The sequence below is a fragment of the Oryzias latipes genome, chromosome 2, assembly GCF_053564925.1.
Source record: "Oryzias latipes strain Hd-rR chromosome 2, Olatipes_Hd-rR_3.1".
NCBI lineage: Eukaryota > Metazoa > Chordata > Actinopteri > Beloniformes > Adrianichthyidae > Oryzias > Oryzias latipes.
This window is the reverse complement of record NC_136238.1, coordinates 18727301-19015658: the sequence shown is the minus strand read 5'-3', so window position 1 is coordinate 19015658 and position 288358 is coordinate 18727301. Positions and strand designations below refer to the sequence as shown.

The window sequence follows — 288358 nt, the reverse complement described above, 5'->3', positions numbered from 1 at the left end:
TTCTGAATTTTAAGGAGCACTGTCATCTTTTGAAAAAAAATCAGTCTTTTAAGTGGTCCTGAAAGTGCGGAAAATACGGTATCTTTACCCAGCTAGGGACTGGCGACATGTCCTGGATGTATCACGCCACTGCCCAGGTACAGATTAGATAGGATTCAGCAACCCCATGACCTTAAAAGGAAATCAACGGGTTTCTCCAACCCGTTGTTGAATAGATGGAGAAAATATTTTTAAAAGATGATGAAACTTATTGCTAGTCTTGTGTTTTTTACAATTCTGCCAATATCTCTACTATGTATCAACCACTACCATTATTAATTTCATAAACTCTGCTTCCCTTCTGGCCTAAAAATGATGAAGTCGTTTTTGTTGTTCTTGTGTAGTAGCTAAAAGCATCAGCGCAGCTGAAAAAGATTGTACAAAAAACATTACTGAACTTGACATCAAACGGTTTCTGGCCATTTTTGTTCATCCTCAGCACAGGCAGGTCTGATAAAAGGGAACAAAAGCCCCGCCTCAAGTTCTGATCTCAAATGTTGCCTTGCACATCTGGACGCTGAAGGAAAAGAACAGGTTAATACCTCTAAACTGTTTACATAATCAGTGTCAAAACTTTACTGTTGCGTAAACTAGTGGTCTAATTAGTCCAGCTCAGAGGTAAATGGTTGCAGGCCTTTGCAATGAGGGCTGTAATTTGGATGACTTTAAACAGAGTGGCCGTCAGACAATTACTGATTTGCAAATATTTCCACCAGTGCTCCCTGTCATCGCAAATTTAATTAAAGAGCTCAATATAATGAAAAGAACATAAAACAAGAGGACGGGGAATGGGGGCGAAGGTATAGAGGGGAGGGGGGTTAGGGGTTGACCAGGCTTTATCCTTTGATAAATTTGTCCGGAGGTCAAGTTCACGAGGTTGGCGTGCACAGAAATCCACAGGGCTTATCTCTGGAAAGAGTCCTGTGAGACAATGAAGTTGGGGGAGTTGGGTGGGGTGTGGGTCCATCTGCCACAGTGGGGGGAGGAAGGGATGGGAGAGGCTTAAAAAAACGGGGGGGGGGGGGGGGGGGGGGGGCAAGAGACTGGTTCAAAGATTTCATGAGAAAATTGACAGAAATTGCTTTTTCCCCCCAGGCTTTTGTTTTTTCCTGAACGTGCCACTAAGTTTCACAGTTGTGAACAATTAACCAAAAAGTTTAGTTCTTAGACATCTATAGCAGGTCATGTCACAGACAAAATAACTTCATTTTTGAACTTTACTGATAGAAAAAAATCTTCCTGATAGACGTAATAGACGATGGGTCATCCAGCAGTCAATCCTCAAGAGTTTCTAAATACCGTGTGGTTTGTCTTCAGAATTTCATGTCCTGCTTGCCAGCAGCACTGAGTCACTCCTGTTTGTTTAAATTACTTATAGGCTGGCTCTGTTGCCTTGCATACTCCTGGACCTCTCCCAGCTGTATAGGTCTGCCCAAGATCCAGAAAGATCAACTCAAAGTTCCTGACTTCATCTTTGGTCAGGCGTGATCCTCTTCAGTCCTGCTGGTTGTTTTTTCAGTGAGTCACTGATGTGTGGAAAGCTTCTCTTCTGTGTCAGGTGTTTACACATACATGTGTAAATGTTTCACAAAATGAATGTGGTTAAATTGGTAACATGCTGCTGATGAAATTCTTCTTGTCTGCCCTTATATGAATCATTTCAGTCTTAAGTGTGTTTGCTGGCATGAATCTTTTTTGTTGCTTGGAAATCTACGAATAATAATCCATAATAAATTTCAAATGTGTTTGGCGGATGTAAATGTTGACTCGAACAGTGGGGTGAATCCACAAGGGTCCACGTAAGAATGGTGTTCACACTTTATTTGGAAACAAACTCGAGAATTGTTCACCTGTGTGTGAATGAAGACAGAAGTTGCATGGCCTAAGGAGGACAAGCAAACCAAAAGCAGATTTTTGTTTCGGGGACCAGCCATATAAGTGGAAAAAAACAAACGATTGTACTAGCAAAAATAGAAAAATGTCTGGTGGATGAACATTAGGTTACAAGAAGATGGGGGCCCTAATGACTACAAGATATTCAGAGGAGTAGCAGGACCAGCTGGCCTTGTTTCTTGTTTCCTGGTAGGAGCCCTTATACTGCTGCCAGCTGAATTGGAACTGAAAGATTTCTCATGTCGTTTGGCCCCATTTAGTCTTTGGCCTGTCCCAACTGCCCTAATGGGGGAATATGATCTATCTACGGGTGAAAAAATGGACAAACCCGTACGTGGCTTTGACATATCAAAGTCATAGGCCGCTTAGTGATCCCATAGATCTACAGACATGCTGGGGGTGACAGGTTGTACACTGGTACAACACGCAAGGCTAAAGTAAGGGTGAAGCAGGTGAGACGGAGGTGTGATGTACGGATTATATATTTTTACAAAACCCCTAAACTCTCTTGGAAATTAGGGAATTACACAATCAGACTGTAGTTTTTGTGGGAATCTTATGGTGACCTATTTATCACGTTGACATCCTCTTGGTGCAGCATTTGCGTGGGGTCAGTAAGGAGCCAGTTCTTGCACATTTCTAATGACTAGAGCAGGGGTCACAAACCCTGTTCCTCGTGGGCTACTGCCCTGCTTTTTTGCAGTTGACCCTGTTTCAGTTCATGCTGATTAGCTGGATTGAACCAGCCTGGTTTCTGATTGACTCAACATAGCTGATCCAGGTGAGCAGCAATTACTGAAGCAGGGTTAACTGCAAAACAAGCAGGGCAGTATAGCCGAGGAACAGTTGGTGACCCCTGACCTAGAGTGTGGTGTAAGGGCACTGTGCATGAAACTTCCTTTAACCTTATAAATACTTCACAATATTCTTACCACATGCAAGACAATTGTGCGTTCCATTTTCATGACGTCCCACAACGTTGCTGTACACCTGCGCTCCCCTTAAGATGCAGCCACTTCTCTCTGAGACCCCCATATAGATGCTAACATAGCAAAAAAAACTCAATTCCAGAATGGGGGCATGTGTTTATGACCCTACGTTTGTTCAAGACAGCACAGTATGTGGTACCAAACGAACAGGTGAAAACTCTTTGCACTGGAGCTAAGTCTACAGGGCAATCCAATGAGAAAGCAACCTTAGATTACCTCACATCCCACAGATTCAGCTTGGATTTGAATCAGAATGCTATCAGTTTACATATTTTTATCCGATTTGGTTTACTTTCACACAGAGCACTCTCACTCTAAACCAAAGATTGGAGCGGACCAAACTACCTGGGAGAATGCCACAGTTTCAAACGTTGTTTACTTGGCAATGAGGGCAACGTTGCCTGACCAAGCTGGGAGGTAAAAAGCAAAAAGAAGAAAACCAATTTCCCCCATTAATAATATAATATTCACTTTGTATACCCATACCTCCAAACTACACCATGTTTACTCTTTTGACATTTTCCAATTTTTTTGAGTCCAGTTTCTCTAGTTTCAAACAATAGGTTGCTTTTTTACACTTTTAGCTTCAACCCCTAAGTTAACCCTGACCAGGGTCATGTGGTTTGGTTCAGTGTGAGATTGAACACCAGCTGCAGTTTGTTCATCATACAGGACTATCAAGTTTCTTTGGACCTATCCTCTACATGGAAACATTGTCAATAGGACTTTATGCTGCTGGTTTCGGCTGAGACCGAAGCGTGTCGTTTTTGGAACAACAGTAAAAAAAAAAAAAGAAGAATCCTTGCTCCTTCAGAACAATGCTGGCTCTGTTAAAATCAGGGAGTTAGCCTGCTGCTGTTTTTCCAATTTGATGGAGGACTGACAGTGAACTGACAGGACTGGACACCATTCCAACCCCAAACTCTATCAAAACATCCATATCAGTGGGAGCCAGGGCTTTCTGATGGACAACTCTGTTTATGGCTAGCAATTCTACAACAGAGACAAGAAGAAAGCGTCTGTTTCTGATGAATACTGTTAGTCTGCATCAAGATGGTGGAAAATCAAGAACAAGAAGTTATGTAAAGTGCTGAGTCAGCGGAGGAACTTGTAGAAGGAACAGGTTCTCCCTTGTATATCAGCCTCAATCTCCAAAGTAGTTGTTAAAAAACTATGTTCTTATTGAGAAAAATTCTGAAAGTTGTGCCATATGTGTAAGAACTCACCACATTCTATAACCTCTTCTCTTTAGAGAAGGCAGTAAAGCACCATAATTCTCTCCAGATAGTCTTCCCCCCCCCCCCCCCCCCCCGTCTGTATTTCAGGATGAATAACGAAAAACGATTTTGTTGGTCATTCTGGGTACATTTTCTTTCTCTCTGCAGGGCGATGGGGAGTTCTTTGTTCATTTAGCAGTAAGTTTGATTTCCTTTCAGTCATTCAGGGACAGAATTATTTTTGACTGCTTGAGAGTGTTAGCTCAGAGATCATTTTCATTTCCATGTCAGATCACAGATCTAAAATAAAATAGATGCAGTGCTTCAAGTCTGAACTGTAGTGTTACTTTCCCAAAAACTTTCAGAACTTCACGAATGTACATTTTCTGTACCATGAAGTTCCAAGTGTTCATGGAAAGGTCTTCACTTCAAAATAATGTAAAAAATTAAATAAAGAAAACGTATTATGAGTGTTTTTAATATTATTATAACAGAGCTTTTTCCTGCTTGAAGCATGCTCAGACACATTTCAGACCTATTTGAATAAAAGCTTGTTGTTTGGATAATAAAAAAGGACATACTATTATGGGGGGGAAAAAAGGACATACGGTGTATTATGGGATAAAAAGATAACCAGCGGCTCCTCAGACATTGATTTCCTGAGTTGATGCTTCCCTTCATAACATTCAGAATTCAGGGTGTGTTTGAAGTTTTAACTCCAACGTTTCATTTTGTCCTTGTCTGTGAAAAAAAGCTCCCACTTTCTGCAGATGAATGTCAGACAACAAAAGCCTTGGTCACATGCTCCTGTACGGTGATTGACCCACTGACGGCTTTTGGGTTTTCCGGGCAGTAGGGGGTCGTAGAGATGAGTGGCCACATCTTATGGGGAGCAGTTACCTTGAGGCTCCTACAGCCACCTCATTGGACGTCATGTCTTGTGCGTTGCGTGTAAAATGATAAACGAACGGGGTGGGAAGTTGTTAAGTAAGGGCCCGTAGGATGCGGACTAGGGTTGTTTGATTGTTTAATTTCCTCATTTCTAACAGTCAGGATGTGCACAAGGGGCACACACTTATCACATGAACTAACTGGAGCCCAGAGACAGAGTGGCAACCTGTCCAGAGTGTACCCTGCCTTTGTCTACAGCTACGTTAACACCGCCCTCAGTAACGCATCTTCAAGCAGCTACTTACCATAAAAAGTCTTTGTAAAGGCGCACATATGCGTGTTTCAGGCTTCTGCGTTCAAAACTCTTGCTTTTACATGTAGCTACACACATACACTAGACAGTTTACGGCTTCTATTTACCAAACGTGCGGCCATTGAACGTTGAAAGTTAAACCAGTTAAACTATGGCCAATTATCGACTCAGATTTAGTAGTGGCATATGGGTGACGTCAACTTTAATTCACTGAAGTGCCAACTATTTGGAAATTGATCCAGTTCCGGTTTGAGTCTGGCTTACGATGTCCCGTGAACTTGAAAAGAATACTGGGGGTTTTGAGGATGGATGGATGGATGTTGAACGAATGGATGGATTAATGGGTAAATGGATTGGTGGACTGGACTGGACTGTACTGTGCTCCGGTACGTTTCAGTCCTAATTCATGACCGGATTTTTTATATCATGGTCAGATTTCATGGGGGAATCCCAAAAAGTGGTTGTGAAATCCTGGTTTAAAGAGCCAGTAGGCTGAACTGTATAGTTGAATATTCTCATATTTGAGATTCATGAAGTGCAGCAGAGAAGGTTCTTAACCAGACTTATGTCTAAATGATCTTGGATCAAAACCAGTCAGTCAAACCCCCAAGATTCAGTAATCGAAACAGGTTTCTTTACTTTTTTGTTTAATTTCCAGAAAGCAAACTGTTTAAAGCAAATGCGGTCAGGACTTTCAGATCTTTTAGTGAAGTTGAAAGGTTTATCAATCACTAAGTGTAAGTGAAACATAGTTGCAAAGACCAGCAATGATTGTTGCTTCTTCTTTTAAACTCCAGCAGAGCGTGAGTTCTAAAAGCTAGGCTAGCTTAATACTGTTTCTCATTAATACTGTTACACAAAAATACTCAGGGAATTGAATTCCTTGTTATACCTGAAAGTCTTTTTCTATGAAAGTTTTTTTTCCCCCCCAATTCAGTTTGAGGTCATCCAGGACACATGTGGTCACACACTGAGGGTCTGGACTCCACGCTCGCTCACAAAAAAGTGTTTGATGAGGAAGGGATGGTGGCGGGGATCGAACATGTGGAGGACGTGTGCCCTGAACTCTGCCTGAACCTGCCTGCCATCGCCGCGCTGGATGGGAGTCATTAGCAGATGTTCAGAGAAGGCGGTGAGGGGGCCGTTGTTGTGCAGTTGGAGGCTGCGGTGGTGAATGAAGTGTCTGAACATGGAGAGAACATGAGGGCTTTGCTACTTCAAAGCCGTCAGAGCTGGCCCTGTTTTTCCATCGTTTTGAGGTGGACGCCTGGAAATGAGTTGAAAAAAACATACCCTCAGGGGAAAATCGTTATTTGAGGGAACGTCACTACATGATTCAACAAATATGTAAAGGTTAGATCTTTTTTAGTTTTCCACGATTCACCAGTTTGATTTTAACCTCCAATTAGAACTTAACAACTTGAGAAATCTTTTTTTGTTCATAGATATCTTCTGTGTTTATCAAAAATGGTAGTTTTTCACCTTGGTTAAAGCAGAATAAGGACCTTTTCGATATCTGGACTTGACAAAGGTGCGACCCCGCCCACCCCCTTGTTTTTTCAGTGAAGCAATGTGGTTGTATTTACTCAAAGGAAGCTCTCAGATGGGACAGTGTTTAATGTTGGGGCAAAATTTTGGTTTGCTTGGCCCAGAAAACTTTCTGCTTTGTCTTGCACAAATTTCAGTGAAGGAACTTCGTGAATGTGTTTAAAGTCTATAGATTCTAAAAGTCAAATACAACTCAAACTTAACCAGCTTAGAAGCAAGTATTTAAGTTGCGAGTACTTAAATAAGAAGCAAGTAAGAGTTATAAATCTCTCAAGAAAAATGTCAGAATTTCTGCAAAATCCTCTGCCATGAAGCTTTTTAACTCCTTATGTTCAATTCACACCGGCCAATTTAGAAGTTTAGCGTGCCTTTGAACACTTTTAGCATTTGGTGTTCGCTCTGGACGTTGCTACACGACAGCTTCAGTACATGTACCATTTAGTTTTGGTGCGGTATGTTAAAGCAATGCAAATCTGGTGAATCTTGCTCCAGACTTTTTCTTGTGCAGCTCTAAGCAGATGTATGAAAGACTTGGTGTCATAGAATTCCAGCCCGCCTCAAACCTCCATAATCATTTTTCCAACGGTTGGTACTTTTGTGAATTGAAAGGCACGCCATCCATACATCAATACCAAATCCGACTCCCTGGTTGGTCAAAGTTCATGTGGTTTAACGCTCATTGGCCGTAACACCTTAAAACAGACTCAAAAACTTGCGTAGCCTGAGACACGTACCTGCAAAGACTTTTCATTCGAAGTGGTCGCTAGAGCGTTTATGTCATGGTGCCTCTGTCAGCCCCACCCCTCTCTGCTCTGCTCTGGAGGATTCCCCGCTGTTGCCACTCACCTCATCAGCCCTGCTGCCTTCTTAAGGAGATCCACAGCCAGTATTTGTCGCCAACACAGTAGGTGGTGGTAATGCACCTTCACGTTAGTGCCTTCTGCCAATAAAATCACAAGAAGTAGAAGAAGAAGAGAAGTATTTGTCGCCAGGTCGTTGCTCCTCCATGGTGCTTGTCTGGTCGCTCATGTTTATGCCAAGAAAGTTAATCCTGTTTAGTTGTTTCTTCTACGCCTTGCTTCCAGGACTCAATCATCACGAGTGCTACCTGGGATTTCCTCCGGAACCGCCTGTTTTATCCACGCTCTCCTCACCAGCCGTTCATGCCCTCTCAACCTCCGCAGAAGCCCTCCAGCCACGCCTCGCCTTCCTGCCATCTACCTGCAGTCTCGAGCCGAAGACATCACCTCTGGGAGATCACCTTCAAGAACAAAATAGATCAAATTATAGAGTTATAATTACTTACCTTATAACTCTCCTGTGTTCCTTCCGGTTTCCAGCATCTGGGTCTGTCTCGAAGCCTCGAATACCATGACAGTTAAGCCACCAAGCCCCTGTTTTATGGAATAAGCTCCCAGCTCATGTAAGAGAGCCCGACACAGTTTCTACATTCAAAGTTAGACTGAAAACATTCCTCTTTGGACAGGCTTATTTTCAGACTAGTTAGTATTCAGAGATTATTTAATTTAATGTTAATGTATTTAAATTAAAATTAATAACAATGACTATTTGTTTTTAGTAGGCTGATACAAGTTGAAGCTGGGGTAACTATGGTTATGGTGCACTGGGGTTCTGTCCTCTTTTCTCATCTACTTCTCCCCTTCCTCTCTTCTCTACTCTTGATAATTATTCATCATTTAGTTCTCCATGCCTCTGTTTGGTGCAGTGCGATTCATGTATTGTCCCTCTTTCCCTCTCCCCTCCTGGGGAGTGGGAGTACTTCCAGATTCCAGTGGGCTCATCCGTGCTCCTCTGCCTGACCGTGTACCTCTTCTCTGGCTCGTCTCTACTACTGCTCCTACACCTGACTGTGGATCCTGTCTCCGGCTCGACTTCCGCCCCGACTGTCCCCCCAACTCCATCTGGATGAAGTTTGTCTGCTGGACTTTAAATATGTAGTTGTAGGGTTAGATAAGTTAATTCTTCTCTATGAGTCCTGGTCAATCGCCTGTCTGTCCTGGGGGAGGATCCCTCCTTCATCTGGGCACCCCTGAGGATTCTTCGTTTTTTCCGGAATTCGTTTCTTTTTAGGAGTTTTTCCTTACCGCGAAGGGGGGTCTAAGGGCAGGGATGCCAGTTTAGTTTAGTCTGTTTGTTACTTCATTTTAGTATTTTCCTATTGAACGCTGTGTATTCATGATCCTTTTGATTTTATGTTTCACTTTTTCAATTAGCGATACGAAGCCCATCATTGTTGTGAATTTGGGCTATACAAATAAAATTGAATTGAACTGAATTGAATAGAATGCTCGTTTGACTCAATGTGGTTCAGTCTTCAAAACATTCAAAACATTTTCTAATTAAAGTATAAGCAAAGATTTCTTACTAAAAAATTTAACTATGGGTTTATCAATCCAATTTACAGAGAAATAAAATCTAGACTTTCAGAAAATAAAATGCTTTATGATATGTCATTTTTTTGAAGTTCCAAAGTCAGTAGCCTTGTGGCATTGTGAACATAGAAATCATGGACTTTATAAAAATCACTTGTATAAAAATCAAGACTTGTATTTATGAAGATTTATTTAGAAAAATAAAAGTTAGTCAAAGTAAAACCTTTCAGGACAATTTACGCTACAGGCTACCTGTAGCCACAAGGGGGTCCATGTCAGGGGCCCCCTGTGACGATCCCCAGCCGGGATAAAATTGTAGGTTGTGTCAGGAAGGGTGTCCGGGGGTAAAAATCACTGCCAAACCACCCGTGTGACTCGGTAGAAGTTGATTTGCTCTGGCGACCCCTAAAGGGATATGCAAAAAGCTGAACAGGTCAAGGCTTCAGCCATTGACATGGTGCTGACATTGCTGTACAATGTGGCATCAAGGTTTTTGACAGCAGAGTTAAAGACATTTTATAGTTTAAAAAGTCAAATCAGATATATTCACAAGACACGATTCCCATATACAGCCATTGGTGTATTGGTGTAAGTCACATTTTAGATTTTATACAATTGGAACTGCTGCAAACACGAATACTGTCACTGAATAGTCTGTAATCTGTTTACAGAGGATACAGATGAAATAGATGCTCCATTAAAAAAAAAAAGTTAGATTCATGCCAATTGCATTTTTAACATTCATTCATTTTTTTCACAATTTTGTTTTGCCCCCCCCCCCCCCCCCCCCCCCCCTTGTTGGGTGAAGGTGGGGTGTACCTTGAAGTATTTGCCAGTATATTGCAGGGTCAGACAACCCTAGAATCATTTTAAACGTTATTTATTCAAATTTCAGTCATATGCAGCAAAACCTTTCTCACCTCTGCTGTTTCTGTCAATTACATTATATTGCATTACTTTTTATAGCATACCAGATCTTAACTATTACCTGTAAGCCTTAGTCACACACATCTGTACGAGGGGTTGACCTGTACGGTTGCTGTGGTTGTCCGGGCCCGGAAAAAGAAGTAAGTTTTTTGTCCATGTGAACTCCAAGGTATTAATAAGTGGGAACAATCTCAATGGTGTTATTGTGAATTTTGACAGGCTCAAAGATCCTCTCGTTCTGGCGAAAATCCAGGATCATCTCCTTTGTCTTGGATGCGTTAAAAAGAAGTCCATTGCACTTGCTCCAGATGACGAATCAGAGATGACCTTTCCGTTCTCCACCTCATCCGGATCCCTCAACAGCTGTGTCATCAGAGTCCCATTTCAATGATTTGCTGTGTCTCATTGTTGTGGTGTTATGGTATTGTTCTCTAAAAGAATTCTGTCAAGGAACTACAAGGTAGCTTTTAGGATGATATCACAGCAGCACAGTGTAACAAGACACAATCGTCGCTGCAATTTGTCCGCGGCTCATCAGATTCTGCTTTCTTCTACTGTGTTTACATAATAAGATGACCAGCCATGGTGGACATTTTGTTCCCATCCTCCAAGGACGGATTGTATTGGGACTGAGGAGTCTCAGAGCAGACCGAAGTTCGGTCCAATTGGTCCAAGGGCTGTTCCTGGACCCAGACCTGGCTCCACTTGGCTGTATTTGTTATGGATTATTGGGGGTAAACGAACTCTGGTTTCCTTTAGGAAAACCAGATGTATCTATAGGACGCCTATGGTACATCTACACAAAGTACACTTTGATTGTCTAATTTCTGCATTTCTAACAGTCAGGTTCTTTGCAAGGAGCACCCTTACTTACCCTTACACGCTGGCTAAACCTTCAGTAGGACCTGTCGCTTGCAACATGCCCGTTGAAAAAATGTACGATTGTTTTTGTTTGACAGACTTGCCAAACAGTTTACGATTTTGATACTTTCTGCTTTAAGTAGTCAATTTCCCACAATTCACTTCATTTCAGTCTTTGTCTCCTTAATCTGTGCAGTAAACACTGGATATACTAAAATGTACTAAAATTTCAACTAATAACAGACTGAGTTTTACTGGCTTTTCGCTTATCTGTAAAATAAAATAAAAAGATAATAAAAATGATCAATTAATTGTGATATTTTGATTATATTAATCCACACTGTAGGTGAAAAATCTTCCATCTGCTGCAATCTTTAGTTTCCTGATGAAAAAAAAGACGTTTAACTGCAACTTTTTACCATCATAGTTACCATCTATCACCTGCAATTTAAATCAAACATGGATGAAGGGCAATTCAGACTCATCTTCACAAATGTTCATCTTTGGCCTATCAGAAAGCTAGCCGTTTGTGTTAACACAAATTCTTTTCAATAACTCAGCATGATCTTTTTTTCCCCAGAAGATCAAACAGGATGCAGCATTGTCAGGCTCCATCAGACACCCCCCTCTTTGTATTAGTCACTGACTCAGTCACCTGCACAGGTGAGCTGGAGTCACAGCTCCTGCCCGAAGACGCAGCAGCTGCTGTGCACAATGACCTTATGAGCCCCTCTGCGATGGTTCTGTCGTGCAGACAGCTGGCACGTCTGATCCCACAGATTGGTTTTAGTGGCACAAATAAAGCTGATTAGCTGCACGTCTGAACGGTCACAGACACCGCTGCCTCCATCCGGCTGTAGGCAGCAGCTTGTTAAGTCTGCAGAACCTGCAGAACCAACATCCTCCTGGTTCAGATGACGGTTGCTCTCTGTCAGAATCGTTTTTACTAAAGAACCTGCAGGGATTTTTAAAATAAATTTAAATGAGCAGATATTTTTATTAGTCAAAACTGTAACAAACTTAATTGACACTTATCATAAATTCAGGGGTTTGATACTAAATAGAAAAACATTTGCAAACATTTATGTGTGAATGTTTTCCTGATTTTATTTTTTAATTTGATGTTTTTGTTTTGTGTGTGAAAATAAGTTAAAAAATATTTTAGAAAAAGTTCAAAAATGTCTAAAACTGGACCACAGAGACTCTATTTTAAATAAAGAAATCTCAAAAAAAAATTCACAACAAAAGTATCAACACTGCATTGTTTCCTTGCTCTTGATATATTATTGCACTTAACCTCCTTAAGCTGAATGTGGCTTTAGTTTTCCCCCCAAAAAAATTCACTTATCACTTCTTTTGTGATACAAGTAAGGGTTAATGGCTGACAAAGTGTGCATTATCACTTTTTAACACACACCGTGAAAGCCTGAACAGTCCGACGCGAAGCGTTAAAAAGTGATAATGGCTACTCCGAAGGCCATTAACTCTCTTATACCATGGTCACTTACAAAAGAAATAAATAGTTTTTAGTCCTTAATTCTTGTTTTTTTCCAACTTGGATCACTTCTCTCACGAAAAGCGGACTATTTGTTACGTGGTGCGGCGCCGCTGCATTCAAGACTCGGCGATATAAAGTGAAATATATATGCTGATTTTTCCGATGGGTTGAATAAAGCATCAGTTCAGAGAGAAAGTTCACCTCTTACCGCTTGTTTTGTCCAAATGATGAAGCAAAAGGTTGTTTTAAAGAAGCCTGCGCTGTGATACAAAACATTTAGAACTTATTTTTTCACCGTGCGGTTATCCTGTGGTTTATCACTTTTTAACGCACAGAGCCAACCAGAATCGAGTATTCACCTGACCATGGTAAAAACAGTAATAAACAACTTCCTGAAACTGGTAAGTAAACATGTCAAGCGAATTAGCATTAAAACAATGTCAACTCGGTGCATGTTTGTACTTTTATTTTTTTGTATTGCAGGTATGAGCAAATTTGAATTGGATCTCCAAGTCATATGATTGAATTATTTTATGCACGATTATGTTGTGTGTGCATGTCATTGCGTGTGAGTGTGGGGGTAAGTTTGCGTATTTTTCTTTTTTTTAATTCTGTGTTAAGCACTTTGAGTTACATCAGTCTGAAAAGTGATATACAAATGAAATGCTGATTGATTTAATCCAAGCAATCAATACAAAGAAAATACTAAAGAAGACAAACTAAAGATACATCTATACATAGATATATCCAACTAAAGATGACTGAAAAATGAGAAAATTAAAAGTTAAAGACATTTAACCATACATATACACACATAATTCCTCTAAATCATGAATATACATATTTGCACTTCTCCGTCAACACATGACACATTAAATCAGTTAAAAGCGAAATTTCTTTAGATAACTGCTTGAAAATATGTGGGACTAAGTGAACGTCCATATTCCCCCATATTGTGCTCATTTTGAAATGTTGAATTGATATTTTTAAGCTTACATCAGAAGGTTTTGAGAAAAAATAAAATTGAACTTTTTTGTGTTTTTCTATCTCAGTTTTCATATTTTGTGGTCTTCTGACAACTGAGCCCTTCTCTTGTGTGTGCTTGTTGTTGGTAATATATCAAACCGGATCCTAAGATCTGGACTTCAGTTCTGCAGCTGGACTCGCTTTGAGGCCCGAGTGCCTCCTTCATCAGCACAGGCGGCCTGTGAAAACAAACCTGCATGTTTTGGTAAGCCGCTCTAGTGTCACTGGAGCGTCGAGCAGCCCTGAAGAAACCTCACCCTGACTGATGTGGAGGATGAGTGTTGTTAGAAAGGATTAGGAGGAAGAGGAGGAGTGATGAAAAGCAAAGGAGCTCTTTGAAGATGCTGCTGACGTTTATAGACTCATCACTTATGGTTTTTTGTTTAAAGTCAGTTGGAGAAAAAATGTCCACTTCTAAACAAAAGTCATCCTGCTGACGGTTTATTTGGATTTTTTTTCCTCCTTTTCATTTCTGCTCTCTTTATCGTTGCTGCTGGTGGTTAGACGTGATGAGGAGTAACAAGCTACATTTGCACTCTGAAGCATCCTCCCAAAACACGAACACTTTCATCCCCCACAGGTGGAGCTGCCGCTAAACTCAGAAGATTTAGGATCGCGCGTGAACCGTCTGACGGCCCTCGACCGTCCGATCGCGTTACACGTCGCTTAGCCTCACAGAGTCTGCTCTGTTGGGGCCAAACTGCCCACACTGAAGGAACATCATCTCTGGACTCATGCTGGATGACTGGAGCACTCCCCTGACCCTGTGTCCTGTTTCGTCCACTGCTCGTGTTCGAAAAAGCCCCGAGACGGAAAGTTTGTCCTCAAACTGAGCAGGTGAAAAGGCTGGTATCTGGTGTCTTCACTTAAAAGGTGAAAATCAACCTCTGCGCTATAACAGAGCGCCATTGTCTGACGTTTACAAAAGCCGCCTTGCCTCAGATGGAGTTTAAAGCAGCCAATCCAGATTGAGTTACAATGTATCTGCCGCTCTGTTGCCAAGTTTTTTATTGTGTTTCATGTTGGTTTTTAAGGGCAAACAAAGCCTGCTCCACATGAACCGCGGCACGGAGCAGAGCGGAAGGGAACAGCAGAGATGTACAGCCTGATATTTTTGTTGTGCATTCTCCGCCACTATGAAAGTAACCTGACATGAAAACCACACAAAAGTGACAGGAAGGTGTGTTTACCGGGGCAATCGTCCTCCTCCACCCTCACACCACTGAAGTCCAGCAGCAAATTCACCGTGAAAGACAGGCAGTCATTGCAAATCTCTTTCGGTGTGAACGCAGCTTGAGGGCGAAGTAGGTGAGATGCAAGCATGTCATACAGAATATTTTTTTTTTTGACTGTGTAAAGGGTCCATTAGTGCTGTTCATTTGATAAGTGAGGGTCCCTTGAGGGCAGCCTGACGTTTATAACCCTTGTGATATTCTAGGCACTTTAACATTGGGAGTTGGGTCATCTAGACCAGTGTTTTTCAACCAGTGTGCTGCGGCACACTAGTGTGCCGTGGGAGATGGTCAAGTGCGCCGTGGGAAATTGCCCTCATTCACTGATCTAAAAACATTTTCCATCTCCAGGATATCAGCTCTGTGTTCATCCAAACAGGCCCTGATAAAACACTGAGTAGTTAGGAATATAAAATATCTTAAAATTACTTTTTCTTTGTGTTTATTTGATTCTATTAAAGACATTTTGATAATAATCACGGTACCGCGATTTAGCTGCAGCTATAAGTGTGTAAAGAAAAGTCCCGCCCCTTTAACTGTCTCCGCCAATCATTCTTGAAGGCTTAATCACATGTCATCAGTCTGACCAATCAGAAGTGGTTAAAGTCTTCACTTCCTTGTTCTTAATTCTGCTGATAAAGTCACTCAGTTCTAACAAAAATACCAGCTAAAGCTCGTCTTTAGCTGGTGGTTCATCTCTTAGAAAAAAACAGCCGCAACTTCCTGCTTTTTCTGCCACAATTATCATACAAATCCACGTGAGATTGGGGGGGGGGGGGCTGTCGATCAATCCAGACCATGAATTTCTGTTTTCTTTTTTTTTGGATGCTGGTGTGCCGCGGGATTTTTGTCAGGGTTAAAGTGTGCCGTGGCTCAGAAAAGGTTGAAAAACACTGATCTAGACCCACTAGACAGTGTGCTGAACCTTTTTTCTTCAATGATTTGTGATCTTCACTGGTGTCCCTGGATTACATGAAATCCTCTTCACCTTTATCCACCTTTGTCATGGTAGGGATAACACGTCAATGTAGGGATCGGGTCATCTGGACCCTATAGGATAGCACAAGGGTTAAAGGAGTAAATTAGGCAATTATAGAACGGGCTCTTATGTATAACCTGCACACCTTGTGCATGTGGGAGTTCCATTACCTTGCTAACAACTAGATTTAGGGAATGGCAACTCCGGGCCTTGAGGGCCGGAGTTGCCATTCCCATGGCGTAAAGGCAGCATCACCTATATGTCATAAGTGTGTGAAACGTACATTATTCACACGACTATTTCATGACCCATTTGTGCGACATTTTCGTGATGTCCCTAGAGGTGGCCCTATGATCCTCAATGGGAACTGCATGACACACCTGTGCTCCCTTTTAGATTCAGCCGCTCCTCTCTACGACCCTCCACGGGCCCCGACAACCTAAAAACTTACAGGTCAATTATTCTGTCTTGAGCATGTGACCAAGATTTTAACCTTTTTCAAGACTTTGTAGACCCCTTCACTAAACCCTTTCATTAACCCAAGTTGTTGTAATTAGGATAATTCATGTGTTAATTCAAATTTAGATGAAAAAGCCTCCAGCTGATGATCCAATGTGACCTTACAGTGGGATTTTGAAATTGGATCATTTTAAAGACCCACTCTAATGAAAAACTTGTATTTTTAAAATGTTCTTGTGGCTTTTTTTCATGGTAATTGACAAAAATACACATAACATTCATAATATCACTCAAACTCAAAAGCCAAACTTGCATTTTATACAAAATAATATCATCATCAATGGCTATATTTAATATATATTTTGATACATTTAAATATTTAGGTCTTTACTTGAAAGGATTTTGGTGATTAAATTGAGGCAAAAAAATCATTTATTCAGCCAGCAAGTGTGCAAGTTCTCCCACTTAAAAAAGGAGAAAGATCTGTAATTTTCATCATTGGTATACCTCAACTATGAGAGACAAATTGAGAGAAAAAATCTAGAAAATCATATTTTCTGATTTTTGAAGAATTCATTTGTAATTTATGCTGGATAATAAGTGGTCAATGACAAAAGTTCAACTTAATACTTTGTTATATACTCTTTTGTTGGTAATCACACATTTTCTGCAAATTTTCTCAAGGTTTTCACAAACTGTTGCTGGTATTTTGGTCCATTCCTCCATGCAGATCTCCTCTAGAGCAGTGATGTTTTAGGGGTTTGTTGCTGGGCAACACAGACTTTAAACTCCCTCCAAAGATTTTCTATGGGGTTGAGGTCTGGAGACTGGCTGGGCCACTCCAGGACCTTGAAATGCTTCTTATGAAGCCACTCCTTCATTATGCGGGCAGTTTGTTTTTGATGGTCTTCAATGCCCTTGCTGATGGACCAATGTCTTCAATCAAAATCTTACGATGCATGGCCCCATACATTCTTTCCTTTACGTCAGGGGTCTCAAACTCAATTTACCTTGGGGCCACTGAAGGCAGGGTCTAGCTCAGGCGGTGCCGCAACTTTAGCACACACACACACACAACTTGTGAGTGTCTGAGAGCCAGTAAATTTGTGTGGAACATATACTATACTATGTCTATGAAAATTCTCATTCATCGAGGTTGGTTCCATTGTAGTAGGTTTAGGGGCTGTCATCTGGACTTGGTTTTAAATTTAGAAGACGTTTCACCTCTTATCCAAGAGGCTTTGTCAATTCTGAATTACAAAAGCCTCTTGACCTCAATGGTCAAGATGACCATTGAGGTGTTCTCCCTACCATGACAAAGGTGGCTAAAAGTGGAGAGGATTTCATGTAATCCATGGAAACCAGTGAAGATCACAAATCATTGAAGAAAAAAGGTTCAGCGCACTGTCTTGTGGGGTCCAGATGACCCAACTACCAATGTTAATGTGCCTAGGATAGCACAATTTTTAAAAATGATCATGTCAGTAAATCTGGACTGGACTTGGACTCATTGAAATTTAAGGTGGAGAAGTCAGAGAGTATGTGCTCCCAATTTTGAGTCTGTGTTGAAGGTTTTTTTTTTTAAGTTTCCTTTTTAAAACACAAATCAGTAAAAGAGAAACAAAATTCAGTAACCATTTTTGGATTTTCTTTCTTACGACTTTTTGCACATTTAAACCCTGGTCACAAGCCAGTCAGCCACTCCTTTGTTTTCGTTCTAATTCAAACTGTGGTTCGTAAAAGAACGGGCGCTGGTTATGGAGATCAGAACAATCGTTACCGATACCTGAGATCAAAGAAAGGCTCCAAAATATGCACAATAAGCGTGTTTAAGATCACACAGGTGGACCCAACGCTGGGCAGATCACCTGGTGTATCATACTAAGGGGAATAGGCATGTTAAAACTTAATTGAATGTTAAGGACAACTCCAACTTCCTGTTCTTCTTCAGCCTTGCTGCAGCTTTGCCTTCATCTCCCCCCCGTCTCCCCAACGATCCAAGCGCGTCGCTGGTTCAGCTCAAACATTTTTTCGACGTATTTTAAGTGTGTCTAAGACTAAATCTTGTTGTTGCTCGCACGTTTTTACTGTTAAAGCTCCGTTAGCTGTCACGCATGTAGGTGTGGGACATTTTTTCTCCTCAGCTGGCCCATCTCCTGGGGGAGTGGTGGGCTGCAGTCAGAGCTGCACGAGAACCGTTTGGTTGGGGTGAAAACGCTGCCGCGCGTACCCGTAACCATAACCTCAACCTTCCTCTGGATCCGTGCAACTCAGAAACAAGTTCAGCACTGACTGCATGTATTTAGAAAATTACGAGCGAATAAATATGTAAAAAAAAAAAAAAAAGTGAGAAAGTCCAAAATGTGGTCCGGGGAGGGGGCTGTCAGGTTTCCCTAAATGTTTCCCTGCTTTCAAGCCCAGTCAATGTCACGCCCCCAAGAGTCACATACCCCACTGTGATTGGTTGGTTCAACAGCAACACTGAAAATGTGTCATTCCTACAAACTGGCGGGACGCATTAACATTAAACTTTCTTAACAAAGCGGGGGCCGCAAAAAACGAGCCACGAGTTTGAGACCCTTGCTTTACATGGATCAGTCGTCCTGGTCCATTTGCTGAAAAACAGTCACAAAGAATGATGTTTCCACCAGTAGGTATGGTTTTCTTTGGATGCAACTCAGCATTCTTCCTCCTCCAAACATGAAGAGTAGAATCCTTCCAAAATGTTCTATTTTGGTTTTATCTGACCATAGGACATTCCTCTCAATCCTCTTCTGGATCATCCAAATCTCTCTAGTAAACTTAATTCAGACAGGCCTGCACACGTGGTGGCTTCAGCTGGGGGACACGTCTGGCACTGCGGGATTTGCGTCCCTGGCGGTGTGTTACTGATGGTAACCTTTGTTACTTTGGTCTCAGCTCTCTGCAGGTCATTCTCCGGGTCCACCGTGTGGTTCTGGGATTTTTGCTCACCGTTCTTGTGATCAGTTTGACCACAGAGTGAGACCTTGCGGTGAGTCCCAGATGGAGGGACATGATCAGTGGTCTTGTTTGTCTTCCATTTCCTAATAATTGCTCCCACAGTTGATTTCTTCACACCAAGCATCTTCACTGTTGCAGATTCCCAGCCTGGTGTAGGTCAACAATTTAGTTTCTGGTGTCCTTAGACAGCTCTTTGGTCTTGGCCATAGTGGGGTTTGGAATGTGACTGTTTGAGGTTGTGGACCGGTGTCTTTCTATATAGATGACCAGTTCAAACAGGTGCTATTAATACTGAGAACAAGTGGTGCACAGAGGATCCTCTTACAGAAGAAGTTAGTGGTCTGTGAGAGACAGAAATCGTGCTTGTTTGTAGATGACGAAATACTTATTTTATTAACAAATAAATTCTTTAAAATCAGACAATGTGATTTTAATGATTTTTTTTCTTAGGCCTCTATCATTCATCTTTTTAACTGGGAGAACTTGCCCAATTGGTGGCTCACTAAATACTTATTAGCCCATTGTACATTCAATAGGTGGTCAAACTTAATAACTTGTCTTTCAGTAAACAAATAAAAAAATCAAATCAAACTGTTTATTAAGAAACAGCACAAATGCCAGGCTTCAATAAACTCTGTTTATTTTTGTACATGCAGTGCGTGGTTGGGCCTCCTTTAGCGTGATTTTCTGCATCAATGATCCAGATATGGAGGGGATCAGCCTGTGGCGCTGCGTAGGTGTAATGGGAGATAGCTGACTGTAGATAATCTGCATTGTTAGATGTGATGTCTATCATCTTCCTATTGACAACAGCCCCTAAACTTTCCATCAGGTTCAGGTCAAGCAAGTTTGCCGATCAGCACAGTAACATGACAATTACTGAATTCACTTTTGGTAATGTGGACAGAGTGGGAAGGTGCCAAACCCTGCTTTAACATCTTAAGACCCAAGCGCTTGTTTGATATGCCTTTTATATTTCATGGTCACAGGGCCCCAGGTAATCAGAATTAACTACAGTGTTGATAAAACCCACTATGTGATGTCCTCGTATGTGGATGCCAGGTCTCAAAAGGTTAAATTAAAACCAGCATCTTGATGCAGTTTGTCAGCAGTGGGCAGCATAAAGTGATCTTCTACTTCCTGTCTGTATTGACTGTTAACTTCAGTAAACACAATCAACCAAGAACAACAGATGATAAGGCACTCCAAACCATCACAGGCTGTGATATATTCACACTGGACTTAAACATAGATTCTGCATTTTTTCACTCTTCAGACATGATAATTTCTATAATTCATGTCTCACGATTCTCAATTTGTGGAAGTTCTTACCGTATTGAGCATAATCTTAGCCACCCCCCTCCAAATTATTGAATGGACTTTGCTTGATAATCCCCCTGAAAAAGCCCGGAGCAAGATTTCGGAGATTTGCACCGCACTGAAGCCCCTCCCTGCGTGTCTAGTGTGAACACCGTGGACTGAATGCACGTACATGAAGTCATGTTTAGTGTGTACTTGAATGTGCGTCATATGCTCGGTGTGTACGTGTTTTCAAGGCTTCAGTCATTCCTTCCACTCAATTATCTGCTAATTTGTTTCTATAAGCACTCTGTTCAAACCATCTTGACAGGAGGGACGTTTTGTGGTTTGCCCTCCTTGTGGAGAATGTCAAAGACTCTCTTCTGGACATCTGTCATGTCAGAAGTCTTTCCAAAAATTCGATTAGACTGTAACAGACAGACTGACAACTAAAAGGCTCAGGAAGCTTCTTTTTTTGTTTTTTGTTTCTCCTCTGTAATTGTGTTACTCTTGGTAATGTCGTTTCTGTGTTCTATGACTTTTGGAACATCTTTTTTCTGTTCTTTTTTAGTTCAAAAAGAAAGTTAGATAGGGATCTGTCTGCTTTGTGACTCCCATATTTGAATTTAGTTTCTGCACACCATTTCTTTAGCAGTAAAAATATTAAAGACAGTCATATAAACTTGACATTTTCTCTAAGCGTAAAAAAATTAAGAAATGCATATTGAATAATTCAATTCAATTGAATTTTATTTGTATAGCCCAAATTCACATCAACAGTTTTCTCAATGGGCTTCGTATCGGTAATTGAAAAAGTGAAAAATGAACTCAAAAGGATCATGAATACATAAAGTTCAATAGGAAAATACTAAATTGAACTAACAAACTGACTAAGCTATACTGGCATCCCTGCCCTTAGACCCCCCTTCGCGGTAAGGAAAAACTCCTAAAAAAAAACGGATTGCGGAAAAAACGAAGAAACCTCAGGGGTGCCCACATGAAGGAGGGATCTTCCCCCGGGACGGACAGGCAATGTAGCAGGTAGGGGCCTCATCAATCATTTCTTAGCGCATGTCCACCACCAACAGTTGAAAAAAGACTTGGTGTAAAATCCCACCAACCTTGTTCCAAGTTTTTTCTTTCACAGCTCTATTCCGATATATGAAATGGTGTCATATTATTCCAGCCCGACAACATTTCTTCTCCATGATCAATTTCAAACAGCACTTCCGGGTCGGAGTCCCTGATTGGTCAAGGTTCAACCTGGTTTAATCTTCAACCCGTGCTCAATGGACGTGTGTTTTGTGGAGCCCGAAAATGGTCTAGAAAATGTGTGTGGCTATTCACGAACACGAGAGTTTTGAATGGGGAAGCCAGTAACGAGCACAAGCATTTACATAGACTTTTCATTGAAAATGTTCGCTTGAATGCGAGTTGCTAAGAGCGGTTTTAACATATTTCAAGAGCGGCAAGTAAAACTGAGCAATGAAAGAAACACAAGAGATGTCATAAAATACACAACACTGAAGATCAGTTAAAATGAACCAATAAACTGTGACAATAACAAAAGCACATTATTTAATTAGAAAATACAATACAAAAAACAAAATTCTACATTTTGGGAAACAGAAAAACAATGACATGAACGGTGAAGAAATTTAAAAAAATAGTCAAACTGCATCAACAGTATAAAATTGTAAAAAATATTAACATTTCTAATGACATCCTTAAAAAAAAGATTATTTCAGTTTTTTTCTGTCGGTTTATAGTTGAAAGGATTGATCAGCAAATACACAGAGAAAGTTGAGTTGATCAAGTGAACATCAGAACCTTCTGGAAATCTCTAGTCAATAAATAAATGTTCTGCTCCACTATGACAACAACAATAAGGCGGACAGACCTCACGTTGACAGATGATGCTGAAGCTAATCAGTACTTATCTGATCATGCAGTGCTGTGAATGAATGAATTCCTTGATGGTCTCCTGAATAATCTGTGATCAGGTTTTAATGGCTTAAATTTGCAGCTATTAATCTGGTAATCTGCCTGCTGATTTGGTTGTCTTCTGGGACGCCTGACTTTAATTAATCCCCTGGGTGTTGTTGTGAAGCGGCAGCAGCACACAGGGATGAAACGTCACCATTCCACCCCCACAGCAGTGCGGGACACATGTTGTTGTTTGTGTTCCACTTTGGTAAACAAATTGTTTCAATATGGGCTTTTTACAGCTTCTGGAATAGATTCTGAACAGTTGGGGGTTGTTCATTCTGCTGCCTCATTTTCTGGAAGGAATCAAATCTAACATTCTGACTTTCAGAAGCCTAAAATTTCATACGGTTAATTTGATTTTTATTTTTATTTTTAAGATCACTGGACAAAGGGGGATTTTCATAAAATACAACTTCATCATCTGCAAACTTGATGACTTTCTGCACACATCTTTGTGTGTTTTACTGAATCCAAACATCATACTCCTTTGCTTTTTCTAACCCCGAACAATTAACAATTAAAAACAGAAGTGTGCGCTCAGAAAAAATGTAAATACTCTTTTCGAGTTGCCAGGAATGTTGCATGAAGTGTGAAAACAAAAAATGTACTAATACTAATATTTTCACTGTATTTACGCACCATCAAGTCAGGCGGATTCCATGTAAAAACTGTCAGCAGTTTGCATTGTTTTTGCAACTTGCAACAGTTTATTGATTGGCTAAATTAAGAAGTGTATGTGAAAGTCACAAAATTATGTTGCTTTTTTGATTAATTATCTTTAAAATGATTGAAAATATGGCACATTTGTAAAGTTAAAATTTATTTTTTCACATTTTCCTTTGCAACTAAATGTAACCACTTAATGCCTCAAAAGTAAGATCCATTTTTGTGGAAATTGGTTTGAATCAATTTTGCATGCTTCAACTTCTTAAAGGAAAACTGAAAAGTTTTGGTTATTTTGTGATATTGGTTTGGAACATTTATATCAATTTACACAATTTTTTTTACTTAAGAGTGAAACTTTTTTGGGGCGTTTATAATGCAAGTCAAAAATATCAAAGTTAAACTGGCTTTCCGGATTTTTCTTTCTTTTCCATGTTTACAGTTTTGTGAACAAATTAAAAAAACTTGAGTGAGAACATCTTCTTAAATCAGAGAAACAAAACATTTCACCGAGTGCCTGACAGCAGTTTCCTTGTAAATCCCAGAAACACGTCCTTCATTAGAAGCTCCTGCATCGTCGAAGCTGAAAGTCCCAAAGAAATCACATAAAAGCGAAGGTTGGCGTTTCCTCTCCCGTGTGCTTGAACACGAACCTGTTCATGACGAACGTTACAGCAGAGAGGAGAGTTTTGACCCATTTTGAGCCGCCGTTCAGAAACCTGATCTGATCTGTTCAGCAATCTGGGCCAGCGCATTAAAGAGCAGGACGGATTATCCGAGTTCAATGAGCCTGATGCTTTCACACACAACAACACAAGCAAACAAACAAACTACCATGCTTGGACAAGATTAAATCTCCCATCTGCATGTTCAGAGCACACAGACCTGCCACTCCTGAGAAAAAAGGAATGATCATATCACTAATGGATCCATTTCAAAATCAGATATTTACTATGTTGATTTTACTAAAGAAATCTATCAGACAAGGTTACAAAATATATTCGGAGCCATATGTGATGAAGCCTAAAAATGTTGCCTAACTTGTAAATTTAAGACAAACTTCAGCCTTGTTTTAACAAATTGACAGATCCCACAAAAATGTTACCATCAAAGTCTCCAGTTTCAACACAAATATAAATTTACTGTTGTGATATCATCTGTTGCTGTGCATGTCTGGGAGAAAACAGTTTGCTCAATAAATAAAAAAATAAAAATAAAAAAAAAAGTGCTGCTGGTTTGGATACTGTTGTGACTCTGAGCTGCAGGAACGTAGTTTAGCATCATAGGTAGTGATTGTGTGTGAGTGTGCACCCCCACCCGCCCCTCCTCGATGACATTAAGACCCCTTCGTGCAGAGCGACTCGCCTCAGACCCAACAAAAGCCTCTAATGCAGATTTAGATTTTCAATCCAGGGCCTCAATTCTGCTCGCTTCGACAGGTCAACAGGCAATCTGTTCTCCCCGCCAACATTTGTCTTCCTTCCATTTCAGTCCCTTGTATAGCTCTAACGAAGGAGCAGGAGAGCATAGATGAAGGTATGAGGAGCAGGAGAGCTGCTTTTAGGAGGAAAAAAAATGTCACAGAGATAAGAGCGGGATAGAAAGGAGGGGGAGGAGGCAGGGAGTAAATCCTAATTAGAAGTTGGAAAAGTCTGGAAGCAGAAAAGTGCCCAGCTTGGGGGGCTTTTGTTTGTTGTGGTAATTATTGCGGCCCACAGACTGTAACTAATCCATAATGCTCCTGACAGTGAACAATCTGCTTTTCAAGAGATCTTTCACCAGAGCACAGCCAGGCTTGAACAAGACAGAAGCTTTCCTGTAACCTGGATTGTGGTAGTTTGATTCCCTCGGTTTTGGGAGGAAATGTAAACAAATCAAGTTACAATTGATTGTTTGGCTTATATTCCTGAGGTTGACAGAGTCCTCTACATAAAACTTTTACCGCTTCAGCTAGTTTATAAAAGCAAAGGGATGTGTTTCCCCCTGAATGAAAAATTGAACGGAATGAAAGCCTTGATTTTGTTTGTCGCATAGGAAAAAATCCTTCATAAAGTGAAAAGCATCAGAGGATAACTCTCCAAGTTTTATCAAACTAACAAAAGCAGTGCACAACACATTACAAACCCAGTCTTGGCAAGGATTGTCATTCTGCTGGAGTTTCTACACTAACCTGGGCTCATACTTAAAAACCTTTTTAGGAAACAGAATGGATTAATGTACTAGACTCAACACCTTAACCCTTGTGCTATCCTAGTCACTTTAACATTGGGAGTTGGGTCATCTAGACCCACATGACAGTGCTCTGAACCTTTTTTCTTCAATGATTTGTGATCTTCACTGGTGTCCATGGATTACATGAAATCCTCTCCACCTTTGTCATGGTAGGGAGAACATGTCAATGTAAGGGTGGGGTCATCTAAGATAGCACAAGGGTTACTAGTGTCTAATAAAAGCTTAGGTTTCACAACCTAGAGAATAACCAAAGGGATATTATCAAAAATTACATGTGTTGATTAATGGACAATAAACAAATCTATCAGGAATAAAGACGCTGGTAAATATGGAAGCGCAATGCCAGTGGGCAGGCCAAGTAGGTACTAGAACTCCTGATTATTAGCCTTTCAGAAAGTTTGCTTTCATGTAGAACCTCTGGGTTTGAAGCTAAACCAGTTGTAAGCATTGAGTGTATAAGATAACTGGACTGAGCGATAGACCATGGTTAACTTCCAGTTCCAACAAAATGAAGTCAGTTCAGATGCCACCTTTGCAATTGGATGCCCCCATGTTTGAGCTAGACAATGTCAGTAAGGAGTGATTAATCCGTGTTGGTCTGAGTCAACATTTCTATACCAACCACTCTGGTTGATCGGGAATGAGCTTTTTGAAAGTCCACGCCCTTTCCACTGAAATTGTACTCTGGAGAACCTGACAATATGAGATCACTAACTTTTAATGAGGCATCTGATTGGTCAGTTTATAACTTGAATAACTTGGAATAAAGAAAAAAAAAAGTGGATTTTCAAGAGCATCTTATAAAAGATATCAGAGCAAGAATGGTTATTCTGACAAATAGAATGACTGAGTAATAGCTGTTTATCTCTCCATAGAAGTCTATGGGATTTCGGCTTCTTGGAACCAGAGGTTACTTCCTGTTTGGAAGACCAGGGGGGAGGGATCACTCAGTCCAGTTCTGTTATACAGTCAATGGTTGCAAGCCATCTGTGAATCTTTTTGTGAGGTAAGGTTGCTAGCTAAAGTCCCAATGTCCCTGATGTAAATTAATTAACTGCATTGAAAGATCAGTCCCTTACAGAAGCTTTTTGGATGCCCCAATGTATGGGGAAAAGTTACTAGTGCTGGGACTGGGTTGGCCAAAAGTGATGACTAAGTGCCTGGAGGATTTGTCAGCTTTCGGAGTCTAACTCCTTACTAAGGACCGGTTTGACCTGGAATCTCCTATATTCCAATTTCGCTAAGAGCAACAGATGCACTTAAGCAACCCTGCCATAAAAGAAAAATGTGGCTTAATATTGGTAGCAATTAATTCAGCCCTAAGGCACAAACACACAATGCTGGGACAGAGAAAGCTGAAAGCCTAAGAAAATTTGCTGGATTTTCAGAATAAAACACTACGTGTTACCTTTCTTTTCTAAAAAAGGGGGATCTCGCTAGTGTCGAGGTTGTGGTGCAAAAGTAGAGCGGTCAACCTCAGATTGGAAGCTGTCCTTGGGCAAAACACTTAACTCCTAATTGGTCCTGTTGCTTCAAGGTTGGTCCCTTCCTGCTCCTGGTGGTTACAGGTTGGAGCCAAAGTAAGGCAGAAAAAGCGCAATAAAGGTGTGTGAATGTGTGTATGAATGGGTGAATGGGACTGTAACTGTAAAGCACTTTTGGCCTTCAAGGAAGGTACTGAAGCGCTACATATGTTTACGGCAATTATCATTTACCATTTGATCTAGACAGGTTTTTAACCCTGACTAAATATACAAACAAAGTTGGTTGCTATCCTTAACGGAACAAAAAAGTTCTGTAAAACAGAACTTGATTAGAAGTGCTTTTTCTCAGTAAAACAAACCAACTGACCGAGTTAAAAAAAAAAAGCCAGCTCCGAAGTCTAGAACATTACTCAAACAGGTGGCTGTTGCCTTTCCATGACTGTTGGATAGATGACTATCCCACAACAATGTAGAGGAAAAACGTAACGAAACTTGAATCTCAGTTCCAGCCCATTGTTCTATCAGCTTTTTTTATTTTCACAGTTTTAGAAAAAGTTCACAAATCTAAAAACCAATGCCCTCCATTCTTGATCTCACATTATTGAGTTTTTGTACAGCACAAAAAAACGACAAGCGACTTATAAATCTTTTCCAAATATCCTGCGATTTCCTCTCTGAACTGGACTGAATTATCAAGTGTTGTGAATGAAAATAAGATTATTCCTCTAAGAACTACCCAGTTTCCCTCCCTTTTTCTGCTTGAGCAGGGGGGCCCGCCATTCCCACCTGGGGTGAACAATATCCTAAGACCATCTTAGTGTGCTTCCCAAAGGCTTTGGTCAACAGATGGTTCCTCAAATCCCCTGGTTTCCTCCCAGATTGAACATGTGTTGGTGTGATCATGGCCTAAAAAAATACACCCAAGCAGGAGATGTGTTTTGGTCATTTGAATCCCAGTGCCGTGTGAGCACTTCCCAATTTGATTTGACCCTCTCGGTTTGATTTTATGGTTGATCGCCAACAGTTAATCGTCAATGAAGACAAAAAATATAATTTTGTCTTCAAATTCACAGGGAAAAATGCAAAAAACAATGAATTGAACTGAAGCCCACTGATCATAAATAAATTGTGTTTGTATGTGAATACGATGCAGGGGGCTGCTGCCAGATTTGGACCTCTTTTGTACATCCCAATTTTTCTGCACACTCTGGCATCATTATACCACATTTTTAATTGCCTGCTAAATATTACATCACAGGAGGTGCCTTCAGCTATGATACTTCATACTGTCAGCCTGGTAGAATTTGCCATTATCTGCCCAGTTTTGCACAATTTCCTTTTGCTCTTAGGAAAGAACACCACTGATATAGAGTATGTTCGCTTGTTCAATCCCATGGGCTGTTGTCAAGTTGGTACATTTCCAATAACTGACTTTTTGGGGTACAAATATGAGAAAACTTTGTAAATTCAAAAAATGGTTATGCTAATCAGGTTTTTCAACATTTAAACTTGAGACCTGATTCATTTTAGTGTTTGGAAAAAACCTAAAACACATTTTTGGTTAAATTTAACTATCGTTTTTTTTATATATATATAAAAACAAAAATCTCTTGTCTAAACTTGGCTCTTTTGAATCCATAGCCTTCTTGAGGTCCTGTGGCAGCAACAATTTGGCCTTTTGTTAATTTGATTGTTGGAGATCCACTTCACAGTTCAGACTGAATGTTTTCTGGACGCAGAAACACAAATAAAGCTTTGTGTATAGAATAAAGAGCTTGAAAATTCAGTTTTTTGACCTCAACTCAACCAGTGAAAACCAGCAGACCACTGAAGCAGAAACTCCCATAATGTTTGTCTGTCCAGTTCACCTTAGGCGTGTTTACTGAAGAAGCTTGATTAAAAAAAGGCAGGTGATTATTCGCTTATTATCTCAGGCTTAACCGACTAATTATGTTTGGGTGTTGGGTATAAACTCCTCCCCAATACCCTCTTCTCCGTTTATCCAATTATTTCATTATCAGAGCAGAAGAACGCCACCCACGTCGTTAGGTTTTTGCTACACCAGATCAAATGTAATTTTATTCAAGGATTCAGTCTAGCACATTAGAAAGATTAAGAGTTTTAGGATGTTGTTTAATTGCTTAATCAATAAACCTTTTCCAGATTCAGTTCCATATGTTAAGGTTGTCACCAAAGGGCGCCTCAGTAACCCCAGATCTACTTGTTTTTTTCTAAGTATCTACTGTATCTGTTTTTTTTAATATATTTTTCAGCACTGTCTAAGAACACAGGGGGCTTGGGCAGATGGTCATAAGTGGACCAAACAAAACACACACTTTACTTGGCCTTCCCATTGTTCTTTTTCAGAATATTGTGGCAGTGTACTGAATAATCTCTAGTCAAGACTTAAGGCGATGTCACACAGCCACTACATACATTTTGAGCATATTAAATAGATGATTAATGGTCATATGTGGAAAAAGTGAGATTTGTGGTCTTTCACGTGAAATTCTCACAGACGTATCATGAACATATCAAATTAAAACCTCGGAAGACAAACAATTAAACCATGCAACAAACACTTAAATCAAGGTAAAATCCAAACCTGACAGAATTTGGGCGTCAATTATGTAATTTGAACGTGATATCTGTGCTGTATACGCAATATAAAAGTTATACATCGGTGGTACATGTTAGAGATGCATGGACATACGTGGACGCCACAAATTTTGGTATGCATCTTGCAGAAATCATGCACAATTGTGTAAAATTGTCGTAATATTTCCATATAAACTATGTAAATATAGCTTATATGGTGGAGAATGTTGCAACATTCTCAATCAAACAAAAACTTTTGAACAGCTCAAAACCAAATTCACAAAAAGATCCATCACCCGAAACCTCTGACGGACATCTGTGCACATCGCTGAATGACGAACGAAAGAAACACTTATGAAATACGTATAATGTGCATGTATCAGGAAAGAACGAAATGTCATACGTGGAGAATGTGCAAAATCTAGGTAGTGGCTATGTGATATGGCCTTTACCTCCAGCAGCTCACATACCTATGGGTGACATCATCAGTGCAGTGTATACATGTCAATTATTTTAACATTGATGGGAGCTTGTGTAAACTTTATTCACAACTACTCTTAATGGTGAGTATGGGCTGTCTGAAGGTAAAAAAAAAACTGGCAAACATGTGGCCTAGACCAAATATCTAGGCCGTTGACCGCTTGGTAAGAAGTGAAAATTTTCATGCAGATTTTTTGAACGGGCATGCTGCTGGTAGCTGACAGTTTGTAGCGAGCCCTTAAGCCTTGTCACACAGCTCTTTGTACATTTTGGGCATGTTCCACCGATGAAATTTCTGTCTTTCATGATACATGTGTAATATACGTAATTCATAACTGTTTCCTGCATTCGTTGATGTGCGCAGATGTCCATCAAGGGGTTTAGCCAAGGGGTCTTCACGTTAATTTGGTTTTGAGCATTTTAAATTTTTACACATATTTTACGTGGTTTAAATGAAAATATTGCGTAAACCTTATGCAATTGTGCGTTGTTGTTTTTTTTGCAAAAATTGTTTGAACGCAATGCATTGCAGTCTATAATTGCGTATCTAGTGAACATAGATGCACACTGTTATTTTGCCAAGACTTCTGGGAAATTTCTAGGGCACTCAATTTTGGAATTGTGGAATACGACAGTACTAAAAAATGGCGAATGCATCGCACAGTGCACTATACAGTGAGTAGTGAAGGAAGCCTTGGTGTCATAAAATTCCGTATGGGCACAAACCACAATTATTAATCTCTCCTCCATAATCAATTTTCAAACAGTTGGTTGGCGATTCTGTGAATTAAAAAGGACGCCATCCAGATGTCACTACCAAATCCGTGTCCCTGGTTGGTCAAAGTTCCACCTGGTTTAACTTTCAACACTGGTTTAATAGCCATGGGCTTTGTATCTAGGATCCAAAAATAATCGTAGCTATGCATGAACATGGAGGCCAAAACATGCATTTATGCGTGTTTACATCAACTTTTCTTTGGAAGTGGCTGTTTGAATGCTGACAGCGGTGTGAATGTAGCTGTACAATTATGTCACCACAGGTTCTTATGGGTCAAAATGACACCAATCTTGACAATCTTCTTATACTTAAACAAATGTAACAATTTCTTTCTGTCTTTCTTTTAAAAATCTACTTATGTAACTTATGAGTCAGACGGCTTCTCGATAACAAAGTAATTTGGACTCCAGACCTAATGTTAGTAATTTTAGTAACAGGAATTATGAGTCCTTAGATCAAGTACCCAGTAAAATAAATGGTCATTTCTTTAAACATTTCTTTACCAAACGTAAGTTGTTCTGTGAACCTCTCGTGCTAAAGTGGTTAGTGTACTTCACCCTGTGTGAAGTCATGGCAGTGAACCATGTGTCCCCATCAGATGCACAAATATTTCAAATATTCATGTATTCAGTTTGGAGTCTGCGGCGGTAAAAACATATCAGGTGGTGTTTGAAGCCAAATATTATTGTTTGCAGCTTTGTTCTCTGTTTTGTTCTTGGAACTGGCATGATGATCAAAGCCAAAGCAAAACTCTACCACATGAGTCCACCAGATCCCGACTCCCAATGGAGACAAAATGATGAAAAAGACAGAGGCCAGGTCCTCTTCAGGCTTAAGTCTTTCTGAATACACAGTTGGACCATTTGAGAGAGTGTGTGTGGAATTTTTTGCAGAAAAGTTGTACCTCAGAGGCATGTATCTGGATGTTTTCAGATGCAAAATCACTATCACCTTCTGGAAGCCAGTGGTAGCATCCTGCTTGGTTATGATCTTTAATAAGGTAAGAGGGTGCAGTACTTGCAAACTACTAACTGTCTCAGAGTTCACCTGTACAGTGGCAGAATATGTCAGGCGATACAGTAAAGCTCCTGTTGTACTCTCAGTAGTCCATGCTGCCTGTGGCTCCTCCACACCTGTGGTCTCTCTGAGGCGCTTCACTCATCTTTTCAGCAGCACCTGTCAGTGAGCCTGAGGCCTTTTCAATAGCCCGACTGCTGCTCCAATAGCCAACAACAGCTATTGTTCCACACGGCCCACCTATTCAAAGCAGGGCGGGGGACGTATCATTAATAACTGCCGCTGTCAGGCAGTGGGGCCCTTGGCCCCTCACACCACTACAGCACTAAAGGAGAATGATGCATGAAGGTATCGAAGGGAGCTGCACAAGAACAAAAAAAAACAAGGAGCACGCTGCTAAATTCTAGTTTTTTCAAGTTTTTTCCTTTTAATTGTCACCAGTTTCATTGCTGTTCAATATCTATGAACCTTAGCACTGTTCTGGATTGGAATTATGATCGACCTTCTGGAACTTTCTGTTCAATAGCATTTGATGTATTGAGATTGTTTTTGTTCTGTCAGCAGCCATTTGAGCTACAGTCAAACCAACCAATTGTTTCGTAAAACCTATATTTCTTTTGGCATGTTTATCATCATGCTGCTCTTCTTTTAGTGGTTCATCCTTTTTAATATAACTCAATATTTTCTCATGTTGGATTTTGGCCCACGCATTTGACTCATGTATAAAAGTACCGAGGCTCCATTTCCCCAAACGGGTATGTAACGTTGGTGGATTTATTTCTACTAAATGCTTTCCCCAAGATCTTAGTGTTTCTGTAGCGTCTTTAAGAGATCACATCCTTACGCTAAACAGGATTAGTCAAACCACAATGTTTTTTTTCCCTTTTAATGTCAGATCAATGTTATGTTCTTTGTAAACCTCAAACCAGGGGTGCGTCTGACTTCCAAAAGTAATCCGTCCGATCTCCTTCTTGGTGCTCTTTTTCTTGAACATGTTGGCAAACATGTTAAGAAAAACCATAATAGAGATTTATCTAGAAAAAGGATATCTATGCAGTAACAGAATTCAACACAGCTTTTTCTGCACATTAATGTATCGCTGATACACTTTACTTTATTGTTGTTATTTACAACATTACTCCAAAAATAACAACCAATCAACCCAGACAACACAGACTGAATGTTTAAGTAATATAAACCAAAGAGAGTCCGTCTTTTCAGAAGTATTTGTACAATCGATCTACCCTACCTGTTTAGGTCATCCATAAAACAGAGGTACATATCAACATATACATTTTTAGTACAAAAGTTTTATACAATTGGATCAGTGTGTTTTTAAAGCCTCTTAGTGTTTTTGGGTACAAAGACATTTGTAACTGGAATATTAGATCTTTTTTTCAGATTGGATGTCCTGTCCTTTGCCTAAAGAGAAAATAAAGAAAGCACTGCACATGCTTTCCGTTTTTTACTAGCTGGCTTTGAACATCCTTTTGAAAGAAGATTCACGGTTACTTCTAGGTCATTTCACCCAGTGAGAAACCTTCCTTTTCAAAGATGAGAACTCAGACAGACCTCACGTCTTAATGGACTCCATTTTGTGCACCAAGACTCAGTTATGATAGTCAAAGAGAATCCCCAAAGCTGTTTCCACAAGTTGTAACATTGTCTAGAAATGGTGAAGAATACTTCGTAAAAAAAACAGCCCATACTATTATCCCTCCTCCAAGCTTCATGGTTGACAAAGTTTGGTCAAGGAAGGAGAGTTTTCTGTTCTCGTCCACCATCTTGGCCTGAGTTTCAATCAAATATGGATCAAAATCCTTGTCATGTATAATAACCATCCAAAGTTCCAATGCACCATCTTCATTAGATAAACTCGTGAATTCACAATGTTCTTGCAATTGGTGGAACGCTGACTGAGTGGCCAACATTGTTAGTAAAGACACAAATTTGTTGACGCCTTTCTCTCAGTGTTTTCCTCGAAACTTCCTCGAAAATCTCTTTTTTACAGCCGGACACATTGTTTCCCTTCACTTTCAGGCTTGCTTTTCCTGACAGGAACCAATGAAAGCACAAAAAGCTCAAACAGACACCTATTATTTTTCAAATGCTTCAGGCCTGGCAGCCAGCTCCAGGATTTCTCCCAGAGAAAGGCTGTTGGGCCAACATGTTGCGCTTGGCATGGCCTCACATCCACATAGGCAGAAATTAGTTTTTCACAGTGCGGGCCAGTCCGCCGCGCGACTCCGGGCCGGGCCTTTGAGAGCTGCATCGCTTGACACCCGAAAAGGCTCAAGCTGTCAGAAAACGTTATATCTCTAAGAGAAGTTGGCCCTCACTCCGGTTGCTTTTTGTGAATATCGATGGCCAGTGCCAGGAGCGCCTCGCCGGGGGGAGCTGGACTGCATGCGCCACTAATTAGATGCAGTTTATTGTCCAGAGAGGGTCAGCAGGGAGAAACTCTGAGCCTTTACTGCTGCCTGAGCGCGCCGATTCACTGCTGACGCTGATCGGACAGCAGCAGGGGGCTACTCCGGTGAGCGTGCACATAAGCAGCAGCACATTAAAGAAGAGGCGTGCACGCACAAAAAGGCACACATGGATGCGCTCCCAGTCATGCAGTGCCTCTGCTCGTTGCGCAGCATGAGGCACAGCAGGGGGGGGGGGCTTGTGACATCCCACAAAGACGTCCCCCACCCCACCACCACCATCCTCGTGGTCATGAATGGGAGAAGATGGAAGGAGAAGGGCAGCGAGCATGTGAGCGTTCTTGTCACTTCAGTGGAAAATGTTCTCATTTTTAGAAGGAAGATCCCCCTCCCCTACTAGGAGCTCTCCTCTTGAACACACACTGATACAAGTCGATTCTGCACCGACCCATTTACTGCCGCCGACCCCCTCCTCACCCCCACCTTCTTATTGCATCTTCAGTAGAGGGAGGGTTCATCTTCTTTGTCAGCCCTCAAACAGAGCTCAGCAGAGTTCATCATGTCCTCAGATGGCCTAACGCCCCCCCCCCCTTGTGACATCATAGTCCCCATGAGGCGGTGGGGGGTTGTAAGGAGTCCGTTTAGCCTCCTAGAGACCCATTTTCTCCAGAACCAGTTCGTTTGAACAGCTCACTGATTCGCGCAATCCCACAGGATTACTTTAGAGGTTTCATTTACAAACGTTTCTTCAAAGTAGCCTTCCTAAAAAATGCTGGGGGTTTTTTCTGAACAATGTTCTTAGACTGCCTAAATGTATGCTATTTTAGTTTGAAGATTGTGAAATCTAACCTGAAAGGGATCTGGGAGACTTTTAAACCAACCCTGTCAATGCAAGAACAGGTAAAGCGAGAAACTGGTTTTTGGTCCTAAGAACTCAATCTATCAAGGCTTCAACTTCTTACACCTACTGAAGATGTAACTGTAACCTGAAGGTCCTGGTTTGATTAAGCAAAACAGAACATCATCTGCAAATAGTAGATATGAGTTTGTGAAGTCCCCAAACCTGACACCCCACAGCCAGTGGCTGCACCTATATAAGTTTGTTCATCATTTTTAAGATAAAACCAGCAACAAAGGGAATCCCTGCTGGAATTCTTACAGTGACTCATTGTGAGGAATAATAACCAAACTCCTGCTCTGATTGCACAGACCCCCAGACATCCCTTAGTAGAGGTTCCAGAGCTCCATATACCTTCTACATGTACCTCAAACGAAACACTGCAAGGAACAAAGCAGTGCTTTCTCCAAATCCATAGACCACATATGGATTAGATAGGTGAACTCCCATGAACCCTGAAGCACTTTGTGTTTGGTGTGGAGCTAATCCACAACCAGGACAAAAACCACGCTGTTTATCCTAAATTGTCACATTTTCTTCTCCAGTACCCTAAAGAAGAATTTCTTGGGGAGCTGTGGAGTGAGGCACCCCTTTGTCTTGCCACAGAGGAGCTTTTTGACTGCCTTTGTGGCTACATGAAGTGTACCGGATGGATGGAATAGAATGCTAGAGATAGAGTCTTATATCATTTAAAATGATAGTTGTGACAAACACAATGCTGTGGTGTTCTTCTGTAGAAAGACTGCTTTTTTGGGATCAGGGTGATGCGTTGGTGAGCTCGAATAACTTCTAGAAGGGGAATAAGGGACTTGTAGTCTAGAAGTAGTCCAGCAAAAAAAGAGCTTTGTGACGCTTGAAGACTGGAAGTGGTGGTTTTGAGAAGAATATCGTAATGTTGGAGACATGCAATGATTGGGAACTTGATATAGCAACAGGAGATAGAGACGGGCACCTCTCCAGGTGCCCTCCTCATGTGATTGTCCCCTGCCACTGCTCTCTGCTGTATTCTCCATGGGGGAGGCCTTGACTATGATAGGGGTGTTTCTTGGGGGCCCCTGGTTCGTGACTGGGGTCAGAGAAGAAAGCCCAGATCTGTATAGAGACCCGCATAGAGGTTAGTCTGATTTTTTCTTGCTGGTACACACTTACACTTTAACACTTAGTGTGGTGTCGTTCCAAGTCTTGATGGTTATAATCCATGTCCACGGATTGGGCTGCCAAGGCACTCACCCTTGTCCACGACCCAACTCACATGCCACTGACCCCTTGTGGTCTAAGGCATGGGAGGTAGACTTACAAGAAGTCTACACAGACAGAGAACAGAAAGCAACAGAAAACCTACTCAAAATAGTGGTTTGGCTCTATTGCATCATGTCATCAAAGCAAGTACCATGCAATGTGCCTATACATTTTCCCCCCCAAGCATAACATCCTTTAGTATCTGATAATTTAAAAAAGAAATTTTTTAGTAACTTTCCACACACCCGTTACATGGTTGGAAAGCAAACGTCTATAGGAATCAAGGAAACTCCCCACAACTCAAACACCTTATAAGCCCTTGAGCCTCATTTGAACATTTAACACGTCCTCTTTAAAGCACATATTACTTTTTATTTAAAAAAACAATTGTAGTCCTAATGACAGAACTTTCGTTTTTTTGTTTTTGTTTGATTGATATAAGGCTTTCTGCACTTTGAAGTGGTACAATTTTCTATTTATTTTGCCAAGCCAAACCTTTCTTAAAACCAGCAACTATGATTAATTGAGGACAGTACTTAAAAGTCCTGCTTTGTTTTTTAAAATATGACAGTGTGCCCTACAATCCAGAGTGCCTTATATATAGATTAATTCTGGTTGTACTTCCTCACGTTGAGGCGATTTTGAGAAGAACACGGTCCTCTGTCAAAATGTCTTTTCAAAAGTTGCAAACAAGGTAGGATGTTATTGTAAATACGCAAACGCAGCTATTTTGTAGTGCTGTCCGAGTCTACAATTCCAAAGCTGAGTGCCCTAGAAACTTAACAGAAGTCCCTACAAAAAACCAGTGTGCATCGATGCTCAATAGATTGGCGAAGATAGACCACAATCGATTGCGTTTGAACAATTTTTGCATAAAAAGATGTATTTAAATGTATTTTCTAAGGAACCATCAACATTGTCATAGTCAAAACAGTACATTCTTGAATCGTCAAATAGATTAGATTTTCATTTTGTATAGTCTTTGTCATATTCGTCGTTCAAAGAAAAAAAACAAAGTGGTGAGCATGGTGTCTGAATTGCTTTTAAAATCCAGGGTACTAGATATTCAATCCCACACTATTGAGTTTTTAGTACTTAGGAAGTAAGGTGGGAATTCGGACACAGCCTCAGTCGGATTTTTTACGTGTTGCAAACAAAGTTGGGAGTTACAGGTGTTGTGAATATGCTAGCATGTAAAAACAAGTTATAGAATTTCAGCTAATAAATGCAGTTCATAAAGCCTGACTGATGGACATACTCTGACTCTTTCGTCTCGCTTAATGCAACTCAAAGATCGTTGTGCCTTAAATTTGACTTGAGCTGAATATAGACCATATATTGACTTTGCACCCCACTGTGCCATATTGTGCAGAAAATACAGTTATTCAGGAAAAAAAAACTATTTGGCACATTGTGATTTACCTCTCCTTGTGTAACTGTAGAGATATCCATGCTGTCCTACTAGAATTAGCTCTTTTTTTTTTCACAACATTCACTACTGATAAGGACATTCCCAGGAACGGCTGCAAAAAATAGTACGAGATTTCTAATGCAGCTTAAGTAATAAAAAATGTGCTCCCTTTTTGCAGCATCTGACGCAGAATATATACTAAATGAAATCATTTGCTTCTAAAACTCTTGAAAATATTGTCCAAAAAAGCCTAAAAAGCTTTTTTCAAATGCATACTATAATTGTACTTTAAAGAGGCAACTAATGTAAAAAATAACTGCTGTATTGCAGCACTTAGAGGTCTATGTAGAATTTTTAAAAGGTATATGTTTGTCAGTGAAACTGCTCATATCTTCTAGTATCTAAAAATCTTTTGAATTTAAGGAAAAAGAGCTATAATATTTTACAATGAGAAGAACAGCCCGTCCAGTTGAACTCTTGTTTCAAATGTCTTGTACCTTGACTACTCGGTTGTGAGCCAGTTTATTTCCAGTCTGGAGCCTTTCTTCTCTACAAGTGTGAACAGTGTGCTTGGATGAGCACCAGTATCACAGTCTTCCTCACCTCAAGAATGCAGCACCACAGGCCAGAAAGCATTTTTTATCTGTTCGTCCACTGAGGAGAGATTTGGTTCTTTAAAACAAATCAAAAGTTTACACGTTAATTAAGCAAAGAAAAATCAAAATGTAAGAAATTAAGTTTAGGGTTTTTTTTTTTTTTTCGTCTTTGGAGTGACTTCAACAGGAATGTCCACAGCAAGACGATCCAGGACAGTCTTTTGTTCTTCTCTCATTGTCGCTCTGCATGCACGCTTGTTTAGTTCTTTGTCCCCCCAATCGCTTATGGAAATTGGCTCATTTTCCGAGCACAATGATGAGCGATGCTGAGTGAAAGGAGCGCACGGTGCCAGCACAGTTTCATGTTTTTCTGAAGCCTGCGAGGGGCCGAAAGAGTAACACTGAAAGAAGTGATTTTTAAGAACCCCCCCCTCCCCTCCCCTCCCAACCACCTCCACCCACTCCTGCCTCGCACCATGCCCCCTCCTTCGTTTCTCCAATAAATCAGAAGATGAAAGCCGTGACCGCTGCCCTTTGTTTTGCCTGGGTAAACAGTTTAAGATGAATCCTAAAAGGCCGGCTCGGGGAATACATTTCATATAATACAAAACATGTTAGTTGGGGGGGGGGGTGCAACCGAAGTGAAATACGAAAGGACAGTGGGATGATGCCAAAGAAGTGCCGGGCAATCAAGTCTTCTCAGCAAGCCTGCGGGCTAGACAAAGGCCGGCACACAACCACGCAGCCGTTAGCTATGCATGCCTTCCAGTTGCCGTGGTTAAGATGGAGGTTCTGGGGGTGGGGTGGGGCGGGGGTGGCAGTTTGCAGGCCGTACATTCACCAGCTCCCTAAGGTCATGTTCAAACCTTAGCTAGGACGGTCAGACAGGTCCTCCACCAATTTTCTGAGGATGCATAGATCAGATCTTTCTCCTCCTTTTTTCTATTTTTTCGGTCAGGAGCTTTTCAGCTCCAGAAGATGGTTGAGGTTCCTGATAAATCCCTCAGAACCTTTTTCAGCACAATCATTCACCTGCTGACCTCTAAAGCTCCGTTAAACCTGAAGAATCCCAGAAAATTTTATCTTTCACTGAAATTTTATGGTCAGATTCTTGCAGAAACAACCATATTTCATTTTAAAAGAATTAATCCAAGATTTCTTCTTCTCTACATGCCTCTTCAAGACATTTTCAAGGCCAACTTTTTTATTTTTTTCTGACTAATAAATTAAATTAAATTAAATTTGTTTTTATTTAATTTAATTAAAAATAATAAAAATAAACATATTATTAATAATTAAACTAAAATATTACCTGCTGAATGTTTTTATCATTTCGAACACCGACTTTCATGTCTGGGTGTGCCGAGAGTTTGGGGTTTCATATCCCCCTCCGAGCCCCCCAAATACATAGAAAACCATGCAGTCATCACATCAGTTCATCTATCCATAAATATGTCTTATATGTTTTATGTTAAATGCTCTTCCTGACACTACTCTCTCCTTTTACCGGGCTTGGGACAGGCACAAGCCTAACACTGGTTTGTGCCCTGTTTGCTCTCTTGGTGCTACACTTGTCTTTTTTTTATGTGTGTTTATTTGTTCATCTGCCTGTCTGACCTTTGGGGGGTTTTTCTGTCTTTTTAATTTTTTTCAATGTTTTTTTTTTCTTTTGTATATTGTGGATCTGGCTTGGTTTGATGCTTCCTCCTCACTGAACTCATGAGTTCATACGTTTTTCTCAAGTTGCACTAATTGCCATATTTGTTCAGCTTTTATGATTATTCAGTTTTCCAGAACAATGCAGCTAATAAAAGGCAGACAAAGGGAGGGTCATGGGAAAAGCGAAGTCTAATTAGAGTGTCAGAGCTGATTAACCCTCAGGTCTGCTCCGTGAAAGAGGAGCATGAAGACTCAAACTTGTTCTTAATGCTCTGAAACGTGGACATAAATGTCAGGAGAAAAAGCCAGCTCACAAAGGCGTGGGCGTCCCAGCGCAGTAAACTTCCATAGTTGTTGCTCCTCAAAAGTGGCAGATGAGAGAGACAGATTATCTATTCATTGGGTTCTTTATGGCTTCCTTTCATGTCCTGTTTGCCCACATTAAAGCCTAACAATCAGCACCATGTGATGCTTCGCTGGACCTCCAGCACCTTCAGAGATCCTGTTTTTCCAGAACATCCCTTCCTGATTCCAGCTCTGCTCAAGCGCTCCAAAATGAAGTCAGCTGATGATGATTAGAAAAACACTTTTTATGCTTGTCCAGTCATTTTTATCTTTTTTTCCAAGAAAAGTGAGGCTTATGCTCTCCACAGCTCCACCCAAACATCACATTCAGATCCAGGTCTGCTGGACTGTCTTCCTCAGTCTTCTTCGTGGTTAAAGAAGCGGACGGAAACTGAAGGTGAACAGCTTAAAAAGAGGTCATCCTCACTGAGCTGTGCAAAGGCTTGATGAGGACTCACAGCAGGTGCAGTAAACTCCGGATACTTTTAAGTTAAAGGTTGATTTAAACCAACTTCCCGATTCTAACTAATTTGACATGTAAACCATTCATATCATATTTGATACACGCATTTCTGAGACCCCTATCTCATTAGCATTATTCAAACTTTCCATAACCCTTGTGTTGTCCTAGGCACGTTAACATTGGGAGTTGGGTCATCTAGACCCACTAGACAGTGCTCTGAACCTTTTTAATTTCAATGATTTGTGATCCTCACTGGTGTCCATGGATTACATGAAATCTTTCCACCTTTATCCACCTTTGTCATGGTAGGGAGAACACGTCAATGTAAGGGTGGGGTCATCTGGACCCCATAGGATAGCACAAGGGTTAAAAACCCATTAGATATAACTTGGTCCATGTTTTCTGCCATGTAGTTCATCAACTATCCACCAGGAGCAGAAGAAGAGCTTTTCCTGCTCATTTCAAAATGGCTGCCTCCATGAAATCTCACACTTATGGCGGGAAAAGGTTTTACTAATTTTCAAAAACCTCAACAAGAATAATTCATGTATTGTTATTCTTTATTAATGACTAATTGCTGTATTGAAAGAATACAAAATTTGTTGATAAAAAGTGTTTAATCCAGTTACACCATGTAAAAATGTGTGAATCAAATTTGAGACAGCGGGTAAAAAATGTGCATTTCTCCTGAACGATTATGTAAATAGTTTTGCATCTTCAAATAGCATTGTTGTGACCAAAAACTTGTCAAATCACCTCATGTATCATAATTCTTACTATCTATAGCTCATTAAAAATGTGTTTTTGTGGATGTCACCAAAGGCTTTAAAAACATATTAATTTAAAAAAGATTAACATTTTCAGTCAATTCTTTCATGTAGCGGCTTTACAGGGTTAAGAGCACCTTTTTATCCACCGTCCCAACTTTGATCCACACATTTTTAACATGGTCTAACTGTATTATGAAGAATTAATTATCTACAAATTTTGCAATATTTCAATTCAGCAAGATGTCATTTAGAAAACCGAACAACAATGGATGAGTTGTTTTCACCATAAAGTTTTAAAAATTCGCTCAACTTTCCATTTGACATTTCATGGAGCCAGCCATTTTGATATGAGCAGAAAAAGCCCTTCTACTGCCCCTAGTGGAGTACTGATGAACGACAGGACAGCAAACCTGGACAACGTTATTTTTAAGGAAAGCTTGAATGGTGCTAACGAAATAAGTCTTAGAAATGCCTGTAATAAAAATGATACCAATGGTTATATAGGGTTAAATTAACACTGTTGTGAGCAAACACCTAACATAATTTTTTTTTTAAATAATAGTATTGCATTTTTTGTGGATTTCATGAAAGGATTAAAACAACATCTTAATTTAAAAAATCTGAAATATCTTTTAATGTTTTGATGTAGTGGTCTTTAAAGGGTTAACAAGCATGTTGGTGTAAAAGCAGTGTACGAAGCTGAAAGCATGCACGTCTTTAACACTTCAAAATTTTCTATAAGAAGACTCCATCGCTTTATAATTGTCATCACAGATGTCACTTCATCAAAAATCCTACCTTTGGATCTGACTCTTATTTTACACAGTTCTTGGTTGGTTGCAGTGTTTTCATACGCGCCACATGTAACAAACAAAATTCAAACTCCGTCTTCTTTAAATTGCAAACTTCCTAAAACATCCTAAAACCGAACATTATGAATATGTGAGTTCATTTCCGTGAGCTTGTCTGCGTTTTTCCGTCCTTGAGATAACACTCAACGTGAGTTTTGACTTCTCCAAACTCGACAATAGAAATGTTTCCCACAAAATGTTAAAAACATCTCTGCGGTGGGGTAGGGGTGGGGGTGGGGGGTCGGCTGTGGTTTAACCTTGACGGTGGATTCCCGTGAGAAAGATCTTCACCTTTTTTTCCTGCTGAGACTGGAGACGCTTCTCTTTGTTTCACGACTCTCTTCTTTCTGCAGGGGAGTGCACGTGTCCCACCCTGCTTCACCTTTGATCCTCCTTCGGATGGGGCGCGCAGACAGAGCCCCCACATAAACATCTTCATGTTTGCAGCAGGGCTGAGGGTCTGCACGTGCTCAATTCAACTCTCTTTCGCTGTTATAAGGCCTTCCTTTCAAACGGTTCGACCCCCCACCGCCACCAAGGAGGGTAAGGTGGTCAGGCATAAATGTCAAGGCTAATGCCAGGTCAAACAAATGTGACCTGATAATCATCAACCTCTCGCTCATTGAGGCTGCGGCGTTTAACGAGAAGGAGGAGCTCCTCTTCCTCCTTCAAAGGCCTTTCATGTCGTCAACCTCTGTTTGAACAAAGAGGCTGAACGAGGGGGGGGCGGGAAGACGAGCGGAAAAGTCTGTTCATTTGGGTTCAGATCAGAAGAGAGCAATCGCTCTGATGCTTTTATTGATCCTTCAGGAGCAGCCCCTTCCTGCAAACACTCCTTTGTGACCTTCAAGCTCAACCAACCAAAGAAAACCTCTCAGCAGCTTTGGTTTAGTTGTTTGAAGACCATCCCCAAGGAAAATGGTGTTTCAAACATCTTATTGCATTTTTTCCGATGATGGAGGACATGTATAAAGAAAATTACGATAAAAATTGCATTTCTGGGTATTTTTTTATTCAAATGGTTGTGAATCAGGACCAAAATGCCATTTGAAAAAGATTGTTTATGTGACGCTGTGGGCCACAAGCTCCCTGCTTAGAGTTCTCATTAGCAGGGAGAGGAAAGGGGGGCGGCTTTGCTCTGCGCCAACAGTCCCACCCACAATTTAGAGGTACATTTCTGCTAACCTACTGCTGCACTGCAGGAGCTAAGTCTTAGACGGCATCATCATAAACAAAAGACCACTGTGAAGGCTTTGGAAATACTTTAAAGGTTGATGGAGCTGTTTGTGCTTTATTTCAAATTGTCTTTTTGTTGTTTTGTAAGTTTTTCTCATGCAGAAATGACCTTTGACCTTCAGAAACTCGTCACATTTAAATGTCCTCAAACATTTACAGTCTCTTATCAAGCATCAGACAGAAATGTTCATCATCGGGAAGAAAATCTCTGATCTTGCAGAAGTTATCATCCGTTATCAGCATTTTCATCCTGGTTTTCTTTCTTTTTTTTTTTGCCTTCATGTCACGGTCGGAGCCTCTGACCTAACGCTGGTTCTGTTCAGAGTCCAATCAGGCGGCTCCGGGTCAGGTCAGGTAAAACACTTTGTCCCCATTCAGCCAGGCGAGAAAGGCCGCCGTGTAAAAGGAGAAAGGCTATCAGATAGTTGGGCCCAGCCACCGTGGCGGAAGTGGAACGCAGTGAAAAGACTCGGGGCTCCAGAACGAGCCGAGCTCGACGAGCCCAGATGGGTTTTAAAAGGAGAGCAGATTAGGGCGTCTTCAAGTCCGCAGATAAACTCGTCTTTCCTTCCACGTTTGTCTCACTTTCAGCCGTTTTCCTGAGCTCCTCCATGCACAAACCTGTCAGCTCCTCAATAGCTTTTGTCTCCCAAAGATGGGCCGCTTTGACTCGTCTGTCCCTGGATAAACATTTCACCCTCGCAGATGGGCTTAGAAAAACTTTTAAAAGCAGGAGACGGAGAAAGAGGTGCAGTTAGGCTTTCTTCTGAAGGCGTGCACACTGCATGAAACCTCACAGCGCGATCGCTGATCTATTGTACTTAAAACGATCCTGCACAAAGCTGCCTTTAGAGCGCAGCTCCTCTAATGAGTGATGACATAAAAAGACGCAGGCATCGCTGTATTTTTGCAGCGGCCCTTTTGATATTTCAAAGAGCACACATCAATAATCCCCGTTTCTCTGCAGCAGAAGAATGAAGTGCTCTGACTCGGGATAATGCAGGAGTTTGATCTGCAGAGAAGCAGGCGACGGCGTCTTTCAAGTCGTCCCAGGTGAAGAGAGGCAGCGCGCATCAAAGTTGAGCGCGCTCAGAGCGGGTCAGAGCTCCCTGACGTGCCGCTCTTTGACTCCTCGGTTCTTCATCAAGTGTAACAAAGGAACTTCAGAGATAAACGGGAATTTTTTTTTCCTAGTCGTTTTTTTAACTGGTTTCAGCCCAGATGTGTACGTTTGTAGCAGAACAACTGAATGGTTCAAGTCCTGCGTTGCATCAAATTTTTTGATCCTAAGCTGCACAACAAAAATGCAACTTTCTTAAAAACAGCAGAAAGAGGGGCAAAGAAGTGGTGGTAAAGAAAGACAAAAAAGATATATGACACCATTAAAAATTAAGCATACTGTTGCATCTAATTCATTTTATCAACTTTCTAATGTTTTTTCTGGTCTTTCATTTCGTCAAAGTGTTTTTTATTTGATTGATTGGTTAGTTTTTGATAAGTCATGTTTGGGTTTTCCAAAAATCCCCTAGCGTCATTTTGTTTTGTTTTTATTAGTTGTTTTTTTTGAACAGCTATGGAAAAAGAGTCAGTATAATATATTTGGTGTATTAGTGCTGTATTAAAGCTAAAGGGTGTGGCATTTCACAAGTGCTATCTTCATTTTCTCAAATTTGACTTATTTACCAGTTTTTAAAGTTGTTGACTGTGTTTTTTTATGTTCATTTTTTGTGATGTCCTTTTCCCTTTTTCCCTTAAGTTTTTTTTTTTATTCTTATTGTTATTCGTTGAGTTTTAATCTCTTTAGTTTAGGTCTTTTGTGGCTGTTTACTTGATGTGTTTTAGAACTCCCAAATTGCGTTTACAGCGGGCTTAGACATGTGCGTTCAAGCGAGCACTTACAATGACAAGCCTATGTAAATGTGTTTAAATGTGTATTTTGGGCTGCCATTGTTCAAAACTCTCACATTCACACATCATTACACAACCTTCTACAACCATTTTTGTGCTCTAGGTACAATATGTCCAGCCATTGAATGCACTTTGCAAGTTAAACCAGATGACCATTGACCAGTCAGGGACTCAGATTTAGTAGGGATGAATGGGTAGCATCCTTTTTCCTTCACAAAAGTGCCAACTACTTTTAAATTGAAGGAGAAAAATAAATAATTGCGGTTTGCACCCGGCTAGAATTCTATGATATCCAGTCTTTAGTTGAATTGAACTGTGAAAGAAAAAGCCTGGGGCAAGATTTACAAGATTTGTACCTCTTTGACATTTCGCACCAACTGTAGGCGGCTGACATGCCTTAGTATTGGGTACCGACGGTCCAGTGTGAACACTATATGATCAAATGTTCTTGCGTAAACAAAGCATTAAAGTGAGAAACAACATCTATGTCCAATGATTAAACAGGAAAACTGTTTTTGAGAATATAAAAACTGTAACCCTTGTGCTATCCTAGGCACTTTAACATTGGGAGTTGGGTCATCTAGACCCACTAGACAATGCACTGAACCTTTTTTCTTCAATGATTTGTGATCTTCACTGGTGTCCATGGGTTACATGAAATCTTTCCACCTTTATCCACCTTTGTCATGGTAGAGAGAACACGTCAATGTAAGGGTGGGGTCATCTAAGATAGCACAAGTGTTAACCCTTGAGCTATCTTAGATGACCTCACTCAAAATGACTTATCCAATTAAAATCACAGAAATATAATTTTAGTTCAATGAAAGTATTTTAGTAGACGTTTACATAAGCACTTTCGCTTTAAGGTCATGGAGATCCATAGCTCATAATTTTGAGTTTTCCAATGGATTTCTGAGCAGACTGGAAAAACATCCCGGAGTTAGCGCCATGCTGGCAGGACCTTGTTGTGTTTGGACCGAGCCAGGCTGGATCTTGAGGTTTTGTGTGTTCAACAGGTGGGTGTGACAGCTCTATCAATCCTCTTTATCTCCCAATATCAAACTGGCTTTTCCGTCTAATCATTAACAAATATTCACTCAACCTCAGGGGAAGAAGCTGTGAGTTTAAAAAGAAACACGTGTGATGGTGCACATCAGAAAAATGCTTGGCTCTTTGGTTGCTTCAGTAACACTTCGAATACTTTGACTCTTAGGAATTAAATTGAGTGTGAGACAGGATGAAATTGGGTCAAATGTATATATTAAACAGAAACAAACAGTTGTTTTTGCTTTTAAAAGGGTAAAACTCAACTGATACCTCAGATCAGGAGTTTTTAATCAGCTGCAGTTCCAGTTGTGACCAGAGGTGGCATTTGTATGCACAAACTACAGCAGGTCCAGCTGTCATTTCTAAACTGTTCACGCCTATGCAACTCTTCTGACTTTAGTTTGAGAAAGCTGGAAAAGGGCGTCCTTCATACACAGTTTCCATCCTGAATCTTGATTTAGTGACTGTTTGGTACCTGACAGGCGCACAGATGCAGTCCTTTTCATCGGCGTCGGTGCAGAGATGTTTTTACAGCTGAGCAACACATAACCATCTCTTTTTCAAGCCTCGGTTTGTGTGAAACCACAGTTTGTGTTTGAATTAAGGTAAAGACAGCACAAACACAGGTAAGTAAAAACATGTGGCCTGCATCTTTTCAAAAGGACGGTGTCCACATTCCTGCAGATTCTGTTAGAAAACAGGGTTTGATTACATATTTTTGGAAGGATATGAAGCTTCTGACCAACAACATCTGTCCCCAGACAGGAGATCTGACGAAAGATATCAAATCAAGTGGTATGTTTTTTTTAATGTTGTCAGCATGTGCACAGCCTGTTTAAAGTCCTACTCCTACAAATGTTTGATCTGTTGTTAAAGCGATCCCATTAGTCTTTTTATTATAATTACACTGTTTTTATCAAACTTCATAAAACCCTTTGTCGTTTTCAAGCAATATTTTCAGTAGTGCTCCAGAAGTTCCCCTCCAGTTGTGGGCAGGACTGTTGGCGTGATAATAAGCCTGATTTCCCATCATCCCTTTGTTGGCAATCTCTCCCGCTAGATTTCAGCCCCTCACAGCCCCAAGCTAACATTGGCGGTGCAATAAAACTAGCAAGCAATGTTGAAGCTATCGAGGTGTCCAGTTTTGAGACAGATACCAGCTCAGACCAAGAAAACAAAAACGTACGTGGATTTATTTGTCTGTAAGTGGATGCATCAGAATGGAGCAGAGCAGGCAGACTTTGGCCCGTCCATTTCAGTTTCTGTTTTTCAACTGAGAGCTTTTCAAACAGCATTTTTTCATCTGCTCCTGGTTCACCATGATTTGAATAAAGAAATACTAAAAAATGCCGTTTTAATATATATATATATATATATATATATATATATATATATATATATATATATATATATATATATATATATATATATATATATATATATATATATATATATATATATATATATATATATAAAAACGCCCCTCTCACCCTCCGCGGGTGGTTTCTCCTCCAAGCTCAGGTCCTTTACCAGAGGCCTGGGAGCTTGAGGGTCCTGCGCAGTATCTTAGCTGTTCCTAGCACTGGGCTTTTCTGGACTGAGAGGTCTGAGGTCTTTCCAGGTATCTGTTGTAGCCACTCCTCCAGCTTGGGGGTTACTGCCCCGAGTGCTCCAATTACCACAGGCACCACTGTCACCTTCACTTTCCAGGCTTTCTCCAGTTCTTCTCTGAGTCCCTGGTATTTCTCCAGTTTCTCATGTTCCTTCTTCCTGATGTTCCCATCGCTTGGCACTGCCACATCCACCACAACGGCTTTCCTCTGTTCTTTATCCACCACTACAATGTCTGGTTGGTTCGCCATTACCATCCTATCAGTCTGGATCTGGAAGTCCCACAGGATCTTTGCCCTCTCATTCTCTACCACCTTCGGAGGTGTTTCCCATTTTGACCTTGGGGTTTCCAGTTCATATTCTGCACACATGTTCCTGTATATTATTCCAGCCACTTGATTGTGGCGCTCCATGTATGCTTTCCCTGCCAGCATCTTACACCCTGCAGTTATGTGCTGGATTGTTTCAGGCGCTTATTTGCACAGCCTACACCTTGGGTCTTGTCTGGTGTGGTAGATCTGAGCCTCTATTGCTCTGGTGCTCAGGGCTTGTTCCTGGGCTGCCAGGATGAGCGCTTCAGTGCTGTCCTGTAGGCCAGCCCTTTCTAGCCATTGGTAGGACTTCTTGATATCAGCCACTTCAGTTATGGTCCGGTGGTACATCCCATGCAGGGGTTTGTCCTCCCATGAGGATCTGTCCTCCAGCACTGTATCCTCTGTTCTCCATTGCCTGAGACATTCACTGAGCACACTGTCAGTTGGGGCCTTGAGCTTGATGTATTCATGGATCTTGGATGTTTCATCCTGGATAGTGGCTTCTACGCTCACTAGTCCTCGGCCTCCTTCCTTGCGGCTAGCATAAAGTCTCAGGGTGCTGGATTTGGGATGGAACCCTCCATGCATGGTGAGGAGCTTTCGTGTTTTAACATCCGTGGTCTGTATCTCTTCCTTTGGCCATCTTATTATTCCTGCAGGGTATCTGATGACGGGCAGTGCGTAGCTGTTTATTGCCCGGGTCTTATTTTTGCCATTGAGCTGGCTTCTCAGGACTTGCCTTACTCGTTGGAGGTATTTAGCTGTTGCAGCTTTCCTTGTTGCCTGCTCCAGGTTGCCATTTGCCTGTGGAATTCCAAGGTACTTGTAACTGTCCTCAATGTCTGCTATTGTTCCTTCTGGGAGTGAGACCCCTCCTGTGTGGACTACCTTGCCTCTCTTTGTCACCATCCGGCTGCATTTCTCGAGCCCGAATGACATCCCAATGTCAGTACTGTAGATCCTGGTGGTGTGGATCAGGGAGTCAATGTCACGCTCGCTCTTAGCATATAGCTTGATGTCATCCATGTAGAGGAGGTGACTGATGTTGGCCCCATTTCTGAGTCGGTATCCATAGCCAGTCTTGGTGATTATTTGACTGAGGGGGTTGAGACCTATGCAGAACAGCAGTGGGGACAGAGCATCACCTTGGTATATCCCACATTTGATGGACACTTGTGCAAGTGGCTTCCCATTGGCTTCAAGGGTGGTTTTCCACAGCTTCATTGAGTTTCCTATGAAGGCTCTTAGAGTCCTGTTGATGTTGTACAGCTCCAAGCATTCAGTGATCCATGTGTGTGGCATTGAGTCATAGGCCTTCTTGTAATCAATCCAGGCTGTGCACAGGTTGGTGTGTCGTGACTTGCAGTCTTGAGCGACTGTTCTGTCGACCAGGAGTTGGTGTTTGGCTCCTCTGGAATATATATATATATATATATATATATATATATATATATATATATATATATATATATATATATATATATATATATATATATATATATATATATATATATATATATATGGTTTAAAACGACATATATATATAACTATATAAATACAATATATATAAATATATAAATGTCCTCCATCCTGAGAAAAATGCTACAAGAACATGTTAAAAACAAAATATTTACCAGAGTGGGTCCTTTATAATATGTGTGAGATGTGAACCCACATTTTCAAAGAGGGGTAAACTGAAAAACTGTCCGATTTTTACAAACTCCTGGAAAAAATGTATGACTAGAAACATGCGGGCACAGCAACAGTACCCCAACTTCACCCAATAGTAGCTGGAATAGGCTCAAGCAACCCTGTGACCCTTAAGCTACGTTCACACGGGGCTCTGAAACAAACGTTCAAATGTCTATGTAAACACGCTTAAATGCACGTTTAGGGCTCCTGTGTTCAGAACTATCATGTTCATGTGTAGCTACGCAGGCTTCTATGACCATTTCAAGCTCTATGAACAAAACACTTGATTATTGAACTTGCATTGAAAGTTAAACCAGGTTTAATCGGGAACTTCGATTTGGTTGTGACGTATGGATGATGTCCCTTTTAATTTACAGAAGTGTCAACCAGTTGAAAATAAAACATGTAGCAGAAGTTAATAATTGTGGTTTGTGCTCGGATGGAACTATACAACACCAAGTCTTTCATGTATGGGAATAGAGCTGTGAAGGGAAGAGCCTGGAGAAAGATTGATGAAATTTGCACCATTTTGACATTTTGTATCAAGCCTCTCCTAACTGTAGGTGGCGGATATGCACCAGTAAACAGTAGAAAAAGAAGAAGAAGCCCCTCCCTGCCTGTCCAGTGTGAACACCATAGGGCTGTACTCGTGTTCAAGAATGTGTGTTTTGCGTGTAGTTTTAGAGGGATTGAGCAACTTCTGATAACGGATGGATGACTAGAAATATGCATCTGTCATCATACCCAAAACAAATGGAATACAACATTTCAGTTGCCTTTAAATGTAAAAATTTGATAAATTTGTGACTCTGAATGTGTTTAATCTCGATTGCACATTGACAAACACTCCAATTTAAAAAATACGTTTAAGCCAAAAAACACATAACTTGAGAAGATCTGTTTAACCCTTGTGCTATCCCAGGCACTTTAACATTAGGAGTTGGGTCATCTAGACCCACTAGACAGTGCGCTGAACCTTTTTTCTTCAATGATTTGTGATCTTCACTGGTGTCCATGGATTACATGAAATCTTTCCACCTTTATCCACCTTTGTCATGGTAGGAATAACACGTCAATGTAAGGGTGGGTTCATCTAAGATAGCACAAGGGATAAAAAAGACCTGACTGGCAAAAAGGTCCACTGTGCTTGACTCTTTCAATATGAAAAAGTGGTGTTCAACAGTAGTTGGCCATTGTCAGTCAATGGAGCGTTGGTCCAAGGATAGTGAGTGCCTAAAAGTCACTGGGGAGTGGGTGTTTTAGTTTGAAAGGGTAAGGCAACAGAGGTCCAACATGCTGTTTTCTGCTTGGAGAAGCCAATAATCAGAAAAGAAAACAAAATCTAAGCTTCACCAGATGATTGAAGCCTATGATGATGATTTTTTTAATGAAAACATTCGTTATGACTACAAGAAATCAGCATTCCAATGACTCGGCCAAACCAAATGTTCTTTCGTGTCAACTTGAAAAAAATATTAGAGGGTTTTAATTTTATTGAACAGTAAGGACTTCAAATGAGGTAAAAGAGAACTTTTGTTAAACAAAAACATAAAACAGATGACTAGTCATTGGTTATTTTATATATGAGACCCAAAAGATCCAGACCCTAACTTTACAAAGCTGTTGAACCAATAAACTTTTGCAACATGAAATCTCATGTCAAGTGTGAAGCATGGTGGTGGAGGTATGATGATGTGGGCAGTGTTGACCATCTTCAGCTGGAGACAGAAAAGCAATCACTGCACTAGCAGGCCAGCAATGTGTGATTTTAGCACAAACGTGACGCACATGAAACCCAGGTAACAAATTAATTCAAAAATTTTACTGCAGGAATATTATTTATGTGTGACATAAAAGAGCAACAGAGCTCAAAATAAAACGCCAAGACCATTTATTCAGTTTGCTTTTCACTGTGTGTCTTTGGGCAAAGTTTTAATATCCTGATCTCAAGCAAATCGTTTCACTTATTGCTATATACAGTAATTATCACATGTGTACTGACAGCAAATATTAATTATTTTTCCTGATCGATCTTATCAATACAAAAACATAAAAGTACATAAAGTTGCAACAAAATGTGCTATGACTTCTGCCCATGTGAGTCGTGTTCCACGTTATTGTATATTTTAGGTTTTTTCCATCAAATGTCAATTATTCTGGAATGGAAAAACTTGCACTTTCACTTAAGGTTCTACTATAGTGATGCTCGTATAGGTATTCTTCTCCACACATTTCATCTATCATATTTTAAATATTTCATATTTCAAAGCGCACTGTCAATGAATAAACTATTTTAGAAATTATGTCATATATAAGTTGCACGTCATATATGACATAGAGTCAGATATGAGTCAGTCAGACTTTATTAACTGCGTTCACAGTCCTTCTAGACCTCGTTTATAATATCTTACATGTAAGCCAAATTAGAAGCAATAGCCATGTTATTCATGTTAGCCATATTAGCGGATAAAAAACAGATTCATACCGCTGAAACTAATGTCATTGTGACTGTGCTAAGGTCTAACCTTGGTAGTAAAAAAAAAACAGTCAGATGAAAGTCCCAAAAGTGTTAACCACATTTGCATATTTACAATCACGCCCAACACATGCGACACATGAAAAAACAACTTTTTCCACTAAGACGAATGCCACTGTGACTATACTAACTCCCAATCTTTTTAGCAATATTTAAAAAAAAAACAGTTCAACACAGCTACACATTGGCCAGATTTGCGTAATTTTAATAACACCAACCTTGTTTGCATCATGTACAAAAGAAAACAACGGGAACCGCTGAAACAAATGTTATATGACCACACTAACTCCCAACATTGTTAGTAACATGTAAAAAAAACACACTCTGACACCACTAGCCATTCACCACTTAAGAAAATTTGTAAAACACCTAACCTAACCTTGTTTTTGCAACACATACAACATTTTGACAGTGTTGTGTACCTCTCAAAACTGCTTTGACATCAGTAAACACAACCAGAAATAATCCTTAAATATGGCGCTCTGGATTATAAGGCACTCTGTCACCTTTTGAAAAAATTAAAGGCTTTTAAAGACCTTAATTACCTCTAAGACCTTAATGAAAGACCAACTTCTGCACTCAGCTTTGCGTTTATACATTTCCACCTAGTTCCGTTGGTACAGACCGTTATAACTTAGGCTGCAGGTGGCCTGGTAAGATGATGTAGGCATCCTAAAACCTTCAAAAGAGGACTTTTCTATTGCATGTGATTGATTATTGAAAAACAGGGGGTCAAACTAAACAAACTCACTTGGGTTTTCAGTGCTTGGGGAATTTCTGTCACAGATGCAGGTCTCTTAAGAAGCTGAGAAGAAAAACAACACTGTAAATCCTCAGCTGCAGAAAGTATCAACAGCGTCCAGACACTGAGATGATAATACAAGGATTAGCTATCTGACTTCATCGCCTCCTAGGTTTCGTTTATGAAAGGATTACGTTTCACACTTTTGTTTTTTCTGCAGCGTCACTTTAAGCCAGGAACCTCCCGCGCTCGCAGACCACCATCACCATTGCCAACAATGCATTTGTCACGCAGAGTCACCTTTCATAGCAAACTTCTGGGCAGTATTATGATATCTGAAGAAAAACACGGCGATCAGGAGAGCGAAGTGATGTGAGCTCAGCATTCAGCACTGCAAATCAGGCTTGGGGAAGACGAGAAGGTGACGTTTTAGAGCCAGAACAACATTCTCCACAAATTTATCTCAATTGGACATCAAAAATATTGTGTATTTCAAAGTTCCAGAGCTTTACTTGTCAGGTTGAGCAGTTTGCCTCTTTTATGGTTAATCTGAAGAGATCTGAGCGTCACAGATGTGCGTTACCATTTTTTGCTGTCAGAATCTTCAGTCAGGCAGCAAACTGGAGAGATTACAGAGTTAAAAAATGTAAAAAAAACAACAGCTTTTGTTAAGGCATTCATTTTGAACGTGAGTCACATGTCAGATACAGCTGACAACAATCGTGGCCTCCATTGAGGATGTCAAACTCAACTGACAAAAGACCCCACATATACAATCATCTCCCTTGACTGACATCAAGCCAGATTTGACTGTTTTGACGCATACCTTATTATCTCAAACTGTAGCCCGTACGTATGCATCTCAGTTCCTTAAAAACAGAAATGTGAAATTCTGGGATGCTTTTGTGCTGCTGAACCAGCCACACATTTCAACAGGGAGATAATTTTGACCAATCAGGAACTGCCAACCATTGTTACAGCTCTGTAGTTGATCATAAGATAAGATATTCTTTATTGATCCCACATTGGGGAGATTCAATTGTCACAGCAGTTCCAAAAAGCAGAGAAAAGTGACAGCAATGTGCAAAGGTGAGGGGTGTTCCAAAATGTGCAAGTACACAAATACAAAAATGTGCAAAAATAGAAAAAGTAAAAAGTAAGTAAGAACTTATGTACACTATTACGACATAACATATGTTATGCCTAATAATAAAATTAAATAAATAAAGTAAAAACACAGAATATACAGATGAGCTATGGATGTAGCATGTATGGATCATGAAGGAGAAATTCATAATTTTGGTTTGTGCCCTTCTGGGAATTACTGGTATGTGACACCATGTCTTTCATATATCGGAATACAGTTGTGACAGAAAAAGCCTGGAGGAAAATTTGCAACACTTCAACGTTTCACACCAAGGATCGGATATGGGCTAATATCGGGTAGGGACAGTCTGGTTTAACACTAAAGGCTCTTGAACACATGTCACATAGCTGAGGTGAATGTAGCATGATTTGAGCTGAAACAGATTTCCCTATTTTAGGGAGTGAACATCTGAAGTACACCTAACAGAAAATCTAATCCATCGGTGCTGATGGTTTGATTGAAAAAAAAAAGCCTCCAATTTGGTGTTGAATCCAATATTTAAAGAATTACTGATTCCTTATGATCTCCACCTCCGTCATAAGCCTGCAAAACAGCTTCTTCTTCCTAAAGTTACGGGAAAACCAGAGCCGGATGAGCTTAAGAGACACGGCCATGGTGTGCTGCTGTCAACACCTCAGGGCTTAGAAATGGGAACTGGACCAGAAATATGGGAAGGGACTGGGAGGGGGGGAGGAACCACCCAGGTGTCCTACAAGGGTTGAAGAAGAGGACAGCTCTTAAAGCCTCACAAGGGTTAGTTAGTGTTCATGTTTGACAGTTGAAGCAAAAGGACATCTTCCTCCACCTACCGCAGGGAAGGTTCAAGACCATAACAGATGCTAGCCGAGGTGGCGTTTGTCATCGTAAACATCCTTAGAGGAGGATGTGTCAGACTGACTGTTTCAGATTTGTGAAACCGATCCTTTTGTACTGTAAAGCCGTATGTTCCATCAAAGGAAACCAAAGCACATCTGAGGAGTTCTTTTTCAAAGATCCCAGTCGAGGGTTTTAGAATCTGAAGACAGAAGAACTATGCTTTTTCCAAGGCGTTTTGACCACATAGAAATCCTACACCAAGAAACACTTTAAAAGGTTCCTGATTTAAGCCAATGAACAACAGACGTCTGACAGAAAATATACAATATAAAGGTCAAATTCTGTAAAATATATATATATATATTCAAATTTGAGAGGCATTCACACAAATATCTACTGGGAATAGTAGGCCATGATCAAATCCTATGACCCTTCCCCCTCTTGTTGTTGCTAAAGCTACCATGAAAGTGTGTACATCAAACAAAAACCTCAAAACCTTTGTCATTTCATGTTTGGGCCACTTGAAACGATAGCTGACTAACGTCCCCAAACACATCAAAGCATCATCTCAGCCATCATAGCTTTTGTTCATCCCTCCCAGGGTTCAGTTCTTCTGTTTCATTTGTGGCATGACCTCCATTCTTCTCTAATTTTACATTTTCGGAAAAGGAATCTTTATTGTTTTTATTTATTTATTGTTTATCGATTTGTTTGAAAAGGACAATGTACCTCAATGAGCATCTATCCAGACAGTGATATATGTAAATATGCCAGATTATAGCAATAATAATAATACGAGAACATAATGAGACATTTTATCACAATACAAGCGCATCAACTAAAAGGTAAAAAATCAGAACATAAAATCCCAATTAAAGCCCATCTCATGGCAGAACAATAACAGAAGGTTAAAAAATAGTGTTTACAGGACTGGTTTTCTTTCAACCCATGCTTGAGGCGGAAGGTTTATAATGTGGGGCATTCCGTTACAGAGAGTGGGAGGCTGTTCCACATGGTATGGGGGGTGGTAGTGGTTGTAGATCGGTAGCTCACAGGTTCAATTTTTACCTGCCCATACGTCAAAGAGTCCTCCGGGAAGACTCTGAACCCCACATTGCTACTGGTGGTCAAAGGTTGGAGTCTCTGATCGGCAGTGGAGCTGCGACCAGTTTTTGAATGTCCTTGTGTGAACTGGTGAATAGGACTGTGACTGTAAAGCACTATATAAGTACAATTTCTATTCCCTGTCTTTCGAAAACTACACCTGAATTTTTGATGACCATTGGGTTCTTTGTGAACATCATACCACCGGCCTTGGTAGCTGTTAGTATCAGGCAAGATTTTACGAAGAGATTCATTTGAAGTTTCTTGGAGGATTTACAGTTGTTATTATGTATTCCTTTCAATTATACCAGGTCTTGTTTTTTCAGTGAATTGAAGCCTAGTTATAATTACCTTTATAGGTGGATATGAATTGTCGGTGAGTGAAAAATGGGCAAACTCTGTGGGGCACGCAGGTGTCCCACATAAAAAAGACCACACAGTGAACCCGTAGAGCAAAAATGTCTATGGAAGTATTTGCTACGGGCATGCTGCGAGCAACAGGTTGTAGTGAACATGTAAAACAACAAAGTAAGGTTCAGGGTCAATGAAGTGGGTGAGGCAAAGGCATTTCTTTTGTGGAAAACTTCCATAACACTTGTGAATTCTTCACAATACACTTCCACACGCACGACAATCACACATTCCATTTTCATGACGTCCCTTGAGGGGACGGTGGTGGAGCCCCAAGTGAACTACAAGACACACCTGCGCTCCTCTGAAGATCCGGCCACTCTTCTCTACAATCCTTCATGGACCGAGACATCCCAAACACCTTCAGCATCCGTACACGTCAACTCCCCCGTACAGGTGCATGTGAGTAAAGCTTTGGCCTAAAACACCGTCTCCAAGCAGCCTAATTTTCCACATTCAAAGTTTTAGTTCCACTGGAGTTGTAGCCAACTCTCTTGGATTTGGCTGTAAGAGGCTGAAATGCTCACAGGTGCTTTCACTGCAAGTCAAGTTTAAAATCAGTGGTGACAAATCCATGTCAAGTCCTAAGACTCAAAACTTAAACTTGAAATGAATGCTTTGATGTCAAAAATGATCTTGAAACTGTGTTTAACCCTTTAACACAGGAGTTTTAGCTGTAGTGTTTACGCTCGTAAAATTATAACTCTTCAATCGTCTATGCCAGAAGTGTCAAACTCCAGGCCCCAAGGGACTGTGTCCTATGTGTTTAACCCAGCCTTGCACTGTTATGCAACACTTTACTTACCGTACTTTTACTTTACTGAGTAAAGGGTCGCATAAACAGAGGCAAAACTGCTCTTTTCAGGGTCAGAAGAGTTACAGGAATTCAAAGAGCATTTGATATTTACCGTCACAGCCCAGGTGTTAATGGGTTAAACAACTTGCGGAGACACAACAGTTGGTGGTTCTGCATTACCAAAGCAAAAGCACCGGGAAAAAAGACATTTTAAGCAATGGGATCAAACAGTTTAATTTTATTGACATGACCCAATCGTCAAGTCTTGAGTAACATCTCAAGTCCTTGAGGTCAAGTAAAGTGCTGGGAGCAAAGAAATAAGAGTATTCTGAGGCGATCCTCTATGACCCTGATCAATCAAAGATCTGTGGAACAAACTGCAAATTGCAGCACCCTTCAAACCTTAGACAATTGGAGCAGCAATTAGTCAACATGAGCTTGGCCAAATCAGCTGTTGGGTACAGGTGTAATTGTTAAAAAAAAGTGATTGTGCAACAAAAAAGGAGGTTCCACCATTCTTCCAGATCTGTTTTATTTTTTTATGATTTGGATAAACTCAAATTTAAAAGCAATGTAACTTTCTTTGGGTGAACTTTCCATCAAACTCCATTTGTGATTTCTTTTGTCAGTTCTGAAGTAAACACAGTTGGAATTTTGTTCTTTGAAAGGACACCAACCATTTGTCAGTGAATGTATTTGCTATGTTGGCTTCATTTGGCCTTACATACAAAGGAAGAACCCAATGTTTTTCTGATTCACCGTTTTCTTCTTTTGAGCTTCATTCAAACTGTTCACCCCTATTTAATATCACAACGTGCCGCATGATGTGCTTTATACTTGTTGATCTGAGAGCAACAGCAGCACTAAAACATCTGACTTTAAAATGTGAAACAGGTTGGTTCTTAAAAGGTTGGACGTGGAGCAGCTGCTCTGCAGGTGGAGGCTGTCAATCATGCTCTGGTTCAGTTCAGCGTCCTGGCATAGAAACACCAAAAAGTCTTCACTTGCCAGTTTGTGATGGGTTAATATGGAGTTATTTATAAGATGGCAATAAAACGTCCATCAAATGCTGTTTAGGTAAAAACGATACTGATGTTTGTCAGACCAAAACGGTCTGAATGAGTCACATCGGAGAAAGGTTCTTCATGAATCTCAGGAGAAACGTTTCCAGGAAACATCCCCTGAACATTGATGAGTTCAAGTAAAAATTCAGGGCAAATTTCTTGCCATCCCCTCCCTTTATTTTTTTTATTTTTTCTCCATTTAGGTCTTTTTTTAGTGACATTCCCAGCAGACGTGAAGAATTCCTGCTCTTCATCCTCCCTCACACACCGCTGACTCCTACATCGAGCCTCAGTGGCAGTCCTCAGAGAGCCAGAGGATCAATGACGAAGAGTGGGCAGGAGGCGGAGCCTGTGAGCAGCAGCCCTTCATTCATGCGCTGTGAGGCCCGGCTTTGTCTCGCTGGCAGGTGCTTCTAATCCCGCTGTCAGAATAAGTCCGGACAAGATGTTTGGACAAGCCTCAGAAGCCCCTGTTTTGCGTCATGTAACCCCCACACACAAACTCCCTCCAGGCCTGCCACCCCACTTTAGCACACTTCCACACACACACCCTCCTCCCCCACTGCCTCACATGTGATATGATCCATGCACATGGGGGAGTCATCCCTGGTTATCCTAGGAAATGGGGTAAATCTGCACCATGTACCTTCACCAACTCTGAAGCGATACTGGATATGCGCCACACTAATTGTAAAACTTTTACTGACACATTTGAAAAAAATCACATCAAAAATACACCATCATCCAATCAGCAATGTCCCCTGGTTTTATCTGTTTTTTTCTGAAAAAGTACTTTTGTGTTTCCAAAACATTTTGGTTTTATTTGGTTTTATTATTTTGGAATTGTTTCTTTTTTTTAATTATTTAAGGAATTAAGTAGGAACTGATTACAGCCTATGACAGAAAAGTTCGAGTGTTCAAGAAGGAGTTCTTGAACAAACTTTTAGGGTACAGTGTTCAGCCTGAACACAGTACAACAGTTGGAAGAGGCTCGGTGTGAAATGTCGAAGCGGGTGCTAATCTCGGGAAATTTTTTCTTTCACAGCTCTATTCCGATTTATGAAGGTTGAGTCCCTGATTCGTCAACTGGTTGAACTTTTGATGCGCCTTCAATACGTTTTGTACATAGAGAAACGTTCTTCATACATAGAGTCCAAAAACGGACTTAAAAACATGTGAAAGGGATAGTTTTAAACGCAGAAACCCAAAACACATAAATACATTCGTGTTTACATCAACCTTTTATCGAAAGTGGACGCTTGAACGCGCTTTTCCAAACCTGGAGTGGATTTTATTTCATCTTCCTTTTATTTTTTTTTAAATGTCATGTCTTGACTAAACAGAAGCTATTTTCTTATTCTTTTCTGAAATTGATGTTGTTCTAAAATCTCAAAAGCTGTCCGGTGGATGTGGTGTTTAGCTTCCCAATCTGAACTAAGAGGATGTGAATGAACTTGGCTCTTAATCTCTTTGTCCGTCCATCTTGACCTTCCCTCAAGCGATTTCTTCAGCTTCATCCAGGAAGCATGATGGTGTGCTGATGACTGATGTCAGCTGGACATGTGACAGTTAAAAAAAAAAAATACACTTTCTCCTGCACGAAGATCTGCACTGATTGAATGTAATCTTCTTCTTTTCCGGTTATAAAGCCATTGATTTTGCCTTCAGGGGTCAAACGAAGGCCTCCAAAATTGCCTCTTTTTGTTCGAACCTAATCTGCTGCTCTGCGGAAAACCCGGTTGGATCCTGGAGTTTAGAGGGAGTCGATGAGGACGGCAGCTCCATGAAAATCCTTGGGAAGTCTTTTTACAGTGTTAACCTGGTTTCTTCCTGCCAATGGTGGTCTATTTTTGGTGGGGGGAGTGGGAGAAGGGGGCCGCTGCTTTATTTTGGATTCCTGGTGGCCCGGCTGCTAAGCCCGAGGTCCCTGATAACCCAATTTGAGTTGACTTTGCCCGTTCAGGGAGAGCCGTGGCCCGGGGCTACACACTGTTACAATTCAAGTAATACAATGAAGTCGAACGCAACTACTCACGCTGTCACACACATGCACGCACACACACATCATCAACTCGGGTAAATCAGTTCATGATGAAAAGGCTTTTGGGATGAGCCTCTAACACCAGCAGGGACTCTCCTGTCTTTCATTTTCTTCATGACTCCATCTAAATGCAGTTGGGACGGAAGAAGAGGGAAAACATCGAACCTTCAGTGGCATCGCAAAACATAAACAGAAAGGGGGGGAAAAATCCTGCTCATCAGAAAAAGTTTTTCCCCTGAAAAGCGAGCAGATTTTCATTCCGATTTAAGGAAAAGCATAAAACATTGGGAGTGTTAATTATATCATTGTGTAACATAACACTGTTTGCTGAGTCTGACCCCGATTGCTGAAGCGTAGTGGCAGCTTTCCGAACACAAGGTGACCTACATCTCAATAATGCAGGAGTCCCGCGCAGGTCCACGTGTTTTAAAGCAAAGCAGGAGCGCAGGTTAAAAAGCTCCAGACTGATTCATAAATCCCACCTCACTCCAACAATCACCACGTCCCAAGAAACGGAGAAGGAAATGAAAAAAATGTATTTCAGTTAAAGGGACTATATCATTTAAATGTATTATAATGTTCATTGCTCACTAACAACCCCAAAGCGGCATTTTGATCCGTTCACGCATTCCTTCTAAAAGCTCTCTGAGCACCATCCCCTCCTAATCCACAAAAACGAGTGGGTTCTCACATTGTGATGGAAATAAGTGAGGAACAGCCCCTTCCAGGAAGAGTCTGCGCTGCCAGCACCGCCCACCAGGTCTCTGCGGTATTGACGGTGATCGCTTTTAAAATCTTGTTTACTTTATTCCCCCATTATGCACGTCCATCTTTGTAAAAGTTCAGATGTTGTCTGTTGTGCGTGGGCGAAATGAAGAACACACCGTCGAAGCCGGCTCTAGGTTGATGTCATGAAACGTCACAAGGAGCGAAAGGCGGTGCTTCAGAGATGGAGTCGTCGTACTTCCAACTGTGTCAAAATGAGCTGCAAAATAACTCATATTTCCTCAAAATGCCTTCTTTAAGGTGCCAAAGGTAATATATTGTGATTTATATGGATATAGTTTACTCTGAAAGCCTTAAGAAAAGCATGATAAAGAAATTTTAATATGATGCACTTATGTTCGTTATATCTGATTTAGTCTAAACTCTTTTAGTAATGCACTTTACTGCACTTCATAGGATTTTTGCTGTCACTCAATTATTCATTGTTTTGTCCGTCAAACATGTGTTGTGAAAGTGTTTAAATCTCTTGTTATTTGTTGGAAAAATTAAGTCAAAAGAAGAAAAGTCAAAATTCTTTTAAAAATTCCCCAAAAACCTCTCTATTACCTAGCATCCTTTTTTTTAAGAGGAAATAACTCAAATGGTGTGTCTTTATGGTGCAACTTTACAGGTTTTCAAAAAATGTCTGACATGTGGAGGTCTGTCACGGTCATCATGGCTGTGTACAGTCTTTTTTGCCATGCCTGTTTTTGGCAAAGTTCTCCCTGATTTTTGGAATTTTTACATATTATGTATTTGTTCAAATTTATCTGAGTTTTTTTAAGTAAATGTATTTTAACCCTTGTGTTATCCTAGGTACTTTAACATTGGATATTGGGTCATATAGACCCACTGGACAGTGCACTGAACCTTTTTTCTTCAATGATTTGTGATCTTCACTGGTGTCCATGGATTACATGAAATCTTTCCACCTTTGTCATGGTAGGGAGAACACGTCAATGGAAGGGGGGGTCATCTAAGATAGCACAAGGGTTAATGGATTGCAAACAAGGTTAGGAGTTACAGGTATTGTGGTATTGTGTAACGTATTTCAAACCATTATCCATAATTTTGAAATAGACGATTTATTGACAGTGCGCCTTACAATCCGGTGTGGAAAATCCGGTGCTGGAGAACCTCACACTTATTTTTTTCAGAATTTTAAAGCTTATTTGTGTGCGTGCCTCTGCTAATATTGCTCATCTTTAAATGCGTTTCTGATACCCCAGGAGATGTGGGTGTTTACAGTATGTGCATCGTGAGTGCAAGCAGTTCAAGGGGGTCGCGCTTCTGCAGGCTGGAATTTAATGCATTATTGAGGGGCCGGGATGTGCTCGCTCAGAGCAATAAGCCATTGTTTGATTTGGCACGGTTCGGGGCACCCCAGGGTCCGTGCCATGAAAGGGTTTCTGTTAGATGCCCCTGTGTATATTGTTGGTGCAATTGTCCCCACCACCACCACCCAAAAAAAAAAAAACGAAGAAGAAAAAGGAAAAATTAGCATAGAGGGATCCAACGTGAACAATGTCCTGAAAATGACAGCTGCTTAGCTGAAACAAAAGAAGCAAAATGGCTTTTGGTTGTGCTGCACTGGTTATGGAAATGAAGGCCAAACAATCAGGGAGGGTTTTGTTTTTTTAATTGTTGTTTTTTTTTTATACATTCTTTGTCTCGGGGCTCACAGTAGCTCCAGCTTTTCTGCTTTTACATTTAATGTTTTAGACAATTTTAATATATTTTAGTATCATATTTAGTCAAAAAATTAAGTTTGTTATCAGTTTTGACAACAAAATCCCCAAAATAAAACATGAAATACAAAAACAGGAATACATTTTTTTTCTCTGTTTATTCTTAACTTGAATTATTTTAATATTTGGTGATTATCTCCTGTTTTTTGTAATTTAGAGAATCATTAGAGAAAATGATTTTAATTTAGTAAAAGCCTAATGACGTGTAGTATAATAATTACTCAACTGTTACATAAATGTACATGTATTATTAAAGGTAAAACTATGTTTTCTCATATCACTTCCTGCTTCTGAGAAAATAACCAAAGAATGTTTGAGGAAAATCCAAACAAGAAGTTTGGACTTTTGGAAAAATTTAAGCCATATGTTTCTTGGATTTGTGTTTCACAGGTTCCTCAAGCATGGGGTGCATCTGTAATATTGACTGTATATGGGAACTGGACTGAGTGACCCCTCCCCCCTATTCCAAACAGCTGGTACCTGCTGGCTCCAAGAAGCCAAAATCCCATAGACTGAAATAAACAATGATTACTCAGTAATTCTTGTTCTTTGACCTTTTTTTTCTTCTTAATCCTATTTTTGTTTAAATATTTTTTCTCTAGTGCAATTTATTCGCTTTATAAACTGACCAATCAGATGCCTCAATAAGATGTGTGGTTTTACATTAAACGCTAAAAGCGTTAGATCGACAGATTATGTTTGGCCCATTTTCAATGGTAAGGGGTGTGGCTTTCCTTTTTTAGGCTTAAAATAAAAAGGATAATTCAGACAAACACTTGAATTCTGCTGCTGGTCGCTTCACTTTCTCTTTGTTGGTAATCCTTGTTCCCTCTGTATATTTAAAAGCTGTGTCACACAGCCACTACTTACAATTTCCTAATTTTCCTCAATTTCTGTCTTCTATGATAGATGCCTGAAATACGTCATTCATAAGCTGTTCAGATGGGAATTACGCAGTTCAACCGTATTTTACATAGTTTATGCCAATTATAAGGTAAATCTCACGCAACTGTGCGTGATTTTTGCGAGATGCTTACACAAATTTGTGGCTTTCCACGACGGTTCCACATATGTCTAACCTTAACGCATGTACCACGATCTATAACCTTCATATCATGTAAACGGCGCGCATATCACGTTGAAATTAGGTTGCTTATAAACAGCGCAATAGTCATCCATGGTTCATGTTTTACGTTTATTGATGTGTTCTTTGCGTGGTTAATTCTTACTTCTTCCCTGGCTTTAAAGTGGTTCATTCGTGAAACATAGGTGAAAATTTCACGGAAAGAACACAACTTTTCTCACTTTTTCCACGTGTCTTTAAATTTTCATCCGTGCAATATGCGCAAAATGTACTTAGTTACTTTACTTCCTCTCGTGTGACACGGCCTTAATATAGATCTGTCACTTCACTGGTTTTTCTGCTTAACCCTTATTGCAGAAAAACCAATGCCATAATACTTTGTTTCAAACGTGAACCATTTTCAAATGTGAAAACCGGTCAATTATTATCCCAACACAAGCCTTAAAGAAACTTTAACTTTTTTTCTGTTTGATTTAAAAAAGAATAATCTAAAAGTATTGATACACTGACAATTTATTTCAACAAAATTCACTTCTCCGTCGTGAAATTTTCCCACATAGTAGGAGTGAGATGATGGAACAGGAGCTTCTCCTCACTCCTCAAAACAATCATTCAAGAAAACCAAAGGAACACAACAGTTTCATATGAAGATTAGCACCACAGAAGACTTAGGCCTAATTGAAACTGTTTAGCTAAACGTGAAGAGTTTCAAAGTGCTCCAATACTTCCTTTCATTTATGCAGTAGGTTGTGTAAAGGTTGCAGGATGCAATGATAACAACTGTTTGATTTAAATTATTCAATACTCATGTTGATATGTTTACTTTGCTTACTGTGAGTTTCCTGATAGAATTGATGCATCAAATAAACTCCACAAAATAAAGCATGCAGTTGGATTAATGTTCCAAATGTGAGCAGTAAATTTAGTTTTGATTTATTTTTACACTTAGAAAATAAAATAAAAAATCTCTCTTTGTCTTTTTTTTTATTTTTGCATTTTTACCCATGTTTCAGAGAAGCTATAAAGGAAGCTCGATGGCCTAATAATCACACAATTGTACAGGTGCTGCGGGTTTTTGGGTTGTCTGGGTCCAGGTCGTACAAAGGTGTGACCACATCATAAGGTGAGTGCAGGTGTGTCTTACAGTTCGCTTGAGGGTTTCATGGCCACCTCAAGGAACGTCGTGAAAACGGAATGTACCATTGTCATGCGTCTGGTAAATGTATCATGAAGGTTAATGTAAGTGGTAAACACTTGTGATGTACAAGTGATGCTGTTGTGCGGTGTACTTACGTCACCCACACGTGTCAAACTCAAGGCCCCAGGGGCCAAATGTGGCTCGCCATGTTATTTTATGTGGCCCACGAGAGCATAAAATTTTTTTATTGCTTAAAATAAAATTCTTACATATTATTTATGTGTAGCTGTTGTAATTATTCAATGTTTGCAGGTCTTATTTGTGTATGCAGACAAATTGTTGTCATCAAACCAGCAGTTGGATGCAAGGCTGTGTGCAGCCTTTTTAGTAAAATGTTACACGTGTAATACATGCTCTTTCTAGCTCAGTTTTATGTTATTTTTCTTTATTCACTTGGACAGTCTGATCCTTCATTAATGGAGTTATGTGGGTTTTATTAAGCGGACAAAGTTTAAAAGGATTTCTGCTAGAGTAACAAACAAACATCTGTTTTCTATGCAACTGCAATTGTCACTTTGAAAAGTTCTAACAAATAAATAATGAGTTTTTTAACATTAAGGAGTAGTTGCATTTTTTTATTACATTCATAACATTCAGTTACATGTATAAGTTATATCAGGCCCTATGCTGATGTGGTCCTCAGTGAAAATGAGTTTGACACTTTGCTCTAATTGTTTGTAAGATGCGAGGATTCTTTATTTCTAAAATCCAGTGAGATCTTCTATCTGCGCACACAAATGCATGCAAATGAGTGAATAAGTAGCAAACGTTAAAAAAGACGAAGCGTTATAAAAGCATAGAACTTCAAGAAGAATAAGACTATCTACTCTGAAAGAGTGCATGAAAAATTGTTTAAAAAACAGAGTTTTAATAAACATTGGAGGAATAAATACTATTTAACCTATTTTAGTTCCTCTTGACTACCTCCAATACAAAGGATTTCAAAATTATTTTGGTAACATATAAAGCTTTAAACAGTAAAGCTTCATCGTCTGTCAAGGAGTTTATTGTCTCGTGTTTTCCAAGCAGAGCTCTTCGTTGCAAGTCAATGGGATTGGTTTAATTTCCAGAACTAGAGTGGAGGGAAGAGCCTTCAGCTATCAGGCTGCTCTTTTGTGGAATCAACCGCTTCTTCAGTTCAAGAGGCAGACGTTCTCTCTATTGTAAAGGCTGAAATCAAAATCCCAGTTTTTGATGAAGCTTATAGTTCAGGATAGCCTTGAGCTATGCCTCCATTTTTGCTCAGGCTGTTGTGATGTTGTAATTGGAACACACATAGATTTTGAACCATTGTCATCATCTTTTTAAATGTAGAAATAAAAAGGGAACATGTGGATAAAAGGTGACATTTATTCCAGTAAGGTTGTAGTTTAAGATGCCTTGTTTTACCTTTTCAAAGAGGAAGTGTAAGATGTGTGCCTTCCTCCTGACATTCTCAAAATAACAAAAATGTGGTTGTCTAAAAAAATCTTTTTGTTCGCCTACTGTCTGCAAATCCTCCACCTTCATCTTATCCTAACATTTGCATCCTCCTTCCTCACACCAACCACCTCCATGACCTTCTTGATTCATTTGGTCTTCTTTTTGGCCTCTTTCCTGGTAGTTCCAACCTCAGCCTCATCATGACTGTTCCTCCTCTTCACGTGTCCGAACCATCTTAACTTGCCTCACTGCATTTATCTCCAAAACATCGACTATGAGCTGTTCCTCGGATGGATTTCTGATTCTATCCAACCTCATCACTTCCGCTTCATCTCTGCTTCCTCCAGCTCTGCCTCCTGTTTTTTTTTTACAGAGCCTCCAAACCAGCAACACGGCTGCTTTCATTCTATACCTTTCCTTTCATTCTTGCTGACAATCGTTAGTAACACATCACACCTGAATTATTTCTGCACATGTTACAACCTGCTTGTATACACCTCTATACCACACTGGACTGTTGACTCTAAGTACTTAATAGCTCCGCCTCTGCTCCCTGTAACCTCACTGTTCCTCTCATTTAAACACCGATACTCTGTCTTCCTGCAGCTGACCTTCATTCAAACCTCCACCTCTCTAGATGTTCTTCCACCTGCTCTCTCTACAAATCACAGTGTCATCTGCAAAAATTATGATTCCTGTCTAACCTCATCTGTCAGTCTGTCCATCACTACAGCTGATCCTTTTTGCAGTCAAACCTCCACTTTCAACTCCACTGTCACAATCTTCTGCCCTCTTGCTTGCTGTTGCAGTTACTAACATATTTCTTGTGTCTTATAACAGATGTTCTAGTGGTTTTATCCACATGTGCTTTCTTGTTTTATATCTGGAATTTACCTTTTTTTCAATATAAACATCAGAATTATAGAATTTTGTTTCAGATTTTAGGAGGCGTTAAATATCTTGTCCACTCGTTTTGGACTGTTGTATAAAATAAACACACACTGGCTTTTTAGAAATAATATATGGACACTATGGGATAAATTTTGAATATGTGAAGTTTTGATAATCAAATTGTCTCACTGAGACATGATTAGCATGTTAGAAAAAAGAAAGTTTAATGTGAAATCAGACACAGACATTGGAATGATGGGAAATCTAAGAGCTTTTGAAACAATAATGCATCGGTGTTGCAGAATGGAAGTGTTGGTGATCTGCATTGAAAGTATGTACTTTTTTAAAGCCTTAAAATCTGCTGGTGTTGGTTGATTTGTGCAACATCCTAGTTTTGTGGCTGATGGGTTTGAACCCGTTTGGACTCTGTGCAAACTCAGAGAACATCAGGTGAAAACAAAGTAACGCATTTCCACGTGAAACCCATCCAGAAATGGCAGTGACCATCACCCCACCCCCGGTCCATTTCCTGATGTGAAGGAGGCTTCTTTTCAAACGTGGACGGCTCTGTTTCTGCCACGTCTACAATGTGTCTTTATGCCGGTCAGGCTTGTTGCTCGGCACTGAAAGAGATGGGCAGCCCTCGGCCCTCGCTCTTTGAAAGCTAAGCAGCCGCAGCACGCCCATCGGCCTTTTGTCCGCCGCCCGTCGAGCCAGGCGCTTGGTATTCCCGGCACAGAGCGGCTCCGGGTTTTGGCCTCGCTGTGTGCAGCAGGAACCCGGCCCACTGCCATCCCAATTCTCCCCCTCGCCTTTCCAACTCAATCTCACTCTGTGCCCTCGCTGCCCCCTCCTTCATGCATTTGCCTTTTCGCTGGCTTTCACCCCAGAGGACATCTTGTTCTTGTTACTGTGAGTTATGGGAATGTTCCAGCATCTCGAAACATCTCAACTACTGTGCGTGTGACCCAGACCGGCATGAGAATCAGTCATTTGGAGCTAACGCTGCCGCTGATGCTCTGCCACAGACCCGGTGGCACTTCCCCTCATGTCGTTTGTGCATTTGTTTAGTACCTCGCTGTCATCAAAGACGTTGCAGAGCTGTCTCACCTGTTTTCTCATGAACGCTCCCTTTCATATCAGCGCGGCAGCTGGTTTCTGTCCCCGCTCTCGGGCTTGATTAGAAGGCTGCAGAGAGGAGGCCGGCTCCTGCAGTGTGATTGGGAGAGTCACCTCTGATGGTGATTTATTTCCTCTACACCACGTTGCCGACAAACTGTTTTGCACTTGAGGTTTCGGGTGCCCTCGGCATGTCGTCGCTTCCCTTTCTGTCATGTGGTGAGACAGGCTGACGGTGTTTGCTGCTCCCTTACACGTGTTTTGACATAAAAGACTAAAATATTTGTAGATCAAGATCTCTTTGAAGCTAAGAAAAAGCTAAAAGTGGAGTTGGGAACAGGAATTTGGATGAGGAGGCTCTCTGTATGTCCTCTGAATTGTCTTTTTCAAAATAAAGGAGTTGAAGTAAATCATGAATTAAAAAAAAACATTTAAAAAAATGTTGTGATTTAAAAGAAAATCATCAATTTTTTTTAACTGTTTTTGCTCACTGCAGGTCAAACTTACACATTTACTACTTCTTTGACAGTTTTTTCTAAGTATCTTACATTTTTAAGATTTATTTAGATAAATAGATGTATCTATTTATTTAAGATAAATAAAAACACCTTCAGCTGTAGTTTGTACATCAGGCAAAGATTTTCTAAAAATGTGAAGGTATTGTAAAATAAATGGAAACCTTAAAAAAAACTTTAATCAAAGCCAACTGCTACACATTGACTGTATATTAAAAGAACTGGACTAAGTGAATGTGAAGTCACCCATAGAAAATGGTTCACTTTTGGTTCCAACTAAATAAAGTCAATTCAGTCGTCATTTTTCCACTAATCGGTCGTGGCCATGTTGGAGAAAGACATCGTCAACTAGCAGGGATTGGTCCAAGTCGGTCCGGGTCAACGTTTCTATGGCAACTACTCTCGCCAATTAGGAGTGAGCTTGTTGGAAGTCCACACCCCTACGCAAAATCTGTCGATCAAACTCGAGACCACATACCTAAACTGAGGCATCTGATTGGTCAGTTAAGAACTTGCACCACCAAAGAAGTTTGGAAAAAAATAGGATTAGCTAGGAAATGTTAAAAAAGGTATCGGAGCCAGAATGGTTATTCTGACAAATAATAGACAGAATACAGACATTTATGGTGTAAATGTCTGTATTATTGTCATGCAGTTACTGTTATTCTGACAGAAACAGTATTTATCTAAATAAGTCTATGGAATTTTGGCTTCTTGGAGCCAGCAGGTACTTCCTGTTTGGAACATGAGGGGGTCACTGAGTCCAGTTCTCACATACAGTCAAATGTAAAATATGTGAACATCAGCCACATGCCATTATTTCTCAATAGAAATAATCGCAGCTATAATAGAAGTGTCATTTAACCTTCACCATTCAACATTTGGGACGTTTAAAAAAACAAACAAACATTGTTTTAGAACAACATAGACCCAATGGCTACATCTCAGACTCTACAATTTAGTAAAAGTTAAAAAAAACTTGTTTGAACTAGAATTCTGTTGTGCAACAAAAGAAAATCAACTCAAAATAAGGAACTTTTTTTGTTTCATAGGTTTTGTTGGTAGGTGATGTCACAAAAATATCAGAATCTAGGAATAAAGTCAATTTGTGAGAACCCAAAACGAAACACATACATTATGACTTTCACAGTTAGAGTTGCAGAATTTTTGTTCTGTTTCCAGATCAAGTCTTTATTCCTTTAATGAAAAACTGTTATTTTAAATAATAATAATAATAATTTAAAAAAGCTGGCGGTATAGAAGTTAGCTCTCTTGCCTCACAGCAAGTAGATCCTGGTTTAAATCTCAGCTGGGACCTTTCTGTGTGGAGTTTGCATGTTCTGCTTTTGTATGGGTTTTCTCCAGGCACAGTCTGAAAACATGGTTTATAGCTTAATTGAAGACCCAATGGGTGTGAATGTGTGTGTGGTTGTGTGGCCCTGCAACAGACCCTCAACTTGTCCAGGGTGTAACCCGCCATTGTTCAATTAGAGAAGCTAGCATCCCTTAAAACCCAAAAGGAATTCAATAGATTCAGAAGATAAATGAATGGAAATGTCATTTGTATCTTAAAGATAAAATCAGATAAAAACAGAAATTCAGGCTTTTAAAAAAAACCAATAACATCTTGGACATACATTTTAAGATGTTCAGCACGTTGGACTTAATTTGCAACCACAAGACTTGAGTAATGAACTTCTTTGCTGCCAGCCATCCATTTTCGCGCTTAAACCCTTTTGAGTTCACAGGGTTGCTGGAGCCTATCCCAGCATAGGTGGGGTACAGTCTAGATCAGGGGTGGGCAACTCCAGACCTCAAGGGCCTTATTCCTGCATGTGTGTTGCATGTGATTTAAAATGCTGTCAGGAATCATTTTATTCGATTAGTTATGGGCGTCCTTCAGCATCTGACTCTTGTTTTCCACTTCCCCTACCACTAGTTGGCAGCACCGCACACTGAGCCTCTGAGCAGCTCTACACAACACAAAAACTGCTACGAGATCTCAGCTAGAAGCAACTTGTTTTGTTGTTTAGAGACATGCACTACTTGGTTTTACTTAGGATGGGTACCAAACCGGAACTCTGTGCCACGTTGCTGTGCAGTGGCTGATGCATGGAGCCTCAGCCAAAATGCCGTTGGCAAAGCAGGCCTAAGTTCTGCAGAACATCAGAGCACCAGATTCTAGTTCAGCGACCCGGATGGATCAGAGGAATGTGTACAACGCTCTGAAAAAAGGCCAACGTCGGTGAAATACGTCTTTACTTCCACATGTGACAAAACGGAGCTGCAGTGCAGACTGTCATGTAAATAAAGCATCTTAGCCACATTAAAGTGTTCTCCCTTCACCCTATCATGGTGCCTCATCACACTTGAATGTTTCTGGGGGGAAAAAATGTTTCCTGGCTCCTGAACTGTTTACTGGAGAAGATACATTAAGCAATGTAGAAATTAAAACAGCACTTTATTTCCTCAATCATAATTTTAGAACCTTGTTGGTTAAGTCAGTCTATTTTATTTTTTCTTATACTGAAAAATATTTTGTTGTGGAAATCAGACAATGTTGACTGTTCCCTTTAAGCACGAAAGTACTTTAGGTTACCAAAATAAAACTGCTATGAAAGTGCTTGAGTAAAAGCAACTGCTATATGAGATACAGTTGCAGTGCTTAACATTGTAATTATTAAATAAAATGAATTTTACCATTTTATTACAATGAAAGACGTATTGATATTCAGGTAGAGTTTTTTCTAAGTCATAGTCTTAGAAAAAAACAAAAACAGAGAATTGTTCCAGTCTCTCAGTTTCCTTTTGTTTGTGTGTGTGTGTGTGTTCAGCGTGTGTGTGTGTAGTTTTGCTGTGGCTCTTGGAGGGCTCCTCCTCCTCTCCTGTCAGTCCTGAAGAGGGCACAGCGGCCTGCATTTTAGTTAATTGGTTTCTTGTATTATTAAAGCTCACCTGCTTCAGCAATCTGTGGCGCAGTGTAGTTTCTGTTGGTTCACTATGTTCCAGGTTCCGGTGTGGTTCCTGTGTTACTGTATTTTAAATCTTTCTCCTGGCTGCACTTGCTTCTTTGTTCCTCCATTTGGGTCATCCTGATTCCTCGTAACAAGAATATGTTCCGGCACAATATCATGATATGTAGCAGACCGTTGGCCGCGTATCGGGATACGTATCGTATCACCAGACTCCGACATACATCCCTAACGTGGAATACATGTGCGTTTACGTAAACTTTTTATTGTAAGTGCTTTCCTAAACGAGTGTTGCAGTGTGAACGTAGCATTAAGGTTACATATGGGGTTCCGAGTGTTAATTCTCTCTTTTCCATTTAGTGATGCTTTCTTGTAATTTGCAAACTTTTAAAAGAGAAATCTGCTAATAGTCATCATTCCGTTAAAGTTTTTTTTCTTTTTTTATTAAACATTAGTATGACTCAGTTGATGTGAGTGTGACAGAGGAGCTGAAGGGACAGCCTGCCAGAGGTGAGGCGGAACCGAGGTGTGTGTTCTCTGTAAATATCTTTAGGCTCATATACCAAAGAATCTCGAAATTGCATTTTGACGTGTGCATTCTTAGGTTATGAAGTCTGTTGTTTGTTTTTTTTTAAAAAAAACAACGGGTTGCCGTGATGTGTGCTTGTGTTGGAGACACTCCGATTATTTCGAGCCGTTATTTCAGGACCCAGCAGAAATGAGTGACAGCCCATTAGCTACAAAAAATAACATCATCAGCGTAACAAGGTACCTGCTGTTCACGTGTTGCTTCCAGCGAGCAGATGAAGACATTCACGAAGACGCCCAGACTTGACAAGGCTCTTCTGTGTCAGAGGCCTTCACTTAGTCATGTGGACGCGGCTCACATGCACGCCCGCGCATGCAGGCCTCCACATGTTTCCAGCTACTCTGAGAATATTTAGAAGTGTGTTGAAAACAGGATCAAAACAAAAGGGCTTCTCCTCGTGTGATCACTTTGATGCTGGATCTACTTTAGGAAAACTAATGGGGGAATTGTTCTACATATTAGCTGCTGAAATTTAATTTTTTTTCTTTTTCTAAAAGTTCATGTTTATGACTTTTTGTCATTTATTTTCAAAGTGCTGAAAAAAATGAAAAAAGGAAGTTTATTAAATTCGCTTTTTATTTTTATTTTGGTGTCAAACTGCATTTTTCCAGAACTTCTTTAGTTTAATGTCAAAGAATAAATAGTTCTTTTAGTCAAGAGGAGTGTCCTAGTTGTCTCCTATTATAATCCTGTTTGATGTCTGCAAAGGATGACACCACAAACATGCGGTTTCCCAAAAAAATATTTTTCAGGTATTTGATGATGTCAAAGCAGATTTGAACATAATTGAGGTTTTGTTGACGTGTTCTGCTTCGGCGGTTTTTCAAAGACAAGCTAAACAAAGCAAGCGTTCTGAAAAACCTGTCTGGAATTTCTCGTTGGAACATATATCTGATTTCTAGAAATATCTGGAAAACATCCAAGATGTCCCCAACTGAAATGAGGTGATTTGACACTTTTTTTGGAACATTGTTTGTGAGGAGTTTATATTGTCTATTGGTATCATTGAACACTGAAATGAAATGCATTTTCTACTATTTTGCTCAATTTAGCCATTTTAACCAGTTTTAATCCCTTCTGTGAGGTTTTTCAAACTAATTATTGTAAACGAAAGCTAGTTTTTTGACTTCCATGCTTAACCCTTGTGCTATCCTATGGGGTCAAGATGACCATTGACGTGTTCTCCCTACCATGATAAAGGTGGATAAAGGTGGAAAGATTTCATGTAATCCATGGACACCAGTGAAGATCACAAATCATTGGAAAAAAAAGGTTCAGAGCACTGTCTAGTGGGTCTAGATGACCCAACTCCCAATGTTAACGTGCCTAGGATAGGACAAGGGTTAAATAACAACTAAAATATAACAACTAACCACAGGTTTTTAACACATCGGAAATATTTTACTCAAATCTCTGAAAATATGACTGTTACAAATATGCAAACAATTAAATATAACCTATGTTTTCAGAAATGCTGCTTTGGAATTTGCAGATTCTAAACACGACAAGATTTTGCGTATGGCAGAGGTTAAGATGGCAGATAGTTACCAACATGTTAAGAACTGTCAAGCATGTAGTGTCACATGTTCTTAGCTTCCATAACTATCACTATGTTTTGTTGGTTTGTTTTCGTTACGTAATACTGATTTTCCCTTTTCAGGGTATTGAAAAATCTAGGGGATAAAAAAACAAAAAATAAAAATAAATCATTGTGAAGAAAAACATTTTTTTATTAAGCAATTTTCCCTCAGGAAACAATGCCTGAATATGTATAAAAATAAAAATAAACGTACCGGATTAATGAAATTCATGTTAATCTGAAGAATTCTGGAACTCTGAAGTAAATATCAGAGTTCCATAAAAACCTACCTTTTCCAGTTTCTGTTAAAAAAAAGAAAAAAAATTATACTCTCATGAAACACTTCGGAAAACAAAAGTAGTTTCCAGAAATCAAACTGAAATATTAATATGTTGATGAACTGAAAGTTATTTGGCATGACGCAATACTAGATATGTTCTATACTAATCATAAAACATTTATTAGAGATGCATGAAAAAACTTAAATATATCATCTAATCAGCGATGTCCCATAACATCAACCTTTTCCGGTTTCTTCTTTTGTTTCATTATTTTAACAGTTTATTTTCATTTCTGAAAATGACTTTTGCTCTTTTAAACTTTTTGTTTTTGTTTTTTCATTTCATTTTTTTTTGGAATTCTGTTATGGTTTCTGGATATTTGTTTTCATTTCTAAAGTGTATTTTGTTTTGTTATTATTTGTTTTGCTTTGTTATTTGTGGTTCGGATGTTTTTATTTATTTATTTTTTTTTTCTGTTTTACTTGTCCTGTCCAACAGCTGGGCAGACAGATGAGAGCTGAAGGCCTCTTCTGTTGGATATATTTTACTTTAACAAAAGGGGTTATGAATCTTCTGACAAACCAGAGGTATGTCTGAATAAACCTCTTTTGTAATCGAGGCCAAACTTTATTCATTTTAATGGTTTTTAAAAATCTTTTGTGTTGGACCGGACGGAAAAGGAAAGGAGGGAAGAAGAGAGAGGGATGTTATGGGGGGGGGGGGGGGGGATAGGAGGGTGATCATAGGAGGGGGAGGGGGATAAAACCATGAAGCAGCATAAAGCAACAAGCTACTGGATGTTTATTATTACGGTAAGGTTCAGATGTTATACAAATCAATCAAAGGGCGGGGCCTGTCCACACATACACTCAAATGTTATCAACACACCTGCTAGCTGCAAAAATGTCCACATGTCAACATGTACATAATACAGATAGTCTTCACACATGCACACTTATGCCTTCAAACCAACTAGTGTGAAATAATTTATTTAATCAATCACACAAACTATTAGTTCAAAGGTGAGCTAACACCTGTGCTTAATTATTTTCTTCTAAAATGGATGATGGAGTGTGAAAAGAAGGAGGGAGAGTGCCCAGCCACCCCACACCCAGACCCCCGCCGCAGCAGCTGCAGCAGCCAGAACCCCCAAAGCCACACAACAGCAGGAAGACAACAACCGCCCCCGAGCGATCACATCAGCTGCCCAGGCCAGGGCCAGCAGGACCGCCAGAGCCAGAGAGCAGGGAGGCACGGCGGGAAAGAGAGTGCCGCCCCAGCCCAACCACGAGTGCCCAACGCCGGGCCCCACCCGAGAAGGATGCCCGCAGCCCCAGACGAGCACCTCATCACCACCCAGGAGTTCTGGGCATCCCCCCGCCCCAACCCCAGGTACGAGCCAGGACCCCCCAAAGGAGACCTGCAAACAGCCGTCCCCCAGCCCCCCCCCAGCATAAGGCCCAGGTCCCCCCCCCAGCCCAAGGGTCTCACCCCCTGAGGTGCTGACACCCCAGGCCCAGCACCACCCACCCAACACAGAGCGAGAGAGGAGCCAGAAAGCAACCCCCCCCCCCCCCCCCCCCCCCCCCCCCCCCCCGGAGCAAGTCCAGGCCCCGACCCCCAGGCGCCGGCCCTGGGAGAGCTCTGGTCAGGCCACGACGGGACCGAGGCAGCCAACCCGCCGGGGCAACCGCCGATGGTTGGGATCTTTAATAGCTTTTTGCGTTGAGTGATTTATTGATGTGATTTTACACTTTAGGGACACCACCACAAGCTGGGTTTAAAACATTTTTTATGTATGTCATTTAATTTCACAAGTGCCACATCAATTCAAAGAACTGATTGTCATCAGCCTTTAATGGCATTTCAGTAACACTTTACAATAAAGAGTCCCTTTGTTGATGTTAGTAATGCATAATTAAGCTATAATTAAATGAAGAGATAACAGACACTTTTATTCATGACTGCATTACTAAGTGTATTTCTTAAAGCATTAATCAGCAGTTTACTAAGGTTTTGTATTCAACTTTACTTAAAACCTAACCAGGCAAAAAATTTGTAGCACCGTTTGCTCGTTTTTATCCTGTATTTCCAAAGTGATAATTGTTCGCATTTTACAATAAGGCTCCAATAAGAAAGTCATAACTCTTAACTAAGGTTAAGTAATGCTTCATTAATGTGTAAATTCAGGTTAAAAACTTAACGTAAAAACGTACTTATTGCTTTATAACTCAGAACAAACACCCACAGTAGATGATTATTTTTAAGGCTTTAAAAATATATCAACTAACCTAAATGTTTACATAATGTTAAGTAATTGCATACTGTAGCTTTTATTAATGATTTATAATGCATTAAGATGTGTTGAATAAGAAACATTAATTTACTTCTAACTAATACATTAAGTAATGCAATTAGTAATGTCACGACTAGCGGGACAAAACCTGGAAGGAGACTCAGATGAGGTTTGAGATGAGTAGAAAAGGTTTCAATTTTCAGATCGTGGTTCAATAGGTGGTAGGCGAAGCAGGGTACTCCGAGGCGATCCCACGACGAGGATGGAGGATAGCGGTGGCTCGTGACGTCACTGGTGGATTCGACCGTGGCTTGTGGCGAGACTGGAGCATCGGCAGTGGCCCGTGGCTTGACAGGAGGTGATGACAAGGCTGGGATCCGGAAATGCAGCAGACTCAGGCGACCACTCTTGGTAATGGATTCCTGGAGACAAGGTAAGAGCGAGACTTAGGCAGAGGCTTGAAACAAAGACTAAGAACGTGAAGTACATGCTATGCACCATCAGGGGCAACGAACTGGCATTGAATGCTGGTCCAGGATCTCCTTAAGAAGGCAGGCAGGTGATAAGTTGAGTGGTCGGAGCTGTGTCCCATCAGGAGCCAAGCAGAGAGAGGAGGGGGAGGAGAACTGACAGAGGCACCATGACAAGTAATGCAAAATAATGCATAGACATGGCTGGCAACACTTTATTTACTACTTAATTAATGCTTAATTATGCAATAACTAACAATAACGAGGCCCTTAAGTGTTACTGTAAGGAATGTTTCTCATTCTTTTATGGTGGGACGCTGCTGTGTTGTCTATTTTTAATAAAAGGATACAACTAATGAAACATTTTGTTTAAAATACTAGTAACTAAAAAAGTTTTTTCTTTTAAAAAAACATAGGGATCTATTAAAAAGTCAACAATTTGATTTCAATTCCACAAATTGATTTTTGAAAGGAAATTTTAGAATTGACCAAATTTCAATCACGCCACAGTCAAATGAATAGATTGTTGTCATCTCTAGAAAAGATCAAAAATTGTCCTTTTGAAGCTGCCTTAGTGAAGTCTGATCTCATGTCTTCAGGGTGGTCTGGATCTCCTCCAGAGCACCTTGATTGAAACCTTTGGTGGTGAATAAGTTGCTGGTTGTGCCTCTGAAGCAGCTGAGAAATGCTGCTGAATCATGAATCGTCCCCGCTGTGCCGCTCATTCATCCACCCAGGGGACCCAGCCCTCTGATGGACGGCCTCTGAGTGACAGACAGAACCCGAGGCGTAGACACTGCCTCAGTGTTTGGAGCACAGCCGCTCTGTTCAGGCCCCACAGGGGGCCACCAGGGCCCACAGAGCCCCACAACAAATCTCCCAATTGTGTTCCTAACGCTCACCAGAAACACGCCACATGATCCTTATCAGGCTGCTTTTAAAGTAAATATACACCCTGACCATACATTACCATAAATTATGGCTGCTTGATTGTGATTGGAGTGAAACCGTTTCCCCATCCAAACACTGGCAGAGTGAGAGCTGGAAAAAGAAAAAAGCTGCCGTTTCTGCCAGGATCTGCTCAAATTGCCTCCAACGAGGTCCCCGGGTCCGGCGGGGAGGGGGCTCTGCATGAACACAAGCAGTGATGTCATTCATGAGCAGGTCTCACATTCAGCGGGCCCTTGGAACAGAGAGCAATGAGCTCCTCTAATAGCTTGCTGCTTGAATGGCTGCCATCGCTCCTGCAGAATACTGCCGCAGTGTTTCAGTATGAGGTGCCCCTTTATGTTCACGCATGTTAGCACGTGCTAATACCAGGTCAGTTAGTGAGCGAAAACACCAAAACAAGAGAGGTTCAATTAGTCTGCTGGATGTTGACTCTGCCTCAGGTCTTTATTTAAACAGAGTGATCCAGAGCAGCAGGATATTTATGTATTTGCTCAAATCATCTGACGGGACAATGGACATTGATCAAAATGACGCATACACCCCAATTTTAACAAAAGCCTACTATTCTTAGTAGTGGTGGAGGGAATCCAAAATTCTTTTCCATAAAAAACATTTTACTGCAACATCGATAAATTGGATGATCAAGAGAAAACAAGTTAAAAAGTAAAAAATAATTAAAATGGTCAAATGGTGTATTGAAGGCCCAAAGCACTTTAAGGTATACACACCTCAGCAACGTGGGTCAAACAACCTCTTTCAATAAAAAGTTAATGTAAACACAACTAAACGCACCTTTCGGGTTTCCGTGTTTAAAACTCGGGCATCGATACGCAAGTTTCTTTTAATCATTTTTGGGCTCCACCTACAAAATGTACTGAACCTACGTTAGGAGTGAAATTAGGTCAAACTTTGACCAATCAGGGTCTCAGATTTGGTGGTGACGCATGGGTTAGATTTGCACCAGTTTGAGATGTTGCACCAAGCCTCTTCCAACTGTAGGTGGCGTACATGTGGCAGTAAACAGTAGCAAAGAAAAAAGAAACAGAAGCCCCTCCCTTCTTGTCCGATGTGAAAACCATGGGCTAAACTGTAAATCTACGGTGACAGAACGCGATAGCCACGCATACACTGATGATGGCACCGCGTCAAACACCAGGAGTAACGTGGGGTTTAGTGTTTTACCCAAAGACACTTTAACGTGTGGCAGACAAGGCAATAACCAAATCTGCAATCTTGAAAGCGAATCAATGTTGACCGCTAACAGTATCCAGCCATTTTTGGGTTTCCCAGGCCTGTAGAGGGATATAGAGAGGAGTGGGTGCATCTTAACCCTTGTGCTATCCTAGGCACTTTAACATTGGGAGTTGGGTCATCTAAACCCACTAGACAGTGCTCTGTACCTTTTTCCTTCAATGATTTGTGATCTTCACTGGTGTCCATGGATTACATGAAATCTTTCCACCTTTATCCACCTTTGTCATGGTAGAGAGAACACGTCAATGCAAGGGTGGGGTCATAGGATAGCACAAGGGTTAACGGGAGCGCAGGTTTGTTTTGCAGTTCCCTTGAGGCCTGTTCACCCACCTTAAGTGACATCATGAAAATGGCATGCACCGTTGTTGTGCCTGGGGTAAGTGTATCATGAGATATTTGTAGGCAAACGTTACAATGTGATGTAAGAGTGATGCTGTGGTACGGTGCCCTGTTGCCACTCTCTAGTTGTTAGTAAGGTGCACACCGACTTCTCACTGACCACATAAATGTGGCACGCACAGGGTGTGCACGTGATAAAAAGTGCCCATAGAAAGCCCACACAAACTAAACTTTGATTGTCTAATTTCTTTCTTACTAACAGTCAGGCTGCTCGAAAGGAAGCGCAAACTGATCAACGGGCTCCCTGCACATTCCGCCTCACTCACTTCATCCTTACTTACCATTATGTGTTGTATAAGTGATCGCTACGACACGTCGCCTGTGTGTGTATGAGCATTTTTGTCCTACAGACTCCCCGACTCGCCCCGAGGTAGCCTGTACCCACCCGTAAGGGCAGTTCAGACTAAGACTTACGGCTAATTAAGCTATTTCCATATTGCCCACTTTGTGTGTACATTGGTTTTTCCTGTTGGCCACCCCAAATTCAAAAAGAAAGAAAAAAAAAGTCGATGGCAACAGTAACGAAACGAAAAAAGTGAACATCAGGGTGTACAACAAAAGCAGATGGAGGGATGGATAGACGGACAAACGGACAGACTGACGGACGGGCGGATGGATGGATGGATGGATTGATTGCACACACTGCATTTTCTGATACTGATCGTCATTTCACAGCAACTTTACTTTCAACAGGGTTGGATTGTTTATGACTGTCTCGATTCCACCTTAAACGACATTATTACTAGTAGTTATTATTATTTCACATCGGCTCTCATCTTATTGTCAAATACTTCGTTCCATTTGTCACCGGAATTAAACTTGACTTACCTGACCCTCTCTGTTTCATTCGGAAGTCTACAAACTTTTCCAAAGTGGTTCTTCATTTAAAATGTCATCTGCAGCTGCCTAGACCAAATCACTACCCTTGTTTAACTGTGATTACACGAGGACTCTCCGCTCTGGTAAACTTAGAGCACACTAAATTTCCCACCTCATGTATTTTTCACGTCTTAGGGTAGACTTGTGTGATTCCTGGAAAAACAACAGCTCCCATTAATCTTTCAGCTCCTTTACTTACAGTCGGGAGCTCTTAGTCATCCGCCGCGCTGCCTCACCGCCATTCACCTAATAATCTCCTAAGTGTGTGGCTGTAAGGAAAATAATTCGTCTCCAAATCCCTGTTAAGACGATAATGGCGTTTTGTGCTTCTGCACAAATTCATCTGAGCTTCTTAATTATACCAGTTGAGCATTTTTGCGGCGAGCGCCTTCTTAGCCGATGAAGTAAGTCATACCAGAAGCTCAGCCGACTGCGAGGCCTCGACCTGGAGCCGAATGTATCGCTGCTGACCCGTGATGCGATGCAGGTGAAGCGGTTTCAATTGCACAATCAGGGCAGGAACAACACAGCCAATCCCAATCAGGTGCTGACCTTAAAAGAAGAAAAACAGCGGAGGCCTGAAAGCTGCTTTTTCTAGCGTTAATGAGCAAAGACATAATTAAAGATTCAGAGAGAACACAGTGTGCGTGAACCTGCAGCAGAGTTATGTTTCCTCACTTTGACAGGCTGACAGGAGGAGGACTGACGAGAAGCAAACGCTCTCGCAGGACGACTGACGGATTTGCCTTGAACTACATCACACCGTCAGTGTGACGGATATTTACAACTTTCTTGACCATTCTCATTTTTTTTTAAGCATGAGAATCAATAATTAAACCTAGGTGTCAATTAGTTAACTGCCATGTTCAAAAATGTAGAGCAGTGCTCCCACACCCCCGGGCTGAGGACCGGTACCGGGTCATGAGCCATTTGGTACCGGACCGCAGATAGAAAACAAATGCACTTACATAAAAAAACTTGTTTTTACTTCCGTTTTGTGTATGTTCTGATAAAGAAGGAAGTTTTATTTTAGAAAACTACCAGATTCTGTTCACCACATCTGTCTGTCTTCACGTGTCACATGACTTCAATCAGCTGCTCGGATTGCTAAATTAGCTAAAAACCTAATAAAAAAAAACAAAAACAAAAAAAACTTGATTGGAAAGTTTCTTTGGGGAGAAAATAGTCAGTGAGGAACCTGAATAAGGTTCCTTGACTTTAAAGAAAAATAAAGCTGCTATTTACAGACAAAACGAGGAGTTTAAAGGCCCGTACACACCGGGACGAATATTCGCCAGGCGTTATTCGCCAGCGTTTTTCGCCACGTTTTTTGTGTTCACACCCAGGCGATTTTCGCTGACGATGAGTGGAGTGAACATGCAATTTCATTCCCTGACATTAGATGGCGCTTAATGTAAAACAGAAATACTCCTGTACACAAGGTGGCGCTGCGCAACTTTACGCTTCTTAAAGTCGCTTTTCACTCAGAAGAAGAGAGCAAGTATTCACGCGCTTGTCAGAATCATACAAAGAAAACATGAATATTTCAAGCACCAGTAGCTCCAACTGGTGCTTGGTTCGGGGATGTTTTAGAATGTCCGTCATTATTGCTTCGCGGCTGTGTAGACGCTACTTGGCGTCTATCTTCTTCGCTGGTATGTGTGCTCAGCAAGGCAGTTTTGTGTTTGAGCGCCCCCAAGTTGTGTTTTACTGTAACTTCAGAAGCTCCAGACACGTGAGCAAAAGCGCCGTTCTCATTGGTCGAGTAGATTTCGACGCGACGCGTCGAAAAAAAAAAACGAACCCGAGGCGTTTTTTTTTTTTGACGCTTTAACGCCTGGCGTTTTTTCGCGTCGGTGTGCACACTCTCGTTGGTGCCCTTTGTTTAGTCACGAGGCGTTAAACGTCGGCGAAAATCGCCGGCGAAATTCGTCCCGGTGTGAACAGGCCTTAAGGCTAAAGTACTTTGGCTAAAAACTTGATGGTAGCTTCTCCCACACACACACTACAACAGCGTCTAGTTTATGAACACATTTTTGGACAAGCGTTGAGCATCGAATTTGACTGTCGTGGCATAAAAGGCAGTGGACGTGAATTTGACATACATTGAAAAAAAAGGAAACTAAAGGAGAATTTGACGTGTTTTGAAAAAAGCCAACGGACACTAATTTGACTCGAGCCAAAACAGGAGCGGAAGACATGAACTCAATGCATATTGAAAAAAGACGCGAAATTGACATGTGCCAAAGAAAATGCAAACAGACAATTTTTTTTTTAGTTTAGTTAGTTCAGTTTAGAATCTTTCTATTGAATTGTGTGTTCATGATCCTTTTGATTTTATGTTTTACTTTTGTCATTTACCCTTGCAAAGCCCATCGAGAAAACTGTTGTGAGTTTGGGCTCCCAAAAGTGAAAATTTGCTGATTTCTTTTCTTCTTTGTAATGCTTTTTTATTTTGGCTCCTGCGACTTATACTCCAGAAAATACGGTGTTTTTTTCACAGGCAACTGCTTGTTCCTAAATCTAATTTTAACACCATAAATTAGCTCATAATTTGTGTTAGTATCAGATCTTTGAACAAAATGTTTTGACATATGAATTCAAGCTGTGGATTGCAATCTTACACTTTTTCTCAATCTTACACAGTTTTTAAAGTTTATGTCTCCAAATATCCAAAATGTGCACCAGAAGGTTCCCAACCAACTCGTAGATCTTTATTACTTACATACGTCATAGTTAGTCATCAGATTGTCATTATTTCTGTGAGTCTGTTTAGCTTCCAGTTTCTCAATGAGTTTGACCTTACGTTTCCAGAAACTCAATCTTTTCCATCTGCTCGTTCAGTTTCACCATAACCAGAAGCATGTAAAATACATGCAAAAAAAGCATGCAAAATACAAAAAAATACAGAGGATTTAACCATTAAAAGGAAAGAATTGCTTTTGTACAGCATATGTCAGAGAACTGTTTGGGTTTGGCTGAATCTAAATACGTTCTAAAGTTCTTCAACACTGAATAATAACTCTAAGTGATTCTAAAACAGAAATTAGAACCACTTATGAGTCACAGAGCTTCAACCAAATTAAATAATATTTCAAAATCAACCTAAAAATATTCCTTTTAGTTTGATTTCTTTTATTTGCTGTTAAGCCTTTTTTAAAGGTTTTCTAGGAGGAATTGGTTTATCTTTGTGAGAGACAAAAAAAAAGTGCCACAATCTCCTTTTTCCTTTGAACTGTAAGTGACAAAGGCTACAGTAGGACAAAAAGGTACAGTATTAGTCAGTCACTGATTCTGCAAGTTATTCCACTTAAAAAGATGAGTTTGGTCTATAATGTCCATCATGGATACACGTTTTTGAGTGACAGAATGTAAAAAAGAGCCTCCCCACCACGACCAAAGAGCTGTCGAAGGACACCAGAGACAAGATTGCCGACTTAAACAAGACTGGGATGAACCAATCTACAAAAAACAAGGAGTTAGATGAGAAGAGATCAAACGTTGGAGCTATTGATAAAAAATGGAAAATCACTGACGATCCATTTCCCTCCAGAGTTTCATGAAAGATCTCACGTAGGGGAGTACAAATGATCTCTAGCATCTTGAGGAAACAGCCCAGAACTGCACTGAGCTGGTCAATGATCTGGGACCACAGTTACAAAGGTTACTATAGTAACCCATAATGTTGTCAGGGATTCTCCAGGATTGGGTGAATGTCATGTGGTCAAACGAGACCAAAATGGAACTCTTTGGTATAAACTGGAGGGGGAAGACTGCTGTGTTACATCCTAAAAGGCATGAAGCTGGAAGCATGATGGTTCAGGACTACTTTTCTGAAAGGGGATGGATTTTATGGAAAGAAGGTATGGGAGATTTTGGCTAAAACCTCCTTCTATCAGTGATGAGAAAACATCCTCTTCAAACATGAGAATTTTAATTCAATTTTCTTTATTTCTAACACAAATAAACTGATAAAACAAGACACTGTCCTTGAGAAGGAGTGGGTTGAAGAGAAATCTTGCATGATTAAATCCCCACTTTTCTACACCACCTGATGATATGTGTATTGCTATTTACAGTCTTGTTCAAAACATTCACATTACATTTTGCATATATGCACCTATGCAGAAGTGACATTAATAATCCGAATGATCCCAAACACACCACCTGGACAACGAAGTAGTGGCTACGTAAAACGGATTTCAAGGTTCGGGTGTGGTCTAGCCAGACTCTGGACCTCCATCCAATAGAAACTCTGTGGAGGAAGTTGAAAGTATATGTTTCCCAGCAGCAGCTCCAAAAACGTCACAGCTCTTGAGAAGATCTGCATGAAGGAATGGACCAAAATAGCAGAGACAGTGTCTTCAAACCTGGTGAAGACCCACAGGAAACCTTAGACCTCTGTCATTGACAACCAGGGTTTTATCCCAACATATTAAATACTTATTTTCTGCTCCGTTCTACAAATACATTGTTTATTTTTAAATCAAACATTGTGATTTCCTGGATTCCTAGAAATGTTTCTATGATGAAAATTAAAGTCCAAACTCAACTTTTAAAGTGGGAAAACTTGCTAAATCAATGACTGCTAAATACTCTTTTTTTCCCACAGTATGTAAAAAACAAGGCATCCGGTTAGTTTAAAAATAGGTTTTGTGTTGATGCACAAAAGCAGTCACCATTTTTATTTTTTTTTTGTGGCGCAAAGTAAACAGTTTTAGCCAGTTTAGCCAGGGATGAGATGTCTGAAATCCTTTGTGTCACTGCGGAGGTTTAGTTTATCTGCAGCAGACCTGTTCGTCCGGTTGCATTGGCGCTCACAGACTCGTATAGAGCTCAAAGATTTGTATCGTTTGCATTGTGTTTAAGGTTTACGACATTAATCAGGATTTTCCTGAGTCAGAGTTGGTTTAGCAACTGATTTGCTGATTTTATACCTTCTCTTTATCCTGCAGTATAGAGAAGCTGCAGAGAACATCCAGGTAACAACAGCTCGGTGTACTTTAACCCCCCCTCCAACCACACACACACACCTCACCTTCCTGCAGCACCAATTCATCAGGCCCAGCATGACACCAGAACTGCAGCCCCAATCAGGGTCTCAATCAGAGCAGTCGCACAGTGGGAACCACATGTGCACCGCTGCTCCCTAAGGGCCCCCTAAATGCGCAGGTCTAATGAGAGCGCATGTAAGTATGTGCCCCGGAGAGACTGTGCAGCGCAGCACCCTGCAAGGACCAGAGCGAGTAAATCATGCAGAAACAGCACTCCTGTAACAGCACTTTAACCTTTTGCTCAGAGGCTTGGCCTGCAAACAAGACCCGGCCTGCCCGGACACTGCCTCAAACACTGGAGGCACGTCTGCCGAGGTGCTAGGTGCCGTCCCTACTGACAGTTACCAGATAAATGGATGCAGGCCTGGAGAGACACGTGGCCTGATTTAGATAATAGATGAACTTTTTCCCCCCCTAAAATTACCTTCAACGTTTGAAACATTTGAAGTGAGAACAATGTCTAATTGGGAGTTACCAAGAAAAGCAAACTGTGCCCCATTGTGCCTGTTTGCTCTGTCCTACTTTTCCCAGGCACCCGGCGCAACAATGAACATGTCAGAGAGGAAGAAAGAGAAATGAATGCGGCAACAAACGTGCCAAACCTGGACATGCAGGAAGTTTGAGGCGTCTCTGCAACAACGAGCTGAACCATCACCCCGATTCTTGATGCCCTAATGCGTTCGGTATGCTCCTCCCTGACCTAGAAAAAAGGATAAGCATCAGGCTTAATCAGGCAACAAAAATGGCAGCGTGCTCACTGTACACTCATGAATGAGGCGCTCATTACTGGAGGTGCTGATCATCTGCAGGGGTCCATTGAACAGCAGATTAGAGCCTCCTCATGAATAGTCAGGAGGGCCGGCAGAACCGGCGTGAATATTCGAATGAGGCCACGGTGAATATTCATGAAGGAAGGAGGCTGGGCGATGCCGCGCAGGTCAGCTGGACACAGCCATGCAGCAGCAGCTTCGGCTTAAGCAACCATCTGGAGCGTTTAGAGGGCACAATGTCGCACCCCCTCCAAAATGAACACGGCCCGACACAGATGATCAACACTGTAGAGGATACTCGATCTCCATCCACACCAATGTCTGAACAATCTGGGTCCTAGACCTAAATCTAAACCTAATGCTGACCACCTAAGTCTTATTCTGAAACTAAACTTTGTTCCAGTCTATGAACACAAAAAACTTGATCCTGTACCTCCATAATCCACATCCTGAACCGAATGTCAAACTTGAGTCTCATACTTGCCCTAAACTTAAACTTGCTAAAGTTTTTCCACCATTGATCCTGTATAAAATAGTTCTGATCGGGTTACCATTTCATGAAAGAAAAAATATATATTACCTGTTTATTGAAAGGACCAATGAAATATTTCAGAGCTTTCCAAATAAAACTTTAATGTTGAGCTAAATATCTAAATTTGAGCTTTGATGGTGACATAAAGTTTCTCCCATGCACCTTTTTGTACCTCTGAGTTTCTCTTGTCTTATCCTAACGCTGCAATGAACTACAGGACAGAAAACACAGCACACAATGAGTTTTGGACCATACTAATAGGGGTAGGGGTCTTAGAAATTCTTTTGTCAAACATGATTTTAATTGTTATAGGACAAAACTTGTTTATACCTAAAATGTTCAGTTTTCGTAGTGTTGTACACTTGTCCCCGACTATGATGCTGCCACAGCCATGCTTCACAAATATTGTGTACCTTACAGGCATGCTATCTACTACCTTCAAACCAGATCATGAATAATCTGAACTGATCTGAGCTCATTTAGTATGACCACATAGAAAAACATGTCCTTAAGAAAAAGATTTGAGAAGGTTCTTTCGGGGGGTTTAGTTGTTTTTGTATAATTTGCAGTCCCACTTTGATCATCTTTTGATCTATTGTAAAAGTCTTCCCAGTGGTCCTTTAATCATGTTTATGCCGCTTTTTGCCTAAATCACTACGTCCCTTTCAAGAACTTAGTTTCTGAGGAGGGACAGAAACTCATTAGAAAACAATAGAATAAGCCCTTCCCCACTTCCCGTCATCCATCTGTTTCACTCTCTCCCGCTAGTTTACAGCTCCTTACACCTCAAACCTAAAATTCCTAAAAAGCGATATTGGAGCTGTCCAGTTTTAAGCCAGATTCCAGCTCAGACAAGGAAAACGAAAACATTCATTGATCTAGACGTCTGTAAGCGGATGTATCCGAGTGGAGTGGAGCAGGGAGCTTGTGGCCCGCCCAACAGATTTTCTACATCGTTACTACAGGTTTTTTCCAAAAGCCTTTTTTTTTGTCTGGTCCTGATTTAAAACAATTTGAATGAAGAACTACTAAGAAATTTGAGCTTAATTTTGTTCTCCATCATGAGAAAAATACCATAACATGTTAAAAACAATTTTTCATTTGTCTTTAAGCCAAAACTCTTCAGGGGACATCAGACATGAGAATGTGAGAAAATATGTGTGCATCCTAAAACTCCTAAAACATCCATCAGTCTGTCCTTAAACTACCTAAAAAAGTTTAAAATCTGCTTCTTGAACCAAAACAGAGTTTCTTCAACAGTAGAAGATCGAAAGCTCTGCTTTCAATTCTACTTTTCTGAACCTGCAGACTGAGAACAAAGTGCTCCAATTGAAAAAACAAAAAATGAAACAGTGAGCTATTTGAAACAAGATAAAGCTTTTCGATTCAAAGTTTATTTGCCAGAAATCATTTCTGTTTTTGTCAAGCAGCCAGAATAGCTGAAAGTGGTGAAATATTATACCTTTATTCATTTCCGTCACGACATCAGCATTTTGGATCAGCTGAAGGCATTTTTAATTAAAGTTTTAGATCAGAATGATAATATGGAATTACAGTGTTTATTTCTTTCCAGAATTCCCCCCTTCTGCTCTGGGTCACGTCCTAAGTGGGGGGCACAGCATTCACCATCACTACCACTATTTTCAAACTCATCACCTTTGGAGCTCCAACTTAGCCGTCTCCTCACTCCTTTACTGCTTTTTATTATTTTCTGATCCCACTAAAAGTTGTATGTTTTTAGGGGAACGTTTTAGCCAAATCGGTACTGAAATAACAAAACTTTAGTCTGGCTTATTTGTGAGTTCCTTCATCTGCCTCTCATCTCCACGGAGATCTCCACGGAAGCATCTTTGGTCATTTTGCAGCCGCCTGTGCTTCCCCTGGAAAAATACCCGCAGGGCATAAACTCAGACACTCCTCCTTGACTCTTCGTTGCATAAACAAATCCAGACTGGAGATCCCATTGTTGCAGCCATAACTGGATCAAGAGCTTTACGTTGCGGTTCTGTCTGACAGTGGTGGAACAAAAATCTGATGATGATTCAGTCCGGCGGGCGTCCATCCCAAAAACCAAAGACATTCAGCAGGTGGGACAAAAATCCAGATAGAAACCACATGGAGGCGGAAAACCCACAAGATGCGGGAACATTTTTCATCCGTCTTGGTATTTTGAAGTTCATTTTAGAGCCTTTAGATCCAGCTTAATTATGGTTCGGGTGATGTTCTGTCAAATGAAGCATTTAAAATGAATACAAAGTCTTAAACACCCGTTGTGATAATAATTGCTGCAACTTTTTAATCTGCTGCTTTCTGAGCTCATCAGGGAGGAGATGCTGTTGTGGCTGCAGTTGCTGCTCAAGTGGATACACTCATGTCATTAGTCACCGGCTAAACTTAGGTCCATCCTGAAGTATCTGTATCTCACAGCCTGTAACGTTTTGAATGCCTGACAGCCGGTGCTCGGGTTGAAGTGGAATTCTTGACTCTTTTGTCACAGACAACAATGAGCACCGGCCAAATGTAAATTTGATTAATACAAATTTGTTTGTGCACATATATAAGTTACACTTGATTATTTTGCAAGAAATCCAAGACATCTGGAAAACCATACCTGCACTGTAACCAGGCATTTATTTTTTTATTTCTTAGTCACACTGATTCAAGTTTCGGCTAGAGATGTCCTGGATCCATTATAGGTCAGTGAATCGGATCCATCAAATTGAAACTATATGGACTATGTATTGATATAGGTTGTATTTGATATGAATCAAATAATTAAAATGAATCATTACACCCCTAGTAGGGTTGGCATCTTTGTTTTGCTTTTGGTTAAAAAGTCATTTAACATCCAAGTGCAGCCAGCTGCAATGCTCCAAGTACAGTATCTTGTCCTGGCATGGTCCAACAGCTACCTGTGCCAGTCACCCCAGTAGTAATAGTATTTTAAGACTAAAATACTATGTCTTTGTACTAATAACTCAAAAACTACACAGTAAGCAAACATTGATCTTTGTTAGGAAATAGCTGTGTTGTGTTTATTAATATTTTTTTGATGTAATACATTTTTGGAACAGATGAGGTGTTTGTTATGACAACAGAAAGCAGCGACAATAGCGTTTTATGGACTGCAACGAACCGTGACATTTCAATCTTGCTCCAGACTGAGGAGGACTGACTCAAAGTTAAAGCTGTTATGGGCCGTGATGACTTTACACCAGATACAGTTCAGCGGGTCCTTAGAGGTCCTGCAGGCCAGAATCCTCCCCCGGGGACTTGCCGTAAAGCGGTGCAGCCAGCGGCTTTCAGATGACAGAAAGAACTTGCGCTCAGTGTATTTGAACACGCATGTGCAATCTCTCAGAGGAGGTTCGATTGGCCATTCTACATGTCAATCAAGTCACGTACTTATTGCCGAGGATGATGATGTTTTCAGTCCCCGGCCAACTTGGCTGGTAGATTAAGAAAAAATCTACCAGCCAAACATTTTTTTCACCGACCAAATTATAACACTATTTTAAACAGAAATACCTTAGGCGTTTGATTTTTTCTGATTTTTTTTCACAGAAAAACATAAAAAGTCATATATGTGTGTGTAAAATAATTGTATGAACACACCTTTATTGTCATCTAACTGTTAACTCAAATTCAAACATGCTGACAAAACAAGAACATATTTAAATCTGCCTCCAGATGATTTTAGATTAGTAAATTTTAGATTATATCCCAACAAAAAACAGTCAGAAAACAGTATAATGTTTTGGATTATTGCTATTATATGTCGTTGACATTAAAGCTGCAAGTCTCTCATGAGGGAAGCAACATCTGACAAGTGACAGTTTTTGGTGTCTGGCTCTGTAATGCTACTTAGATGCCGCTAAAACACAGTCAATTCAATTCTATTACTATATTTATGAAATACCGTTTTTTTTTTTACTTGTCCTGTCTAACAGCTTGGCAAACAAATGAGAGCTGAAAGCCTCTTGTGTTGAACATATTTTACTTTTACAAAATTACGTTTTCTGACAGACCAGATGTATTTTTGAATAAACCCACATTGTAATTTAGACTAAACTTTATTTGTATTAATTATATTTGTAACCATTTTTTGTTGTAATAGACGGGGGAAAAAAGGAGGGGAGAAGAGAGAGGGATGTTAGAGAAGGTTTGGGAGGGTGATCATGGGGGGGGGGGGGGGGATCCTAAAGCATGATAAAGCAATAAGTTTCTGGATGTTTATAATCATTATTGTCAGGTTTAGATGTATGACAAATCTAAAAGGGGCGGGGCCTGTCCACACACACTCAAATTTTACAAACTTACCTGTTGGCCCCAATAATGTTCACACACAAACAAGTAAACATGGACATAATACAACTAACGTTCCCGCACGTATACTTATGGATTCAGACTAATACATGTGAGAGTGCCTACTCATCCCCACACCAATGCCCCCGCCGTAGCAGCAGTGGCACCCAGGACCCCCAACACCCACACGGCATGGCGGATGGAGAAAACCCGCTCGCCGAACAATCAAGCCTCAATGAGACACCTGCGCTCCTCTTAAGTTGGGCCACTCCTCTGTACGGCCCTCCACAAGCAGCCCAAAGACCCATATGGGTCAACCCCCGTAAGAGTGCAGGTTACTTCATTGGGTTGTATATTCACCAAAACTATTTGCTTAATTATGAAGAGCATTACGTGTCAGGGACATGTCCTAATATGTCTGGGCGGTGTCCAGCTATGCTTTGACTATCAGTAACAAATAGGAAACAAGCTTCGCAAGGTGCTTTTTAAATAGTGGCAAAATAAGGTTTTCGAGTGTCTGCAGATGTTTGTTCAGGTATGAGTCTTTTTCTTAAACAATCATGGCAGGTTGGGCCTTTTGGGGGCACGGGGGTGGGGTGGGGGGGGGGGGGGGGTCATGTACTGTTGCATAGGATGCTAAATCATAAATACCAGGGGGGAATCAGGAGATACAACATGTATGGCGATACATCCACAGTGTCACTTGTTCTCATCTGTACCCCAATACAAAGCACCACTATCTGCAGCAGCAATGTGGCACAGAGTTTCGGTTCGGTACCCAAAAACTAAGTAGAGTCTCATCACAACAACAACTGCAAGGCTGACTGAATATTTAGCATTTAACACAAGCTGATTCTCGCAAGATCTTGTGGTCTTGGTGCGGTGTAGAGCTACTCAAAGAGCCTCAGTGTGCTCTGCTGCTAACTAGCAGTCAGGGTGTAACCCTTGTGCTATCCTAGGCACTTTAACATTGGGAGTTGGGTCATCTGGACCCACTAGACAGTGCTCTGAACCTTTTTTCTTCAATGATTTGTGAACCTCACTGGTGTACATGGATTACATGAAATCTTTCCACCTTTATCCACCTTTGTCATGGTAGGGATAACACGTCAATGTAAGGGTGGGGTCATCTAAGATAGCACAAGGGTTAAGTGGAAAACAAGAGTCAGACAATGAAGGACGCTCATACATAATTAAATAAATATTGTCTTGACAGCATTTTAAACTGATACAAGTATTGCCAAATGAAATAAGATAGGATAAAATAGGACTTTATTGACCCCCGGAGGGAAATTCAGTTGTCACAGCAGCCAAAACAAGAAATGTAGCAGTTAGAAAAAACAAAGTAGCATTGAGTGGAAGTGGAAGTGAAAGTACACGTCATAAATAAGAAGTTAAATAATTAAATAACAGCAGCGGTTTCAGCAAATAGCGTGTCATAACGCAGAATCAATTTTTCCTCACGTCCCTGATAAATGTGCATATGAAACAGAAAATAAAAAGGAAATGCACATTTCAATAAATAATTTAAGGGGAATATATTACTGCAACATATGAAGTTATTAGAATTTGATGACCTTTGCTCACACGGAAACGATGGCAGATACTAATGAGTTAAGTTATCACCTGTATTGATGTTTGATGATGACAACTGAAATTTTGAAGATAAATTTTGCTTTCCCTTTTATCGTGCTTCACTGTTTGTGTTTCTCCTGCAGAAACAGGTTCTGTCTCACAGCAAATTCCTTGCCTGAGTATTTTTGTTTTGTGTCAGTTCCTCTTGTTGCCCAGAGCGCCATGACAGAAAAAACATGTTCGAACCGCGGGAGAAGCACAACTGCTCCTGACCCTTGTTTGTTATGAGGTGGGGCGATCAATCATCTTGTAATGCTTTTCTCCCTCCAGGGTGGCCTGTATCGACGGCGAGGCGGCAGACATGTCTGCTCCTACCTCTGCATGGAGAGTCCCAGCATGTTCATGAAACCACAGGTGATGAGGTGAGCTGGGTGTGGGAAAACCTGGAGATGCAGCAGGAAATATTTTGATAAGAACGCTGGAATATTCCAGTCATTCTCCATGGAGGGAGCAAGTGACACCCTGAAGTCTATACTCTCCATCTTTTGGCCTGCGGCTACCATCACATCAGCTCGTTGTGATCTGCTGTCAATCTCCTTGACGCTTCATAAAGCTTTTTCTAGAAGGATGCTAACACTGTCTGCAGATTTAGAAATACTTCATTGACAATACCCTAAAAAAACGTACTGTTTCCTATTCTAACAAATTAACAACGCAACAATCTGTTGGTTCCCCCCTTTGGTAAATTGCGTACTTATATAGCACTTTATCACCTCCCTTGGTGACCCAAAGCACTTTACAGTCAGAGTCCACAAACACACACTGATGGTGGCTCTTCATTCCAGATCATATGTGGGGTGTCATGTTTATTGGTTTGGTTCATGTTGGACTAAAAATTTCAAACACAAATACAAACAATGTATTGCTGCAACCGTTGGGTAGAAAATCAAAAAGGACGGGGCAGCATATTAAGCCCTACAGTCACAACTTCCCTTGCAGACGGACCTGGGCTGTCTGCCGGCAAAAAATTGGCAAACCTGTTTGGGGAATGCACAAAATATCAAGGCATAGACCACTAAATGAACCTGTAGAGCTCAAACATTCATTCAGATTGTTTTCTACTGCAGTCGAAAGATAATAGCCAACACTCAAGCAAGGGTGAGATAGGTGAGATGCAGGCCTGTCATACAGAATTTCAATTTTTTTAACTCCCAAAATCCTACGCACTGTGCATAAAGTCTGTAAATGCTGTTAACATGATATGTGCCCGCTCCTTTTATGCAGTCTGACTGTTAATAATGGGGAAATTAGGCAATAAAAGCATAGTTTGTGTGAGCATCCTACGAGAACCTACGTATCACCTGCACAACTCGCTCGTGGTCGATAAGGGGCCAGTACTTATAACTTACTAATGACTGAAGTGTGGTGTAAGGACACCGTATGTCAGCATCACCTGCATGTAACAAGTCCATGAAACTTCTATACACGAATACTTCACTGTACATTTAGCACACGCAAGACGAGTCTGTGTTCCATTTTCATGACGCCCCTTGATGTGGTTGTACAAGCCTCAAGGGAAGTGTAAGACATATTTGTCCTCCCCTTATAATGCGGCTACTCCTCTCTACGACTCTCCACGGTCTTGGACATCCGTGAAGTCCACAGCACCTGTACAGGTCAAACCCCAAACAGATGCATGTGACTAAAGCCTTAATCTGAAAGGTCTGACACGCTGAATGTGGAGAAACAAGTGTCAAAAGGTTGTTTCAAGATGTTCTGTTGACTGTTTTGCAAAGTGACTTGAAAAAGCCACATCTGTAGGGCTGTTGGTTTCCTCCCATAGGACAAACTGCAGGACTTCTACTGCATCCCATTTGAAGTTTGTTGAACCCTCATCTTTTCCTTTACCAGAACTTCTATTCTTGCCCTAATGCATCTTGCTTAAAGCAGCACAGTTCAGAGAACTGCTTGACATTTTGCTTTTCACCTTTTCAATTGTCATGGAGTATACAACAACGTTTTGTGTTTTCTCTAGCAGCTGTATTATGTGTGCATCTGTCCAAGTATGCATCTCCTCGTTGGTCATATCCTCACATCCTCATCTCTTTTAGTATGAAATATATACAGTTGTTTCTGGCCAATAGGGGCCTAATAGTTCCGAAACATTTGATGTCGTTTGGATTTGGTTTGCAATGGGACCAAAACATATTCCCACCGTAAATAATCTGCAGTAAACCATGCCCGAAAACCAAGTCCATCTCTTTAGACAGGTGTGAGGATTGTTCACTACTTTAGATTTTTAGTGATGTATCCTTGGTTCTTGTCAGGTTCTGTTTTTAGGTTTTCCCTGTCAGTCACACAAGGTTTATGTTATCATTACATTATCCACAGCTGTCTTGATATGTGTTAAAGAACCTCAGTGCATTTAAGTGTCTGACGTTTCCTTTGTCATTGTCAGGTCATCTACATTGTCACCTCTTGGTGTGCTCTTTATTGATGGTTTCGTCATTTGTAAGTTAGGAGCTTGAGTTTCTGATACCAAACCTGGTCGTCTGCATTTTCGGTCCATCAACCACCAGTTCCTACCAAGAGTTAGGAGTAAATGCTAATAAATACAAGCAGGAATTTGTTTTTTTTCTGTTAAGTTTCTATTCTTTGTATTTTTAGTTTATTTTATGTTTTTTTTTTTTTTGTCTAAACGGAACAGTTTGTGTTATGTTTTTATTTCGCCAAGGTAAATAGTCTTTCCATTTTTTACAAAGTATTGTATTTTCTGTCAAAACTGGTGTGAAAAGAATAAAGGACGTGAAGCCTGAGAGAAAATAGACAAGCTTAATATATGTAAGTTCTGCAACTTTTGCCTTTTTGTACTGATAATTATGGGTAACAGATCTGAGAAGATGCAATATAAAGAGACCTTAACCCTTGTGCTATCCTATGGGGTCAAGATGACCATTGATGTGTTATTCCTACCATGACAAAGGTGGATAAAAGTGGAGAAGATTTCATGTAATCCATGGACACCAGTGAAGATCACAAACCATTGAAGAAAAATTATAGCGCACTGTCTTGTGGGGTCCAGATGACCTCACTCCCAATGTCTCCAAATACTCCATATTTGGAGTTTCTGTTAACCCTTGTTATTTCTTTTCTTTATTTCCTTTGTGCTATCTTAGGCACTTTAACGTTGGGAGTTGGGTCATCTAGACCCACTAGATCTGAACCTTTTTTCTTCAATGATTTGTGATCTTCACTGGTATCCATGGATTACATGAAATCTTTCCACCTTTATCCACCTTTGTCATGGTAGAGAGAACACGTCAATGTAAGGGCGGGGTCATCTAAGATGGCACAAGGGTTAAACGTCCCATATCCCAAGTGCACAGCGTCCGAGCTGAAAAGAATAAGTTTTCCTCCTGAAACTTCTGATAATGTGCTGCATTCATCTTGCCATCAATTTTGACCAAGTTTCCTGTGCCCCAAACCATCAGCGATCCACCTCCGTGCTTCACAGTTGGAATGGTGTTCTTTTCATCATAGGGCTTGTTGACTCCTCTACAAATGTAGCGTTATTGCTTCTGGCCAAAAAGTTCAAGCTTGGTCTCATCACTCCAAATGACTTTGGTCCAGAAGTGTGGAGGTTTGTATCTGTGTTGTTTGATGTATATAGCAAGCAAGATACTTTGTGGCTTTTGTGCAAAAACAAAAAAAGGCTTTCCTCTGGCCAATTCTTTTCTTCTGTGCTCCCCTGTTTTTGTTAACTGTCTCTGCTCCATCCACCACTTTAGATGTTTGCTGCCTCACACATCTTGACTCCTGTTTTTGTGTCGGAACTTTGTTTTGCTAGCTTTTCACAGACTTTTGTTTATTTTGTGCTTCGCTTGTTTGGTTGTCATGAATCTTAAGCTGTTTTTTGTAAACTAGACTATCCTACCAAAAACTTGTACATACAGCAAGAGCTATCAAGCGATATCTTAGGGTTTACCTTAAGTTGTTTCTTATGTAAATTTCTGTTTTTTGCAGTTAATTTGAAGTTTCTTTGTGTTTATGTTTTTTTGTTCTCATTTGAATATGCAACCTATTCAAAAAGCCAACAATTTTATATTTCAAATGACATCAAAAGTTTAAAAAAATTGGACTGTCTCTTACCAACAATTGATTTTATCTTTAAAATCTATTATCCTCAAAAACTAAGTTTTTTGTTTCGACATTAATACGGTTTCCGTGGAACATAAACGCTTTCATACATTAAATCTGAAGGCTGATTTAAAGTCAAAGCATCTACATGCTCTCACCAAGTTTTAACTTGCAGACATGTGTTTTATTTCAAATACCATTGCAGAAGGCTCAACACGAACGTGCATCAATCAGTCTGCAGGCTTGGAATCTCTTGGTTTCATAATTGTGAGGAAAACTTGCATCAACATAAAAAACAGTCTGTTTTTTCCCCATTTTAATGGGATTTTGTGTGTGTGTGTGTGTTTTCTGAATGCAAAAAGCTCAAGCATGAGTTTTAGAGGTCCATTAAGTAATACCAGAAAAAAAAATTTCAGTCAGTTTTTCTCCAAAGATGATGAGTCATGATGTGTTCTAAGTTTATCGTCGACTTGTACAAACACATGCATGACAAATCCATTAAGCCGAATAACTGCAGTAAAAATTCCAGCTCTCAAAGAACACACACGACGGAAAGCTAATGGCCCACTGAGTCAAAATGTCCCACTAAATGGAACGCCCCTGTTGGCAAGCCTCCACGCTGATCTGTGCAGGCCCTCTGTGCTTGTTAAACACTTATTGTAAGATGCATTATCTCTATTATCCGCGCTGCCCCGTGGCGCATTCCAGCAGCAGCTAATGTAACCTGAACACTGCAAACACTGTCTCTAAACACCATGCTTGTGTTTCACACCTGGGGTGAAATTTCAGAGAGTTGTGATTTTGAGATGTGCATAATCAGGGAACAGCTGAACGACTAATAGCACCTTCTGTGAGGAGAAACCGGCACTCACGACATGTAAACTTCCACAAAGGACCCTTTGTCCTGCCTTAATTTAAACCCAGAGGATTTTTAAAGTCGTCGTCTATTATCATCTGCTTCTTGAAACACTGCAGGTTTGCTACAATACAGTTTTTCCAAGAACACCTTGTCTCTTCCTGAAGTTTAGCTAAAACTTGCAGCGCTCAAAGAGGCTATGTGACCGCAATGTGGTGCTTATGCCTGCAGGTTCTCCATAAGTACACACAGCTCTCCTAAATCATTTGTTCTGCTGCCTCTCTGAGCCGCTTATGCAATCAAAAGTTCACTGAACTTCACAATGAACATTCGGTAAAGCTAAATCTGCCTGTCTATACTGCTCTGTGCAAGAAAATTGTAACCTGAGTGATTAATTTCAGGTGAAAAAAAAAACCTTGCTTCCTGCAGCGTCGTAGTTCACAGAAACAAGAAAATTTACTTTTTCTACTCATTTTTTTGGGGTAAATTCTTTGCAACACCTGGTACAGGGGTGGGGAACACGCGGCTCTCGGCCAATAAGCATGCGGCTCTTAGCGTATCATCATATTGTGGCGACCCATGGGTCAGCCCCGACCTCAGCCCTTAAGACTCATGGGAAGTGGGGAATTGTGGGTGTAAAATTCCTCACCATGAGTGAGGGGGCTATGAACAGAAGTCAGGTGCAAGCTGTTTTGCTGTTTATGGGTGTGTACAAGTAAATGGGCATTGATACTGATAAGAACAGCATGAAGTCTGCCTTTGCTTGGACAGCTCTCCAATGCAGCCAGGTAGTCATCAGCTCATTGTTTGTGTCCCTGCTACAGTGATGATCAAGTTTAATCGTTACAATATTAACATATTTCATAAAGTATCTGCTTACATGCTAAAAGTCAATTGTTAAATTTTAAACAAAATAAAAACTATGATTTTTTCTACTGAAGGTCAAAATTAATTTGTGATACACGTAACTGAAATGTATTTAATGTGTTTATTGTGAATATGAATTATTCAGACACCAGAAGGATGCTCTGTCCAGATGTTTGTGTATTTGATGGTGAAAGTGTCATTGAAAGAGGATTTTGGATGAACGGTGAAATATTCAGTTTTTATCATCGTAAATTTGACTTCAGAGGAATCAGTGGCTCACCAGCATCATCCTCACTGCCCGTCACTGAGTAGTTGTGTGTGTCAGAGAGAGGCAGAGAAAAGAGTGAGATAGAGAGTGTGTGTGGGTGTGTGTGTGTGTGTGGGGGGGGGGGGGTATGAAATGAGAGAGAGGTGCCTGTGTGTGTGGAGGGGGTATCTGACCTCCAGGGTAGTCGCTGTGTTAACTCTGGCTAAGCTGCATTTGATGTGTGGATTGAGGGTGGACACTTTCCATCAAATAATCACAAGTAGAACACTTGCTGTTGTATTGTAGGGAGAGGAGTGTGTTATGGAAAATAATACGGCTTTAATTGCGTATTTGTGTGTGTGCGTCTTGGCAGGTCAGTGTGTGGTGTGGCTCTTTGACTCTCACAGTGAAAAAATTCGGCTCTTGGTGTCAAACTTGTTCGCCACCCCTGATCTGGTACTCATCAGATCATAAAAATGAACTTAGCGTATCTTTTTGGCTAGAAGTCGCGTTGGAGTTAAATAGAAATAAGCATTTTATATTAAAAAGGCGAATCAGTAATTACCCACCCAATTTGTACAGGAAACTGCCCAGTCTGGCAACATTAGCTGTGGTTAAATGGACTAAAGTAATCGGAATAAAAGCCAGATCAGAATAAAAATGTGTCATGTAAACGCGGCGTTCGGGATACTCTTCCCCGATCAGACTCATTTCCTTCCGATCGAGACAGGTGTGTTATTGTTGATTGTTGATCCGATCGTGGTGCATATAAACTGCCTTAATTTAAAACGATTGTTTTAATGCCATGCATAGACGGTGCGGCGCTCTGGAGGAGGCTTTGGAGCGCAAACAGGACCAGGCAGCTGCTCTTCGCGAGCAAACCATGTCTATGAGCGTTACAGCCAGACTCGTAGCTTTGTGTTTGCGGGCAGCGGAGTGTGTTTCGTCTAAATGTTCTCGTTGGCACAGATTAGTTGTTCATATTTTTATTTTAGTGCAGTGTGGCTTTTGTTTGATTTTTCCCTAGAAACTTTGATCTTTTATAATTGGCTTTTTTTATGTTAGTTTGTGGTGCTGTTATACTTACATTTTTGCTTTTTTTACATTTTGCACTAGTGACTATTTTGTCTTCCTATTATCATTGTAATATGCCAATGTTATTATACATGTTCTATATTTGATGTATGTTCAGTTCAGATTGTTGTAATTAGTCAATTAACATTATTATTTAATGAAAATCTCTGTCCTGTGTTTTACCATACACTTCATTAGCAAAAAAAAGAAAATGAATTTCCGAAATTATTCTAATTAAACATTACAAGAAAAAAGTATTGGTACCTGTGATACCAACCCTGTAATTGGTACTTTGCGTATACTTATATAGTGCGTTTTTTACCTTCTTAAAAGGCCCAAAGTGCTTTACAGTCACAGACCCATTCACGCACACATTCACACATTAGTTGATGTCAGATCGATATCCAAATTCCCAGTATTTCCCACCCCTACTGAGCGGCCCTTCCTCTTCTTCTGCGTTGCTGTCATTAGCAAACACTAATGCATACACCTAAAGCCCCCTCTAGCAGATGTTGCTATTTTTTTTTAAATCACCTATAAGTTGAACCTGAGTATAAGTCACACCCATGGTCAATCCATGCAAAAAAATGCGACTTATACTTTGAAAAATATGGCAACTCTGTCCAATTTTAAACTGGGAGCTGCATTTTAGACATAGCCTTCATTATAAATGCTAGATTTCTGAGTTTATTCCAATTTGGTAAGAACCAAGCACAAACTGTGAGGAAGGTTGACCTACCAACTGGTGAGCTGTGTTCACACCAAACGCGTCCAGTTCAACTGTTAAGTGGATGTACAGACGGCATCGGAGGTCCCACATTCTTAGCATCAGAAAGTCTAGCGCCATTGGGTTTCAGGTGATGCGAAACGATGTTTTCAGAGTTTGAAGATCTGAACTTTATCGAAGAATTTATGTTGCATCAACCGTGATGTGTTCATGATGCGTACAGGGGGTGGACTCTCGGCACCCTCCTGAACTTTATGATATTTTTTCAGCAAGACAATAATCAAAAAGATCTTTTAACTCTTTCTTTGGACTAACGATGGACAGCAATTCATCAAACCATTGTAAGGTTAACAGACAATCAAAAGGATCATAAATGCATAGAATTCAACAGGATAATACTAAACTTTAACTAAACAGACTAAACTAAACTGACATCCCTGCCCTTAGACCCCCCTTCATGGTAAGGAAAAACTCCTAAAAAAAACAGATTCCGGAAGAAAAACAAAGAAACCTCAGGGGTGCCCACATGAAGGAGGGATCCTCCCCCAGGACGGACAGGTGATGTACCAGAACTCATAGAGAAGTATTGACTTATCTGACTCTTCTTCTTCCACTTTCGGCTTCTCCCATCAGGGGTCGCCACAGCGAACGAGTCGCATGGTAAATTTGGCAATGTTTTACGCCGGATGCCCTTCCTGACACAACCTTCTCAAACCGGGCTTGGAACCGGCAGAGGTAGAGAAGGGAACAGGGAGCAGCCCGGAGTCGAACCCGGGTTTCACGGACGGAAGGCGCCGCAAACCAGCACGAGCTAAACTGGCTCCCCATTGACTTATCTGACTCTACAACTACATATTTAAAGTCCAGCAAATGATCTTCATCCAGATGAAGTTGGGGGACGGCTGGGGGCGCGAGACGAGCCCGAGACAGGATCCACAGCCAGGTGTAGGAGCAGCAGCAGAGACGAGCCAGAGACGAGGTACACGGTCAGGTACAGGAGTACGGATGAGCCAACTGGAATCTGGAAGCACTCCCACTCCCCAAGAGGGGAGAGGGAAAGAGGGACAGTACATGAATCGCACTGCACCAAACTGAGGCATGGAGAACTAAATGATGAATAATGATCAAGAATAGAGGAGAGAAGGAGAGTAAAGGTAGATGAGAATAGAGGCGGAACCCCAGTGCACCATAGCTACCCCAGCTTCAAACTTCTACCAGCCTACTAACAACTTTATTATTGTTGTGAGGTTTAATTTAAACAAATTAAGCGTAGGGTAAACATTCTTTGAACACTAGCTAGTCTGACAATAACCCTGTCCAAAAAGGAATGTTTTAAGTCTAACTTTAAATGTGGAAACTGTGTCGGCCTCTCTTACATGAGCTGGGAGCTTATTCCATGAATCCATGTATGTTTTTGTTCCCAGTCTGAGCTGGAATCTAGCTCAAAACTCTACGATAGCTCTGATATTGCTTGCCATTTTTGTTGCACTGCTAATGTTAGGTTGGGCTTGAGAGAAGCTATAAGCTAGTGGGCGAGTGTGTCAACAAAGGATGAAGGAAGTAGGAGATGGCATTCTCCATGCTAATGACCCCCCCCCCACACACACACACACACACACACAACTCAGAGGTGAATTTCTAATGAACTCCTGCCGCCCTGCAGAAACTATGTCCTTAAAAATGACAAAAAAGTTTGGATTTCGGCTAAAAACGGGCAATATCATAATTTAAAGGCCACCGGAACACTTTTACAATAAATCCAAAGATGATCAGAGTGGGACTTTAATGAGCGTGGTGTAAAGCCCCGTACACACCGGGACGAATATTCCCCAGGCGTTATTCGCCAGCGTTTTTCGCCACGTTTTTTGTGTTCACACCCAGGCGATTTTCGCTGACGATGAGCCGAGCGAACATGCAATTTCATTCCCTGACATTAGATGGCGCTTAATGTAAAACAGAAATACCCCTGTACACAAGGTGGCGCTGCGCAACTTTATGCTTCTTAAAGTCGCTTTTCACTCAGAAGAAGAGAGCAAGTATTTCCGCGATTGTCAGAATAATACAAAGAAAACATGAATATTTCAAGCATCAGTTGCTACAACTGGTGCTTGGTTCGGGGATATTTTAGAATGTCCGTCATTATTTCTTTGCGGCTGTGTAGACGCTACTTGGCGTCTATCTTCTTCGCTGGTATGTGTGCTCAGCAAGGCAGTTTTGTGTTTGAGCGCCCCCAAGTTGTGTTTCACTGTAACTTCAGAGGCTCCAGACATGTGTGCAAAAGCGCCGTTCTCATTGGTCGAATAGATTTCGACGCGGTGCGTCGAACCAAAAAAACGAACCCGAGGCGTTTTTTAAAAATTGACGCTTTGACGCGTGGTGTTTTTTCGCGTCGGTGTGCACACTCACATTGGTGCCCTTTGTTTAGTCACGAGGTGTTAAACGTCGGCGAAAATCGCGGGCGAAATTCGTCCCGGTGTGAACGGGCCTTAACTCGCTGGAAAATAAAGGAGAGAAAAGCAGGAGTACAAATTACTTTTAATAGGACAACAAACAGAACTGAAGGCCTTTGTAGGTTTTTAAGAGATTTTATTAAGTTTTTGTTCTTCTTAACTTCTGAATTTGATCCATAATAGTAATGTCTACCTAATCAATAAAAGTAGAGAAAATATTGACTTACCAGACATGTATGAAGTCAACCAGGCCCACCTACCAGACCCCAGTAACTAAAAACGTCAACGTTTCTTAGAAAGTTTCAGCCAGAGAGAACCACTCCTGTTGCTCTGAATGTTCCTATTATCAGTCAAGAAAAGCTGTAATGCATCAATGTAAAAGGCCGAGTTTAACCTCAACCAACGTTAAGAATGTCTGACTTTCGTGGAGCACCTAAGATTATCAGTCCTCACACTTTAACTCAAACAAGCTGTCCTGCTTGTTATGGTAAAATATGTCCAAGTCAGAGAGAAGCTGTAAATATTATCTGCAGCTGTCAACCCAGCTTTGCTGGCACAAAAAAAGAAAACTAGCTCTGAAAAGTTTCATATTCAACAGAATTGATCTTGAAATATCAAAAACACTCACTCAACGTTATGAGGATATAATTATGAAAATAAGGATTTCTTAATGTGTTTCTTAAGGCAACCATTTTTTGCAGAAAGATGAAAATGTGCAGATGATGAATCAGCGCCAATACAACAAATTACCTGTTTGCCATAAATCAGCAGAAGAAGCACGCAAAGTGCTGAGGAGTCAGTCTGTCAGTCCTCCTTGCCTGTCAAGACTGTTTACTCTTAGCGTGCGCTGAGCGCCGGGCCCCCGTGGCTCTTTTCATTAACATTCCTGTGATTGCGGCCTTACCTGCCGATGTTGAGCAACATGACAACACAGGTCTCACGTGTCACATGACATCACTGTAAAGCTCACTACAATCGACCCCTCGCCATGAGGCCAAATTCAGGTGTTTCATTTTTTTCCAAACCCTGTAGCCACACTTTGGATGTGGCTAGTTCCTGTGTTGATCATATCAAATTTAAAATGACTTAGTGAGTTAGTTTCCTCAGGTGGGTCAGTTTCATTTGACAAGTTTGAATGCCCACCGTAACCCTTGTGTTATCCTAGGCACTTTAACATTGGGAGTTGGGTCATCTAGACCCACTAGACAGTGCGCTGAACCTTTTTTCTTCAATGATTTGTGATCTTCACTGGTGTCCATGGATTACATGAAATCTTTCCACCTTTATCCACCTTTGTCATGGTAGGGAGAACACGTCAATGTAAGGGTGGGGTCATCTAAGATAGCACAAGGGTTAACTCAAAAAGTGACCACTCTAAGAAAAGGGTCTGGATTTGTGAGAAAGCGGACTCTGGTGCGGTTTGCTTGAGAGTGGATGGAGACAGACTTTATATGAACCAAGAAGTAGAAGTGAACCAAATGGAGTAAATCGTGTCAGCACTGTCCATTACCAATAGAGAGAAAAAAAACAACAACCAACAATGCAATTCTGAGTAAGAGTTAAATTAGAGAAAAAGTTTGAAAATTGCAAACAAACATGAGGAAATGTGGGCGCAAACATGATCATGGGAGGGCTGGTGGTACTAGTCTGTTTTCTTCTTCATGATTCTGGTTATTTCCATTAAAAGTTATAAGCTTACTGATACTGCTAAAACAAACGTTACTGTGACTGCACAGTACTTTGTTTGAACCATGTCGGAAAAAAAGTCCTGTACCGCCATGTGTTAGCACATTAGCATATTCACAATAACTTCCAACCAAACATTGTAACAGAGAGTTGTGTAAAATCACATCCTTGGGGCGGCTGTGGTGCAGTGGTAGGGCGGTTGACCTCCAATCGTAATCCAATCGTAATATTGCATCGAAATGTCCTTGGTTGGGCAAGACACTGAACCCCACCTTGCCTCTGGTGGAAGGGTGGCGCCAGTGTTCAACAGCGGAGTCATCGACATCAGTGTGTGAATGAGTGTGTGAATGGGTCTGTGACTGTAAAGCTGCCCTCGAAGAAGGTAGAAAAGCGCTATATAAGTATACGCCATTTACCATTTACTTCTACAACAGAAAGCACAAGCTGAATTAATCCAGACATTATGCACTCTGGAGTACTGGAGGTGTACTGTTGTCTTTTGAAATAACCTGCCAGTTATCAGATACCCTGCAGGACTAACAAGATGGCCAAAGGAAGAGATACAGACCACAGATATTATACACGAAAGCTCCTCACCATGCATGGAGGGTTCCACCCCAAATCCAGCACCCTGAGACTGTATGCTAGCCGCAAGGAAGGAGGTCAAGCAATAGTGAGTGTGGAAGCCACTATCCTGGATGAGATATCCAAGATGCATGAATACATCAAGCTCAAATGACAGTGTGCTCACTGAATGTCTCAGGCAATGGAGAGCAGAGGATGCAGTGATGGCGGACTGATCCTCATGGCCGGACAAACCCCTGCATGGGATGTACCACCAGACCATAACTGAAGTGGCTGAAGTGAAGCGATGGGAACATCAGGAAGAAGGAACATGAGAAACTGGAGAAATACCAGGGACTTAGAGAAGAACTGGAGAAAGCCTGGAAAGTGAAGGTGACAGTGATGCCTGTGGTAATTGGAGCACTCGGGGCAGTAACCCCCAAGCTATATGAACACATACAGTATGTTATTTTGTTTTTTTCTTTCTTTCTGTACAATGAAATTGTCTTTTTCCCTCTAGCACTGGAGCTGTTGCCATGTCGCCAGTGACATCAAAATAACACACGCTCTTTGTACTACTGCAACTCTTCAGCCATTTATGCAATTAATGTAGTTCCAATGGATTCTTAAACTTTACTATTATCACTCTGTGTGCCTGTCCAAAGCTACTTTTCCATGCCTCGGAATCAGCTGCTTTGCGTTAATTTGCAAAAACACTTTACCATTGTAAGGAGTTGCATATAAGCACAAAGCTGCTTTACTCTGCTTCAGAAATGTCAGTAAATATGAAATCAGTTAAAGCAGGGGTCGGGAACCTTTTTGGCCGAGAGAGCCATAAACGCCACATATTTTTAAATGTAATTTTGAAAGAGCCATACAATAATGTAGTGTCCCTTTCCCACACTGAGGCACTGAGACTTAACCTCTTTTAAGGTTCTTTATTCTGGTTACTGCAGATCACAACAAATGCCGTACAATTAATTCAGCAGCTCCTGAATCTCTCCAGCGAGATAAAAGCGCTTCTCCCAACTTTATATTCCCCTGCTCCCGCTCCAGCCCTCCCATTTCCCTTATTTGGCCCATAGCTGAACCCCATTGGTCCAAACTACCGAACAACAGGCTGAGTGACAGAACTGAGAGCCAATCAGATCTCTGCTTGATGCGTTTAGTGAACTCCAGAATTTATAACGCGGCCCAACAGCCACCCAGTTAAACTCTGTCCGCGACAATATGTTTAAAACTAATTATACAAATAAATGTGGGCATTTGATGAAATTTCAACGTTTTTAAATGACAATAAACATGTGGATTCTATTTAATAACATTGTTATGCTGTTGCTGATAAATATTTCTCGTGGTGGTTTTGATGATGGTGTAGTCTGGTTGGTTGATACGTGGTGAGTTTCTGCTTCATGCAGGCGTTGAGACTTTAAACGTGATCGTAGGTCTGAATGTTCTGTAGATGTGAGACAGACGTGGAGCCAAACACACACTCACACGCTGCAGTGAGTGACGGGCAGCGGGTTTTACGTTTTTACAATCCCTGCGCGATTCACCTGCTGGCCGTGCCCACAACCCCCCCACCCCACTCTCTGCTTTCTTCCTCACACATCCCATCCCCGCATCTGCGCGGTTTCCAGTTGGTACAAACTCTGTGAAATAATAGATAATAGTAAACTGATAGTTTTCTCTCCAAGCACCGCTACTACTGCGCGCCTCTGGCATCGCATCGCACCCGAGAAGGACTGGTCTAATGAAAAAAGAAGTATAATTAAAGATTTGTCTGCGAGCCACATGTGACCATCAAAAGAGCCATATATGGCTCGCGAGCCATAGGTTCCCGACCCCTGAGTTAAAGAGTTACAGCAATTTAAGGAATTTCAACTCTAAAGCTAAAGCTCTCATGTTAGAGGGTTAATAAAATAAAAGTTACATTAAACAGATCATTTAAAATCTAGTCAATTGCTGTTTTATTAAAGAAACACAAACAATGGTCGTTAAAAAACAAAAATCATTTTCCATCAACTAACGAAAGTCTGACTATACTTTTCAATTCTTGTTAGACAGAAATACCAGATGTAGAAAAAAAGTTATGTCACTCTAATTGTTTGCTGCTCTATAATTAAACAATTTTGTAACTGACCCATGCCTCAAGAGCAAACTGCTTTGGTTCTCCAACGTTTGAAATAAACCTTTGGCATGTTTGAGCTTCTCCCACAGATTTTCTACGGGATTTGGATCAAAGGCTCATAGAAGGCCACTTACGAAAAGCCCAATTGTATGCTATTAGCCATTCTTGGGTGTTTCAGCTATGTCGTTTGGATCATAATCCTGTTGGAAAACCCACAAACTGCAACTGAGACTAAACTTTCTGACACTTGGCAGCACATTACTCTCCAGGGTTCCTTTCTAGTCCTGAATTTTCATTGTGCCTTGCCCAGATTCAGGACAGCCTGTGCTTGATGCAACAAAACAAGAGGTGTAAATTAAATTACCTTTTTACTGGGGGGAAAATGTGGTCCTGCCTTCATGCTCCTTTAATTTAGTCTGCAGAATAACCGACATTCATGCTTTTCTCGTCCTCTCCGTTTCTGTTTCCATCCACGTCTGTCTCATTCCTGAGCGACGGCACCGTCAGTGCTGCCTCTTTGGCTCATCACCTGTCAGATTAAGAGGCTGTTTTCACTCCGAGGCGGGTCGTCTCTCAGCACTCGACGAAAACGTTTCTTCTGCTTTCAGCCGACACTCACGGGATTATTTTCAGGCCCACTCAGAGATAGTGATGCATGTCAGCGTGGCATGTTGTGTACCCCCGAGTGGTTCAGATCTTTCTTCTTCATCTCAGAGCGTGCAGACAAAACCCCCTTCCAATCAAAAGCTGGAAGATGAAACACTCGACATGCAGAATCTGCTCAGGTGCAGTTTTTTTTAGTTCCTTTGAGCCACTGAGAGGACACTTAACAATGAATGAGTGTTCTTCTCACGTGGAACATCAGACTGTGCCAAGGAGTTCCAGTTATGGTAGCACTTTTCACAAGCAGACCACCCTAGATGTAACCTAATACTAATACTTTTTTAAATCCCATCACAACTTTGAGCCAGATCATTTCATTGATGTATGCACACTTAACGCATACATCAATCTGGATTTCCTCCACAAACATGGAGGAAATCTTCCATACACAGTGGGGCAAAAACGTTCTCCCACTTAAAAAGATGAGAGAGGCCTGTAATTTTAATTATTGTTAAACCCCAACCATGAGAGACAAAATGAGACAAAAATCAAGAAAATCAAATTTTCTGATTTGTAAAGTATTTATTTGTAAATTATGGTGGAAAATAAGTATTTGGTCAACAACAAAAGTTCAACTCAATACTTTGGTATATTATCTTTTGTTGGAAATGACAGCAGTCAAGCCTTTTCTGTAAGTCTTTACAAGGTTTTCACAAACTGCTGCTGGAATTTCGGTCCATTCCTCCATGCAGATCTCCTCTAGAGCAGTGGTGTTTTGGGGCTGTCGCTGGGCAACATAGATTTTTAACTACATCCAAAGATTTTCTATGGGATTAAGATCTGGAGACTGGCTAGGCCACTCCAGGACCTTGAAATGCTTCTTACAAAGCCACTCCTTCATTACCCGGGCACTGTGTTTTGGATGGTTGTCAAGTTGAAAGACCCAGCCATGTTTCATCTTCAAAGCCCTCGCTAATGGAAGGAGTTTTTCTCTCATAATCTGACAATAGATGGCCCCATTCATTCTTTCCTTTACACAGATCAGTCGTCCTTGTCCCTTTGCTGAAAAACAGCCCCAAAGCATGATGTTTCCACCCCCATGCTTTACAGTAGGTATGGTGTTCTTTGGATGCAACTCAGCATTCTTCCTCATCCAGAGTAGAGTTCTTACAAAAAGTTCTATTTTGGATTCATCTGACCATGGGACATTCTCCAAATCCTCTTCTGGATCATCCAAATGCTCTCTAGCAAACTTTGGAAGGGCCTGCAGATGTACTGGCTTTAGCAGGGGGACACGTCTAGCACAGCAGGATTTGAGTCCCCGGCTGCATAGTGTGTTACTGATGGTAGCCTTTGTTACTTTGGTCCCAGCTCTCTGCAGGTCATTCATTAGGTCCCTCTGTGTGGTTCTGGGAGTTTTGCTCACTGTTCATTTTGACCCTTACGGGGTGAGATCTTGCGGAGCGTTCCAGATGGAGGGAGATGGTCAGTGGTCTTGTATGTCTTCCATTTCCTAATAATTGCTCCCACAGTTGATTTCTTCACACCAAGCTCTTCACTATTGCAGAATCAGTCTTCCCAGCCTGGTGCAGGTCAACAATTTGGTTTCTGGTGTCCTTAGACAGCTCTTTGGTTTTCCCATAGTGGACTTTGAAGTGTGACGGTTTGAGGATGTGGACAGGTGTATTTTATATAGATAATGAGTTCAAACAGAAGCCATTAATACAGGTAACAAGTGGAGGACAGAGGATCCTCTTACAGAAGAAGTTACAGGTCTGTAAGAGCCAGAAATCTTGCTTGTTTGTAGGGGACGAAATTTTTATTTTCTACCATGCTTTACAAATAAATTCTTTAAAAACCAGACAATGCGATTTTCTGGATTTTTTTTCTTTTTCTCATTTGTCTCTCATAGTTGAGGTTTACCTATGATGAAAATTACAGACCTTTTTAAGTGGCAGAACTTGCACAATTTGTGGCTGACTAATATGTTTAAAAATGTCAATTTCTTTACAATGAAAGTTGAAAATACAAAAACTTCCATTGTTGAAAAACTGTTTTAATCTGAAGACGGACCATAACAATATAACTTTTCACATCCAGTTTAGAACTGGAAGAAAAGACCAACCCATTATCATCTGCACTTATGAGAACAACCTTGACGTTGAGTCATTATGGAGCATCTTACTAACACAACACAACACACCCATACGACTGGTAATAAGAAATTTAATTTTCAACAATTACAAAGACTGAAATATTTCAAAAGCATATTTATATGTTACATGGTCTGTACAAGGATGGCATGTGCTTCTTTCTAAATGATTCAAGAGCTAATGAAACAAGAAAAGAAAACTAGGAATATTTAAGTACTTTGATGAAAAAATATGATATTTTCCATGTCTTGGTACAAAATAGAAAAGAGCTTGAGCTGAATATTGACTGATATCATACCCTGATACAGTGATTAGGCCTCTTTATCTGTCACAAAGTCACAACACGAAGAAAACATGGCGGCCTCTTTGGTTCCACAATGCGGTTCATCAGAACAGAGCTCAGGTTCTACAAAAATAGCTTCTTTTCTTTCAATGGCAGTTCTATTTATTTCCTTTTTCTGACTCGAGTCACGCAACTCCTCAGTGCAAATACTCTAACAACCTTTGAAGAATAAGAGATCCCAGCAGCAGGCAAGGGAGGGGGAGGGCGGGCGTCGGACAGGAGGAGATAATAAGCAGGATGTGGGGCTCAGGTATTTGTGAATAAACGCCACAGACGTGCAAAATAACAGGCCTGTAAACGTATGTTGGTTTGGGCGCACTCGTCTGAAATCAGGGTTTGTAATGCGATTTGCCGCCGGTTGCCTCTCTACATACCAGCATCCCATTTTATTTTGTGAGATAAACTTTTATGATGTTTGTATCGTCGAAAAGCACAACAGGTCATTCAGTGACTCTTAGTGAGTGTTTTCAGTGTTCTTTGCACATACACTTGCACGTCATGTCTGACAATGAAAACAGGTTTGGTCATCTCTGTGAGACTTGTTGGCGGCTAGTATCCTTACAAAATCTCCAATTTCAAATGTCTCAAATTACATTTACCAACTAAAGACACCTCCATTTGTCCAAACAAATCAGGAAAGTAAAATTCAAAGGTGACAGAGTCCAAAATTAGAAACACAATTTGATATGGAGTCCATCAGGGATATATTTTAGGGCTTGATAACTTTTACAAAATTTTCCAGATTTTATTTCAAATTAACACAGTTAGGTCACAACTTTTGAAAACTTCAAAGGTATAGAGACAAATCTTTGTAATAAAATCTGTTATGGAGTACCGCAGAGATGTACTTGAGGACTTGATCACTTTAACAAAATGTGGCAAATTTGATTTCAAATCACCAGATCCTGAAACTTAGGTCGCAACTTTTAAAAACTGGAAAGAAATAAAGACAAATCTTTGCAATAAAATCTGTGTCGTGACAGCAACAAAGGTTTACTGTCTCCAAATTTCTGTCAAAAGCACCCATACACAGGTGGGCATTGTTAGTACTGCCTGTGAAGTAAAGTTTTTGTGAAGGCTCAATTTTAATTATGTTTTTCTAGATATTGAAAAATAAATACATCTTAAAAATAAATATTATTTGTCCATGAAATCATTTTCTTTCCTATGTGGTGAACTTTAGATGTCAGATGAAGCTCCTTTTGGCTTTGAGCCCTGATAACTTCAGTGTTTTTTAAGTTTACTTTTTTGTTAACATGTGCACAAATAGGTTTAGGAAGCTTATCATCATTTGTAACATCCAGCAAGTGCCTTTAGAAGAACACAAAACCTAAAATAATCCAGATAAAGTGGCATCTGTTGATCTTTCAGTGACCTGCAGCACTTAGTGCTTTCAGGTGGTCAAACTTCAGTGTTAAGCTTATAAACCAACTCAGCTGTCCAGTTGACTGGTTGTGTTGAGTTTTTAGTTTTTTACTTTCAGTAAAATACGTTTTTAACCACAAAAAAATATTTATTTTTTCTCACCATGTGCCATAGATACCCAAAAAAATGTAAACACTTATTATGATCTGTTGTGCTTTTAGCATCTAGAAACAGTCATTTTAAACATTTCAGTCAATAATTCATAATTGTAATGTAATTAAAAAATACCTTACTGATTGTCATTAAATTATATTTCCAAACTAACATTATCTGTTTATTTTGTCCCTGAAACATGTTTTCTTTTCATGTAAAAACAGTTTTGTAATCATAGAAACCTAAAGATGATGCTGTTTTCTAGTTTTGAGTTCATCACTGCTCCTCCAACCTCCAATTTTGGACTGAAAAGCTTCCATACAGTAAGTTCTGGACGACGTATTTTTTAAAAGTCTCATGATTGCTCCTCCCTCCTGAAACCCCGCCCGTCTCAGCCTGCCACTCTCACATTTCAAGTATTACTGATAGTTTGTCCAGTAAGGGCTTTAGTTGTCGGATTTGTGGGTATAGACTATACATTGCATAGCTCGTGCGGCATTCATTTACTTTAGAGAGACTCTAATGACGCATCGCCGAGGGCTTCTTAAAGGCATTTTCAATCTGCAAGTGCTTTCAAAGTGTGCGTCCGGGAGTGCAAAGCTTCACCGATATGGCAATGCCTCGCTTTCACTGAATGAAACAAGAGTTAAGGACCTTCGTCAACCAGACATTTTTGATTCCAAAAGGCAGGCAGAGAAGGGAGATGTTGTTCCTGATGTTCTGTGGTTTGTTGATTTGACAAAAATGTAGGAATTTGATTGAAAAACGTTTGATTTAATCAACGAGAACAATGGTTTTAAGGTGTTTCTTGTTTCACTTTCCTTTCGCAATTAGAAATGCTTGTTTAATGCAAATCTAATAACATACAATATGTAAAAGATATTACTAATGATAATAGTAACAGTTCATATATCGGAGTTTGTGTTGCTGCTGTATCTCTAAACTAAATTTAATACCAGACATGGTTTTTCTCTCAGACTTCAGGAATGACATCTCCATCTTTTGCCTTCTATTGAAAGAAAAAGCTCTGTTTTGTTGCCGGAACGGTAAAAACGATTGTGACTGCAGGCCTGAAGTGCTGTTTGTTAATTAAAGGAGGCTTCATAGTTGCTGCTCACAGCTGATTTGTTGGGTAAGGCCCCCCTTCACCTCATGAAGAGACGATCTGGTCTTTCCGCCTAAAGCTACGTTCACGTGACGCTTGTTCAAGATTGCTGCCTGATTCTAGTACATATTGGTATAGACTGTGTGCCAAATGTCAAAGTGATGAAAATCTCCTGAATCTTGCTCCAGGCTTTTTCTCTATTCTGATAGATGAAAGACTCAGTGTCATAGAATTCCAGCCAAACACAAACCACAATTATTAATCTGTCCCTCATCATCAATTTTCCAATGTTTGGTACTTCCGTGAATTAAAAGGAACGCCATCCACACGTCACTACCAAATCAGAGTGCCTGACTGAAATCTTAACTGGTTTAACTTTCAACACAATGGATGCATGTTTTGTGCATATAGCCCGAAAACGGTTGTAGAAACTTGCGTAGCGTTTTGAACGTGGAAGCCCAAAACGGGTGTTTACATAGACTGTCCATTGGAAGCAGCCACTTGAACGCGCATTGCCGGGGGCGGTGTGAATGTAGCTTTAAATTTACTGAACAACTCAGCCGACAGCAGCAGCATTTTATCTGATTATGCAGCTCAGCAAAGGCTGGACCAAAGTCTTCCTCACCATCTTGGAGATATCTAATGAGAAGCTGATTGTTTTCAAAGCGATGAAGAAGAGAAGGGGGCTGAACGGATACGGCCGAGGTTATGTTGGATATGACCAAAAAAGTCAACAAACATAAATATATGTACAAGTTTCTGTGCAGGCATACATGGGGATGTGTAGATACTTGTGGAAGTGGGTGTGTGCACGTTTTCTTCATTGTCCATAAATATTCTATATGCATTAGTTGCTGGAATATTGTGTGGAGTTCTCAGTTCAACTGGGCCCTCACGCACAACCGCATTCGTCCACAATCATGTTGGGAACGTCCCGCTTCACGATGTTGTACTCGTCATCGAAGTAGAGCATGGACATGGTGCTGAGCTTGGTGGGGATGCAGCAGGAGTTCATGGAGACGGGGCTCTTGCCCCGCATGCGGTACTGGTTCACCACGGCCGTGTGAAAGGAAGAGGCCGATCCGGGGACCCCCGCCATGTAGGGGGGGCAGTCCCCCTCACAGTAGTTCCCAAAGTATCCCGACGGCGCGATGATCCAGTCATTCCAGCCGATTAGCCGGAAGTCTATGTAGAACTGCTGGCGGCAGCACAGGTCACTGCTGCCGTCGCACTCCAGCCCCCGCTTCCGAATGCGGTGCTTTGCGTCTGCTTGCCTCGCCCGCACTACCAGGAAAGGTCGGTGCGAGTCGTCATTCAGATTGAGCAAGACGGGCACGACGCCCTCGGCCTCGCAGCCGTCGCAGCGCACGTCCAGGTTTTGACGCCTGTCACCGCCTTTCTCAAACACCAGCCGGACGGCCTCCGTCAGGGTGAAGGTGTGCCAGCCGCTGCGCCTCAGCTCCACCCGCTTCTCCACCAGGTTCCACTTGCTGCCGAGGCCGGGCTCCTGGTAGTAGACTTTCGTCGTCACCTTCCGCTTGCCGCGCTCCTCTGTCGGAGAAGGCAGCAGCTTAAAGTAGAGCCACAGGGTGGCTTGGATCACCCGGAGGTTCTGGTTTCCCTCGCTGGAGATCAGGAAGAACAGGCTGGACTTAGATGTGACCAGGTCATCTGAGAAGGACAAGACAAACACCTCAACAACAACATCAGACAGTAGAGCTGGTGTATCATGTCTGCTACAAGGAGGAGAAGACCTAAGACCCCATGAAATTAACCCAAACATGTGGAAATGATAGCGGATTGAGTCGAAAATCGTACCTAAACACGAAATCTTAAAATACTTGGGTTGTTTCTTCAACCCAATTTTTGGATTATTCGTGTTGGGATTTATTTTTTGGTAACGTTTTGGAGTAATACCAATTTTGGGGAGTTAGATTAGATTTGGTTTCATTCATTCATTCATCTTCTTCTGTTTATTCCCTTTCGGGGTCACGGGGCTGCCGGAGCCTATCCAGGGAGGGGGCACCCTGGACAGGTCGCCAGTCTATCGCAGGGTTTCATTTTAATCAACTTTATCCTTTTTTTTCCAGAGTTAAAACCCACCAAAAAGTTTTTAACCTAGGAGTTTAGCTAAATCGGGTTGTTTTTTTTAACCATGAAGTTTTTAGAGTGTGAAATCATTGCTTCAAGAAACATCACCTATTGGGCTTGTGGAAGAAACACCAGGACATTTTGAATCCTTCCCTTCTTCCAGACCCTCCAGAGATTGTGTACCCCTTTAACACTCCCCCCTGCAGCTCTAAATCCACTCTCTCTCTCTCTGCGAGAACATAAACGTAATTCTGCTTCATTGATGTATTTCTGCGTTTCTAATGTTCAGGACTTAAAGGCAAAGACGACACGCAGGAAGTCGCCGACAAGTTGTCAGATGAAGAAGATCAGATGTTGGAACTTTCAGAACTCATGTAAGGGCCCGTGATCATGGCAAAATATGGACAATGGAGGATTTATGGAATTTCATGGCTCGTCATTCAAAGGTGAGAAGGTTTCTGAGTCTGCATCAACCTTCCTATGGTTGTGGAGGGGAGGAACATTGGAGCAGGTTCAGGCTCCAATGTGCAGAAATGTCTTGCAAATTTCAAAATACAACAGATTCTCAAAAGCTTTACAACAAGGGACGCTTTAGTCTGATCTCTGAACACGCATGCTGCTCGCTTTAAATCTCATCCTGGACAAGAGAGCTGCTCCCTTCCTCTTCACATCCTCAAAATGATTCTGTTTTTTTCTCATGAATTCTGCATCAACACTGAGTCTTTTTGGATGTTGATGGAAAATAAATCAAGGTAAATACTTTATTAGTTTGAAATTTGTGCTTGTAAGATGATTCCAATTTTTTATGAACCTTATATGATGAAGGGTCAAAAACTGCTTTTCAAGCAACGCCTTTTGACAGACTTAACATTTAATCGATACAAAGTGTCAAATATTGAATTTATATTTACAAATGTGTCAATTTATTGATTAGTGATATCATTAACACATGTATTTGGATGTTTAAGCATCCTCTATTTTATTTTTCCAATGAATTCATGATTATTCATCTAAAGTTTGATACATCTATGTATAGGTATAGATTGCTTTTGTTGCCTTCTTTAGTATTTTTCATTCTGATTGCTTGAAATAAATCAGTTCCAGTCCCAACCAAAAGTTGCACATGATCCTTATTCGGCTCACCTCACACGACCCCAAGGCGGCCCATCCGAGGCTCAATGTGCCAAAACTAGACTAAAACAGCAATCAATCTGGCATCCCTTTTTCCAAGGCCAGAACTTAGCAGAAGCTGAGCCTGGCAGCTCCATCAGAGTGAAGACAATGAGCCGAATCTAAAGTTGTTTTCTGGAAAATGTTGACATTAAAGAAAACAAGAGCTTTGGGTTGAGTTGCGAACATCCACAGACAGAGCCTTAAGGTATTTTTATTGCTTACATTTTACATGTGAACAGTTCCTTTTCAAACACATCTCAGAGAAATTTCATGCGTGGAAAAAAAATGGTAGAGTTTGAGCCAAGAGGAAAACTTCTGCAAAAGTTCAACGTTTTTATCCTGAGAAAAATTCGATTTGACAAAATGCTGATTTTGGAGAAGAACGCGTCCAGATTTATCAGCTTTTGGTTCCTAATGTTGGGCGCTAATGTTTGACTGATTCTTTCCTGCCTTTTGTGCACGAACATGATTCTTTTTTTAAGGCCACAAAGGCAAAAGCATCCCGTCAATCTGCATTCAGCATTCAGGCTGCGCAACCCAAAGAAAACGCTCCAAGCTCTGAAACAGACGCGCGCAATAGTGCAAAAACACTCCAACCAAAAAAATAAAAATCACGCGCGCTCACACCCCACACGTGGGAACAAGCAGACATCACTGACCACCTCCTGCCTCCTCAGCCTCTCCGGGCCGGGTGAGGTGCGTCTCTGTGCTGGGACGCGGAGAGCCGCTCCAACTCCTAAGCTCTCCGTTTGGCATCCAGAAGAAACTTCCTGACTTTGTTTCAGATTAAACTGAATCTTTGTTTTTAATGCTTTAAAATATCAACAAAAAATGAGAAAAGGACCCAGCAGTAGGGGCCCAAATACCAAATAACGCACAGATTCGGCTGTAGTTTGTTTTGCTTGAGCGCACGACTGCGCGCGTCAACTTCAGATTTAATATTACTTTATACGATATGTGCCCAGAACAACAAGTGTCCAGTCTATTGCATTGCTGCCTGCAGTGCGCCGGCTGTCAGGAAGCCTTATCATGAAGGATCAATCTAAAGCGTTTTCTCTCAACAGCTTTTCTAATCTCCTTTGTCTCTGTTGCAGCGCGAACCTGACGCGTGAGTTTAAAATAAAAAAAACGTAAAAGGGACAATTTAAATGTCTCCATGACGCACCTTTCTCCGCAAAGCTGATGATCTCTGAGCTCTCCTCCAGAACCTCGTTGCTCATCGGATGCCCATCCAGGTCCGGGATCTCCACCCTGCCGTCCTCGCGTAGCTTCCCCGCATGGAGCTTCCGCAGCGCAGTCACCATGGCGGCTTTAGGCACAGGGTGCGTGATGTTTGGTCTTTCCCGCAGCTGCAGTCGGGTCAGAATGTGTCTCTTCACCGCTTCTAATAAGTCCCCGTCCACGCGCCCCGACTCGGCGTCCTCGGACCGAGCGGCGGCGCAGGACGCACACGCGCCCCGGGGAGCCTCGGTGCCGGGCGCAGTGGTGCAGCGAATATAGAGGACGCAAGCCACAAGGAGAGCCAGCCGGAGGGGACAGCTACTCATTTTCTGTGTGAGAAAGAGTGGAGGCAGGTTTTCTTTCTGCTCCCAGAGTCAAAGTCATTAACAGACAGAAAAAAGGGATCCTTCAGAGCCGCGCCGTCTCCATGCGGAGCGCGCGCCGCTCGGCTCTCACGCACTCGGATGCAGCTTCACTCAAAGATCTGTGCGCGCAGAAAACTGGGAAATTACATCGTTATGTGGATGCTCATCCTCAGCAAAACCATCAGTCGTCCGGATCTGTCAACATATTATTCCACAGAACCAGATCCAAATTCCGCAACAGCATCCTGTGTGCACAGGCACCATCCTCTTCCTCACTTGTGTTTTTTTTCTCTCTCTGTCTCTACAAGCCTGAGCGTCCCGGGTGGGAAATCCCGGTCTGATGAAGAGAAGGAGGAGAAGAGGGAGCTGTGCCAGAAAGCGCGCGCAGGAGCGTCTCCATCCTGGCGTTTTGTAAGACTCGAGGCGTTGCGCACCCAAAAGTTTTATACTTTACACTGTGGGCGGGGCAAAGCAGCTCTCCCTGAGGAACCCCTTCGCTGTCAGCCTGAGCGTGTGCGTGGAGCCACACCCCCGTCACACAACAAACACCGGCGCGCATGATCAACTGCCAGGAAAACAGTGGTGTACAATGTCTGTGTGAGAAGCTCTGAAATATCCTCAGAACCTGCAGAATCCTTGTCAGGGTCACGGAGTTGCTGGAGCCTATCCAGCTACTGTTGGGCAAAAGCAGGATACACCCTAAACAGGTCCTATGAAGCATGTTTTTGGACTGTGGGAGGTAGCCGGAGTGGGGGATATCCGCACACGCTCAAGGAGAACTCCACACAGAAAGGTCCCAGCTGGGATTTGAACCTTTCCGTAAGGCCAGAGTTTGGCATTACCAACGCGCCCTCAAATGGCAGTTAAATTGCAGACGTCAATATCCTTTGGGAGTTGTTCATTTTTAATAATCAGTGGAAAAAAATCTTTATTTGTTAACACATATTTTAAGTTCAACTTTCTAGCACAAAACTCCTGCTGATGCTGATGTCTGCTATGGGACAAATGAAATCCAAATTCTGCATTGTGAAAATGACAAAACTGTGCAGAGTAGCAACTGTTAAAATCCTTCTGCTCTTGGAACATTTATTTTGTTTGTGAATTTACTATATTTGGGGGGAAAGAATAGTAACAAAGAAATTTGATTTATCTCTGACAAGGTTACTACACTCAGCCTCCAGATTTAATGAGACTGGCTGACATTGAGGTTATTTTTAAAAAAAAAAGAAAGAGAAGCTTTTCAGATTTGAACCTTAATACTTTCAGATTTCAATTTTCTTGAGGAGGCAAATCACATTTAGCTTTACAGTGCAAAATATACATTGGTTATGCATTTTTTCATTTATGCAAAAACTAAAAAGCAACTTGAACTGTAAAAAAAGTTTTGGTCTAGTTATTACTACATTTTCCAGTTTAGAAACACTTGTCTTTAATAAAATGACACAAACAAACAATAAGGATTTAGTTTGAAAATCCAAAAGTTAAAAAGCGGAGAAATTAAGGTGCAGTGTCTGATCACTGGGGCATGAGAGGTGGCTGTGTGGCTTTTATTTACAAAACGGACAAATAAGATAAAAAAAAAAAAAAAAAAGCTTTTCCCAAATATTAGAAAGGGGAATTGGCTTTGTAATATTTTCCAAACTGTGGAGTAAAGTTCCCGGAAACTCAGTCATGAAGCTTCTGCGTCAACCCTATTCCAGCTACAGTTTGGCACCAATTGCAATATTCATTCTTTTGATTTTAATATGCGTCCTTCAAAGTTCCCCTGTCTGTTGGAAAAGGATGTAACTTCCCGCTGTTTCCCCATGTCAGAGTTTGATTGAAACTAAAACATGACAAAGCGACAAAGGCCCTGAATCTGGAGCTCTCAGGCCGGACGATCTCCATATTCAAATGTCCCGGTGCGTTTTTTCATGCAACACGATCCGACCCGCTGAGGTCGAGTGACACTGCTTGACGTTCCAGACATTTGTTAGTAAAAACTGCAAAACCAAATCCGGCCATCACGGCACGAGAGCTGCGTCGACCTCTGACCCTTGCTGACTGCTTTGACTGAGGAGTCCAGACCCCCCGCCACCTCCACCGCCGGCACACTCCTCCAACAACACAAGGCGTCTGAATCCTCATGATGGCAAACTCTTTGGCTCAGAGATTTAAGATGCAAGGTTAAAAGTTGAGGAAGTGAACTCCTAAACACTCCAGCGGCTCCGGATCCTGACATCAGGGTGAAAAGTGGGGAAATGGCGCCATCTTTGATCCAAACACGCAAACTACAACATGCATCAGTGAGCGCCTCAAGAAGCTGGTAAACTGAGCTTTCTACTGTTTGTCCCTTGTGCTATCTTAGATGACCCCACCCTTACATTGACATGTTCTCCCTACCATGACAAAGGTGGATAAAGGTGGAAATATTTCATGTAATCCATGGACACCAGTGAAGATCACAAATCATTGAAGAAAAAAGGTTCAGAGCACTGTCTAGTGGGTCTAGATGACCCAACTCCCAATGTTAAAGTGCCCAGGATAGCACAAGGGTTACTTCACACAGGGTGTCCAAACCAGGGTTCACCAACCTTTTTGAGACCGAGGGCTATTTCATGGGCACCAAGTGGTATGAAGGGCGCCACTAAAAACCTCCTAGCCCCCCCCCCCCCCCAAAAAAAAACAACACAATTTGAGGACTTCCTTTTGTGTGCCCTATTTTTATTTGCTCATTTTACACACAAAAACATGCATGAATTTTCTAGACTCGTATTACGGGGGGGGGGGGGGGGTGTCAAACTCAGTTGCAGAGGGAGCCTAATTTCAAAACAGACTTTAGGTTGCAGCCGGACAAGATAAATATTTATTGAACACACTAAAAATAAACTTTTAAACCTTTAAAACTTTAACTTTATTTTAACTTTTTAAACATAAATGTAAATAAAAACAGACAGGAATATTAATCCTCACATTAATGGTTTTCTTTGTCTACCTTTATCTCAGAATTGATATTGTTGTCATTGACAGACATGCCGTGGTTGTTTGTTGAATATTTGCTTCAATAAAAAAAAAAAATATATTTTTTTTGGGTGCATTCCCTGCGGGCGCCACAAGGGGTGCACTGGCGCCCGCGGGCACAGGGTTGGTGACCCCTGGTCCAAACCTTTTGCGAAGAGGGAGAAATTAAGGAAAGGTCTGTCAGAAACATAGAAATTGATCAACATTACCATCAATGTTGAACCATTGACAATGTTTACTGTACTGTTTATGTATAGTTAACAGAATACAGTTTTGTATAAAACGGAAAAAAAGAAAAAGGATTTTAGGTTAAGAGTAGCCTCTTAGGTTTACCAGCACACATTACACTCATACTGCCAAGGAAATCGTAACCGTTATCATTCACACACATAAAGTAACTTTCATACATCAGAGTAAAAAGAAAATGTATACAGCATATATTTTTATTCCTGAACAGTTGTTTGTTTTTGTTTTTGGTGTGAACTTCATTAGTTATTTCTGTATTTTGAAAAAATTTGTAATGTTTTTTTACAGTTTACATGTTTTGCAGACCGCATGTTTTTTACACTTTTGCAGCTGTATTTATTTAATATTTAATATTTATTTCTTTATTTAATAAGAATCTAATTTTTGATAATAATTTTTTCATAATAATTTTAGTAATATTTTTAATTATTTAATATAAATGTCATTTGTCATTTGTCAATGTGATGTCCTTTATTGATGTTATATTATATAGATTATTTCTGAATGCCGTGTTGCTGTCACAGATAAATTAAATTTCCCCATTGTGGGATTAATAAAGTCATCTATCTATCTATCTATCTATCTATCTATCTATCTATCTATCTATCTATCTATCTATCTATCTATCTATCTATCTATCTATCTATCTATCTATCTATCTATCTATCTATCTATCTATCTATCTATCTATCTATCTATCTATCTATCTATCTATCTATCTATCTATCTATCTATCTATCTATCTATCTATCTATCTATCTATCTATCTATCTATCTATCTATCTATCTATAATGTACTTTATAATTACACACAAACAAAAAACAATGAAAATGATATGCAGCCTACAGTGCTGTAAAGGATGCTTGAGTTTCACAACTAGTTCTTCACTGGTCGCTGTCCTCACCCTCCTTCTCCTGGCCATCGTCCTCACCCTGCTGGCCGTCCACACGCTGCTGTCTGTATGGCCACAGATTCTCGTCCACATCACAGCGTATATTCTCCCTTGTGATGCAACGAGAGTAGAAACGGCGTGCATGTTGTAACCATCCCCTACACTGATCTCAAGTAATATCCTCACACACAGCATCCATTGCATGGAGCAGGGACTTCTGATCTTGAGCCTTATGCTCATACACTCTCCACCTCCAAGCGGAGAAAAACTCCTCAATAGGATTGAGGAAAGGAGAGTAAGGTGGAAGGAACACTATGACCATCGTTGGATGAGTAGTGAACCAGGCCCTGTGAGCGGGCCACGGTGGAAATTCACATTGTCCCGTACAATAACATATAGTGGTGGGTGAGGCCCTAAGAGATCTCTCTCATTTTCAGGGATCAAATCAAAATGAAGGCGGTCCAAGAAGATGAGGAGCTTCTGTGTATTGTATGGGCCAAGACTGGGGATGTGGTTGGCCACACCATTCTCAGATATGCCAGCACACATAGTTATATTGCCCCCTCGCTGGCCTGGGACATCCACCGTGGCCCAGTGGGCAATAATATTAAGGCCAGCTTCATCCACAGCTTCATCCACAAACACGAGGATTTGAGGAGTCTCATTTCCTTCCAATGCCATTATTCTCTACAATGGCGTAAAAAAAGAAAACATCAAATCAGTCATACAGAAGAGTCATATTGTGCATGTGATGACTTACACAATGAAATGATGCTGACTCATTTTGGAGCGAACAACCATTAGACTGAGAATCAACAGTTTGGATCAACAAGATCTATTCACTTGGAAATTGTGCTAAATGAAGACTACCTGTACTTAATTATTTTGCAAAGATGTACTGAGACATTGAGACATATACTAAGACATTTGCAATTTGATGAAATTAATGAGAAATTCCATTCTGTTGTGAACAATTGCCAAGTAGTTTGGAGGTTTGTCCATGTTGTTTTGAGAATGTAATTTCTGTTTCAAGAAATGAGCCAAACCATTGGAGAAAAACTGTAGAGCACAAGCAGCGGCCAATCAGAATTGAGTATTTACCCAGACCATGGTATAAAAAGTGATAATCCACAGTGATAATGCACGCTCTAAAAAAGAAGTTAGATTAGATTTGTTTATTAATCCCACGAATGGGAAATTTCCTTGTCACAGTAGCATGGAGTTTGGCACAAGTATGTACAGACAGTAATGACAAGTTAGACAGACACACATTTGAAAGAATACATACAAAAGTAAGAGTGTTCTGATAAATAAACAGGGAAAGAGATGTGCAGGTATATAGAGGTCATCTGTATATACAGTTTTGTACAGTGAATAAAAAACAAAAACTATGAAACTATTTACTTAGGCTGGTGTTGAACAGCCTGATGGCAGCTGGGATGAAGGACCTGCGGTAGCGTTCCTTTTTGCATCGTGGGTGCAGCAGTCTGCCACTGAAGGAGCTGCTGAGGTCTGAAACAGACTGATACAGTGGGTGAGAAGGGTTGTCCATGATTGATGTCAGCTTGGCTAACATCCTCTTCTCACCCACCTCCTCGATGGAGTCCAGGGAGCAGTCCAGGACAGAGCCGGCCCGTCTTACCAGCTTGTTCAGTCTCTTCCTGTCTCTCTCCGAGCTTCTGCTGCTCCAGCAGACCACTGCATAAAGGATGGCTGAAGCCACCACAGAGTCATAAAAAGTTCGTAGCAGTGTCCTGCACACCCCAAAGGACCTCAGTCGTCTGAGCAGGTGGAGATGACTTTGGCCCTTCTTGTACAGGGCATTTGTGTTGTGTGTCCAGTCCAGTTTATTGTTTAGGTGAACACCCAGGTATTTATAGTCCTCCACGACCTCGATGTCCAAGCCCTGGATGTTCACCGGTGCAGTCAGATGTGGTTTCCTGCTGAAGTCGATCACCACCTCCTTCGTCTTGCTGCCGTTGATGTGCAGGTGGTTCAGAGCACACCAGTCCACAAAGTTGGTGATGACCTCCAGGTACTCCAGATCGCTTCCCTGAGATATCCGCCCGACAATGGCTGTATCATCAGAGAACTTCTGGAGGTGGCAGCTGTCAGTGTTGTGTGTGAAGTCCGATGTATATAGGGTGAAGAGGAAAGTTCACATAGCCCAAATGTTCTATATCACTGCGTTGGCTTCTTTAAAATAAACTTTAGCTTCATTATCTGGACAAAAACAAGCAGTAAGAGGTGAACTTTCTCTCTGAATCGATGCTTTATTTAACCAATGCTGACGATCAGTACATCGCTTTCCTTTGCGGTTGTCACAAGAACAAGCAGATGGCTGGATCCAAATGCAGCAGGGTTAGTAGCCCAGCTAATAGTCCACAAAGCTAAATCGGGGTTAGGCAGGCAGGGGTCAATAATGAGCATGGGAGCTTCAGAGAAGAGATAGGGGTAGTCAGAATCCAGGTGGCAGGCAAACGGAGTCGGAGACAAAACAGGATCAGAAAATCAGAAGATCAGCTCCAGAAATAACGCTCAGTAAGGCAGACGGAGTGGCACAAACAATACATTGCACTGAGTGAAGCTCAGTACAGTGCATAAGTGTACTATGAGGGATTGCAAAGTAAAGTCAGGTGTGTGTAAAGCCAGAAACTGTGCGCTGGGGTTGCTGGGAGATGTAGTGTGTTTAGTACTGGTTTCTGCCGATGACAAGACGGGGAGACAGGACTCTGACTTCTGAGTTGAGGTTGGTGCCGGCTCAGTGGTTGTCATGTTACCGTGGGAACGTGCTGCACCATGCATGAAATAGTCCACTTTTTGTGAAAAAGGCGATCTAAACCGAAGAAATAACAAGAATAAAGTACTAAACACTGATGGAATATGTATTTCTTTTTTAAGTGACCATGGTATAACCGGGTCAATGGCCGTCGAAGTGTGCATTTTTAGAAATTAACGCACTTCATGTCAGACGGTTCGGGCTTCCACAGCGTGCATTCATTTCTGATAATGCACACTTCAAAAGCCATTATCCCTTACATAACATAAAACACATGGAAAAACAGGAACATATCAGGACAACTGTCAACATCAGCAAGAAAACTAGAAGAAAGGAGGATCCACTAGCCCTCATTAGCGCCTTCCACAAATCAAACCCCTCCCCGGAAGAATGTATATTTGAACAAATGTATGAAGTTTTCCAGTCTTTGCATTTCAAAACTGGAAAATTCCTGCTTAATTCATGCTTTCCGTATAGGAAATGTTCAGGCCCAGAAAGAGTCTCACTTCTGGCTTTTTCTTTACTAATTTACTAGTTTCTCTTTGGAGCATGCCGTCAGCTGCTCACACCTGTTAGCATACCTTCTGTTGTCATGGATACCCAGACTAATCTGTATTTCAATGTATAATTCAATATGAAAAAAATGAACCAACTAAATGAAGGAAATGGGCTGCATAAAATAAGAGCGATCAACCTCTGATTGGAAAATCGCAGGGTACCTGCTTATGTGTCAAAGTGACCTCAGGCAAGACATTGGCGCCAGTGTAAGGCAACAGTTATTAGTGTGTAAATGTATGTGTGTGAAGGCACTGTGAATAAAGTGCTGTGGTTCTTCAAGAAAGGTAGAAAAGCGCTGTGTAAGTGTACGTCATTTATTCTCAAAGGCAAGATGTGAATTATTTAGTTAAAAAAAACACAATCAACATGAAATTTAGCATAAATATAGAAACTGGGATACTTGGAATTTTGAACACGGACCACATTTAACATCATATCAGGTTCATATTCTTTCAGGTTTTGGTATGAGCAAAACCTCCTATTGATTTGCTTTTAAAACAATTAATTTGTGATTTTTAACAGCTTTTTGTCAAAACGGAAATGTCAAAAAAGATTGTAAATCGTTTTTAAATGAAGGACAATAAAAAAAGAAATGTATGGAATTCCGTGACATCATCGTATTGCGTTTCAACGCCTCAACGGAAGCTGAAACAAATTCAAGACATCTCACTCGATGTCAAATTCCCGAGTTTGTAGCTTTAAAACTTTAAAACGCCCTTTAGGTCTTTCCTTTTTCTTAAACTGGAAATGAATTAGTTTATTTCACTTCCACTTAGAAAAAAATTAGCTCTTACTTGGTCAAAAATACCATTATGTCTCTGTAATTGTCGAAGAGCCACTGAGTGCCGTCGACAGTCACGTCACAGCTTCAGAGTAACTCCTCTTAGTACTTATAGACGATCTTTGCAGATCCGGGGAAAGGTGGGGCTCGCAGTCCTTTTGGCCAACTTGTAAAAGTTTGCTGTGTCGGGTTTTGTGTGACCCGGAGGATATCACGGCTCCAGGTGAGTGAGCGCACTTTACTCGGGCTATTTTAACCTCCCTTGCTCTGCCACCGCTCTTAGTCAGGCGCATGTTTACCCAACTTCCCCAAAATACCCGCTCATAAAGGGAAACGCTATCTATCAGCGCTCAAAAAAGTAGCTAGCTGCCATCTTAGTAACTGACAATCCGACTAGCCAATAGGAAGCGTGGCGGGGAAGCGCTCGCCTTCCAGTCAGCCAATCAGAAGCATCTGTGAGTTTGAAGGCGGGGATTGGGAAGAGCAGAAGTGGCTGTTTGGTTTGTAGAAATATGTTTCCAGTTGTCAGCTGGTTGATTTAATGAGGAAGCTGCTGCTGGGTGTTGCCACTAACCTGCAGATCATGTACATGTTTTTATTTAACCATCCCGGATGTGTCCTGTGTGCTCTAGTCTTTCACGTCTTACAGCTAAAAGCCTCAAGTGTTTTTCCATAGCACACACATCCATGTATGTGTTCATATCAGTGTGAGGCGTGTAAGAGATTGCCATCCAAAAACAGGAGTTGAGTAAGCCTCCAAACAGCAGGAACAAATTATCTTTTATCTGCATAACTTGTTGGTGCCTGCCCTGCCTTCGTCAGCCTTTACTGTGGCGTTCAGACCATGAAAACCCAGAGCAGAGGAGATTGATGTCTTTACAAGTCCCCCGTTGATTCTAAACATATGTACAATAGTTGTAAGTGGACAAATTGCACAAATCAAGGAGGTTAAATAAGAAAACAGCTCAATTTTTGCCTTTTTGTGTGTGTCAGTGTTACCACTCTTAAAAACTTTCAAACTCTTTCATAACTGTTATTTATTTATTTGGAGTTTTGTCTGTGAAGGACTCTGTCATAACATTGCATTTCTGAACATTTCCTTACTCCAATCGTGATCGATCGGAAGCAGAAGGAAAATACTGTTTGAAAAAGATCGTATTTGTGACGTGGAAAATACTGCTGGGCGGGTCACAAGCTCCCCGCTCCCCGCTCCGCTCCATTCTGATGCATCTACATGCAGACGAATGGATGTTTTTGGTACACCGGTGACCGGCAGGGTGGGGTTGTGAGGGGCTGTAAGCTAGCAGCAGAGCATGTAAACACATGGATGATGGGTAGTGAGAGCAGGCTTCCCAGCAGTGCCACCCACAACTCAAAGGTGAATTTCTAATGGACTACTGCCGCTCTGCAGAAACTATGTCCTAGAAAACGACACAAGATCTTTGGATTTTGGCTAAAAACGGCACAATTATAATTAAACGACAACAGGGAATGCTTTTAAAATAGATCAGACGAAAACTTTTCCTTTGTTTGTGTTTTGGTATGTATGGCTGCCTTTTTGTTAACTTTGTTTCAGTAGATTGTAGCCAAAACTTACTTTTGTTCTCTCCTGGTCTTTCTTGATCCGGTCTCGGCCCCAGCAGCTCCTTGCGGATCTCTGGTTTCAGGATTAAAGTTGTGAGCTGTAGAAACCCCACCCCCTACCCCACCCCCACACATCAGAGCCATGGCTACTGGTAAGAACAAGAACCAGACCTCTCTGGCCCTCCACAAAGTGATCATGGTGGGCAGCGGTGGCGTAGGAAAGTCAGCGCTAACGTTGCAGTTCATGTACGATGAGGTGAGCCCCTGGTGACTATTTTCTGTCCCATAAGCCCCATCTGCCCACACTCCGGTCATGCCTGCTGCTCTGTGTGTGTAGTTCGTGGAGGACTACGAGCCAACCAAGGCGGACAGCTACAGGAAGAAGGTGGTGCTTGATGGGGAGGACGTGCAGATCGATATCCTGGACACGGCGGGACAGGAGGACTACGCTGCCATCAGAGACAACTACTTCCGCAGTGGTGAAGGCTTCCTACTGGTCTTCTCCATCACGGAGCTGGAGTCCTTCACGGCCACGTCGGAGTTCAGGTGTGTTTTCTGAGTCCAGCTTCAGTCATCGGTTTTCTGTTGTGTTGGACTACGGTCACATGGCGCATGTGATGCGCGTTCAAGAACCAGGTAAAGGCGCGTTTAGCTTATGGTGCTCACACTGGACTGTCGCTACTAGGGATGGGTATCGTTAAGGTTTTAACGGTACTACTACTCTTATCGATACTGCTTATCGATCCGGTATTTTAACGGTACTCTTATCGATACTTTTTGAGGATGAAAAATAAATAATTAAATAAATAACAAATTAAGAACATAAAGTGTTTTATTTCCTCATTATGCAACAACACTGTTTTTTTAACAAAAGATTTTACTTTATACACGAGAATGTTCCAGACAGGATATTTATTTTAGTTATTTAATCTAATTATTTTTATTCTTTATGAGCGTGATGTTTCCTTTAATCTTTTGTCCATTTTCCACAACCTGGAATAGACTTTTCTGTCTGTCAAACACCAGAGTTAGGATTCAGTGAGATGATGGAAACAAATTCACTTTGATGCAGACTCCTTTCTATTTATTAATTTTTGTTTAAATCCAGTAAACATAAATATAAAATTATATTCATTTTACGGATGACAACTATCATTAGTCATTAATTATTATTAAGTATTAGGAAGCAGCTGATAGTTTGTCGCAGGTCTGGCATCATTGCGGTGAATCTAAGCCCCGCCTCTCTACCTGTTTGTTTTGTGTAGAACACGCCGCCCCAGCGTGTTTAATTACTGAACAACAGTTGAACAACAGCCCCGCCCCCCTTGCACACAAATAGACAGACAGAGCTCTCCGCTTCAACAAGAATACCGAAATTAATGTAATCATTCATTAACGGAAAATTGACTTGGTGAGTTAAATATGGCAGATAACGCTTGTGGGACACAAAAAAAGAAAAAGTAACTTCTCCAGTACCGATAGCAGAACCGTTCAGGTCAGATCTTAACGATACTGCGGTCTTGAAGAATGTGGCCCCGGGCGGGTTCAATACCAGGGCACGGTACCCATCCCTAGTCGCTACCCAATACCAGCGCCATCCATACGTCACTACCGAATATGAGTCTCCGATTGGTCAAAGTTCAACCTAGTTTAACTCCCAGCCTGAAAAAGGCTGTAGAAAATTGTGTAGCAACACGTTAACGCTACGGTTTTTAACCTTTGTTACAATAAAGTAGAAAAAAAAAAAACGTCCACTTCCCATGATCCATCTGTTTACACTTTCTCCCACTAGCTTACAGCCCCCCACATTCCCAACCTAACATTACCGGTGCTACAAAATTGGGGCTATCCAGTTTTGAGCCAAATTCCAGCTCAGACAACGAAAACAAAGACGTACCGATCTGTTTGTCTGCAAGTGGACGCTATAGAATGGAGCGGAGCAGGGGGCTCGTGGCCCGCCCATATTTATTTATGCATCTACAGTTTATTTGTTGGCAATTTTTCTGTCATAAGCACATGATTTGTCTCGTTTCTTTTGTAACAGAAGTGACACATTCAGCATTAAGGAAGCTTAAGCCCTTTAACCTCTTAAGACCTGAGTTAATATTTGAGCTAATGCTTTTTTCTCACAGGACTCCAGTTAAGCAGAATGAACTACTGTGGTAATTGAACCCAAAATGGGATGTCCACGCATGTGGATTTAAGAAGTTAAAAAGGAGTAGAATGAGGTCAGATTCCCTGAACTCTGCTTCTTTCCTGACATGTTGGGCGTGCGGACCGGCCTTTGCCATACAGGTTTTCTTTAACCCGGAGACAAACTATTCTTTTGTATTTCCTGGTTTATTTGTTTTGTTTTTTACACAAACGATAGTGGGAGGAGCATATTTCCCCTCCCGAAAAAACTTGCAGAAACAGGAGATCATAATCATTTTAGGTCAAAGTTCAGCACCAGGATGTTACAATGCTGTTTGGGCTCCGCCCACACCTGTGCTGTAAAGCAACACCTACCTAAAGCTGTTAAATGAATACCTTCTACAGATTATCAGTTCTTACAGTCCACTTGCAGAAAGCTGGCGGTGCCGCTTCATTTAAATCTTTTATCTCTTTCCCCCACAACCACGCGAGCCCTGCTGCATCTTGGGAGTCGAGCACTGACGGGTGGGGCCCTCTGTGTGTCCATCAGGGAGCAGATCCTGCGGGTGAAGGAGGAGGAGGCCATCCCTCTTTTGCTTGTGGGGAATAAGTCGGACCTGGAGGACCGGCGGCAGATCACCGCAGAGGATGCCGCGAGCAAAGCAGGCGAGTGGGGAGTCCAGTACGTCGAGACGTCGGCCAAGACGAGAGCCAACGTGGACAAGGTGAGCCACTGAGGCCGCTGGCTGCTTAATGTTGTAATGAAATATTGGCCTGCAGGTGGCAGTCTGGAACAGTTTATGCTGAGTAACGACATTTTGACACCAAATAAAACACGCTCCTCAAACGACTGTAACCGCTTTTACGCAATTTCCACAATTCCAATGAAATCTGACACGGATAAAAGCAGCTTTTTGCCAAAATGCAGCACTTAACCCTTTACACCAAACCTTACCTCTTCAACCGTTTTCACGCAATTTCTGTAATTCCAGCGGATTTGAACGCAACAGTTGATTCAAACACTTTGCATCAATATGTGAAACTTTTCGTTAGTACGTACGTTAGTGTTGCATATTGATGCAACGCATCAGAATAGGTTAGTTTACCATGATTCTCTACGCACTTCACTGCTGTGAAGTGTTGCACATCAGAGCAAAGCTGCTTTCCTCCGCAGCAGAGTCTTAGAATCACGGAAATCGCTTAAAAACTAGAAGCGGAACGGATCACAAAACTCACGGTTCAGATCGTGTCAGGCCTTTAGAGTCACAGTTCGGGTCATTTTACGGATCAGTAAAATGGAAAAAAAGGACAAAGTAACAAGTTAAAAGTTTACAAATGATTCTTTGAAAAGCTTCAAAATATTCATTAAAACGTATTAAAACAAATATCCCATCCAAACAGAAAAAGTGTAAAAAACAAAACACTAATGAAATCTCTGAACCTAAGATATCCCTATATATACAGTGAGGCAAAACAGTCTTTACTGGTAGTCGGCCACCAATTGTGGAAAGTCCTCCACTGAAAAAGATGAGAGGTCTGTAATCTTCATCATAGGTATACCTTAACTATGAGAGACATGAGGGAAAACATCCAGAAAATCCCATTAACTGATTTTTAAATAATTTAATTGTAAATTATGGTGGAAAATAAGCATTTGGTCAATGACAATAGTTCAACTCAATACTTTGGTATATTATCTTTTGATAGAAATAACAGCAGTCAAACTTTTTCTTTAAGTCTTCACAAGGTTTTCACAAACTGATGCTGTTATTTCGGTCCATTCCTCCATGCAGATCTCCTCTAGAGCACTGGTGTTTTGGGGCTGTCGCTGGGCAACATAGATTTTTAACTACCTCCAAAGATTTTCTATGGGATTAAGATCTGAAGACTGGCTAGGCCACTCTAGGACCTTGAAATGCTTCTTACAAAGCCACTCCTTCATTACCCGGGCAGTGTGTTTTGGATGGTTGTCAAGTTGAAAGACCCAGCCACGTTTCATCTTCAAAGCCCTTGCTGCTGAACGGAGATCTTTCCTTTAGATGATCAGTGGTCTTGTTTGTCTTCCATTTCCTAAGAATTGCTCCCACAGTTGATTCCTTCACACAAAGCTGCTTATCTAATGCAGATTCAGTCTTCCCAGCCTGGTGTAGGTCAACAGTTTAGTTTCTGGTGTCCTTAGACAGCTCTTTGGTCTTGGCCATAGTGGAGTTTGGAGTGTGACTGTTTGAGGCTATGGACAGGTGTCTTTTATATAGATAACCAGTTCAAACAGGTGCTGTTAATACAGGTAACACGTGGAGGACAGAGGATCCTCTTACAGAAGAAGTTAAGGGTCTGTGAGAGACAGAAATCTTGCTTGTTTGTAGGTAACACAATGCTTATTTTCCACCATAATTTACAAATAAATTATTTAAAAATCAGAAACTTTGATTTTCTGGATTTTTTTCCTCATTTTGTCTCTCGTAGTTGAGGTTTACCTATGATGAAAATGACAGACCTCTCTCATCTTTCTAAGTGGGAGAACTTGCACAATTGGTGGCTGACTAAATACTTTTTTACCCCACTGCATAAAAAAATACTCAAGATGCCAATAAAAAAAAAGTGCATTCAGGTGCATTACATCCTGAAAATAACTAATATTATATTAATACGTCCTTTGCTGCCAGAAAACCCCCTCTCACTGGGTAGAGTCGCAGCAGCGTCTTGGACAGGAAGTCTTCATTCTGGGTCACAGATGGACAGAAATGTTCCTCATAGCAGCCGTCATTCACGTACTGAGAGTCTCTAAATGATCTCATGAACCCAGACATGGAGACGCGTTTAGCCACGCCTTTGTAGGACTCTTTGAAATAAACAAACTGACTCTCTCAGCATCTTCCGCATCTTTCCTAATTAGATTGAGACAAAAGTTTGACAGTAGCTCCTCCCAAAACCCTTTTGGACGCGTGTGAACGCACAACTGTCCTAAATGATGGCAACAGTGGACCAAAATGTGGCTAATGATCCCTATGGATCACAGATCAGCCGAGATCCATTGAACCCCTGGTAAAAACAATCCGAGTTACAGTAATTCAAAGGACGTCGACATTATTTGTTGACATAGTTGACATTCTTTCAACTACAGTAACTCTTCAGCCATTTAGGCAGTAAGCAAAAGTCAAACAGTACGCCAGAATCAGCTGATTCACATTTATCTCGTAAACGTTTGTAACCTTTGTGCTATCCTAGGCACTTTAACATTGGGAGTTGGGTCATCTAGACCCACTAAACAGTGCGCTGAACCTTTTTTCTTCAATGATTTGTGATCTTCACTGGTGTCCATGGATTACATGAAATCTTTCCACCTTTGTCATGGTAGGGAGAACACGTCAATGGAAAGGGGGGTCATCTAAGATAGCACAAGGGAGAGTGTGTCTTATTTGGGTATCTCATCTCTGACCATCTCCTGACCTCTCCTCGCAGGTCTTCTTTGACCTCATGAGGGAAGTCCGCAAGAAGAAAAAATCGGAGACCAAAGACAAAAACGGGCCGAGCGGTCGGAAGAAGAAGAAGCACTGTCGCATCCTTTAGTGGCGCCAGAGGTGCAGCAAAAGCGACAGACTGACCCGACTCTCCTCACCAACCTCAAAGGCACGCGACGCCTCCGTCTCTGCTTCCTCTTTTCAGAATCAAAGACAGGAAGTTTCGGGGAAGAAGGGCTGCTTCCTAAATTTGTAGGAATCTACAAACTGAACGAGCGATTTCTTCACATTAGGCGTGTCGTCACATTCCTAAAGGCCTCACTGCTAGTATCAAACACTTGCTTCACACAAGCTTCTCCCTCTAAACATCATTTAGTATCAACATTCAAAGGGAATTTTGTTCTTTAAATCCTGTTTCTCTGCACAGCTTTCTCCTATTTATGATGTTTGGGCTTCTTGGGAGCCTTCTTTATAATAAACACACTCATACCTGATGCTGCTTGAAATCACTCACAGGCAACAAAAGGCTCTTCTTTTTGTTTTTTGTCATTGTCTTTTTTTTTTTGTATCCCTCTTAGGGGAATAAAAACTGTCCAAAAAGAATGCTTTTACTTTGAAAGGACCTCCTGTTTTACATGCTTTTCTGCAGGAAATCCTAAAATGATAATAATTTGCCAAAAATGTAAAAATATGTTCTGACGAAACCAAGCAGTTTGTGATTTTCCATGTGCAATTTTTTGTCAATTGTTTGGATTAAATAATCTGTACAAATCAAACTATGTATTATCCCTGTGTAAATTATTTCACTTTGAAATGTGTTTATTTCAGCATCAGTACATATACAAAACAATGTCAATATATTTATACTATATATATTTTCTGACATCAGGAAAAAAATACGTATATTTTTAGTGATTAAAACCTTTAGTAATATTTATTAAAATACTTTTGTAAGTATTAAAATGTACTTTTTTGTTTTATGTTGGCAAACTTTTCATTTGATCCCAAAATCCCTGAATTTATAAGTGAAAAGGTTTGATATTATAATTGTATTTCATTGTTTTTCTTTTAAATTTTTAAGTGAAGTTTTCAAAAGAAAAGCAAAAGTTTAAAAGACAGTTTTTAAAAGAGAAGAAATCCTGACATTGAGCAGATTATCATATGACCAGCAGGTGGCACTACAATTCAACAAGAATCATTTGCTTATATGTGCCATTAACCCTTGTGCCATCTTAGATGACCCCACCCTTACTTTGACGTGTTCTCCCTACCATGACAAAGGTGGAAAGATTTCATGTAATCCATGGACACCAGTGAAGATAAAAAATCATTGAAGAAGAAAGGTTCAGAGCACTGTCTAGTGGGTCTAGATGACCCCACTCCCAATGGTAAAGTTCTTGGATAGCACAAGGGTTAAGAAAAACCTTAGAATGTGGCACAAAGATTTTTTTTTTATCCAAGAATCAAGTTGCGAACAGAAACCTTTAAAATGAGAACAGTTTTTTTAAGCCAAAAGCAAGAATCAGATGAACTCTAATTGTTTTTTATGATAGACATTTGTGAGATCAATGAAACTTTCAAACAGACTTCCTCCTGTCTGTCAAGACAAACAAGTTTGCCAATCAGCAGAGATCAAACTGATAAATCAGTGTCAATCTTCCAACCCCGTCACAAGAAGGTCACCGCTTGAGTTACAATAAAATACAACACAAAAACAAGAAAATTCAAGGTGAACCAGAACAAAAACTGAACAAAAGCATTTTTAGTCTGTCATTTAATATGCACAAATCCCAGTGACGTACTATTAGGTACGCTTTGCAGATCATTAAATATTAATGCGGGTTTGGTGCATTCATAGACAAACATGTAGCCCATGTTCTTCACACTGGACAAGCAGGGAGGAACTTCTGTTTCCACTGTTGACTAGCGCATATCTGCCACCTACAGTTGGAAGATTCTTAGTGCAAAAGGTCAAAATGTGGCTCCAGGCTTTTTCATTCTCTGCTTTATTCCAATATATGAAAGACTTGGTGTTGTAGAAGTCCAGCCGAGCACAATCTGCTATTATTTTCCCCTCCATGATCAATTTTCAAACAGTTGGAACTTCCATGAATTAAAAGCGACGCCATCCATACGTCACTACCAAATCCGAGTCCCTTTTGTACGTAGAACCCGGAAACTGTCTTAAAAGTGTGCACAACGACACGTGACCGCAAGAGTTTTGAAAGCAGAAGCCCCGAAATGTGTGTTTCCATAGACTTTTCATGGGAAGAAGTCGCTTGGTGTGTCAATTTAGGATGAGAGCTTCCTCTCACTTAAAATAAAATTTCCAAGTAGGGATAATAAATAGTAAATTCAGATGTGATTAACAAATGTTACCTAACTTAAGAAATGTAGCCTTTTAATAAAAGAAAACAATGCAAAATTTTGATGGGGCATAAATGGCGTGATTTTGTTTCACTTTCATGATCATTTGAGTCAGTTAGAAATAAAAATGATTCCTTTTTATCAATTAATTTATATGTGGCATGACACTGTTAAAATTTTCTACTTTTCATTCAAAAATCTTACATATGTTTACTTGGATTTTGAAGTTTACCTTTAATAAATGTGAGTACTTTCAAATTAAAAGTCCCTCTGTCATATGTTGAAAGCTTGAGACAGGCTCTGCCTCCTAAAGGATGACCCTCAACCCGATCCTGATCATTACTAGCGTTTTCATGTAAGCCTCTTACAGTAATGCTCCTCTTGCTGAAGCGGCAACCACTTCGGCAGAACCAGCTGGGACCAGGGCGGGCATAAGCTTCACTTGTGACCCCCCCAAACCGATACCCTGCATAAACAGACATGCTGGGGGGAGACGTGGTAGCTGTGTGGGATATAGCCCTAAGCGATGGAGTGTACAGGATTGAATTTGCGCATGGAACCACCACAGGGAAACGAATTATTTATGTGAACGGGAAGGTAAGAGCGAGTATGGTAGACACATTTGAATATGTAGCTGTAGAATTAAATAAAAAAGGTGAATAGAACTTTAACCTTTTAATGAAGTGTCAGATATTTGCACCAAACAAATTTAGAGATATATTGTAACCAAAAAAATGTAATTTTCTGGCTTTTATCTGTGATTTTGCTGAAAAAGATATGTGGGTCCTACATCTGAGCCCTGAGGCACACCTATGCTACCTGCTGATACAAACAGAACTCAAATTATCATAGCCTGCACTGAGTTTGAAATTACAGTTTAAATTAATATAATTTTAAAAAATATATATTTAGCCAAGCATTTTCAAAGTAAAAGCTAAGATGCTAACTTGATTTTTTTTATCTCTTTGGTTCTTTAAAACGGTAAAAGTTTGAAGTTTTTTCACTTTTTTTTAGTCATTATTTTTTTTTCTTCACATATTTGCTTAATTGTAAGCCACTAAATAAGATACTTCATAACTTTTGATTGTTTGATTGCAATTATAAAGGCTTTCATCGTCTGAATGTGGTCTTTTAACAGGAAGTTGTAAAAAAAGACTGGATGTTCAAACTGGTTGGAAAGGAAACCTTTACCATCGGCAGTACCAACATCAAAGCCACCATTAACATAGAAGCTGTCAGCGGCTTTGCTTATGAATACTCGCTGGACATTGATGGGAAGAGTTTGCAGAAGTTCGTAGACGACAGAGCCAAGACCACAAAGACTTGGGTGTTCCAGGTGGACGGGACGGACTACAGGGTGGTCCTTGGTGAGCCTCATTTTACATTACCAGTTATGTGAGTCTACAGCTGCAGTTATTCTCTGAAATCTTGAGGAGTTACACAGGTAAAATTGTTTTTTTAAATGGAACAGAGAGGTTTCAGTGGATAAAACAACACATTGCAAATGTTAGATGCATTCAAATTTGTAAAATGTTTTATTGTTCTCACAGAAAAGGACACTGTAGACGTTTGGTGCAACGGACAGAAAATGGAAACAAGGGTGAGACACCACTCTGAATACAGGAAAAATTGTCAAATAAAAATCCTTTTAGTTTGTTTAAGGCTCAAAACTAAAGCATGTTGTTGCGTGTACCGTACATATATGGAAGTCTTGGTATTTCACAACTGAGTAATTTAAGGAATTAAGAGGTTACCTAAAAATTGGAAATACAGTATGTATTTGGCATTGTGGCTTTTATTTTGTAAAGCATAATACGTTTGATTACCGTATATAACACAGTTTACATTTTACCTTTATTCCAAATCGATTCTCACACTGTTTAACAGGGGTAAATTAGAGCAGTTACAATTTTTCGCACTTAAAAGCGGCACTTAAAAGCCTTAATTTTTGAATCCACTGTGTTCTTAAGATCTATGACGGAGTTTTAGGGCCACCAAAAAAAAAAAGTAAAATTACGAGATTTTACGAAATAAAATCTCGTAATTTTAGGTTGTTTTTTTTTGGTGGACCTAAAACTTCATCGTAAAGATCAAACCCTTCATGGTTTATTTTTAAAATACTTTTAAATTCCCTTTGTTTTGTGTGCAAAAATTGTTCAAATGCAATGCATTGTGGTCTATATTTGCCAATCTAGTGAGCATTGATGCACACTGGTTTGTCGCAGAGACTTGTGGGAAATTTCTAGATTCGGACAGCACTATAAAGTGGCGAAAGCACTACATAGTGCACTGTGAGGTGAATAGGGAAGGAATTCGGACATAGCCGTAGTTTAAAAAAACAAACCATTTATTGATGGTGCACCTTATAATTCGGTCCCCCTATAAATGCAGAAAATACGGCAACCCAAATCGTTTTCAACTGTATTGAATGGTTGGTTGATGGAAGGATTTTCTTTTTGTCTGAACGGGTTTCCGTATGTGCCATATATTTACTCCAAACAATTTTAGAGATTTTGTAGCAGTCATCAGCACAAAAATGTCCTTTTCTGGCTTTTATCTGTGACTTTGGTAACAAAGACATTGGAGACCTACAATTTATCCCTGAGGCACACCCCTGCTATCTGATGACACAAGCAGAATGCAAATTTCCAAGCTAGCACTGAGTTCATCTAAAAATAATATAAAATAAAAATGTATGCTGCTCACCAATTATTCCACAAATGGAAGGATGCTATAATCATCTGTGATGATCATTTTAGGAGCGTACCATTAGTTTACGGTCAAAGTTTAGGGTGTGAGATTGTCTAAAACAAAAAAACTTAGACTTTATAAACCTCAGTTTTTGCGGTCTGTGTACCTTTTTGTGATGAAGATTGAACAAATACAGTGATCTTGTCTGATGAAGGTGACCTTTCCTGTCCACAGGGAGAGTTTGTAGATGATGGCACAGAAACCCACTTCACGGTGGGGGATCACGACTGCTGCATCCAGGCTGTGAGCAGTGGGAAGAAGAAGAGTGGCATTGTGCACTCCCTGCTGCTGGATGGAGAGAAAATTCCTGTGTCCACGCTGTGAATCTGGATTACAAAAATATGTTTGCATGCCCAAGAAAGGACTTTTTATTTATTCCTATGTATTTATTTTGAATTTGATTACATCAATTTTAGACTAATATACTCAGGTGAAAACACTCATGCTCACGAGCAACTTTGAAAGTGTCTTCAGTTTGTGGTTTTATTTTTAAACACAGGACAAAAGGAGAAAGATCCGTGAAACCATCGTGTTTGAATCTGCGCAGACTCACCGCAACAACTATGAGTTTGAATGAGGCAGCGTTAAGCACGCGGGAGTTGAGCGGTCACAAACCGGAATGTGATGCTTTAAAATTTCAAAATAAAAGATCACCCAACACAACTAGTTTTTAATTGGTTGATTTAATTATAATGTAAAATGTAAAGTTAAAAAAGGGTCCTAGTGGTATTTATAAAGCTGGCTATAAATCATCTTATCTTCACCTTAAAGTATGGAAATATTAAGAAAAATAAAGGTCAATAAATGAATGAAAGTCTGTTTTATTCTAAAGACAAAAGAATGAAGTCAGATGTAATCAGAAATCTTGTGTAGGATAATTTAGGCATACTGTGTGACTGCTTGTTCCTTTAGTTGGGTTTCATTTCTTGTTATGATCTATGTTCCCAGATTTGGAATGCTTGTAGTAGTAACACATCTTACACTTTTTGTTACCTCAGTTAAGGTTCCTTCTGCTGACCTTCAGCTTTGTCCTCATCCCTGTGCAACATAATGTTGTTTAAAAATTGTAAAATGTTTGCTTTTTTTGGGGGGGGCGCATTTGAATTGTGTTTATGTATTTAAAACTCTGGCAAATATAATTGATCTAATAATCTAGAAAGTTTTTGACACAAATATATACATAAATAATGGTATCTGGAATTTTGCAACATGTCTCATAAAATGAGTTTAAAAAAATCAATTTTACTTTTATACTAACTTAAACAATTTCAATTGATATTTTGATCATTGGAATTTAAATCTACAAAAAATAGTCTGATCACCTGAATTCAATTTTTTTTTTTAAATTATACTAAGAAAAACAGAACATGTAAGAACTAGCAGTCAAACTTTTACTTTGAGTTTAAAACTGTTCTTTTCATTTCTTCCTTAACTACCTCAGTCAAATCATACAACTTATAAATTAATTTATTAAAAACGTGTATATATATATATATATATATATATATATATATATATATATATATGTGTATATATATATATATATATGGAAAAAAAAAACGCCCCTCTCACCCTCCGCGGGTGGTTTCTCCTCCAAGCTCGGGTCCTCTACCAGAGGCCTGGGAGCTTGAGGGTCCTGTGCAGTATCTTAGCTGTTCTTAGCACTGGGCTTTTTTGGACTGAGAGGTCTGAGGTCTTTCCAGGTATCTGTTGTAGCCACTCCTCCAGCTTGGGGGTTACTGCCCCGAGTGCTCCAATTACCACAGGCACCACTGTCACCTTCACTTTCCATGCTTTCTCCAGTTCTTCTCTGAGTCCCTGGTATTTCTCCAGTTTCTCATGTTCCTTCTTCCTGATGTTCCCATCGCTTGGCACTGCCACATCCACCACAACGGCTTTCCTCTGTTCTTTATCCACCACTACAATGTCTGTTTGGTTCGCCATTACCATCCTATCAGTCTGGATCTGGAAGTCCGACATGATCTTTGCCCTCTCATTCTCTACCACCTTCGGAGGTGTTTCCCATTTTGATCTTGGGGTTTCCAGTTCATATTCTGCACACATGTTCCTGTATATTATTCCAGCCACTTGATTGTGGCGCTCCATGTATGCTTTCCCTGCCAGCATCTTACACCCTGCAGTTATGTGCTGGATTGTTTCAGGCGCCTCTTTGCACATTTGCACAGCCTACACCTTGGGTCTTGTCTGGTGTGGTAGAGTAGAGTCCTCTACTCAAGATATCTATCTATCTATCTATCTATCTATCTATCTATCTATCTATCTATCTATCTATCTATCTATCTATCTATCTATCTATCTATCTATCTATCTATCTATCTATCTATCTATCTATCTATCTATCTATCTATCTATCTATCTATCTATCTATCTATATACATAGATAGATAGATAGATAGAAACATACATATATATACATACATAGATAGACATTTATATATATATATATATATATATATATATATATATATATATATATATATATATATATATATATATATATATATATATATACAGACATATATGGACATATAGATAGATAGATAGATAGATAGATAGATAGATAGATAGATAGATAGATAGATAGATAGATAGATAGATAGATGTGTGTGTTAGCAAACACTTTTAAATGATTTATTTAAGTTTTATTTTGAAATCTGAAAGCGGAAGTGTAAAAATGGTGGCGTGTAATTCGATCCTCCGAAGGAAACACATTGACGGTAATGACGTTCCCGGCTGAGATCCTGTGGCTCCAGCTTGCACTGGACGAACCTCGCTGCTCGGCGCGGAGGTATCTGTGGGACGTCTCACGCCGTTCCGGGACCTATCTGTTTGAGGACGCCGCGCTCACGGCGCTAGGGGCGGCTTGGTACAAGCGTGGGATGCCGCTTCTGTGAAGTGAAGCCCGAGCGGAGGAGGTTTATTGCGCTTTTTTCGCGCAGCTGGTCCTGCAGAGGAGACGAACAAGAGGACCGGAGCGGGCATCCGACAACTTAACTACCCACTGACTGTCCGGTGTTTAGCCGGGAGTTTCCCGCTGCTTGTTCGGGATAAAATCAGAGGCAGCTTCGCTGTTCTCTCCATGGATTTGAGCCCTTGCTCCGCCAAAGGCTGGGCGGAATTTTTGAGCTGGAAAGCACCGAGTTTTCCCTGTTCTCTCCCGGCTTCTGGAAGCTAGTTTGTTAGCTTTAGCCACCTAGCAACCAGGCCTCCTTTCATCCTCCGCGTCCCTTTGGATGTCAATTCCCGACTCTGGAAGCTTCCTTTGATCTGTTCGCACGCGCCCGACGCTCAGCTTTAATCTCGCCCGGGGTTGGAGGGCTATGGGGAAGCGGTGCTCCGCCTGCCGCACATCTGTCACCGCAGCGGAACTGGGAAGCGCGGCTCCCCGGGGAACAGCTGCCTACCCCGGACAGAAGTAGCCGTCTGCCCGCGGCTGGAGGCTGGGCTCGGAGGGATGTAGAGGAGGCCGAACCGCCGCCATCCGGATCGCGCAAAGCTCAACCTCGTATTAAAAAGTCAGTGTTATGAGGATTCAGTGGAGGGGGGCGTGAAGTGTCACCGTCTTCTACTGCCTGAGGGAAGGTGGGTGGTGGTGGTGGTGTGGGGCCACCCATAGCAGGGATGAACTACCAGCAGCACGTCGCCAACTCGGCCGCCATCCGAGCGGAAATCCAGAGGTTCGAGTCGGTCCACCCGAACATCTACTCAATCTACGAGCTGCTGGAGCGCGTGGAGGAGCCGCTGCTGCAGAACCAGATCAGGGAGCACGTGATCGCCATCGAAGGTAGGACGGCAGTGTTTACATCTGAGAGCTGAGGAAATCCCACACGGCGTCGGGTCATCTGGTGCTGCTGCACTTTGACCGCTGCTGTCTTTATTATCAGTGACATAAGTTAGTTTTTCTCATCCATAAATGAGACAGATGAACCTGGATGTCCTCAGAACTCAGCTGCAGAAGCGTCAGTGTCACTGCTGTAAATCGGATCTGAACATGTGGCCCAGCTTCATCATTAAGAGGATTGTTCCAGACTGCTCCCTCTCTCATGTGCGTCTCTGCTCTTATTCCAAACTGATTAAAGCTTCTTATCTGCCTCCGCACATCCCCGAACCCTCAGAGTTTCTAGGCTCCTGCCCATTGTGCGAGTTTGATCGTCCTCAGATGAGATGTTGTTGGACTGATGGGTTGATGAGGCTCATTGGGATGGAAACACGCCATCGGGGGGCTTCTGTGGTTGAAAAACCAATTCAGATATATAGTCAGACTGGTGACAGAACTGGCACGCCTGTAGTTTTTGGAGGCATGGGTTCATGAGTTCTTTCAGTTTGCACCTCCATCTGGCGCCAACCAATTTGTTTTCTATTAATTTTTTTTTTGGTTTAACACCAGTGCAGAACCATCGGTTGGAAGACAGAGAGTCATCCTAAATTTTACGAGGCTCTGTGTGGCCATACGACAGTAAGGCAGGGGAAAGATTTTATGGCTTGAGAGTCACGACTGTCCTTATGGGTGGACATGGTCCGTCTGTGGAACAAAAGATGGACAAACCTGTATGTGGTCCACAGGAAATCATCAAGGCTGTAGACCCTTCAGTGAGTTTGTAGACTGAAAATGTTTGTGGTGGAGGCGGTTGTAGCAAACATTTACTCTACAGAAAAGAGAAAGTAAGAGGGAAATAGGTGAGATGCACATGTGTTGTCACACGGATCTTTCATCATTTCAACTCTCCAAAATCCTGCAGACTGGGTCAGGAGCCCGTTAGTGCCGTTCAAGTTTAGTGTGGATTCCTTGCCTCTGTTATATATATATATATATATATATATATATATATATATATATATATATATATATATATATATATATATATATATATAAAAAAAGGGAAATTTGACAATCAGGTCTTATTTTGCATGGATGTCCTATGGGTGCTTATGTATCACCTGCATACACCTTGTGTGTGGGATTTTGTGCGCAGTCATTAAGGAGCCAGTACTCGCATCTTACTAACGCACTAGAGTGCGGCGTAAGGGCAACGTACGACGGCATCACCCGTACGTAATAAATGCGTGCAACTGAGATTATCCTCTCAAATACTTCACGATACACTTACCACACGCACGACAATGACGACGTTTCTGCAAGGAGACTGCAAGACACACCTGCGTTCCCCGTAAGATACGGCCGCACCTGTCTACGACCTTCTACAAGCCAAAAAAACTCAGCACCCTTACGCGTGCATGTGATTAAGGCTTTTATCATTATTAAAGCTCTTGTGTACATTGATTCCTCTGATATTTAAGCTGTCTGTTAATGAAGACTGTTAACAGGTGTCAGTTGATGCAAAGAACTGGATTGATAATCAGATCTTGTTGATCTGCTTTGTTCCTTTCATGAGATCTTTAGTTCTCCCATTTGTTCTGTCCTTGCTTTGATTTCTTTCTCCTGTTTCCTCTTTGTGCTTGCTCTTTCGCTCCATTCTCCGTCTGTTTTCTCCCCTATAGCTCTTGAGACTTTGAAAGGTTTTAAATTTGCCCTGACTAGCTAGATCCTAAATGCTGATCATCTTCCGCTTAGCCCTTTTAGTGTCATCACAACTTACTGCTGCTTCTCTGAGGCTTTGTCAACATCTGGACGACTCTTCTCCTCTTTTCTGGAAACAGCATCGGCTCGGCCGCTCTCAACTGTGACTCAGCTCTCATTTGCATATGAGGTGTGAGACGATCGGGCCTGACCTGCCAGCCAGGTGACGCTGACCCACTTCGTTGGCAGAGCCCTGAAGAGACAAAACCAACACTGTTGAAACAATAACATGTTTTTGTAGTTTTCATCCATTTTCTGGTGGACATAGAAAAGTGCAAAAACACAAGTTCTTTATTCTAAAGATACATGCATTTTGTTTTAGCTTAAAGTCTTGGGATTATTTTGCATGGAGTTCAGAGCAGGTTTTAGAATTGAGTTTATTAGCAAATTTACCAATTCTCAGTTTTATTCACCGCTGTGTTTTCACTGTTTAACTGAACTTGACTGGTATCCCAGCCCAGATGTGGCAATTTCTCAAATCGTTTCCATAGTTATTGCTTTATTTTCTATTCATGAAAACATTTGAAGGGGTTATTCTATTCTGTTATCTATTCAATTGTTGTTGTTTTTTGGCAGTTTCCTTTCACTGCAGTGTTTGTTGGTTAAAACTGGGCTTTTAAGTAGGAGTGCAACGACTCTCCACGATTTGGTTCCTCCGTGGGTCACAATTTTGTATTGGTTGATTTTTGTATTACAAAATACAAACTCATTTTTTTTCCAGAAAACCCTGTTTTTTATTGCTAATCAGCAAGTAACAATGCAGAAAACGCTTTCAGTTGGCTTTTACTACTCCTGGTATGATGTACTTAAACAATAAATAACAATACTTCTTACACGTGATCCACACTTTAAACGTACTGGTATGCAGTTGTGATGCAGCGATTCCCTTTCCCCCTCGATTTGGTTCAGTGGTGTAGCGTAGGGTTCGGTTTTAAACCGAGAATTACGGCATCCCTTCTATTAACTTACAGATCTGAATGCTGATCCGGCTGTGTGATTTATTCAGTATAGGGTGACAGTTTGCAGTGTAATTTGAGTCTCTATCCAGCTAAGCTGGTTCTGTTCTGGAAGACTTTCAGACAATCGTTAATGTCCTAGAGGCAACCACCTCACAAGTGGGTGAAATCTTGGCCATGGAGGGAGAATTTCTGGCTCTCTTGGTTAATGGTTCCCTGTGGTGAGACTAAACACCCTCCAAAGGCTCCTGGTCTGGAAACTTGAGGTTCTGGCTGCAGTTCCAAAGGATTGTGTCTGATCTTTGCTGCTAACACAAACCAGGACTGAAAGAAGACTAACCAGTGTGTTCCCTGTATCAGCAATTAGCAACTAGTTCAAGGAAATCAATAGAGTCTGCACAGATCGATAAGTATTGTTCAACATCCTAAGACTATTTATCTGTGACTACTATAAAGCTAGCCATGTCAAAGGACTGTTCTCTTAGCAATAAGACACTTTTAGTAAACAGTCTTATAATAATCTGGTTTTACTGGAATTAATCACCTGAAAGTTTTTCAATGTTTTCTGATCTAAGAGAAGTGGTTGCCACATTTAAAGACATTTTCTAGGACAGTGTTTTTTAACCTTTTTTGAGCCACGGCACACTTTAACCTTGACAAAAATCCCGCGGCACACTAGCATCCAAAAAAAAAAAAAAAAAAGGAGAAACTCATAGTCTGTATTGATCTACAGCCCCTCCGCAATCTCACATGCATGTTTGTGATATTTGTGTCAGAATAGCTGGAAGTTGCAGCTGTTTTTTATAAAAGATGTAATAAAAGTTAAGTTTTAAGATTTAAAAGCTGTCTGATGTGTGTTCGTTGTGGTTTTAAGACGTTTAACATGATAGACTCATTGTGCGCTGGGACGCTGTCACTTTAACCCAATGCATCATGGGAGATGTAGTGCAAACAGCCGCCGGTCTTTTTGTTATAACTGAGAGACTTTATGAGCACAATCGGAACAAGGAAGTGAAGACTTTAACCACTTCTGATTGGTCAGACTGATGACGTGTGATTAAGCCCCCAAGAATGATTGGTGCAGAAAGTTAAAGGGGCGGGACCTTTCAGAAAACATTTATAGCTGCAGCTAAATCGCGTTAAAGTCATTCTTATCAAAATGTCTTTAATAGAATCAAACAAACACAAAGAAAAAAGTATTTTACGATCTTTTATATTCCTAACTGAGTAGTAAGGAGTCAGTGCCTGTTTAGATGAACACAGAGCTGATATCCTGGAGAAGGGAAATGTTTTTGGATCATTGAATGGGTTATTTCCCACGGCACACTTGACCATCTCCCACGGCACACTAGTGCACACCGTTTGAAAAACACTGTTCTAGAGCAACAGTGGATGTGTGAATTTATTTTTCTCTTGAACATCCGTGTTGTTAGACAGCAGGGACACCTTACATATTGCTGGTGTTTTAAAGGCAAGAACATGCTCCTAATAATTTTTTGCTCTCTGTCATCTCCACCGTCTTTGACCATATTTTGATTGTAGGTACACTGTTGAATCACTTGAGAGTGAGCAGTAGATGTTAAAACCCACACAGACTCAGACGAACAAAGCCGTTGATGTTTTCAACACAGTGATTGGAGTCCTCCTGAGCCTTCCTTTGTTATATTTAATATGCTGGTTCTGCATGCTTAAAACACACATGTGGCTGTTGGGAAAAGATTGAGTCATCCCACCAGGTTAGGGTGTATAGAGGCTCTTGGTTTGTAACCAAGTTTAACATCAAATTGTCTTGATTTGGTTCTTGATGACATTCACTGCAAAACTTGTTGACTTGCTTGTACCAGAGAAGGTTGAACATAGCTCTGCCAGAAGAAAAACTCTCTGGGTGAATGCAGATTTTCTGTGAACCAAAGCAAAAGTAGAGAAAACTGCTGTTACAACTTTGAGTTGAAAAGGCTAGATAATAGGGGTGTAACAATTCATTTTAATAATTCAATTCCCATCAGTATAATATATATCATATACAATATAAGTTAATTTATTGTTACAACCCTAATAGACAAACCTTTCTTGCTAATGCTATCAGCATCAACATCGCTGATTCTCATGTATTGTTTTCTACTGTTTAAATGCTCGTTTACTCCCCCCAGTCCCCCAGTGTTTGCACTGCTGGTAAAAAATTGGTGCCAAAAACCTTTGAATCAGTTAACGCTGATTCACTGTGGTGACCTTTAACAGGAAAGGGTGAAAAAAAAAGAAACCTTTAGGGAAGTGTATGGAATGAAACTACAATCCTACTATTGGAAATATTTCTAGGGGAAGGCCTCAGGGTTTAAATCTTTACCTGTGTTCTTTGACCTGTACATGCTCTCTCTAGGTCAGACCAAACACTTGTTTTATGCAGATGACACCCTGGTTAATGTAGCTCTAATAGTCATTGCAGTCCATTAGACGTTCTATGTTGCTGTTTCAAGTTGGTAAATGTCCAGATGCAATCAGATTTCCTCTTGTTGTACTATGACAGAGCAAAAGCCATTGTTTTGGGGGAAAAAAGGAAGGAAGAAAGTTGGCTGAAGAGCTCAATTTAGAGGAATAAAGACTAGTAGTCAAATTAGTAATCTTCATGACATAATAGATTTAGACTGGTCATAGAGATACAAGGATTGACCCTTATAAGCTAGGGATGCAACGGATCATGGCGGAACCGTGATCCCTACGGATCACTAGCCACGGTTGTGCACACACGTGTGCCATGGATTGCACCCCAACGCCAACAGTCCCGCCCACAAAGCATAGGTGGGTTTTTTCTTTAATTCTGCTGACTGGACCTTTATCACAACACACAGTCCTGGTTCCCCTGAAGAAATGCTTGTAGAGCTAGTAAAAAAAAAAAAAAACGAACATATTTTGTTGTGGTTCTTTGAAGGAAGGAGAACTCCACACACAGTTCAAAAGGCTTCAAAAGGTCCTGGAATTTCCCGAAGAATCTTACTCTGACATTGATTCATATTTACAAGATCATGAGGATTTGATGAAATCAAACTGGAATCGCATTTTCTCCTCCATATTTAGTTCTAACATTTATTTTTTTCCCATATAGGGAACAAACTAAGATTATCTTTATCTGAATCAAACATTCTGGTGTTGTTGCCTTCTTCAGGGTCTTTGCTCAGACGTCTCCTCCTAAGCTGAGTTACGCGACAAGAGAAGAGTTCTACTCATAGTACTACATTTTTCAATGAGGTTTTTTTTGCTCTCCAGAGAAACACCCATGATATCCCTCAAAGGGTCTACCAGTACCTTATTATTTATTCAGTCAATGGAGTTGATCTTTACTTTTCTTGACTTTTACAATCCGCTTTAATATAACGTACCATTGTTTTAAAAAAGTTTGACTTTTTCAATTTAAATCCCTAAATGAGTCTCATAACTAAAGTTGGCTTTTAATGACAATTGTTTGCTTTTAAAATGGTCCTAGATCTATTACTGTTATTTTATCATCCATCATGAAGGTTGGCACTTCATTTATTTGCAGGTTAATAATGTGTCTTTTTGACAGAATTTGTTGGCTTTCTTGTCTATTTGTTGTTTCAGAATGCCCATGACAGGCCTCCTTTGTTTTCCTTGAATCTTTTGACCTGCCAGCTCTGTTACTTGTCTGTTTTCTTTGTGTGGAATGTTGTCTCTGCCACCTCAACATTAGTGAGTCCTCCTGTTAAAACCAGTTTTTCTGTCACTTATTTGGCTCTGTGACCGGTTTGCATTTCCACTTTTTAATTGTGCTTCAGTCTGGTTTCTTTGGTATTGTTTCTTTTTTGGATACATGTTGATCATTTGGTATTTTATTGGTATTTTATTGACTCAAATTTCATTCTGATTTTTTTTCTTTTTATTTGTTGTCTCTTCAGGAGCTTGGTGGTCTGATTGTGCATGAACTTTTTTGAGTTTCTGAGTTTATACTTTTGATTGTTTTAACTCTTATCCTTTCTATTTTAGACGAGCTTTTCTTGTGTAAACATTTTTGTTTGGCATTTCTTTTGCGACAGGATTTTCTATTTCTAAACTTGGTAGTGTGTTATGTCTGACGTATTTGTATATTTGGTTAAACCTAAGAATTTGTTTGTGATGCACACCCTTCATTGGTAGCCTTAGTATTATATGACTTAATCTTGTCCATAACTTTTTTTGTTTTTTTTACCTCCACCTGGAAAGATAAAAAAAAGGAGCCACAACAAGTGTATTAAAAATTCTAGAATACAATACAAAAAGGAGGATGTATATTAACACCTTTGTTTTTTTAATTTTACCATAATAGGGAAGTACCACATTTTGCATTTCCATAAAGACTATTAAAGGCAGGTTGCAACAGGTAGTAATCCACCTTGGATCCCATGTTAAAAGTTACATTTCCGACCTGAAGTAAACTTTTTTACAGTCTGGTTTCAAGTATTATTATTTTTTTTAATGTACAGTGGTCCATCACTATATTGTGGTTCAGCTTTTGTTTTTCTTACTGTTTCTGGGATTTTGTTAAGTGCAATTTTGCAGACTTTTTAAAATTTTGATTTTAAACACCTTTTGTTCTTCATTCTGGTTTAGAGGAGACTGTGCCGTGTCTACTCTCAAGAATGCTTTCAGTTTGCCAAATTTACATACATCTTCAGTCGTGATCAGATCTTTGTCTTCATTCTACTATATTTCATGTATTTTTCTGCAAAGGTTTGAACTTTGAGAGTTTAAATGAGAGAGACAGTGTGAAAATGTTCATGTCTGTCTGGGGAAAAGTGTGGAAAGTGTGTAGTGAGGGACTTTAAAGCCTTAAAACATCTGTAATCCTACTTTGGAGATTTCACTTATTGCAGGTTATTTCTGGAACGTAACCCCCATGAGAAACGAGGGAACACTGTACACTACTGCATTTTTCTAAGTATAAGTTGCGGGTTTTTTTGCATACTATGGCTCGATTTTCAAATAATAAATGCAAACAACCGCTAGAGGGCGATGTAGTGTGTATCAGTATTTGCTACTGACAGCAATGCAGAAGAAGAAGGGCCGCTTACACAGGGCTTGGTGGAATTGTTCCAAAGTGACACAGAGTATAAAGAAATGACTTGTAAGCATGTTCTTTAGTTTAGGGTTTTTGGAATAACTGTTATTATTATTATTATTATTATTTTGTTTATATTATTATTATTGTGCATTTTTTTTAGCTTCTATGGCTTGTACTCCAGAGCGGCATTTACTATTTACGATAACTTTGGTGGGTATTTCATATTTAGGAGGTAGGGTTGTGCCGATGGACGATATCATCGTCCATCGTGATGGGTGACTGACATCCCGATGGAGAGACCACCATCGTGATGCCACGCCCCCGCCACGTTGCGCGTCGACACCATAAGCCGCGGTTACATGTACAAAATATTCTGATGGGATCAATAGTCGGATTAGAATCCAACCGTGTACATGGGCCCAGAAAAATGTTTTCAGAATATAAAAACGTTCACTAAGGTCACAATTTCGGTCGGAATAAATCATTCGCACACGCGCAGTATTCGCACATGCGCAGTTTGAAAACCGGAAGAGGATACAACTTCCGCCGAGCGGCTTTTTTTCCAAACTTTATTGAAGGTAACAATTCAATACAAAACGATAACAGCGCCGAGCGGCTATATGCATTGACATGTCAGCTCGGTAAAATACGAGACGATCTTCTAAACGTGCTTTTAATAATGTTACGGTTATTATGAAACACCTGTTCGCTCATCATTTGAATTTTAATCCGTGTGGTCAGTGCTTTTTCTGAACGTAGCCAGGATTAGCAGTATGCTAACACGGGCTAACAACATTAGCTTTGGGTGGCGCTGCATCCTGTGAATAACATCAGCCTTTATTTAGTCGGGACACGACTGGAAACACAAATCCGCGTGATTGATTGAATGTTTTCTAAGGACTGAGCGACATTTCTGCTTTGAAGCTCAAACCGCTGTGTGTGCTGACGATCCGAGCTGTGCTCAGACACACACTTTTAGACCCGGTTCTGAGTTTGATAGCTCGTACCCCTAGAGCTGCGGGACGGATCGCAGTCTTAAATCTCCCACACATACCGCTCATGTACCCCCCCCCCCCTCCCATCAAACATAAAGCTGTAAATCCGCCCTCCGCCGGTCCACTTCGCTAGTTAAGTGCGGGAGCGGACCACTTCTTTTCTATTTTGCTTGTTACTTTTTCTGTAAAAGTCACTTCCCTCAGTTTATACTGGATCATCACGGATTAACCATTAGTTGGGAAATAAAAGGAAAAAAGCAAAATAACGAATAGCAGTTATATAAGAACGAAAAATGTAAAAATACCCCCCCCCCCCAACGATGTCATCGTCCATCCCGATGGTTGACAGCAAACATCGTCAACGGCCAAATTAGGGGACATCGCCCAACCCTATTAGGAGGCCTTTTATTTTGATATGCTAGTAGGCTTTACTCAACAAAGCCTCAAACTTCACTTTGTTCCCACTTAATCACATTTTTTAGAACCTAGCAGTGTAAATACGTTTATAATTTGAACATTATAATCAAAGCTTCAGCACTTATGTAGTTTGTTTTTAAATTTGGATTCAAATATCCAGCTGAAACAGAATCGGAGCATGCTTTTGCAAGCAGGCGGCAAGGACATGGGTTCTGGGCTGGGATTGGGAGGACTACCCCATTCCTTACGTAATTGCAAGTGTGTAGCTGATTGACAGCAGCTAACAGACTCTCAGCAATGCTTTTAAGCAGCATTTTCAGCGATTGCATAACGGCCTGTCTTTGAAAATCTCGCTTTGATTTGTGCACCCTTTTGTTCCTCCACCCTCCCCCACACTTCCGTCCACTTCTAACCCGTTCCCGGCTGACCACTGGCAGGCAAAACGTCATGTTCCCTCTCTGCAGTGTGCAGGGATGTTCTCCTGCAGGCTGTCTTTATTATCTCAGATGTAGGAGGTGAGTCATCGGCAGGATGCCGAGTTCAGAGCGCTCAGTGGAAGCCGGGCCCAGGTCATTAACGTTTGCATTTCATGTAGAGTGTCTGGAAAGTGCCATTTCTGACTCTGCCTTTTTCTTTGTTAAAGTTTCTTTTTAATGTAAAAAAAAAAGCTGAGAGTTTTCTTACTATATCCATTTTAAATTTAGATTTTTGGGACCATGCATTGGTCCCAAAAACACATTGGGACACACATTGGGACCATGCAAGGTGAAGTAAAGCTGGGGCTCATGGGTAATGTTGTTAAATAAGCGGCAGAAATGAAGGGTCCTCTCAGGAAGTGGAAATGGGAGAGGAGGCCTGTTGTTCTGAGGAAGAGTGTTGGGGAAAAAAAGTATAATTTTAGAGGAGAAAAGTTAGAGTAAAAGGTGCAACGAGGCGTCATTATCAGAAATTAAAGGACGCTTCAGCTGAGTCCATTCATTTCTGAGGATGGACATCTTGAAGGGCATGGTCCCACTTACACCATGGTCACTTAAGTAAGAAATAAATATCACATCAATTGTGAGTAATTTAATCTTTTTAAAATATTTTTCACAAGAAGCAGATACAGGTGTGTCTAAATTCGAGGGCCACATCCTTGAATGGCCGCGGCCTTCCCGGGCGGCGTTGGCCGGGTCCAGCCAATCCATTTTCGAATGTCCTGTCGCCTAGCAAAGGACAGAGAGGAGTAGTGAACCAGGCATGGAGCTCAAAAATTTCCTGGCTTACTTTATCCAACTTGGTGTTCGGCGCCAATGCAACTTGGGATATGGGCAGCATATGAGGATACACCAGATCAATTCTTTAAATTGGGAAAAAGAAGGCCGCATTTGTTGGCCGTACTTGGAAGGAGTCGTTGAATTTGGACGGCACTTGTCGTTGCGCTGTGACGTAAGCAGCTAACAAATCCAGCCCAGGAAGAACGCAGCCCTCCAATTTGGACACACCCCATGTGATACTTGTTGTCATGGTAACGGCTACCTAGCCAAGACTTTGCTCTGCAGCAGCTGATGCATGTGACATGTTGGTGATGCAAAGCATCATTTCAGAGGGAAAGTTCACTGCTTATTACTGCTTCTTTTTGACCAGATCATGAAGCAAAAGTAGGTTTCAAAGAAACACAGTTTCCTAGGCAGCTTTTATTGTGTTTCCTAGCAACAGTGATGCAATATTAGGGTAGGTAAAGTGGAATTTCCTAGTTTAAAATGTCGTCATTAAGGAGTTCATGATTCTATATTTTAGGGTTTTTGTCATAAAAAATAGTATAATATCAAACATAGATTTTGTTTCATTGCTTCTTTTGTAGGGGTGTAACAATTGATTGACTTATTCGATGAATCACTTTCTATTCCTACGATCCAACCAGATCGATCTGTCTGAGGCAAGATGTAAATCCAAAGTCACTAATTTGGATCAAATCGGATCGTTCAGAATGAACCAATATGGACTATGAATCATATTGTCAACTACAAATTATGATATGAATTGTTGTTAAAACGAATTGTTACACGCCTATTCTTTTGCTTTGATTGACAAATTTCCATTGTCCTGTTTTGCCCTGTTTCCACTCAGCGGTACGGTCCAGACCTGTTCAGACCAGTCTAGTATTTTGAGCATGTCCTTTATAAACTGTACCATTTTTTTGGCCCCCGTTGCTTGTAAGTCTATAGAAACGTGGAACGGACCGATTTGGGCAGAGCTACTGTTGAAACCTGTTGATTGGCTGAAGGTCATTACAACAAAAGAAAGCTCCAAGAAAACACCTGTATCTCTCTTTGCTGTCCGCAATCTTCTCTAAAACGAACTTAAATACTCTGTATATATAGCTTCATCTCGCATGCAGCGGGACCGTCCAACCTTGAGTGGAAACGCTCACCTGAATTTGCTCGACCTTCTTAACATTTGCGCGGGGTGCAGCGGTAGGGTGGTTGACCCATGATCGTAAGATTGCAGGTTCGATTCCTGCCTCGCACGCCCATGAGTCGATGTATCCTTGGGCAAGACCCTGAACCCCACCTTGCCTCTGGTGGGAGGTTGGCGCCAGTGTTCGGCAGCAGAGCCGCCACCAGTGTGTGAATGTGTGTGTGTGATTGGGTGAATGGGTCTGTGACTGGAAAGCGTTTGGGCCTTGTAGGTAGAGAAGCGCTATATAAGTATACGCTATTTACCATTTAATTGGACCGTACCGTACAGGACCATACTGCTCAGTAGAAATGAGGCTTTTATTTTGTTGCCTTGACATTGTTTTTCATGAATCTCATTTCTGCTTCTGTTCTTGTTGTTGTGGACCTCTGAAGTAGGTTTACTGCAGATAATTCAATCTTGCCACAAGATCTGTGATTCAACTCTAGACAAACTCTCCCTTTTGTCCCCGGCTCAGATGGACCTTTTTTCATGTTGGTGAAACTGAGCAGGAGACAAGTATCAGCAGCAAAAAACTAAAGAACTGTCCAGATGTTGTTTGTTGTCATCAGAGACGCATACTTCTCGCTGTGTTTCAAACCTCGATGTTGCTCCAGGCGGGTCTTCTTTTCATTCACGGTTCATGAAAGCTTCAGTGGGACGAAATTGAATATTTGACACAAACCTCTGAAACATCAACTACAGTCTTGGAAAGTTCATATTTTCATGTCATGTAGGAAACGTCACCCCCATCCCTGATGGGGGATGTTGGGATTTTTCCAGCATTTTCTAATTGGCCTCAGCTGAGGCAGAGTCATCTGTGTATGAGGAAGTTAAAAATACCCCAATGGAGCATCCATCCCTGTGTCCGCATGTGATGCAGGATCTCTGGGTAAACCCTGAGCTCTGGCTGCAGGCGTTATATTAACCTCCACCCCCCTCTCCCTATGTGCAGAATGACCACATGACTACACTCAAACGCAGGTTCATACAGATCAGAGAAAGCTTTTCATTTTAATGGAAGATGATTCATCATCTAAGCTTCAGCTGCATTTTCACTATGAGCCCTAATGCTTTCAGTTTCGGGATGCTAATGTTGATGAGAGGAAAAATCCTGCAGGAGATGATATGTTTGTCCTCTATCACTACTCTGTGGTATCCTTTCATCCTGCAGTCTGACTTTCTCCTCTCTGATCTTGGCACCTGCAGGTGTGGAAGGTGGTATCTGGACCCCAGCATCTCGGTCCGCTACCGAACTCGCCCTTCTGTTTCAGGACAGGCAGATTAAAGGAGGGCTTTAATCTATGTCACTGCAAAAAAACAAACCGTGCTGAGGGTTTGTTTTCTATAAATCCCTTTGTGAGGTCGGATTAGACCCGGAGGATCCTGGGTAACTGTTGGAACACAGCTGTGAAGACTGTCCATCCGAATCGCATTAGCGAATATACACAAAATCATGACAACATAAGCCAGGGGTCGGGAACCTTTTTGGCCAAGAGAGCCATAAACGCCACATATTTTTAAATGTAATTTCAAAAGAGCCATACAATAATGTAGTGTCCCTTTCCCACACTGAGGCACGGAGACTTAACCTCTTTTAGGGTTCTCTATTCTGGTTACTGCAGACCACAACAAACGCCGTACAATTAATTCAGCAACTCCTCAATCTCTCCCACAGAGACGAGAGAGAGCGCTTCTCCCAACTTTATATTCGCTCCTGCCGCTCCAGCCCTCCCATTTCCCTTATTCGGCCCATAGCTGAACCCCATTGGTCCAAACTACCTAACAACAGGCTGAGCGACAGAACTGAGAGCCAATCAGATCTCTGCTTGATGCGTTTAAGGAACTCCAGAACTTTTAACGCGGCCCAACAGCCAAGTTAAACTCAGTCCGCGACAATATGATTAAAACTAAATATACAAATGAATGTGTGTATTTGATGTAAATTCAACACTTTTAAAGTACAATAAGTCTGTGGATTCTTTTTAATAACATTGTTATTCTGTTGCTAATAAATGATGAGTATTTCTCGTGGTAGTTTTGCTGATGGTCTAGTCTGGTTGATACGTGGTGAGTTTCTGCTTCATGCAGGCGTTGAGACTTTAAACGTGATCGTAGTCTGAATGTTCTGTAGATGTGAGACAGACATGGAGACAAACACACTCTCACACGCTGCAGTGAGTGACGGGCAGCGGGTTTTACGTTATTACAATCCCTGCGCGGTTCACCTTACTGACCGAGCCCCCCACCCCCTCTGCTTTCATCCTCTAACATCCCGTCCCCGCAACTGTGCGCTCTTTCTCAGAGACGGGAGCGCACAGTTTTAGGCACGGCAATTCACAGGTTTCCGGCTGGTACAAACTCTGTGAAATAATAGATAATAGTAAAGTGATAATGCTGGTGTAGATTTTGTTCTCCAAGCACTGCTACTACTGTGCGCCTCTGGCATCGCATCGCGCCAGACAAGGTCTGGTCTAATGAAAAAAAAAAAAAAAAAGTATAATTAAAGATTTGTCTGCGAGCCACATGTGACCATCAAAAGAGCCATATATGGCTCGCGAGCCATAGGTTCCCGACCCCTGACATAAGCCTTAGTCACAACTGCCTTTATAGGTAGATAGGCAATAAATGGGCAAATCTGGCCTACACGGAATAGCAAGATCACAGACCGCTCGGTGAGCCCGTAGAGCCACAATGTTAATGCACATTTATTTCTACGGGCATGCTGCGAATGACAGCTCAGATTGGAGTCTTATACAACAGCAAAGGCGAGTAAGGGTGAGACAGGAGAGATGTAGCCATGTTTTCCACTGTCCCGCTATCCTGTGGACAGCAATAAGGGGCCCATTAATGTGAGCAATTTACATTAGGCTTACGAATACCCTCCCTTACCATACGCAGGAAAATCATATGCTACATGGCTAATGCTACGATCACAACGAACATGCGTCAAATTTGCTCTTTTGGCGCACACCAAAATTCACTGGTCGACGATTGTCCAATAACGCAGGCCACTTTCAGCAGTACGTCTGTCTTTCTGTGGCCCAGTTTGATGACTGGATGTCCGACTTTAATCTTAGGAAAAAAACGAATAGTATAATTAGAGGATCTTTTTATTATTGCCTCTGTACAAGTAAGAAAAAGTTCAAGAGAAGAAGGATCAGATTTTTATCCATGTTGGTTTTAGACTCCAATCGCTGAGTACGTCATCAACACGTCACTAAAGTTCCTGATTGGTTGACGCCATAAAAATTCTTCCAAATGTTCAGATAAAATTTTAGGACTGAAGACGTGTAATTTCATATATTTTTTTAACTGTAGCACACACTATTATGCTATATTATAATACTTTATGCAAGTTTGTTTTTGTTATCAAAAAATCTATCAAAAAATCTGTTTTGTTGTTATACTCTGTAAATACAGTTGCTTCATGAGTTGATTGGGTTTTTTCGGGCGCCGTTTACCTGAGCACAGAGGATGACTATCCTCCAGGTTAAGAGGAAACTGCGGTTTCTTTGCACGCTGATATGACAGTGAGTCGGTGTGTGTAATTTGTGTTTTCATGAGCTGATGCGTCAGAGGAGGAACTGCTTTATTCTCTGACAGACGACTAAACCCACAGAGGAACTCTACTGCAGCTCATTTTCACCCAGCGTCTAGTGGAGGCTGACGGGAAATCACAGGAACCGTTTTCCCACAAAGCCTCACCTGAGACGCTGCAGATCCTCAGAGGATCCCCCAGAAGGAGGAAGAGGGATGTCAAAGCGTCCTGTTTCACGATGCGCCGCGGCAGCCGGTGGGCCGCTTTTCGTCATGTTTCTGTTTCATGAGAAAGCCGCATGCACGCTCTCTGTTCCTCGATGTGGCAGGCTGTCGGCTGAGCCAAAGACGTGCCGTCATCCCACTTCTGCAAATGAATGCCAGCCGCACCTTTACTGAAATGTCCGATTTTCTAGCATCACCATAACCTGGTTGTCTGCCCTCACACTTTGTTTCAGTTTGATCATATTTAGCCAAACAAAGGCTACAGAGAAGAGTTTTCTCATTTCTTTTGAAAGAAATGGATTTGAGATTTGCTACAAAGCTGCTATTGAGACAAAAAACAATATTTTTTTTTACAACTTTAACAACACAGGAATAATTGAAAAGCAGTACATTTTGTAAAAGATTTCACTTTCTTAAATGTGGGCTGCCTTTGCACACAAGCCACATCTCCTATTTTCCAGATAAGAAGCAGAAGTAAAACTGTCAAAATAAGTGTCTAAAATGATTATAAACAGAACAGTTATGTGTTTTTTATTCTAGGTCCATCAGCTTTGAACTGTTTTTATATTTATTTTAGCTCTTTTTATTGTTTTCTCGATTAGGGAGGAGAAGTTGCAACTAAAGCTGTTAATCAGTTGCGTTTTTTTAACACGAGTTAACTATTGACACATTATGCCAATAAGTCAAATTGATCAAACATAGTATGATGGTAATTCAAGGATTTTTTAAATTTATGTGTTAAGACGAAATGGTAGAAACCATGATTTCAACAAAGCCTGTTCATGTTTGTAAACAGAAATATGAATAAAAAACCATTCTTGTATCATAAAAACTCTGGCTATATTTAGTTGAATGCAACAATATACGGTAAAACAGGGATGTAACAATCGATGAAACGATTTATATCCCTACACTCCAACCAATCAACCTATACTATCCTAAAATCGTTTCAAAGTGACATAAATCGATTAAATCGAAATGAGGAAAAACCATGTGGATTGGTACACAGTAGGTTGAAGTATGATATGAATCGAATTGTTGCCAAAACGAATCGTGTAAGACTTTAAAGATGAAAGATAAAACAAAGTCTCTGGTCATAATACCTCAATGTAACTATTATTGTGCTGGGCTAAAGTCATACCGTCATAACACCAAGACGGTAGGAAAGACGAGCGATTTTAAAGTTTCCTTTAACCAATGTAGTCATTTTGAAGACTGGGATGCAGCAAAAGAGAAACAGAGAACCGATCACGTGTTTATAAATAATTTCATCATTGAAATGAATTGTTGAAACACATTTAATGATCAGAGGTAAGGGTGGATATTTCCTGCAATCAAAGCGATCTAGGAAACTACATATAGACTTTGTTTCTTTTAAACAAACTTTTGCTTCATCATCTGGTAGGCGGCAAGAGGTGAACTTCCTCTCTGAAATGATCTTTTGTGTCACTTAACATGACGTTTAGCATAATAGACCACTGTCCTCTGCTGGTTGGTCCTCATACACCAGCTGCTGTAGAGCGAGGTTGGAGCAGGCTTGGTAGCCTTTTCCGTGACAATGCGTCACATCGCATATCGAACAGTCTGCTTCTTGTGCAAAGGTCACAGGTCACACCTCTGCGTTATCCAATAATTTCTGATAATGGACACCTTGTCAGACATTATCCCTTACTTGTACTCCATTTACAATAGGAAAAACAATTGTAAACATAAAATGTACCATATGATATGTAACAATGCTACCACCAAACAACTATATCTTTGTTGAGATAACTGGATGGCATGACTGATTAAAAACTTGCCATTTCAAGTCTCCTTTCCATAGTTTGTCTCTGCTTTTTTGAACTATGGTGTCGGCTTTCTGACAGACATTTTTTTTTTTGCTTCTATGGAGAGCGTTGAAGTTAAAAACTCAGCAACAGAAAGGTTTTTCAACGTGCAATCGTTAAGAGAAATTAAGACAAATTATCAGTGATACAGACTGTTAGTGTTAATGTGGGGAAGTTGATAGCTGTAATTACAAGAAGAGTTTTGTTGTGTCTACTCTCCTGCAAATGTGAATGCCTCTAAAAGTCACCAAATTTGAAGCTTTATTTATACTAAAACAGCTGATTTGGACAAAGTTTTTGTCTCAACAATAAACATCTAAAAAGACACAATGCTTTCATTATGTTTATTTTTTGTGTGAAGTTGGACCTCTGACTGTATATGAGAACTGGACTAAGCGACCCTTCCCCCCCTTGCGTTCCAAACAGGAAGTACCCACTGGTTCCTGAAAGCCAAAATCCCATAGACTTCTATAGAGAAATAAACAGCTGTTACTCAAATTTGCCAGACTATTTTTCTTAAACATTGTCTTGCTAATTCAATTTTTTTTCATGACATTATTTCTTAATGGCAAGTTATTGAAGTCATGAACTGACCAATCAGCTGCCTTAGTAAAATTATGTGGTGCCTGGTGGCCCCCACCTTGAAAGTTTGATTGACAGATTCTTCTGAGAAACTTTCATCGGAAGGATTGAGGACTCCTTCCACAAGCTTACTCATGATTGGTGACAAGAGTTGCCATAGGAATGTTGATTCAGACCGACTTGGACCAATCACTGTGAAGTGACTCCAAGATGGCAATGTCCGTATCGCAGAAAAATGACAACTGAATTGGCTTCATTTAGCTGGAGCCAGAGGTAAGGCATTTTCTATGGGTGACGTCACACCCGCTCAGTCCAGTTCTCCATATACAGTCAAAGAGTCTGACCTTTCAGCGTGGGCTGCTGTGGCCCCCAGTGGTCATTTGAGGACCTGCAATATTTACTATTTCATATTTTGAGCAGGGTTTGCCTCAAACTTGGGATTGGACTGTGGGGGTTATTTCTGGACTGGAAAAATGATTTCTTTAGGTTTTTCTGTGAAAATTCTAAGAAAAAGCAACCAACTCTGGCCCGTAGCATGATACTTCCACCACTGTGTCTTATAGTACAAGCCAAACATTGGGCTCAAAAGAAGTCAGTTTGGAGTCCCTGACTGTTTTCTGTAAAGATTTGGGAATTCTTCAGTGTTAGTTGTCCAGGTGGTTCACAGACATGTTCCACTAGTATCTTCAGCTTCAGGCTCATATATTTGTTTTTGAGAAGATGAAGTCAACTCTGACTAAAAACCTGCATAGTGACATAAACAGCGAGGCTAAAAGCTCCTCCTGTTAATGCAGCGCCATAAATCCTGGCCTGCAGACCTAAGGAAGAAGCACATTAAAATAAGGAAGACAAACAGATGTGATTAGAGGAAGATGAGGGACAGCTGAAGGATACACCGAGACTGTAAGTGTGCCGAGGAAGAGGAGAAGTAGCCCTAATTAGGAGATAAATGATTAATGGCAGAGCGGGGCCTGCAGGGGCTGCAGAGCATCTGCTGCAGCCTCACTAAGAATCCCCACCCTGCAGAGCGCCGCCACGCCTCGTCGGAGGAGATCGATGGGGCAGGAAGTGACATCAACGCCCCTGGGATTGCTGCATCCCTTCACCCCCCCACCGATCATCCTCCATCGTCAGACGATCTCCCCTGAGCTTTGTTGTGCGAGCGTTGCTGTGTTCTTCATGCCAACAACACGTGAGCTCATTGTTAGGGGTGGCAGGAAGCGGCAGACTATTTTTATACCTGGAGGGGTCATCCATTGTTTTTAGGGGGGGGTCGATGTGATCCGCTTCCTTTATCCCTCTTCAACTGCTGAGAGAGCAACTCGTTAATGGGCCAGCCACAAATCAGACGCTTAATTTATCCCCTAAAAACCATCCTTACCTTCTGTTTTCTGTCAAAATGAGGAAGACTTTACTTTGACGTTTCATCTAAAAAAATCTGGCATCTCTTGATAATAGTTGCTTGGCTGAGCTTCAGGCTTTAGAGGTAAAAGATGTGCGAGTGTGGTTCCAACAACCTGCAGCTTCCTGTCTTCTCAGAGTCCTCAGGGCCTGCAGAGGTTCATGCCCCATCTGTTCTCCACGGAGAAATCAATCTGGTGTCTGCATCAGGCCCCCATCTGCTCCAGGATCTTTGTTTCAGGGTGTCGTCCGCCCACTCAGACGAGATGGGGGTGTGTGTGTGTCCATGTTTGCGGTTTGAAGTTACCCTCAGAGGCTCCTCAGCTGATGCTCTGACAGATCATCCTGGAGCTGCGATGTTTGGGAAGCTGTGTGCAGAGAGTGTCGTCAGCCCGGCGTCTCCCAAAGCGTTTGATTTTTAAGTAAGAGACGATTAATCCGGCTGAGCTGCAGCTCTGCGGGATCACAGCAGCAGCTGATGGAGCGCGCTGGTCGCTCTCCAGATACTTCTGAATCATGTGGTGATGAAGGCCCGTCAAACCCCACTCCAATGAAAATGGTGGTTTTAACATGCTCTTGGAGCATTTTTTCACGATTGATGACATGTATAAAAAACGGAATTTCTAATTATGTATTAATTCAAATCATGGTGAATCAGGTGCAGGTGAAAAAATATAGTTGGAAAAAGCTTGTAGCTGTGATATAGGTGCTATTTTCAGCTTCTTGCTCCGCCCATTTCTGATGCATCCTTTGCTGGTATCTGGATCATCCTTTCTCCTTTTCCCTTTCAAACCAGTACTTATTTTCTTTCTCCTTCCCACCTCCTCTTTTATAGTTTTGCCCTCCAGTGTTAATCGCATGTTTTCTATCGTCTTTTCTGCTACTTTCTGTACCTCTTCTACCTTTCTTTTCTCCTCTTCTCTATAGCTATGGACACCCAAGCTTGTGACGTACTTGTTGAACGTGGGTTTAGCCCATGGAGTTCACACTGGACAAGCAGGGAGGGGCTTCTTCTTCTTTTTCTACTGTTCACTAGCGCATGTCCAACAGTTGGAAGAGTTTTGGTGCAAAATGTCAAAGCGGTGAAAATCTGTCGACTCTCGCTCCAGGCTTTTTGTTTCTCAGCTCTATACTGACACATGAATGACTTGGTGTCAGAATTACAGACAGATACAAACAGCAATTATGAAATGGTTGACACCTCTGTGAAGGAAAGGGGACGTCCTCCAGACATCAGTACAGAGGCTGAGTCCCTGATTGGTCAAAGTTCAAGCTGGGTTAACTTGCAATGGCTGCATGTTTTGTACGTAGAGCCTGAAAAACAGTCGTAGAAACTTAAGTAGCCACACGTGAACATGAGTGTTGAACACGGAAGCCAAAAATGCACAATTACCCGTATTTATGTAGACTTTTCACTGGAAGTGGAGACTTGAAAGCGTGGCTGAGGGCGGTGTGAACGTAGCTCATGGCGTTGCACTTTATTGGTTAATGCTATAAATGGTCTTTTTTTGTCTACGCTTGAGTGAGTAAGAAACTGAATATTGATTCATTGTATGTCAAGCACATGTGAAGAATCGACGATCAAGTTGACCTTGACCTGACTTTTTTTATCTTTTGTTCTTTTCTTTTTCACCCATCTCTTTATTTCCTTCCCTTACCTCCTGGTTTTTCCTTTACTTCCCATTGTTTCAACTCTTTGTTTTTTACTTCTCTATTTTCTTTTAATCTTTTCCTGAACTTTTTATCGCCCTTTTTGGAATTAGCTCATTGTTTTATATCTTTGATCTCTTTATTTTTCTATACAGTCTCTCCTTTGAAACTTTTGGGTCCATTTGTTTTACCCATTCATTCTTTTCCTCATGTCTCTTTTCTAAATTCTTGGTACATCATCCTTTTTTGTGCCCTTTGTTTCCTTTCTTCTGTTCTTCTCATGTGGTCTTCAGTTTTTCCCTCCTGGGCGATGTCATGACGACTCGCCCTCCAACTCACTTTGCTCTGTTCACTGCAGAAGATGACTCACATTTCATCCTTTGATTATATCGGTGAAGATCTTAGTCTGACACCTTTATCCATTCCTTCATCAATGGAGCCGCTCCCTTTTATCTTGCTACCTCTTGTGGAAAGAAAAATCAATATAAGAAAAATGTATGAAATTAGTTGTTTTGAAGACTTTTTCAGCCTCTCCTCGAAGAGCAAAGCATAGTGGGGGGGAGGGGGTGTCCACGGTAGATTCTGTGAACATAGACAGCTACAGATTCCTTTGAAAAAACTCTCAGTATCCTGCCTGCTTTTATTTACCTCTGTGTGTAAAAGTATTTACAATCTCATATGACCGCAGTGTGACCTGCTGCTGTCAGGCGTGTCTTCTGTACAGCATGACAATCAGTGGATTCCTCACAGGTGAATTAAAATCAACTCTTGTTTTCTGAAAAGGCGTCGCATTTAGTGTAGTTCTTTTCTTTTCGGCCGTGGTGCAGCGGTAGGGCGGTCGACCCATGATCGTAAGATTGCAGGCTCGATTCCCGCCTTGCACGCCCATGAGTTGAAGTGTCCCTGGGCAAGACACTGAACCCCACCTTGCCTCTGGTGGTAGGCGGGCGCCTATGTTTGGCAGCGGAGCCGCCACCAGTGTCTGAATGTGTGAGTGAATGTGTGTGTGACTGGGTGAATGGGTCTGTGACTGTAAAGCGCTTTGTCCTTGTAGGAAGAAAGGCGCTATATAAGTATACGCCATTTACCATTTCTCAGTCTGGTGAGATTAAGAGTTGTGATCGTTCAGATTTCTGGTGAAATTAAAGGAGCAAACTCTGGCAGCTGCTTCTACGCCACATGCTGATGTCCAGGTATTGAAGCCACAGATGCAGCCCAGGTTGACGTTTGTTTGACCGGATGGATGTTTGTATGACCGGTTGTACCTTTGTGTGACCGGGTATACGTTTGTGTGACCAGGTGGACGTTTGTGTGAATAACAGGTGAAAATTGAAACTTATTCGCTGGTAAATGGAGAAAGCATGACTTTAATGATACCTGTTTGTACCTTTTAGCAAATCGGGCTTTACTAATCAGTTAAAGGATTCTGACCCAGAAAAACATAAAATCTATTCTATGAGTAACAGCGCCATCTTCAGGCTGACCTAAAAATCCCTGGTACATTGAGGCTGCAGCTTCATTATCAATGAATGTTTTAATCAGGAGGTGTCGTTTAAAAAAAAGTGTGACTCGACTAAAACATTTTTTCAGAAAAAGATGATCTTTGTGGTTTTTATCAATTTTTTCTTGATCTTCCTACTTTTCCTCAGTTTGTACCCTCCTGTATTTCTACAAACTGTTCTTGGCTGTTGCATGGCAGTGCTATTCTACAGGCTCTTTATATCTACAAGGTCCTACAGATTTAAAAGCCTGGATCTATAAAATTAAGTGTTTGTTTGATTGAGATTGATTCTGAATTGTTGCAGCTGGCTTAATGTCACATTGATTCAAGCCAGAATCAATGTCACATTGTTCAAAATGGCAAAAAAAGAAAAAACAGCAAGAAACTAATTTGGGTTCAATAAATGATGCTGGTTTCCATGACAATGTGCTGATGACAGCATCATTATTAAAATGTGCATGTGAAGCACCGGTGCTCTTAGCCCAGTAGGGGGCATCAAAAAGCTGCAGTAATTTGGGGAAAACTAGAATGCAGGGTATTCTCAGTATGTGGGTGAAGTGTGCAGTAAATTTGCACAGTCGAGTACTTTCAGGTGTTTCACACCAGCTGAAATGGTGAAGATGATTGACGACGTACGAGACAGTTTGTCAGACATGGAAGCTATGCCTCAAACATCAAAAAGAATGAGAAAAACTGCTCACATAAGCTGCTGCGAATGCTGATCTGCAAACATGCACCTGATTTGTTTTTTTTTGGTTTCAGTAAAAAAAATCTGTCCGAAAAAGCAGCCGACTTGTGTGGAACCTGAACTTTTCCATTCATCGACACGTCCAGGCTGACTCCAACATTCCTCACATTTTTAACTTTGGAGACGCCAGAGGTTCCTCAGATAAGGTGTCAGCCTGAGCAGAGATCGTGATTGAGGTCAACAGTAAACACGTCAAACCAAAGTTTCAATTTCACACAAATATCAGCTAAATCCCAAAATTGGCTCTTATTTATTTAGTAAAGCAACCTTCACGTCCTTAAGATGATTATTAACACCTGGTTGACATTAGTTCCACTGCAAGAACGGCATATAGACCATGACATCATGAAGATGCACACGCTGCGCATTTACATCCAGACGTGCACACGCGTGCCCTGGAGGCATCATTAGAGAGCACACGGAGAATACATGAATCATTCAGAGTCGTGCGTGTGTATGGGGGGGGGGGGTTACTGGGAGGACTGGATGCTAATTGGCTCCCAGAGAGCCGAGAGATGGCGGCGGAAACAAAATCACAGAGAGATTTCTGCTAACGGCTTCACAATGAGTCATGATTATCTCTGTTTTTCCTGTTTGTGCTGCTTGTTGAAAAGCAGGTGGTTAGACAAAAACCCAAAAACAAATGGTAAAGGTGAGAGGTTTGAGTTGTGACGTTGGATCTGTAGTTGACTTTCATTTAGAACCAGCAAAATTGTGCATAAAAAAGACTAAAGTTTGGTCAAGGGACGGTTAAAATGACCTGGTTCATTAAATACAAAATTAAGAATCTTTAGCTGCGTTTTTGTAGACGTCACTTTCCACTCTTCTTAAAGGTCAGACTTGTACGTATGCACCTGCTGGGTGGAGCAGCTGCCTCAAGGCCCGCCTCCTGCTGCACACTTCCTGCTCTCCGGCCAATTAGCAGCCCGATCCAGACTCGGCCGAGCATCTGCGGCGAGTCTTTTGTAACAGAGATTAAAATGTGTGTGTGTGTGTGCTCCTGTGGGGTTTCAGAGATCAGCTGCCTCCTCTCAGCTGCACACACTCCTTAATGTGTGTGTGTGTGTGTGTTAGTCTTTTGCTGAATGTGTAACGGCTGTGTACAGATTCAGATTCCACTGTGTCATTGTCATCACTCGCAGTTGCAGAGTTTTAGTGAATATTTGTCCTTTTTAATTGCATTCATGAGGATGTTTCGTCCTCTAAAATTCAAACTGCCGTTGCTTTTTTCATCCGTGTGACCTCCGGGGATGGTCTCCATGACAACAAGTCAGCATCCTTGTGATTGCATTTCCAGAACTTTCCTTTCGTTGGCGTTTCTTTCTGATCGAGTTTCCAATCATGTTCCCCCACGCTCTTCCACCTGCTCCCGTTTCTGCCCCTCAAAGGTAAGGGAGCCAGCTGCCGACGATTCGCTTTTCTCTGCCCGCCTCCTCCACATCCTACTCCTGCAGCCAGCAGGGGGCCTCCCTCCTCTCTGCCGACTGACCCATTTTTTTCGCCTCTCGAGGGGGAACGAGGCAGAGCGTGGGAGGATGAATAGGAGGGAGTTGCACCTCCCGACGCTCCGCTGCTCTTTGATGCGGAGCGGAGCTCCTGCAGAGGGGAGATGAGTGTGAACACGGGTGTCACCGAAGCCTTTTGAACCTGCCAGGTTTCAGCGCCGTTTGTGTCACTTTGTCGCTGTGCAGACTCTCATTTTTAAATGCTAGCACCTCTGTGAATATTTTTTTTGGCAATTTTAGGATTTTACACATGGCGTTCATAATATTATTAAACTCCTAGCTTAAAAAGATGGAGCTCCTCCTAAAAGGTCTCATGATGGGGGGAGAAATTGCAAAGTTGAATGAAAAGTCATCAAAACTGCATTGAAGTATCTGCGATAAAACAATTTCAAAATAGTTAAACAGTTTGAACAAGTCTGTTTATTTCAACAATTTTAAATCTTTAGCCTTTTCAGTCAACTGATTGTCTCTTGTTCTATTGGTAAAGCTTTGCCAGTGGTCTTTTAATTATGATTATGCTCTTTTTAGGCCCAATAAAAAAATGTCATTTTCTAGGACATAGTTTCTGCAGAGCAGCAGTAGTTCATTAGGATTTCACCTCTAAATTCACCCCTTCTTGATACTAAAATATTGGAGCTATCCAGCCTTACAATTTAGAGTCAGATGGCAGCTCAGACGAGGAAAACAAAGACGTACCTGGATCTATTTGTCTGCATCAGAATGGAGTGGAACCATTTTCATAAGAGCGGGTCTTTTAAAAAAGAACAAAAATCACATTTGTCATCATTCATGATGTTCTGAGGGGGTTGCTCCTTTCTTCTCTCGTCTGTTTCTGTGGGAACAACCATGATCAGCTCTCAAAGGTGCCCCACAGATGACAAAAATAGTTTTGTTTATAGGACTTTTCTTCCTGAACTTTGGGGAAGGAGATTTTGTGTTTAGGCCATCACTTCCTGTTTTAGTTTGAAGTGAACTTTAATGTTCTCCCTAAGTAAATTCTGGGTGAGAAATCTTTTTGTGTGTGTGTTTCAAGGTAATGAGCAGCACCACCTCAAGAGGTTAAACAAAGGTTCAGTCCTTCATCAGTCATGCTGACCTCTGCAGCCATGCTGCTCCTCTCTCCACCTATGAGCCACTGTTTATGAGGAGGAGAGTGGAGGAAACCCCGCCCCCTATGGGGAGCCGCATATAAATCCAGACCTGGATCTTCTAGGGGAGTGGGGCTTGTTAGTCATCTAAAACTTTGCAACATTTTCTTCCCTTATTGTCATGCAGGTGTCCGAGGTTCTCCTCATCCTTAGCGTGCTAATACATAAAGTACCATATGTTCCAAACTAGAAGGTGCACTTGAAGGGATTTAGAGAGGTACATGGCACTCAATGTCAAAATGTAGGTCTGTTTTTATTTTTTTAAAACAACTTACAAACAAGGTTTGATGTTACAGTGATCCCTTGCTATAACACGGTTTACTTTTCAGGGTTTCGCTACTTCACGGATTTGCATCTTGCATTGTGTTCTGCATTCTGATTGGCTAAAAAGTCACTCCGCTTCTTCTCTACCTGTGCGTCAATAACGTTGCAGTTTAATATGTACACGTACGTATAACAGCTTGCCAAATTTACAACACGTACGTGCAAACTCTCTTGCAATTTCAAGTTTCTCTAAAACCCATAGAAAAAAGAGTGACAACAACTGCCTATCACTATGTTCTTCTCCCGAACAAACACAGCTGCACCGCGGGCTTCAAAAGAAGAAAACGCTGCAGAGCGGAGTCAGGATGCAGCGGCTCAGTCTGAAGAGCAGTGAAATACACCTGAGTCACTATTTGTCCGACTGTACTTTGTATGTTTTTCATAATAATTTTAAATGTTCTCCCATTTAATCCAATTATTCTGGACGCGGTGGGCGGGGCTAATCCCCGCAATTTGAAGCCTTCTGTTCATATCGATGATTCAAATTATTATTTGACAGTACAGTACAGAAGTTATTTGTTGAAAAAAAAACTTTCTAAAGTACTTTTATTTGTGAAACAAATGCTTGAGCCTGTAAAATGGTTTGTTCTTTCTTTTCATTGTATAATAGAGTATTTAATTGTATAATAATTGTAAAAAAAAATTAAGGTTTCTACTTCAGGGATTTTGCCTATCACGGGTTCTTTTTGGAACGTAACCCCCGTGAAAAACAAGGGTTTACTGTATAGAGAATGCAACAACGTGGTTAACTTGTAGCGGTGTAGGATTTTTTATAACATATTACTAACAAGGTTCGGAGTTAGACAGTCAGTTGAGAGTTACATATGCTAATGTGGATAACGTAAAGCGGTGTCGGACTGTGTCGGACTCCTGACAAAGTTGGGAGTTAGCTTAGTTTTAGTGTTATCTGTTTGCTTACGTGTTACAAGTAAGGTTGGGAGTTACAGATATTGCTGTACGCTAACACAACTAACGTGTATCTGTGTACAACTTTTTTGTGTTACTAACCAATTTGGGAGTTAACGTGGTTACATTAATGTTTGTTTTAGTGCTATCAGTTTGTTTGTTTACGTGTTGCAAATGAGGTTGGGAGTTACAGGTATCGGGTTTGTCCAAATTTGAGGGTCGCGGCCTTCCCAGGGCAAGGTTGACGGGTTCTTTCGTGGAGCGGGTAAGACAGATGTTAACGGCTGTGAATTTGGACGAGTGTAGCCTTTAGATAATTCCAGCCGTTACATAGGCGAATGTCCAGTTCCCTGGCAACCGTGAGTCCAAAACAGAGACGAGTAGTGAAGCAGGCCTCAACTACGGGTCCCGCTTCACAGTCCGCCATTGTTGTTAGAAAATCTCCTGGGTTCGACTGTAATGCATCTTGGGATACTGCCAGCATAGAAGGATACACCAGATCAATCCTTAAAATTGGGAATAAGAAGGCCGTATTTGTTGGGCACATTTGCAGAAGTCGTTGAATTTTAACAGCACTTGTCGTGGCGCTGTGATGTAAGCAGCCTTTAAATGCAGCCCAGGTTGAACGCAGCCCTCCAATTTGGACACAGCCATTGTAAATACCCTATCGCGGCTAACACTTCTGACGCGGCTAACATGTAGCGTGTCAAAAACAAGTTCTACAATTACTGTGAATGTCTTGCTTAACGGGCCTCATGGTTTAGTTCTACGTCATTTCATAAATAGACCATTCATTGACGGTGCGCCCTATAGCACAGAAAATCTGGTAGAGAAAATCACAATAAAACCTCCAACCCCACCGTCGTAAACCGAGGACTCCACTCCGTGTTTTCCCGCCACCCCTGCTGTGTGTATGTGTGCGCGCTGGCAGGGCTCAGAGCACAGCGGAGCAGGCAGCGGAGGACGAGGACTCACACCCGCCGAGCTCTGTGCACGTGTCAGCGGGCTGAGGGCAGCGCGGGTCCGCGTGCCTCGCTCCAAATCGGCGTCACCCTCGGAGAAGGAAAAAGCCCGGCGGTCGGCTGGGAGGGTAGGGCGCGCACGCGCACCATGAGAGTCGCCGGCGCGAGCCGGGACGCGCTTGGTGGTGTAGGAGGATCGTGAGCCGCGGGGCTGCTGTGTGAGGAGAGCTCGAGCCGCGGAGCTCCACAGGGAGGAGTCAGAATGCTGCTGTGTTTGTTCATCTGGAGGACAGAAAGCTAAGGGACGCACCCGCGCGGGGCTTTAAGGCAAATCCTCTCAGTAGGACGTTTTTAACAGGGTGGGGGGAGGTGGAGGTGGAGCCATTCACCTGGAATGTACCTGCTGGACAGCATGGAGAGGGGTACTCCTCAGAGGAGGACTGTCTATCGGATCTCTCTGACTTTGGTGAAGAAGGAGAGCATGGATGAAGCTGGTGGTGAGGAAGCAGGTGACTCCACACGTGGGGGTTTCAGGACGGAGGGCTCCACGGAGATCCAAAGAACCGGGCAGCTGGGGGAGCTGAGGGAGGTGGAGGACGAGACAGAGGAGTTCAGTTCGTCCCGTGGATTTCTGAGGAGCTTTAGGACGTTCAGCACCGGACAGCTGGAGCTGGGGAAGCTGAAGAGCTGCAGGAAGCTGCTGAAGGCCAGGAGCCCGCTGACGGAGCAGAAGAAAGAGATGCCTGGAGGCAGTCCTGGTCCCGGTCCAGATGGCACCAAGCAGGACAGTGAAGGGTCAGGCCCGGCTCAAGCTGCTGTGGTTCAGAACGGCAGCATGTCTAAGAGGAAGAGGCTGCTGAAGGCGAAGAGCATGGAGGACAAGAGGTACGAGCCTCCTGTGAACGGAGATGGGCCAGCGCCTCAGAGTAAACCGGTCTGTCCTGGGACCCCCCCTCTGAAGCCGGCCCCTCTCCACCGCAGCTTCAGCTTCAGGCACTGGAGCGGCAGCGAGCTGCTGCGGGCGCTCACCAGGGACAAGCAGCACAGCAGTTCCGGCTGCATTGGGCCGACAGCCCAGCGCCCCAACGACGGGGTCACCGAGGGCCCCCGCCTGCCGGACCCCAGCAGGGAAAAGAGCCGGACCCTGGAGGTGGGCGCCGTCCTCAACCGGACTGAATCCCTGACGGAGCTGAGCCGGTCCGAGAGGGCCCGGGATGCAAAGAACCGCACGCTGGACAACAGTGACCTGGTGCAGCTGACGGACGTCGTCGACGGCAGGGGCCGGCTCCTGAGAGGGGGCGGGGGCCGCTCCAGCGAGAGGCGGCTGGCTCGCTTCTTCAGCGGGTTCTTCAGGAGGGAGGGGGCGGCGTCACCAGCCGGGAGCCCGGGCACGGGCGGGTCCCTGAGGCGCAGCAGGAGGACGCCGCTGGCCCAGTCCAGCTCTGAGAGCATGAACGGCAGCGACGGTAAACGCACACGCATGCAGGCAGGACCCAGGGCTGAGGGCCCGGTTCTGCAAGTTCTGCAGGCCTTTTGGTCTGACTCTAGAGGAAGTGATCCAGTTCTCAGGTTTTCCATAGTACAGATTAAAAAAACATAAACGTGTTTTCTCCGCTCTTTTACAATCTGCTCACACTTCCTCTTTCCACTCTGAGTGGAAAACAGAGGAAGTAAGAGCTTATGAGGACTTTTGAGTTTTCTCCTCGATCCGGAAGTTTCTAATGCTCCACAGAGGAGTCCACTTCCAGAGGCCAGACCTCCACATTCCACAGATTCCCGGGAATCTTTTAGAGTGCTTTCCTGCAGGTAGTCTTTATCTGTGAAGGTCGCCTAACCTGCAGATCCCCTGCAGGCGTGGGTGGGTGGGTGGGTGGCGGGGTGTGTGTCAGCGAGGGTGGAGTCTCAGAGTGACCTACATCCACAGCCATGCAGAAGTAACATGCACCGCATCCTAAGATCGCGCCCGTCACTTATACCGGGTCGAGTTTTTTTTCCTCCCAGAATTCCCGACTCTCTGAGGAGTTGTTAAGTGTCAGGAAGCTTCCGCGGAAAAGCGATGAAGAGCAGCTTCCGAAAGCTTTGATCTCCCCGTTTTCCTGCACGCACCCGTGCGCGCCCACATGCACGGCAACGTGGAGAAAGGCTTTTTTAGCAGAAACGCTGCAGGCTCAGATGAAGGGATGAAAAGGGGGATGATGGGGGGGGTGGCCCTCCTCCCGCATCTTTCCTCTCCTCTTTTCCTCCCCTCTAATTAAACTTTTCCTCACTCCTCTCCTCTTTCCTTTGCCTCACGTCTCCCCTTCGCTCCCACTTTCTTTTTTTACCCCGCAGTCGCTTTGTAGTTTATTTTTTCTATTTATTTTGTGTGAAAATCGATTTCTAATTCTAAAAACGCAAAATTGGTTTCTTTTTCAGCTTGACAGGGCTTCAGAACTTGGCTGATCTCAGTTCTTCGCAGTTCTTTGGGACCTCCTGGTTCCCCGTCAGGTGTTTCTCTGTGTGACTCAGATTTGTTGGGCGTGTTTGAATGACCCGAGTTGACTCCGCCTCCCTCTGAGCTGATTATGGCTCTGTCCTGTCACTTTGGTGCCAAAGGTCAGTGCGAGTCTGAAGGTTCTTCGTCTTCCTCCTCCTCCTACAGGTCAAACAACAAAGAGCTGTGAAGAGAGAGGAGGATGAGGAGCTGGAACAGCTGCCTTCCTCTTGGCTTTTCACGGTGCTAACCATCTGTATGAATGCGGGACGGCTGAAGGAAACCATGAGGGCTTTCAGGCACCTCAGAGGTCACCTAAGTGGATTTGGGGTTTTAGTCAGATTAGTAAACAAGTCAGCAGCACAGAACTAGAATGTTGTCAGGCAGATGTTCTGCAGTCCTCCTCTTTACATGAGTGGTAATCTCTGCATCTGTTTTTCTTTCTTTGATCACACGGTAAGGAATAACTTCCTACATTGACACTTTATCACAGTTTGTGTGTGTTGTGAAAACACACACAAACTGCTGCGTTTTGCTTCACGTCGACGAGAACGGAATTAGAAAAAGGTTCAATCTGAGTCTTAAGGTTTTACAGTCAGACGTTTTAAATAGGAGTAGACGGTTTCAGAGTGAGTCAGTTGTGTCATGTCCTGACTCTTCCCGGCGCTGATCCTTAATCCTGCTCCTCACCTGTACCTGCTCCACATGTTAGACGGGTTTTAGTGCTTCCACTCAGCCCAGCAGAAGATGACAAGGCAGAACTTTCTTTTCGGAAGAAAAAAAAACGGAAATCCAGGTTTGGGAAGTTACACCGTTCTCCCACTTTGCAATTATAATTAGTATTTGTTCTCCCCATTTTAGCGAAGTTCATTAGTCCAGATCAGGGTCGAGCACAGACGTTTTTGGTTTGTTTTTGTTTGAATTCACTATTCCCTTTTTACAAGTTGTGATAAATGCCACTTTTCTACCTTTTTTGAAAGCCCAAAGCGCTGAAAGCGACGTTCACGCGCGTTCAAGCCGCCACTTCCAATGGAAAGTCTATGTAGATGTGCGTAGATGTGTGCGTTTTTGGCTGTTGCGTTTACATGTCGCTACGCACATTTCTAAGACGTACCAAACAACTCAGATTTGGTAGTAACGAATGAAATGGTGCCATTCGTTTGAAAATTGATCATGAAGAAGAAATGTATAATTGCCTTTTGTGCCAGGCCGGATTTATAGGACACCAAGTCTTTCATATATCATAATGTGAAAGTAAAATCCTGGAGCCAGAATCATGCCACTGGATGTGGCGTTCATGCGCTCATATCGGGTAGTGACAGTCCTTTAGGAACACGATATGCTGAACGCACATGTTCTCTCACTGGTGGCGGTTCCACGGTATTGTACTGGCGCCAACGTCAACCACCAGGAATCAATGTGAGGTTCAGCGTCTTGCCCAAGGACTCTTCCACACATGGGCTGGCAAAGCGGAATACAAATTTGTGACCCTTTGATCAGAGGTCGACCGCTTTCCCTCTGCACCACAGCCTGAAGCATGTGGTCGATGTTCGCTTTACCCATTGGCCAGAAATCACAAAGGTGAGGCCTCCCAACTTCACGAGAACAATCGGGGAAGGACACTCGTTGGGAGAAAAGAATATCCAAGGAGCAAATTTGATAAAACCCTTTTTTGAATTTCAAGACGTAACCGTTTTTTTTCCAGAGCTCTAAAAATCATGTTGACGTTTGAACTGGGACTAAATCACGGCCAGTTTATGTTTACACTGTAGGTGAACCGTACCAGAGTCTATTTCCTTGAAGTCCGGACCAAAGTACATCAGTGCATTGGCTCCCACAAATATTGTCTATACAACTGTGGAGGATGACCGTTGTCCTTTTTGAACTGAATCAAACAAGGCAGGTGGGATTACATTCACACAAGGTAGAGCCTCCACTTGAGGAGTTTAGGCATTTTGTCCCTTTTTTTTTTTGTATCTTTGCGGTTCACTTGAACTTGGAGGACTTTTCCATCCTTCCTGAGTAAGCTCCAGGTACATGAGGGTTCTACCCTCAAAAGCTGCAGCTGTAAAGTCAGCTTTCCTGATTTGGCGGTTTGATGAGACCTTGTTGTCTGAGCTGGCTCAGTTTGGGAACATTCACACAGCTAGTTAGAAGTTCTGGGTTGTTGTGACAGTCGAGCTTTGTTCAAGATGCAGATGGAGGTGTTGGAGGGGTTTTTTCTCAGGTGGGAATCATCGGTTTTCAGTCAGTCAGTTGGGATGTCTCTCTGGGTTGGGGGCGTTCCCGCCTGCAGGCCCGTCGGCTCCTCACTCTCGATGTGTAAGAGCATGTCTGGATATAGCTGTGAGTAACGGCTGCGTGGCGTGACGCAGCCGGTCCTCTGTCTGCTCTGTTCCAGCTTGTTCTCAGCTCCGCCCATCTCCCCGGCGGGCCGGTTCTGCCTCACGGAACCGGCTCATTTAAGAAAAGCTGCAGGTTCTGTTATTTCTGTCAGCTTGGAGGTTTGGCCAGGTTCCTTTGTGTCGTGATCTTTGCTGGCCCCCCTCAGCTCGGACAGGCCCCACCCTCAGACGTGTTCCAGCTCATACGTGTGCTCGCACACACGCATGGATCGCTCAGAGTCGGTTACATGCTACAACTAATTCCGCTCAACACGACTCCTGAACTCGCACAGGGATTACATGGACGTCAGTGTGTGTGTGGGTGTGTGTGTGTGTCTGCAGCAGTCAGTAGCTGGTTGTGTTTGATTTGGGATGAGGATGAAAGCAGCCGGCATGCTGCCAACCAGCCAGCGTGTGTTTGTGCATGCATACATGCATGTGTGTGTGTGTGTGTGCAGTGGGGGATGGTTGTGTTTGACCGGTTTACCGGCTGATATTTGGGTCAGTCAGTCATGGAAGTGTTGATGGTTCCTGCTCTCTGACCTGGAGTTCTCTGGTGTTCATGGGTCTGTTCTGGTTTTGTCCGATAACTAAAATCCTCACCATAAAAGGAACGGAACCTCATCATACCGTTTGTCAGTTGTTTTTTGGTGACATTTTTAGTGATATATGAACATAAACAAGCTATCATTTTTTTCAGAAATTCCTTTGCTGATGGATTTTGATTTCAAATTTTCAGCTTTTTTTCCAGTCAGACGGAGGAAAAAACTCATAAAAACTCAGCAGAATAGTTGCTATAAACCACTTTTACAGGTCAAAAGAAAGCCTGACTGTTTAAACCCAGCAACACTGAAAACCTGCCGGCTTTTATATTCTCTCTATTATAGCATCGACAAGAACGTCATTTTTCTTGTTTTATGAAGGACGTAGCTGTGTTTTGAACCATGTTTTGCTCAAACCGTCACACCTGCACAGATATTCATAAACTTTGTTCACTTTCCTCCATGAATGCAGTCGCTTCATTCTTTCTGCACGAGTCTCTTTGAAGGACTTTGGTTTGTGCTGGCAGCTCAGCTTGTGAAATCTCCTCCACTCCTATCCATGGTTTTATCTGCAGGATGGTCCTGGTGTGGGATCAGACCATCTGTAAGGTTCAGTTTTAGGATCTTGGATCAGTCCTGGAGTGTTTTAGAAGAACCCGGCCTACACACAGGCCAGCACCGGCGGATGAAAGAACCAGGCTGGACGGTTTCTGCTTTGCATAAAGCTGCCGCTGCCTGACGCGAGCGTGACAGTAAGTCAGGTTAGAGGATGCTCAGCTCTGCGGCCCCACTGCAGATTTAAATGAGCCTCATGCAATAGCTGCGGGCGTCACGCCACCCTGGCTTCCACTTCCTGCTCAATTTTTGGGACGGTGTGCGAGCACGGCTTACAGGTTCTGTGTGTGCCGGCTTTTTCTCTCTTATTGTTGAAGAACCTATAGAGGCACCTTGATGATTTTTTTTTTTTTACTGTTTTCTGGCGTCTTACATTTGTGCAAATCCCTGCATCTTCATGAAACAAAAGAGGAAAGTGGCATCCTCATAAAGACGCATAATGAAGCGTAAAATCCCCCGGAGCGACGGCTGCTCCGCCGATATCATCTCCTCTCTGGTTGGCAGTCGTCAGCCCCTCCCCCCTCGTATCAAGCTCTCCGATAACCCCCCACCCACCCCGACCGTCCGACCCGACACACTTCCAGCTGTGGCGGCGGCATCGGGACACAAGCGGCAGCGTTTGTGACAGATCCGGGGTGGGATTAGAGGCGGGGTGGTGCTGAGGATGGCAGAGGACAAAAGCAGGTTTCCTCCACTCTGTGCTGAGCCAGCAGCTCAGGAGCCGAGGCTTTTAGTTTAACCCGTTCTTTGTGGAAAAACAGTCTTAAGGATGTTCTCTGAGGAAAATAAACCCCCCAAAAAAAGAGAAAACTGATCTGCTAAAATTTAAGAATAAGATTTTTGCACTATTTGACATACTTGTTAAAAAAAACCAACCTTTCAGTTTACGGTATGTAATAAAATTTTACTTGTAATTAAAAATATATAAATAAATAGCTACTTTCAATTAAAATGTCCCTTGTTTGTCCTTTGAGGAAAACGGGGTTAAAACCAAGGCTGCTGAAAGTCTTTTAGATTTAAAAATGTATTTTAAACCGTGATTTCTAAATGAAGGAAAGGAAAAAAGGTTCAGTTAAAGTGTACATGCACCCATACTGTTACGGGTGTTGTGTGCTTTTTGGGTTGTCCGAGCCCGTGGAGGGTCATAGAGAGGAGTGGCTGCATCTGAAGCAGCGCGCAGTCATACCGCCACCTTAAGGAACGTCATGAAAATGGAACGTGCGACTCTTGTGCGTGTACTGAGTATATCGTAAAGTATTTGTGAGGCTAACACAAGTCCCACGCACTTGTGCCTTACGGGTGATGCTGTTGTACCCTCACGCCACACTCTAGTCTAATGACTAAGGTGTGCGAATGCCACGCGCATGGGGTTTAGACGTGATACGGAAGTGCGTGTAAGACGCCCTCATTTTCCAACTTCCTCATTTCTATCAGTTTGGTTGATTGCAAGAAGCGCACTAATGGGCTCCTTGCACAGTTTGGAGGATTTTGAGGCACGACCTGTCGTGATCACGAACATTTTGACTCTACGGGGTTACTAAGAAGTTTACGATCTTTATATTGAACTTGGGTGCCCCCTATTTGTTTGCCTTTTTTTTTCGCCCCTAGTAAGACTTTAGAGAGAGACACTCCTGGTCAGGTGGACTTGACGAGTGAAGGTTAGAGGTAGGCTTGCACAAATAATCGCAAATTTATCGTCATCGCAATTTCAAGCTGTGCAATATCCATATCGCAAAAGTCTGCTGAAATCACAATAAATGGTAAACCTTAAATGTACTAAAACAATCTTATGGCAACTTGAAGTATTTAACAAATTGAATAAATCCCTTTATGTATTTGACCAATCAGATACAGCCCTTCACATTGTTGACCAATCGGATGGAGCTCTTATGTTAGACGAGGGTCATTTGGAGTATAATTTAAAATATTTTGACTCTTATATAAATTAAACTGTTGCAGTCAGATGGAAATGTTTTTTTTTGTGCTATTTATTCGTTTATCGCTAGTTTTATCATCATTGCAATACTGATCACTAATATCGCACATCGCAAGTTTTCCTCATATCGTGCAGCCCTACTTAGAGGTTTTACTCGATCTGTAGGAGCTTTCAGTGAAGCAGATGAACATACAGAGATCATAAAATCCCAAACAAGAGCTAGGTCTGGTCTCTATGGATGGCTCCCCCTCTGACCCATGGAAGTGATGATAGATGGATGGAGGCCCGCCGACAGCATCTTTGTCAGCCCGACTAATTAGAAGCAGATCCTCTTCCTGGTCTCTGCTCCTGATCCAGTTGTCTGTTGACCCCTCCAGTCCAGCCGCTCTGTTTGTCTTTGTTCAACTCGTATGACATTAAAGCCGGGAGCTGATGTGAACACTGAGCAGATGAGCCGGCGGGGGTCAGAGGTCAGCTGTTTCTCATCCTCCTGCCTTCAAGGGGCTAAAAAGAAACGGCGGTGAGCGCTGCTTCTTGCAGTCAGGACTCTTCCTCTACAAACTTTCCACTCGGTGCTGTCCACTGTTGGTCGCCTGCCATCTCCTTCTTGCTCCCTCTTCCTCCTCAGTTGGCCTTCATCAGGGTGGCCTTATGAAAAATGAAAACTCTCACATCTGGAGGAAATGCTCGCAATACCAAAAGGTTATTTTTAGTTTTTACAACTGAGATTTTAGTGTCTGCTTTTAGCAACTTCTGGACCAGAACGGCAGATTTACATCACATATAAACTGATTGGAGATGTAGGTTCTGAAACATCCACATTTTCTTTAGTTCTTTTTTTTTGCGTTTAACACAAACTGTACAAATCAGGGCTGCACGTTATGAGGAAAACTTGCGATTTTCGATATTAGTGTTCAATATTGCGATGACGATATAACTTGAACAAATGAACAAATAACAAAACAACCAAAAACATCATTTCCTTTTCACTGCAACAGTTTAATTTATTTTGTGGCTTGGCAATCAAACTAGACAGAAGCCAGCTGTTCTTTAACTGTGAAGTTACATTATGCATTATGCTCCAAATGACCCTCGTCTACATAGGAGAAGAACATCTGACAGAAAATGGCTCCATCCGATTGGTCAAATTCATAAAGGGATTTATTTGATTTGTTAAATACTTCAAGCTCCCATAAGATTATTTTGGCACATTAGGGTAACATTTTATTGCCAACTTTTGCACTATGGGTATTGCACAGCTTGATATTGGGATAACAATAAATTTGCGATATATTGTGCATGCCTAGTACAAATGACAAAACATTGACGCGGTTTGTCCACAAGCTGGATCGAGGATTCTTTAGCTGTTCTGATGCAACTTTTTGAATTTCTGGTTACACTCATGATCGGACTGTTAGTTAAAGCTGGAAAAGGCTGCAGCTCCTCCTCTTGTACTTCAGCCTCTTCATCCTCCAAAATTGAATGCATGAAATTAGGACTTGGAATTGCTAAGCCTTGCAGTACCTTAAAGGCCACTGGAGTCTGGTGTCAGAAGGAGTAATATGATAAAAGCTGTAAGGCTAACAGTTTGACTTTTACACCGAATATTTACAGTATTTAGTATGGACGCCACTATTCTCGGTTCGAAAAGTTTGTTACACCATCTTGAGAAAAGTGAATCTACTGCATACGAGTTTGTTTACGTTAAAAGTTTAAAACACGTGTTGTGCTAAATGTATTTTTTGTTTTATTAGATTACACCAGGCTTAGTATAAGACAACTGAACGATTTTTTGTCATAGAAATTTGCTAATTATTTAATTTAACTTACCGGTACTTTACTTTTATTTATTTTGTTTTGTTATAAACAAGTCGTATATCCAACCGAAACTAAACCATGATCCACAAATTAAGGTTTGTATGGAATTGTGGGCAAAATGCGTCGTACTCTTTGACGTTTGTGCAGTTCACAGACGTAGGGGTGTAGTTTTTGTTTGATCGGTTAGGTAGGTGTACCCAAAAGAGCTTCAAACTCAACTTTGTCCCGTTCAATCGACATTTTCATGAACATCGTTGAGTTGCTAGTTATTGAGCTCGTCTCACTTCAGGCTTCATTGTCATGGTGGAAAATCCAGTGGGTGACGTTGTAGATGATCCGATTGGGTGTTAAGGTCGTTGGTTTTTACCCTCTGGCTCAAATGGTTGCTACAAAGTCTGATCATCTGTGTCACTGCCGTGTTTCAACAGGAACTGACAAACTGCTGTTCAGCTTTTCAGTCTATTTATATTTTAGTGATCCAGGTCAGCAGATGGAGAGTTTTTTTTTCTTATCTATTGAGCTTCTTGGTTTCTCTGCCTCTTGGTCTTGGTCCTAGTCCTGCAGCGGTTTTCTCCGCTGGAATCCGCTTTTTGACTCGCACTCGGAGCCACCAGATCACAAGCAGTTACCTGCCCGACAGGTTTCTTCAGGAGGCGCGCGACAAGCACACGCTGCACACGCGTGCTGTGTAAACACACACAGACCCTCACAACAGAGGCTCTATTGAACCCTGTTAATAAGACACCTGCGTCTTTGTTCTGGGGCTGTGTTTGCCTTTTGAAAAGACACACCATGGTGGTAGAAACGCAACAGTGACGATATAAAGCTGCAGAGAGGATGATGGATTTGCTGAAGAGCTGAGAGCTTATAGAAGGAACAGCAGCTCTGTGAAGATCAGATCAGATCTGGTGTTTTAGATAAAGTCTATTAGGATAAAATCAGATTAAGTCTAATGCTACGTTCACATGCGACACGTTTTTTCAACACGCATTTAGTTGTTCACACTGGACAAGCACGGAGAGGCTTCTTCTTCTTCTTTTTCTAGTGTTTACTAGCGCCACCTATGGTTGAAGGAGGCTTGGTGCAAATCTCGTACATCTTGCTCCGGGTTTTTTTCCTTCACAGCTTTACTCTGACATATCAAAGACTTGGTGTTAATTAGTCATTCCTGCCTCACGATTCATTTTCAAACGGTTGGTACTTCTGCCATTCGGACGCCATCCATACATCAACACTAAATCCAAGTTCAAATCGTCAAGGTCTGACCTGGTTCATTAGCGGCACGTTTTGTATGTAGAGCCCAAAACCGGTTGTAGAATCTTCTTTAGCTACGCGTGAAGGTGAGAAATGGGCGTTAAGACAGACTTTTCATTGAAAGTGGCCGCCTGAATGCGTCTCTGAAGGCGGTTTGAACATAGCCATAGGTTCGGGTCAAATCAGAAAAACCGAAAAACCTGTAACAACTGCAGGGAAGTCTGAATAAAAAGAGAAGCTAAGACAAATTTATGAAAATATATCCACTGTTTATTTAATTTTTCCATTTTGAGTGAAAAAAAAAGGGAACTTTAAAGTTTAAACAAATAAAGAAAAACGGGAACAAATTATAATTATCATACTTATAGAAAAACAACCAGAGTATTGTGGTAGAAAAACATAAATTACCTTAATTTTTAGAGATAAAGCTAATAAAAAATATGTTTTTGTTTCCGTCTTTATACTGGAAAAATGAATCCTGGATGAATCAAACCATTCATTTCTTCAATGCAAGCCAAGTTTTTCCACAAATGAACAATATTTTTTTGAGCCAAATATTTTTTCCCGTTTAATTGTAGACTTTTTTTAGACGACTTCTTCTTTTTAAGTCAAAAGGCTGACAGCTGCTGAAAATTGAGGGATGAAGAGCAAACGAGGAAGAGGAGGCTCAAAGAGACATCCATGAAATGGAAGAGGAGGAGAGAAACGGCGTGAAGGGCGATGCCTGTGACTGATGGGGCAGCGGCGCCCCGATTCGACACAGCCGGGGTTCACACACACACGCACACACACAAACGCACACAGAGCCCAGAGCCACGCTCCACCCATAGTCCCTCTGGGTTTGTTTGTGAACACAATCATGGCATCAGATCTGAGGAGGTGTGTGTCTGCAGCAGAGTGTGTGTGTGTGTGTGTGTGTGTGGGTGTGTGTCTGTTTGTGTGTGTACACTGCAGATGGGGTTCATCATTAACATTCATAGAAGGCTTGTGTCAGTTTTTGTCGACTTTTTTGTTGCCTGAATCCTTCAACCAGCTGCAGAGCAGAGACGAGCTTTACGCCAAAAAATGCAGATGATCTGCTTCTGAATTTACTCAGGCTTTTAGTTTGAAAATCCAGTAGCTTTAAGTTGAAATTTATGGAAGCATTTCTGTAGGATATTCATTTTCAAAATGAAGCTGCGTTTGTTGACTCAAATTTATAATGGAAAAGCAATCCGCCAAGCCGCTTTTTCTTTTTCAACACCGCTCATTTTGTCGCTTAATAAAGATGATAAAGAAATAGTATTTGACATTTCATTTTCAAAAAAATCTTTAGTAAATGTGTAGCAAAAATAAATTAGAAAAATCTAATTTGACGATTAAAATGGATTAACAGAAATGCATTTTCATTTTCATAATGTAACTGCATCAAATGACTCAAAAGTGAAATAAAAATCAATCCTCTAAAATGCTTTTTCATTTTCTTCTTCAGCATCGCACATTCTGTGACATAATTAAAGCGAAAAGACAAACAAAGGCAGTTTCATTTTGAAAATGAAAAAGCATTTCTGGTATTGACTTTCAATTTTAATTATGCTACAGTAATGCTTCCATAGAAATTAGGAACAAAAAGAAACCTGTCAGTATAAAAGCTTCCCTTTGCGTGTCTGTCAGGTTTTCCTTTTGTAGGTGGGTTTATTTCTTCAGTTCAATTATTCTGGCCTTTAGATTTTCATAGATTTAAATAATAAGTTATAGATTTATTTTTAAGTTGTTTTTCCACGTTAGCTTCTGGTCCAACTTAAAAAAAAAGCTGTTAAATGGTTTAAACCCTGTGTCTAATGTCATGAATGTTTGGGTGTTGCAATAGTCTTTGTTTCCGTTCAATCCTTCAGATTTCTGCTGATGTCAGCCTTTTCTACTCTTTAAGGAGCTCTTTTTTCCTTGCGTGTTGAGGAACACAAAAAGGCTTAAAACATTTAATTTTATTGTTTAAAAAACGGAATTATCTGCAAGGTCTATTGTTTCAATGGTTCTTCATTTGTTAATGCATAAAGTTCCTCTTTGATGATCTTTGATCTATTGTAAAAGTGTTCCCAGTGCTGTTCGAATTATAAGAATGCCTTTTTTAGCCAAAATCATTAAAGGTGTGTCATTTCCTAGGACATATTTTCTGCAGAGCAGCAGGAGTTCTTTAGAAATTCACCTCTGAGTTGTGGGCGGGACCCTGCCACTTCTTCTCCTTTCTATTGCCGAGAGCTCTCCGTCTACACACTCTCCCACTAGCTTACAGTCCCTCACGCCTCCAACCTAACATTTGCGGCGCAACAAAACGGCGAGTAATATTGGAGCCATCCAGCCGTACAGTTTAGAGTCCGATGTCCGCTTGGATGAGAAAAACAAAGACGTTAATAGACCTATTTGTCTCCCGATGCAGCAGAGTGTGGAGCTTTTGTCGTTTTCACGTCACAAATACGATCCTTTTTATTAAACTGCATTTTTTCGTCTGCTCCTGATTCACAATGATTTGAATACAGAAATACTCAGAAATTCAATTTTAAGTACAGAATTCTCCTCCTTCAACAGAAAAATGCTACAAAAACATTTTAAAAACGGCGTTTTGGTCAGACTGGGGGATTTAATTACCTTTTTTCTGAGCTGAGGGCAGTTTTTTTTTTTCTGATGAGTTTTCTCTTCATTAGTTGCTCAGATGTCAGGTCTGTAGTCACGACAGCTTGTCGGCGCTCTGTCCTGTTTGTCAATGTTTACTTCCGTTTGCCGGCGCCATTTGCCCAAAGCAAAACTGAAAAAAAGCGCTTCAGCTTTTCGCCTTAACTTGTTGCCTGCCCTTAGATTTTAGTGACGTTGGGTTTCATGTGTGTTCGGTTGCGATGGTTATCTGATGCAGACGGTCAACACGGTTTCCTGAAAAGCAAAAGCTTTTGTTAAAGTTTGTCTTCTGTCGGGAAATGGGAAGCTCGGATTCGCTGCACAAAACATTTGTGTTTATGAATTTGTCATCTTAATTTGCGGAAACGGGACTTCACCTTTCGTCACATTCATTTAAGATTCCTTGCAGCATTCCCAGAATTCCTCCGCTGTCGGTTCAGATGTTCGAGGCGTCGCGGTGACGTCAGTGGAAATCCCAGATCATTCGCTCAGGGCTTTCGTTTGACGATGAAGGCCGATCAGATGAGATAAAGCCGCAGGTGAGGCGGGAATCCAGTCTGACTCAGTCCCAAAAAGAAACCAAAAGTCTCTGTTGAACGACAGATGCTTCTCCTTGAATGAAAGGGATTCTTTCAACTTTATGCAAAGTTTAAAGAATTACAAATGTATAACATAGAATATTGTAGTTAAAGAGTATTACAATAATTATTTAAATTAAAAATATGTTCATAGATGACCGGTATAGTCACATTTTTTTATTTGAAAATAAAAATGTAGATAAAAAAGCAAGAAAGTTTTCTAAACCTAAAAAAGTAAAAAATTAAATATTTTGTAAAGTTGAACATTTAGAAAGAAGTCAAATAGTTTCAGATCATTTAAAGTTATGAAATTAGAAGATATTTAGGAGAAAATGTCGATTTTTGAGTTGACTTGTGGATAACATCCTGAGCTTTGTCCTGTATAGGTTTGTTTAACTGCTTTTCCAGGAGGTATGAAGTGTGTTACCGTGGCGACGCAGTCCCACCATGAATCGTATCAGCTGATCTCAGTCTGCTTCACGTGGATGTTATTGTTGTTGTCGGCATGTGCGGCACCACGGACACACGCGAGCTAACGGGGTTGTTGGTCGGAGTTTGAGCTCCGCCTCGCGGGTGTTCGCCTTTGGCTCCGCCTCCTTAGGCTGCTCCTCTTTGCTCGTCCCATTTTCCGTTATCCAAGGGTTGGAGGCTGCCCTCCTCGTTCTCCTTTGCTCGTCCTTTCTTTGCTGTGTAGAAATGATGCAAGCCTGTAGTTCTTGTAGTAAGACTTTATTTAAACACGTGCTCAAACAGATTTGAATTTAATTAAATTATCAAATTACACATTCTTTAAAAGGAAAAATTTGTGTTTCTGGCTTGTAGTTGGAATCTCTCTGCTCAAGACCTTCAAAGTCAAAGCATGAATCTTTAGATGATGGTCGCTCCTGATTCAATTGGATTCATTTTTTGGGTCACATTGTCTTTGCACAGCTCAGATGTGATAGTATACTATCATAATATTATTAATATTCCACGTTTAATGAACAAAAATGGTTTGTTTAAATGATTCCAGTTGAAAGAAGAGATTGAGAGAAAGCGTGCACAGCTCTGCAGAGGCATCTCCTCCACTTCCACTCCTCCATAAATTGATTAGCGCTCCCTCCTGCGACCGCTGTAGACACCCTAATCTGTTTAGGAGCATGAAGGATGCTGCGCTCTGATTGGCCCAGAGCCAGGGCGTCCATCGTTGAAGCCCAGTGTCCTCTGAGAGCTGCTGATGGATGGATGGATGTGTCCATCAGGTGTGTCGTCATCGCAGTGGTCAGCCTGCTCTGCACATTTCTGTAGCTCACCTGTGGGGTTTTCTTTGTCTGTGGATCCCAGGTGTTTAAGATCGGAGCTGGAGCGTTTTTTATTCTTGGATCAGACTGCGATCAAACACGCCTGTGAAGAGGATTCCTGTTTGATGGAGAGAAGCGTTTCCGTTGGGATTGAGTGTCCACTCACCTGCTGAAGCGGGGAGACGGAAAACAGGAAGCAGCTGCATTAACATCCTGCTTGGCAGTGGTGGAGGGGTAGAGGCGGGGCGGACCCCCGATACAGACTGCGGTCTGTCTGAGTCGTCACAATGCCCCCCTTTGTCTACCCCACGTCCAATCAGGACGCTTCCCTCTGGATTCCTTCCAGAGCGGAAATCTCCAAAACCTCAGCTATGAGCTCAGAGCCCGTCTGTGGATGCCAGGCTCGTTTCCCGGCAACAGCACCATCAGCTGGGTGACCCCTCTGCAGCTCTGCCAACTTCAACAACCAGCTTTTATCAGCCACGATGGGGGTGATGACATCACTTCCTGAAAGCTTGATAGATTGCTCCACACGGAAACACTTTGCATTGTGTTTAAGAGCAGAACCCAGTTAGAACCCCATCCAGGTTGTGTGGTGTCAATCATATATGCTAAAAATGACATCTGTTGCATTTTTATTAATTTTGTTACAGAATAAAAATCTTATTTAGGGATAGATCACGTTCAAATCATTCAAATTACAGTGTTCGCCGATTTGGATCCAATTTGGCAGCTTAAAGTTTTTAATGAATCAAATAAATCCTTTTATACATTTGACCAATCAGATGTTCGCCGCCTCTGTAGATGAGGGTCATTTGGAATATAAAGTTATGTTGACTCCTATTTCAATTAAACTGTTGCAGCAAAATAGAATTGAGGATTTTGGTGGTTTTGTTATATCTTTATCGCAATATTGATCTTTGAGATCGAAAACCGCGACTTTTCCTCATATCGTGCAGCTTTAACCTTCAGTAAACCGGATAAAGGAATCCACTCAACCGTTTAGCTAAGTTCACACTCACACGCTTCCTCCTGAATGCACCAAATGCGTGTTCTTGAACGGGAGTATAAGTCATGGTGTTCACATTGGACAAGGGGGGAGGGGCTTCTTCTTCTTGTTTTTCTACTGTTCACTAGCGCATGTCCACCACCTACAGTTGGAAGTTGTTTAACCTAAACGGTTCAAATCTGGTGAATTTTGCTCCAGGCTTTTTCTTCCACAGCTCTATGTAAGTGTTAGTGTGCATTATTACTTTTTAACGCACGCCGTGGAAGCCTGAACCGTCCTCCGCTTCGTGTCGAACGGTTGCTTCCGCGAAGTGCGTTAAAAAGTAATAACGCACACTTCGAAGGCCATTAACCCGCTTATACCATGGTCACGTACAAAAGCAATACATATTAACCCGTTTTTAGTCCTTAATTCTTGTGGTGGTGCGTCGTGCAGCACCACAGCTGCTGTCAAGATGCGGCGATATATATATATGCTGATCGTCCCGATGGGTGGAATAAAGCATCAGTTCAGAGAGAAAGTTCACCTCTTACCGCTTGTTTTTGTCCAAATGATGGAGCAAAAGGTTGTTTTAAAGAAACCGGCGCAGTGATACAAAAAAATTTAAGATGGGTGACTGGAACTTCTTTTTTCACCGTGCGGTTATCCCGTGGTATATCACTTTTTAATGTATCAGAATCAGAATCGATTATTCATCCGGACTATGGTATAATCTGATTTATGAAAGGCTTGGCGTCATAGAATTCCAGCCGGGCACAAACCGCAGTTATTCATTTCTTCTCCACGATCAATTTTCAAACGGTTCCGTTTGATTGAATGGGTTCATACATTGCTACCAAATCCAAGTCCCTGATTCCTCCAAGTTTGACGTTGTGTAACTTGTGCGTAGAGTCCGAAAACGGCTGTAGAATGTTGCGTAGCTACACGTGAACCCAGGAGTTTTGAACACGGAAGCTATAGATGTTTCTCTTTTTGGCAGAATAGCACTGTATTTGTTAAAGGATTTTTTTGATCATTCTGGTTTTTAGTCTGTGGCTGTGCTCTGATCCATTGAAACATCTGCAAAACTGCAGTCTCTAGATTCTCCAAAAAGCCTGAGCGGCCTGTCTGGTACGCTCGCCCTTCATCATCTTCATCCCCTCCTGCCGCCTGCGAGGAAGAAGCGTGTCTGCAGGCGGACACAGATTGCTGCTGATGAATTAATAAGAACGGCTGAAGGCTGTGACCCACTGGCCTACTTCAGAGAGGCCGAGGCCGGCCTTTTTGCCTCAGATGAAGGGCAGACGAATGTTTAGATGTTCGATGAAGATTTCAACAATCGGTTCTTGTTTCTGCCGTTTTTTGGGGGGTGTACTTCTAACTGGAATGACAAAACCTGAGGAAAAAAAGACATGTTGATTTAAAAACCCACTGATTAAAAATGACGTTTTTGGTGTTTTTAACACGTTCTTATGGCATTTTTCTGATGATGGACAACATATATAAAAATGTTAAATTAAAATTGCAATTGCTGGCAGCTCCGTGCTCCGCCCCATTCTGATGCATCCACCTGCAGACTAATAGATCCAACGAACATCTTTGTTTTATCCTCGTCTGAGCTGGAATCAGGCTCTAAACTGGACGGCTGGACGGCGCTGATGCAGCGGTAATGTTGGGCGCCTTGAGGGGCTGTAAGCTAGTGGGGGAGGGTCTGAACAAAGAGTTCTCAGCAACAAGGGAAAGAAGGGTCAGGCAGGGTTGCTCCACCCAGCGGTCCCACCCACAACTCAGAGGCACATTTCTAATGAAGCTCTGCAGAAACTATGTCCTAGAAAACGACACGGGTTTAGCGATTTTTGTCAACGCTTCTAAAATGGATCCAAGGATGATCGGAGTGGGACTTTGATTTGTAAGTCTAATAGTTGTCAAAACTGTTGTTTTTTTATTACAAATTTGAATATTCTATTTATTTGATTGCCTCAAATCTTTAACCTTTCACATTTTTATCGAATAACTGCTCTTCTGTTTTCTAAAATCCTTTTAATCATTTATTTTAAGTTTTAAAAATGCTGTTGAAAGAAGTTTTTTTGGACTTAATCTTAAAAATAATCAAATCTGCTCCTCTGATTTTATTTTATTTTTTTTCCTTTCATGTTTGTTTGTTTGTGTTTTTCCTCTCAATCGTCTCACGTTTTGATTGGATGGAGTCTTTAGATGTTTAGAATCAGCAGAAAGTCCAGTTCGGATGAAGGACGCACACTTTCGTTGTGTGTTGTTGCCGTAAGGCTCACGTCTCCTGCCGTTTGTGTTTCAGATGCGTTTGTCAACAGTCAAGAGTGGACGCTGAGCCGAACGGTTCCTGAGCTCAAAGTGGTGAGTCCTCCTCCGTCCGCGGAGCTCCGCCCCCATTGATTTATTTTTTACATTTTTTTTGTACTACAGAAACACTAACAGACGTCGTCTCTCCACCAGGGCATTGTGGGAAACCTGGCCAGCGGGAAGTCGGCGCTGGTCCACCGGTACCTGACAGGAACGTACGTGCAGGAGGAGTCGCCCGAGGGTGAGAACGTCTCCTCCGTCTCTGCAGCTCTGCTCCATGGCTGGATCTGTCCTTGCTTTTGAGCAAAGCGAATTCCAACCTGCAACTCTGACACCATCTCTGGAGTGATGCTGTACAGTGAGGTCACACTCCATGCTACAGGATTAGATTAGATTATCTTCTTATGGAAGATTTATGATTTAAATGGTGAAAAATAGGCTTTTAATTTGTAGGACGTTTTCCTCCAAACACAGACAGTCAATCTTTTCTTCAGCTTTTTTTCTCGTCGTCATTATCGACTCAGTCGAGCGGCGTTCTGGACGGACGGATCGGGTGAACTGCGGGACATGAAGCGTAGCTCCATGCAGATTCAGCTCTGCGGCGGCGACCGTCCTCCTCATCTATTATTGACGCCAAAGCTCGCCCACGTTCAGCACGCGGCGCCAGCGGCCCACGGCAAGGACCCACTTCCACCTAAGGCCAACGTGTCGTTAATATTTCATACCTCCGTTGCTCCATCCGGCACGCAAAGGGAGAGATGGACCTTCATCGTGAGATGACCCGCAGAAGGAGGACGTCACTGATGTTGGTCCTGAAGCGAGTGGCGGGAAGCAGGAAGCCGTCTCGCTTTTATTTTGAAACTACGCAAAAAAAAAATATATAATTCTTTTTATCATGATCACTTCACCAAAAGAAATAAGGGCTTCAGAGACAGAAAAGTCATAAAAAAGAGGATGGAAGCTGCTTCTTTAAGCTAAAATGTGGTTTCTATTAGATACACTTGATTTACCACAAACAATAAAAGCTTTTGGATCATCCTTTAATCCTCATCCTGATGCTTTTCTCTCACAATCATCTGAGGAATTTCATCAACAAAAGTAGTGAAATGGTTAAATAAGGTCTCCTAAGGGCCAAAGTTCCACAAAAAGACGTACATTTGATGATCACTCATACTTTAGGCCGACTTTAACCCATCAGAGACACAAAGATCCTAAATATTCCAACTATTTTGATACATTTCTCGCAGTAGAAACGGAATAAAAGAGTAGTGTTTCTGTCAGAACTGCATCTGCTGCTAATTACCCCCCCCCCCCCCCCCCGCCTGCTTGTTTATTTAAAGCCCCCAAAACCATCAAATGCCGTTTGTTTGGGAAGAAAACTTTACTGCTTTATGTCTGGGGTGGGGGCCACCCGGAAAACGCTGGCCCAACAGCCCCCCCCTTCCTGCTGTGTGTGTGGTTGAGGGTTGGGGGGGTCGAAGTGAGAGCAAATGAGCCTTTTGGATGGGGTGGGGGGCAGCTTGTGGAGATCTAGAAGTCAGTCTTTGACTGGTGAATTCAGGTGAACAGACTTTATCTTAGCGATGGCGGGGGGGGGGGGGTCAAAGTCCCACACTCTCTGAGTTGGTCCCTCCCACATCTTTGAGCCTATAACTGTGCCCCCCCCCCATGTATTGAAAGCTCTGATCAAGCTTCAAGTACAAACATTAAATAAACTTTGTGTTGGAAAGCTGCTGAGAAATGGGGGGGTGAAGAATTCCTGCTGTCCAAAAATACCGCTGCCCGCGTTTCCATGCCGATTGATTGTGGGCGGGGTCTGTGGCTTCCAGCGGCACCCGTGGCCCACAAACCAAAACTATTCTGAGGCCGGAGCCGGGCTGCAGCTGAGCCGTCAGGAATTGGACCCAAACCAGAACCGCTTTCGTGCTGCCTTCAGGGACGCTCAGACCGGCGAGCGCATTGGAGCGCCACATGGGACCCATTACACGATGAACGAGCTGCCACCACGCCACCACGAGATGACGCTGCCGACTGTGGTTTGAGCTGAAACCGAACTTCAGTCGGGGATCCTGCTGTTCTACCTGCCTTCTGTTGGAAAAAGGAGACACTAGTAGGACACGTAGCAACGGAGAGGGGAGGCATTGACAGACAGAAGACCCAGCAACTGACATGAGACAGGGCAACGGTGAGGAGACGCATTAATAAACAGGAGATGCAGCAACAGAAAGGAGACACAGCACTGATAAAGAGACGCAGCAATGCTGAGGAGACTTAGCAACAGAAAGGAGACGCAGCAACAGACAGGAGAAGCAGTGACAGACAGAAGACCCAGCAACTGACATGAGACATAGCAACGGTGCGGAGACGTAGCAACAGACAGGAGATCCAGGAATGGTGAGGAGAAGAAGCAACATTGAGAATACGGAGCAACAGCAATTGGATCTAGCAAAGGAAAACAGACAGTACAACATAAACAAGACGCAGCAACAATGAAGAGATGCAGCAATTAAAAGGAACGGAGCAACGGACAGCAGACGTAACAATAGAGAGGAGACGCAGCAACTGAAAGGAAACAAAGCAACTTAAATGATTTGTAGCAACCGAAAGGAGACGCAACAACCGATTGGATATGAAGCAGCCACAGAAAGAAAACGTAGCAGAGCAAATGAGACGCAACAACTCAAGAGAGACAGCAACAGAGAGGAGAAGCAGCAACAGACAGGAGACAAACAACAAACCCAAACAAAGAAATAGAGATGTAGAAGAAGAGGGAATAGTTCAAACTGAAGCATTTGAGGTGAACAGATCCAGCCATGGTCTTTAACTTTCTGACCACTGCTTCTCTCTCTCTCTCTCTTTTTTGTTCTCCTCTGGTTCTCCTCCTCCTCCTCTTCCTCTGTTTCTGAAACTGAGCATGTTTGAACTGTGGCTGCATCTTTTGATGGTGTTTTGCTTTGTGCTTCCTTCCTTTCTGCTTTCTGGGCTGCTTTTGTTCACGTAGCCGACGTGGACGCAGGTAACGACCCGCTGCCCCCCCCCACTCCGTCATCACCCTTCATCATCTACCCATCGTAGCATCCATCATCTTCCTCGTAGTGTAACCTCCAGGATCAGCTCGGGTTCAGCGGCTCGTCCTAAACCTTACCTTCCCACCGCTTCATCCTTTCAGCATGGAGCCACTTTTTATAGTGAGCTACAGGTCAGAGGTCAGGGTCCTTTCCAAAATGAAACAGCACATTCCTGTAAAGATAATCTTCAGGAAGCCTGGAGAAGTCATCTGCAACCCTTTAGTGCCAGCTTCCATCACTTTTTCAGGGAAATTCAGCGGGCATCATGAACAGCCTCGGCCTTTTCATTTGACCCGTCATCCAACACTGCGTGGGCCGCTTTACTCAATGTTTAGTGTGTTGAAGGGTTACCATAGCAACAGTTTCATGTTCTTAACACCCTTTTTAAAGGCAAAGAGCGCAGAGGAACACTGCTGTGAGCATGGTGGAGGAGGGAACTCTTCCTTATTGTTTTTGAGCTGCTGAACCTGAAACCGATCCGGAGCACCTCCTGCCACTCAACCGTTTAACCCCGCCCCCCCTTGGTTCATCGCTGATTTTCCTCCTTCATATATAATATAAATGAATTGCATGCTTCAGAAAAAACTGATTCCATTTGTCTGATTTAATCAGCCAATCAGAGGGGGGCCTAACAAAATGTGTGACTCTTGTTTGAAACGGGCCGTTTCACCCATGAGGGCTGCGGTTTCTGTCCGCCGAGGCGTCTTCCTAAATCATATTTTGAAAAACCAACTACCGTCTTTTTTTCTTCTTTTTTTCCTTTTGCTGCTGATCCAGAATCTCCCTGCCGGGAATTTCTGTCAGTATCCGTAAATACACCGACGGCGCGGCGTGTTTGTGTGTTTGTGGCTCCTAGTTTCTAATTTACTTTACAGCCGCGCGCACACGCCTCTTCCTCCTGAAGCCATTGGCTCAGGCCTTCTGCCGCACAGTCATGGGAAAAACTGCAGCTTTATAAGGACTTTCCCAGGACGGAGGAGGAGGACGACACTCCTCAGAGAAGTGATGAAGGTGTGATCCAGGCCCCTTTCCCCGTTTTTTTGTGTTGACAGCAGGTTGTCAGGATGTGTGTACACGACCACAAAAGGATTGAGGAAACCGCTGTTTTATTTTGAAATTCTGTCTTTATGCTAAAAAAGAAGAGACGATTGTGAGATAATAAAGTTCAGAAACTCTAGGAGGAGGAAGTGATGGGAAACCACCGCGTGTGCGCTCCTCTGTCCTGGCCTCCTCCCGTTCTTCTTCTTTGGTTTATCCTCCACCGTGTCATTAGGACACGCGCGTGCGCGCTCGTGGCGGGGGCCCCTTCAGCCTCGCTCCATTTGTGGATCAGCTGATCCTCGGCCTTAAATAAGCCCAGACTCCCATTTTTAGCTGCAGCCACTTCCTGTTAAATCCTGAGTTTGAGCTGCTGGTTCCCACGGCGACCCGAGGAGCTGCTGCACCTGTGTGACAGGAAGGACGATCTACAGAACCTCCCGACAACGGTTCTGACCGGACCCGCTCCCTTCCTCACAATCCCTCTGAGTCTTCATCAATCACCTTCATCAATCACCTCTGACGGCCAATCAGACGGGTGGATTTCCTCACTGTGCTCTTGTCACCTCTGCAGGCGGCAGGTTCAAGAAGGAGATCGTGGTGGACGGTCAGAGTCACCTGCTGCTCATCAGAGATGAAGGGGGACCCCCAGAGGCTCAGGTAGGTACTGCAGAAAACTCAAACAAAAAGAAAAGAATCAAAACTCTAAATAAAAATAAAGAAACGTGATGAACAGCACACTGTAGCTTGGAATAAACACATCTGTAAAATAAGTCATTTTTGTGAGGTTGACCTTAAGAAGTCTGTATACTTTGGAGGTGCGTGACCGCTGCAGTCCTCAGAACAAAAGTGGGTCAGGTGCTCATCAAATGCGCTTTTAATATGAAAGAGTCTAGACAGGAAACTCTGCCATGAATAATTCACTCGTTCCTTTCTGTCTCTTGAAAGCATCTGGAGCGTTCGACCGGCTGACCTCCTCTCTATTCAAACGATTCAGTCGAAAGTGTTCACACTTCCTGTTTAAACACAGCGTTTCGCTGAAGCTGGTGCATGAACCAATCAAGTTTGGACTTTGTGCGCAGTTTGCGTTGTGGGTGGACGCCGTCATCTTCGTCTTCAGTCTGGAGGACGAGATCAGCTTCCAGACCGTCTATCACTACTACAACCGGCTGGCCAACTTCAGGAACACCACCGAGCTGCCGCTGGTGCTGGTCGGCACGCAAGGTCTGACACATGCACTCCCGCACACACATGCATGAAGAGAAAGACTGTTTTTGTCTTTGATACACTGCTGCCATCTAGTGGCAAGACAATGTTAACATTTTAGCTTATTGCCATTGCCCTCAAAATAAAAACCCAGTTTCATCAGTTTATTTACAGCTATTAAGTCTCATCTCTATCAGTGCACTTCTGCTATTTATGTTTATCTCTTTTCAAGACTTGTCTTTATTAAATGATTCCTGTTAAGTAATAACTGCTGTTCTGTCAGATTTCTTTCTCTGATGTTAGGAAGTTATTCTCCGTCTTTCAGAACATGACTGATAACGTAATGTTTTAGTGAGTTTTGTAAATTTCTTACCAATGACTGAAGAGATCTTTAGGCACAACAGGAAAGTCTGCCTGACGACAGTCTGAATACAGACCAAAGACACCAGTCAGGACTCGATCTGGACCAAATTAAGCGGACTCAGCCTGGACCAACAGACGTTTCCAGTCTGAATACACCCTAATACTGAACAACTCATTTCAATGTTTAAAAATAATAAGAAGGATCAACCGCTAGAGGGCGCTCCATGTGTGTTTATCAATATTTACTCCTGACAACAACGCAGAAGAAGAAGAAGCACCCAGTCTTTGCTTCCAAAGCGACACAAAGGATGAAGAATTCAAAAGATTTAGAGATTTATAATGATATAAAGAGTTAAATTGACTTGTTAGCCTGTTCTTTATGCTATGGTTAACAGAATAATTGTGAGTATGTCGCTCCATAACTAAATGAGCATCAGTGGGTTACAGTAGGGAAGATATTCAGCCTATTGTTGTTATTTATTCAGTTATTATGGCTCTCAAGATGAAAAGTCTGTTCTTGGCCCCATATTTTGCTAAAATAAAAATGTCCCAAAAGTTCAACTTAATATAGGATTTTTTTCTTCTTTACTATCCATGTTTTTGCTGTGACTTCAACTCCGGAAAGGACTTATAGTCTGAAAAACACAGATTATATTACTTTTTTTTTCTCAACATGTTACCCTTTTGCAAAAGTAGATATCTAAATAGTATAAACTTTTTATGATGTTTATGCATCCAATGTGGTCTGATAAGGAAAAGATGTTGATGATTTCTAAAAAAGCAACAACAAGAAAGACATTTTTTTTAATGACAAATTGTTTCAACGCAATGCATTGTGGTCTATATTTGCCAATCCAGAAGGAATTTTTTAATTTCCTTAGCGATTAATAGAGCTTCTATTCTATTCTATGCAATCTAGTGAGCATTGTTGCACACTGGGTTTTCGCAGAGACTTCTGGGTAATTTCCAGGACACTGGGTTCTGGAATTGTAAATTCAGACCCTCCTACAAAAGGGGCAAAGGCCCTCTATAGTGCATTCAAGAGTGAGTGCTGCAGGAATTTGGACACCGTTGAAAATGAGACAAAAATGAAGCATATAGACGACTAGAGAAGTCCACACGTTGTCCGTTTGCTGCCCTGAATGTGAAATTTAAAAATGCAGAGAACGTGAAGAGACCAGAGAAACCCAGCAGCTGCTGGAGACACAACAGCAGACAACTGCACAACAACAAGACATTTGTTTGAGGGTTCATGGAACTCCCATCAGAAGTTTGGCTAAATCTGCATACCGGAACACACAAACACCTACATTTGCCAATGTTTTGGGTGGTTGGCATTATTTTTTGGATTCTAAATCCAACTGGGTAGACAATAACCAGCAGGGGGCCCCAAAGTATCAGTCAAGTCTTCTTTTGAATTCGAAGCTCTTCATATTCTACCGGGTTTCTGATCCAAACTGTATTTAACGGTTTGACCGAACCGGACTCATCCTGCGTGTCCTGAAGATCCCAAATGTGTCTCCCCTTCTCCTGCTCAGACGCCATCAGCTCGACCAACCCGCGGGTCATCGACGACAGCCGAGCCAGAAAACTCTCCAACGAGCTGAAACGCTGCACCTACTACGAGACCTGCGCCACCTACGGCCTCAACGTGGAGCGAGTCTTCCAGGACGGTAAGAGCGGCTTCCACAGGGAGACGGGGGGGGGGACAACCTTCCTCTGGGAAGGTCACACTCCACCCCACCCCCCACCTCCACCACGGAGCCGACTGGCCGCAGCCATTCGGCCGCTCTTAATCACACCTCAATTAAAGCCTAAATGGAGCCGCTCGGCTATTTAGCCCAAACCCAATTGCATTTGAGCTTTTATCATCTAGAGGGGGGGGGGCAAGTTCCCAACGGTGTTAATAAAAGAATCGGACATTAAAGAGAGGCCGACTGGCATGATGAGGAAGTTAAAAGTGACCCAAGTTGTCTTGGCTGACCTGGACTCACAGCTTCTGTCCTGCAGCGGCCTTCGTCCCTCCGTGTGTGAGTTCAAACGGAGACGCTCTTCACACCAGTTCTGACCACTCTACTGACCGGAGAGGTTCCGGTTCGGTCACTTTATCAACTCTGAAAGAACTGGAAAAGAGGGACAAGATGCTGATGCTACCCCTGCCGTGCTCCAGCATGCTGAGTAGTTCTGGAGGGTTTGATCTCTAAAGTGAGAAAGAATTTCGGTCGAGTCAGGAGGTGCAGCCTCAACTTCAAGCAGGTCTGGGATTTACAGAGTAGCAGAATTTTTTATGTTGGTTTATTGCAGGGATCATACCTCAGTGTCACCGTCTGTCCTGAAGGGGCAGCGCAGGAGCAGAGATTTATCTGTTAGCAGGCACTGATTTATGACTGCAGAGTGCCAGTCCAGTGTTTGTGTGTGTTTGTGCGTGTGGAGCGAGATTTCCACACTAAATGCTCCCTTATTATCCTCTTAATGATTCCACTGTGTGTTTCCGACTATTTGTCTTTGTGTGTGTGTGTGTGTGTGTGTGTGGGGGTCTGTCTCCTTGTGTTTTTCTCATCATTATCTCAGATTAATCAGTTTTCTAATCATCTGGAGTTGAATGTTTTCTGTCTACAATAGCAGCCGGCAGCCCTGTGTGTGTTTGTGTGAGTCTCTTTGTGACTGTTTGTGCGTTTCTTTCCTTAACTTGAATGGATGTTTTTTCATTTCTGTGGCAGGTTGTGTTAACTTTTTGTGAGTGACGTTTCATTTCTTTGCTATCTGTGTTGTTTTGTCAACAGCCTGTAGTTTGTGTTTTTCTAATTACATACTTGAGTGTGTGGTGTGAAACACTGTACATTTTTGTTTGTGTCTCTAACAACAGGTTGCTTCTTTGTGACTCAATTGTGTCCTTTTGTGTATCTGTTTGTGTTAAGCGTGTTAGGTTGTGTGTTCATAATGTAGAAATCTGTTCATTTGAATTATTTGCGTTTGCAACAAAGTGTGTAAAATTGTCCAAATCCTTTTTGTTTTTTTGCTTGATGTTGTGTGTCTGTGGGTGGTTTTTGTTGGGTGTGTTGTACGTCTGTGTGTAGTTTTGTCTTATTTGTCTTATACATCAGGCAGGTTTCTATATTTTTTATCTGTTAAACTGGTTTTGTGGGGTTTAAAATGTGTTTTTATCAGTATTTTGTGCATTTTTTTTCTTTTTCAAGTGTGAGTCAACACAACTACTTTATTACATTGTGTGTGTGAGCATGTGTGTTTGTGTAGATCAGTCTAGATAACTGAAACGCACGAGTCCTGACTGGTAAGTGCGCAATATTTTCAAAGTAAAATGTAACGGTCAATGGGCATTAATGGGGGAAAATATTTGCGACAAATAGATAATTTCTTTTAATTTCTTGCTTTTATTTACATTTCATTTGTTGGAATATTCTGTTAATATTCGACTTGATCTTATTTTGACGTCACTGATCAGCCTCGGCTTCAGGTTAATCGGGTTTCTAATGAACTCACAGCTTTAGGTGGTCAATGCTTGTGTGTGTGTGTGTGTGTGTGTTTGTGTGTGTATTGATCTTACAAACGTCACTCCTTGACCTTAAAATTTTCAGCCTTGATGAATCGATCCGTGGGCGGGGCTTAAGCCGCTGTCAGCTTTATCATCGCCTCTATGGCTTGCAGAAAGGCTCGTGCTTATGAACACGGAGTGACGTTTGTGTGTGTGTGTGTGTGTGTGTGTGTGTGACATCATGGTTTTATGCAATAAACTAGGCAGATGTAACTAAATGGAATTAAAATGAAGTATTGTTAAAAAAAAAACACCAAAACAACTCATCTATGATTTAAATGTCACCCAAATTTTTAAAAGCTTTTATTTTAACAGACAGTGTACTACTACTAAGATCTAGGGTATTAAAACATAAGAAGTTGTTTGTTGTAAACAATTGTATCAGTTTAGTTTTGCTTTTTGTAGAATCTGTTGGTTTGTAGTTTGTGTTTCCTCCCCGTGGATTTGTGCGTGTACATATTTGCGTTGTCTGTGCGTTGCTGTCATACGTGTGTTCTCTGCGTGTCCGTGTGCGTCTAACGTGTAACTTGCTGTAATGAAAAGTGAAGCCTGGTCCAGTTGGAGGGGAAGGGGGGTGGCAGCGCCGCGCTCCCTCGTCCATCAGCGTGCTAATTGAATTAGCCTAATTACATGGACATGAACCCCACCCCCATCCCCCGCACGGCGACAGACTCGCTCAGCTCGCGTTCTTCACCACGCGTGTCAGAGTGCAGACTCTGTATGCTTCGTTAGCGCCCGCTAATGAGCTTCACTGACCACACCGCGCCCCAGCACAGGCCATCCAGTGTGCAAACAGTTGCGTCTCCCATGGCAACCACGTGCACTTTGGGTCCTAGGGTTACAAAAAAGGGATGTTTCAGAGTCTGCCAAAAATATTCCAACATTGTCTCAGCATTCATCCGGATGTTTGAACAGGTGTGAGTCTGAGTTTGTGTTGTGTTAGTGTCATTCTGTATTCATCTCTAGATATCCTCTAGATTCTGTTTGCGTTTGTGTCTTCTTTTAACAAAAAATGGACATTCCTATCTGAGGAAATGATGGGTTTGTATGTTTTTTTTGTGTGTCAAATTTTTGTAACGTGTCTTTTACAATTATGGGTTTCTTTCAAATCATCCTCTCTTAAGAATACATTTCTATATTTATGACTACATAAGGACATTTTTAGTCGCTCGACTTGATGACAATTGTTGATTCGATTGTTTAACACTAGTTGACCGAATTTTATCTATTGTATCGCAACAGAATTTCCTTACAATCTTTGCTTGGATTTCCTCTACAGTAACTCTTCCATTCTTCACATACTTAATTCTAGTGGTTTCTGAGTCAGAGAAAAGCAGCTTTGTGCTGATATGCAACACTTTAGTGAATTGGTTACGCAGACAACTTAAATCAGCGTATTCTCTCACAAACAGAAGAGGCTTCGCGTTGGGATGCAATCCAGTAACACTGATGCAGATCCGATATGAAAAGACACTTTTTTTTTTCTGGACGAAAGTCAAAAAGCGTGTCGTTTAAGCGTCGCTGGCGACATCTCCATCGTTGAAGGGATAAAGACGGAGCGGATCCTAAGATGTCTTTTTCACAGAGGGAACATCAGTAATGGGGCCGTGTATTGTCAAGAGCTTGGCGATACGATACATATTAAGATACACATGTCCCAACACAATATATACCCTAAGACTTTTTGAAATAATATGACTTAGAAAAAACCTTTTACATGAATACATTCATATAAAATACATGTTATTTAATTATCACAGCACACACACATTTCTATATCTTAGCAAATTTCAAGTGCTTTTCTTTTGGTAGAGTAAGAAAATATGTTTCCTGTGTCCACAACAAAATATTTGTGTCAGTATAAAAAAAAGTCGAAAAGTGCCTTAACCACCAAGGTTCTTTAGATACAATTAAGAAAATAAAGTTCTATTTATTTACAAAACACAGTTGAAATGTGCTATGTGAAGAAGTAAATTGCTTATGAAACGATGGCAATCTGTTCAAACTGAGTCGTGTATGTCTTATTCAGCGTCTGAGTGAACATAATCTACCATTGGATGGTTCTCGCAAAATAATATTGTTGTTTTGGTTCGGGGCAGAGCTGCCGAAGGAAGCCCGGTATGGTGCGCGGACCACTATTGGGGGTTACTAATAAAACAAAAATAGTTTCAGTAGCATTTGAAATCTATACCAGTATTGACGAAGAAAATATTGCAGCATTTGGTGACGGTCAGAGGGGGTGTGGGTGCGTGCTGGCAGCCACGCCTCTGTCAGTCTGTCCCGGGGCAGCAGTGGCTACATCTGTAGCTTACCATCACCAAGTTTGAATGAAGAGTGAATGGATAATGGACACACTGTAAGAACTTTGAGCATCTGGAAAAGTGCAGATAAATCTAATCCATTAATATTATTATTATTGTTATTATTTTATTTTAAAAATCAATTTATTTCTACAACTATAATCATTGTTATAAAAATGTATAGGAATGGTGCCCAGTAATGAGCTTAGTGGAACTCCTAACAGTTGTAATTTTGCGTAATTCTACAATATTTAGTGGTAAACAGGCTTACAATCTTTTTTTTTTTTTTTTTGGATTGATGCTTTCATTTTTTTGCATTGCATCTTAAGGCATGCTTTGTTTTTATTTTCGTCCTTATTAGCAAATTGAAAACAATGACACACTGAACGTTATGTTAGAGGTCACATGACGTCATTGCTCCGGTCGGACCCAGGCGACCTCCACTGACCTCAGCACGTCAGTTTAAAGCGGGGTGAGCGGAACACTGCAGTGTCAGCCTCACCCCCAACCCCCCCCCCCCCCTCCCTCTTTATGTCTCACTCGGCGGCGCAGCCCCGTCATAAATCTGATCAGAGGGGAGACGTTTCCATTAGATGGAATGGCAGCAGAACTGAGATTGATGGGTAAAGTTAAATTGCATTAACCATGTAGTTTAAATATTTAGCATGGCCTTATCATAACTGCTCTTAACACTAAAATACAGCCCGCCGTGTTCAGCGGCGACAGCTTCTGTGTTGCACTGATTCTTGTCACAGGAGTTCATTACATCAAACACTTCATCAGCTGATTGAGGTTGGCACTCTTCCACAAACGAAGCATCGCCGGAGCGGTATTGATCGCTCGCCTTTGCCGTTTATCGCCTGTTTTTGTTCTGAAGGGCGCCGCAGAGGCTCCTCTTAACACGTCCGCGGCGGCCCCTCTCTTCTCACTGCCCTTGGCCCGGCCTCGCGTCGCCCCGGAGGCAAATGTTTACGACCGGCTCCTCGTTACCGAAGTTGGGGGGTCTTTAACGAGGCCAATTAAAACAATGGCTTCATCTGGGAGAATATGAAACGGGCCGGTGTTTATTGGAACAGAGATAATGGAGTCACTAAAGTCTTAACTCTCTCCTGACTCCTTCAACATCAAACTCTTGAGAAATGTCTGGGCTTTGATTTCAACCTGCTCTAACCAGGAAAACGCCCAAAAAACCACAAGAAAAAATGACCGTACCAAGCTAAAAACACTTTTTGTTGCCACTTGAATTATTTCAAAAGAATTGATATATTTTAGTGCAAATATGATTGTTAAACTAATCAGTGTCAAGATAATTAAAAATAAAGTTATATAATTTTCCTTTTATCAGCTTAAAATTTAGGTTTCAAAGCCTAATGGTCCATCGACGTACATCTACCTCCTTTTATAAGTCAGGGTTAAGATTGATGGAATTTGTCCTAATTGTCTGTTAAAGTATTGATTGGACTCCCCTGTGTCTAATATGAAGGAGGAAAACAAAACCATCATCAGATGTCAGACTGATCGCCGCTCATCCTTGGGACTTTGAATGGTTTCCCCCAAATTTGAGCAAATGTGTCTTTGATTTTGGCTCTCTGATAAAACTCTGTCCTAATTTTAAACCAGTTCACCCAGAACACTTTACAGCTTTGTCCTCGTTGTAAAATCACTGCGGTGGAAAAAAAAAAGGTTAAAGCTCAATAAAAAGGAGGCAGGAGCATGGTCTGGGGTTTTTATTTGGATGGCTACAGCCTGGTGGTGGCACTGTTTGGGAAAAAAGTCACGTATTTTTTTATTTTTGCTTGTGTTGCAGTTGCTCAGAAGATTGTGGCTACTAGGAAGAAGCAGCAGCTATCCATCGGGCCATGCAAGTCGCTCCCCAACTCCCCCAGCCACTCCTCTGTGTGTACGACTCAAGTGTCAGCAGTGCAACTGAGCCAGGTCAGAGGTCACACTCTCACTATGAAAAAAAAAAATTTTTTTGTTCTTTATTTTTTTTTTAAATGACAAATCAAAACTAGTTGATGTCTTATCCATTTCAAAATGGGGGCTTTTCTGTTGGTTTTATCTCCATGGTTACCATTTTGTTTTTGTGGCCACCTGGGGGTGAAAAACACAATCTATGGTTATGTCCAAATTCCCACCTTTACCCCCCAACTACTGAAAAAAACCATATAGTGTGGCACTATGTAGTGCCCTGAATTCTGACACCATGCTCACTACTTTTTTTTTGTTTTGTTTTTTTTAACGGCAGATATGACGTCATTGATTCCATGAAGTTCAAATCTAAATGATATGAGCGTTTTGCGACGATATTTTATGAATCAACCGTCTTCTGAAGATAAAAATGTTTATGGTTTACCAAAAAAAAAGCATTTTAAAACATTTTTTGGGCAAAAATTGTTCCAACGCAATGCATTGTGGTCTGTATTCGCCGATCTAGTGAGCATCGATGCACAGAGACTTCTGGGAAATTTCAAGGGCACTGGATTTTGGATTTGTAGATTCAGACAGCTCTACAAAATGGCAAACGCACTATACAGTGCACAATATATAGTGCACTATATGTAGTATACGTAGTGCACTATATAGTGCACTGATATAGTACATAGTACTATATAGTACATAGTAGTATATAGTACATAGTTCCTTATGTAGTAAGTAGGGAAGTTTTTTTGAGGAATCAGCAGAAGTAAATTGTTGGTTTTTTTTGTTAACCACGCCCACATTCCTAATGTGATCATATTGTATGTCATATTGTTTGTCTAGGTTGAGAGAAGGAGTCACGTATGAAATTTTCACAATATTCCAAAAAAACATGCGACACAACTTTTGTAAACTCTCCATGCTGACGCCATTGAAACCAACATTTTCTCCCCAAGTAGCTTCCCAATAATGATATAGAGTCGGGAGGCGATAGATCGAAATTCCCAAATTTGTCAAAGATGCTAAAGGTAGATTTTTATTCTTTTCAAAGATGGTAGCTTCTTTCGGAGGTCAAAGGTCAACGAAACTTCAGCTGGGGTTTTAGATTTAACCTGGCAGCTTGTGTGTGAAACTTTGCTCAAACAAGTTTGTTTTTTTACACCATATTGTGGAAAAATGTGAAAACGTTCGCACTTTGCCAAAACATAGTCGCCAAGCTATAGGTCGTCTTACTATGGTCATCCCATAATAACGTCCAAGCTACATATCTCTGTTTTGGTTTGGTTTGGGGATTTTTGAGCCCCATAAAAGATTTTTTCCTTTTTTGTAGCGCAGGGGGGTGGGTTTACTATCCCCAAAAATTCAATATCTGAGTGTCTGAATTTCTAAGATCAAATGTGCAGTGAGAAAGAAGAATAGCTGAAAGAAACATTCTGGTCCTTGCAGTTCTGCGTACCATAAAAAACATCTAAAAATGTTTTTGAAAACAAGCTAAACAAACGTATATTTAGGTTACTTTTTACCTTTGGAATCGATGGGTAGTCCCTATTGAATTCCGGTCAGAACAGTCCAGTTTGCCACAGAAAATGTAATTGAGTTAACACCAATGGAACCTCTGGTGAGCATGTCATTAAAAGAATATGACACCACACTTGAGCTGCTATGCAGAGTGGAGTACAAAAGACAATCATGTCAGACATCATGAAGGTGCTAAACATGATAAACACCCTCAAATCAGGGTTGAAGGCCTCCCAACTGGTATGTTTGCAGCTTTAGTGTGTGACAGAAAAGAGCAGTGATGCTATCATCACGCTCCCATCTTCATCCTTCAGTCCTCCATCGATTCCTCATTAAAGAGCCATCGCTCAGCCTCACCGTCCCCTGGGAGCCATGTTTATCTTCCCTCTACATCCTCTGCAGAGTCGGGCCTTCTGCTTGTGTGTTGACTCCCTAACAGGGGAGCGTTTTCCCTCCAAACAGCCCTAATCGTGACGCTCATCTGAAGCTCTCTGTTTTCTCTGCCCTTTTCTCCTCGCAGACGAGTAACGGCGGCGGCAGTTTGAGTGACTACTCATCGTCGGTGCCGTCCACGCCCAGCACCAGCCAGAAGGAGCTGCGTATCGACGTCCCGCCCGCCACCAACACTCCCACGCCGGTCCGGAAGCAGTCCAAACGCCGCTCCAACCTCTTCACGGTACATTGACAACACTTGACCGTCTGCCTAAAGGCTTATTCTCAACTCCCCTTATGGGCTGCAAGCCGCCGAAAAAGGGGAAAATCTGATTGGGACACGCAAATGTTAGGGTCGTAGAACTTTTTTTTGTTTCTGCGAGCACGCGCATTGGAAATGGTGGTGTGAAGAAAGCTTAAGTGTGTATTCAGACTGGACACATTTGGTTCACTTAAAGTTAGCCAGCGTTTGTTTCTCCCAATAATCCGGAACACATTTTTAGTCTGAATGCATCCAAGCAGACCCTGGTCCAGGACCAGGAACGCTCTCTGATCCATCTTTGGAGGCGGTCTTAGTTTGTTTCCAATCAGCCTGAGCTTCAGTTCACTCTGAGATTCCTCAGTCTGAATACAATCTGTTCCAGGGCGGAACAACTGGACCAAAACGACCACCGTAGCCGACGTAAACAGAGAAGGAATGTAGCAACAGAGGAACTGTGGACATATGTAAAGCCACAATTGTCGTGTTATCAGACAGAAAAAAGAGTCCAGCTGTTCATTTGTTAGAATGTTTATTTTAACACAGCGGAAAACTCTTCATACATGCCTTTTCTGTGTCTCGTTACGCACCACGCGCCTGACGGGCATTGCTGTGACGTCATCCTAAAAGCGACCTTTTCGTTTTTTTAACAGAATTCTCTTATAATAATGCCAAAGCACCACAACAATTAGGCACAGCAACTCATTGAAATGTGATCGGATGAATTCAGACACTTTAAATCAACTTTTAATGTAATACACATGGCTTCTCACTGTTTTCCTGACAATCATAAACACTTATGATTAAACGTGGTACTTTCTTAGCTGTCTTCTTGCCAGTAACCGCCTTGCAGCATGACTCCACCGGACCAAAAAATTGTTGAGTCTGACGTTGATACAGACGAGCAAAACTTGTGAGCGTAATATAAAGTTTGTACTAAAAGCTTAGGACTTCCATCATTTTTGCCTCTGGTTGATTTGCCTCTCCATCCTAATTCCTGACGAATGAGTGTAGAGATCTTTAGTCACATGGTTTTGTTTACAAGTTTTAGTCTGGAACAGGAAAGCCCCCTTAACGGCACTTGATAGCACTTGCATCAAGTAATACAATATAAATAATATAATACAGGAAATATTAATACCATAAATAAGATGTTAAAAACAGAGATGAACAGACAGACAGGCCTAAATTAAAAAATAAATACACAAACGAAAATAAAGACACCAAAAAGCATGCACGCACTCACACTCGTTAACTCACTCACTCACTCTTACTCACTCTCTGTCTCACTCTCTCTGTCTCACTTTCTCTGTCTCACTTTCTCTCTCTCACTCACATTCTGTCTCACTCACTCTCTCTTTCACTCACTTACTCAGTCACTCACTCACTCTGTGTCTCTCTCTCTCTCTCTACCTGTCTCTCACTCACTCACTTTCTCTCACTGACTCACTCACCCACTCACTCTTTCTGTCTCACTCGCTCAATCTCTCACTCGTACTCACTCTCTCACTTCACTCACTTTCTGTCTCACCTCCTCTCACTCACCCACACTCTATCTCACTCACTTACTCACTCACTCACATTCTCTCTCACTCACTCACTCTCTCGTTCACTCACTCACTCACTCACTCACTCACTCACTCACTCACTCACTCACTCACTCACTCACTCACTCACTCACTCACTCACTCTTTCTCTGTCTACCTGTCTCTCAATCACTCACTCTCTCTCTCTGTCCGACTCTCTCTCTCTCACTCACTCACTCACTCACTCACTCACTCACTTACTCACTGACTTAATCAGTCACTCACTCTCTCACTCACTCAGTCACTCACTCTCTCACCCACTCACTATCTCAGTCACTCTCTCTTTCACTCACTCACTCTCTCTCTAACTCACTCACTCTCTCTCTCACTGACTAACTCACTGTCACTCTCTCTTTCACTCACTCACTCACTCACTCACTCACTCACTCACTCACTCACTCTGTCTTTCTCTGTCTACCTGTCTCTCAATCACTCACTCTCTCTCTCTGTCCGACTCTCTCTCTCTCACTCACTCACTCACTCACTCACTCACTCACTCACTCACTCACTCACTCACTCACTCACTCACTCACTCACTTACTCACTGACTTAATCAGTCACTCACTCTCTCACTCACTCAGTCACTCACTCTCTCACCCACTCACTATCTCAGTCACTCTCTCTTTCACTCACTCACTCTCTCTCTAACTCACTCACTCTCTCTCTCACTGACTAACTCACTGTCACTCTCTCTTTCACTCACTCACTCTCTCTCTCACTGACTAAATCACTCACTTACTCACTAAATCAGCCTCCTGTTTGGGTGCATGTTACTAAGGCTTAAGGCAAAACATGTCTTTAAAGTATTTCTCATGTTGATTTTGCTTATTTATTTTAACAACTGCCAGAACCAAAATTATCATAGAAGATTTTTATGTTTTTAGTTTTCGAAACAGAAAAGTCACAACTATTTGAGTTGTGTTTTAGTTAAATGCTTCGTCTTAATCAGACCCTGAAAACTCGTGTAAAGGTTTCTAAAAGAAAAGCAGGCAGAGGTTTGTTTGGTGAAGTTAGTTCTGCTCTCATCTCCTGGTGTTCAGGAGCTTAACCTGAAAGACGTAGAAAGCAGCTGAAAAATCTAAATCCTCTTATAAGGTATGTGAGGAACTTCAATGAATGAACAATTGACTGCTAATTAAAATAGTAACCAAGGGTTCTACAGCAGTCCGCGCTAGTGTTTCCCGCAAAGGCTTCAGTGACAACTGACCCTTTCAGGAGGGGTCGCTTCCTGTTTGAGCAGCTGCAGGTGATCACTCGTGTTTCTCTCCTGATCCACAGTCGAGGAAGGCCAACGAGCCGGAAAAGGAAAAAAAAGGCCTGGAAGCTCGAGCCGACAGCATCGGCAGCGGGCGAGCCATCCCCATCAAACAGGTGAGAGCGCCGCCGCCGCCGCCTCACGCTCAGCCTTGATTAGCAGCAAAATCACACACTTGACATCAATTAGAGCGCAGGGCATTCCCGGGTTCTCTGAACGCATCATTAGGAGGAGACGGGCTGCCTGTCCCGCTATTTCCGCCCCCTTTCTTCCTCCTTTTTCTGCGAGCGATTTGAAAGGAAGCAGAGGATGAAGGAGACGGTCGGTTCAGACGACCCCACTGCGCCGGCCGCCAGAGCTCCTCATCTGCTCTTCATCCGTCTCAAACGAGCGCTTTGGACTTCGCTCAGGTTGGGGGGGCAGGGGGGGGTGTCTCTGACAAGAAATCGGGCAATTAGTGGCAGTGTAATTGCGGCCTCTCGAGCCGCCGCCGCAGCCTCGTTTGTGATCTGCAAATGAACAAATCGCATCTGTGAAGAGGAGGAGGCAGCAGGCGAGGGACAGAGGTGGAGGGGGGGCGGTGGCGTTTAAGAAAAAGACCTGCTGAGCCGGTGCTGCAGACAGATGTAATTGCCGCTGAGTCTGTGAGAAGAATCTGAAGATCCCAGCGGCTTCAAATGCACCATCCTCCTCCTCCTCCTCCTCTTCTTCTTCCTCAGTGGTGCTGTTTGAGTTCAGGCTGCAGAGACTCATTATGTCCTAAATCATTCCACACAAAGCCTGCCAGCTTTCATTTGGAGACACTCGCAGTGTCTTGTTCGCAGCATCTCCCTGCTCTGCTCCCTCATTCATCTTTTCTTCACGACTTTGTGTGATGAAGACGAGGCTCCAACTGCTCCTCCTCATATTTAAACCCACTTTCTACCAAAAATTTGTTAATTTGCTTCATCGCAGCTGCTACATCATCCAAATATGAGATAGATTCTGACTTTCTGGAGCTCTTCATGTTGTTTAAGCTGTAAAAAAATATTCAAGTTTTTTTTTTTTTTATTTGCAAACGCGAATATTTCAAATTTTTCGCGTCTGGCACAGTACTGCATGTGCTCATTTAAAACGGCAGTGTCTAAAGCAAATAGCACACACTCTGATGTACCGTGACTCCTTGACTGCTCACGCTATCAACGTGAATCAGCTGATCCCGACTCAGAGAAAAGCGACCTTCGGCACCGGACTTGCACCAACATGCAGCACATTATTAAGAAGAAGAAGAGGAAATGTTTGTATTTATTCAGGTCATTTGACAAGTCAAAACCACAACATGCTTTACAAGGCATAGTTAAAAGGCAGTGCAAATTCAAATGAAAAAAACAGTAGAGATAAAATACAATAAAGGTTAAAACAAAGGAAGGCAGCCACAAGCAAAAGTTATCTGAAGAAAACGTAAAGTGTTGCATGATGGCATAATCCACTGATTTACATGGATTGCATAGACATGCATATCAGCACCAGGCTGCTTTCCTCTCCTTTAGAATTCGCCGGAATTACAGTACAGACCAAAAGTTAAAGGGTTACAGTAGACTATCAACACCAGAAGGAACAGAGTCTGACGCAGACACAGCTAGCTTTCCACCGATATGTAACAGCTGTCAGAATCAGCTGCTTTGTGTTCATTGCAAAAGCGCTTGAAGAGTTATGATCATTCAAAAGCGTCTGAGCTAAAGTCCTAGTGTTAAAGGGACACGAAAGAATATGCTCCTCTGACTGTTGTAATTCTTTATGCGGTTACTGTAATTCTATCGGATCCTGAAGTGTTGCATCCCAGTGCTACGGTGCCGCTTCTCTTTGCGTCAGAATCAGTTGGTCTAGGGCAGGGGTGTTAAACTCATTTTCACTGAGGGCCACATCAGCATAGCGGTTGTCCTCAAAGGGCCAGATATAACTTATACATGTAACTAAATGTAAACATAAATGTAACTGCTCTTTAATGTTAAATAACTCATTATTTATTTGTTATAACTTTTTAAAGTGACAATTACAGCTGCATAGAAAATATGTTTGCTTGTTACTCTAGCAGAAATCCTTTTAAACTTTGTCCGCTTATTAAAACCCACAAAACTCCATTAATGAAGGATCAGACTGTCCAAGTGAATAAAGAAAAATAACATAAAACTGAGCTAGAAAGAACATGTATTACACGTGTAACATTTTACTAAAAAGGCTGCACACAGCCTTGCATCCAAATTATGGTTTAATGACAACAATTTGTCTGCATACACACAGAATACCTGCAAACACTGAATAATTATAACAGCAGCTATATAAATAATATGTTATCAACTAAAGAAAAATTTTATTCTAACAATGAAAAACCTTTATGCTCTCGTGGGCCACAGAAAATAACATGGCGGGCCACATTTGGCCCGCGGGCCTTGAGTTTAACACATGTGCTTTATGGTTAACTGTGGAAAACATTTTACCTTTGTAAAGTGTTACATATCAGCGCAAAGCAGCTTTTCTGAACTTCCAAATCCGTTGGAAATGTCATCACTGGAACTAAAGTACAGGATTAAAAAGGTTAATACCGACCCAAAAGAACACGCGCTCTTTGAACCAGTTGGGTTACGATAGTCGTGTAAACGCGTCACTACTGTTAAGTGTTGCATATCAACGCAAAGCTGCTTTTAACCGCTTCAGAAGCCATTAGAATTACGGTAATTGCTTAAACAGTTTAGATTTATGGTAGTTCAAAGGACATCAACGTTGGAGCCAAAGCTTTAAAGTTAACGGAAATTTAGCATTGAAATCATCATTCTCTTTTGTTTTTAATTCTTATCCTGTAGCTGCGAATAAAAAGCATCGGATAAAAGTCGGATAAAGCAGAATGATTTGGATCTTATAGGAGGTTCATACCTTAATAAAACAAGTCAAAAAGGGGGAGGGGCTTCAAATACAAAATCAAGGAAATAAAATAGCTCTTTAAAAACTCATCCGTACACCTGATCCCTCAACTCACTACAGCCCTTCGTGGTTGTGTGTGTTTGTGTGTGTGTTTGTGTGTGTGAGTCATCCAGCGACTGCACAGGCTGCTCTCCACGTTCAGGGTTCATCCCCCTTTCTGCCCATTATCACTCCATTTACACTCCATTTCCCCCGTTAGAGCGAGTCCTGCTGTTCCCTGCATCTTCACACTCGTGCTAATGAGACGGCGCTCTTTGTCACCGCAGCGGATTTTACTGTTTGCAAGCGCGTCGATGCTGATTATTTTTGCATGTTGCGGACGGGGTATGTTCAAATCTAAAAGGTCACACAGATGTAGAAGCGAATGTGTTGAAATGACCGCAGCCACGACGAACCGAAAATGCTTTAAAACCCTGTCAGGCACTACTGAGGGAAAAGCCTGGTCTTTCCTGTGGCATTTCTACTTCAAGTCCCGCTGCTCCTCTCCTCTTCATCCTCATTACACCTGTGCGCGGCTGGAGCTGTGCATGCGTGTTTGTGTGTGTCCGCCTCTCTCCACCGGTCCTGATCTCATTAGAGGGACTCTTGGCGAGACTCACCTCGACTGGAGGTGTCGGCAGTTCACGTCTCCGTTTTGTTGAGGGGGGAACGCCTTGTCGAGCGAGTGCGGTGCTCATTAAATCGCACACACATACAGACGCACTCCTGTTGCAATAAAACAGGGCGGGCTTCCACTCTAACTCAATTAGCTAATTGAAATGAACACTTTCATTTACACAGGGAAGTGTTGACTCGCTTTATTGAAAACACCAGTGAGGTCAGTCAGACACAAAACTATAAGTTTATTTGTTTTTAATGGTTTGCGGCCGGTTAGGAGAAGATATTGATGAGTTTCCTCAAACTTTGAGACCAGAGCTAATGGAGAAGTTTAAGATTTCTTCAAATTTGGAATAAATCGACTTTTGGTACATCAGATGACAAGTGTGCCAAATAACGAGTCAGATCAAAGTGTTTAGCCTCAGAAGCTCGGTCCTCCGTTTCTGTCTTGTGGTTTTGATTCTCTAAGGAGAACATCTCTACCCTCCCACCGCCTCGCACACTGCCGTTTCCTCCTCCTCTAAGAGCGAGCCCACACGTCCAGCTTTGTTTACAGAGGCTGTTGACGGCACAGGGATCCTCCGACATCTGCTCCACAACACTAATTAACCACTAATTGCAGGATGGTGGGGGGACGCTCGCTCGTGACTCCGTGGAGAGGCTGACCGAGGTGCTTTGAAGAGCAACAGTTCAACAAATTAATTTCTGTCGACACGGCACCAGAGACCTTCGGAGGTTTTGCTGCGTTTGTCTTCAGAACTAAACCTAAGCCCGCTGAACACATCAAGACACTGACGATGGATCCTGAAGCAAAGCAGGAAGACTCCAGACATCTCAGCTCTAACAAATCGAAGGAAGTGATGTTTGTCGAATCAAAGCACTAAGCTGTTTAATACAAAGCTGTTGCAGACGACAGCAAAATATCAGACGCTCTTTGAACTATCGTAACTCTTTGACCATTTACGCAATTAACCTACATTCAACAAATTCGGAAGCTGCTTTTCTCGGCATCAGAATCAGTTGGTTTACAGCGATTGCAGTGAACACTTCACTACTTTAAAGAGTTGCTTCTTGGCGCAAGGCGGCTTTAGTCTGCTTCAAAGAACGCTGACACTGCAGCTAAAGCACCAGTGATAAGCAGTTCCTTTGGCCTAAATGAAGGCTTTAACTGTCATTCAATTATATTTTTAGCAGCGTTTCCTTTTATGTTGTTGTCATTTGGCAGCCCTGAAAGTTCTAAAATTACGGTACTCTAGAACCAAACAAAAACTGCTGTGCGACTGGTCAAAACATTTTCCCATGAAGCTACGGAGACACCGTCCTCGGCAACATGCGTTCAAGCAGCCACTCCCAATTTTGGAACTGTGCGTGTCCCGTGTAGTCATGTACATTTTTACAACTGTTTGTGGGCTCTACGTACAAAACGAGTATTGCAACTTTGACCAACCAGGGGCTCTGATTTGGTATTGACGAATGGATGGCGTCCCATCTGTTTGAAAATATATCACGGAGCAGAATCTAATAACTGCAGTTTGTGACCGGCTGGACTTCTATGAATTCTATTCTTTTCCCTATATAGGAATAGAGCTCTGAAAGAACAAGATTCACCAGATTTGCACCGCTTTGACATTTCACACCAAGCCTCTTCCAACTGTAGGTGGTGGACATGCGCTAGTAAACAGTAGAAGAAATGCATGTCCAGTGTGAACACTATGGGCTAAGTCCGTGTTCAAGAACCCGCTTTTAGCACGTTCTTGAATACGTCACATGCCAAGTGTAAACGTAGCTTTAGCCGTCTGTCTCCTTTTTTAAGGCAGGACTGGTTGACTCCAGTCCATCATCACAGGCCCTGAAGATCCATCTTTAGCAATTTGAAGCAGTTTCTCGAAACATTATGGCTGAAATTTGACCTTTTCTTCTTTGTAACTTTGCCTCCCTGAGTGAATTTTTCTGACGACCATGTCTTTAAGACCCTTCAAAAATAATGTGGTCAAGTTTCCATTTGAACTGGAAAAATAAACCCTGTAAACCTCATCCTCTTACTATATTTGCACTGGAAGCTGAGTTGTATCACTACTCAGTGTACCAGGTCTCCAGTGGAAACTTGCAAAGCTAATGCAAATACCGGAGGCTAATTGTTTGCACTGTAAAATAACTGTTTTAAATTCCACTGGTGTCATCACAAACGCCAAATTTTCACAGCTGTTACCAGGCAGAGACTGGATTTGGCAGTTGAATGAACTCTTGTGCAAGTTTGAGTTGTTTTTTGAGATGGCAAAACATCCTCAGTAACTATAAATTAAGGGTTTTAAGCACGAAAAATTGGTTATCGCCGTGGACCAACAAGTATTTGGAAATATTGTAATACAGTGTTTCCCTGTGTATTCGCGGGTGTCTGTGGTCCCTAACCCCTGCGAATAAGTGGGGAGTACAGTACTCGGTAGGTTAATACACAACATTGGCCACGATCTCTAGTCGCTGTTCGAGGTTTCTAAAGCGTCTTCGCCCAGATTCCTTTCACTTTGGCTTCAGGTTGGCTGTTTTCCTACAGCAGCTCCGCGTGTTTGGAGGCAGCTGATCGTTGTCTGTAATTGCCTCTCGCGGGGCCGGGTGGTTGTGACAAGAGCGTTCGTCCCCCCTCGGCGCCGGGCGCTTTGTGCGGAGTTAAATTGGATGGTTAATTCGGGTGTTATTTACCCTGTAATTCATTAGCGTGGCCCCGCCGTTGGCAGCGGGCAGGCTGTAATTTCACGCTTCGCAATAAAAGATGTCTCATAATCTGCTTCATTTAGCAGCCAAAGAATTTAATGAAATTAACTGCGGCCCCTAATTAAGACGGTGAATATTAAAGACCTGCTATCAAGGCTTTAACGAGGCTGACGTGATCCGCCTTCCACCGGATTAGAAAAATATCATTTCCCTGAGAAAGGTTTTTGGCGCTCGGAGCCATTTTGGTCGTGATGACATTTCTGTCATGCACACTCAGCCCTGGAAATGAGCTTTTTTGGGGGGGCAGAGGCTACTGGCGGGATGCTGCCACCTTTTTGGGTTGAGGAATAATTAAAAGAAGGAACACTGCGTCAATCAGAGCGTGCGCCCGTGCGCTGAGGAGCAGTTCCTTTACCTCCTAAGCGGGAGAGGGGCGAGGCCGAATCCCCACTAATGAATTGAGACTGGTGAAGTACGGTTTGGATAATTGAGTTTCTAATTAATTACCCAGAACTCTTCACAGATAAATCAGCTCCTCTTTAGGCCCCTCTTCCTCTGTGGTATTTCATTTGATCTGGTCTGCTCCCCTGGGCTCGCCCTTTGCTGTCCTCGCCTCATCATCAGCACCGACCTTGTCGCTGTGGAGACCAATGGCGCCGTGCGGGTGTGTTTTCTTTTGCTTTCTGCCTCATCCTCTTCATCATCCACTCATCGTCCATGGCATCTGCTGCGGGTCAAGTGGCTCATGAGAAACAAGAAAAGGCTGCACCGCATCTGTGAAGCATCTTTTGTTCTTTTTTTCCCTTTTAAGATGGAAAAAGTTCAGTGACTTCAGCCAATCCAGAACTTTAGGTGCTGCTGGAGCCTCAAAAAGGTTTCTGGGTTAAAAGAAAAATTGTACAAGTCCTCCATCAGCTTCTATGTTTCATTGTTTTCCTTTTTTTTTTATTTTACCTTTGGTGGGCGTTTGCACTTCTCAGCACCTCTGCAGTCTGATCAATGATACGAGACCTTCTGAAAATCTCCTCCCAGAATCAAATAGAATTCATCATCCATCAGTCAAACTTGTATATAAACACACAACAAGCCTTCCACAGCGGTATTTAAAGCCTTTGTGTAGTTAACCCTCTTTATAAACCCTTCATAAACTTCAAGGGCTCATCTTTACTGTCAGTATCCCACAAATTTCCTTTAGCCTTTCATAATATCAGAAAAAGCAGCAAAACCTTTTTTTCTTCGTTTGTCTTTAAAAAAAAATCAAACTTATGCTTATAGAATTATAAAAAAAAACATAGCACTTTCTGTTCATTGTTCTTAATCCCAATCTCACGATACTGCACTTCCAGGTTGAAGCACATTTAAATGGGGTCTTGAGTGGAGTTGGGTGCAGTTCATCAAGTAACCACAAGGTGGTTGTTGGGAAAACAAGCCCTAAGAATTACAAGGTGAACTGTTAAAAACAAACATATTTTGTCAGATCCCACGGGGGGGGGGGGGTGGGGGGGGGGGGTGCACTTTTCATTTTATTTTATTTTTTTAATAATTGACATCGGAATTGTTCCCAAATGGGAATGTGGCTATTTAATTAGCATTAACACAAACCTTTTTTACTGAGCGTAATCCAGCAACAGCAGGGATTTGACCCCTATTTGGTAATTGAAAAGTATTTTTTCTTATTTAACACTGCGGAAACGTGGTGAAGGCAACAGGGTTAAAATCTTGATTTCAATTGGGCTAAAACAAACTCATGATTACATGTAACAGAGAATAAACATAGTTATCGTTTGTAGATCATGTCATAAGGTTCCGTAATTACCATCTATTTTACAATCGAAATATTTTTTCTCACTGCTTTCATAACTTGGGTCAAAAAAAAGCTGAAGTTAAACACGTAGCCCAAAGGTCCCATTGGCCGTGACTTTTTTCCCCTTCCATCAAAGCAACTGCATCACAAGGACTGCTGAATACATGATCTGTCTGTAGTTTAGTGACCCAATTGGCCGGGTGCAGGACTGGGGTTTCTTGGGCCCCCTTAGCCACAAGGGGGCTCAAGTCTGGGTCCCCCTGTGCCGGTCCCCAGCCCGGATAAAATACAGGGTTGCGTCAGGAACCACAATCTACGTCATTCCGCACACAAGGAGTGCACACTTATCACGTGAACAGCACTCACAAACCCCTCACATGGTGTGCCGTTTTTAGTGGAGTAAGAAAAACTCAAAAATATGTGCGACACGCCTGCGTTTTGCCTACTTTCCCCTTGTGTGTTGGAGAAGTGTTTACTACGACCTGTTGCACACAGCGTGGCCCTAGAAAAAAAGGTGGATAAACACTTTCCCCAGACAAACTTGCCAATCTACAACCTTATTTTGTGTGGGCCACTTGCATGCCTCGTATGTTAGTCCATTTTTTCGCCCGCAGACATCAAGCTGTGAGGACAGTTGTGACCAAGACCTTAAGGCAGTCAGGGAAAACCCATTTCTTTCTAATAAATAATGAATAATGATCATCTTGTGAAATCCAAAGTTGGCTTGAAATTGCTGATTTGTATCAACAATGAAACACTTCAGTCATCAGTGTTGTTGAATAGTTCAAGGAAAGGGGGGGAGGGTCACTGAGCTTTAGACTTTCAGTGCCATAGGTTATGTAGACTCTGCAATGATCAGCCAGCTCCTACCGTTTCCCTTATCTCGTCCTCTTTGGAGATCAGAGAAGCCCAATCAGCCTGGCGCACACCCCGTCTGTCGAAGAGGATGATGGATGACCCTCGATGGCTGCTTAGGCCAGATCAGATGGCCACTCCAAAAGAGGAGGACTCTTCCCCTCTGCTGTCAGCAGGAGGTGATACTTCGAGTATCGCCTCCTGCTCTGAGACGACGTGAAAGAACAAAAGGGGTGCAGACCTCTTCAAGTCTGGGGGGGGTTCGTCCCCATTTTTTTCCCGGTGATATCTACTCTAAAATCAGCCGTCAGACTTTTAGGAAGTGCATGAAGTATCCATTGTCTGCTCAATTGGGTGATTATCAGCCATCGGCCTCTTGAAGAACCCTCCTTTATTTGTCCGGGGCACCACAGATCCAGACAATGGAAGTGGTTTATTGAGGCCAATGTTCATTTCATCACTTGAACTTCCAACCAGAGGCTTAAATTTGTGTGTCCCGTTACACCTTTTCCTATTTCCGTCCATTCCATCTTCAGCCCACGAGCAGTATATGTGACAGCTGTTTAATCAGAGGCCTCCGGATCGAGCTCGTGAACATTTTCTGATGCGTTGCCTTAACGAATGACTTCATCTTTGAGCTTCCCCCAAGCCAGCGACCTTTTCTTCAGCACTACCATGCGATACTTCACCGTGCAACAGAGGAGGGAGTGTTTTTAGGGACGCATATCTGTCTTGGAGCACCCTTTCCCACACAACTCGAACCCCCAAACCTTTAAATGCCTTCGGACAGATTTGAATGCCTAACAAATGACTTCATCTCCTGCAGCCTGCAGCGAGCGACCTTTTCCTCAGCTATAGCCCTCAATACTTCACCCGGGCGCAGAAGTACCCGAGCACAGAGGCACAAAGCAAATCTGAGGACGCATTTGTCTCTTGTTCATTCTTCTGTGCTGAGACCTTGTAAGCTGCTGTGGCTGCCACCCATCCCTCCCTCCCTGCCCCCTCCTAGAGGTAAAATAAGACAAAAATGTGTCACAAAGCCCTCAGAGGTGAAAAATGAAGATATTAGCCATCGCGAGGGGTTTCAATTAGTCTCCCTCTCATGCAAACTGATTGTTGTCATCTACAAAATGAATGGCTGAAATTAATCCATTGATGTCTTGAAGGTTTGGAACAAAAAGTGGGAAAACTCTGGTTTTGTTCTGGATCACACGATAAAGTCACAATACCGCTTTCTTTTGGGTATGAAATATTAAAAAACAGAAGGGAAAACAGTTTTTATTTGGTCAAGGAAACGTATTTACTTGAATCTGAAGAGGTTTTAGGTCGATCCTCCTCAACTTAGCAACATGAAATGCAACTTTATTAAGTCATTCTATTGAGATTTGCGCGCAAAAATAACTAAAAGAAAATCAGCATTTATGACCAGATGCGTCTCTTTAATTGAAGACTGATGTTTGGCCGGCCTCTTGATTGTTATCAGAGCAACATTCCCTCTGCTGGCTGCTAGTCTTGAGCTTTGGCTGACTGATTGAAACAGAGTCGCTCAGGACCAAACTGACCTGGAAAGTCTCCACTCGTTTAAACACTCGTCCTCTCAGTGCCTGGAAGCACGCCGCCGCTCAGCGCTCTCTAACAGGCAGTAATGGATGATCAGCTGGCCTGACAGCTGCACGGCTGCCGGCAGCTTTCACTTCGCCGCAGCAGGAAGCTCGTCAAGTCCTGTTTAACGCACCGTGGGGAAGCTCTGTTGTTGCAGCAGCGCGCGCACACACACCGCCACGTCTCGCTGCTTCACCTCCCAAACACAGCAGTCAAAATGAAAACTCCCCGTCTGTGGAAACATCCACTCTCCAGCTTCTATAAACACTTTGGCCCAGTTAGGTTAGGACAGTCCAGTTCTTTGGTAGGTTTGCGGTCCGTGAAATTCTCAGGAAAGTTTAGCGTCTATGGTTAGCTAGGGTTTACAGGGTTCCTACGAGTTCTTAAATGTCTTAAAAGCATTGAATTTAAAAATTTTGAAATAATACCTTAAAAAACCTTTTTAAAAAGTCTTGGATTTCAATATCTAACCCTTAAAAATGTATTCTGCCTGAAACTTCTCCATTTTATATTTCATATTAAAAATGTAATATTTTGACCAAGATTATTTTTACCAAACTATGTAAATAAACTTAGAGAAAACTAATTTTTATGCACTAATACACTAAATGCCCATCACCATTTTGAAATAAGAGCTCTAAAGCATCACGGCACAGACCACAATCAAGATAAGCTACAGTTTTGATCATATATTGGGAAATAATTAATAAAATGGGAAGTAGACTAAGAAATTGGTCTTAACTTTCGACATGCATGGCCTTAAAAAGGTCTTTAAAAGTCTTAATTTTAACTTGAAGAAACTTAGGAACTCTGTGTTTACTGCTTTTTGAATTACTCATCAAGCGTTAACACAATTCCAAGAGATTCTGAAGTGGAGAAAAGCAACTTTGGGCACATAAGCTACACTTTACAGTAGTGAAGTGTTCACGTAATCAACGTAAACCAGCTAGCTCTGATGCAAAGCTGCTTTTCTTCACATCAGAATCCGTTGGAACAATGTTAATCACTTAATAATAGAAGAGTTCCAGTGGTTCAAAAAGGTGTTTGTTATTCTGTGTTGCCGGCGACATCTGCAGTATTAAAGGCGTTAAAACATTGGGATTGTTAGGCTTGTAGGGTTTTCTTTTCAGTCTGCTTGACACTTTTGTGCATGTGGCTCATTGATTGTCAGTAAAATAAGAGGAATGGTTTCAAATCTGGTAAAATTGTAGGAAGCTTCAGCATCTTTTGAAACGTTACCATTGCTGGGACGTATTGGGTTCTGCTGTTGATCACTGAGTAGGTCGAGGTGTATTTTTGGTTTTGTTTGCATTGGTTACATGAAATTGAAAGCTTATCTTTTACCAAGGGTAAGCTCTTTATTGTCTGAGCTGTCGCTCCGTACTCATCCTTCTTTAGCTTCTAAAGTCACCAACCGTCACCGGCGACACTTTGGCTGAAGATACCACAGCCCTCCTGTAATGAATTAGTCTCATTTCTGTCACATCTCACCATCTCGTCCATTTCCCTCCGCCGCCTGCATTCGTCTTGTCTCTTCGTCACTCTGAAGCGTTTCTCCGTGGCGTTATGTCACAGCTAATTACGGTGACTCTGCCTGCGCCGGGGGTCACCCCAGGCCTGCCGCTCTGTCCCACCACCACCCACCGTCTTAATGAAAGCTGAGCGGTCGGGGTGGCGGAGAGCAAGCTTCTGTCCATCAGCCAGACTGTCCATCCCCCCCCTGCCCCCCTCCCACTCCTCACCCCCCCCCCCCCCCCCCCCCCCCCCCCCCTTCACGGCTGGACTCTATTAATACTCTGTGTCGGAGTGTTAATGTTGCCGAGCTGCGGTGAAGTGACACGCGTGGCAGCACGCCTGTAATTGCTAATCAGTGGACGGTTTTATCTGCTCCCCCCTCTGCTTTTCTCCCTCTCTCCGTCACTCTCTCTCGCCTTCTGTTTGACCTTCCCGCACTCTCCCTATCGCCTAATGAATGCAGCTCAGAAGAAGTGTGGGCGGCGTGCGTCCTAAGCAGTCACTGAGCCGCGGCTGATGTGCGTAGGAGAGAGAAATAAAGACTTAGACAATTAAAGAAGTGCTGATTTCCTCCCATCGTCCCGTCTCAGCCGCCGTTTAAACGCGCACGCTAAAATGTTGTTCTGGGTGAAGGCGGGCGCAGCTTCCTGTGTTTTCTGGCTGTTAGCTCATTATCTTCACTCCACAGACTCTGATAGTCATTTAACTCCAGAGTCCAGAAGTTGCACAATTATAACAAATCGTGAGTCACTGTGTGGAGCAGAGACACGGATGTAGATGTGTGACCATCATGCTAGACTTGTAAACAACTGTGGATCTGATGTTTAGGTTGTAATTTTTGATAATGGTCCTTTTTACTGCCATAGTACTATATTACACACTAATTGAACCCCAAAAATGATACTTGAATAGTACTCTGTGAACAGTTGGCGCCAACCAACTGTGTCGCATAGGTCACGTATTACAAAAAGCCACAGCGCGGCAACCTAAATGCACATTTTTCAGCAAATTCGGCAGGTGTCTGTGTGACAGCATTTGTTAATTGGGAGGCAGCAGTCACATCTTTACATGCTGCATGGTGACCACAGAGGGTTTAAGAAAACGTTCAAAGTAAACGGTGACCGGACGACTCTTTGACACTGGTCAGTGACCTCCTTGTCTCAATTTGGAGGTTGAGCGATGGCAGTCCAGTGGCAACCGGGATGGAAGGAAGGTAGCAGCGCGATATTTTACTGAAAGGAGAGTCTCTAAGATCCCCAAAATCCTGGCAGCAACCCTCCAGCCACCCCTCTGCTCCCTTGCTGCCGTCCCATTGGCACCGTCCGATTGTTAGACATCATACAGCGCAGGCACTCAATGAGTGATGTAGACCAAACGTCTATTTTACAATCCCGGCCACTGTGGGTCCTGCATACAAATCCTGCTGTGGTTGGACTGGTTGGACCTTCGTTTTGGCTGGTGGGGCTTTGCCCTTGCTAGGTTTCTTGGGAGGCATGTTGTCTAAAAATTAAGATGTGTGTTGTACTTTTATATACCGCCAGTCTACGGGGCAGCTGGTGGCCGGTGACACTTGATATGCCGTCCGGGGACATTTACACAGAGCATCTGCTACCGCCCTGTTACTGCCCGATTTTTCGTTATAGCGTCATCACCGCCTGACTGACCCCATGGTCATGAATGCCGTCTACATTCATGACCATGCTTCCTGATTTTCCAAAAGGAGATTCTGCAGATGCCTCCCCATCCCGCAATGGCAGTTGTATTTGTGTATGTAGCTTTAGTAATGGTTAATGGTGCCAACGTGTTACCACTAGGATCACAGACATTTTGGCACACAGGAAGGCAAGGCAGGAACCAAACCTGCGATCTTCCGATCCAAAGTCGACCTCTACACTACAGCTTCCCAATAACAGTAGTTTGCTAGAAATCTCTTTGAAACTTCCCAACAATCCCCCTGACCAATTCTCTCTCCAATTGTCCTCTTTTCCCCTAGACGAAGGACCAGAACACAAAGTATTTGTGTGCAGATTTTTGATCCGCTGAGGCTACTGATGAAAAGAAGACACGCACAGCCTTAAGGTTGCTGTTGTTGTTTCCTGCAGGGCATGCTGCTGAAGAGAAGCGGAAAATCCCTGAACAAGGAGTGGAAGAAGAAGTACGTGACGCTGTGCGACAACGGAGTTCTCACCTACCACCCCAGCCTGCATGTAAGACGCACAAACGCACACAGTCATTGCAGACTCCAACGCTTTGTTAGACTGCAGTCCGCCTGCGCTGACCTCCATCTATCTGCTGCGTGAGTGCACGCATCCACATGTACACACCGACACGCCGACACAGACTGTTGATGGCTTGTATATTAATTAGGACTTGTCATCTGTTTGCTCACGTCGACACTCACGATGTGAATTTCAGCTGTAATGTCTCCTGTAATTGCTCCAGCTTCCTGTCCTTTTGGTTAAAGTCTCCTGCCCCTCATGCTGTATAACCTTACACACACACACACACACACACACACAGTGTGTGTGTGTGTGTGTGTGTGTAAGGTTATACAGCACTGTGGGTTTGAATGCGTAAAATACTCGGTCTTTATTTCTGTTGTTGAGAATTTTGATTCTTTTATTGGTTTTATCCAAACAAAAGGGTTTTGGCACTGGCTTAACTCTTTAACACCGAAGCTGTCACTGGCAACATGAAATAACTCGCTTTATGAACTAAAGTTGCCCAATAAGTGTAATTCCAATGGATTCTGTAGCTGAGCTTGGTTGAATTGAGTTCAAAGAACTACTTATGAAAGGTTTAAAATATACAGCAAAAACACTGTTTATTGTGTTTTTTGCACTTCTTTTCAGTTTTCAGCTCATTTGGTCATAGGCCTGCACAATAAATCGCATATTTATTGGTGTCCCGATATCAAATAAATAAATAAAATGTGCTAAAATAATCTTATGGCAGCTTTAAGTAGTTAAGGAATCAAATGAATCCCTTAATGCATTTGACCAATAGGATGGAGCCCTTCACATTGTTGACCAATCGGATGGAGCCCTTTTCTGTTAGATGATCCCTCCTATGTAGACTAGGGTCATTTGGAGTATAGTTTAAGTTATGATAAGATAAAGATACTTGATCGATCCCAACTTGGGAAATTCAGGTGTAATTGACACTTATTTGCAGCAAAATAGAAATTATGTTTTTGGTTGTTTTGCTATTTGTTTATCGTAAGTCGTAAATCGTAAGTTATATCGTCATCGCAACATTGATCACTAATATCACAAATCACGAGTTTTCATCATATCGTGCAGCCCTAGTGGACGGCACATTTTCCGGAAAGTTGCTGTGTTTCCTGTGTTTGGAAATGGTAGAACTTGAAGAATCTGTCCTGAAACATCTTCAAGTCAGTTCCTTCATCGTTTCTGGAGAAGAAACTGTTCAACATCCTACAGAAGCTGCTGAAAAACTCAACGTTTGACTGTTTTGACATGTGATTGAGACTGCTGATAGTTTAACTGAGACTTGTATTTTATTCTATCCTTTAAACTGGTTTTGAATTTTCATTCGTCTGTTAACTATGACTATAAATGACTGTGTTCTTAGAGCATCAAGTGGTTTTGAATCTGCTTCTTGACTTGAGTTTGGTAAATGGCATATACTTATACTTATATAGCGCTTTATTTCTACCTACAAGGCCCAAAGCGCTTTACAGTCACAGGCCCTGCTGCCGAACACTGGCGCCAACCTCCCACCAGAGGCAAGGTGGGGTTCAGTGTCTTGCCCAAGGACACTTCGACACATGGGTATGCAAGGCAGGAATCGAACCTGCAATCTTACGATCATGGGTCGACCTCCCTACCGCTCTTTTCTTTTCTTTTTGGATTTTGTTGTTTTTGGTTTTACAGTGTCGTACTTTAATGTTTGGAATTAAATTTTTTGCCCGTTCTGTTGGGTCTCATCTTTAAACAAAAGATAAACAATCTCGGATGAAATGTTTCTCTTGAATGAAGCTTTTAGAATTTTTGTACAGATTTGGGTTTTAGACCTCAATGTTATTTGCCTAGTTTTATATCTGATAAGGAAATTGAAAGAGTAACGGGTTGCAGTGCATTTAGGAGTCTAATTGCACTGCAAAAAACACAAAATCTCGATTACTTGGTAATTTTCTCGTTTAAAAATCTCAGTGCAGTAACTTTCAGTAAGATGGAACAACTTTTTTTAGGACAATAAATCTTGAAGATCTTGCTGAGCCATATGATCATGAAAATATCTTATTTTAAGCAATATCTCTAATAAAAGAAAAAACGAATAAATAATAAAAAAAATAATATATAGTCTTCTTTATGAAGATGCCTGCTTTTGTTTTAGGAAATGGACTTGCTTGATTTAGGGAAATTGAAATGTTTTATTACTCATAATTTTAAAAGGATTCTTTATTTATAGTTTTTTTAATTGTTTTGAAAAGGACTTTTTTTTACTTTATGTATGTTTTTGTTGTTATGGTGGCTTAGTGGATAACACTGTCACCTCACAATTAGAAGGTCTGACTTTGCTATATTTTCTCGTCAAAACAGCTGGAAAAAAGCAACTTGAAGACTTGAACATTTGAATTTTTAGTTTTTCCATCAGGAGTCCAGTTAAACATTAAAGTACAAAGAAAACTGACACCAAAAACTACACAAACTATATTTTTCAAGGTGGTAGATCAGAGGGTGTTTGAGCAAGGCACCACTTGCAGCTGCGGGTTGAAGGTTTGACTCCCCATGGAGTTTCTTGCCACACTTGAGCACACTGCGAGCGTCCATCAGCGATTAGAGGAGCTGATGCAGTAAATTAGTGTTTAAACTCATCAGTTAACACATCAACACACACTGGTGAACAAACAGACACACACTCAAAGCCCCTGCAGCGCAGAAATGCCAGGTTTTCCTGAGCGCCTTGCATCTGCACTTTGCCGTCAATTAGCATGTTTGCAGAGGCTAATCGAATGAAACTCAATCAGTGCCGCTAATTGCCCGACTATGTGCAAAGAAATCACATTAATGCCGCTAATTAAGTGGATGGCAATGGATGCCACCTAATTGGCACGAAAAGTCTCGTCTATAGAGGAGAAGACGGAGCCAAAAAAAGCTGCGAGGAATGAACCGCCTGTCATCCTGGAGAGTCTGAGAGCATCCTGAAGAACAAACAAGGGATGTTTCTGCAGGACTTGAAGCCATTTAATCATCACGGTGACTGAGAACATGAAGAGAGCTAGAAGCCTGGCAGCTGATGACTGACTGAAGGAAAACACGTTTTTTTGGTCATATAGCCTGTTTTCAAAAGGTCCAACGCTTAGTTTTTTACTCCAATATTTTACACAAAACCTTTTTTCTTTTTAGAATTTAAGAAAAAAATCCTTTTCTCAAACTTTTATTTTTGGTCTCTGGCAAATCAGTTTGGGGCTTTTGGAGTGTTTTGGACTGGGATTAAATCCCATGGTTTGCTAAAACTCTGGATTTATTTGGGGGTTTTGATAACCTGATATTATATTTATGCTAGATGTATTATCTCTGTGCTAAGACAGTTGACTGTACGTGAGAACTGGACTGAGTGACTTCTCCCCCCGGTGTTCCCAACAAGAAGTACCTGCTGGTTCCAAGAAACCAAAACGTTAATAGAGAAATGAGCAGCTATTACGCAGTCATTGTATTAGTCAGAATAACCAATTTTGCTCTGATACCTTTTTTAACATGTTCTTGATATTTTTTTCATATATCTTTTTTTAATGCAAGTTATTAAAGTTATAAACTGACCAGTCAGAAGCCTTAATGTGGTCTCAAGGCGAAGACCGCTTTCAAGTGGTAGGGGTGTGGATTTCCAGTCCAGAGTGGTTGCCATAGAAACGTAGACTCAGACTAACTTGGACCAATAATTGCTTACTGATATTGCCTGGCTCCGACATGCCGGCGTACATATCCTAAATAAAATGGCGACTGATTGGTTGGAGTCGGAAGTTAACCTTTTTCTATGGGTGACCTCACACTCACTCGGTCCAGTTCCCATATATGGTCATTGGGTTAGACCAGGGGTGTCAAACTCATTTCCACCGAGGGCCACATCAGTATAGCGGCTGTCCTCAAAGGGCCGGATATATCTTATATATGTTACTAAATGTAATGAAACATACATGTAACTACTCCTTAATGTTAAACAACTAATTTATTTATTTATTATAACTTTTGAAAGTGACAATTACAGTTGCATGGAAAACATATGTTTGCTTGTTACTCTAGCATAAATCCTTTTAAATTAGATTCTGTCAGGTTAGTTATATGGACAGTGTTTAAGTCCTAATGTATAGTTGACCAATCCAATATTTCAAGGCAGATTCCCCTTAGATATGAATAAATACACACCAATTTTTATTTTAAGAAATCAAAAACTTTTATGCTCTCGGGGGCCACATAAAATGACATGGAGGGCCACATTTGGCCCCCGGGCCTTGAGTTTGACATATGTGGGTTAGACGGACATAATTATTTCACCAAAATAACATTTTGACTGGTGTTACTGTCCCCTCATTTACAGGCACATAAAATATCTGATTATTAGCGGATTTCTTGAGTTGTCAGATTTTTTCTTTTTGTAACGGCCATTTAAACATAATCCAGTATCTTTTGGGAGGTTTTCCAACATTGAAAAGCTGAAATAACCCTAAGTTAGAATTTAATTAAATTAGTGCTGGTTCACCAAAAAGAAAATCCATGACAAAGGATTGCCAAGGTCTACAGCCAATCGGGAGACAGAACACAGAACACAGTACACTGTAAAAAAAGAAAGAACATGTAAAATTGCACTGAAAAAAATCCACGAAACAGCGACACCTTGAAAGAGGAACTACAATATAGCGCGGAAACACTGTACACCTCAAATTTTTAGGTACAGTAAACCCTTGTTTTTCGCGGGGGTTACGTTCCAAAAAGAACCCGTGATAGGCAAAATCCGTGAAGTAGAAACCTCTAATTTTTTTTTTTTACAATTATCATACAATTAAATCCTCTATTATACATTGAAAAGAAAGAAAAAAACCATTTTAAAGGCTCAAGCATTTATTTCACAAATAAAAGTACTTTAGAAACTTTTTTTCAACAAATAACTGTTCTGTACTGTCAAATAATAATTTTAATCATCAATGTGAACAGAAGGCTTCAAATCGCGGAGATTAGCCCCGCCCACCGCGACCCGAGTTTTGGATTAAACGGGAGAAAATTTAAAATGATTATGAATAAAATACAAAGTACAGTCGGACAAATAGTGACTCAGGTGTATTTCACTGCTCTTCAGACTGAGCCGCTGCATCCTGACTCCGCTCTGCAGCGTTTTCTTCTTTTGAAGCCCGCGGTGCAGCTGTGTTTGTTCGGGAGAAGAACACAGTGATAGGCAGTTGTTGTCACTCTTTTTCTATGGGTTTTAGAGAAACTCAAAATTGCAAGAGAATTTGCACGTACGTGTTGTAAATTTGGCAAGCTGATTTACTTATGTGTACATATTAAACTGCAACGTTATTGACGCACAGGTAGAGAAGAAGCCGAGTGACTCTTTAGCCAATCAGAATGCAGAACACAATGCACGATGCAAAACCGTGAAAAGTAAACCACGTTATAGCGAGGGATCACTGTACAGCTTTTATTAAGTGTGTTTTGACTAACATTGGAATGGTATTAGGCTGGTTCCTACCTGGTTTAAGGCTGATCCTACAATTGTTAGTTTGACTTTTTACTGGTATTAAATGTCTGCTAAACTGATCGGTGTTTGCTGTTTTACGGGTTTCTGAGCTTCACTTCAACTGCTGCTTTTTTCAAATGTTTTCTTCTTCTCGTCCTTCATTCGCTGGCGTGTCGTGGCGCATCGATCTGGTCTCGGAGCAGCGCTCTCTTTATGGATTCATGTTACCCTGCATGTCAGCAGAATCGGAGCTCTGTCCTTGTTGCATTTTTCACTCCGCGATCACTGTTTATGCCTCCATTTATACTGAAACGCTTTTTAACACACTCAGGCGGTGCGGATGTTTTTCTGTCTGACAAACACACACACACACACACACACACAGACCTCACCACCTTCTGTCAGCGTGTTTGGTCAATACATCCGTCCTGTACGCTTCTGCTCGGCACGGACGGTCGGGCTGATGATGAAAGCTCTCAGATGCAAATGGAGACTCAATTACTGTGGTCAATCTGTTGAAGGAGAGTGTGTGTCTGTGTGCCTGTGAGCGTGTGCGCGCAGCATTTACCCAGCGGGCCCCTGGCTCGAGGGCTCTCCAGTGGCTTGTTAAGACGCCGTCGAGAGCACTTGGCTTTGAATTGGCCTTTTGTCAGGCGAGCTGCCAGGAGGAGGCGGCCACGCTGGCAGACTGCGAGTGTGTGTGTTGTGTTGTGTTTTGTGCGACTCCTGTGCAGCTTTGTGATTTCAAAGCGAGTGTGTTTCCAGAAATGATACAGGGTTTTCATCGGTCGCAGATCATCTCGAAGTGTTTACGTTTCTGTTGGATGCCAGTCTGATCCTGTCGCCAGGAGACCAACGGAATAGTGGAGATGAATTCATATCAACACTTTCATCTTTCATGTTCTCTCTGAAGTAGTTTGTGGTGTTTCTGCGAAGCTTTAAACAGCAAGGCCTGTCATTGTTCCTGCAGGTTCTAATCCTTTAAGGACGGGTTCGTCAGCAAATTTGTTGAACAGGAAGCTCATTTTAGCTTCTATCAAGCAAAACTGGGGCTTTGTCTGAGCCTGGATTAGAGCTAGCTGGTCGTTGTTGTTTAGAGTTTCCGACCTGGGTTGAAAAGCAGATCTCCTGGGTTATGAACACACAAGCATCATTCAAAAAGATGCATGTGTTCCTTAACCAAAGTGAGTTTTTGATCTGATTCTAGGTTTCTTTGAAGAACATTTTGTCCTTTTACTTGCATTGCTTTTGGAGCATCACTGCAACCTTGCAACTTCCGTATTGCAATTAAGGCTGTGAATCATTGTCTAGGTGGTGATCCAATTTAATCCACGAATCGATCAAAAAAGTATTGTTATGATTCAATGCTAGAATGGTTACTACCGTATATGTGTGTCTTTTTACTGGATGTCTTTTAACACCATCATTTATACTCAACAAAACAGATAAAAGCACAGACATTTAGACAGACGTGCTATTTGTCACTCGAAACAATAGCAAAAGTTTTTCTGTCAACGTCGGGGTTAATGTCAGACACAAACATAAACATCGCTGTTGTTTTTGGATCATTCAACAACAAATCCTGGAAATGTTCTCCACAGTTTTTCCATCTTCAAAGTTTTGCTGAGTACAATTACAGGACAGAATTTCAGAATTTAGATTAGATTAGATTAGATTAGATTAGATTTGCTTTATTGTCATTGTCAATTGTACAATAACATTGAACCATCACCATTTCAGTGCAAGAATAGCAAGGAAGAACGATGTATAATAATAATAATATATAATAAATAATCAGTATATACAAGTGTACAAATATAAACTGTAATGAAGAATGTCCAAATTTTTTAAAGATTTATTTACTTCCGGTGACAGTAGTACATACAGTTTGTTTAGTTAATAGATGAAACAACATTATTGTGCAATTTTAGAATTACGACAGTGCCAGAAATATATTTTTACTATACTGTACTATAATAAAGATCACGAATCAGCAATCACGAACGGCACAATTATCTGTACTGGATTTTCTGAAACAGATCGTGGATATCCACGTCTTTGGAGACTCGTTACAGCACTATTTACTATCCTTTACTATTTTAATAAAGTTCGCAAATCAGCAATCTCAGACGTCGGAAATATTTGTATTCTGCTTTTCTGGAACATGTCGCATATATCAAGTATGTGGACAGCCGTGAAAGGCCAGTTTACTATTTTCTACTATATTTATGAAGATTGCAAATTTTTAATACTGGACGGAACCAATATTTTGACTTGATTTATCTGTACTCGACTACTTCTTGCAGTTACTATTCTCTACTATAATTATAAAAATTACAAATCAGTGATTTTGGGCACGAGAAATATTCATCCTCAATTTTCTGTAGAGCAGATCGTGGAAATCTTTAGTATTTCAGAGTCTCGCAACAGCCCTATTTACTATATCCTACAACATTTACAAAGATCGCAATTTAACAATCCGTGACATCACAGATATTCATACTCAATTTTATCAGAAACTCTGTAAAAATTATTTTTGCATTACATTTTACGTTAAAATTATTTTTATTGTATTTGGATAAGAATTAATGCCATTTTTACTACACTCTATTATATTTATAAAGATTGTGGATCATTAGTCTTGGACGTCACAAATATTATATCAGAGTACTCGGATACACGTTATAGCGCCAGTTGCATCACTTTTGACCAAGCAGGATCCAGGCCAAACGACTCCAACTACAAAACAAAAGGCTTTTTATCTCAGCGTCTGCCTTTGAAACTCTTCCTTTTGGATATATTGAAGCAGCAGAGGGAAGTTTCTCGTGTTGCTGCTCTAATCCAACCCGGCGGGGTCATCTCCTCTGTGCAGAAGGGGAGGTCGACCTCCCATGATGCTGTGCTCCTCTGAAGTCACCTGTAGCTCTCTGGTGGATTTAACAATCTCCTTTAGCTCGTTGTTAACTCTCTCTTTATTCAAACATCTGATCCAAACCAAAGGGCCCTCAACGCAGAGGGGGGTGGCCTCTGACAGCGGCCGGCGCTGTCTCGGGCGTGTTGGTGAACAGACAGAGCCAATCAGAGCCCAGTGTCTGCTCTCTTTAGAGCTCCTTCAGGGATTATCTTGGCTTTGTTTGCTTTGTTTGTTGAAGAGATTTAGAGAATTTTCTTCCTAATAAGCCACTCAAATTGAGAAGATCTCCAAACAAAACACTGATTTCCACTGATTTTTTTTTTTGAACAGGGTCCTGGCTTTCTCCAGTTTCTTAAAGCTTTGAAAGGAGAAAGTTTGAAATAAAACAGAAAAAACAGGACTCACTTAATTTTAGTTCAGTTCAGCGGAATATGAAGGGTATACAAAGAAGCTGCTTCGTAAAGAACTAAACGTATTTATTTTATTTCGTTTAAGGACTACATGCAGAACGTCCACGGGAAGGAGATCAACCTGCTCCGGACGACGGTGAAAGTACCAGGAAAGAGGCCGCCGCGCGCCATCTCCACCTCCGCTGCCGGGCCGAGCCCAAATGCCAACGGCCTGAGCAAGGAGATGAGCGGCCTACAGCTGGGCCAGGCTCCAGGTCAGTGACCCCGCCCAAAAAAACAGCTGACCCTTTAACCCCACATCAGACATCCTAACCTGCAGCAGGTCCCTGTGATTATGCGACCAGGGTCTGCTGGTTGTACAGAGAACCCGGTTAAAAACTAAAGGTGAAAGAGCCTTTGCAGCAGTGGCTCCATCCCTCTGGAACTCCCTCTCTCTCAGCCTCAGATCTGCAGACTCTGTGTTTTCTTTTAAAAAGCACCTAAAAACAGATCTTTTTGAAATTGCTTTTTTATATTCTTTGTTTTACTGTGAAGCACTTTGTGATTTTGATCTTGAAAGGTGCTTTACTAATAAAGTTTATTAGGATTTTTATTAATATCACAACTTTAGGAGGATGAGAGAACTTAGTTAATATAAAAAGATTGGACTGTAATCCTCTACAAATATGAGCACAATCCTAAAAGACATTGACAAGAATGGAGAGTAAATGGTAAAGAATAATTCAAATGAAGTTCCTGTTGTTTCTGAAGTGAATCGCTGCTTGTTTGTGTTGATCTGTAACACAAGTGTGGTAGAGGGGCGCCATCATAAACAGGGCCTCATCCTTGAAGCTGTGTGAGCGCGTCCCCTCACCTGAAGGAGGCGTCGTAAAACAAAAGCATGAGGACCTAAATCACATCAGCGGGCCGGAGCTCAGAGCATGAATATTCAGTGAGCCGTGCTCCGTTCACTAATTACTGTCATGAATATTAATGCAATCAGAGCGGAGCTCCGCTCAGCCAGCAGAACCGCAAACGAGCTGTAATGAGAGGTGGGGGGAGGGGCGGGGCATGCGGGCCGGCGCTGCAGCACTTTGATTTAAGCCGGCGGGGATGAGAGTGGCCGATCGCCGCTGCCCCCGCCAGCCCAGAGGTGGAGGAAGGTGACGCTCAGAGCCCAACCTCAGGAGAGGAAAGGTGCAGTAAAAAGGTGTTCTCCTCCTGTGATTGACCCCCTGTCACCTCCGCAGGTTCGGTGTCCAGCAGCTCGTCTGTGTCTCAGATGCCGAGCGGCGTCAGCCTCGTGTCCTTCAGCACCTGCGGCTTGGAGGGCATGCACCAGCGCTCTTTCTCCGTGTCGAGCGCCGACCAGTGGGCCGACGCCACCGTCATCGCCAACTCGGGCATCAGCACAGGTCAGTGTGAGGGCCCACACATGCAGCTCCACCCCTGGGGCCCAGAGGACCTTCTGATGGAGCTGCACAAAGGGGCCCAAGTTTTACCACACATTGATCCACCGGCAAAGTGTTGATTTCCATGCGCACATGTCTGTATGTGAGAGTGAGACTGTAAGTGGCAGCCTGACGTCCTCAGGAACACACACGGAGACTGACAGCTGTCAGGCAGACCGTCGCCATGACAATGAGCTCTGCTGGCAGCTCCTCTAACAGGCCAGGATTTCTCGAGCTGCATTTAAGGCTGTGAAAAGCTTTAAATGGATTGCCAGGAGCAGCACACACACAAAGAGACACAACTGTACTTCAAAGTATAAGCTTGTTTTATTTTTACCCCCCCAAAAAAGTGGATATAAGGAGAAAAAAAGAAAACCCTTTAAATTTAACAGAAAAAAAGTCTGTTCAGCTTTTCTGTTTAACATTTATATAGAACATAAAAGACTAATCAACAAAACTTTAGAAAAGAATGTTTCATTTGCAAAGTGGGGAAATAAATTCCAAAATCTTCAGAAAAATGTGGTGACTCACCTATTCAAACAGCTTCGTTTTTTGGATCTTTAGAGCAAAGACAAAACCTAAAATAAAACCTATTGATGAAGCTTTAAAGTCTCACTCACATCATCTTTTGAACTAGATTATGATTAAGATGATGCCGTTTTTAGCCAAAATGAAAACACCCATCGTTTACTAGGACCTAGTTTAGGACATAGCAGTAGAAGTCCTTTTGAAATTCACCTATGAATTGTGGGCGGGACTGTTAATGAGGAGCAACCCGTCATCTTGTCTGTTTATGGCCTGTCCCACTAGCAACAGCCCCTCACAACCCCAACCTAACATTACCGGTGCAACAAAAATGTCAAGCACTACTGAAGCTATCCAGCTGAACAGTCTTGATTATGATTCCAGCTCAGATGAGGATAATAAAGACGTACATGGATCTAATTGTCTACAAGTGGATGCATCACTATGAATATGTGTGTGTGACTGGGTGAATGGGTCTGTGACTGTTAAGCGCTTTGTCCTTGTAGGAAGAAAGGCCCTATATAAGTATACACCATTTACCATTTACTATGAAGGGGTACAGGGAGCTTGTGGACCACCATTGTAGCTTCTGCGTCACACTTACAGCCTTTTTCCAACAGCATTTTTAAAATCTGATTATGCTTCATTACGATTTGAATAAAGAAATATTCAGAAATGCAATTTCTTACTTTCATGTTCTTTGTATATTTGTCCTCCATCGTCAGTAAAATGCCACAAGAACATGTGAAAAAACAGAAAACCCATTTTTTTTATCAGAGTGGGTCTTTTCAATGTGTCGTAAATGAATAATGTGAATATGTCTGATGCTCTGGGTCCGGTCCAGAACCATTTTGGTTTGAACACAAAATTACTACAGAATCCAATTTTACATCTTTTAAAACTCTACGATGACTTCCAATGTACAGCCTGATATTGATGTCATCCCAGATCATAGCCCCTGCTGGGTTTACATTTTTTGAACTTGAAGACTTGTGACACCAGTTCAACAAAATCTTTGAAGAAATTATTTTGAAGAAAAACACTTTAAAACTAAACTCCAGTATCAATTCCCAGAGCGAGTCCATTCCTATTAAAAATCCTACCACTGACTCCAAATTGATTGTTGTGGTTCTGCTTGTTTGCAGCTTTGTTCCTATTTTTTTTAGGCCTTTTGACGCCAATTTTTTTGAAAATAACTGGCGCCCAATACAAAATAGAACAAAATCTATTCTTTCTGAGCAGATATTACATTAGGAGTCACACTCTGAGTTCTCTAAGTTGTGTTTCTTCTACTGTGGCAGCTTTGATGGGCAGAGCAGGTTAAACTGCGGCAAAAAAACAATGAGAGGGGCTCAGCAGCACTAGGTGGACATCTCCAGGGTGGGGGTGGGCTGATGTGGATGGAGCGCGGCGTGCAGATGGGTGGGCCGTTAATCCACGGCGGTTAATTGCACGCTCGGGGATGGCATCTTGTCAGCAGAGATAAGTTGTCACATTTTCCACTTGAGCTGAGACTAAACGATTGTAAAATAAGTTATGGCCGTCCTTGGGGTTCTCTGCCGCTGTGGGATGCGCCCGCGCGTGTGTGTGTGTGTGTTTTGTGTAGATGTGTTCCCGTCTGCACACACCGGGCTCGTGTCAGACCGCCGTCGTCCCGTGATATTGATGGGAGCTGAATGTTATTTTATTCTGCCGCTAGTCACAGCTGTCAGCAGCCGCCCGAAGAGTGATGCCAGGGAGAGAGAAAGCCTGCTCCCTGCTGTGGGATGCTCGCTCGTCCACAGCCATCTCAGCCGGACTCTCTGATCCCGAATCGGTTTCTTTGAGCGGCTCCTTCGTGGAGGCTGCCTCTCTGATTGAAGCAGCATCCTGAGCTGCAGCTCCACATTCATTCATCATCAGGATCACGGGGTCTAACCCCCTAAAGAACTCAGTGCCAACAGTAAAACCAGCATCACAAATATGAAACGGAAAAAGGTGAGATGCCAACACGCAGATTCTTTAAAAGAGGGAAAGCTACAGAATGAAAACTCCAGTGGAGCACCAAATCCAGTCCAAGCCAGCAAAGACGAACGCATCTGTATGACCAGCACCTCGATTGAAACAAAACTCACAACAACTGTTTCCATTCCACCCCCTCCCCCAGCTGTTCTGCTGCCCACACCCAAACTTTGTGTCACTACACTTTTACTTCAAAAAGCTCAATGAGCCCTCAGATATTTAGCTTAAACCATGCAAAATCAACTGTATGAGTGTTTTAAGTGTGTTATAAACAACCCCAACGCCGTGCTTTGATCCATTCACGCACTCCTGAGTATTCCTCTAAAAACCTGCATTCTGAGCACCAGCCCCTCCCAATCCACGAAAACAAGTGATTTCTCACATTGCGACAAGGATAAGTGAGGGACCGCCCCTTCCAGGAAGAGTCTGTGCTGCCAGCACACGCCCTCACGCCAACACAAACACCAACTTTCTCCGAGAAGCTAGCGGTGACCGACAAAACGCTTTTCTTTACATGCACAATATTGACATTCATCTTGGCAAAAGTTTGGATGTTGTTTGTTTTCGTAGAAGAAACCCAGACACGCTACCAAGCCCCTCTAGGTTGACGTCATGAAATGCGATGCACCCACAAGGAGAGAATTCCAGTGTCTTAGAGATCGAGTCGTCTTACTTCCGGAAGGCTTAAGGAAGGCATGATCTAGGCCCTTTAGAAGTTGTATGCACCCACATGGGGGTCGACCCGTACAGGTGCTGCGGCCTTTTGGGTTCTCCGGGCTCGTGGAAGGTCATACAGAGGAGTAGCTGCGTCTTGAGGAAAGCAAAGGTGTCTCCGTACGAGCACTTTAAGGAGCGTCATGAAAATGAACCTACGATTTGTCGTTTTTGTGGTGTTTCGTGAAATATTTGTAAGGGTAATGAAAGTTGCACGCACTTATGAAGTACGGGGGATGCTGTCGTACAGTGCCCTTACGCCACACTCTAGTCATTAGTGAGGTATCAGTACTGGCTCCTTAATGACTGCGTACAAATGTTCGAAGGACGCCTGTATGATGTCCACACAAACTGTACTCGATTATATGAATCAATATTGCATTGTCTAAGTAGGCATTGAGTTGATATCAATTTTTCTACACTTGCCCTAAAAGCTATACTTTAAAAATCAGTTTTGTTGGATGCCGTTGGATGCTGCAGTTTTGATCTCATTGGCACTCATTGACATACAGAAACAAGCGCCATTATTCACCTCATAGCCTGACTCTTTTTGGTTTTGTTTTATACATTCTGCATTACAGACACTGGCCTCGGCGACTCCAACTGCTCCAGTCCCAGCATCTCCAGTACAAGTCCCAAGATGGAGCCACCACCATCCCCGCACGCCAATCGTAAAAAGCACCGCAGGAAGAAGAGCACCAGCAACTTCAAAGCCGATGGCCTCTCTGGTACTGCAGAAGGTAAAGTCATTCCTCTTCCCCTCCTTTCCTCCCCCGTTCTCTCTCTCAGGTTGGACCTCAGAAAGAATATTTCGTTGAACCTCCTCTTTGCTTCATTGTTCAACCTTTTTCCTCATTTTTCACTTCCAGTTCTTCCATAAACACATTTATACCTTCATTGGGAACATTGTGACCCGACTCCCGTGTGGTTCTCGAAGGCATCTGACTACCACAAGGGGCCAGGATCTATTATTCTGTTGGCACCTAATTTGTCCAGCTACTTTAATGCTGTTTTGAAAGATGTTGATAAAAAAACTTCCCAACCCTTTAGCTTGTAGCTGTTAAGCTTCTTAGGCCGAATCCAAATTCTCCCCCTACCCCTTGATTCAGCTCCCCAACGGATGGATTTAAAAAACTTGTCCCTCATCGTGAAACAAGTGAAGAAATTCATTGCTCCTCCCCCCACACATGCACGACAGATCACCATTCTGGTGGGGAGATGACTAGCCCCGAGCTAGTCGCTACCACTCTTCCATAAAAAAGGATTTCGGACAACAGCTACAAATGCCCCTGCAGTTGGAGGGGTACAGATGGGTAGGGAAAGAATTCCGACTTGGCCTTGGACTGTTTTTTTGCCTCAAAAATAGCTAATTTGTACCATTGCTGATTTAAAACTAACCAGTATTTGATGTCATATTTAGTGTGTTATGCGTCAAAGCTTAGAAACTGAGGATGCTCAGATCATTTCAACTACTTTGGTTTGATTACAGATAAAAACGCAAAAGTGAATCATTTGCAACTACTGTAACTATTTGTCGTTTGGATGTAGATATCTTTGATTCCCACAAGTAAATGTGCTGCAAAAGATCAATGTCCTTCCATGAGTTTAGGCTTTTTAATTGTTTAATACATGGAAGCAGCATACCAGAAACTGGTTTTGTCTTGAGCTTCTCCATTTAAAAACTCAGTCTAAAAGTTCAAAACACACTATATGCATCAAATATGAAGACGTCTTATTTTTAAACATTCTGTATAAAATTTGACTTTTTAGGAGGTAATGGAAAATTGCTCTCTTCTGGAACCACCCTGCAGTGGTCATTATGGGAACTGCCGTGTGTAGTCCTTCAAGGTTGGCTTTAACTTTGCAAATAGACTAGGAGAACTTGAGCACAATCTGAACTTTTGTAAATTATTAAATAAAAAAATACCTAATGCAGAGAAAATCCTTATTCACAGATTAATTATTATAATTTTTATAGCTAGATTTTAGCATCTGAATACTGTTTTTTCTGACCTTCAGCTTTTGTTTCACCAAATATTTTTAGCAGGTAGGCCTGAGCGAAAAATCGATTGAATGAATCAATTCGAAATTTTTTGTTACGGGCGATTTAAAAAATAACTTAATCGAGTTTTTGGGTAATGGTGCATTTTTGGCTCCCCAGAGCTTCCGTAGCGTTAGTTTGACACGGCAGTATGGCAAGCGACAAACAACAACATCATAGCACACACGAAACAGCAAGCGACAACATGGCTACCGGTGAGAGTGGGAAGTTTGTTCCCAAGAAAGGAATAAAATCATCTGTTGTTTGGAACTGGTATGTGTTTACTGCCAAAGACGTGGAGGAAGAGACCCCACACTGCAACATTTGCCTAAAGCCCATCGCAGTCAAAGGCTGTCACCCACTCTTGTGTGGCACGCGCTCAGTCCTCTTACACACGCAGCACCCTGACACACATACACATACTCATTCTACAACACCTAGATAGTTAGTTCATTAGTTAGATAGTTAGTAGTTAGTTGTTACTGTTATTTGTTAATAAAGAATACTGAGTTGTAATTATTACTTGTACCGGTATTCACTTGCGACGTGGCCGAGGATTTTGTGTTCTGCGGGCAGCGTGGGGGGGTGGGGGCTGTTGTTGACCGTGACTCCTGCTGCTTCATCAGCGCAGTGATCACGAATCCCACACCGTCACAGCTCTAGTTTGTATCTTGTGGGACACATTTGCATATAACCAAAGACGTGGTACCCCTATATACCATGGAGAAGACAGGGTTTATTAATTTAATTAAAGCCTTAGACCCCAGATATGAGCTGTACTGTTAATCCTTTAGAAAATGGTGCTACTCTAAAGGTGAATGTTTTTGTCTCCCTTTAGTCTAGACTACAGAGTGTGACTTAAAACACAGCTGATTCCAAGAGTGTGTTCATTTATTTATCATTCATCCCAGAAATGGGGGTTACATTTGTCTTAAAGCAAAATATGCTTTTAATTGTCTGCCGTTTGTACATATTGCTTTCTTTGAGTAGGGGGGGGAGGGTGGGCAAAAATCGGAAATCGACTTAAAAGAAACAAAATCTGATATTTTATTTTTAGGCCATATTGCCCAACCCTAGCATAAACAACAATGTGCAAGTAAGCTACTCTGCCACCTGCTGGCAGTTTTTACAGTCTTTAAAATCTGTTTAAAGTTTTGAAATCCACTTCTCAAGGATTTCTGCAGATGGAGAAGAGTTTTTATGACATTAAAGTTGGTTTCACTCTTTAAGATATTAACCGAAGTTGATGTGTGGGGAAAACGGCAAATAGGTGCTTTAATTTTAAAGATGACTAATAAACATCTGGTTACAGACTGAATAAAAAAATAAATATTTATTTTGGAAACAAAAACGTCATCAGTGACAGCAATTTGTCTACCCGAGATAAGTGATAAAGGTGTAACACAGTTGGTTTGTTTTCTCACAACATGATCCTGATTGGACGACATGAACTGGCAGCTGTTCTGGGATCTGCCAGTCTGGGATAATTTTCCTGATCTGACGGAGTCTGTTATATCCCTCCCCTCACACACACACACACGCACACCCACACACACACACACAGAGCAAATGACTGAACAGATGTGGCTCCCCCAGCAGATGTATAATGTTGCTCCCTCCATCACCGCGGCAACAATCAGCTGGCAAGACGAGTGGCTGTGTTATCAGCTTCTATCTTCTCATTTCGTTGTCATCTTACTCTTCTTTTCCTCCACACTTTTTTCGTTTTCTTTCCTATTTTTCCTCTTCTTTTACCCTGTTTCTCTACATTTACCTCCATCAAACTGAGCACGCTTGCTCTTCTTTTCCAACGCGAGCGTTTTATCATCACCTCCTCCAGCCGCCACCCATCGTCAGACGGTCCCCCCTGGCTCGCCCCCCTATTAGTCAGCCAGAGAGGCTTAAGTGAAATATAATAAATAATCTGGCGTGCAGAAATCTTTTATCAGCTGTGTCACTTTCATTATTCAATAAGCGATTAGTAACAGTCTTCCCAATTTAGCCATTAACCACTGAGCATGCTCGGCCGGTCACCACGCTGCCTGTCAAGTTGAGCAGGCGGGTGAAGTATCTCGGTGTCAGAGGACGGTGTAATTCATGAAGGGGGACCGCCCTCTGCGACCAAGCTCCCCCAAGTTGGACGTCTGAGTGCAGAGTCCTGAGTGACGTCCTGTTAGGGTGTTTGTGTTCACATAGACTTAACTCAATTTTTTCAAGTTTTTAATGTTTTTTTAATAATTTACCTTCAAATCTTCACAGATAGTTGTTGATGATGGTAAGAAAATGATTTTTTATTCTCTTCAAATCCTGTTTCTCAGACTGAAGAAAAGCCGTTGTGAAGCATGGCAGTGGAGGTATTGTGTTTGGGGCTGCTTACTTTCAATGAGGCCCTTTCAGTGCCCAACAAGTCTGTTTATTTGTTATCAGATAGTAGCCGATAGACTTTGGAATTGCAATAATCAGAATGTCTCAGTCTCCCAATTTTAGTCCATTTTCTGATTTGTTAATGGGTTTAAATACATATTGATACAAGTTTCTACATTTTAAACGTGCATAGATAGGTCTGTGCTTGATAAACACGGTCCTTATTATTAGCATTAGCTTTGCTCATGTTGGAACTAATGTCTAGAAAAAAAGATAATGCATTGCTGTTTGATTCCATTTTTTTTCTAATGTCAAGAAAATGGAAGCTGCTTGGATACCCAATGCTACACTTGCTCTCCCATCTCCTAGTGAATTGCCCAGATACAAAACTACATCATTTGTATAAACGTAGTTACTTATTCAGAAAAGTCTGTTGTCTGCTTAATTTGGTCCTGATTGAGTCCTGAACCTTACACTTGGACTGTAAAACTGCCTTTCAAGCTTAAATTTCTGTTTTGATCTAAAGCTTGTAAAGAAAACCACTCGACTGAAGGTCTCCTTGGTCGTTGGCCAGGAATTACGAGGGCGGGACAAAGCAATGAGAGAAAGAAGAATGGAAGTCCTAGGATTTGCAACCCTTGTCAGGATAATTCCTTTTTTCAAACTTTTTATTTTGATGATCAATTAGCAACATCTGTATGAACGTCGGGTACAACGCTTTTTACTGCTACTTTGATGCCGCATGAGGAGATGGCGGCTACGAAGGTGCGCTGAAAAGGGTTTGACACATAGATTGAAGAGACAACAGTGTGAAAAACAATGTGGATCACTTTAAAAGTTGTTTCAATGAGCCTGCAATCAACCGACCACATTTCAATGAGTTGTTGTGTATCGTTGTTTCTCCACGTTTGTCCGCGCCTTCATTGGTTGCTACTTTCCTACTCCGTTCCTATCCCATAATGTCATTGGTAGCCGTTTTGGTCCAGTTGTTCCGCCCTGAGCACAGGGGCAATTCAAGCTGAGGAATCTCAGAGCCAACCAAAGATCAGTCCGATTGGAACCACCTCTAAAGATGGGTTTGAGAGCGGTTCCTGGTCCCGGACCAGTGTCCACTTGGATGTATTAGAACATTTCTTCTAGATTATCTGGGAAAATTAAGTCTGGTTCCATCTAAGCGACCCAAATGTTTCCAGTCTGAATCCAGCCTAAGAAATCAGCTTTTCGTAGAGAAATCTTCATGTGTGCGATTTCCTGTTATCATATAACTGTTGTGAACAGGTGAAAGACACCAGATTATCCTGTTTAGATGGCCAATTGAATAAACTTTATTACATCAGCAGAGAATTTTTTGTTTTCTTTTACATTTAAATATTTTTCTTTGTTGGATATATTTTGGTTCATCAACAAATTAGATCTTTATTTTAGTGTAAAGAACCTTTACTGAGGACGATAGGCTTTTCCAACCTGATGTATGCCAATAAAACAGGTGATCTGATGCATTGCTGAAAGCGAGAGTTGTAAGTTTTCACATATTATTGTCACATTTTGTGCTCCAATTCACTGTTTGTTCTTGGTTTTTTCTTATAGAAGTGCTCGGTTTGAACCCAGTGGCTCAGTGCAGGTCATTCAGTTGGATCAAACACTATAAAGATCACATTTAAGACTCAAAGATCCTGTTCGTCCAGAACAAGTGCCCACCTGTGTCAGGTATGCCGCAGATCATTGCCCCCCCCAGGCCTGCCTTCATCCTGCCGCTTTGAAAGCTGACCTGCTCCCCTCGTACGTTCCTGCAGAGAAGCTTTGATTCTTCACCCAGAAAAACTCGCTGCTGGAATCCAGACCAGATAGCGCTCGGCATCTCAGCCGAGGAGCTTCAGCGGTTATTGCGTAACGGCAATCAGTGGGTCAGTCAGGTGGTGGGCACACCTGCTGGAGCACCGTGTGATCACTGATCAGATCTGTGAGTGTCTTGTAAGATGGACGAATCAGGAGGAAGAGCACCGCCTTAGAGAAGATTAGGCATCTCTGAGAACAAAGAGTCATGGCATAAGTGAATCCAGGTGGTCTCACAACAGTGAACCTTTTCTAGCTATTTATTATCTTCAGACATAATAAAGATTTTAATTGCAGGTATGGAAAGCCAGTTGTAACAATTTTAAAAACGACTTAAAGATGTTTTTACTCACAAGTGTTGAGAGATGGTAGCATTGGTACAATTTCAAATCTACTGTATGTTCAGTTATTCAAGATACCTTATATGGCTTTATTTCTTCTTTTTCTAACCTTAAAGAATTGAGGCATATGTAGATTTTTAATAGGAAAAGAATTACTATTTTCCAATTAGTTTTAATTTCTTGTATCTGGATAGGGAGCCTCAATTAGAGTCTCAGTAAACCAAATAGAGACATTTTTTTGTGCAACAGATTAGTCTTAGTAATTTTGTTAGGGGTATCAAATAATCGCGTTTACTGCAATTTATTAATTACAGACAAATTAGCGTGTTTTTTCTTAATTTGGGTTAATCTCTATAGCTATTTCCATGTTCTCAAATATAAAAACAAGGATCCAACGGTTTACTGGCATGAACGTTTTATTTGAACTCGGCTGAAAACACATCTTACGTTGCTCTTAATGCACATCTCAGCATTCCTTGTACGTAGTACACGGTCGTCGCTGATGTGACATCATGGGGTTGTGGTTGGTGAACTATTGACATCAACCGAGGATGTTGTCAAGAGTGCAAGAAGCTCTCTCAGGATCCCATCTTATCCCACCAACATGTTTACTGTTTGGTAGGCATAGGCAGGGGACCCAAAAGTGGGCCAGGCAATCAACCAGGCTGAAATGATGGGAGTTTTCAGGGAGATCCTCAGTAGCAAGGCTCTGGGGGGGTTGACTGAGGTCTGCCCTGAATACCTTAACCCCTTGAATCAATGTCACCAGCAACAGGAAATGGTACTCGCTCTTTGAATCACTGTAACTCTTTAAGCAATTAACATAGCTCCAACAGATTCTAAAGTTGAAAAAGCTACCTTTTTCGGTGTCAAAATTAGTTGGTTTACTCTAATTACATTAGCGTTTTACTATTGTAAAGTGTTGCAAGTCTGTCAAAAGTTGCTTTTCTAAGCATCAGAATCCACTGGAGTTACGGTAAATGTATAAACGGTTGTACAGTTATGGTAATTCAAAGGAACATCAACACAGGAGCTAAAGCTTCGGTGTTGAAGGATTAAATCTCTGGCTTTTATGGGGATGTTTTGAGTACTAAGTCTTAAAACGTTGCATGGTCGGAGACGGTGTTTCTGAACTGACGGATCGAGGTGGTGACCAGACGGTGGGCTCTAAGGATGGGGGGAGTCCCCATTTTTTACTCTCTCTGGGAAAGCACACACACCGAGGTACTAGAGAGGAGAATTTTGCTGATAGCAAAATCTCGGATTTTGGAGCAACGGTGCAGTTTTGGAACAGCAGATGAGCTCAACACCTCGACTGCTCAAGGGTTCAAAGGAGTGTGCCTTTTCCTCCTTTTATGGGAGGTGCTCTGGGAATGTGGGGTTCGGGCCTCCTACTAAGGGCAGTCCAGTCCAACAGGAACTTGATCAATCAATAACCTATTTGTAGAGCATGTTGGATTGTTGCAGGGATGCCTTTGTCACAGGTTCTGTTCAGAGTTTTTATGGACACAATGTCTCACAGTTAAGGGCCAGATGTATTCTGGTTTGGGCCCCACAGTATTTCATCTTCAGATTATGATGTTCTGTTGACTTCATCAAACCAGGACTTTTGTGTATCGGAGCGGTTCGTAGTCAAGGGTTACGCAGATTAGATGAGAATCATCATTAGCAAGCCAGAGGCCATGGTCTTGACTGGATTATAGTTGTTTTTCATCTTTGGGTTGGTGGAGAGCTCATGACTCAGGTGAAGGAGTTTAAGTATCTTAAGGTCTTGTTCATGTGTGAAGGAAGAGCTTCTGGTCAACACAGTGACTGCATGTCTCACCGCAAGGAGGCCAAGGGGGAGGACCATGGAGTAGGACCTCTCAGCTGGCCATTGTGCTCCTTCAGGTTCCACCAGCAGAAGTGGAGGAGGATTTTGTGGACAGGGAGGTCTAGGTATATTTTCTTAGGCTGCTGCCCTCATGATCCTGTGGATAAGTTGGAGAAGTTGGATGGATGAACTTGCATCATTTTAATTTGATCATTACCTCTACCGCTACCTCTGAAAGTCACACCCAGATTCTAAATCTGCTTCCTTCTGCTGCTTTGACCCGCTTATCATATTTTCTTTTTCTCTCCTGTACGTGTTGCGTCATTCCTCCTATATTTGCCTACCTTTCCTCTATTTGTTTTTCCTCCTCCTCCCCAATCCTCTTCCTTCTTCCCCTCCTCTTGTCGAACGCAGCCAAACGTAGAGCTTGGAAGTTAAATCGCGTCAGTAGCCTTCGCAGCGTTCATGCCAACAGTCTTCAGAACTCCGAAGGTAAAGAGAAGCTGCTGTGGTGGGACGGATACATCCCTTCTTCCCCACTGTCCTCCAGCACCGCTCATTCCTGAAAGGGGGAGCCTCTCTGTAAAGCTAAAGGAGGTGGTGATTTGTTGTGTAATTGATTTTTCAATTCCACAGTTCTCTACTTTAGGTGTAGTTTGTGGGCCTCATTGGTCTGACCAAACATGGTAGCTGAAAAACTTTATCTTCCTTGGAAAACTTTGAACTCAAATTTGTATTTTGTAAATTCCTGCTTGGTCTTCTTTTGATCCATTAAAGCAGCAGTCATTTTCTTTTAGTTTTTTTTGAAATTCTGTCATCTTAAGATGTCTTTGAAGTTCAGTTAGGTCAAATCGAATTTGTAGTTCAAATCTAGAAAATCTTTTACTTCAAATCACCAGATCCTGCCTTTCTTTTGTGTTTATTGGGGACGTTTTGTTGTCCATCCCTTCCCTGACTGCTGAGCCCCTCCCGCCTTACCTGTGCCCGTGTGGTATACCAAACACACCTGCCTCTGCAGCATGCTATCCTTCCAAAGACTCCAGCAGTTTTTCGTCCGGCATCCGCCCACCTGAAGTTTATCTTCGGAATTGTTGGTTTCTGGATCCAAATGATCGTTGTCACCCCCCCACCACCCCCACCCTTAAATCTACCACCCCCACCCAGAAACATGACAATAGTCTGCAGTTTTCAGCACATTATTAATGTTGTAAAAGGCGAATAATATGGCGAGTAATGACCTGTGTCGCACAGCAATACTGTGTGCGCTGACATTTAAGGCTTTTAATTTGTGTTTCCTGAGGCCCCCGTCTGTCCGTCTGCCTCCTGCCTCCCCTCTCATTGCACGCAGACACACAACCTGCCGAATCCGTATGCATGTCCAGCCCCCCCCCCCACCAGCGCTCCCCGCCTGCCTCGTGTAGCTGTGCCGTGTTTGCTTTGCAGTGTTTGTGCTGCTAAAGGTTGGCGGTGTCAGAGTTCACAAATTGCCTCGGCGCCACCTCTCTCTGCGCGAATGTCACCCACAGTAGCCGAGAGCGGTGGCAGTATTTACCAACGTAGACCGCCACCACCGCTCGCCATTTGTTTTTCTGCGTTTGCTGGAAAGCAGGCGGGAGGGGGGGGGGGGGGGACAAAGTTACACTCTTGTAAGAGAAGTTTTGACCTGAAGCCTTTAAAGCATCTTTCATCAAAAGATGCTGGAAAAACTCATTTCCAGGTTTTTCCGTTGGTGTTTTAAACTTCTTTTTGCTCTTTTTTATTCCAATGTTTTTCAACAGAAAATGTTCATATTCCTCTATTTTCATGTCTTTGCACCTTCATGGGGGTCAAATGTAAATACCTTTTAGGACTTAAAGTCCACAGTTGTTTTTACAAAACTTTTTGTTTTTTAGTTAACTGAACATGAATTATTGTTTTTATCATTTTTTATTAGCATTTAAAAGGTACGGGAGATATTTTTTCTTAAACAGCAACGTTTCCTCTGAAATGGAATTCCAAGGGTAAAGTCAATGAAAAGAAGAAAAATAATGAAAATATGTTTTTTATTTTATTTAGTCAAGTTTTTTCCTTATTGTTTTTCTTTTTTATTTTCTATACTAAATTTTGTTGAAAACATTTTTTTCTTTTGTAGAACTTAAATTACATTTCCAAATTGTAATTTGCCCCCTAGATGTTGCCTTCTGGCCTCTAGCAGGCAGTAAAAAGTCTGTAGAAAATCAGATTTGACAGACTTATCGAGGAAACTTGTTTTCAGTGCTTTTTTCAGCAACAGACATACCAGGAAAAATGTGTAGCTTCCTGTTCTACAATCAAAGCTTGTTATAAGTCACCAGTTTTATTATTCCAAGCTTTTATTTTGAAACTAGCTGTCTGCTCAACTCTTCTTGGAAGTAAATAGAAGATTTCATATGGAGTCATTCAGATCCTTTTTTCTTACTGTGTGGTGGTGGTGGTGGGGGGGGGGTCTGCCTCCTCAGCTAATAAATGCAACCCAGCCGAGCTCATTTTGGGAACAGGAAATGCGCCGAAGTCTGAAAGTGGGAGCTAAAAAAGGCTGGGAAGTTATTTGATTAACCTTTAATGTTAAGAACTGACGAGTGCAGCTTTAAATGTCACTGTTTCAGTTGCTCTCGTCCGTGCAGGAGCACAGCTAGGCTTCAGGTGGGGGGGGGTGGGGGTGGGGGGTTCATGCAGCAAAGTGGGAGTGGTGTTGATGCCGCTCAGCCGTTTCCTTCATTAGTCACTGTGGTGAGTCGGGTCACCGTGCAGCACTTAAATCAGAAACGGCGTTTAATATGGGACTTTCTGGATTGTTGGCTTCTATAATTGTCAAGTGGAGCCCTCTTCCTCCTCCTCTCACCAGAAAGCAGAGAAACCTGGGAATTCGAGCATGATGGGAATTTGGAGGCGGAGCTGAGCCAGTCTGTAGAGCAGAACCCAGAGCCTTCAATTAAGCTCACTCAGATTCTGATAGAAAAGTGTAAATGGAATGTAAATTAAAATTGAAAATGTTTATAAATTCAGTCATTTTAACTAAAGAAATGTAGATACTGATTTTACTGATTATTTAACAAAAGTCCTAAAAAAGAAACAAAATAAATAAAAACAATATTAAAATGAAAACAAGTTATGCTAAAACTTTGTTTTTTTTTTAAACTTGTAGGCTAATCAACCTCCTTAAAGACCTATTCTGATTTTTAAAAAAAAGAATTAAATAAAAAGGTGTTTTGGTGTTTTTAACATCTTCTCATTTTTCAGATGATGGAGGAAACATATGAAAAGAAAATTAAGCTTTAAATTACATTTCTGAGTATTTCTTTATTCAAATCGTTGTGAATCTGGAGCAGACAAAAAAATGCAGTTTGTAAAAAATTGTATTTGTGACAGAAATGTTATCATAGGACAAACTAAAACGGACGTTTTTACATGAAAAAAATGTTTTCCTCTTTAAATTAATGTAATGTTTAGAATGAAACTTTGTCAAAATACATTTATATATTTGATGAATTAAAAATTATATTTGTATCATATGTCTTAATGTTCTGGATAGTTCTTTAACTTTTGGATTTGAATTTTGTTTCTTTTTTATTATCTACATATAAGATTTTTTTTATTTTAAAGGTTTAAGTGTTGATGATAACATCAGAAATGTTCATCCTTTAAGAGGCTGATTTGGAGGATTTTTTTTTGTGGACGTCAAGGCTCTTCCTTCAGAGTCCTGCAGCAGTATAAACTTCAGCTGTGAAGCGTTTCCAGCCTGTTGGTCCAAACCTGAGGTATTTCTGTGGCGCCTGTTTGGCCTCGGGGAGCCTCCTCACATCCTCCATCCTTCCTCTCCTTGAACAAATCGGTCGATTATCCTGAGCGGGGCCGCGGGGAGCTTCATCTCTATTGCTCTTAGACGATCCCAATTAGCCAAATGACTGCAGCTGAGGAAGATGGCACCACGGCGGGCCGACCGCCGCCACCGCAGCTCTCTGTCTGATCAGCGTCTCGCCACATCCGCGCAGGTCACTCTTAGATGGAACCTCCTCAAGAATCCCTGGAAGTCTGATCACGCTGTAGGCCGATCCTTTGATGACCCCCGCTGCATCCCCCCCCTCCCACCACCATCAGGGTTAATTGTGAACAGCAGCAGCAATGTTGTGATGATGCTTGGCTTCCCCCGTCCTCTTTTCTGTCTTTAACGGTTTCAACATGTGCAGGAACTCACACAAACATCGATCCAGAAATTGGACCCTGCTCCCTTTTTCTAACCTGTGTTCCTCAGGGCGTCCCAGCAAATAAAATAACGTTAAAACCCGAGTCACAAACTGTTCTTTATCACCAATCTGTGGAGATCAGTTATCCTTAAACTGACTCAAAGTCCCAATGAGTCGTCCTTACAATAAAATAAAAAAAAGTTTTAAATGCTAGTTTGTGAAAAATCTACTATTACTTTGTTCTCAGACACTACAGATGTTTTTTCTTTTAAAGGATGGTGTGACATGGTGGTGATGATATCATCATGGGGACTGAAAACCGGTGATAAAAGTGAAAATGTTCATTTGTAGTGCTGAATCATATCTTTGTGTGCAGTGTGATTTTGTAGATTTTTAACACCAAAAAACCCAATACTTTGAGCTGTCATATTTTTTTGAACATGCCATGTTCAAATTTTTAACAAACTAACCTTTTAAAAAAAAAAAATGTTTTGAGAATTTATATTTCAATTTCCTGAATACATGTTCCTCATGTTTTTGTGTATTATCTTCCCCACTGGTGCACAAACACTCAACTTATTGACTCCTGATCATCCCATTAACCTCTGGGCGCTCCAGAGTCAAAGATCCGGGGCACCCCCCCTCCAGAGCATCAGGCTCTGATTGTAATGACTGACCTTTCATGCTGACATGTCTGTGAAAGGGGGTTAACATCATTTGTATCCGTCCTGTCTTTTTGGAGGCGAGGGTCAGGTAGGTGAGCAGGGATCGGTTCTGAAGAGCAGGTGTTGACTCCTGGTGGTTTAAACTCCTGCTCCACCTTGAGTTTGAGTGGCAGCATTTAACTCCACCGTCGATTATTAGAGATGAAAATTAACACCAGCCTCAAAGACTGGAAGCTTGTTCAGGTGTCCTGTTGTTCTAAAAAATGTTCAGTTACTAATTCAGACTTGAAGTGATTGAAATCTCTGTCTCTGCCCTTGGCCTTGTCGAGTTGTTTAACCCTAAAACTTTTGTCCGTTTACTCCAACAGAACAAGAGGAGAACTTTGAGTTTATTATCGTGTCGCTGACGGGGCAGACATGGCATTTTGAGGCTACTTCATACGAGGAGCGCGACGCCTGGGTGCAGGTCATTGAGAGCCAGATCCTTGCCAGCCTGCAGTCCTGCGAGAGCAGCAAAATCAAGGTGAGAGCAGTAACGGTGGTTAAGCCGTTTGTGCAGCACCTTGGTGTTATGTATCAAGGTGCCTCGTGGTCCTTTTCAGTGCTTCTTTTGTCATTTTAATCCAGCCTTAACCCATAAGAACCCACGGTTCAGAAATGGACACTGTGGTCCACTTGGTTTGTTGTGAATTGCACATATTTTGAAGAAAAAATTGGGCTGGGTTCTTCTAAATTCTTAAGGTTATAATGGCCAAAATATGGAATTGTTTCCATTTTGATTCACAATTTTATAATTTAATATGATGTTTAGGTTTGATCAAATTTTCCTTTTATTTTATGCTGAAAAACACTTTTATATTACACTAATATAGACACTTATATATTATTTATCATATCAACCCTTCAAGACCAGAGCTGTTGATGACCTTTGAATTTACCAAAATTCTTCAACCATTTACCAATTATGGTATTTCCAACTGATTCTGAAGCTCAGAAAAGCAGCTTTGCACTTATATGCAACACTTTACTACAGCCATAAAACAACTGATTCTGAAGCTCAGAAAAGCAGCTTTGCACTGATATGCAACACTTTACTACAGCCGGAAACCAACTGATTCTGAAGCTCAGAAAAGCAGCTTTGCACTGATATGCAACACTTTACTACAGCCGTAAAACAACTGATTCTGAAGCTCAGAAAAGCAGCGTTGCACTGATATGCAACACTTTACTACAGCCATAAAACAACTGATTCTGAAGCTCAGAAAAGCAGCTTTGCACTGATATGCAACACTTTACTACAGCCGGAAACCAACTGATTCTGAAGCTCAGAAAAGCAGCTTTGCACGGATATGCAACACTTTACTACAGCCGTAAAACAACTGATTCTGAAGCTCAGAAAAGCAGCGTTGCACTGATATGCAACACTTTACTTCAGCCGGAAACCAACTGATTCTTAAGCAAAGACAAGTAGCTTTGTGCCAGGAAAACGTTACTTTACGTTACGTCACACTAGTAAAAAACCCTTTTGATTGAAAAAAATCTTTGGAAGTACGTTAAATTCGTAAACAGAGTTATGCTACATTCCCTCAGGGCATGTGGCGTATTTACCATATAGTGTTCACACTGGACAAGCAAGGATTCTTCTTCTTTTTCTTTTACTACTGTCTACAGTTAGAGGAGGCTTGGTGCAAATAACGGAAATTAGTATTTTAAGCCTAAAATAAATTCAAAAGGAAATTTTTTCAATGAATTTAATAAGTGGGCATTGATTTTATAAGTAAAGATGGTTTGGTATTATTTTTTTTTTTTACAACTCCACCCTACTCTGATCTATATTACCTAAATCATTTAAGCTTATATTGGATTTCCAGCTCAGTGTCAGATCCCACTTCACAAAAAGGATCAAATATGGGGCCAGGCTCGCAGGCAAGAGTTTCTTAAGGCTCACATTCACTCCAACACTCACCTTCACTCACATAATTACAAAAACAGCAATTATTGTAGCCTCGCTGCTGCCATTTTACACCTGCAGCCCGCAGCTCCATCTCCATTGCCGCCCACTGTGTTTACGCCCCAGGCTCTCAGCCTTTTGTTGCCCCGTCGCCGCAAAACCATTTCATTTGTTGGCGGCATTATTCCTTCATTTCCCCGACATGGCACAGAACAGCAGACGCTCACGTCTGTGTATGTGTTCGAACAAATGTGAGCTGAAATGTGGTTTGATACCTGATAGGCAGCACAGAGGAATCCATGTGTAGGGGGCTAGTGTTGAAAGGTTGGTTATGACCACTGACTGTTCATCTCAGACCAAAGAAGAAGAGAAAAAAGCTAAGAAAAGGACCAGAGAATATGTTTAAGTCAATGTCTAATTAGTTAAAGGAATAAATGAAACTTGTAGCTCAGCTTTGATTTTTGCCTTTCAGTCTCGTCTGAGCAGCCAGAATGAGGCGCTGGCGCTGCAGTCTATCCGGAGTATCCGAGGAAACGGTCGATGTGCCGACTGTGATACGCAAAGTGAGTTCACCAAGACTATGTCTACATTGCTTACCTACACTTCTAAATACTGAGAGACTATCTAGGGCAGAGGTGGCTAACCCTGGTCCTCAAGAGCCTCAGCTCTCCCTCACCAGCTTGCTGTTGATTAGCTGACTCAATTGATTTCACATCCTGATTGACTGAACACACCTGATTTAGGTTATCAGCATCAAGCATTCCAGGGAGAGCTGGAAAACAGGCAGGATTGAGGCTCTTGAGGACCAGGCTTGGCCACCACCGATCTAGGGCCCTGGGTTTTAAACGCAATTTGGACACTATGTTCACTACTTAATTTTTTTTAATCGGCTAATATGACGTCACCGATTTCAAAGCGAAAAACTTATCAGTTCTAGCATTTTACTATTGCCAATTTATGAATCCACTGTGTTCTGATTATGAAAACTTTGATGGTTTATTTGAAACATTCTTTTAAATACTTTTTTGTTTGCAAAAAATGTTCAAACCTAAAGCATTGTGTAGGGCGGGGAATATCCCTGTACCTCACGATACGATGCGATTTGCGATACATTGCTCATGATAACGATATGGCGATAATGTGATAATCAATATATATCGTCTCTAACAACTCACGATATAACAAACTTTAAGAAAGAAGAACTTCAAAAACTGTTTTTTGGAAAATATTTCCCCATTTATTTTTTAGTCTTTAAAAACAAAATATAATAAACAACTTGTGTCTCATTTGGTGTAATGAATAACAGAATTTTGTGTAACATTGCTGAAATCAGTAATACTCTGTCTTTGACAAACAATGACAATTTTCATTTGGAAATATCTGTAAAATTCAGTGTAAACAATAGTGAACATGAACAGCAGTGCTCTTATTTAGTACAAAATTTCTGTAAACAGGATAAAAAATGAATGTCAAGTAGCTGCCAGGCACTGGTATGAACAAAAATAAAATTCTCCCAGAAAAAAAAATCAAGTAGCTAGGAACTTTCCTTTAAGTTATTTAAGACATAAACTGCTTTTAAAATAAATTACCAGGGATAAAATACACAAACTTAAAGTGCATCTAAAAGTAAACATCTTTGTGAACAAAACGTTTTGGGAAAAGCTGCATGTTAATATGTTTATGTTTTTCTGGAGAACCACAGGCTTTTTAGCGTCAAGACGCAGCTCGTCTACCACTGCTTTGAAGAGAAGGGGGGTCTGAGGGCAGGGATGCCTACCAGTATTTTAGCTTAGTCTGTTTAGTTCCGTTTAGTTATTAACCTATTCAATTATATGACTTCATGTTCTTCATGATTTCATGTTTATTAAAAAGCCCAGTGAGACGACTATTGTTGTGATTATTGGGCTATATAAATAAAATTGCATTGAATTCGGATTCGTGCGTTGCTCAGGTTTGTAGGACATACTACTTCATTTCCCAGTCTTTGTTAATAAAATGCACCGTGAACGTCACGTAGGACGTAGCCCAAAAGCTCATTTTAAGTGTCCCTAATTGTCAAAATATTTCAAAAAAATTATGTAATTATCTCCAATAGTATGTTTTCTGTCCTAAAACCTAAATTTACTTTTTCTCTACTCATTCAGACCCAGACTGGGCAAGTCTCAACCTCGGAGCTCTGATTTGCATCGAGTGCTCGGGCATTCACCGGAACCTGGGTACACACCTGTCCCGGGTCCGCTCTCTCGACTTGGATGATTGGCCTCTGGAACTCATCAAAGTGATGTCTGCTATCGGTAACGAGGTGGCCAACAGCGTGTGGGAGGCTAACGCTCAGGGACGCATGAAGCCCGGGCCAGACGCCACCAGGTAAACGCCTATGCCCACGTCTTTTGAGCCTAAAATTACCTCCATAGTTCAGTGTATTTTTTAGAATTTTATCACTGGATGAAAACACAATCTTAATATTGTCTGTCTTAAGCTTTCAGTTTCACACTAAATTAAATTGTAAATTGTAAAAGAGCAGGTGTTGAATGCAATTCCTCTAATAGAGAGAGTGCACTGTCTTATGTAGGATGTTGACGGAAAGCTATGCTTCAGTCTCTATTTTATTGTAGTTGTCAGGGGTGAGTAACAAATCACAGGTCTTTAGTATTGGAAGTCATTTGTATGTGGGTGTGTGTGGGGGGAGACATTCTTGTTTATGTGGTGTACTGGGGATCTAAAAAGGCTTTCGACTCTCAAAGCCAGGTCCTTTTGGAAAGAAGGACATTCTTGTATTTGTGGCGTAGTGGGGACCTAACAGAGCTTCTGACACAAAGAACAGGTGAAATTCTTACAGCGTTAAACAGTGTAAGGAGTCAAGACTTGGTTTTGGATTGTAATGATTAAAATGGGACATAAAACTTCACCAAAACACCTCGAAACTGCAAGTCCCACACGAATGAGTGTTTGTTGTGTAATTATCGGCCGTTGCAGCTTCGGGAAGCTAACAGACTTCATAACAAATTAGAGCTGACTGCTGTTTGCATCATGATCGACTTCGCTACCCCTCCCCAAATACATCCTACCCCCATCCCCTAAACCCTCATCAGTCCACCGAAGCACCTTATAATTACTCCCCAACTCAAAACACACACTCACAAAGACAAGCATCTCTGTACTCTAACTTCTTTAACAGCTTTAGTTTTAATTTTTTGTATTTTCCTTTTTTATATCAAAGAAGAGATCTTGAAAATCAAACCACATGAATGTCTCTAATCTGGGTGTAAACATTCAGTTTTATAGCTCTGTCCTCTAAGCTGAACACACAGCTCAGACGGCAGCACACACACAGACTCACACCAAGCGATCATTGAGTATTGATGTACCATTAGCCCTCCTCCATCAGAGGACTAATGCTTTTATTGTTGCTCATGTTGCCTCACATTCATAAATAAATAGCATGTTTCCCCTGCAGAGATTAGAGGAGGAGGTCAATATTATCTCAATTAACCCGCAACGCTCCGCTGCAGCTCCATCTCTCCCTCCACCCGCTCTATCCTGTCGATAGTCTTCATCCTTCCATTCCTTAAGTGGCTTGCTGCTTGTCCTCTCTCCTCCATAAATCCTCGAAATCTCTCCATGGGCCTCCTTCTCAGATTTTTCCTCCATTTTTTTCCAACCCCTGTTTTAGCTGATAATAGTTTTATTTATTTATTTTTTTAATCTGGAGCGCCTTCCTGCTGGAGATGTCTTAGGTTTACCCCTTAACACCTGATCTGTTGCCGACGACGGCAAAATAACTCAAACTCGTTGAACTACAGAAACCTTTGTTACCGTACATTCAACAAATTCTGATGCGGAGAGAAGCTTTTCTCCACGTCAGGATCAGCTGGTTTCCGTTTATTGCTTGAACACTTTATTAATGTAAAATGCTACGTATCAGCGTGAAGCTGCTTCAGAGTCTCCTGGAATTTTGTTAATGGGGTCAATGGTTGAAGAGTTACGGTAGTCGAAAGAATGTAAGCAGTGGAGCTCGGATGTAAAAGAGTTCAGTGAAATATTCAGTTGAAGAACTGACGCAGACTTGTCTCCGGGTTTAGAAGGGAAGCATGGCTGTTTGAACAAGGTACTAAGTGATGATAGGATCACACGAAGGCTGACGATAGGCTGTTGGTTTTTTATGACTTAATAAACACCTGTAAAGTGATCAAACGCCGCTTGTTCTCCATGACAAAACCTTAACAGATACTGACTCAATAAACAGCCAGTGCTGTTTATTGAGTCAGTATCTGTGCTTTTCCAAGCACTGCAGTGAGGACGCTCTGCTAGGCCTTTGCTTTCCAGTTCGACCTGTTCTTCTTATCTTATCAACATTTGAAGGAGCATATCTGATGCTAAAGGAGCATAAACAGAATAGGAGAACAATTGTGCTTAGAGATGAGACGAAGCTGGTAAAGACAGGGGTGTGGGGGCGGGGGCATGGAGATGAAAAAATGCCCTCCCCTCGTGGTCTCTCAAGTGAGTAATAGAGGCCGAAATTTCATTTTGCAAGTGGCTGATTTAATGATCCAAAGGGTAATTAATGGCCTGATTATCTTAATGTTAAATATGGCCAGCAGCAATTACACTGACCTCCTGTCTGTCAAGGTCTGCCCCCCCACCCCACCCTCGTCTCCCAATTAGGTGCTGTTTGGCAGGGGAGGTGGGGAGGAGGAAGGATGGGAGGAAAAGAAAGAACTGGAAAACAAGATGAATAAAACAGAGAGAAGGATGGGGTGAGAGAAGATGAAGACGAGATGAATGCCTTCATTTTTCCTGACCGGACCAGGGGGAGGAATTATGTTTGGAGGGATTGGAAGCAATCATCAGAGCTGGCTCGTTTTCCCACCATTTCCAGCTGTTGTCAAACCTCTTTGTAACCCCTCCCTCAACACCCCCCTGTCAACCATCAACAACAGCCACTCTAGGTCATATTAGTGTCTGCGAAGAAGCGGAATTCACTCTGTCGCAGCCAATCGTTCCACAGCTGCAATACAAGCTCTTGCCGCGCCTGTGATGCTTCAGCGTGAAGAGCGATGCTCGCTGACACACGTCGCTTGCAGTGGCGAGGACGGGGACAGAGAAGCGGCTGAGCTGTTGAGCTCGGAGGGTGGTTTCAGTGTGGATAAACACCAACCGTGCCAGCTCCGTGCTGCCAGAGGGATCCTGTTAGAAGGATTCTTTCTTGCGGATTCAACCACAAAAAGACTCGGCCGTCCTCTAAACGTTCCCATTAACCTCCTCCTGCCCAAGGCCAGCCGTCATCACCTCAGCTGGCATGGTCACCCAGTGCCGCACCCCAGCTGATGCCAATGCCAAAGGGACTGCTAAGTTTGGGAGCGCTGCCGATTGCTCTGCGCCCACGGGGGTATGCCTGCCTCGCCACGGCACCCTTAGTGTCGGTTCTTGGCGCTGTGGCTCATTGTTTTAATTACGTGTCGAGCTGCACATCAACACCAGCACCCAGAGTTTGGCTCAGGCGGCGTTTGACGCCGCGCGTTAGCAGGCCTGAGCGGACACCGACTGACAGTGCCGGTAATCCAGCCTTCTGGCAGCTGGACCGGGCCTCGACCCCCACCTCTCCCCTCATGCCATCAGCTGACCTTTGGCAGTCTGTCGCAGAGGGTCAGCATCTTTTCTTGTATGCACGTTCAGAGGATTAGTTCATCACTTTGCTCCGATGTTCTGCAAGGTTTTTCTGTCGATGCTTCTTTAGTAACTTTCTTAGAAAAGACCATTCTTCTAAGTTGTCACCGTCGCCTGAAACTCCTATTAAAAAAGAGGAAATGTCTTTGTGAGTGACAGATCTGCAGAATCCTGCAGATCTGACAGAAAGGTGGTGGTGTGTGTGTGGGGGGGGTGGGGGGGGTGGGGCTGCAGGTAATACGCCCAACGCCACACCTTAATTAGACAGCAGAGAAATGAGAAGGAATAATGGCAGCGGTGTTCAGGGCGACGTATCGCAGTGCCGCCTCGCCATCCCACGCTTAACAGTGCGTCTCACATGACGGATGTACAGCCAGTAATAATTCAGCAGCAGGTCTGCGGCGCTGGGAGCCAGGGTGGGGGGGTCGACAAGATGGGGGTCCTTTATGGGAACAGATTAGACTTGTTCCCCTCAAAAAGGCCAGCGCTAACAGATTTAAAATGAGACCAGGGGCTTTTAATCTGAACCAGGGGTCCAGGTGCAGTGGATGCCCCAGTTCAGCAGTGGGATTGGACTCAGGGGACCAGGGGGCGGGAAGGGACTCCCCGTATCACAAGATAATTGCCCCCAAGGGTCAGGGAGAATGGTAGGCAAGGAGGGGGGACTGTCCTGTCTCATATCCACATGATAACCAAACTTGTATTGCTGCCCCCCCCCTGAGTGCATGTAATCACAACCAGATCAAACTGGTCTTTCTGTAGATGGACGTGTCACTGAGCTGAACCCAGACACACACGTCACTCATGAAGTAAACACGCTCATGGCGAGGCTGTAGTTTAAAGCTCTGAAACTAATGGTTTACTATTTTATTTACAATAAATCAAACAGTTTGAACTCAGAAAATGATATTATGTTAATGCAAACATTTCCATTTGTGACATCAGAAGCTAGGTTATCAACGGGGATGTGATGCCCGTTCAAGAACACGCTAACCACGTGTTCTTAATTGCATGTTTAGCTGGACAATCAGGGAGGGGCTTCTTCTTCTTTTTTTTTTCCATGTCCAGCTGGGTGCAAACAGCAATCATTAATTTCTCCTCCATTATCAATTTGTGGTAAGCACTTCCGTGAATTAAAAAGGACGCCATCTATACGTCCCTACCAAATGCAAGTCCCAGATTGGTCGATGTTTGACCTAGTTTAACCTCCTGATGTGCCTTCAGTGGCCATGCCTTTTGTATGCAGAACCCAAAAACAGACTTTTCATTGAATGTGGCCACTTGAGCGTGCATTGCGAGGGCGGTGTGAAAGTAGCTTTAGAATAAATATTATTAACCCTTCTGCTATCCTAGGCACTTTAACATTGGGAGTGGGGTCTAGACAGTGGCAAAACCTTTTTTCCTTCAATGATATGTGATCTTCACTGGTGTCCATGGCTTACATGAAATCTTTCTACCTTTATCCACCTTTGTCATGGTAGGGAGAACACGTCAATGGAAGAGTGGGGTCATCTAAGATAGCACAAGGGTTATAAGAAAACAAGAAATCACCTGCCGCTTTGGTTCTTCAGATCATCTCTACAGCTTCATAAAGAAATGTCTGCTAGATTTCAGATCGTCATAAATAGAATTATAGAGATTTTTTTTGTAAATTTGGATAAATGGTTAGGTGGGGGAATGTGTAGAAAGGGTTTGTTTAAAAATATATATCTCTAAATTCTCTTAGAATAATCAAAACTAGCAAATAAAATGGTTATGTTTGACCCTGAAGGTGCAGCGGCTTTAGATGAAGGGTCTTTGAAATGTACAACATTTGAATTTATTGAGTTTTTTTTTTGTAGTAAATAGACGGTTTGAGTGCATAAGCAACATGAATGTAAAGGCAACAATAACTAACAGAGGCAGTATTTCCTCACATCAACATGATTGCAGACAGTCAGAAATAAATCTCACTTTTAATGTTTTGTTTTTCAGTTGATAAGCTAGATCAAAAACCCAGCCTTTCGTTTGTATTCAAGCTGAATTTTTGGATTTTACATTAACCAAACATTGAAGAGGATTTACTTCACATTCCAATCCAGTGGACCTATTGGTTCTGTTTATCTAAATGAGAAAAACAAATTAAAAGCTTTTTTTCAAGTTTCAAACAGTTTTAACCTTGCAAAGTAATCGAGTCACTGAAGATGTGTCTTGCGCTGTAATAAGTTTGCGAGAAGGGTTTGTGTGACTCTGAGATCATCCTGCATTGTGGGTCAAAGTGTTGCTGTGTTCCAACATTGTTGTGTAATAATGATTGTGAGCTGAAGGAGGATTCTGTGTCGTGCACGCCCAGCATAAATGTCACAATGTTCAGTATAAATAACTGATTTTCCCACGAGATCCGTGTGTGTGTGTGTGTGCGTGTCCACACACGTGTGTGTGCAGATTACGCAGAGCTCCGTTTCATTTGTGTCAGTTAACTAGCTGCTCCCGACTGCCATCATCTCGGCTCCATTATCTGCAGCCCCCACTGACTGAGGCGGCCCCTTGGCGTGCATGTTAACCAGCACACATGCGCACACAAACACAGAGGCCCAAACGATGTAAAATAATTGGCCCCCACATTCTAATTCATCTGTAAACGGGAGGCCTTGATTAAATTAGTTCTAATAGATATTATTTTGTACATGACTGCCTCGCCGCCGCCGTAACCGCGTCCCCGACTCGCCTAACAAGCCCCCCAATTTACTATTGACATTAAGCCGGCCAACTCCAGCCAATCAACAGACCATTCATCGTTTGTCATCGCGTAGAGGTTATGCTAATGCGGGCTAAAAGCACAAACTAAATGCACATTCTTTATGCCTGAGTCATCAGATTAACCTCACTGTCCTCTGCCCCTTCCCCCGCCCTCTCCTCTGGCTTCTTCTAATAATGAAGAAATAAATAACCATCTCCACGTGCGTGACTCCGTCCATCTTCTCCGATCCTGCTCGCCGGGAGCCGGCGGGGTCGGCTCCTGAAGCAGAAATGAATCCTTTTCAGTATGAACGTACCCCCCCCCCCCCTCCCTCAACTTTCCCCTGGCTAATTGGCTCAGTGGGAAAATTGCTCATACAATAAAGAAAGGGAGAAAGGGGGAGAGTTGTCCCGGCGCTGGCCTGTAATGTGTTTGGACTGAATGGGTTCACTGCCAGCCACAGCAGGCTGGTAAACATTTGAAAGCTTCTGCACAAACACGCTCAAGGAAACAGTCGTTTTTGGTTCTCATCCAACCACGCGGTTTGGAAGGAGCAACCTTTCTCTGCGAACCATCTCTCACGCGTGTGGATGGATGCCTGACGATGCGTGTTTGCCTTGTGACAGTAAAACTTTGAACTTAATGATTTAATACAATGTGGCATGCGTATGCTACTTGGAATTACAGTCTGCTTTAACCCTTTACCATCAGAGATGTCGCCGGCGACGCCTAAATAACACGCTCTTTGACACACCGTAACACTTCAACCATTTACAAGATCAGCGGAAATAAGTTGATTCTGACACATTACTAACGTTAGGTGTTGCATAATGGCGCAAAGCCACTTTCATCTGCAACAGAATCCACAGAATCAATTGGTTTATGTTCATTGCATAAAGTGTTGTGCATCAGCCCAAGACAGCTTTCCTCCACTTCAGAATCAACTGGCATTACATTATTTGCGTCAACGGTTGAAGAGTTACAGTAGTCATAAGAATGTTAAAACTGGAGCCTGATCTCCGACGTAAAAAAGTTAGTTCGGTTGAAACAAGTTTGGATTAAATCACGAGAAATTGTGAAAGATCTCAAAAACTGAACCAACATCAGGATTGGTGAGTTAACCCTTTGGCATCGAAGCTGTCGCTGGTAACATACACTCTTCGAACTACTGTAATTTCTTAACCGTTTTCACTGTTAATGGTATTCCGACGTAACAGTGACTGTATATAGAGAACTAGACAGAGCAGCTGTGACGTCACCCATAGAAAATGCCTCAGCTCCAGCGAAATAAAACTAATTGAGTCGCCATCTTTCCGTGATACGGACTTTGCCATGTTGGTACGAAACGACAATGATTTGTCCAAGTGGTCCAAGTCAACGTTTTTATACCAACTGCTGTCGACAATCAGGTATAAGATTGTTCAAAGTCCACAACCCTTCCACCTAAAGCGAGATCAGAAGTTGTCGATCAATCGTTCGAGGTGGGGGCCAGCAAGCACCACATGATTTTATTGAGGCATCGGATTGGTCAGTTTATAATTTGAGTAACAAAAATATCATGAAAAAAATTAGAATTGGCAAGAAGATGTTAGGAAAAAGGAATGTGAGCAAGAATAGTTATTCTGTTAGAATGACTGAGTAATAACAGTTTATTTCTCAATAGAAGTCTAAGGGATTTTGGCTTCTTGGGGCCAGCAGGTACTTCATGTTTGGAACACAAGGGGGGGAGGGGTCAGTTAGTCCAGTTCTCTTATACAGTCAATGAATCTGAAGAAGAGGCCAGCAATGTTGTGTTGACATGCAACACTTTATGGTTAATGTTCAGTGTTGCATATCAGAACAAAACTGCTTTTCGGTGCATCAAATTCTTCCGGTTTATGTAAATTTCAATCAAATTGAACTTTATTTATAAAGCACTTTTCAAACATATGTGACACAAAGTGGTATACATGACAAAAATACTTTTCAACGTAAAAACCAAAAGCAAAGAGGAAGACCTTTACTGCATTAAGTTGTAGCATAGCTGAGAATCATAAAGCTGCAAGTCTCAGCTTCCGAGGATTTTTCAGCAAAGTGTAAAACTAATTGAAGTCTCAGCTTTCATCTACAATTCTACCCCTTAATTAGTCAGTACCACATTACGACCCCCCCTCCCCCTCTCCACACATACACACTGTGTCAGGAAGGTCCACTCATCTGCATCCAGCTAGCCTTGTAGGAAATGTCAATGATGTCCCTGAGCTGTCAGGGTCACCACCTCGCTGCTGCTCCTTTCTCAGCTACAAAAGTCCCAAGAGACCATTTCCATTTGTCGCCTCTGAAACCACGTTGAGTTCTAAATACAGAACATTTCCATGAGTTTGAGACAGAGCTGTCCATGTAGGTTTGTTCCTCATGGGACTCACAGGTGATCAGGGACCTTTTTGTGTAGCAGATCTTTCATTTTAATTATTCAGTTCTTTTAACTGAATCTTCATTCATCAAAAATGTGATACATAAAGAACAATCTCTATTCTTGTTTCATGAAACCTCCAAATGATCAAAACATTGAACAAAAGAACCAAAACATTTTGATGTTGTTTCATTGAGTCCGTCAGTCCAGTTTGGATTGTTCAAACTTAGTTAAAGATTTTTTTTCTTCATTTGTGGTTTCACTCACGGCAACCATTGAACAACTGTGTCATCAAAGAAATCCAACAAAGAAAAACTTGAAAGATGAAGCTGTTGATGTCCATCTGTTCTGTTCAAACCTTTTGTTTTTAGGCTAAAATATTCTTGATAAATTCTTTACCAAACCAAGCTGTGGAAATGATGTCTTTGTGTTAAACTAAATTTTGAAGACATTGATGTAGACGAGATAACATTCTCAACCTTTCATGTTTATATTGGATCTGACCAAACTTCAAACCTATCTGGTCAATCCAGGCTTGACTGAGTTTGACTAATTTCCTCTATTTGAAATCTACTCATAGAGTGATCTACTGGCAGGACTGCATGATATGAGGAAAACTCAAAACAACAACGAAAAACAACTGATACATCATTTTCATTTTGCTGCAAAATGTCTTTTCTTTTTGTCTGTGCATGAGTGTAAACATTTCAGACAACTATTTATTGCAGCTTACGCCATCTTTTGCAATTTAGGCGTTGCACAAGCCGTTATTGTGATATTGATACATTTTCAATTTATTGTGTAGGCCCATTAGTTCGTTTGACTTCTGTCCGAGCCTCTTATGGACTCGAGACGACTTCTGGTTCTGATCGTGGGCACCTCGTGTGGACACCTTCCTGTCCTCCAGGGACGAGCGGCGCCTTCGAGATTATCTCTTTGACATAAAGTTAATTATCAGCTTCTTTAGACCAAAGAAGGCGTTTCTGATATCTTGTACTTCCTGCAGTCCCTGTCTCCTTCTCTATGATTAGCTTTCCACCTCCCCCCTCTCAGACCCCCCACCCCTTAGTATCAGTGCAGCATCACTGGAGCGTCTCGTTTCAGTCCAGAGATCAACTTCCCATCTCTTCGGCCCATTTCTCCTGCACCTTTCTCCCACTCTTCCTCTCCTCATTTGCATCTTCTCTGTCCAGATTAACCCCCTCCATCCCCAACTCCCCAAGCCTTGTGGCTCATTCCAGGCCACCCCCCCCCCCCACCCCCTTCTGCTCATCTACCCTCCCTTTAATTATCTGTGCCCATCCAAGGGCAGCTAACGACCAGCCAGGAGATGCTAATTGATTTCAGCCTCTTTTCCTCCGCTCTCCGTTCTGTCGTCTTCCCCGCTGTAAGGTAAAACAAAGCATGGATGTTTTCTGGACGGCTCTGAAGTAGAATTAGTGTCACGTTTGTTCTTCACCTTGTTAAAGCCTCCCTCCACTGACAGCGATTCATTGTAAAGGCACATTAGCTCGGGCAGTTAGCTGATGCTCTTATCCACGCTCTATCTATCCATCTATTAATCTGTTAATTAAAGGGCTAATTAGGCCAGAAGAGCAGCCACTGACACCATGTCACTCTTAACCCCGATTCCTACCGCTCATTAACTCTCGCACACTCAGACACACATATTCTGCACACTGTAATTAATGACTTGCTTTAGCGACGCAGTGTGGCCCCATAGATCTCACAGCTGAAGGCTGAGAAGAATTCTCCAAAGAAGCCTTCCTTAAATCTGATCAATGAAGACAGAGGGTAGAACTCTTATTGTGAAATCCTTGTGCTTTCAATTTTCAGACTTTTTCGTTAAATGTCTTGCATTGGTAAACTTTTCATTCAGGGATGTATTTATTTATTGTTCCAAATGTTTGTTTACTAAATTTATTTTTACAGTTGTGTTTAGTTATTGAAATAGTTTTTGGTCATTTTATATTTATTTTGTCACTTTTGTCATTTTTTTCCTCTCAGAGCTTCTAAACCTAATTTTTGACTTTTTCTGTCTCCGGTATCTTGTTCTAAAATGTGAAACTTTTTTTTTTTTTTTTTAGCACAGACTGTTATCTATCTGATGGATTTGTTCTAGTTGCACACCTTTAATTGTATGTTTCATCCTAGCTTATTAGCTCATAATCAGTCAGCAGTAGGGAGCAGGTCCCGGTTTAAATTTCGCAAAAGTCGTATGAATTTACCACTTTTGTGTTTTTGTGTTAATTTTTTCTTATAAAAAAATTTGTTGGGTGGGATTGTTGGGGGGGGGGGTGTTTTTTATCAACTTTTGTGGCTCAGTTTGGAAACCGTGGACCATTGACCCCTGACAAACACTTACATTCAGACACACAAACACACAGCAAAAAGGGGAGCAGCTGGTGGGACGTCCAGCGGTGCCTAGGCCAAACGCCCCCAAGCTTCAGATGGACAGGAAACCAGTGAGTGTGTAAACACAGGCAGACAAAGCTGTAGGAGGATGATACACACACTCGGAGCACACACAATACCAGGTCTGCTGCACTCAAACAACAGGCAGGAAATCAGAAAAGCTCTGTAGGCCCAGTGTGGCGCCCTGAGGGACCCCAAGCAAAACCGTGTTCTGTCCTGCCGTTTCCAATGGTGACTGGGATCTAATGCCACAATGCAGGAGCTGATGAAGCAGTCAACTTGCTGAATCCTCCATCTTTCCTGCTGCATGGTACCTAAAAGAAAAAAAGTCTGCACCAAAAGGCCTAGAAAGAGGTGAACCTTTCCCAAAGGTATTTTATTTTTGTCAAATTTAAAACATTTTGAATTGTTTCAGAAATTAAGTATGAGAACATTGTCTGTCCAAAAACCTGAGTGACCCCAATTTTCCTCTTTTTACAGTAGTAAAGTGTTAACACAATTAGCATGAACTAACCGGTTCAGACAAAGAAAAAAAGAATTGCTTCAATATACAGCACTTGACAATAAGTAAAATGTCTAAGTAATTAGTGTAAACCAGGGCTGTTCATTCCTGGTCCTCGAGATCTACCACCCTGCCTGTTTTCCAGCTCTCCCTGCACTGCTTGCTGCTGATTACCTGGACCAGGTGTGTTCATTCAATCAGAATGTGGAGACATCTGATTGAGCTAATCAGCAGCTAGCAGGGCTTGGAGATCTGGAAAAAACAGTTAGAGTGGTAGATCTTGAGGACCAGGGATGACCAGCCCCGTAAACTAACTGATACTGATGCAAAAAAAGCAGCTTTCTGCCGGTATGTGACACTTTATAGTATTAAAGTGTGTACGCAATTAGAGAAAACTAACAGATTTGGACAAAGAAAAAAAACATTTTTGCAACACTTTCTAGTAAGTAAAGTGTAAGTAAGTAAACTTACTCTACAGTAAGTAAAGTGTAAGTAAATAAACATACTCGATCAGTAGGTAAAGTGTCACTTTAGAGTAAGTAAAGTGTCTACGTCATAAGCTACATAATACACTCACTGATGCGGGAAAAAAGAGACTTAGTGCATTTTTTTGCATTTTTAGCGTAAGCCAACTGCTTTTGATGCAGAGCTACTTTTCTCCGTGTCAGGATCCGTTGGAATTAGGTTGAATGCGTAAACAGTTGAAATGTGACAGATGTTTTAACAGCCTTTTTCGTTTCCAGTCGCTAACGACAGTAATAAAAAATAAAATAAAAATTAAGCAAAAAAATCCTTTTTCAGTTCAAGACGTACTGAGGTGTAAGTTGTGTTTCTGCTGAGTAACATGAGATCAGTGAGGAGGACATGGAAGGATGAAGGCTGTTCGCTTTGGCTGCTCTGCTGCCGTTATTTTTTAAGTCCTCATCACACAAACACACCTTAAAACGCTCCAGGCCGCACTTGACATGTATGCATCCTGTATGTTCTTGTGTGTCTGTGTTTGTGCGCGCTTTTCTGTCACAACCAATCTCACCGGGACTCGCGTTTAATTATTTACCCAGCATGCCTTGGTGCTGAAGCACACCACTACCTCTAATGGGATGTGAAAAGGGACAGGCACAGATTAACACACAAAATATGAGTGTGCGCATTCAGACACATGTTAACACGTACTGTCACAGACACACAAACACGCACTGTGTGGTTAATTAGTGCAATTAGCCTCTCCAGTGTCTAGAGCCGTGTGTTTTCAGGAGTCGTTAGTTTATGATGATGCCGTTTACTGCAACACACGCGCCAACCGCAAGAAAAAAACATGCTAAATCAAACATGCGATGAATTTAAAACATCCACAAATAACCAAAAAATACTTTGAAGTTGTTTAAAAGTAACAACAAAACAAACACAATAATGATAAATACTATATGAAGTAAATCTGAATATGTGCTAAAATTCACAGGGAAGTCAACAACTAAACAGCGAAACAAGCAAACTCATAATATGAAAGCGCTTTAGACGAAAGAAACATACCGTATTTTCCGCACTTTAAATTGTTCCAGAGTAAAATTTGCAGCAACCAAAAAAATGCCTGTTAAAGAAGAAAAACTCAAATATCAGCCGCACTTCTGGGAAAAATGTATTTAACAAAATATGGGACATTTCATCTAAAAGGACAAATCCTAATATCAGAATAGATCATAAATAATAGACTGAATATATGCGCAATTCACTACTGTAACACACTGATGATTATTTAGCTTCATGAAACATAGGAGCAATCTAGCAAATTAGCAGAAGATATGAACAATTATTCCGAAAACCATAGCGTAAAAAACAGGCTATCAAGTCAACAAAAGTCTTTTTGTCACTTCAAATCACTAAATCCGTTGAATTCTTCATCCTTTGTGTCGCTTTGGGACAATTCCGCCAAGCCCCGGTGTAAGACTGAGCGGCACTTCTTCTTCTGCATTGCTTTTAGTAGCAAAAACAGAAACACACACATACACCGCCCTCTAGTGGTTATTAGTGGGAAACACTAAGCCTTTTTTTTTTTTTTTTACTCGCACATAAGTCGCACTTGAATATAAGTCACACCCCCCGGGCAAACTATGTGAAAAATCACAACTTGTACGCTCAAAAATACAGTAAATATTTTTGCAAACGTATAAAAAGAAAAATCTAAGCCTGCTAAAACCAACAAGAAAATACATTTTGAAGATGTAAACAACTGCTAAAACACATTTACAAACAATCACAGATTAAAATGAACGACGGAGCACGCTCAGAAAGTAACTCAAAGACACTTTCTGCAAAAATCTACTCCTGAAGTCCAACAGGCAGCAACTATAAACACAAATATTAATATTCAGGAAAACTTGAAAAACAATAAAGCAATAAATGAGACTGTAAGTAGAAAACATGTAAACAAAACGCACTTTTTGTGCGATATGATTGATTGTGTGTCTGCTAGAGCTCTTGCTCTGCTGGTCCATAGCAACTTTGGTGGGGGGCAGGCATGCGTTTCCTGGGTCCAGTGCCCTAGCATTTCCTGCCAGAGTCCCCGCTGAGCGCACACACACACTGGCTTCAGGCTTTGTCTGGGGGCTGTCGGCCGTGGTCCCGAACCCAGTCTCCCCGCTCCGTCTCTGGCTAGGGGATGGAGGAAGAAGCCCCCAGGACATTCCGTGATGCTAGGCGCCACCACCACACACACAAAAACACACGCTGGTATCCAGGAAGAGACTTAATGAGTCTGTAGGGTTCCCACTCGGAGCCAAACATCTTACACTTTCTCTTCGCCTCTGATCAGATCCTCACGGTAAACCAGAACCAGAACTGTGTCACAGGTCACCAAAGACCTTCTGATCTTGATCTACTTTGATAAAGGGGGGACATGTTTGTTGTCTTTTGTTAACAAACAGGATGGACATCACTTGTGTTATTTTAATCTGCTGCTTCTCCATTTCCTCCTCCCCCCTGTGCTCATCCCTGGAGATGTTTGTTAGGAAGAGAAGGGGGGACAGCTCAATATCTGTCCCCCTGGGCCTTTCTGTCCCTGACTAATCCCAGCGGGTTGAATGGACTGCTGTTTACATGGAGGGATTTGAGCAGAGATTAGAGCGGTAACAGTCTTGGATTAGAGGGATCAGCGGTTAATGATACTCGATTGGTGAACAAAGCGCCCCCCGTCCCCCCTGCCTCTGGTTGCGTCTTATTTTACTCTTGGAGGGTCCAAACCCGGCTGCCTATGAGCAAACCATGAAAAGCTTTTAAAGAAAATTAGAAACTTGGAGAAATAATTGGATCCTTGCCTGATCCAGTAGAAGACAGATTTATTTTCCGATAGACTCAATTCTTTTTTGTGTACATTTTCTTTTAAGTTTTCGGATTTCTTCCTGTTCCCAAGTAGTTTTGTTTCCCTTTTAATTCAGGAAAACTCTGCAGGTTGTTGGCACAACAACAGCAATTGCAGTTGTATTTCCAAAACAAGCAGAAATCCTGAAAATGACGATAAGGAACAAACAGGAAACAAAAATTCAACTTTCTGGAAAGAGAAAAATGGTTCGGCTTTCTGTGAGCCTAAAGCAGAGTTCAGGGATGGGAGTTTGTGTTTGAGTTTGCCTTTGTTCCTTGTTAAGTTGGAGATGTTTCCATTGAGTCCTTTTGTTTTGGTTGAGTACATCTTGGTAATCTTTCTGTCATATTTGTGAGGAGTCCCACATCCACGTTTTGGACTTTGCATGTTCATGCATAGCTACAGTTTTCAGGCTCTACATACAAAACATGTGGTGATTGAACACAACCAGGTCAAACTTGTACCAATCAGGGACTCAGACTTGGTAGTGACCGACTGTTTAAAAATTGATCATGGAGGAGATATGAATGATTTCGATTTGTTTAATGCAATAGAACTGTGAAAGAAAAAAGCCTGAAACAAGATTTGTGATATTTTCTACATTTCGCACCAAGCCTCTTCCAACTATAGGTGGCGGAGATGCGCTAGTATCAGGAAGTGACAGTCCAGTGTAAACGCTGTATGCTAGACGCGCGTCTCATGCCTGGTGTGAACATAGCTTAAAGTGTTGCACATCAATGCAAAGCTACTACTTTCCACTTCAGACGCTGTTTGAATTGTGCTACTTGCATAAAAGGTGGTTGAAGAGTTACGATGGATCAAAGGAGGTTAACGCTGCAGCTAAGTCTCCGGTGTTAAAGGGTTAAACGGCCACCGTAGGTTTATTTGATCCCATCTAAACATTCTTCTGTCGCTGTGTTTTGTCCGCAAGGGAGGAGCGTGAGCGCTGGATCCGAGCAAAGTACGAGCAGCGGCTCTTCCTGGAGCCACTACCAAGCACCGACCTTTCTCTTGGCCAACAGTTGCTAAGGGCAACCGCCGAGGAGGACCAGCGCTCCGTCGTCCTGCTGCTTGCCCACGGCTCCCGACAGCAGGTCAACGAAACTTGCGGGGAGGGAGACGGACGCAACGCACTACACTTGGCAAGCGGAAAAGGCAACGTGATAATTGCACAGCTGCTCATCTGGGTAAGTTTACCTCAGCTCCAAGTCGGCTTGTCGCTGATGTTCAGAATAAAGGGACTAATGCTCTGTCTCCGCAGTACGGTGTGGATCTGATGGCGAGGGATGCCTGTGGTAACAGCGCCTTGGCGTATGCCCGCCAGGCCAACTGTCAGGAGTGCGTGGACATTCTGGCTCAGTACGGCTGCACAGATGAGCGACACCCGCTCGTTGCCACACCCAATCTGTCGCGTCGCAACACAAACCGCAACAACAGCTGCAGCAGCACCGGCAGCACCGCACTTATATGAAAGGACTCTCCGCCCACAAACTCTAAGAACCCTAATGTTGAAGAATCCTTTCTGTTTACTCTGAGAACCGCTTACTGTTGCAGGCCCCACCCACATTCCCTAATAATCCCCTCGTTGACTCTTGGTCCTTTCGACAGGAAGGATAATTCCAAGGTGTGGCGGGAAAAGTGGTCCACAGTTGTCCGAGCCTCAGCTGGCTCGTCATTGCATTTTGGGAAACGATGATTCTGTCGGTGTCATACCTCACTGCACATGCTAGGATGTCGAAGGCCAGTTCTGTTTCGCCCAAGCGGAATCATATCGCTAAGAAAGCAAAGATCATCGTCTCCTTCATTTCTTCAGGACTCTACATAGATAAACTCCTCCCGATCAGCGCGCTGCCCCTCCTCCCACAGCAGGTTGTAGAAAATAAGATATCAGTTTGTACATATAGGGAAAGGACAGATGGATTGCATGTCTCAGAATCTTTTTACATTAATTTAAAGTATCTTTCCTGATTTGTGTGTTTGCAAAATTCCATTGGTTAAAAAATTCAATATTGGAAGTTGTTGTTTTTTTATTATATTTTCATTTTTGAGTATATAGAGTCAAGAAGTGTACAGATGCTTAATGTGGCTCAGGGACCCGAGACTGTCCATTATTCTACCCAAAAAAAAAAGAAAAAAAAATCAGACTGAATTTTGATTTATGCTGCCAGAGAATCCCGATGTCCCGAATTTCATTTCTGCTGAAAACCGTCAAAAACTGAAACCTACCATGGAGCAAAAAGGGAACGAATTTTCTTCAGGTGCTTTGGGGTTTTTTTCACTGTCCGATCAGATCGCATCCCTTATCTACATAGCCAATCACTGAGAAGGGCTTCTTCCTCACTGATAACTGTCATTGTAAATACTTTCTTCATGCTTTCTCACCTTTGTCCTTTGATGGTGGCATCATGTAATTTAATGGGAAGAAAAAAAGGAAGTTCTTCGTGAGCGTGATGGGTTGCACAATGAAAGTAGGTTTTGGAGCGCATGTATGGTTCCGGATTACTGCAGGTAATGGAACGTTGCGTAGGTCAACCAGGGGTTCCAACATCCAGTTGTTTCAGAGGCGGTAAATCAGAGATGAAGTTAATTTAGGGAAAGTTTAACATTTAACGCAAGTAAAAACAAGCTTTAAAATAAAAATATCTGGTTGGAGAAGTCTGAAACCTCATTTGGTGTCACCAAATCTAAGATCGAAGCTGATACCAAATACAATTTTGAATCAAAATTCATCTTTAATCCATTTAAGGCTTGAATGGGATGTTGGAACCACGGGTTGAAGAATCTCTAGGCTCCGATCGTCAATCGTATCCTGGTGATGTCGATTCTTTTTCTAGTAGTTTGACCTGACGTGTGTGACCTTTTGGCAGAGTAGAAGTAGTCGAAGTGAGCGTCTTCTTTATTTGTGTGATCATTCTGTTTACAAACCTCCATCCGTGTGGTCTTGAAATGTTCACACCAACGTTGCTGCAACAGTCGAGGAGCAGTTCTCAGCTGTGTTTTCTGAGCAATACTCAACGTTCTCTTATTTGATTTCGTACACTGACGAAAAAAATAAAAAACACTCACCCTGTTTGTAAAAAGAGATTAAAAAAATCAAAAAGGCTTTTATTTGACATGGACACTAAAGTTTTTGGCCCTCATGCCTTCTTTTCCTTTTGCATGCCTGCCTTTTTTGTTCCTGATGTGCCACAAATCCTCGTCCTCTTCATGACACCGTCAAACCGCCATCCTGTAGAACTGATGAAGAGTTCTATCTTTATTAAAGTTTTTTGTTTTTATGTTTTTATACCCGACTCGTCCCAGTTTAGTCCAGAACCGGGACGTGCTGATGGGACAAAGATGTTTTATTTATGACAGAAATGCACTAAATTGTATTTAGTCTGTTTGTCCAAACCACGACTCTGTCCACCATCTTTGATGTCAATTTGACCGTTTGGTCTGTAACCATGGTTACCTTTGAGCAGCCACATGACACATTTGTTTAGGTAGTTTAGAAGTATTCTAACTGCAGAGAAAGGTTCTTTAAATGTGCCTAAAATGTCTATTAAGTAAAGTTAGTAGCCTTACATATTGGAATAAAGCAAAAACAGGGTAAAAAAAAAGATTGTAGGTTCATTAAAACAAACATTTGCTTTGTCATAAGGCAGAGAAATGGATTGTTGTGATAATGTTAGGTAAAGGTTTAGCGGCAGCCTTAATTCGCCAAAACGATTCACTTGCCTAATCCCCTGACTCATTGTTTTAAACTCACAGAAGAGATAAGTCATTTAGGTTTGCTCTAACAATAAAAAAATCTAATTCCAAATAAAACTAAAACACTAAGAGATAGAAAGTTTGCGAAGACAAAAAGCGACAGAAAAAGTTCCATATGCTAAAGTGTGAAATAACAGTAACTTTAGCTAGTCAGTGTTTACCTAACAAAGGAAAAGCAGCCATTTAACTGCTGCAATATTTGGTGTGTTTTTTTTTTTTTTAACTATCATTATCGAATTTGACACAAAACTGAAAAACGAATCTGACAGAAGCAGGGAAAAGTGCTTATTTGATTTCATTTTTTAGCTAGCAGTACATTACTGTACAAACTAGTTTCAACTACAAACAAAACAAATGACTAAAAGCTAACGAGTTTTTTAAGCAAAGACTTGCTAGCTTTTAGCTTCAAAGCTAGCAGGTAGTATAAGTCAGCAGGACTTTAGTCAACGTATTGGCGTAGTTTCTATTCATTAATAAAGTTAAGAAGTACAGCTAAAACACAGACCATACGAAGCATAATTGCACTGCTGAAATGTCTAAAATATTTCGTTAGCTAACTATCATTACTAACTGGCTTTTTAACTTTAAGTAGATGCTATGTTTTTACTCTAGCTCTTGTCCTGAAATTGTAAGCTAACTAGTTGTGTCATTTCGTACGACGGATGGGCCCTGCGAAGCGGCAGCTAGCAGCCACGTTGCTAACAGGCGGTTTGTTCTGCGCAGCCGTCTGCAGATGAGTCATTTTAACACACAGAGAAAATCCATTCTTGTTGCTGACCACGTGTATATAGACCTCAGCAAAGCTAAAAATGCACCTGCGTATGTTTTGATTGTGTTACCTCATGTAGCCTTTTCCCCTCAACCCCACCTGCCCAAGATGCCCACCTCTTATTTATAACGCACCTTTTTACCCGTATGTACATTTTTCCCAGAGTTCCTCAGTCCATCCACAGTTTCTCATTACAACCGCAATGTTTTGTCATTCAGAACGCATTCTTATTGTCACAGTTATTCTATGATTATTATCATTGTTGAATTGTTTTTGTTTTGTTTGCTGTACAGTACTGTTGTTAAAAATTCTACCTAATACAGAGTCTCCTACTGTAATGTGTTTCTTTTCAATAAAGATGGAAATAATACTTCATAATATAACCTGTGTTGCTGTTTTTCCTTGAGCCATTCTTTTTTTTTTTTATTGACCAGTAACAGTATTTTGCTGGATTTTCCAACAAAATGCTTTAAGTTATACAAGTCTTTTGGTTTTTTTTATAGAATATTTGTACGTCTCTGATAAAAAAATGTTTTTCTCACCCTTCACTGATGTTCACATTACAAATCTATATTATAATTAAACAGTGAGGAGCTGCTACAATGTAAACACTAAGTCAACTGAGTTTTTGTTAATTGGTGTAGCAGCCCATCCTGCAAACATGCTCAACATTTTTCTATTTAAAAAAACAAAAGATTTAGTTTAACTTTAGTGAAATGTGCAACATTTGATCTGAAGGTAACAAAACACAACTACATATGTGGCTACATTTAAAAGAATTCTATTTGTCTGGCAGATTTAGGCTCTTTTAGGCAATTTAATGATCAATTCCACAAATGTCACAGAATTTTGTTCACATTCCCAATTAATCTTTCAGATGAATTTTTTTCTCCATCAGGTGTTTTTTTTTTTTTTTTTAATCTAAGCTAAGTTTGGACATTTTTTCTGAAAGCTGATGTGTTTTTACACATCATCTACCAGAAATGAATGCCCTCAGAAGTATGAGATTTTGGACGTCAGTAGGAAAATCAGATGCGTATACGGCTGCAAATTCCCGGAGGATGATAAGGTGGTGAAGGACGGATCTTGAATTAGGACAATTCCCCTGGGTCTCATTCGTCGGCCTCCTGTAAAGGCCCGGCTTGATTACAATTGCAAGAAAATTTTCTGACAAACGTCTGCTTGGCTGCAGAACCTGTTAAAAAGTTGGTCTCTTGTAGCTTTTACTGAATCTAAAAGTCACTGTATCTCTGGCTCTTGTCATTTGCTGGGACCATATTTGTAGTTAATGCATTTATATTTGTATTTTCCTAATTGAATAACATTTTAGCATTTGTAATTACTGTTGTAAATAAAGAAATCCTCGTTTAAACTCCTACTTTTTTGTATTACTCCTAATGCAAATAATCAAACATTTTTAACAATGCAACTGAAAATTATCCAACTTTTCAAATTAAACATGTTTATAATATAAAAAAGGTAAAATGTTATTGTTAATTTTGGATTAAAAGGTCAAAATGTACATATTTTATATTGTAATACAACCTTTCTAAATAGTAAAAGAAAAAAGATTTACTGATTAACTCAGTTAATACTTTTTTTGTTTTTATCTAACAGGACTTCTGTAACCTCTTACCTATATAAAATGTAGATCAGCTCATCGAAAAAAATTATCAATTCTGCTCGTTTAAATGTAAAAAAAAAAAAAAAAGGAGAAAAGTTTGGATTTTGAAGTACCTTAAAAATGTTCACTTCCGGTGGCACCGCCTGAACGTGGTTCTGGTGGGGTCCACCTTCGCGGCTTGACAATGCTACTGAATTTTCGGTCCGCTCGGGGGGCGCGTGCCAAACGTGGCCCCCTTGAACGCACGCGCCAGGTGCTGTCACCCGGAAACCATCAGGTTCTATTTCTTGTTCGGTGTGTTTGAGACCGAAGAGAAACGTACGCTGACGCAGTGACGTCACGCTGTCAAACTAAGCCTCACTGATCAAAATCACAGAAAAGAACAAGTTCATTTTTAAAAATTATGAGTTTTAGAAGAAATTTGATATTAATTTCACATAAATGTGTGTTAAAACTTTATATGAAAATTTGTTTGAAATAAAATAACTCAAGGTTAGAAGCCTTAAAAATACAAAAGGAATGTGGAATCTTATTTTCTACGCATTAACTCGCGTGCCCACCTGTATTCTTTGGCAAATTGATGCGCCAAATAAATAAGTGGGACATTCCACGCACGCGCTAAGACTACGAATGCGTGTTTTTAATATTCAAAAAGTCTGAAACCAGCGCTGTGTCAGAGCTGCAACAGTTTAATCTTCACAGATTCATAAATTAAATTCACATTTTTTCATTAATATTCACCGAGTTTTTTTTCCATTTGATTGTTTATGAAAACGTTTGTTCATCTTCAGTCTCTGTTTGTCTTGATTTGATTTTTTTCTGAAAATGTTCAGTCACTTCTTTTACTCAGTTCTGCTTAGGATCTGCGCATGAGCAGAAGCGAGCCTCCTAGGGTCGGGCCTGCTCCATCTGCTGGTGCTGACTCCTGATCGCAAAGCGGCTCACGTGCACGGGGATCGGAACCACTATCTTGGGGTTCCGGGACGGCTCCCCGGACTTGTTGTTGACGTTTCCAGCTTTGACCCGTTTCCACTTGGCCCGCCGGTTCTGGAACCAGATCTTCACCTGCACTTCGCTCAGCTTGAGCGCGTGCGCGATCTGGGAGCGCTCCGTTAAGGACAGGTACTTCTTGCAGTGGAACTCCTTCTCCAGCTCCAGCAGCTGCTCGCTCGTGAACGCGGTCCTTCGCCGACGGTTCTTCCCGCCGCCAGAGCCGCCGCTCACCACGCCGCCGGAGCCACCACCCCCGCCAATCCCGGAGCCGTGCAGGTGCGGGCCGTCCTCCAGGCCGTCCCCGTCCTCCTTGTGGCCAACAGAGGTGAGGTTGTCATCGGAGCTGTAGTCCAGGTCGCTGTCCATGGAGAAACTCTCATCTTTGCGCGCGCACTCTTCATCCTTGGAGTCTTCCTTACTGTGAGCTCTGACTGTAAGGAAAAGAAGTGGAGTTGTTACTCTGAAGACAATCTAAACACTTTTCTAAAACATTTTCATCTAAAAAAAAAGCATCACAATAAGTCCAATTAAATTCATTTTAAATATTCACTCATTAAAGTTTGAAAGTGTTTTTTCGCGGAACAAAAACTATTTTTTCGTTGAGTTTTGATTACAATTAAAGATCGTGAGCACATGTGTGTGCATGTGCGCGCGTACGTGTGTGTGTGTGTGGGGGGGGGGGGGGGTCCTGTCCCGCGTCAATATCTATCATTGCATTCGTGGTAGGATTAGAGGGGATCAAAACGCGCTCCCCGGGGATTCAGTTTTCACGCGTAATTACGCACAGAGCTCGCGCGGCCTTCCTCGCCGCTCCATGCGCGTGTGCGCTTGTGAGTGTTTGTGCGTGGATTTGGGGAGTAGGCAGAGGTGGTCCCAAATAAAAGCGTGATGAAGAAGCAAATGCGTGCGCGTCAATATCTGATAAAAGTAAAATCCATAAAAATCAAACACGAAAATTTGGTTTTCTTTTTTAGTAAAACTTTTGGAAATTTGCACTGGTGTCATTAAATATTTATCTAAATAGTTGATAGCTAATTCTATTTTTAAATCTTGTAAAAATACGTTTTGTGCCCTTTTATACTTTGGGCCTTCTGCTGATTAGAAACCATTCATCTTTATTTTTACGCGCGCCTTTGATGGAAAAGGTCTCATTTTAAACATAAAAACTATTAACGGTATTTTTTTTAACTTTTTTCCTTGTACACAGTAAAATGGAAGCAAAGGCCCTTATGACACAGAACTAGAATTCTTCAAAATTACAATTTTGCAGATATTACCGAGCACGCGCTTTTTGGCAAAGACCTCCCGTACCTGTGGAAGCCTGCAGGGCCGTGTCCGTCTCGTGGAAAGCAGGCAGCGCGGCTTCCTTCCCCGTCAGGAAACTCTTCCCGTCCTCCGCGTCCGCGCGCAGCTCCTGCGCCTTGTCGAAAGCGGCGTGCAGCGCCTGCGCGCCGAACTTCCTCGCGGCCTCCTGGTGCTGCTGGGACGGGGAGAAGCCGCCGGGCAGCGAGGCCATGAGCGTGGAGGTGAGCGCCATGCCCTGCGTCAGCCCCTGCGCCAGGCTGGAGCAGAAGCCGCTCTGCAAGCTGGGCAGCGGCGCGTGCGGGTGGGGGCCCGCGGAGAGGGCCGGCTGCAAAGCCGGAGGGGGCGGCGGGGGCGGCTGGAGCACCACCGACCGGTACGGCATGAACATCGGGTACCCGGTGTACACGAAGTGTCCCGGGCTGGGCTGCGGGGGGCCCCCGATCAGAGAGTCGATGCTGAAGGCGGTGGTGCTTCCGAGTGGCCGCTGCATCACCATGAAGGAGGGGCTGAACGCCGCGCTCATATGAACGATCGCCGGAGCTCGGCGGAGGAGGCCGGGCGGGAGGCGCGGTGCTCCGGGGGAGCCGCGGGGGTCACCGGCTCTCTGCTGGAGCTCACAGAAGCTGCAGCTCGCTCAAGCATGCGCATTCCATCCGTGCGTGCGTGGGGAGAAAAGTTCCAAAAACATCAGAGGATCGCTCCATCACACACGAGCGCTCCGCGTGCGCGTCTCCAGACTGGACGGGTCCCGCGCGGCTCCACTTCCTCAGCGTCCCGCGTGTCAGGTGCGCATTGAGTGTTCGTCCTCGGCCCACTCGGCGCGCGTCTGGAAACTGTTTTGGATTTAAATTGCGCTCCCCGACGTTTAATTGAGCTGGAGCCTCCGTCGGGGAGCCCCCTCCTCCTACCCGTGATTGGCGCACACGATGTGACGAGGCGGGGAAGGGGATGGGAGGGGGGCGCACGCAACTTAGGCGCACGAATCACTGAAAACGAAGAACTGCCTATTTTTGCTAGCACAAAAAAATAAATAAAAAGAAAATCGAAGTTTGGGGCTCCAAACAGGCGCGCGCGCAGCTACATTAATGACGGATTTCTCACAGCAGCAGAGGGAGACTCATCCTCTCATAACCCAGACATGAATCTCATTTCTCTGGATCATTGTAGAGCAAATCACATTCACATGTTACTGACATTTGAGTCAAACATTTTCAAGACTTATTTCATTTATTTAGTCTAAAAATGACAGAAAAAGCTATATTATAACATCATTAGTTTGTCATCATTTCTAATGTTTCTGAACAACTTTAAAATGGTTTTAAAATACAAAACAGTTTAAGTTAAACATAAAGGGTTTTTCACATGTTTTCACAATACTCTAAAAACACAATCATTGGCCCCTATCTGGCCCCGCCCACAGTCAGGTGAAGGGATCATGTTTTCGTGCATGTTTCAAATCCTAATTATTGTCATATGCATGCTTCTATTCTAAACACTCTTTTTTTAATTTCAAGAACATGATTTTCCTTTTCCCCCCACCCAAAATAAATGACAACAACTCTATTGAAAAATGTTTTTTTAAATTAACCTATAGTAATTGTGTTTTTTGCAACAATGAATATTTCATTTTTTAAATTAGATTATTGGTCTTAATTAAGAACCCTAATTTCTTGATTATGTTAATTACTGTTATTGAAGGCTTTTAGATGTAATTGTTCATGTTGTTACCAAATAAAATATACTTCTTAAGCCAAATGCTATCAATAGAATAGAACAGAATAGAAAAGATCTAATATCACACTGAGGAGATATTATCTTGTTACAATAGCTCAATTAAAACAGCAGATAGATAATAAAAAGCCCAAAAAAAAAACTAGTAACAATAAATATTCTCCAGTTTCTATGGAGTGTAGTCCACAGCTGCCAGGAAAAAACCTCAAGCTTGGTTATAAATCTTTTCAAAATCAAGCATTAATGGATTTAAGGAATTGATTTTTGTGTGGTTAAAAATAGGTAAACAAATTAGTAATTTACGGTAATTCTTTTTGATCAGGTTATAGGAAAAAAAAGACCATAATACTGTGCTAACAATGTACAGAAATAAAATAAAAACAATTTAAAGCACAGATTTGAATGTCTCAGATAATACTTTCAAACTAACATATTTACCTGTGGGTTTTTTTATTGTGCATGCATGACTGTGGAAAAGGGATTAAGCTGCTTTAACCCATCATGCTTTTCAAAATTTGTAAACCCTTTTTTTTATTTTTCATTTGTTTTAACACACAATAGTAAATGTGCAAACAACTTGTATTACAAGTCACTTTGTACATTTTCTCATAACATTGTCGTCTATTGATGCAAATCTGCATCAAACCCTATCTGTTCCACATTGATTGTAATTTAACAAGAAAAAACAAAAATGCTTTTTTTTTTTCACAGCTGGAAATAAATTCAGGTATCAAGGGGTTAAAGGGAAAACCTTTTTTAAACAAATGTTATCATCAACCTCAACCAAGCCACAGTTACATTTAACTCTAGTGATTTATTTTGAAATTTTCACAGCATATTTTGTTTAAATTGACTGAAATCAATAAAAATAAAGAAAAATTAATGGAAAAAAAGATTGGAGTTTATAAAAATAAAAATAAAAAACATTAATGTGAACTAACAAGAGATAAATTATATATTATATTTTGTCTGCCAAACAACAAGAGTTACCCACAACTTTTTTAACAGTGCTATTTTTGACTGTATTGTTTACAGTGAGGTCACGAGACCTGCTTGACTTTTAGTCAAAGTTTTCAGCAGCTGCAGCGATGGCAGATCCTCAGACCAGATGCTGTTTTCAAGACTCGGCGGTGACGATCTGTGGGCTCGCTCGGCGCGTTCAATCACAATGTTTGCTTGCGCTACAGCATCAAACGCCAAACTGATGAATCTGACCTTCTCATCAATTCAGGAGAAAGAAGAAGAAAAAAAAAACCCTGCGGCCTCAGCGAGCAACACATGACCTCTGACCTCATCCCCCCTCTATCTCCCTCTGTTGGGCTGAGTCAAGGGCATGCATGGATACCCCCCACCCCCACCTTTTCCTCCCCCAGGGTCACTGGGACACGATCTCATTAAAGCGGCCCTGAACTGCAACTGCAATGCAGACATTAAACAGCAGTATTTTTCAATTAGGGCTGACAAATTCAATCAAAATTCCATAGATTAGGATGAAATGAGGCACGACTCATTTACAAGGGAATTTAATTGCACCGCCATTAGACAAATAGTGCAGCAGTCTCTGTCTCATTATCAATCATGCGGGGGCATCAATAGTAAAAGGTTGGAAGGCAGGGGAGGAGGCAGCGTCGGTGTGAGCGTCGGTGCCCGCGCATGGGGAGCGTGCACGTTCCAGCACTGCCACCAGCAGCTAATAAATACCCTCTTTTGTACTTATAAATTATCCAGTTTAATTAACAACATGGATTATGATTGGACTGTGATTTAATTAAACCTTTCCTGCATGCAAGACGAGCACCACCATCCATTATGGGTGGTGGTGGTGGTGGGGACTGAAGGTGTGGAGGGAGGAAGAGGAGGAGGGGGGGCACTCTAAATGGAGTATCCTCTAACATGAGCTGCTTACCTTGGAGAATGTAAGTTGCCGCAACAAGCAGCAATAATGGTCTGGAGAACGAGCGGAGAGCCAAACAGACGGAGGACCATGAACATCCCCAACAAGCCCGCCTCGCCTCCGAATGGCACAATCGGAGAGTTTGCGAGCATTACAGCCACATGCTGTAAAGTGGAGGGGTTGTGTCAGAAAACGCAATTACGACAAATACTTGTTTAGGATGCATCACAGCTGGGTGTCAGGCATGTTTTAGACGTCAGCTGCTGCTGAATTCTACATTTGATTGAAAAAACAAGGTACTTTAAGAAATGAATTTAAAAAAAGTTCAACTAAATGATAAATGATGGTTAACTCGGTGACATAAATATGGCAAGCCGACAAGCTCATTTTTCTGCTCTTATCCAAATGTGTCAATTTGACCCATGCAGCAAGTGGGTCAAACCGCAAAAACCTGCCATTCTTGTGCCATTCTTTACTTTGGTAAAACATTATAGTTTCTCACAGGGTTGTGGATACAATCACACAGATTTTAGCATCAAAGCGTGTGCGCCAAGTACCCGTTGCCCAAGAATTACGCTCCTCCACTTTCCTGTATGCAACATGTAGCCACTAAATGGCAGTGTGAGACAGAAAGCCGCATTTTTTCATGAAACATTTTCAAACCCTATTACTCCAACTGAGAAAAAATAACAATTAAACCCATATAAAATAATAAGAAAACGTGCAACATTGAGGACAGAGCAGGCGTTATTTTCCAATAATTACATATCGCATGCACACTTAAGATGCAGCCCCTCCCCCCGAGGACAACCGTATGGATCAACCTCTGTACAGGTGCGTGTTAATGAGGCTTAATGAAAGCGTAAATGTATGGATGAATGAATGAATGGAAGCTTTATTAATTCCGAGGGAAATTCAAAGGAGAAATACAGTGACAATCTTTCAAAACTCAAGGGAAATAGAACTTCAGTAGGATCTCTGAAGTAATTTAAAACCGAAACTTAAAGACAGAATCATTTTTGAAAATAAGAAAAAAGAAACACAAGGATTTTGTATTTTTGCAAAACCGTTTATTTTTAAATAAGAAGCATTACAGAGCACACTGGATCATAAGGCACCATCAATGAACGGTCTATTTATGGACTTATTTCATGTTTAACTGAACTATAAGGTGCATTAGTTGCAAGACAAAAGACTCAAAGATAAATCTGTCAGTCAGACAGAATTTATCAACAGTGTTTTCAATTAACTGTAGAACTTGTTTGTGACACGCTACATTAGCCATGTTAGAAGCGGGATATAACCTTGTTTGCAACACCTAAGAAAAACAGACTGATACCAATAAAACAAATGTAACCGTGACTATGCTAACTCCCAAACTAGTAAGTAAAACGTAAATAAACACAGTCCGAAACCGCTACACGTTAGCCGTATTAGCATATTTACAACAACACCTAACCTTGTTTGCAGCTTGTAAAAAAAAACATACTGACATTTTGACAGAGGTCCGTGTACCGATAGCTCTCAAAATGACTTTGAAGACAACCAGAATTAATTATACATAAGGCACTTTAGATTATAAGGCGCACTGTTGTCATGACATTTGTCATGTCTGAAATAATGTATTCAAATATGAATACAACATTCTACATTAAAAGATACACATTTACCATAATTGTAAGTGAATTACTGTGAGAATTTGAGTGACAAGAAATGAGATATGCTTAAAGCTTTTAGATCAGGTAAATTCACCTTATCTATCCATCTACTCCCACTTATCTGGATCTAGTTCACAGAGGCAGAAATCTCAGTGGAAACCTCCTCCAGTTCTGCTGGGGGGACCCCAAGATTCTCCCAGGCCGACTTAGAGTCATAGTCCAGGGTCTTCCCTGGGGCCTTGTCCAGGAGGCATCAGAAAGAGATGCCCAAGATGCCTCAACTGGCCTTTTACAATGTGGAGGAGCAGTGGCTTGTAACATGTGTGACTCCTTGGATTATTAAACCAATAGATAAAATTTTTTCCATGAATACTCCCAGATCCAGTGGTAGATTAACACTGTATAGGCATTGGGACAAATGTCTATAGGGCATTTTAGGGGCCCCACAAACTAATGGAATTTCCAGATTTAGTCTGCTGTGCCATACAGGGCATCATGTGTGTCCGCTGTGAACTGGACTCATTGACCGTGATCACAACAGACAATGTCACCGTGAGGCGGACGAAACACAGAGTTGTGAAAATCAGTGTTTTCTGTGTTTTCTGTCCAGCATTGTGAATGAGGAGTTTATTCATGAGAGCAGTGTACATTTGAACTTATGATGACTCAGTGTTAACCTCAATAAAAGATACAAACTGTTTAACATGTTTGTCACCTTTAGACTTCAGTAATTCTAGATAGGCAGGTAAAAAATCAGTTCCTTTAGAAATAATGAGCAAAGTTAAAATTGCATAAAAAGCATCCATCCTTACAATAATCACTATCTAATCTGAAAAGAAGGTATTTTATTTTACCAAAAAAAGACCCAGTAGCCAACAGGCTCTAACTTCAAATCAATGAACAATGATGGTGTTTTGATTATTGGAGCTAAAAGGGGGTCAATTGATTGGCGGGTGAGGTCAGCCCTGCTAAACTAGTGGGGGTGGAGGTGGAGGGAGGGAGTTGCCTGATTGAGTTTAGGTGACTGGTGGTAATGAGCAGAGTCAGGATTGATCATTGGTAACAAAAATCACCATCCTGATGAAAAAAAAAACAAAAAAAACACAAATGAAAAATACTGACATACAAACTGATCATTAATGAACATCCTGCAATCAGATTATTCAAATGTTTTTAGGTTTTTATAATAGAAAATAATAACTTTGCTTAAGTTGAGAACAAAACCTGAGTTTGCATCCACATAATGTACAAAGCCAAATGAGTTGGGATGTGTTTTGTTCCACTTGAATTAGTTTCAGCAGTCACTGTCCAAAACAAGATCTTTGGTTTTATTTCAGAGCACGTTTAAGTAACCGTTGTGCTATCCTAGGCACTTTAACGTTGGGAGTCTTCACTGGTGTCCATGTAATCCATGTAATCCATGGACACCAGTGAAGATCACAAATCATTGAAAAAAAAGCTTCAGCGTACTGTCTAGTGGGTCTAGATGACCCAACTCCCAATGTTAAAGTGCCTAGGACATCACAAGGGTTACAGAGCTACATGGCGCTGGTTTTATTTTTTACGAGGCGCAAACAAGTTTGGGTATTATTGTAAATATGCTAAAGCAGCTGTAGCAGTGTCAGACTGTGGACCAAAGGGGGAGAAGTCAAAGCCAACCTACAAAAAACAAATTAAAGAAATGCACATATGCAAAACACAGACGGCAAAGACGGCTGGGTAGCTCGGTTGGTAAGGTGGGAAGCTACCATGCAGGAAACCAGGGTTCGATTCCCGGAGGGGAATGAGCAATGGTACTGGGGGCAATTACCATATCAATGGCGAGCAGTTAACATCACCCAGTGAGGGTCCTCAGGCAAGACCCTTAACGCTACTGCCTCCCGAGCGCGGTTTCGGCTGCAGCTCACCGCTCCCCAAGGGGATGGGTCAAATGCGGAGAAAGAATTTCCCTTCGTGGGATAAAATACAGTGTATAAAAAAAAAAAAAAAAAAAAAAAAAAAAAACAAGGAAAACCACAAAATGTAGTTCATTACTATTCCACTAGGGGCAGTACAAGGGCTTTTCCCTGCGCATTTCAAAATGGCCCCCTCCAGGAAATCCCCAAAAGACTTTAAGCGGGAAAAAGTTTTGCTAATTTTCAAAACGTTATGGAAAGATTAACTCATCTATTGTTATTCATTTCTAAAATTAATCCTTGCTGCATTGAAGGAATGAACCATGTGTTGATTCACAATCCTTTATAATCATGTTTAAGATTTGTGGCTCAAATTTCAGACAGCAGCATCTTAAGCTAACATTGTTGCAAGCAAAGATTTACTAAATTATCCTACGAATCATAATTAATATCATCTATGTCTCATAAAAGAAAAAAATATATTTTTGTGGATTTCATCAAAGGATTTAAAAAACATCTTAATTCCAAAAAGATCAAAATTTTCTGTCAAGTCTGATGTTGTGACTTTACAGGGTTAAGACAGGTATTTGTGCGTTATGGGGACACAGGTCTGAATGGTGCTTTGTGGGGTCCCCCCTCATCATTAGACATCTCAAGTCAAAAACAAAGCTAAAAATCTACAATAGTTGGGACTTGATGGCTCATTTAAGTCTGTTTAAAGTTATTTTTCTGACAAATATATTTTATCACTAGAATGGCAGAAACGATTCCTAAATAGACCACGCAAATTAAAAGACATGTCTATTTACTATGGCATCCACTGTAACAAAATAAAAGATGAATCCCACAGTGCTTCCTGCCCCCTGTAGACCACTACAGAGTTCTGGAACAATCCACATGGAGCACCGTAGATTATCTGTCCCATTGCAGCGATGTTTTCTGCTCGATGACAGCTTGGGGAGCTGAAGAAATGTATCAACCCTTCTTCGCGGTTTGACACAGTTTCACAGTCTGCTGCTGTGAACTGGACCTGAAAAGTCAGACAGATTGAATCGAGAAAAGCCCAGAGGAGTCAAGCAGGAGGGTCGCAGCCGGTTAAATACAGATCTGGGAGTTGAAGTGACAAAGAGGACTTTTATATTATTTTACTTGCTCATCATGGCCGAGCGCTGATGCTTTTTATTGACCTTTAAACATTTACCTGTAAATAAGAGAACTTCACTAAAGGCCATGTTTTCTGAGTATATTATATGTTGATTTAAATCTCAAAAATACCTTATAACTAGCTTTTTTTTATGCATACACTCTTGACCTGAGAATAAAATCAGAGCAGAGGGAGAGTCTGGAGTAATTTCAAATCGGCATGGTTCCACCTCCAGTGCCCGTCCTCAGGCAGCAGCCTCATTTACAACTAATTACTAACAATGAGCTATTTGACTTGCAAACATGATGAATAAAAAATTACGAAAATTACTTCTTGAGGGTAAAGTAGGATGACAGACATTTACTTAAAAGAGGAGCTGTTGTGTTCAGCAGCGCCCTCTACTGTGTGTAGGCAGCATAGCCTCTTTTGTATTATCAGTTTAATGTGAAATTACCAGTAGGTTTTGTTTTTGAAGAGGAAATAGAAAGTCATTACCAAATTTAACTATATGTGTTTAGTTTTGTCTTATGCTGCTGTGATGAATTGTAGCTGTCTAGTTTGGGATAAAGGTTTTGGGTTGTTTTCATTTAAACAAAATGACCTTGTTGAAAAAAGGTGTATACCCTTTTTTTCCAGATCCATGGATTTAAAATTCTCTGAATTAAAACGGGTGCACTTACTGCTGTATATTTTTGGATAATCTGCTTTGTGTCCATTCTCTTTATTTTTCACAATTTATTGAAGTCAAACAGTCAGCTGGCGCCTTCTAACACTGCAGGTGTGTTCACATAAATTAAAAATGAATGAATTCAAACACATTTACATTAACAGGGCTACATCAGCTCCACATAAAACAAAAGAGCTTGTGCTGCCATTGTTATTCGAATAGTAAATACAAGACCAAAAAACAGTACACAACCATAATCAGACCCAGCATTTTGGTGTGACCCCAGAAAACCTATGAAACATGTCTAAACAGCTTAAAATTGTCCGGAGCACAGGAAAGGAAAAAGAAAGAGATAAAGATTCATTAACTAAATGATGCATCATTCGTTGACAGCAGCTCAGCAAGTCCGTAGGACCACTACGAGCTGTCACAGGAACTGATTTTGGAGTTAGCGAGACCCATGCTAGCACTAACAAACTAGTTAAAGCTTAACTCAAATTTGTCAAATTTGTATTTTTAAATCCTATCTTGACGTGAAACAGGAAGAATGAAATGTTGCAGTTCCTACAGAGGACACTAGAGGCAGGTTGCAGAGCGATGCAATTCTCCCTCGACTCCCATGTAAAAAAAGTTCAGCTTCAGATGTCAATTTAAACCATTCTAAACTCAGGTTTCTGTTGATTTTTTTCAAAATATCTTCCACTTCTTGGGGTGACCATGGTGTAGACCACATGTGTCAAAGTCAAGGCCCGCGGGCCAAATGTCAGTTTCTGTGGCCCGCGAGAGCATAAAAGTTTTTAATTTCTTAAAATAAAAAATAAAAATTGGTGTGTATTTATTCATATTTAGAGGGAATTGGACTTGAAATATTGGATTAGGCAACTATACATTAGGACTTAAACACTGTCCATATAACATAACCTGAGAGAATCAAGTTTAAAAGGATTTCTGTTACAGGAACAAGAAAACATGTTTTTTTATGCAACTGTAATTGTCACTTTAAAAATTTATAATAAATAAATGAGTTATTTAACATTAAGGAGTGGTTAAGTTTATTTTAGTTACATGTATAAGTCATAACTGGCCCATTGAGGACAACCACTCTGCTGATGTGGCCCTCTGTGAAAATGAGTTTGACACCCCTGGTGTAAAGGGTCGACCGGCTGACCTTTGATGTAAAGGTCACTGGTTCAGTTCCCACTAAGGCTGTGTTGAAGTGTTCTTAGCAAGATCCTGAACTCCACACTGCCCGTCATGGTCCGGCAGGAAAACAATTCCACCGTCACCATGAAGAAAGGTGAATGTCCCTCTGCCCCTCTCTCCATCAGTCTTGTTTAACGTGATGCATGATCTATCAACCTAGACCTCAAAAAGATCACATTGGACCAGCGAACAACAAACAGGATAGTGGTGCGTTTGTGCAAAGTCCCTGTCTGGCTTGCAGGTTGCCCGATAGTTTAGAAAGGAAGTGACATCTGCAGCCTTCAGTCCAGGGTGGGTGGAAGCATCCATCCTCCCGCAGCACAGAGCAGGTGTGCCCCCAGCCTCTAATCACTGTTATTACATCCTGAAAGCAGCCCCCCCCCCCCCCCTCCCGTTTAGGTGTGTTCCACCCGACCTGTGACCCCAGCATGCAGGTAAGGACGAGCTGCAGAGAACCAGCCGTGAAGACAGCGAGGAAAGGAGAGGAGGAAGATGAGGAATCAGAACTAATTAGATCAGAAGAGATCCCCCCCCCCCCCCCCCCCCCCGACACACACACCAAAAGAGACGCTTATTTAATACTGCAGCCTTAATTACTGCTGGTACAGCATCTGAGATGGGATGTGAGAGACTGCGGCTAAAATTGGGTTTCCTTTGGGTTCTCCGTGTCGGCTTTCATTAGCGACATGAAGGCCAGTCTGCCCGTCTGCCGCTGCGAGCGCCAAACAGGTCCAAACGGATTTTCGTCCCCAAAAACAGGAGCTGCGGATGAATGAGGGCCTTGTCCGCGGAGCGCCTGCTCCTTCGGAGGCGGCAGCTTTTCTCACAGGAATCCTCTCCAGCAGCTGTAATGTCATTATCACCTTCGTGTTTCTGGTCCGGATGGATGTTTGGTTCTCACAGATCAGATGCCTGCCCGACTGATTCCAACTTTCTAATCACTTTCTGTACTTTTTCTGCCATGACGCTCGATGTGCGTCTGCGTGCACCGGTCTGACCTCACCAGCAGCGATCACCAATCCAAACGGAGGCTGCGGTTTGATGCTCTGAATGGAATTTTGGGGCAGAAAATCCTTCAAAGTGACTGAGCTGTCTGCAAGCCACGGCGTGAACGTGGTCATGTGTGCTCCCGTGTGTGTCGGGGTGGGGGGGTTCGGAGCTGAAAGAGCTGTGACAGATCGCTGGCCGACCATC

At 41.8% G+C, this 288358-nt stretch overlaps 5 protein-coding genes and 1 long non-coding RNA gene across 10 annotated transcripts; 3 read left to right on the top strand and 3 right to left on the bottom strand.

The window, feature by feature from the left end:
* Positions 1-76851: 76851 nt before the first annotated feature.
* On the bottom strand, positions 76852-78969 carry LOC144990291 (uncharacterized). Its single transcript, XR_013654292.1, has 2 exons — positions 77871-78969; positions 76852-77794 (listed from the first exon to the last, which is right to left on the bottom strand). It is a non-coding gene; the product is annotated as an uncharacterized LOC144990291 (long non-coding RNA).
* Positions 78970-111113: 32144 nt separating this feature from the next.
* On the bottom strand, positions 111114-119292 carry LOC101165458 (inhibin subunit beta B). Its single transcript, XM_020707922.3, has 2 exons — positions 118452-119292; positions 111114-115693 (listed from the first exon to the last, which is right to left on the bottom strand). The coding sequence occupies exons 1-2, from the start codon at positions 118831-118833 to the stop codon at positions 114915-114917; spliced, it is 1161 nt and encodes a 386-aa protein (XP_020563581.1). The 5' UTR covers positions 118834-119292; the 3' UTR covers positions 111114-114914.
* A 7919-nt stretch (positions 119293-127211) lies between these two features.
* Positions 127212-135083, top strand: LOC101156149 (ras-related protein O-RAL). 2 transcript variants are annotated; one of them, XM_004066455.4, is made up of 5 exons: positions 127212-127352; positions 128773-128969; positions 129051-129259; positions 131397-131571; positions 134309-135083. In XM_004066455.4, the coding sequence occupies exons 2-5, from the start codon at positions 128856-128858 to the stop codon at positions 134414-134416; spliced, it is 606 nt and encodes a 201-aa protein (XP_004066503.1). In that variant the 5' UTR covers positions 127212-127352; positions 128773-128855; the 3' UTR covers positions 134417-135083. The 2 variants fall into 2 exon arrangements, with proteins under 2 accessions (XP_004066503.1, XP_011481217.1); XM_011482915.4 differs by having other exon boundaries at positions 127215-127352; positions 128770-128969.
* A 1962-nt stretch (positions 135084-137045) lies between these two features.
* Positions 137046-140239, top strand: faimb (Fas apoptotic inhibitory molecule b). Its single transcript, XM_004066489.4, has 4 exons — positions 137046-137271; positions 137813-138041; positions 138225-138274; positions 139600-140239. The coding sequence occupies exons 1-4, from the start codon at positions 137155-137157 to the stop codon at positions 139747-139749; spliced, it is 546 nt and encodes a 181-aa protein (XP_004066537.1). The 5' UTR covers positions 137046-137154; the 3' UTR covers positions 139750-140239.
* Positions 140240-142145: 1906 nt separating this feature from the next.
* Positions 142146-273433, top strand: agap1 (ArfGAP with GTPase domain, ankyrin repeat and PH domain 1). Of its 4 annotated transcripts, none has more exons than XM_023964318.2 (19): positions 142152-143230; positions 190034-190092; positions 190192-190279; positions 193040-193054; positions 194719-194804; positions 195227-195368; positions 197252-197386; positions 203374-203501; positions 205525-205680; positions 208560-208652; positions 222679-222783; positions 231684-231852; positions 232828-232992; positions 236850-237008; positions 249896-250050; positions 251951-252041; positions 253623-253845; positions 269460-269715; positions 269790-273433. In XM_023964318.2, exons 1-19 carry the CDS (start codon positions 143068-143070, stop codon positions 269997-269999), a joined length of 2598 nt encoding a protein of 865 aa, XP_023820086.1. In that variant the 5' UTR covers positions 142152-143067; the 3' UTR covers positions 270000-273433. The 4 variants fall into 4 exon arrangements, with proteins under 4 accessions (XP_023820089.1, XP_023820086.1, XP_011481235.1 ...); XM_011482933.4 differs by lacking the exon at positions 142152-143230 and adding an exon at positions 171175-172668; XM_023964321.2 differs by lacking the exon at positions 193040-193054 and having other exon boundaries at positions 142146-143230.
* A 1079-nt stretch (positions 273434-274512) lies between these two features.
* Positions 274513-277871, bottom strand: gbx2 (gastrulation brain homeobox 2). The gene is made up of 2 exons (XM_023964325.2): positions 276979-277871; positions 274513-276098 (listed from the first exon to the last, which is right to left on the bottom strand). Exons 1-2 carry the CDS (start codon positions 277493-277495, stop codon positions 275563-275565), a joined length of 1053 nt encoding a protein of 350 aa, XP_023820093.1. The 5' UTR covers positions 277496-277871; the 3' UTR covers positions 274513-275562.
* Between the last annotated feature and the right edge of the window lie 10487 nt (positions 277872-288358).

What these genes read in the sequence shown, in the direction of transcription:
- LOC101165458 (XM_020707922.3), bottom strand. Translation starts at nt 118,833, where the DNA reads ATGAGTAGCTGTCCCCTCCGGCTGGCTCTCCTTGTGGCTTGCGTCCTC. An exon ending in CATCAGCTTTGCGGAGAAAG is followed by an intron (nt 115,694 to 118,451) that starts GTGCGTCATGGA and finishes TGTCCTTCTCAG; the next exon opens with ATGACCTGGTCACATCTAAG.
- agap1 (XM_011482933.4), top strand. Translation starts at nt 171,597, where the DNA reads ATGTACCTGCTGGACAGCATGGAGAGGGGTACTCCTCAGAGGAGGACT. An exon ending in GGAGCGAGTCTTCCAGGACG is followed by an intron (nt 197,387 to 203,373) that starts GTAAGAGCGGCT and finishes CTTGTGTTGCAG; the next exon opens with TTGCTCAGAAGATTGTGGCT. An exon ending in GAGCCATCCCCATCAAACAG is followed by an intron (nt 208,653 to 222,678) that starts GTGAGAGCGCCG and finishes TGTTTCCTGCAG; the next exon opens with GGCATGCTGCTGAAGAGAAG.
- gbx2 (XM_023964325.2), bottom strand. Translation starts at nt 277,495, where the DNA reads ATGAGCGCGGCGTTCAGCCCCTCCTTCATGGTGATGCAGCGGCCACTC. An exon ending in GGCCCTGCAGGCTTCCACAG is followed by an intron (nt 276,099 to 276,978) that starts GTACGGGAGGTC and finishes TTTTCCTTACAG; the next exon opens with TCAGAGCTCACAGTAAGGAA.
- faimb (XM_004066489.4), top strand. Translation starts at nt 137,155, where the DNA reads ATGCTGGGGGGAGACGTGGTAGCTGTGTGGGATATAGCCCTAAGCGAT. An exon ending in GGACTACAGGGTGGTCCTTG is followed by an intron (nt 138,042 to 138,224) that starts GTGAGCCTCATT and finishes TTGTTCTCACAG; the next exon opens with AAAAGGACACTGTAGACGTT. An exon ending in GACAGAAAATGGAAACAAGG is followed by an intron (nt 138,275 to 139,599) that starts GTGAGACACCAC and finishes TCCTGTCCACAG; the next exon opens with GGAGAGTTTGTAGATGATGG.
- LOC101156149 (XM_004066455.4), top strand. Translation starts at nt 128,856, where the DNA reads ATGGCTACTGGTAAGAACAAGAACCAGACCTCTCTGGCCCTCCACAAA. An exon ending in TGCAGTTCATGTACGATGAG is followed by an intron (nt 128,970 to 129,050) that starts GTGAGCCCCTGG and finishes CTGTGTGTGTAG; the next exon opens with TTCGTGGAGGACTACGAGCC. An exon ending in CGAGAGCCAACGTGGACAAG is followed by an intron (nt 131,572 to 134,308) that starts GTGAGCCACTGA and finishes CTCTCCTCGCAG; the next exon opens with GTCTTCTTTGACCTCATGAG.